The 268,880-nt window shown below is 41.3% G+C and overlaps 2 protein-coding genes across 5 annotated transcripts; both read left to right on the top strand.

The window, feature by feature from the left end:
- Positions 1–9,558: 9,558 nt before the first annotated feature.
- On the top strand, positions 9,559–201,293 carry tnrc6ba (trinucleotide repeat containing adaptor 6Ba). Of its 4 annotated transcripts, XM_063062833.1 has the most exons (26): positions 9,559–9,766; positions 41,130–41,199; positions 41,870–41,969; positions 52,482–52,550; positions 65,101–65,171; positions 146,711–146,798; positions 155,948–155,969; positions 163,441–163,767; positions 165,487–167,916; positions 173,672–173,856; positions 177,888–177,962; positions 179,763–179,811; positions 181,106–181,251; positions 184,346–184,516; positions 186,074–186,208; positions 186,819–186,947; positions 187,397–187,498; positions 189,946–190,144; positions 190,780–190,935; positions 192,097–192,261; positions 193,451–193,597; positions 193,878–193,973; positions 194,606–194,815; positions 196,521–196,600; positions 199,483–199,622; positions 200,670–201,293. In XM_063062833.1, exons 3-26 carry the CDS (start codon positions 41,916–41,918, stop codon positions 201,037–201,039), a joined length of 5,616 nt encoding a protein of 1,871 aa, XP_062918903.1. In that variant the 5' UTR covers positions 9,559–9,766; positions 41,130–41,199; positions 41,870–41,915; the 3' UTR covers positions 201,040–201,293. The 4 variants fall into 4 exon arrangements, with proteins under 4 accessions (XP_062918903.1, XP_062918906.1, XP_062918904.1 ...); XM_063062836.1 differs by lacking the exon at positions 184,346–184,516; XM_063062834.1 differs by lacking the exons at positions 9,559–9,766; positions 41,130–41,199; positions 41,870–41,969; positions 52,482–52,550; positions 65,101–65,171 and adding an exon at positions 93,298–93,643.
- A 15,226-nt stretch (positions 201,294–216,519) lies between these two features.
- On the top strand, positions 216,520–228,483 carry polr2f (RNA polymerase II, I and III subunit F). The gene is made up of 5 exons (XM_063063386.1): positions 216,520–216,631; positions 218,420–218,489; positions 221,412–221,542; positions 226,120–226,191; positions 228,287–228,483. The coding sequence occupies exons 1-5, from the start codon at positions 216,612–216,614 to the stop codon at positions 228,375–228,377; spliced, it is 384 nt and encodes a 127-aa protein (XP_062919456.1). The 5' UTR covers positions 216,520–216,611; the 3' UTR covers positions 228,378–228,483.
- Positions 228,484–268,880: the final 40,397 nt, after the last annotated feature.

Consider the following 268,880-nt stretch of genomic DNA (forward strand, 5'->3'; position numbering starts at 1 on the left):
CTCTCTTCCCCCTTTCTTTCCAGTCCCGATATAGGATTTTAGCCTGAAACATCATTTGTTTATTCCTCTCCATGGATGCTGCATGACCTGTTGAGTTCCTCCAGCATTTGTGCGTGTGTTGCTCTGGATTTCCAGCACCTGCGGAACCTCTTGTGTCAGTAACATTTCAACTTGATTCCAAAGTGATATGTGATGTCCTCCCGAGGCAACCCATCTATTTCAAAGAAAAGTAGTTAAATCCATATAGTCAAGTGTACCAGATCAGCTGGGACAAGCCCTGTGAAGGTAGTGAACCCAAAGATTCATGAGAATCTTTGTAACAATGTAGTTTTATTAAAATTGTAATGATTGTAAAAATGTAGTAAACTGGAAAGATGTCCAAAGATTCTTGGGAGTAATTTCTGTATGGCTTTGTAGGCTAATGAAGATTGATTCAATCCTATCCATGATTTCAGCCTCACAGGTAACCATGCACATCCCTGTAGTGCAGCAGAGACACTGGAAAGCAAATGCCATCAAATCCTAAATGAGCACGGGCAGCACAGTAGTGTAGCGGTAAGTGTAACACTAATACAGTGCCAGCGATCCCGCCACTGTCTGTAAGGAGCCTGTATGTTCTCCCCATGACCCTTTGGGCTTCATCCCCCACTCCAAAGACTTAAAGGTGAGTAAGTTAATTGGTAACATGGATGTAATTGGGCGGCGGGGGTACATTGGTAGAGAAAGGCCGGTTACTGTGCTGTATCCATAAAGAAAATAGTAAGGAGAAGCAGTGGCAGTATGCTCTCACCTGTATCAGTGGCTATCAAGGATAAATTCAAAGTAGAGGCAGAGTCACTGACTAAAACAGTGACAGTGCCCCTAATACATAGACTTGCTCCCCATCTTCTCATTTGGTGTGTGTTACAATATAAAGCAGCAAGCTGAGAATTCGGTTGGGTTCAAGAGATCTTAAAAGGGCTCAGAATAGTAGCCATGAAACTATAAAAGATTTTCTGATAGAGCTGAGAAGAGGGAAAAATTTTCAATGCATTGGATGTGGAGAATGCAAGAGAAGTACATACTTAGCCTGGTGCCACATATCATTTTAGATCATTGGAGATGACTGCTATTTGGAACCAACATGGCACGAGAGGAATTCTAGCAAAGCTGGTTGGTGTATGGGAAGGTCTCAATGGAGTAAAAATCATGGGAGATGATGAATTGGTCTTTGTAGAAGGACAAACAGGACAAAAGGCAGAATGAGTCCATGACTAGAAGCAGATGAAGGGAAAATCTCTGGAATACTGAACAACTAAATTTTGAAGTTCTGAGTGAAGAACACCACTTTCATGAGTCACTTCATTGGCAGAAATGATCTGAAGTGAGATCCAGCAAAAGTGAACACCATGAAGCAGATACCAGACCCAACAGATTTTGCTGTGGTGCAGTTCTTTCTAGGGTTCGTCCGTCTTCTAAGCAATTTCTTGCCCTGGCCAAGTGAAATACTTGAAAAACTGTGACAGTTGATTGAGTGGAAGTGATTTAAGTATTAGAACAAAAATAACTGGAAGGACTGGAAATATGAAAACCAGGGGATTCTGGAAGTGTTCAGCTGATCATTCAGGATCAGTTGGGGAGAGAAGCAGAGACAATATTTTGGATCAAGGACTTTTCGTTGGTGTAGTGTTGGCTGGATCAGATGAAGCAAGGAAACATTCACACAGAAAAGACCGTTGTTCAATGATTTGCTGATAAGAAGGTGCCGTCTGTATATGCAGGCTTGTCTAGAAGATATTGGAGCAATGAACTATCTTGCTGCCATCAGGAAGAAGGTACGGGAGACTCAGAACCTACACCACCAGATTCAGGAACAGGTATTATCCCCTGACCATCAGGCTCCTGAACTATAGGGGATAATTTCACTCAGCTTCATTTGTCCCATCATTGAACTGTTTCCCCAACCAAAGGACTCACTTTCATGAACTCTTCATCTCATGTTCTCAATATTTATTGTTTATTTATTACTATTATTTCTTTCTTTTTGTATTTACACAGTTTGTTGTCTTCTCCATGCTGGTTGACTCCCCAAATTAGTGGTCTTTCATTGATTCTCCCATGGTTATTACTCTACATATTTATTGAGTAGGCCAAAAAAGAAAATGAATCTCAGGGTCGTACATGGTGACATTAATGTACTTTGATAATAAAATTACTTTGAATTTTGAAGTAAAGGCTGCTAATGGTATACACAGCAGAGCTCTGTCAGATGTGGAGACGTATTACAAACCGTAAAAGAGCTACTTGTTGGCATCGTTGGACTGAAGAAATGTTACCAGTAGCAATTATGGTAATGGTATGTGGGCACAGAGATCAGACATCATTTAAGAGGAGCAGATTGGGAGGCAGATTTTGGAAAGGTGCAAAAATAACAGGGTTGTTATCATGGGTGACTTTAACTTCCCTAATATTGATTGGCACCTGATTAGTTCCAAGGGTTTAGATGGGGCAGAATTTGTTAAGTGTGTCCATGATGGATTCCTGTCACAGTATGTGGACAGGCCGACTAGGGGGAATGCCATACTAGATCTAGTACGAGGTAATGAACCGGGTCAGGTCACAGATCTCTCAGTGGGTGAGCATCTGGGGGACAGTGACCACCGCTCCCTGGCCTTTATAATTATCATGGAAAAGGATAGAATCAAAGAGGACCAGAACATTTTTAATTGGGGAAAGGCAAATTATGAGGCTATAAGGCTAGAACTTGCGGGTGTGAATTGGGATGATGTTTTTGCAGGGAAATGTACTATGGACATGTGGTCGATGTTTAGAGATCTCTTGCGGGATAGAAAACATAGAAAATAGGTGCAGGAGTAGGCCATTCGGCCCTTCGAGTAAGGGATAAATTTGTCCCGGTGAGGAAGATAAAGAATGGTAGGGTGAAGGAACCATGGGTGACAAGTGAGGTGGAAAATCTAGTCAGGAGGAAGAAGGCAGCATACATGAGGTTTAGGAAGCAACAATCAGATGGGTCTATTGAGGAATATAGGGAAGCAAGAAAGGAGCTTAAGAAGGGGCTGAGAAGAGCAAGAAGGGGGCATGAGAAGGCCTTGGCGAGTAGGGTAAAGGAAAACCCCAAGGCATTCTTCAATTATGTGAAGAAAAAAAGGATGACAGGAGTGAAAGTAGGACCGATTAGGGATAAAGGTGGGAAGATGTGCCTGGAGGCTGTGGAAGTAAGCGAGGTCCTCAATGAATACTTCTCTTCGGTATTCACCAATGAGAGGGAACTTGATGATGGTGAGGACAATATGAGTGAGGTTGATGTTCTGGAGCATGCTGACATTAAGGGAGAGGAGGTGTTGGAGTTGTTAAAATACATTAGGACAGATAAGTCCCCGGGGCCTGACGGAATTTTCCCCAGGCTGCTCCATGAGGCGAGAGAAGAGATTGCTGAGCCTCTGGCTAGGATCTTTATGTCCTCGTTGTCCACGGGAATGGTACCGGAGGACTGGAGGGAGGCGAATGTTGTTCCCTTGTTCAAAAAAGGTAGTAGGGATAGTCCGGGTAATTATAGACCAGTGAGCCTTACGTCTGTGGTGGGAAAGCTGTTGGAAAAGATTCTTTGAGATAGGATCTATAGACATTTAGAGAATCATGGTCTGATCAGGGACAGTCAGCATGGCTTTGTGAAGGGCAGATCGTGTCTAACAAGCCTGATAGAGTTCTTTGAGGAGGTGACCAGGCATATAGATGAGGGTAGTGCAGTGGATGTGATCTGTATGGATTTTAGTAAGGCATTTGACAAGTTTCCACACGGTAGGCTTATTCAGAAAATTAGAAGGCATGGGATCCAGGGAAGTTTGGCCAGGCGGATTCAGAATTGGCTTGCCTGCAGAAGGCAGAGGGTGGTGGTGGAGGGAGTACATTCAGATTGGAGGATTGTGACTAGTGGTGTCCCACAAGGATCTGTTCTGGGACCTCTACTTTTCGTGATTTTTATTAACGACCTGGATGTGGGGGTAGAAGGGTGGGTTGGCAAGTTTGCAGACGACACAAAGGTTGGTGGTGTTGTAGATAGTGTAGAGGATTGTCAAAGATTTCAGAGGGACAGATGACAACGTATGATAGCCTTTTTGACCTTACTGGCTAGGAGAGCCATTTTATTGAAGTGGAAGGATTCTAATCCACCTACGGTCTTTTATTGGCTCTCCTCCATTATGTCCTGTTTAAGTTTAGAGAAAATAAGAAGTCGGACATTTGATACATCCTTTAAATTTGAGCAAATCTGGCGACCTTTTATCCAATATTTGCATTTAATTTGATTTACTACTCTTTCAATCTTTTTTTTCCCTTGATCAGAAAGTCTTTCTTTCTTTTTTTTGGTCCTATCCTCAAAATGGACTGCCCAGTCCCTTTTTTTTGTTTTTTTTTTCCCTATAGTGTAGTGGGGGGGGGGGGTTTCCTTTTCATTTAAAACCCAATGTTTTTTCTTTTCTCATCATAAACTGATAAGAGGAGAATTGTTATTTTCATTTTTTATTATATATTTTATACTAGTTTAACAATACCTATGATTTTGAAAATGTCTATCTTAATTTCGGTTTATATTGTTACTGATATATATGTTTGAGATAATTCTCCTCTTGATTGTATTTATGCTCCTTTTAAATCAATAAAAAGATTAATAAAGAAAGAAAGGACTTAGACAGATTAGGAGGATGGACAAAGAAATGGCAGATGGAACACAGTGTCGGGAAGAGAATGGTCATGCACTTTGGTAGAAGAAATGAAAGGGTTGACTATTCTCTAAATGGAGAGAAAATGCAAAAAAAACTAAGGCACAAAGGGATTTGGGAGTCCTTGTGCAGTATTCCCTAAAGGTTAATTTGCAGATCGAGTCTGTGGTGAGGAAGGCAAATGCAATGCAGCCATTCACTTCAAATAGAAATATAAAAGCAAAGATGTAATGTTGAGACTTTATAAATCACTGGTGACCCTCACTTGGGAGTATTGTGAGCAGGTTTGGGGTCCTTGTCTTAGAAAGGATATGCTGAAAATGAAGAAACTGGAGAGGGTTCCAAGGAGGTTTACGAAAATTATTCCAGGATTGAATGGCTTGTCATATGAAGAGCGTTTGATGGCTCTGGGTCTGTATTATCTAGAATTCAGAAGAATGAGAGGTGACCTCATTGAAACCTATCGAATGGTGAAAGGCCTTGATAGAGTGAATGTGGAGAGGATGTTTCCTGTGGTGGGAGAGTCTAAGACCAGAGGACACAGCCTCAGAATAGAGAGGCATCCTTTTAGAACAGAGATGAGGAAGAATTTCTGCAGCCAGAGAGTGGTGAATTAGTGGAATTCTTGCCACAGGCAGTTTTGAAGGCAAAGGTCTTTATGTATATTTAAGGCAGAGGTTGATAGATTCTTGAGTGGTCAGAGCATGAAGGGATACAGGGAATTGGCAGGATATTGGGACTGAGAGGAAAATTGGATCAGCCATGATGAAATGTCGGAGTAGAAGCAATGGTCTAAATGGCCTAATTCAGCTCCTATATCTTATGGTCTAAGGTGGTAGATGATAGGTGAAACCAGGAGAGGGTGAGGGGATGAAGTAAAGAGCTGGTAAGTTGATTGGTGGAAGAGATAAAGGGCTGGAGAAGGGGGAATCTGATGGGAGAGCACAAAAGACCATTGACGAAAGGGAAGGGGAAGGAGCACCAGAGGGAGGTGATGGGCAGGCAAGGAGATGTGAGAGGTAAACAAGAATGGCGAATGGTGAGGGGGCGGGCAGTAATTACCCGAAGTTCAAGAAATTGAAGTTCATGCCATCACATCAGCTTGGAGGCTACTCAGATGGAATATGAGGTGTTGCTCCTCCAGCCAGAGTGTGACCTCATTGAGGCAGTAGAGGAGGACATGTTGGAATGGGAATGGGAAGAAGAATTGGGTTGTCACTGGGAAATCCAGGCTTTTATGGCAGATGGATTGAAGGTGCTCGACGAAGCAATGCCCTAATCTACGTTGGATCTCACCGATGTACAGGAGGCCACTCTAGGAGAATCGGATACAGTAGATGACCCCAACAGACTTGCCGGTGAAGTGTCGCCTCAGCTGGAAGGACTGTTTGGGGCCCTGAATGGTAGTGAGGGAGGAGGTATAGCACTTATTCTCCCTTGCAAGGAAGTGCCCATAGCGAGATCAGTGGGGAGGGGTGAGTGGACAAGGGAGTTGCGTAGCCTACAATCCATGCGGAAAGTGGTAAGTCGGGGGGGGGTGGGATGTGCTTGATGGTGGGATCCTGTTGGAGATGATGGAAGTTACAGAGAATTATATGCTGGATGCAGAAGCTTGTGAAGTAGTAGGTCAGGACAAGAGGAAATGTCAACAGTTTCACTTTCTGCAGATCTGAGAAAGTGTCTTTAACCTGGAAGTTTGACTTTGTTTCTCTGTTCACAAATGCTGCCTGACTTGTTGAGTGATTCTGTGTCGACTTCAGAATACCAGCATCTGCAATTTTTAGATTTTCGAGATAATAAAGTAGTGGCTGAAGCAAAGGGTAGGGCAAAGATTGACTGTGAGGTTTAATCTATTTCAGACCATAGTTTAAATTGGGAGATAAACTCACCAGGCCAAATGACCCAATCTTTGTAGGCAAGGAGTAATTCCTAACAAGTCATAGTTGGGAGTGAAAGGATGCTTCTCTGGAGAGCAGAGGAACAATTACTGGGCAGGTATCTCAAGAATAGAATCAATAAAAGCAAATGTTTCATTCTTAACAAGTTCTAGACAGACCACAGGCGAACTGTTTTGCGTGAAGGCACACACTCAATATTCAGGAAGAGCCTCTTCCCCTCCTCCATCCAATTTCTGAATGGACATGAACACCACTTCACTACTTCTTTATTTCTACTTTTTTGCACTACTTATTTAAGTTAACTATTTTATATATATAATTCACAACTTTTTTCTCTATTATTATGTATTGTATTGTACTGCTGCCGCAAAGTTAACAAATCTTACAACACATGCCGATGATATTAAAACTGATTCTGATTCTGAGCTAGAGGGGAAGTTATGTGTGAAAGTTGTTACTTTGTGAATTCCTGTCAGATAGTAATCAAGCATTTATGTTATATGCCTGCATTCACACAGACATTTTCTACATCGTTGTGCACGTTTTATTTAATGGGAACTGGTATGTTGCTTCAGTCAAAAGACATCAATGATCACTCACAAGGTTTTAGTTTATTAGAGAAGCATCACTGAGATGCTGTTCATGATTGACAGGAAAAAAAATGTTGGAAATCTGAAATTAAGAAACAGAAAATTCTGGAAACACTCAGTGGATCAGGCATTATCTGCACAAAGAGTTATTGCGAATGCTTCCTATTCTGGTATCTTTTGTCCCCATTTGTTTAATCAATACTACTCGGTCCTCGAACGTTCAATAATGGAAGAAGTATTCCTTTTACTTTATCCGAACCCATTATTTTTTTCACCTCCATTGAATCTCCGCTGAACCTCCTATGCACCAAAGAGAACAATCCCTGTTTCTCTAATCTAATTGTAGCTAAAATATCCCATTCTTAGACCTACTCTACAAATCTCTTGTGCACTCACTTTAGGACCTCCATGTCCTTCCAAAAATTTGAAGACCAGAATTGGCCACAATAGGTTATAGTTGTGATCTAACCAATATCATCTATGAATAATTATGCCTTTTTTGGAAGATATGGGAAATTAGCTTTCAGTTTTTAAAAAAACTGCGGCATACCAAAATACTATTATTCCAGTGCTAATCATAAATTAATTTTAGCTTTTTAAATGGCTTGACTTTAAAATTGGCTTTAAATATGACCATTTAAAAAAAGTTTACCAATCCTTCCTAATTAATCCTCTACAATTTTGGAATCTTTCTGACAAGGGCACCAGATCAGAAAGGTTTTTTTTTCACGGCCACTGCCGCAGACCTTCCTGACTTGGAAATGTATCATCATTACGCTGGGGCAAAATGCTGGAACTCATCCTAAAAGCATAGTGGGTATGCCCACTCCTCAAGGACTGAAGCTCACCTTCTCAAAGGCACCTTTGGATAGGCAATTATATGCTGGCTCAGCCCATGAAACCCACATTCCTTGAACGAATATTAGACCGATGATGCCTGACCTGATGAATGTTTCTCGCATTTTTGATTTTTATTTCAGATTTTCAGTATCTGCTTTTTAATCATTTCATGTTCTTATTTTATACCGTGTGGGGAACCACACTCTGTACTTCACTTTCAATATATTCTACCACTTTCAAATGGCATCTACCGATCCAAGTACGTACTTTAGCATTATGTCACAACTATGGTGCTCTTCTTACCTCTGAATCATAAGTGTTCCCTCCCTCTTTGGAAACTTCATTTAGGCTGGTGTTGTGAACTATCAAGGAGCACTGCATTCAACTGATGGTTTCTAGCAGGTGGAACTAAGAGAAAGATCAGAGGACTTGGTCTAGGGCTGAAACCCATCCATAAACGAACGTTGCTAAAAAAGGTTGCCTGCTGTTTCTGGAATCTTCGACTGTTGAAATTCAATGTGGTGTACCTTACAGCAGTTTTACACCTCAAATAGCACTTTATTACCAGTGAATTGCTTTGGAATGGCATGAAAGGTACTGTAGACGAACAAGAATCTCTTTATTATTATTCAATAATATTCAATATTCCTAGATTTAAAGAGAAATTAGTAAACTGTATTATTTTATTTACATTTTATTATTTCTAAATCCTACCTTCCGCATTGCTTTTGCTGGTTCACTAAGCTGAGACACAATATATTTAACTTAAAGCCTTGGGTTTAAAGGGCATTAAAGAGATAGTTAAATTGGCGCGAAGCTCTCGCAAATCGGAGTTTTGCAGGTAAATTTTTATTAGCCACTGCCCTCTTCTGGTCTGCTGGGCAGAAATTTGAATTTAGACGTCGAAAAACAATCATTTAAGACCTAGTCTGCTGCCATTATAAGGCCCAGAAAGAAGGTAAACAGCAGCAAACAGCATGGAGGGCGGTACTCCTCGGATGGACGTTTCCTTCAACCAATCCTGTTCCACTGGCTTGGCCACGAGACACGTTTGGGGCGGGTTATTTTTGTTTTTGATGGACGGCACTGTGCATACCTTTTGGCTCGAGAGCTTCGAGTGAGGTAATGTTAGAGTCGGCCAATGAAAAGAAGAACACACGCAAAACATGGTAAAGAATGTTTGATTGCCATTAAAATTATCCAATTAAAATACAACAAGGCAGGTCGACCTTGCGTAGTGGTGTTTTGATTGTCAACCCAGTTAGCCAATTCCATGTCGAATTTTGGATGAAGTAATAGTGACGAGAGAGTAGGCGGGCAGGTTCTTTGAGTGACTTCTCTAATGTCCATTCATCTAAAAGAATAGGCGGAACTATTGATCGATGTGATGTTGAACCATTTACAGAAGCCTAACAGACTGATGGACATTTGTTCTATCCAATTACATTTTGAATCTGTACCGAAGGCTTTGGATCGGAAACCAATAGGATACACTGTCAGGGCAGAGGGCGTTGCTCTGTGGCGGAGTTGTGTTGTGTTGTGATGGTCGGCGAGAAAGTTTTTTGGCGAATTCTCTGGCCCGTTTCGCGTCGCGGAGCAAGGAGAGAAGATCCTTAAGAGAAATAGCGGGATCGGAACCCTCGGAAGTCAATGGGATAGCCAGCAGCGCGAGTAAGAGCGGAGATACTTCCAGAAGATTCTGCGGGAGCCCAGGTTTACGGTGAGTTTGGGCCAAATGGCTGTGAGGAGTTTAGGGAGGGAGGAGGGGGCACGAAGGGAACCTGTGGGTTGCTGGGTGGGAGGAGGCGAGGGGGTGGAGCGCTGCTGTGACGAGGTGGAGGTGTGAGGGATTGGGGGACTGGTAGGCGGGGAGGGGAGGAATGAGGGGGAGGGGGAGGGGCAGGGAATGCCGTGGAGGGGGAGGTCTGGGTTTAGGAGGTAGAAGTGGGATCTCGGAGGGCTACTGGCGAGATGAAAAGGGGTAGGTGAGGGACTATGAAGGCGTAGACGTGGAAAGGGTGTATCAACATAGCAGAGGTGGGAGTAAGGATAGATGTAGGCTCAAGAGACTGCAGGTGATGGAATCTGGATTAAAAATAGACCGTTGGAGGAACTCAGAGGGCCGGGCAGCATCTGTGGGGTGGGGAAATGGAGTGCTTGGATGCGATGTGTGGAGTGGCAAGTTTACCATCACGGGTGAAGCTCTCCCAACCATTGAACACATCTACATGAAACACTGTCGTAGGAAAGCGGCGTCCATCATCAGGGATCCCCACCACCCAGATAATGCTATTTTCTCGCTGCTGCCAAGAGTTAGAATGTTCAAGCCTCTGAACTCCCACCACCAGGATCAAGAACAGCTACTAGTCTTCAACCATCAGGCTCTTGAACGAAGGAGGATAACTACACTCACTTGTCCACTTATTGAGATGTTCCCACAGCCAATGATCTCACTTTAAGGACTTTACCTCGTTATCTCGTGTTCTGATTATTTATTGCTATTTATTTAGATTTGCATTGGCACAATTTGTTGTCTTCTGAACTCTGGTTAATTGTTCATTGATCCTGTTATAGTTACTATTTTATAGATTTGCTGAGCATGCCCGGAGGAAAATGAATCTTAGGGTTGTATTTGGTGACATATATGTACTTCGATAATAAACTTTAATTTGAATTTCAAACTTTGGGTGGTATGTGTGTGTTTGGATGTGAAAGAAAGATTGGTGGTTGTTGGGGGGGGGGTGGTAGGCAATGAAGATGGCAGAGGTAGGAATATAGAGGGATGGAGCCTGAGTAGTGAGTAGGGGTGGAAGAGGAAGATGGACTGTTTTGATATGGTGGTTGGGAGAAAAAAGGATAGTGGGAAAGGAATTGGAGAGGGAAAGTGATCTTTACAACCCTAAGGATCAAGGCATCTCCTTGATCCTACTTGTAGGAGACCCCAGTTAATGATCCACTACTTAAATGCCTTCCATTAAAAGACCATAAGGCTATTAAGACATGGGAGCAAAATTAGGCTATTCCACACATTGAGTCTGCTCTGGCATTCCCTCATGGCTGATTTATTATCCCTCTCAGTCCCATTCTCCTGCCTTCTCCCCGTAACCTTTGGTGCTCTGACTAATCAAAGGACTCGCCATCTCATGTTCTGTGATATTTATTGTTTATTTAGTTATTTTTATTATTTCTCTCTTTTTGCATTTGCACAGTTTGTTGTCTTCTGCTCGTTGTTTGAACGCCCAGGTTGGTGCGGTCTTCCATTGATTTTTATCATGGTTATTATTCTATAATGGATTTATTGAGTATGCCCACAAGGAAATGGTTCTAGATCGTGACATAAATGTACTTCAATAATAAATTTTGTTTTGAACTTAACAGCCTGCACTTCAATTGTTTTGGCCTCCAAGGTTATCTGTGCCAGTGAATTCCACAGATTCACTACTCTAGCTAAATAAATTCCTCCTCATCCTCTGCTCTAAATGAATGTCCCTCTATTCTGAGGCTGTGTTCTCTTGTCTTGGACTCACACGCTTATCGGAAACATCTGCCCGACATCCTCTGTATCCATTCTTTTCATTCCCAGAGTCATTCTCGTAAACTTCCTCTGGACCCTCTCCAATACCAGCACATCTTTTCTTAGATAAGGGGCCCAAAACTGCTCTCAGCACTCCAAGTATGGTCTGACCAATGCCTTACAAAACCTCAGCATTACATCTTAGCTTTTGTGTTCTAATCTTCTCAAAATGAATGCTAACATTTGCCTTCCTTATCACTGGCTCAACCTGCAAGTTAGTTTTTTGGGAATCCTGCACAAGAACTCCCAAGTCCCTTTGCACTTCTGATTTTTGGATTTTCTTCCCGTTTAGATAAGTGTCTATGTCTATTTCTTCTACCAAAGTGCATGACCACACTCTTCCCTACACTATATCGATCTGCTTTTTCTATTGTACATACTATTTATTATGCAACACACATAAAAGTTGCTGGTGAACGCAGCAGGCCAGGCAGCATTTCTAGGAAGAGGTGCAGTCGACGTTTCAGGTCGAAAACATACTATAATTTACATATTATAACATATTATAATTTACTATAAGTTGCACATTGCACATTAGGCAGAGACATAACGTAAAGATTTTTACTCATGTATATCAAGGATGTAATTAATAAAGTCAATTCAACTCAACTCAATTCTTTGCCCATTCTCCCAATCTGTCCAGGTTCTTCTGCGGACTCCCTGCTTCCTCAGTACTACCTGCCCCTCTACCTACCTTCACATTGTCTGCATACCTGGCCACAAAACCGTCAATTTTGTCATCCGTATCATTGAAATTCAACATGAAGAGAAGCGGTCCCAACACCAACCTTGTGGAATGCCGCTAATCACCAGCAGCCAAACAGTAAAGCCCTCTTTATTCCCATTCTTTGCCTGCTGACAGTCAGCCAATCTTATATCCATGTAGTGCCATGAGCTCTTATCTTGTTAATCAGCCTCGTGTGCGGCACCTTGTCAAAGGCATTCTGACTTTGACACCATCAAAGTCAGAATGCACCATCCACTGACTCTCCTTTGTCTATCTTGCATTTTATTTCCTCAAAGAATTCCAACAGATTTGTCAGGCATGGTTTTTTAAGGGAAACCATGCTGATTTTGGCCTTATTTTCTCGTGGGTGATACCAGGATCACCTCTTAGACCTATGCTGCTCATCCTAGACCTGCTGATTAGTGATTATGCCCCGTGTCAGTTATATGTGTACTAATAATAGCCATAAATCCACAGCACCCACCCTCCATGTCTAATGGCATTTTACCAGTTCAATAATTGGCTAATTAAAAGGGATAATAATTACTAATATTTTAGCACCTTTCTGGTAGTTATGGGATGGGGAGAAAACGCTGATGTGTGATTATTAATTCCGTAAGATAGGGCAATTAACTTCTGCTCCTCAGTCAAGTATCATTATTAAAGTCTCGTTGTACACATTAGTCTCAGTTGTAATAAAAGATAGCTTTTTAGTTGGAAATCTGTTCAAGGCTGCGAGTAGAATTGCAGTGGATTCAGACCCAATCGCAGAATCACCAGGAGTATATTGTTCTGCATGATTCAACTCTGTAGTGGCTAGTCAAAATTTGATTCTTATCTAAAATTACCTAGTAATAAAATGATGTTAAGAAGACTGAGTTTACTTAATTATCTAACTTGGAGAAATTCAAACCCAAAACATCGATAGAGCTTTGTAGGCAAATGTTTTCTAATTTATTTCTGGTATGCAGTGTTTTAAGTACTTTTATCTAAACAAGTTGATTTGAGGAAATCGGAATGTATTCAGTGTGGAAATTGGAACAGATTCACAGCAGAAATATTTCCAGTTGTATCCATGGATGCAAAGCCCTTTTGGCTAAAAGTGACTTTAGCAAGGAAAATTTATGAGTTCCTTGTTGCAGTCTTCCTGAATCAGAAACCCTGGATCAATGGTTCCGTGCGAGCAGCACTTACAGCGTGACATGGGGCGTACAACACTGGCGATCATCTGGAGCTCGAGAAAAGCAACTATGATCTGCACAAAGCTATCAAGGCTGCGAAAACAATATAGGGAGAAGATTGAGTCATGATTCACAAAGAATAGCACACGTGACTTGTGGCGAGGGCTGCATACCATTGCAGACATCAAAGCTAAACGTTGTGGTGCCGCCAACATCGCAGCCTCTTTCCCAGATGAGCTCAATTGCTTTTATGCTCGGTTCGATGTCAGTAACTCTGAGCCTCCGAGCAAAGCCACTGCTATAATCTGCAACCTGGTCATCTCTGAGGCTGAGGTGCGCAGATGTTTCCAATGAGTGGGTAGTCATAAGTCTGCGGGACCAGACAGCATCCCAGAGCGAGTACTCACGATGTGCGCAGCACAACCGGCAGATGTGTTTACTGACATTTTTAATCTCTCCCTCTCCCAGTGTAGCGTGCCTTCCTGCTTCAAATTATTCACCATTGTCCCTGTACCAAAAAAGACCAAGGTAACGTGCCTGAATGACTGGTGTCCTGTCGCACTCACCTCAGTAATAAGCAAATGCTTTGAGAGGCTGGTCAAGGGTTACATCTGCAGCTTGCAACCACCCAAACTGGACCCCCTACAATTCGCCTACCAACACAACCGATCGACAGATGATGCAATTGCTACTGCTCTACATACTGTCCTTGCACATCTGGAGAAGAAGGATGCTCCGACCCTCTGACTCTCAATACAGGAGCCCCTCAGGGCTGCGAACTGAGTCCCTTCCGTTACTCTCTGTATACCCATGACCATATCACCACCCACAGCTCCAATCTGCTACTTAAATTTGCCAATGACACTACATTTATTGGTCTTATCTCAAGCAATAACTGGGTGGCCTACGGGGAAGAAGTCATCTCTCTGACTCTGACACAGTGGTGTCAAGAAAACGACCTCTTTCTCAAAGTTGCAAAAACAAAGGAGCTGGTTCTGGATTACAGGAGGAATGGAGCCGGGCTAACCCCTATTGACATCAATGGATCTGGGGTTGAGAGGTTAAACAGCTTCAAGTTCCTCGGCATCCATATCACCGAGGACCTCACGTGGTCTGTTCGCACCAGCTGTGTGGTGAAAAAGGCACAACTGCGCCTCTTTCACCTCAGAGACTTGAGGAAGTTTGGTATGGACCCCCAAATCCTTAGAACTTTCTAAAGGGGCACAACTGAGAGCATCCTGACTGGCTGAATCACTGCCTGGTTTGGGAACTGTATTTCCCTTAACCGCAGGACTCTGCAGAGAGTGATGCGGACAGTGCAGCGCATCTGTAGGTGTGAACTTCCCATGATTCAGGACATTTACAAGGTCAGGTGTATAAAAAGGGCCTGTTGGATTATTGGGGACCCAAGTCATCCCAACCACAATCTGTTCCAGCTGCTACCATCCCGGAAGCGGTACCAACCATAAAAGCCAGGACCAGCAGGCTCCGGGACAGCTTCTTCCACCAAGCCATCAGGCTGATGAACTCATGTTGATTTGAGTGTACCCTATATTACATTGACTGTTCTATTTATTGTAAATTACTATGATTGCACATTTAGATAGAGACGTAACATAGAGATTTTTACTCTTCATGTATGTGAAAGATGTAAGAAATAAAGTCAATTCAATTCAATGTGTTTTTTTGAGGTTTATGTTTCGTGCTGTGCACCTTTGTCCGGAGTAACAAAACGTTTCATTTGGCGGTGTACATGTATGTGGTTGAATGACAATAAACTTGAGTTGAGAAGCAATGTTGATCTTTTGCTTCAGTTAAATCGAACCAACCTGAATCAGTTGTTGACAAAATCATTTGACGTGTAGTGATAAATCTGACTTCTGTACTCAATTGGGTGTGAGACCTTTGTCTGTTGGGGTCGACCAATGATGTTGCATCCTAGCTGTCTAGATATGCAGACCTGGGCAGTACAATATGGAGAGCAAACTGCTGCCAACGTAGCAAGCTCCCTCTCTCCATGCATCTGATGAACCCAAAGGAATAGCAGAGCCCGATACAGTTTGGCCCCAGTAGTATTGCAAGAATGTTTGGTCAGTGTTGAACTCAACATAGGGACTGCCTTAGGGACTCTGGCTCCGGAGTTTTCCCTCTGGGTTTATTACTCCATGAGTGGGTATAGTCGCAAGGCAGTGCAGAGTTTTCCTACTTTTAGATGAGCTCCCAACCGTGACTCATGAGCCCCATCTGCCTGAAGCGACTAGTTTTGAGGCGTCAGTAACCAGCCTTTGCCCTTTCTCCTGTCAGTAGAAACAGTTCTGCCAGGCTTAGTAGCTAAACCACACGTGAAGTGCCGGAGCTGGATTTGGTTGTCAGAGGCTATTTGAGTTGCACGGATTGGGAGCATTTAATAGGGAGCAGGAGCCTTACTGTCCTTGGCTATAAACATCTTAAGAAACCTTGTTGGGTGTGGTGAAATTTGTTGCCTGAGGGGAATAATTTTCAATTTAAAACTTTCTGAAAGTGTGTGTGCAAGTTAGGAATAGAGTGAGTATAAAAATGGGAGGGAGGAAGAAAGAAAGAAAGAGTGTACTAAAGGAGGGGGATGAGTTATAATGATCGATGAGCAATTGGAGAAAAAGCAGGTGATGCTAATAGAGGGTGCCTATTTAGAAGCTCCTTTCTGATGAGTACAGAACCTTTTTTTAGTCAGAAGAAATGTCATCCCCAGCTGTATGTTTCATCTTAGAACTGACTGTGGACAAGGCAACGGTGAACTGAAGAATGAAGTCTTTATGACATTGTGCTTTACCAAATCAGTAGCGATTATATATCTGGTAACTTAATATGTTAGTCTAAGCGAATTAAAAAATAATTCCATGAAAATTTCTGGAAACTTTTAGCTAGATTTTGAGAACAAACTTTCAGTCAATGGATTTAACCTGTCTGAATCAAATTTAGTGCTCTTTACCCAATCCAGAAATTTGATATAAATTGGAATCCAGATTGCTAGCTGAATTGTGTGCTGGAGTTTCTGAATTGGGGAATGGTTTACTGGATACTGCATCCACCCAAAGGAAGATGTCTGGGTATTATTACAGTGCCCTTTGTGGAAGCTTGAAGTATACAATTGGCTGTTAGGTTTTCTGTTAGACAAAATTGAAAAAGTGTACTAATTCTGTACAGTGGGTTGAGGTTTGTAAACTCTGGTAGTTGGATTGATACTATAAAATACATACGTTAATGGTACTTGGAAGCATATATTACAGCAATCTTCCAATTTAATATTGGGATGGCAGTCCTTGTACATACTGGTAAATGTACTGAGTAATTCTCTGAGCACGTTTCCACGGTTCCCAAAATACAAGAGCATGTTGTTACATGAAATCCATTATGATAAGTGATTGGTATTTAGAGGTTGTATTGTACAAGTTATGCTTTCTGTAATAAAATATTGTTAATATTATTCATAAACAAAGTACAATTTCTGGAAAGAACTGGTTTTAAGAACCTAATCTTGAATTACTCCAGAGAGCCTGATTGTACACTTAAAATTGAAATTGTAAGTTTTTATTTTGTACATTTTATGCAGTGATTTCATGCACTTTTTTGTTTAGAAATGTTCTTATTGTTTGTTAATTTCAACTTTGAGTAATAATTCCCTTCCTTCATATTGTAAAAATTTTCCAGTTCAGCTCCACGTTGCCAACCTTTACTTCTGAAACTTCAAAGGTAATAAACAGTGCTAAATATTATTCTCAATTAAGAGAAAAAGAAATGCGCATATGGGAGATGATTATATTTTTGATTGAATATCTTTCACTAAGATTTATTGTTAATTTAGTATAGAAAAGATCCCATGTTACATAGAAGAAATAAAAGCAGGTAGACTTTAAAATAGTTATATGGGAAGTTGCAGATAGTTGTACTAAAATCATTATGGTACCAAGTTAGTTTTGAGGAAAAAGTGAGCTGTGCTGTAAAAATTAATTCCTGAAAAATAATCCCTATGTTTCTATCTCTCATCTACGTATATTACAAAAGTGCCATTTCTTTGTCATTGCTAGTTACCTTTCCAGATATCCAACAAATCGTCCTCCATTTTCCGTATATTTAACAGATCATGGGATTAGTTTAACTGTCTAGGTCTCGCTTATTGTTATATTAAGCAATTGTAATTGTGGGAGTGTGCCTGTTCTGCAAAAACTTACTACTGCTAATAACTTCCACACTTGGAACCTTGTTGAATTATTTTACTTACAGCTTTTATTCAGTTTCCAACAGAGCCATTTTGACAACTTAATGCAAAAGTTGACCAGATAAAAATATTAATAGAATTAATGAGGAATTGTTGACCAATGTTGTTTCTGTGTATGAGTTCTTGCACATGCTCTTTGGGTTGTCTTTAAGGTTTTAATTTTATCTTCTGAAAAGGGATTTAAGTATGCCTGAGTTTAAAAAAAATCCATAGTCAAAGCTTTTAATTTCAACTTTTCGAGAGTCTGAAAAATGTTCTGTGCACAGAATTAATTTCTGAGTTAGATTAGAATAATCGTAGCCTATGGTTTCAGTTTTCAAATTAATCACTGATGGCGTTTTGGAACAGAAAGTGAAAGGAACTGAGCAATAGGGTGTGGCAAAATAAAAATACAACATGAAACTAAAGCTTTAAAATTGTAGCGAAAATGCAAATTGGCCTTAATCAAGGTTTCATTTCTGTGTTCAGATTTTGGTCATAATTTACCCTTCCAAGTGATTGGGGCATTAGTAAGAGTATCTTTGCTGCCTTCTGACTCTTCAACCATATACCCACCCAGACCCCCTACCGCAGCCATGTGTCCTTCCTGGGAGTTTGTCTATTAGATTCCTTCTTCTCCAGCCCTTGACCTTTCCCACCCATCTGGCTTCACCTGTCACTTTCCAGCTAGCCTCTTTTCCTTCCTCCACCTTTTTATTCTGGCATCTTGCCCCTTCTGAGTCCTGAAGAAGGGTCTCAACCCATAACGTCAATCATCTATTCATGCTGCTTGACCTGTTGAATTCCTCCAGCATTTTGAGTGCGTGTTGCAATAGTAAGAGTACTTGTTTCTATATTGTTTGAACCTTTGTAATGTTGCTGAAAGCCAGCATGATCTTAGGATTGTTCCAGTATGGATTGAACTTGTAACCTTGCTTCAACTGCAGTGTAATAAATCTTTAATACAATTTGAATTCTCTCACCAGCTATATTTATATGTCCCAAAGGACACTTTGCTCCCCAGATGCTGCAGTGCATTGCTGCTCCCATCTTTAATCTCCTTTTCTACAATCTCTGGAATTTCTAAAACTTCATTTCTCTCTTCGCCAGCTTCTACCTCTGTCTGAGAATTAAAGAACTGTAAAAGTGGACCTGACTGGTAAACCTATTCTAGTGCAGTTATCTGCAGCTAACAGCAGAAAACAAAAGTTTGATATCTATATGATCTGATTGATTTTCGCCACAGTAGAACAGTCCTTTTACAGCTCATGGTGTTGGAGCTCGGAGTTCAATTCCAGTGTCCTTTGTAAGGAGTCTGTATGGCCTCCCTGTTAATGTGTGGGTTTTTCTGGGTGCTCTCTTTTTCTCCCACAGTCCAAAGATGTACCGGTTAGTACTGCAAACTCATTGTCTTGCGTAATGACAATAAAGTTCGATTCTAGTAGGTTAACTAAAATTTTCTATGATTGGGCTGGGGTTAAATCAGTAGGTTGCTGGCAACACGGCTTGAAGGGCTAGAAGGGCCCATTCCACGTTGTATCTCTAAATAAATAAGTAAGTCTCCCTGTAACTCTCTTAAATTTATAGACATATCAACCTCTTACCTCCTTTTTGGGCGAGTCCTTTGAGTGTCCTACTCAGTGTGGATATTTCTATTTGTTCTGTTCATTCACATGCTGTCTCCTAAACTTCAGTGTGCTTTGTTGAGGTCAGTCAGGTTATGCTATACTGATACCTTTGATGACCTTGAATTATTTCTATTGGATCCCCTGTCATTCTGTAGAATAAATAGATAAATTAATAGAATACAACAAAATTGCAGTGTGATCACCATTCCTTAAGATTGGACAAATATAATATTTGCATATAAAAGTACCTATGTAGATAATGTTGATCTTTTGAAGGTCTAATTTGTGCCATTGGATTGTCGGCACATGGTGCATCATTTCAGGCTAAGAGTTCTGTTGTACTTTTTGTTAAGTTAGAAATGTTTTTAACGAAACTATTTAACTTTAGTGCTTTGCATATGCATTTAAGAGCTCAAAATTAGTAGCAGATTCAATGGGTTGAATGGCCTAATTCTGCTCCTACCTTATGGTCTAAAAGTGGAATCTCAACCTGAGAATTACTCTTTTCTGCTGGAAGCTACAAATTAGTTCTATAGCAGCCTACTTCAGAATTACAGTTTCAAATGCCCTCTACATAAACCATCTGAGTTTATAAGGCCATTGCCTTTTTGCCTCATCTTGTTAAGCTCAATGTTTTGGTTTTCTACCCATGCTTTTTTTTAACATTGATCAATGTTTTGGTAGCTAATCAAGAAGAAAACTTACAAGCTGAGGAAGTCACTGATATACAATTTAAATTGTAACAGTAATTCTCCAATGCAGTGTGTCTAGGGGCAATATCTGATGCAGAAAGTTGATGGTAAGCAAAGTATACTGGTTTCAAATTGTTTATTAAATGTGAAACTGTTAAGCTAGTTTCAACTTGGTGTTAATATTCCAATAGAATTTATCAACTTTAACTGTTATAATTTAATAATGATCTGCTTAGTAGTGTAATCTGTTGCAACTTCTCTGAGCAGCTGAAATTATGTGGGTATCAAACTGAAACTAAAACTTAAAAAATGTTTCCTTTTTAAATATAATTTTCCACCCCTGATCCCTCATCCCACTTCACCTATTGTCAGTGATATTTTTTCCCCCTGTAATTCCATTGTAACATTGTAAAATTTCTGGTACATTGAGAACTTTTGCTTTCAGAATTTCAATAATGACCTCTATGTATGTGTGTTTAGAATCTGTCCTTTGGTGTTGGCCCTGTCATTGTTTGAAGCTCTGCGGCAGATAAGGTCGATTCAGCTTAATCGGGGCAGCCACTTATTTGGGACAACTTTTAACAAAAACTAATCAAGAAAATTACTTTGATTTCCTTTGTTTATTTAGGACACCATGCTGCTTAATTGGGGCAAGAGACTTGCTGAACAGATTCTAACTAGCATCAGTCGCATGAACTTGTGTGGCCGTTAGACGCTACGGTGTACTTACAGCAAGCATTTTTTAGTAGCGTTGTTGTGTATGTTTCTGTTCTAAAGGCATTTATTTTTGTCACTGATAGTTGGTGAGAAATAAGCAGTAAGACAATTCAGAACTGCGTTGCTCACTAGTTTCAAGCATTCAGGTTTGCAGATGCTAGAAACACCCACGAGTGAAAATGAAACTATTTCACTACTTCAGCAAGGTGGGAACTACAAAGAATTTGAAGGTATTGACAATCATCTTGAATGTTTTAATGAAAATGAAGGGTTAGATGATGCCTGCACTGATTTTGTTCATTGCGTACACTGGATGAATTCCTCCATCGATAACTATTATGGAACTAATACAGTTTTATAGTACTGTAGTACTATTGCTAGTGTTCTAATTTCTTCTGTATTTCATTTAAATACATAATTTGTTACTCAGTTTGTCTTTTTTTTGGTACCTTTTAAATTATTTCCATGGAACTTGGACTAATTGGGGCAGCCGCTTAATTGGGCCAATATGTTCTGGTCCTGTGGATTACGGGAGGAATGGAGACAGGCTTGCCCCGATCAACATCAGTGGGACTGCAGTTGTGAGGGTAGGTAGTTTCAAGTTTCTCAGTATGCACATCACCAAAGATCTCACCTGGACTGTACACACCAGCTGTGTGGCAAAGAAAGCACAGCAGTGTCTCTTCCACCTCAGGTGGCTGAAGACGTTCAGCGTGAGCCCAAAATCCTCAAGACCTTCTACACGGGCACCATTGAGAACATCCTGAATGACTGTTTCACCATCTGGTATGGGAACTGTGCCAACCTTGATTGCTCGCTGGGCACTGCAGAGAATGGTACAGCAGCCCAGTGCATCTGTGGATGTGAACCGCTCCATTGAGGACATTTGTAGCAGCAGGTGTGTAAAGAAGGCCTGGAAGATCATTGGGGACACCAGTCACCCCAACCATAAACTGTTTCAGGTGCTTCCATCTGGCAAATGGTACTGCAGCATTAAAGCCAGGAACAACAGGCTACGGGACAGCTTCTTTCTACAAGCCATTAGACTTATAAATTCACATGTCTGTACGAGGGATGATTGATAAGTTCATGGCCTACGGTAGAAGGAGTCAATTTTAGAAAACCTAGCACATTTATTTTTCAACATCGTCCCCTCCTACATTTACACATTTAGTCCAGTGGTCGTGGAGCATACGGACCTCCAGAAAGTGTCCACATCAGGGGTGATTGATAAGTTTGTGGCCTAAGGTGGAAGGAGATGAGTTATACAACTCTCGTTGCATGCACATGCAGTTCAACTCTGAGTGATTATGCAGAAAGTTTGAAGTTAATAATGCATCGGGGTGATAGATAATTTCGTGGCCTAAGGTAGAAGGAGATGAGTTCAAACTTCAGACTTTCTGCATAATCACTCAAAAAGTTGACCCGCATGTGCATGTAATGGGAGCTGTATAGTTCATCTCCTTCTGCCTTAGGCCACAAACTTATCAATCACCCCTGCTGTGGACACTTTCTGGAGGTCCAAGATCCGTATGCTCCACGACCGCTGGATTAAGTGTGTAAATGTAAGAGGGGACTATGTTGAAAAATAAATGTGCTAGGTTTTCTAAAATTAACTCCTTCTACCTTAGGCCACAAACTTATCAATCACCCCTCATATATCATAATGGAGTCTTAATGCAAAGATTTTTACTCCCTCACATTGTGGGATGGATATCAGCTTTAAATAAATTCATTTCAATGTGTCCCAATTAACTAGTCCATTGTATTTTGGTTTTTTTTGGCATTCATTGGAACAATTATTATTATTGAAGTGGTTGTATTTTGGATTCCAATAATTCCTGGAAAAGAGAGACCTTGCATTTATATAGAGTTTCCTCTACTTTGGTATTATAATACTAGAGTAGTATTGCAGCCAATCAGATACTTTTTGAAATTCTAGTCATAATTTCACGTAGGAACTGGGAGAGCCGTTTAACAGATGTTAAGGCCCTGTCTCAGTGTTTCAACCTGAAACATTAACAGTTCCTTTCCTCCCATAGAATCTTCTCAACCCACTGAGTTCTTCCAGCAGGTTGTTTGTTGCAGCCAGTTGAGTCTTTCAGAAGCAGTTCTACAAACAACAGCGTGATAATGACTGGAAAATTCTGTTTAATTATGTTGTTTGAATGATACTTGCTTCACTTACTGTAATTCAGAATAGTGCTATAGAATCTTCAATGCTGGTTGGAGAAAGCAGAAGATATCTTTGTACACCAGTTCATTTCAGTGCTACACTGGCATGTCAGATCTCTGGAGTGAGAGTTAAACCCACAAATTGTGAACAAAGTTTAAGAACTTGTTGGTTTTGGCCAACAGTACAGAATTCTGTTATGAATCCCAAGGTGTGCATATATCCACATTTTATTCATGATAAACATAACAATATGCTTCTCATGAATACTTCTATGGCAGATTAACCTAAAATCTGCCTCTGTTTTGAGATGAATATGGATGCACTTTGTGTTCATTTTCTGTGCCGATATTTCTAGGACCTGATTGTTGTCTGATGATGTTGTGCTTTGTTCAGAATTTAGTGTTATCCATTGTTTTGTTTATGTTGAAGATCCAGACTCAATTAATGTTCTACTCAAAGGTCACACATATGATGCGCCATGTTGTTTTGCAGTGAATGTGCAGCTTTGTTAGTGAGTTCTGGATTGTAGTCACACCACTGAAGGCATGTACCAAATTGAAGTTGGCATACTTGTAAAGGAAGGGCAAAACTATGTTTGACAGCCTATTCTGCTTAATTTAGTTTTAATATTTCACACTGCATTGTGAATTTTTAATTAATGTTTCCTTCATTTAGTCTTTCTTCATCATTGGGCTAAAATGACGCACAATGTATTTCCATATCAGGATAGTGTGCAGCATGAGGAGAACCTAAAGATGGTGGTGCTACTTTTGTTTTTCTTGGTGGTCGAGGTCATGGATTTGGGAAGCACTGTCTGAGTAGTCTGGGTGAGTAACTATAATGCATTTTGTAAATGTTCACCTCAGCTACTTACTGCCAGAGGTGAATGGTATGAATGTTTATGCTGGTTAATGAGATGCGAGTCAGGTGGACTCCTTGGTTCTGGATGGTGTTGAGCTTCTTAGGTGTTGTTGGAGCAGCATTCATCTGAACAATTATTTCATTGAACTCCTAATTTGTACCTCACGTGGAAGATCTTTGTTTGTCGGAAGGGAAACACTTTCCACAAGAGCCTCTGATCTGCTCTGTAACTGTATTTAAGTGGTGGTCCAGGTAAGTTTCTGGTCAACGGTGACCTTTGGGTTGTCAGTGATGGGGGAACTCAGCAATGGTAGTGCTATTGAAAATCGAGGGTAGATAGCAATACTCTCTTGTTGGAGATAGCCGCTACTTGATGTTTTTGTGACACGTGTATTTTCTGCCATTTATCACGCCTGGATGAAGTGCACCACAGAAAGAGCAGTTGTTTCAGCTGGAGTATCAATTTATAGCCATTTGGGCTTTTAAAAGAGATTGGAATATGTTAAGCCACCATGAAGTGCAGAGGTACCAGGTGTCAAGGAACTGGGGCCATGAATGATGTGTGATTTGTATTGAATCTCTCTTTATCTGGTTTGTGAGATAATGGCTTTTCTAGGTGTGTTTGCCCTTGTAAAGGTGATGGGAACTATTGCAGGCCATAAGGTGAAGATACTCCCACTATTTTCCTAGATGGGGCTTCCAGGATTTGAGGCCCGTTAAAAGAATATTAATACTTTGAAATAAGAATGGTGTGTGACTTGGAAAGGAACCTACAAGCAGCCGTGTTATTTTTAATATATGGTTATGGAAGGTGGTTTTAACAAGTAGAATAATTATCCTTTATTAATTTAAGTGGCTATACAGTTTGATTATCAAACAAAATTTGACACTGAGCTGAAAAGAAGGGAAACAAGTTCAATTAACCAAATACTTGTAATTGGGGTAATTTTTAAGTCGAATTGTAAACGAGGAAAGGTAGACTGGGAGAAAATTCCAGAGTTGAGGACCTAGCAATTGAAGTTATGATTACTATTGGTGGAATGATTGAATTTGTAAATGCTTAAGGGCTGTAGTCATGAAAGCTCTTGGATAGTGAAAATTGAAGAGATGACAAATAACATTCAGGTAGCTAAGAATTCAGAAAACAAGAATAATTTTTAAAAATTCTTAATTAGATTATTTAGCAAAGTTCAGTTATGGATGAATGGGAATAGTGAAAGTTAAGATGGAGGCAGTGGAAGTTTGGATGGCTTTGTGTTATGGAGGTAGAAACTGGGAGACAGGTCAGGTGTGTGTCGGATGAATTAAGAGGAAATGAAGGTATGCATTGTATATCTGAAACAACTGTGCTGCTCTATTAATTACCTGTTGCTGGTTTGACCCAGGGATTGCACTTAACGCACAATATGTTAGTGGAAGGTACTTCTATTTTTATTCCATATATATAATATCTAAATTAAATAAGTAGTGCAAAAATAGAAATAAAAAAAAGTAGCGAGGTAGTGTTCACGGGTTCAGTGTCCATTCAGAAATAGGATGGCAGAGGAGAAAAAGTTGTTCTTGAATCATTGAGTGTGTGTCTTCAGGCTCCTGTACCTCCTTCCTGATGGTAACAGTAAGAAGATGGAATGTCCTGGGTGATGGTGGTCCTTAATGATGCCACCTTTTTTTGAGGCATCGCTCCTTGAAGATGACCCGGATGCTACGGAGGCAAGTGCCCATGATGGAGCTGACTGAGCTCGCAATTTTCTGCAGCTTCTTTTGATCCTATGCAGTAGCCCCTCTCCCCTCTACCAGATGGTGTTGCAGCCAGTTAGAATGCTCTCTGTGGTACATCTGTAGAAATTTGTGAGTGTCTTTGGTGACACACCAATTCTCTTCAACCTCCTTATGAAATATAGCCGCTGTCATGCCTCCATCGTAACTGAGTTGATATGTTGGGTTCAGGATTGATCCTCAGAGATGTTAACACCCAGAAACTTGAAATTGTTCACCCTTTCTACTTCTGATGCCTCTATGAGGACTGGTGTGTGTTCCCCTGTCTCATCCTTTCTGAAGCCCACAATCAGTTCTTTGGTCTCACTGATATTGAGTGCAAGGTCATTGCTGCAACACCACTCAACTTGCTCCTGTATCCAGTTAAAACTTCCAGCACATTGGAAAGTGATGCGTATATTATGCTTAATCATTAAAAATAATCAAGTTGAGGATCTAGTCTGAATGTTTTAAGACCTGTGAAGGAAGATGAGGAAAAACAACACTGATGCAGAAAGTCTATATGAATTTTTAAATCAATTATAAGTACTAGGTATTTATATAATTTATTTCACTATTTTGTTATTATAGATAATGTTAGTGTTGTTATGTGTGATCCCACACACAGCGGTATGACCAGAATATTTGGAGTAATGTTAATTGAATTAAGTATCAGCAGCACACAGGATATATCCCCTAGTCTTCAAAATAATGCCGCGGAATCTTTTGCCTTTATTTGAGGAGGATTATTATAAAATTTGAAAGGTTGTACCTTGGACAGCCCAATGCTCTGGTAGTGGTGCTCAGAGTGTCGGCCTAGATTTTGTGCTCTAGCCTCTTAAAGTTTAGAGTTCAAATCCTATTTATGGCTTGTGGATGAAAATAAACTGAAGGGTGTTTTGAAGGTGTTCAGATGAGTTTGAGGTAAAGAATTGTACCTTTAAGGGAATAATAATCCAGTCATCTATTTTTGTTGCATTTTCTCCCATATTTCATTAGTTCCCTTTTATACAGAGCTGCTTAGAGTTTGTGTGGGCACTAACCCAATTACTTAATGTTGTGACTGTAATAGCAGGTTCATATGCAAAATCCTCTCCTGTAAACAACATTCCAGTGATATTGTTGGAGTAATGAACTTCACTACCAGATCTCCAAGAGTCTGCTTTATATAAACACAAGGGATTCTGCAGATGCTGGAAATCCAGAGCAACAGGCGTTTTGATTGTGTGTTTTTATATGTTGTTGAAGTCTGTTTGTCACCCTTTTGACTTCCCTTTGTGTTTAGGTAGATAAACAATTTCAGATAAGTGTAATTCTGATCCCAGGGTGCAATGTTTTGTCTGCAGCTGATGTGTTATTGACATCCCTTTTTAACTATAATTTATCAGATTTTCACACTTTCCCTTTTAATGTTCTTTCCTTTTTTTTGAGAAGGGGTTGACTTTTTGAGTGCCTACTTCACATGCAGGTTGTTTTTGATCCTCCACCCAAGTGGCAATTTCTGTGAGAAGCATTCATTTTTATAAATAATCTTTCATGACTGCAGGGCATTGCAAACTATTTCATAGACAATTAAGTACTTTTGAAGTGTGGTCTTTGATGATAATGAGCAGATGCTGATGACAGTGGTTGAGGAATAAATATTTGGCAAGTGCACTGGGGAACTTCACATGGCCGCTTTTGATTTGTATTAGATGATCTTCCATGTCCTTGTGAAAGGGAAGGCGGCATCTTAGTTTTTCCTCATGAAGGACAGCAACTCTGAAAACAGTGCTGTCCAGGTACTGCATGGAATGTGTGTTACCAGCAACAAGACTAATCATGGGAGATTCCGTCAATGCTTTGGCCATTCCACAACCACTGTTATTGTTGTGGCTGAAAAAACAGCTGTGCTTGAACCAGTGTACATTCTTAAGTGGAAATACCGGCCATATTTCTCTGTCTGTGTGTCTCTGTCTGATATCTAACATTTAATCGCAGTCTTCCACTCCCAAGATTTCTTCTTGAAAGAACATAACCGTAGGCAGGAGTGGATAGAAATGGAAAGGGAAACTTGTTCAATCACTGCATTTACTTACGGAACATGTTTCAGTTTTACAGTGTACATTTTAAACAAAGATACCTCAGGGAATTGGTGTAGTTCCAGAATTTATATTGAAACTGGGTTATGTGATACAAATAACATACATCAAAGTTGCTGGTGAACGCAGCAGGCCAGGCAGCATCTATAGGAAGAGGCGCAGTCGACGTTTCAGGCCGAGACCCTTCGTCAGGACTAACTGAAGGAAGAGTGAGTAAGGGATTTGAAAGCTGGAGGGGGAGGGGGAGATGCAAAATGATAGGAGAAGACAGGAGGGGGAGGGATGGAGCCGAGAGCTGGACAGGTGATAGGCAGAAGGGGATACGAGAGGATCATGGGACAGGAGGTCCGGGAAGAAAGACGGGGGGGGGGGAGTGACCCAGAGGATGGGCAAGAGGTATATTCAGAGGGACAGAGGGAGAAAAAGGAGAGTGAGAGAAAGAATGTGTGCATAAAAAAGAGTAACAGATGGGGTACGAGGGGGAGGTGGGGCCTAGCGGAAGTTAGAGAAGTCAATGTTCATGCCATCAGGTTGGAGGCTACCCATACGGAATATAAGGTGTTGTTCCTCCAACCTGAGTGTGGCTTCATCTTTACAGTAGAGGAGGCCGTGGATAGACATGTCAGAATGGGAATGGGATGTGGAATTAAAATGTGTGGCCACTGGGAGATCCTGTTTTCTCTGGCGGACAGAGCGTAGATGTTCAGCAAAGCGGTCTCCCAGTCTGCGTCGGGTCTCACCAATATATAAAAGGCCACATCGGGAGCACCGGACGCAGTATATCACCCCAGTTGACTCACAGGTGAAGTGATGCCTCACCTGGAAGGACTGTTTGGGGCCCTGAATGGTGGTAAGGGAGGAAGTGTAAGGGCATGTGTAGCACTTGTTCCGCTTACACGGATAAGTGCCAGGAGGGAGATCAGTGGGGAGGGATGGGGGGGACGAATGGACAAGGGAGTTGTGTAGGGAGCGATCCCTGCGGAATGCAGAGAGGGGGGGGAGGGAAAGATATGCTTAGTGGTGGGATCCCGTTGGAGGTGGCGGAAGTTACGGAGAATAATATGTTGGACCCGGAGGCTGGTGGGGTGGTAGGTGAGGACCAGGGGAACCCTATTCCTAATGGGGTGGTGGGAGGATGGAGTGAGAGCAGATGTACGTGAAATGGGGGAGATGCGTTTAAGAGCAGAGTTGATAGTGGAGGAAGGGAAGCCCCTTTCTTTAAAAAATGAAGACATCTCCCTCGTCCTAGAATGAAAAGCCTCATCCTGAGAGCAGATGCGGCGGAGACGGAGGAATTGCGAGAAGGGGATGGCGTTTTTGCAAGAGACAGGGTGAGAAGAGGAATAGTCCAGATAGCTGTGAGAGTCAGTAGGCTTATAGTAGACATCAGTGGATAAACTGTCTCCAGAGACAGAGACAGAAAGATCTAGAAAGGGGAGGGAGGTGTCGGAAATGGACCAGGTAAACTTGAGGGCAGGGTGAAAGTTGGAGGCAAAGTTAATAAAGTCAACGAGTTCTGCATGCGTGCAGGAAGCAGCGCCAATGCAGTTGTCGATGTAGCGAAGGAAAAGTGGGGGACAGATACCAGAATAGGCACGGAACATAGATTGTTCCACAAACCCAACAAAAAGGCAGGCATAGCTAGGACCCATACGGGTGCCCATAGCTACACCTTTAGTTTGGAGGAAATGGGAGGAGCAAAAGGAGAAATTATTAAGAGTAAGGACTAATTCTGCTAAACGGAGCAGAGTGGTGGTAGAGGGGAACTGATTAGGTCTGGAATCCAAAAAGAAGCGTAGAGCTTTGAGACCTTCCTGATGGGGGATGGAAGTATATAGGGACTGGACATCCATGGTGAAAATAAAGCGGTGGGGGCCAGGGAACTTAAAATCATCGAAAAGTTTAAGAGCGTGAGAAGTGTCACGAACATAGGTCGGAAGGGATTGAACAAGGGGTGATAAAACAGTGTCGAGGTATGCAGAAACGAGTTCGGTGGGGCAGGAGCAAGCTGAGACAATAGGTCGGCCAGGACAGGCAGGTTTGTGGATCTTGGGTAGGAGGTAGAAACGGGAAGTGCGGGGTGTGGGAACTATAAGGTTGGTAGCAGTGGAAGGGAGATCCCCTGAGCGGATAAAGTCGTTGATAGTGTGGGAGACAATGGCTTTTCATTCTAGGACGAGGGAGATGTCTTCATTTTTTAAAGAAAGGGGCTTCCCTTCCTCCACTATCAACTCTGCTCTTAAACGCATCTCCCCCATTTCACGTACATCTGCTCTCACTCCATCCTCCCACCACCCCATTAGGAATAGGGTTCCCCTGGTCCTCACCTACCACCCCACCAGCCTCCGGGTCCAACATATTATTCTCCGTAACTTCCGCCACCTCCAACGGGATCCCACCACTAAGCATATCTTTCCCTCCCCCCCCTCTCTGCATTCCGCAGGGATCGCTCCCTACACAACTCCCTTGTCCATTCGTCCCCCCCATCCCTCCCCACTGATCTCCCTCCTGGCACTTATCCGTGTAAGCGGAACAAGTGCTACACATGCCCTTACACTTCCTCCCTTACCACCATTCAGGGCCCCAAACAGTCCTTCCAGGTGAGGCATCACTTCACCTGTGAGTCGACTGGGGTGATATACTGCGTCCGGTGCTCCCGATTTGGCCTTTTATATATTGGTGAGACCCGACGCAGACTGGGAGACCGCTTTGCTGAACATCTACGCTCTGTCCGCCAGAGAAAGCAGGATCTCCCAGTGGCCACACATTTTAATTCCACATCCCATTCCCGTTCTGACATGTCTATCCACGGCCTCCTCTACTGTAAAGATGAAGCCACACTCAGGTTGGAGGAACAACACCTTATATTCCGTATGGGTAGCCTCCAACCTGATGGCATGAACATTGACTTCTCTAACTTCCGCTAGGCCCCACCTCCCCCTCGTACCCCATCTGTTACTCTTTTTTATGCACACATTCTTTCTCTCACTCTCCTTTTTCTCCCTCTGTCCCTCTGAATATACCTCTTGCCCATCCTCTGGGTCACTCCCCCCCCCCGTCTTTCTTCCCGGACCTCCTGTCCCATGATCCTCTCGTATCCCCTTCTGCCTATCACCTGTCCAGCTCTCGGCTCCATCCCTCCCCCTCCTGTCTTCTCCTATCATTTTGCATCTCCCCCTCCCCCTCCAGCTTTCAAATCCCTTACTCACTCTTCCTTCAGTTAGTCCTGACGAAGGGTCTCGGCCTGAAACGTCGACTGTACCTCTTCCTACAGATGCTGCCTGGCCTGCTGCGTTCACCAGCAACTTTGATGTATGTTGCTTGAATTTCCAGCATCTGCAGAATTCCTGTTGTTATGTGATACAAATGTTATGAGGAACTTAAGCAATTAATTTTTCAGCCGAAGTGTTTATGGAATGGATAACTAAGTGAAATAAGCAAGCAGGCAGTTTGGTGCAGTTTGTTGAGTTTGAATACAATGTTCTGCTCAGTGATGTTGTTTTGAGTAAGGACAGTGCACAGGACCAAAGTGTTTTTTTCCTGAATTGCATGATTCTTTAAATTACTTTAAATTACTTTGGGGTAAGCCTGAATGCTTTGATGTTTCTAATTGTCCAAGTTTGCTGTCTGAAGAGACACTTCATCTGTGCAAAAACATTTACCAAACTTATGAAAGATTATAAATGGGGAAAACATCTTGGGAAAGTTTTTTTTACATAAAATGCACTTTCTCATTATGATGGAAGAGTTTTAAACAATAATCTAACAGGGTAGGATATATGGAAACAGATTGTTGCTAGTGGTAGAGGGATTTAACCTGATGTGAGATAATGAACAGAGCCAAAAAATAGCATTTGAAATTGGAATTCTCTTTCAAGATTAGTAGGGAAGGAAAAATAATATGAGAGTTTTAATTTAGATTAAATAGATAGATGTTAGAAAAGGAAACCAGTTGGTAAATATGATATGGGCCATAAAGATACTAAGTGTAAACATAAGCTTGAATGGGCTGAATTACTGGTCTCTGATTTCACATTTCTGTTCAGCCTTTTAAATCTGAATTTTTGAATCCTGAATCAGAATTTCAATCCTAGCCAACTAGCTATAAAGTGCAAGCTTGATGATTTTGGTTATTACGGTTAGAAATAATGGGGAGCAGTTTGTTTTTTTATGTACTATTAACTAATTGTAAAGCATTAACTTAACAGTAATTTGACATTTAGATGTTGAAGCCAAATAAATAAAAATGGGATTTTCAGAGTGACAGCTTTGTGACATCTGTCTTCTATGTGAGTTGCACATTGGATTGTTATGTTTTCTGTAGTCTCTTTCTGACAGAGAGGTACATTGGAAAATTGCAGTTTTTGCATTAGTTGTGCGTATCCGGCATAATTTGTGTGGATAAAATGTAGAGATAGTTATAATCTGGAGAATCAGACTGGAGGATCCTCTGTATCTGATCTTTCATGACGTGCCTATTTGTGATCTGGTTCCTGAGGAGGAGATACCTTCAAGCAACCATTCATCAGGACCTTAGTACCCAGCAAACACTGCTTTCCTACTGAGACTGAGACCAGAGTTCTCTTGTTGTTTTTCAAGTTCTGTGTGTCAGTTTTTTTAATTAGCGGTGAGTTCTATTTAGCATTCCCAGCTCTTAATCAGAGTTGAAGTTACCTGCCACACTTAAATTGATGTTATTCCGTTAAGATTGCCAATCCTGGATTGTCGGGAGTCTCCTGGAATTAATGTCTTCCAGAGACTGCTAAGTACAACTTGGGAAATGGATTGACCTGTCTGTACGCAGAGATTGTGCACGTTCGGACAATGAAATTGATCAACCCAGACAGCATGCTGAGGTCTAATTTTCCAGGTTGAATGGGGAGGGAGCACCAGCCCTCCCATCCAAGGCATTCACAGGTTTAGAAGTACAGTTGTGTCTGATAGGATAACTCACTTCCCCCTAACCCCATGAACTAGTATGTGTGTTGAGGAGGAGCAGTTGCTTGAACAGGAGCTCACAGCAGTTCAAATAGCACACATACGCATGGGCAGTATACAGTCCTTATTGTCAGTGAGGTCTGAAAGCATTGGATCTAAACATTTCATGATGTGATTGAGTGACAGCATTATACAAGATAAGGCTTATTTCAGTGTAAAAGAGAATAATGTTTGTACTTTGTTATTGTGCCTTCTCGCTACAAAATTGTGTGACTTACTGCTATTTGAAAAGTACAGAATTTGTGGATGTGCTAGCTCGTTTTTAGATCAAATTAAATCTTGGTTTTGTGTTCCTGGCTACTCAATTGAGAAACATTTAGCACTAATCCATGGTAAATTTAGGTTTCATTTCTGCTACAATAGGTCACACAAAGGTTTTGTTGGCACTTCTATTATGAAGGTAAAAACTGGTGTTTTTTGAGGACTTGTCTTGAACCCTTGATTTTTGTGTACATGAAGTGATTGAAATCTTTAGCGATTTTTGTTCTTCACAGATAAAATCCAAACTCTGGTGCAACCGAGAATCATTTTATAATTGAGCAGCATGCACAAAATGCTGGAGGAGCTCAGCAAGTCAGGCAGCATCTGTGGAGGGGAATAAACAGTCAATGTTTCTGCCTGAGCCCCTTTATCAGGCTGGAAAGGAAGGGACCAGATTACTGTATAATTGTTTTAGTCATTTCTTTTCCTGCTATTGTATAACACTGTATAACCAAATCTAGTAGAAGGTGAAAAAGGATCATTCAAAATAGTGTTTCTCACAAGTTTAACAAGTGGAATGATTTTTTAAAAATTGGTGAAAAAGCAAGAATGTGGGAGCATTGAGGCACATTGGTGTTCTCTGGTATTGCTGATATAAAAATGAATGGAAATGCTGAGTTAGTTTTGCAAAAATGTAGCAATTTTAAAGATAGTAAATATATTAATCAAGCTGATTATCATTTTTGGTTTAAGTCAATGCTACAGTTAAAGATCAGGAGAGCACGTAAATTCTTCACCCTAGTAATGAGTAGTATTTTGGAGAATGCACACGCAGTGAGTTTTCAATGTCTGATGAGATTGTAAATCTGTTTAAACAGATTGTGATGCAGACACTTGGCTAAGTTATTTGAGTTTATCCTAATGCAGTTTTTAGGAAGTAATTTTTAAAAATTCCTGGAAAAAAGATCTAATTTAAAAATGCATCAATACCTACACTTCACTAGGAAACTACCTATCATTGTACATAAATATGCTTAATGTGTTGCTCATTCATTTAATGCATTTTCTAAGATTTTAAATTTTGATGCTCATACAATTTCACAACATTTGTGAGAATCTTTAATATTATGTTCATTGAGCTGTGAAATGCACGTGAGATTGTTGCCCATCCATATTCTGGAAATGATCTGTGCCGATTAACAAATTCATTAATTGATGTAAATATTCATTTGTAATTTTGTCTATTTTTAAGGTGAAAGTGGTACCTTCTCAAGTAAAGCAAGGACTGAAAATCCAAAGATTATTGTTCACCTTGCCAAAAAATCTGTAGTTGTTAACCAGTGAAGTTTCAAGTGATTTTGAGCAAATTAATCTAAATGGAGATAAAGCAATGTGCATTTGAAGAACTGTTCATGCTGGAGAAAGTTACAGCCAGATGCTTTTTTTAAAAATTGGACCTGTGAAAAGCTGAAGGGGGCAAGGCCTTTTAATATGTCTATGTCAGCCAACAGTTGGAAGTCCATTTGGCCTGCTACTGATAACCTGATTTATTGAATTCTATCGGAGGATTGAAAAGTCTCCTTATAGAGTGAAAAGAAACCTCCCCTTTTCCCAAGAGCTTTGGCTTACGTAGGTGGATTCATGGTCATTGTACAGTCCCAAGCAGCTTGATGTATGATTGGTCAATAGGATGGCTGCTAGTCACCCATTTGAGGGTAGAATAATTGGCATAAGGCATCAAAACTCAGCCTGATGTGTCATGCTCTATGTATAAATACTCTTCCTTAGTAGTCGCAAATTCAAAAATCAATTGATAATTTCTTCGTAGAGCTCTGGAAAATTGTGGATTGTTTGCACCAGAACAGTTTCTTGATTAAAGTTTTATTTCCAGGAAAGAAAATTGTTGATTTTAGGTACCACAATATATGAGGAAAGAGTACTCTTTTTCTTCCAGGGGAAACAAATACTGTTGCAATATAATTTGGAAGTTGTGTTATAATTAGGACCACGAATCTGCTTGTGGCAGACAAGGGTTAATAAAGTTCTTTCTCTATTGCAATACTCGTGAAATTCCAGCCTCCATTTTCTCTACAGTCGCCTCGGCATAATTTTTTCAGTGCGATGTTGTGAAAACTACATGGGTTTCTGATTTCTTTCCTTCTACACCTCCTCCCACCTTTTCATTGACAGTCATCCGTTTAGTTATGAGGTGGGCAAACTGCCAAATATGTGTGACAGCAATTAAATGTATGCAAAGCAGCGTTGAATTTTGGGGAGGCGGTGCCTGCAAGCAACCATTCATCAGGACCTCTACCCAGCAAAAACTGCTTTACTACAGAGAGCGAGAACAGAATTTTGTTGCCATTTTTCAAGTTCCCACTGTGTGTGTCTACATCCATGTGTTTTTTTTGTATTTTTAAAATTTCCTGTCCCAGTATTTGGCTGGCTTTCAACCGTCGCAGAGATCTTTTGTCTTATTTTGTCGTTCTCTCATCGGTTGAGACGTGCTTGAGATTGGTGAGCGTTAAATGGGAATGAAAAATATGCAATTTTTTTCCAAAACACAAAATGTACCCTGCCTCACTAGGGGGGAAAATAAAGGTCATAGTTAGAAAGAATTTCAAATAGTCAATTCTTGCTTATACAATCTTTGCAAAAAAAGATGTTACATCTTTTAATTCCCTGAGAAAATAACGACTTACTTGAGATGTTGTTTGAATTGATAATTTGGTTCAAATTTCTTTCTTTTTAAGTGTTGGTTTGGTGTGCAGTGTTAATATTTGAATTTTATGTATCTTAGAGTTTAAAAAATTGTCTGATAATTTATTGCTAAATTTCAAAATGTTGCCCTTACAGTAATTTTACTGTTGCATATTTGTCATACTACATATTTCATAACATTACTTGATTTTTTTTTTGGGTCTCAAGCACATCTCTTCCTATGTGAAACCTTGCAATTTTTGTTTTGTTTTGCTGTGGATTTTGCCTCCTTTCCCTATTTCTCAACTCCACCCACTGGGCAAAGGACTGGTGGTGAACACAGGTGCCAGTTCATTGTTGGGCTTTTGCCCAAATGATCAATCTCTGAATGTGAATTTTGACTGTGAAGATGTCAAATTCTTTGAAGGACGTATCACAGCTGATTGATGCTATCTCATCCAGTAACCAGGCATATGACTTTCTCAGCAATCTAGTTACCAGTCAGGAGGCATGGTTATTTTGCTTTCTCTTCCTTCTCCTAGGTGTGATGTGATAGTTGTAATATAACAATAATCTCCCAATGAAGTGAGAATAAGCTATGGCATAAAATAGAAAGATTATTAGCTCGGAATGTCGGATCACAGTGGCTGGAACTAAGGCATGAAGAGCCAAAACATTGAGAAAAGTTTATGATGCCGCCTCTTCTTTTCCTCATTTCTCTCTCCACACCTGCTGTGTAGTTGTAATGCTAAGAAGGCTAAGCTCTGAAAATCAAAGGATAATGTCATCAGGTGCTATAGTCGATGGGAGCTTTGATGTTCGTGTAGATTGGACAGACCAACAGAAGATGGGTTTATTATTTGATTTCATAGTTTCTTCTTCTGGCATATCCAGGGACCAACTAGGGAAAATGCATTTTGGACCAAGTTTTGTGCAAAGTTAGGCTAATCTCGTTGTAGAAGTATGTCAAGGGATGAGTTGACATAAAATAATTTTTATATTGAGTCTGAAAGTGAATTAGTTAAGTAACTAATTTGCTAGGTGTTGGCTATGTCGCATTGTGAAAGTAGATTTCAAAGTCAGTCGATTAGTTAAAGGTAAATACTCAATAAAAGGATTTGTATTGTAACTCCTAATTCAAAATTCCCTAATCAGGGGGAATAATTACCAACATCTACCCTTTCTTTAGGTCATTTAAGCTGGAGATTTGATGCATTTTAATTCTGTTAATTGTTCCGGTACTTGTTCTGTGCTAATACATTGAATGGATATTACTTTTATGGAATAAAATACTCAAATGCGATATAGTTGGTCCAAACATGAGCGCTGAGAAGTTGATCAAGAAGTTTATAAGCAACACACACAATACTGGAGGAAATTCTTGGTTTTCCACCATCTGCAGATTTTCTCTTGTTTGCAAGAAGTTTATAATATTGTTTTAAGACCATAAAATATAGGAGTAGAATTAGACCACTTGGCCTATTGTGTCTGCTTTGCCATTTCATCGTGGCTGAACCTTTATTGAGTAAAGAAACAAATGAAAGTTGGAAGTTTAATTGAGAAAATTTTTAGAATTTGACTAAGGATGCTGTGCGGAGAAAACGGTGTGTGATAAAATAGAAAATGTATAATTTTTATTTGTATGTAAACTGAGATGAGTAAAAGTAATTTGGATCCCAAACTAACACAGAAAGGAGAAATTATAAATTTAATTCTTAACAGGAAATGACAAAAAGATTACACATTTTCATAATGTAAGTTAAATGTGTTCCAGAAATAATTGGGAAACCAAATCTCTGGTGAGAATGAGGAACTTAAAAACTAGTATTAGTACAGAAAAGATTTGGGAGTAACTAATAGAAAAAAAGCTATCAAGCTCCCAGACATGAAAGCTGGAGATTATTCCTGCTGGTTAGAATTAGGAGTTGGTCTCAAAATTAGTTGGCCACTTAGACTGAGATTGTATGAAGAAAATTCTCCCAAAATGTTTTGTAATTCTCTATCTCTAGAGGACTGTGGATATTCAGATGTGTGTGTGTATATATATCAACATTTAATTGCTAGATTTTCAAATGCAAAAGAGATTAAGAGTTAATGACGATTGTTCTGACAATTAGAGTTGAGGGGGAATAACAGCCAATGATTAGAGTAGACATCGTTTGAATTGGCAGCTAGTCTACTTCTGCATAAATTGTTCCTTTCACATAATCATCTCAATGAGCCTTCCAGGGAATCAATGCTGTTGGTAAAATAGATGAATGTATTGCATTAGTGCTTCCTGATTACACCATTCAAGGTAATATTCTACACAAGCATGAGATTGCTTTAGAAACCAAGGAGAAAATTCACAAAATTAGGGGTTTTCACTTTGATAATTTGGTCCTTCAAATTTACTGAGTGATGTCTAAGGTGTCGTGTCTGAGAATAAACATGAGGAAAAGTAAGCTTAATGTATTTGCATTTAACCATGCTAGAACAACTGTGATGGAGTTAAATTGAGGACTTACCGTGCTGTGCAAAAGTATTAGGTACATATATACTACTAGGCTGCGTAAGACTTTTGCACAGAACTATAGTAATTTTATGCATTGTACTGTACTGTTGCCGCAAAAAAAAACAAATTTCATGAAATATGTGAGTGATGATAAACCTGATTCTGATATGGGTCTCTATTGTGGACTGAGAGTGGGAAGGGGGCAGGGAGAGGGAAATCATGATTGGGAAAAGGAGGAAGGGAGTGAGGTGGAAGCAGGAAGCATCATAGAGACATTCTGTAATGACCAATAAATCAATTTTTTGTCATCAAATTACCTTGATTGGTGTCTCAGGGCTGGATGGGTCTGCACCCGCACTACCTCCTCTGTCCCTGGCACTTCTCTGTCATTTGTCCCACACCCTTCCCAAGTTGCTCCACCCTCACCACTTCCAACATTCTTTACTCCTGCCAGATTTACAAATTTGCTGTCTGCTCTAAACTGACAAATACAGTACTGTGCAAAAGTTTCAGGCACTCCAGCTGTATAGAGAGGTGTTAGAAAGTTTGTGAACTCTGTAGAATTTTCTCTATTTTTGCATAAATGTGACCTAAAATGTGATCAGATCTTCACAAGTTTACAAATGGAGGAAACTCAGTACTTTTGCTACTCTCCCTAGGAGTGGGCTTCCTGCAAAGACTGCACCAAGAGCACAATGTGCAATGCTGAAGGAGATGAAAAAGAACCCAAGGGTAACAGCAAAAGACCTGCAGAAATCTTTAGAACTTGTTAAAGTCTCTGTTCATGTGTCCATTATAAGAAAAGCACCGAACAGGAATGGTGTTCATGGAAGGACACCACAGAGGAATCCACTGTTCTCCAATAAAAAAACATCGTTGCATGTCTCAAGTTTGCAAAAGACCACCTGGATATTCTACAGGGCTTCTGGAACAATGTTCTGTGGACAGATGAGATGAAAGTTGAACTTTTTGGCAGAAATGCACATTGCTATCTTTGGAGGAAAAAGGGCACTGCACACCAACACCAAAACCTCATCCCAGCTGTGAAGCATGGTGGAAGGAGCATCATGGTTTGGGGCTGCTTTGATGCCTCAGGGACTGGACAGCTTGCAATCGTTGAGAGAACAAAGAATTCAAAATTGTATCAAGACATTTTACTGGAGAATGTCAGGGTAGCTGTCTGTTACTTGAAGCTTAATAGAAGTTGGATAATGCAACAAGACAATGATCTGAAAGACAAGAGTAAATCAACAACAGAATGGTTTAAAAAGAAAATTCCTGTTTTGGAATGGCCAAGTCAAAGTCCTGACTTTATTCCTATAGCAATGTTGTGGAAGGACCTAAGGGAAGCAGTTCATGCAAGGAAGCTCATCAACATCCCAGAGTTGAAGCAGTTTTGTAAGGACGAATGGCCTAAAATTCTTCCAAGCTGATGTGCAGGACTGATCAACAGTTAACAGAAATGTTTGGTTGAAATTATTGCTATATAAGGGGATCACACCAGTTACTGAAAGCAAAGGTTCACATACTTTTTCCAACAAATACATATAGTATTAAATCACTTTTCTCAAAAAATAAACAAGTATAATATTTTTATGTTATTTATTGAATTGAGTTCTCTTAATCTAGTTTTAGGACTTGCATGAAGATCTGATTACATTTTAGGTCGTATTTATGCAGAAATAGAGAAAAATCTACAGAGTTAACTGACTTTCTAGCGCCACTGTATCGGTGCCTAAGACTTTTGCACAGTACTGTATGTTAAAGTTTCTTTTAATATATAAGGGGCAATCAACAACTGGAGCAAGCTGGCAAAGAATGTGTTAGGGTCAGAATGGAAGCTATAATGAGAAGAAGGTATGGATGGCTTTCTAGTAGGTTGAATAAAATATAATTAAAGGCCTTCTCCATCTAAATCGATTTGATTGCTGTTGTTTTTACTTTTAGTTTTCAGTCAATAAATCCAAACTTTACAATGAAGGGATGGAAATCAGCAGATAAAACAAATGGTGAAAAGATGGAACATGCAAATACAAATTCAGTAATGCAGTTACTTTTTGTGAAATAATTTGCAGCTAACTTAAATCGCTTTTATTCTTCCTCTTGTCTTATTAGACCATAAGACATTAAGAGCAGAATAGGGCCATTTGACCCATTGAGTCTGCTCTACCATTCCATCATTTATGTAATGTTTTGAGATAAAATTGGATTTGATGTTTATTTTTTGTGATTCTTGGGATGTGTATGACACTAGCAAGGTTGTTATTTATTGCCTGGCCTTGGCTGTATTTGTGGAAGTGGTGATGATGATGATACCTGTTAATTTTAAGGATTCAAATTCATTGTTATGGAAATAGGGTGATGGATGTTTAAATTGGTGGCGTGTGATTTGAAGGGCATCTTTACATTGATACCTTTTACCTAATGGCTTTGAGTTTCCAGGTGTTGTAGGTTGTGAGTTTGGAAGATGCTGTTATGGAAGATCTAGCAAATTATAGCAGTGTATTTTGTGAAAGTTACCGACTGCAACAGTGGTGTGCTGATAATAGAGGGAACGGGTTTTAAAGTCAGATGCAATTAATATTTACAATACTTTAGCAGCTTTTTCTGATGAATAGCTTCTATGCTGTGTCACCCAAAATTTGAAAAGAACAATTGGAATCTTACAGAACCACTGGTGTATCTATTGTGGATGGAATTTGTGTCGGGGAATTGTGAGTGACTTTTGTAATGCCCAAGATACAGTTTAATGTGTATTTGCTTATGCACTATTTTCTGGTACCATTCACATTCTTGAGATATTCCAAAATATTTTTCTCCCAGTATCTGTAATTGTTGTAATTTACTAGAAAGTTCTAAGATTGGTATCATCTCACAGAAATGTACTAAGAATGTTTATGGATGCAGAAGATCTTAGAATATGCAATAAACACATCTTTTGAAATAAATTGTATTTTTGTACAATTGAAAGATCAGCTTTTAATAATTAATATTGAATTCTTATGAAAAATTAAAGGTGGTAAAACATAATTAAAAACATAATTAATTGTTATTTATATTGCAGGATCTTTTCACCATATGTAGTTGGGAGAGAAGATCTGCTGGGCTATAAACGCCCTTGAAAACTGTCACAGGTAATATGTATTTTCTAATTAAGTGGCTGGTGAACTTTATTTTTATTATGAAGCCCATGTGTAAATTTCTATTAAAATCTGCTCCTGAGCATGGAGTAGCAAGCCATCTAGTTTGATGTCTAGAGTGATGTAGCAGTTTAAGTTGTAGGAATTGTAAAAGTACCTCTTAGAATGCATTAAAGGATCTGAGTAAATAAGAAATGTTTGAAAATGGGTTTTATGTTCTTGTAGATTACTTATAGTTCTTCCCATCTCCTCCCTTGTCTAAGAGCTAGATAGTGAAATAACCTTAAATAGTTTCAATATGTTTACCATTAGATACTCAATTCTATTCGCACCTGATTGCTTGATGAGTGGTGTTGGAAATGGAAGACTGTCACCCTGGGGTGCAGTTGGGACTAATGCAAATTGTTAGTGCAGAATAATATGAACTATTCGACATTATTTTTAATTTTGATAAGCAGAAAATACTCCATTTCCCAACTCTAGAGCCTGGTTTCAGGTTATAATAATGATTATATAGTGATACAGTAAAAGTCCTGCTGGTGGGGGAGGTGGGTCTCAGATTTAATTTAAGCACTTATAATGAAGCCTAATTATTATTTGAAATAAATATTGCATTTGCCATGCCTGAGTTTTAATCTGTAAAAACATTTCTCTTTTCAAACAGTGTTTGTACAAAAGTGTTTGCGGATATTTGCACAGAAACCCTTCTCATGCAGGTTAATGACGGGTCAAGGCACCAGGAAGCAAATCCCAAGACCTTTAAGGTAAGGATGTCAGGTTTGGAGTTTTTGGATTATGTTTGTAATATAATTTGATGGCCTTTGATTGCGATTGTTTTGACTGTTCTATGAAGGGGATTCATGGCCTGCTGGCAACACATAAGGTGCTGGGGGAACTCAGTAGGTCAAACAGCACCTGGAGGCAAATGGACAGTTGACGTTTTTAGTCGAGACTTTACCTGGACTATCCAGTGCCTAGGTGAAATGTTGATTGTTCAGGGTTTACTGGAGATTCAGTGTCACTCCACCCCGACACTTTGAATTTAATGGTGACTTGTTTTCTGCTATCCCGGATTGAGCTTAACCTTCTTGTTCCTTTTCGCGTTCTTGGTATCTTGGCTTTTTTAAAAAATCAGCACTTCAAGGACTGGGAAAATGAAAGGCGTGTCACTCTTTGGTTAGGTTGTGATTATGTGGGCAGTGGGAAAATCATCTCTCTTGTGCTTCTTGATCTCATCACTCAAGATTCGGTGTCATGCAACTCTGCCACTTTGATCTGCTAAGTTCCTCCAGGGTGTTGTTCCCGATTCCAGCACACAGTCTCTTGTGTTTCAGTCTGATTTAGATGCCTTAAGCCTGATTCAATCTGGAAGTGCTATTATGGACCTCTGCACTCTGAGACTATAAGAGAGGAAATTATCCAAATTCCAAAAGTGGTAATTGTCCTCCAACTGTTGATTGAAGCTATTGTGTCTGCAGATGTTATGATGTGCAAGAAACAGAATAGTCTGTCAGTGCAGTGTCCAGGCTTGTTTTTTTAAACCAAGAACTGCAATAGCTTATAAACAATTAACCAAGTGTAGAGTGAGCAACACACATCAAAGTTGCTGGTGAACGCAGCAGGCCAGGCAGCATCTGTAGGAAGAGGTGCAGTCGACGTTTCAGGCCGAGACCCTTCGATCCAGTTTTAGTTGCTCAGTTTGAATATAGGATTCCCAAATGAAAGTTGTACCAAGCATTTGTGTTTTTTAATCCATCAAACATTAATGGAAAATGTTGAAGTCCTCTTGGTTACACTGAATATCTGACATACCATATAAATTGGTGCATAAGACTTCAACCTCACTTTCTGTGGTTCTTCAGCTTGGGACTTCTGCTCAATCTTTTCACTGCACTTCGTTAAGAACCAATCTGGTATAGGTTGGAAGCCCTTTATGCAGCTTTAAAAGCTCATCTATTGCAGGTGTGGAAAAAATAGAGACTAAATAATGATCATGTTACCATTTAAAACATAGTTTTAGTAGATAGTCAGCATGCTTGAACTATTTTTATGTCCAGGAAGTGATGCACGGCATTAATGTCGAAACTACTTTTAGAAACCTGCTCTTCTATACAAAGAATAACCACTCTGGGTATTTTACTTTGAGTAACTTTTAAGTAAGTTGAAATCTCTTAAGTCAATTGTCTTCTATCTGTTACAATATCATAGTAGGGGTGAGTTAGATAATAAAGTTACAATTGGGTTTGCATACTGAGATTTTTTAGTGCATTTCCTTCTTCTTGGTTCAATTCTGTAAATTAATCTCATACAATCTACCACTCAGTCAGAATGTTTTCATTTAGCTATTACCACAGGACAAGAACATAAAATGTTCCAATGCAACATCTGAGGATTAATTATAATAGCCAAATGCTGATCTTTATCAGGATGTGTGATTGAGGCTCAGTATCTGTTCAAGTGGTCAGGTAAGTATTCAGAATGTTGCAAAGGAAGGAAAGTAAGGTGTTTTCCAGGCAACACACACAAAATGCTGGGTCAGGCAGCATCTGTGGAGGGAACACCAAAAGGCTGAATGGCATACCTCAGCTTCTATTTCTTTTTATATTCTCAACAAAACTAGTATCTGCCTTACTGCAAAGTAGAGCAGTGTATAAAATATAAACATGAGGAAGTCTGCAGATGCTAGAAATCCAAAGCAACACACACAAAATGCTAGAGGAAATCAGCAGATCAAGCAACATCTATGGAAATGAATAAACAGTTGCCGTTTCGGGCTGAGACCCTTCTTCAACACGAGAAGGAAGGGGGAAGATGCAGGAATAAAAAGGTGGGGGAAGGGGAAGGAGGCTAGCTAGAAGGTGATAGTGAAGTCAGATGGTTCGGAAAGGTTAAGGGCTGGAGAGGAAGGAATCTGATAGGAGAGGAGAGTGGACCATAGGAGTAAGGGAAGGAGGAGGTGGCCTGGGGGAAGTGATAGGCAGATGGAAAGAGATGAAAGGTCAGAGTGGGGAATGGGTAGGGGAGATTTTTTTTTTACCTGAAGGAGAAATCAATATACATGCCATCAGATTGGAAGCTACCAGATGGAATATAAGATATTGCTCCTCTACCCTGAGGATGGCTTCATCTTGGCACAAAAGGAAGGCATGGACCAATATATTGGAATGGGCATCGGAATTAAAATTTTTGCCAACAGGAAGTTCCGCTTGTAGCGATGGCGCAAAGGTGCATAAAATGTTAGCCAAGGTTGCCTAGGTAATAGCCATCTTGTACTTAAAATAAAATATGTAAGTAAGTTAGTGATGTACCTGAGTGATGTAATTCTTTGTTATCTGCTCACCACTTTATTAAGATAATGATTTTTGTGTTTGTGATTGAGGTTTGCTCTATTGAGTTGCTTGACTTGCTACTTTAAAAGTCTGTAAAATTATGTAAGCATAAATGGATTTGCACCAGTGGAGGTTGCACGAGACATTTCATGTCATAAATTTCCTAGTACAACCATAATAAAAACTATCTCAATTGTCTCAATAAGGTTCTATGTTCTTTATTTTCCCTATTTAAAATAGGATAGCCCGTCTGATTGCTCTAAAATTTGACAAAGTAGTGGAATATTTATGACTCCTCAATTGATTAGATTTGTCAAATATTCCAAGAAATCATTGTTGTCAACTTGATTGCTTCTTGGAGAAGCCATTTGAAACATTCATGGCTATCAATTTAAAAATAATTGTGTAATCAGTCTTACTTTGACCACACTTCTGAATTTATTATGGTGAACTGGGTCTATCAGAAAGCATTTCTTGAGGCAAACCTTGAAAGCTGAAAGGATTCTAGCCTGTGAGCCTTTTGTCTATTCTACATAAACTCAAGATTCTGCTGTTTCTCGCTGAAGCTGAAGTATCTGATTCTAAGCTGAACAGTTTGTCTTTTCTAGCTATTTTCTGGCACTATCAGTGCTCTAGCTATAAGTATTACTGCAAAGACTTATTTTTATTATTCCTTATTCTTAATTGCCCTGAGTTTGAATTGAGTTTGACAGGCCACTTCGGGGCACCTGAGAATAAATCATATTGGTGTGAACGTGTGCACTACACTGAATTCACTGTTTTGTTTACAAAGCACTGCATGACCCAAGAGACAATTTGAGTTATTTACTATTGAATGTACAGTTTCAATGGCAAGTACAGTGATATCTCAACTGTTTTCTATGTGGTAATATTTTTCTAGATTTTCCCCAGTTCCATCATCTCTTCAGTAAGTTATCTATATGTCCTTTGTTGCCCTCCATTTGGGTTGTGCTGTCTTTTTTTAAATCACTAGTAGTGGATTTATTTAAGTACCATTTTGGAGGCCTGTGCACATTAAAAATCTCAACAGTCCATTTTGTTTTGGATGAGACATTAACCTGACACCTTGCCTGCCTGCCTTTCCAATTTGATAGGCTTGAAGGATCTTGTGGATCTCCCTCAGTTATTCTGGTTGATATTGCTCAGTTAAAGCTACAAATAACAGTATCTAGTCATTTTCATTATACGTTTTATGCACAAATGAGTTCCTTTGTTTTCTGCAAGTCATTCCAGTCAATTGAAGTGAAAGATGGAATGTAAATGCAGACCTGTCTTTACCTGATTCTTAATGATGAATATCAGTAAACTGTTTGTTTATGAAGCCAGCTGGTGGTGTAGTGGCATCCTCACTAGATTTCAAGGTGAGCGGTTTCGGGTTCGAATCAGCTAGCTCCCTGCCTGCTTTCCATCCGTGCTATGTTGAGTGTCGAGCTAGTAACTCAGCCTTGTTAAAAAAACGAACAAAAATGCTAAAGAAATGGCAACACGGGGAAATCTGCAGATGCTGGAATTTCAAGCAACACACTTAAAAGTTGCTGGTGAATGCAGCAGACCAGGCAGCATCTCTAGGAAGAGGTACAGTCGACGTTTCGGGCCGAGACCCTTCGTCAGGACTAACTGAAAGAAGAGATAGTAAGAGATTTGAAAGTTGGAGGGGGAGGGGGAGATCCAAAATGATAGGAGAAGACAGGAGGCCGCCCACTTTAATTCCATGTCCCATTCCCATTCTGATATGTCTATCCACGGCCTCCTCTACTGCCAAGATGAAGCCACACTCAGGTTGGAGGAACAACACCTTATATTCCATCTGGGTAGCCTCCAACCTGATGGCATGAACATAACTTTCATTAATGCCCCACCTCCCCTTCGTACCCCATCCGTTATTTATTTATATTATTATATATATAATTATTATTTTTTTCTCTCTTTTTCTCCCTCTGTCCCTCTCACTATACTCCTTGCCCATCCTCCGGGATTCCCCCCTCCCCTTTCTTTCTCCCTAGGCCTCCCGTCCCATGATCCTTTCATATCCCTTTTACCAATCAACTTCCCAGCTCTTGGCTTCATCCCTCCCCCTCCTGTCTTCTCCTATCATTTTGGATCTCCCCTCCCCCTCCCACTTTCAAATCTCTTACTATCTCTTCTTTCAGTTAGTCCTGACGAATGGTCTTGGTCCAAAACGTCGACTGTACCTCTTCCTATAGATGTTGCCTGGCCTGCTGCGTTCACCAGCAACTTTAAAGAAATGGCAAGGTTGCTGCCCGATGCGCCACAAAGCACGGAAAGGAACAACAATTTGTCTGTAGGAGCAACTGAGCTTTAGCAAAACCTGTGCTGTCATTTGAATTTTCTCATTGATACCATGTAGTCAAGCACTTGGTATAATTTCTGCCACTGTTTTAACTAGAAGAAGCTAAATTAACTCTGGGATGTTTCTTGTCTGGAAACTGAGCTTTTTGCTGGATAAATATTAGACCATGGGGAAAACTTAAGGAACATTTCAACATTTTAGTACACAAACAAGAGAAAATATGCAGATGCTGGAAATCTGAGCAACACACAAAACGCTGGAGGAACTCAGTGGGCCTGGCCTCAGTGGCCTCCAGCATTTTGTGTGTGTTTCTCAACATTTTAGCAATTTATTTTGGAATTTTGTTATGGTAAAGTTCCTACCTTAGGCTTAGACCTGCTTTTATTTTTTGTCTCTCCTTTCAAGCATGTTTGTAATTAATCAGAGCACCATGTACATTGTGGGGACTTTTAATTGCTTCCTGCTGTAACAGTAAGGAGATATGAGACTGTGACACCAGTGTGTAGGACGTGAACTGGATGCAGCTGACTGAAAGAAGTCATTGAGCCTGCGTTGAATTAATATTAGTGGAAATGAATTATCGATGTAAAACATGCTTCACTGACCCTGTCCTTTCAGCTGTCTCTGTTATTCCAATGCTTTTGTATCATCTGAATTTTTTTGTGAATAAATTGTATGAGGCTAAAAGGGAAGTTAGGAGTATGTAAATACTGAATTTCTGTTTATCCAATATTCTCCAGAAATCAGTGGCTATCCTATATTTTGGTGAAGTGATTCTTGTTTATTAGTGAGCTTTGACAGTGACTGTTGCTGTGTGTCTGGCTTGGCTCAGTAAGTGCACTGTTGTGGATTCAAGTTACGAAATTTGAGCACTTAGTCTATGCTGATACTTCAGTTAATTCCTGAGGGAATCCTGTACTATGGTGATCCCCTTTATTTAAAGGGACATTAAAATTGGATTCTATCTACCCTCTCAAATGGATACAAATAATGCTCTGGTGCTATTGAGAGAACTGCAGAGAGTTATTTAAGTTACTTCTGTGCAGTTTACCCTTGAACAAACACTTCATGTATAATGCCTATTCATTTTCCAACTACAACGGTCTGCAGATCTTGCAAGCCTATTTCTCTTTCACCAGGACTTCTGAGTTTATGCTTTCTTTTTTTTAATTATCTTGTCACTTTTTTTGTTGGGTTAGGGTTCTTGTTCACAAAATGTCTAACTGTCTGTAGATTCCCTTCATTTTAACCATGATGTCACTTCAGAAGTGTTCCATGAGATGTAAATTGCTTTAGGTTACTCTGAGATTTTGAAAACTTACTATAGAGATTGTTCTGTATTCCCATTCATCCTTGCGAGAAATTGAGGCCAACTGGATTCTGGTGTTCATTTTCAGTAATGCATCACTGACTTGTGTTAAGGAATGTGGAGCCCTTAACATTTTATTTGTTCACTAGTCCAGGCATGTAGGTGGTTTTCATAGCACTCGGCTTTTACTTAAAACCTTTAGCTTCTTCATCTGTTGCTTTTATTTGTTTCCTTGATCTTTGCACTCTTTTCAGAATTGAAAATAACAATGTATTAGCTGCTATAATGTAATACCATGCACTGGATTGTGTATTTTCTTCATTAATCGTGCAGTTTTTAAGCAGATGTGCTGTAAATGAGAATGCTGACTTCTGGAGCTGATCACTATCCTTCAAGATCCAAAGAAAGCGTGAATAGATATTGGGTGGGGATGTGTTCAGATACTTCTGCTACCCTCTCTGTGATTCTGAATGTTGTTAGGAAGGAGCCAACGTCAAAGTTATTTAACTTCAGATAACTGGTGTGCATGGGACCAAATCAAATCACTACATAATGAGAAAAGTGGGAAAAATGTGCAGGTTCATTGATTTTAAGTTTTAATCTAGGACTAAGGTATGCTTAGAAATGTCATGGTTCCTATTATGAAGTGATGTCCCATGAAGTCAGAGGCTAAATGCTGTTATTTTCTTGCTTGCCTACCATCCAAAATAATTTATGCAAGTATGGAGCATATTTATTATTTGTTCTCTTGTTTATTATTTATCAGAGACAAACTAATCAGAATCATTAAAAATAATTGACGTTCATTCCATTTCTACACTGGTTGAAAAGAGTTATCCAATTTAATTTCACCTCTCAACCGTAGACATATAGCCCTATCAGTTAATTGTACACATACATGTATTTTTTAAAGGTGATTATCAGAGTCAGTTTTATTATCACTAGTGTGAAATGTGTTGTTTTATGGCAATACATAATAAGATATAAAAACAAATAGTGCAGCAAGAGAGCGAAAGAATACGGTAGTGTTCATGGGTTAACGGACCTTTCAGAAATCTGAGGGCAGAGGGGAAGAAGCTGCTCCTAAAGTGTTGTGTGTACCTCCTCCCTAATAGCAGTAATGATAAAAGGCCATGTCCTGGATATTGAGGATCCGTAATGATGGATGCCATTTTCTTGAGGCATCTTCTTTTGAAGGTATCCTCGACGGTGAGAAGGACTTTCTAGTGCCTGTGTTGGAGCTTGCCGAGTTTACAACATTCTGCAGTTTTTTTCACCTTCTGTGAATTGGTGCCTCCATACTAGGTGGTGATGCAAACAGTCAGAAGGCTCTCTGTGGTACATCTGTAAAAAAAAATATTGTTTGTCTTGGGTGGCATACCAGATCTCCTCAAAATTGTAATGAAATATAGCTGCTGGCATGCCTCATTCATAATTGCATAAGGATGAAGAGTATACATTTTTTCTAAAACACCGCATTAGAGGTTCTCCATAGCCCAGTGGGGCCTGATTTAATTTTTCCTATTGAAGACTGATGAGTTTTTTTTCATATCTATTTTTGAGGCGCACTTCTGAGATTTTCTTTTGAATTAGTTGTTTCAAATTTGAGCTTATTCATCTCAATTGAAAATTATACCTATCATTACCTTGCCACGAAAGAATGAGTGATTGCAGAGCGTCATTAGAAAGATGTGTGTGACCTGCATTTAGCTCAGTAGCAAAACAACATAGAAATCTGTGTTTTGGCAAGTTAGGTTGAGCATAGAATGTGCACTGCATCTTTAATTTTTCTAAAATCTCTATAGGGCCCCTCCAAAGCCTTAAGGGGGTCTAATTATAATTCTTCTCATTGAAATTTGATGAGATTCTTTCAGATCTATTTCTGAGGTACTTAGTATTTGGGTGGACCTGACTTCAGTACTTTTGACTGATACCAGTACCTGAACCACAAAGGGAAACTGAAAATTTGTGCATCAGGTGGGAAACCAGCTACAATTAAATCATAGACAAGTATATCTGAGAGAAAGAGCCACATTTAGTGAGATACGGAATGAATGCCTTTTATTTACAATGACCGAAAAATCTTTCTTTTTGGATCCCAGTGGTGGAATGGATAAAACTTGCCATATTAATCTATTTCTAACTAAAGTTTGAAAGCAGAGCTTGATTGCCCTGGCTGTGCCATCATTAATACTTTTGACTTGGGGGGCGGCGGGGGGGGGAAATTGCACACTTAACCCTTAAATGGCAAATGTGGGGATTCCCTAAGTGGTTAGGGAACTGCAAAAGAAAAATATGTAAAAGATTGTAAACTGATTGACTGAGATGAATATACAATGGTTTATAAAGCAGCTGTTGAAGCCTTAGTTCAAATGGTATATGATCATAGACAAGAAAAAATTGGAGATGTTACTTTAGGCGTAGCTAGATATTTTTATCATGTGTTACATTTATTTGACATTGTATGAAAGCAGATGAATTGAAAGCTTGTACTAAAACATCATTTATTTGGGAAAATGTTAAATAGTTTGACCTGATAAACAATATGGAAATATATTTGACATTGGTAAGAAAGCTTGCTTCAAATTTACTCAGATTAGAAAATGGTGAAGTTTAACAGCAAGGGGCAAGGATTTGTTTATAATGTATTGGCCTTAATCTTAAAACTCAGTGCTTTTTTCAAAGTCATTTATATATTATTTGTCCAGAGTTGGAAGTAAAACAAAATCTAAATATTCTTAAAAATACAAAGTCAATTTATCATCAAAGTACATATATGTACCTATACAACCTTGAGATTTGTTTTTCGCTGGCATTCACAGTAAGTACAAAGAAACACAATAGAATCAATGAAAGATGGACAAACACCCAATGTGCAAAAGACAACAAACTGCAAATACAAAAAGAAAAAAGATAATAAAGTGATATGTAGTGTATTCTGAATACTACAACATTGATATCAAGTAAATTTACACATTGTTCATGGATACAAAAATACTTGTAGAGAAACATGTTAAATGTAGTTTTTGATACATAATTTCAGTGTGTATGTTTTTATTATCTTTAACCCTCTATTTATAACAATGGTATTCAAATTGTGTTTAATTCACAAGGAGTGTTATAAAATCTGATTGCATTGAAATAAAAGCATATGTCATTATTGCCAACATGATAATCTAAGCATGGCAGGGTAAATCTACACAATACTCAACTTTTGGACTAAGTAGTGTTTTGTGAAGATCTGTCATAGCTCCCTACTCTGATATTCTACATCTTGCCTTTTTACCACCCTAATAAAAACTGCTTTAGGATCAGTGGACATACTTTTATAGTATTTGTATCTGGGGTGTATATTTGTAAATATGCTGCAGGCTGAGGCAATGAAGCTGTGTATAAGGAAAGAAGGAAAAACAATCATAAATCTTAATCTAACATCTTCTTACTCTGATACTGTGATCAGTTTTGCATTTCAAATTCAGGAAGTGTGCTGGGCAGGTCCATAAATGTCACATGGCCAACTTAAAGTTATTTACCTTTGTGCAAATACAGTTCACATACTAAGGGCTTTGAACTATAGACCTTATGATTTGGATGAGGTCGGTACCAGATTTAGTAAAGTGGAGGCATTAGAGACTGCAGATGCTGGAATCTGGAGTGGAAAAAACACAACCTGCTAGAGAGTCTTGGTAGGTCAGGTAGCATCTGTAGAGTGTAAGTGGACAATTGACAATAGAGGGGAATGGACGGTTGATGTTTCTGGTCAGTCCAGATGAAGGGTTTCGATCCAAATATTAACTATTATTTTTCTTTCTGCAGATGCGCCCTGACCTATTGTGTTCCCCAGCAGTTTTTTTTTCCTGGCTTTGTGCCAGATTATCTACCCAAAGCTATAAGATATGATTCTCATTTGCCTTTCTCCAGTGTATTACATAGGCTCTTGCCATTAAACAGTGAACCAGATTATTGTTCATTCTGGATCTCAAGGATAGCATCCTCTGGAATGTTTTATTGTCTGTTTGTGAGGCATTTGCAAGTACATGTTTTCTGTTTTCTACCCTCACTTTCTCTTGCTCTCACTTTCATTTTATTTTTCCTCACTTAATTGTGTTTTCTTGCATGTGTGTTTCTTTGGTCTCTCCCTCTATTCCCTTTCTCTATCTTTTAACAACTACTCTGTGATGAATTACCTGCTGTACTGTGTCATGGCTTTGAATTTTTCACCTCATTGACGATCTAATCTATGGTCCAGGACTTGATATTGTAGAATTTACAGATTGCTCAGAATCTGATGTTGTTCTGTTTCTAGGAGATGGAGAAGATGACAGAGGAACTGCACATACAGGCAAAGGAACATAATGCTAACACGGAGGTTCAGGTAAAAATGATTGTCATTTCAGATCACAATAAGTTACCTGGTTCTGTTGCATGTGCCACTGCTGCTGTTCATGGCCAATGGCACAGTCAGCAAAATTACACAAAGTAAAATTCCTCAGATTTGCAAGATGAGTTCACTATTTACTTTAAAAGTACAGATAGTTTATTTAGGCTAACTGCCAGAATGACCACCATTAGGGAAAAGCAGATGTTCTCTTTAGAAATACTATTATAATCTATATACTACTAAAACTCTCATGCTCTGTCTGTTTGTGACCTCCAATTAGTGCAAGCGGTGCATTACAGCAGCACTTTTTTTGGCTCAATTGAATTAAAATGCGCTAACTTACAGAATGCAGGCAAAGTTCAGGGTTATATATTCGTATAAAATCGCTCATTCGCCAAAAATCAACACGCTGGCTTTCACCCAAGACCCGATCGGCCATCATGGAAATCGGGACGCAACAACCCGACGCATGCACACGGCCAGCCTCAGCAGCGACACCTACCGGAGCAAAAGGGCAGGGCAGCTCTATTTCGAGGGGACATTCTGCTCATCACCATCAGCATGTGCAGGATTGGGACACATCTAACTGCCACCCATCAATAAGAGATAATTAAATCTTATTGTAATGACATACTCCGAGACACCCATAAAACCCTTTGCTGCAGTTGAAGGAGAGCGGTGACTATATCACATCCATTTAAGAGAGTGCCAACCACATCATCAAGAATAATCAGCATCCTTTGGTGTTAGTGCTTTGTATCTTCTATCCAGCAGTAGAGTAAAAAAAATGGTCAACCTAATTATGCCGCGTGGAAAGGGAAGGGGGACGTTATGGTCGAGATGACGCCATACGTCATCGGGAAGCGGCACGGAGAGGGAGAGAACAAGAATTGGATGAAGCCAGGGCCGTACAACTCCAGGATCAGAGTCAAGACAAAAAAAGATGAGAGAAGAAGAGATAGAGGAGGAGAGGCATGCACGTCTCCAGGATCAGGGACAAACAACAAACAGCAGAAGAGATGAAGAGATGGGGGATGAAAAGGCTGCACGTCTCCAGAATGACAACGAGAAGCACAAGTGTGGCAGATAAACCAGAAATGATGCCATCAAAAGTGTCTTTCGTTAAATGAGGAGCAGTTATATTTGCTTTGCTACGTGTCGTTCTTCTTTAATAAACTGAGGTTTTCTACTTCAGTTTCCAAAGCAAAGCGATACCAATAGCATTCAGGAAAATTTAATGTTCATTCTGGTCACATCAGACTGCACTACCCTTCTCTCCAAGGGTGCCCCAACAGGTTACCCTGTTGTCTAGTTGTTCTTTAAGCACTTGAAGTACAGTGTAATAGCACTTTACACACAATGCATGGATTGGATTATACCATGAGCTTTCTGATTTTTTAGCACACTTTATTTAAAGGAAGCTTTTTCTAACAACTTCTGTGTATGACCCAACTGTAATTTTGTGGCTCCTTTCACATACACTGCCCCACAAAGTTTATCTCCTAACAAGTCTGTAGATCTTCAATCAACTTTTTATTTAATCTTTTATGTTTCAATATGTCATGTCCCTTACAGTCATGGTAAATGAACAAAGAAGTTCTACTGAATACAATGCTATAACGATTAGTTAATGAGGTGACTTTGGTTGTTGCGAGCATTTATTTTCGCATTGGATGCTTAGGAGTGTGAAGTAACCAAGAATCACTGTGTGCTTTATGGTTAGCCATAATGGCCTGTGGAAATTGTATTTAACAAGTTCAGAATAATACGACTAAGAAGCAGAGTGATTACTAAAGCTAGAAAAAAAAGCTAGAAATGGTTATTTTACATTGAATTTCCCAAGTCAAAAGGGAAATAAAAAGAAAGTTGTAAATGGTAAAAATCTGAAATGACTGCAAGTGCTTGGGGGATGCAGCAGCTAAATCAACAAATACATGAAAATGGATATCGGTGTTTGAAGTGGAACTCTTTGATCTTAGCTCAGTAATGAGTGTCTCCACCTAAAAGAAAGAGCGACCTTCCCTTTCATCTTTTCAGATACTGATTAACCTCCTGCACAGTTCAGTAATGTTGTACTTAACTGAATTGTGATAAAATTTGTATGTAGACCCCCAAACAGTAGTGAAGGTGTGGTCTACAAATTACAACGGGAGATAGAAAAACATGCAAAAAGGCCAATGTTACAATAGTAATGGGAGACCTCAGGATGTAGGTAGATGGGGAAAATCAGGTTGGTGCTGGATCTTAAGAGGGGGAATTTCTAGAACGCCTACGAGAGCAGCTTGTGGTTGAGCCCATGAGGGTATTAGCTGTTCTGGATTGGGTGTTGTGTAAAGAACTGGAATTGATTAGCGAGCTTAAGGTAGAGGAACCCTTAGGGACCAGTGATCATAATATGATAGAATTCACTCCGCAAATTGAGAAGGAGGAGCTAAAGTAAGATGTATCAGTATTACAGTAGAGTAAATGGAATTACAGAGGCATCTGAGAGGAGGTGGCCAAAATTGATTGAAAAAGAACACTGGCAGGGATGATGGCAGAGCAGCAATGGCTGGAATTTTCTGAGAGCAATTTGGATGGCGCAGCTTATGCACATCCCAAAGAGGAAGAAGTATTCTAAAGGCAAGATGACGCAACCATGGCTAACAAGAGAAGTCAAAGCCAACGTAAAAGCCAAAGAGGGGGCATATAATAGAGCAAAAATTAGTGAGGATTGGGAAGCTTTTAAAAACCAACAAGGTAACTAAAAAAAGTTATAAAGAAAGAAAAGACAGAATACAAAGGTAAACTAGCCAATAATATTAAAGAGGATACCAAAAGTTTCTTCAGCAATACGGAGTGTGAAAGAGAGGCGAGAGTAGATATTGGACCACCGGAAAATGATGCTGGTGAGGTAGTAGTGGCGGACAAAGAAATGACAGACAAACTGAATAAGTATTTTGCATCAGTTTTCACTGTGGAAGACAATAGCTGTATGCTGGAAGTTCAAGAGTGTTGGGGCATGAGGTGTGTGAAGTTGCCATTATTACGGAGAAGGTGCTTGGAAAGCTGAAAAGTTCCCTGTACCAGATGGTATACACACCAGCGTTCTGAATGAGGTGGCTAAAGAGATTGTGGAGGCGCTAGTAATGATTTTTCAAGAATCAATTGATTCTGGCATGGTTCTAGAAGACTGGAAAATTGCAAATGTCACTCCACTCTTCAAGAAGGGTAGGAGGCAGAAGAAAGGAAATTATAGGCCAGTTAGTGTAACCTCAGCGGGTGGGAACTTGTTGGAGTCGATTGTTAAGGATGTGGTTTCAGGGTACTTAGATGTATTAGGGAAAGTATTGCCTGATAAATCTGTTGGAATTCTTTAAAGAAATAACAAGGTGGATAGACAAAAGAGAATTAGTGGATGCTGTGTACTTGAATTTTCAGATGGTCTTTGACATGGTGCCATACAGGGGGCTACTTAGGTTAAGATTCCATGGTATTACAGAAAAGATGCTAGCATGTTCCAGTTTTTTCAATCAACCATTGGCTGATTGGCAGGAGGCAAAGAGTGGGGATGCAGGGAGACTTTTCTGGTTGGCTGCTGTGTTCCACCGTGGTCTGTACTGGGACTGCTTTTTTACGTTATACATCAGTGATTTGGATGATGGAGTTGATGGCTTTGTGGCCAAATTTGTGGATAATACCAAGATAGGTGGAGAGGCAGGTTGTTTTGAGGAAGTAGAGAAGCTACAGAAGGACTTAGACAGATTAAGAGAATAGGCAAAAAGGTGGTAGGTGGAATACATTGTTGGGAAGTGTTTGGTCATGCACTTTGGCAGAAGAAATAAAAGTATTTTCTAAATGGAGGGAAAATTAAAAATTCAGTGAGTTCCTGTGCAGGATTCCATAAGACATGGGAGCAAAATTAGGCTATTCAGCCCATCGAGACTGCTCCGCCACTCCATCGTGGCTGATCCCAGATCCCATTCAACCCCGTACACCAGCCTTTTCGCCATATCCTTTGGTGCCCTGACTGCTCAAGGAATGATAGACTTATGCCTTAAATATACCCAGGGACTTGGCCTCCACAGCAGTCTGTGGCCGAGCATTCCACAGATTCACTACTCTCTTGCAAAAAAAAGTCCTCCTTACCTCTGTTCTAAAAGGTCACCCCTCAATTTTGAGGCTGTGCCATCTGGTTCTGGAAACCCCCACCATAGGAAACACCCTCTCCATATCCATCCTATCTAGTCCTTTCAACATTCAATACATTTCAATGATATCCCTCCCCACCCCCTGCAAAGCTGCCAAATGCTCCTCATATGATAACCCCTTCATTCCTGGAATCAACCTTGTGAACCTCCTCTGGACTCTCTCCAATGACAACACATCCTTTCTGAGAAATGGGTCCAAAACTGTTGACAATACTCCATCCTGACTAGCGCTCAGCATTATCTCCTAGCCTTTATATTCTATTCCCCTTGAAATAAATGCCAACATTGCATATGCTTTCTTTACCACAGACTCGACCTGGAAATTAACCTTTTGGGAGTCTTGCACGAGGACTCCTAAGTCCTCCTTCACTTTTGATGTTTGAACCTTCTCCCCATTTAGATAGTAGCCTGCACTGTTGTTCCTTTTACCAAAATGCATCATCATACATTTTCCGACACTGTATTCCATCTCTCACTTTTTTTGCCCGTTCTTCCAATTTGTCTAAGTCCTGCTACAATCGCATTGCTTCCTCAGCACCACCTACCCCTCCACCTAAATTGGTATTATCTGCAAATTTTGCCACAAAGCCATCTATTCCATTACCCAAATCATTGACAAACAATGTGAAAAATAGTGGTCCCAATACTGACCCTGAGGAACACCACTAGTCACTGACAGCCAACCAGAAAAGGCCCCTCTTATTCCCACTCGCTGCATCCTGCCTGTCAGCCATTCCTGTATCTATGCTAGTATCTTTGCTGTAATGCCATAGGATTTTATCTTATTAAGCATCATGTGTAGCACTTTATCAGATGCCTTCTGAAAATCCAAGTAAATGACAACCACTGCCTCTCCTTTGTCCGCCTTGCTTAAACTTCCCTTTACAGAACCATACTGACTTTGTTTTATTTTATCATTAGTCTCCAAGTACCCCGACACCTCATCCTTAATAATAGACTCCAACACTTTCCCAACCAATGAGGTTAGGCTAACTGGTCTATAATTTCCTTTCTTTTGCCTTCCTCGCTTCCTAAAGAGTGGGGTGACATTTGCACACTTCCAGTCCTCCGGGACCATGCCAGAATCAAGTGATTCTTGAAAGATTATGAAAAATGCATCCATTATCTCTTCAGCAATCTCTCTCAGGACTCTGGGATGTAGTCCATCTGGTCCAGGTAATTTATCCACTGTAAGACCTTTGTGTTTGCCTAGCACTTTTTCCTGTGTAATAGCAATGACAAACACTTATGCTCCCTGGCACTTATGGACCTCTGGCACACTGCTAGTGTCTTCCAAGATGCAAAGTCCCATTAAATTCATCTGCCATTTCTTTGTCCCCTATTACTACCTCACCAGCATCATTTTCCAGTGGTCCAATATCAACTCTCACTTCCCATTTACTCTTTGTATAACTGAAAAAAACTTGTTTTTTTGATTCCCTAAAGTTACTTTGCAGGTTGAGTTGGTGGTGAGGAAGGCAAATGCAACGTTATGCTTCATTTCAAGAGGACTAGAATATAAAGGCAAAGATGAAATGTTGAGGCTTTATAAAGCACTGGTGAGACCTCACTTGGGGTATTGTGAGCAGTTTTGGGCCCCTCATCTGAGAAAGGGTGGCTCTGGGGATGCCTAGAGGATGGTTCCTATGGTGGGGAGTCTAAGACCAGAGGACATGGTCTCAGAATAGAGGGACATCCTTTTAGAATGGATATGAGGAAGAATTTCTTCTGTCAGAGATCAGATTAGATTATTAGATTATGAGGACACTCAGTCCTTGTTTATTATCATTTAGAAATGCATGCATTTGCATTAAGAAATGATACAATGTTCCTCCAGTATGATATCACAGAAACACAGGACAGACCAAGACTAAAACTGACAAAAACCACATAATTATAACATATAGTTACAACAGTGCAAAGCAATACTGTAATTTGATAAAGAGCAGGCCATGGGCACGGTAAAAAAATGTTTCAAAGTCCCGATAGCCCATCATCTCACGCAGACGGTAGAAGGGGGAAACCCTCCCTGCCACGAACCTCCAGCGCCGCAAACTTGCCGATGCAGCACCCTGGAAGCACCCGACCACAGCCAACTCTGAGCCTGTCTGAGCCTCCGACCAGCCCTCCGACACCTCTGCCAAGTGCTTTGACCCCGCCCCGGCTGCCGAGCAACAAGCAAAGCCGAGGACTTGGTGCCTTCCCCTCCAGAGATTCTAGACCACTCAGCAGCAGCGGCAGTGAAACAGGCATTTCAGAAGTTTCACCAGATGTTCCTCCGTGCTCTCACATCTGCCTCCATCAAATCAGGATTGTGCTCGGCACCCTACTTGACAGATAACAGATATTCATCACCAGAGTGGCCGCTGCACACTGCGTCGTGCTGCCATCTTCTCCTCTCCTAGAGAGTGGTAAATCTGTGGAATTCGTTGCCACAGGCGGCTGTGGAGGGCAAGTCATTTGGTACATTTAAGGCAAAGGTTGATCAATTCTTGTTTATTCAGGGCATGAGGGGTTACGGGGAGAATGCAGGAAATTAGGGCTGAGAGGGAAAATGGATCAGCCATGATAAAATGGCAGAGCAGACTTGATAGCCCAAATGGCCTAATTCTGCTTCTATATTTTATGGTCTCAGAAGTTACTCAGGCCTTTATGCGTATGAGAGAATATTCAAAGGGACATACATCATGGAAGGTGGTTATTGGGTCCATTATAGCTTGTTGAGAAAGAACTACCCTGTCTAATCCCACCTTCTGGTTTAGGCCTGTGGGTCACAGCTATGAATACATCTGTAGTTCCAATTACTTTTTAAATGTGATGATGGTGTTGCATTCTACCACATTTTCAGATGGTGAGTTCATTACTCCTTACCCTCTGAATCAAAGGATCATCCCCTCTCTAATATTTCCAACAATTACTTAAAATCTATGCCCTGGCTTTAATCCATTCTGGTTTTGGAAGTAGGTCCTTTTTACATAATATATCTAGGTTTTTCATCTGAAAAGTCTTCCTTTAGCACTCAGCTTTCAAGAAAAACAACTCGTCCTATCCAATCTTTCCTAATAATAGCTAATATATTTCCACTCTTAGCAACATCCTGGTAAATATGCTGTACACCCTATTCAGTGCAATCATATCTAACCTGTAATGTGGTGACCAGAATTCTGTAGTACTCAAGCTGCACACAAGTTCTCATGTAACCTCCCAGCTTTTACTCTGTATATCAGCAAATATCCCAAGAGATTCCACTTGTTTTAACCATCTTATTCACCTGACTCACTACCATCAAGGATCTATGGCCATGCACTTGAAGCTCCGGTTGATCCTTCACACTTCTCACTTGTTTTATATAGATCCCTGGTATGTTACACATCCCTAATGCACAGCCTTGCGCTTCGCTGGATTAAATGTCATTTGTCACTTTTCTGTCTAATTAACCAGACCATCTGTTTTACACTTTAGCAGTTTTCTCTGCACTGACAACAACATGGCTATTTTTTTAAAAATCTGCAAACTTTCATGGTCCCTATATTTCACTAAACTATCATTATGTTCTCCAACAGAGCAAGAGACTAAGTAATGAAAGCAGCCTGTTAAAATGTCTGTGAGCAATTACTTATTTCTTCATGACACTGACCATTTCTGGATCCAATTTGCTGTCCTATCATGGATTTAATATATTTTCATTGACCCAATTACCCTGTCAACCACCTTTGTAATTCATGCTCTTACCCTCTTCAAAAGTAAAAAACTCTGATCAAGTTAGACAAGACCTTCCTTCATGGATCCATTCTCAATGTCCTTGATTAATTTGTGCCTTTTGAACGATGGTGTCTCTCAAAATTGATTCCAGTGATTTTCCCGCTGTTGAAGTTAAACTAGCTGGTCTGTAAGTGCTCAGGTTATTCCTTCCTTTCTTTATGAACATTGTCAGTTCTCCAGTCCTCTACATCACTTTTAAAGTCATGAAGGATTTAACTATTATTTCCTCCCTTGCTGTTTTTAACAACCTGAAATATATTTCTTCTGGTTTTAGCAATTTATCCACTTTTAATGATGTTAACACTAGATTTGGCACCTTTTTTCTTTGTGAATAATGAACCCTTTGCATCTCACTCTTGAATTTACATTCCATGACTATAAGACTGATTTACTTTCGTGCAGCTGGTTCTGATTCACTTTTCCTAAAACTTCATAATCCAATAAAATTTGTATTTTCCCAATTTGGATGCTTTTTCTTAATTTAGCTTTGTCTTTTCTTCCATAACTATGCTGTCTAATGGAGTAATGATTACCACTGTAAAAATGTTCTTCCAACTCTGCACTCTTATGTCCTAAAGCTAGATCCAGAATTGCCCCACTCTTGTTGAAACTATACTGGCTAAAAAAAATGTTCTTCCAACTCTGCACTCTTATGTCCTAAAGCTAGATCCAGAATTGCCCCACTCTTGTTGAAACCATACTGGCTAAAAAAAAAGAAGCAGGGATTCTGTGATTTTTATACCCCAGCATGGAATTCATCACTATAATTGTTTTAGTGTTTTTACAGTTGTAAGAACTTTACTTAATAGATTTGTTTCTTTGGGCCTTTGTGCTATGTGGTATAGCCCCAAAGGTGTGATTATGGTGTATGAGACTGTCCTGCTGGTTATATCCATATAGCCTAATTTGATGATCTTTCATACTGTACATATTATCCCTTCTCACCTCTTTGACTTGTCCTAACCAATTTTGGCATTCCCTATATTTCTTTTAATCCATCTCTATCTTGTACATTGAATCTTTGCTGCAAATCTTTAACCAACGTGATATCATTAATTAAAAGAACATTCTTTCATGCCTCTTTGGTTCTTCGGCATATGTATACACTTCTGTACACATTGGACTGTTGCACTGGAATTAATTTGGAGATAACTAACTTCAGTGGTCCTGCTTCTGAATATCTTTCCTAATTCTTTTAACACTCACCTGCATAACCTTGTTCCCCTTTCTGCCAGTATTATTGGATATATATTGACTCTGGTCTCTGGCTACTCACCTTTTCCCTCCAGAATGTTCTGCAAACACTCAGTGATATCTTTAGCATTATTAATGCAATATTTCATCCCCAAATCAATCAGCAAACTTAGAAATGCCTATCCATTATCTAGTTGTAGAATTCCTACCACTACTGTTTACTTTTCTTGACTTTTCTCCTCCCTCCTTGTATCATTGTATTATTCTTTTGTAAAGGCCTTGGTTTGCTCCTTTAAAAAAACTCCTATCGTATTTATATTCAGACTCTTATTGATTGGAGAGCAAGATCCTCCCCTTACAGAAGGGTATACTTTTAAATCAACACACTGCTTTTTTTCTTAGTTGTCTGTGTACAATGTCTTAGTTCACAAGAAGACTATGATGTGAAGCACACTATTGATGACACATACCTTGTAAGTGACCCCAGAGATGCCAGCAGCTCATCAGATTCCGAGACCGAGGGTTTAACCTTCTCCAACTGACTAGACTTCTTGGACCTGTGGTTATCTAGGAGTTGAGGATTGAGATGCTTTGCCAACAAAAGTAAAACGCACACATACACACTCACTCACAGCACAGTAACCAGTTCTTTCATTTGTTCTGACCTTAATCAGCAAGCCAGCACCATGCTGTTTCCCACTCCCTCTTGTGTCATTTCTGTTTTCAAAAGAATGTACTTGTGAAGTGCTTCACCTAATTTTCCCACTTCTCAGTATCCTGAGTTTTGTACCCTGTATGAGTGAAGGGCTCTGGGGAATTGGCACTAGAGAAAAGTTAGGCCAACGAGGAGCAGCCGAAGTAATAGTGAATGGCAGAACAGGCTTGAGGATTCAAGTGGCCTTCTCCTGTTTTCGTATGTTTTTGTGCACTCTATGAAATTCGACATGTAGAAATTTCAAGTTCAAAGTAAATTTATTATCACAGTACTTATATGTCACCATATACACAGGGTTGCTTCTCCCTGTAAAATTAGTATCATTGATTATGTAGCTGAATAGTTTCTCAGTTGGTCACTTGCTTTTTTCCCTTCTGTGTTAGTTATGCCCACTTCCTCACCTTTGAGTTGGATGTTACGGGCTTGAGACTCAAAGTTCAAAATAAATTTATTATCAAAGCACATACATATATGTCACTCTTTATAACCCTGAGATTCATTTTCTTGTGAGCATACTAGATAAATCCATAATAGAACCAACGAAAAACCCTGCCAACTTGGGCTTTCAACCAGTATGCAAAAGACAACAATCTGTGAAAGTACTAAAAGAAATAAATAATAATGAATAAATGAGCAATAAGTATTGAGAATGTGAGATGAAGAGTTCTTGAAAGTGAGTCCATAGGTTGTGGGACCATTTCAATGATGGGGCAAGTGAAGTTGAGTGAAGTTATCCCCTTTGATTCAAGAGTACGTTGACTGATAACTGTTCCTGAGCCTGATGATGTGAGTCCTGAGGCTCCTGTACCACCTTCCTGATGGCAGCAGCGAGGAGAGTGCATGTGTTGGGTGATGGGGATCCCTGATGATGGATGCTGCTTAGTGTAGAAATGCTCAATGGTTGGGAGGGCTTTACCCATGATGGACTGCACCATATACACTACTTTTTGTTGGATTTTCCATTCAAGGACATTGGTGCCTGCGTACAATGCTCCTTTGGTCAACATCTTCTGGATTGATCATGAAACCATCTTTTTCACTTCTTATGTCTTTTACATTTGTATCTCATCTTGAATGTGACTCTGGAACTGTCGGAGCCTGTTTTTGCTGTATGGAGATCTTTTGGGTGCGTCAGCATTCTGTAGTCTCTGGGAAGCAGAGGCTCTGTGAGTGAACCTCGTGGCGAGAAGGCTGCAGGATGGTGCGCAAGCTGATGTTTAACACCATTTTGCCGGTTATAGCTTCCATTGTTTGCAGATTAAAGTGCCAAGGGCAATTGAAACATCAAGGCAAGTGCCGAAGTTTGGAGCTAGTTTGCGTGTTCAAGCGCTCTGACAGGATTCGGGAGGCAGAGACAGCATGCACGAACGTCTGGGCAGGCGGCAGGACAGGACGCAAGACTATGTTTGGCTCCGCTTCGCCAATTAAAATGACAAGGGGGATTGAAGCATCGAAGTGAGTGCAGAGGGTGAGCACTGGCTGCTTGCCTTTTGATTGGTTGCTCTGTACCGGAGAGGGGAGGGCCTGTCGCTGCATGTTGGCCAGGTTTTTCCTGCATTTTTGATGTGGACTTGGACTATAGATTCTTACTTTCCAGTCTTATAGTTGTTATGTTGTGTTTTTTCACCAGACCTTCTCATTTTTTGTGTGCGAGGAGGTGAGATTTGGGAGTTGATGATTGTGGTGCTTTTCTTTTCTTTCTTGGTTTCATGGCAACCTGGAGAAATGAAGAATTTCAGAGTTGTATACTTTGATAATAAATGAACATCTGAACTGTTGGTGTTTCCATAACAGGCTATGAAGCAGCCAGTCAATGTAGTCCCTGCTGGCAGTCAGTTCTACTGTGCCACTACCACCAGACAGCGTCTTATTTAACACAGTGAAAGAAATTAGTCTGGTCAGAGTTAAGTTAAAATTTTGATTGTAGCACCTAACAAAATTTTTACACAGATTCTGAATTTTGTGTTTTGTTGAAGCTGTACTACTTGCTAGTTATATTGTGTAAGTTTGGCTTTGTAAGATTAGTCTTTAAATAAAGGAAGAAAAGATTTGTGATATATATATATATATATATATATATATATATATATATATATATATATATATAGATAATTCCAGAAATATTCATTGTCAGATTATTTAAAAAGGTTAGTCAGCATTGATTTACAGGCAAACTTATTAGTCACTTGGTGCACAAAATGGATCCTTTGTATGACCTTGAGGTAAATAAAGAGTTGACTTCTTTTGACAGGTCCTGACTATCATTTTTAATTTATTAAACGTGGAGTAGTTGCTCAACATATGAAAATTGTGACCAATGCAGTTTGCAGCACTGACTCTGCTGGGAATTGAAGACATACTGGAGAATTGTTTGAATGGGGTCGTCTGTTTTTTTAAATTTCCTCTGCTTTCCATTAACTAACAGCATTTAGCAAAGAAGTGCCCCATGGGGTATGATCTTGTAACAAATCAAACCATAAAAATTCATATCTCCTGGAAAAAATGCAAAACTAATCCCTTGAGAAATAAGAATGTCCTGTGAAGGAAAATTAATAGTGTTAAGATTTGGAACAAAGGTAGCTTAAGAGAGACTTCATAGAGAATAGAAGATATTAAATGGTGTAACATTTGGAGAAGTTTTTCTGCTTATGATCTTTGTCAGTCCTTGCCATTCTTGTTACAGACTGAACGAGAAGATTTTTCATCAGATGAGCACCGTGACACATCAGAATCTCCAAGTGAAGAGAGCAAGCAGTAAGTAATGAAGAATGTTCAAGGAGATTGTATTTGCAGTTGGTTTATGATGCTTTGTTTGCCAAAGGACTGCCTCTGAAGTGAGATGTTGTTTCCTTTTGATGTAGTTATGTTCCCTCCCCTTGAGGATTTGATATAAAGTATATATTTATATATTAAATAATTAAATAAGTGGTGCAAAAAAGCAGAAATTAATCAAAAAGTAGTGAGGTAGTGTTCATGGGTTCAACGTCCACTTAGAAATTGAATGACGGGAAGAAGCTGTTCCTAAATTGCTGAACGTGTGTCTTCAGGCATCTCTACCTCCTTCCTGATGGTAACAATGAAAAGGGGGTGTATCACTGAACAATTAGTAGTCTGTGCTCCCCTCTTGCCTCATCTGTTATTCAAGAGATAACTTGCCTACTTTAAGTAGATCCTCTTACTTTGGCCCATGTTATTGGATATATATTACTAGAAACTAAGCACATAATGCAATGATATGCTATTGGAGTAATACAGGAAGAGGAGTGAAGGGCCTTTGTTTCATTTGTGATATAGTCACAAAGGTTATGTGTGCAAATCCCACCCTGAGAGAGAAAAATATTGTCTGATACTCCTTACAGTTAATTAAATGCTGCACAGTTTCAGATGCATTTTTCCCAGATAAAACATTGAATTGAGAGCCAGGTGGACATGGCCTTTTGGATGAATTCAAGAAGGGGAATTCCCTCTGTGGTTCTATCTAGTAATTATCCTTCATCCAACATCGTTACAGCAGATTATTTATGCATATTGCCGTCTGTGGGAGCTTGCTCTGTGCAAATTGGCTGCATAATTCCTGTGTTGCAGCATTGACTGCAGTTCCGAAATATCTAATTGACTAGAAAGTGTTTCTAAAGTCTGCTAGGTCACAAACAAGGTGGTGTATGAATCTAAATCCTTGCACTCTTTGTGATAGTTGAGTATACTCGTGTATCTTGCAGTCTGTGAAGAGAAGTATGTTATTACTTCTGTTGTGCTTTGCCAGTGCACAATGTTTTAACACATTTGTCCCTCAGGTGGCTTTAGTTCATGGGTTTTTTTTTTGTAATTTATATTTTATTGAATTTCATCATCAAAGAAACATTTCCATAAGATGTTTTTCAGATACTGTACATAAATATCATATAATCATATTTGTCACAAATCTCCACGTAATATTTATCTGAGGTATATGCTTATAGAAAGGAGAGGAAAGAAAGAACAATCGAAAGAAGAAAACTATGTACAGAGTAGGAAGTGATCTTTTTTTGCAACATATTCATTGACTTGTGAGAATAAAATCAGGCCTATGAGGTGTTACGTAGTTAAACCATTTTTTCCAGTATAAATAAAATTGTTCCAACTTAATGATTAACAGATGCTGTTATCTTCTCCATTTTGTAAATGTCCATTGCAATTTCCATCCATACATTTAAAGTTGGGTTCTCCTGTGATAACCATTTCCTGGTAAGGGTCTTTTTACCAGCTACCAGCAGTATATTCATTAAATATTTATCTCTTTTCAACCATTCATGAGGTATATACCCAAATTAATGGTCTTACTCTCTAAGGGTATTTCACATTTAAAGATGTCTTGTAGGGCATTATGTATCCCACTCCAATAGTCTTTGATAACGGGGCATTCCCAGAAAATATGATAATGGTTTGCATTTTGTTTTCCACAATTTCTCCAGCAAACAGGGGGGTTACTATCGTAATGGGATTTCTCAGAGGGTGTAATAAAATATCTTATCAAGTTTTTCCACCTGAACTCCCTCCATTTCTGTGAACTGGTACACTTCCATTGATACCTCCATATTATTGTCCTGTCTTCCTCCGATATTATTATCCCTCCTTCCTTCTCCCATTTTGTTTTAATGTATGAAGTCGAATGTGTTTTAAGATTTGACAAACCCTTATACACGCTTGAAATGATTTTACTACCATTGTCTGAATTAAATGCTTTTCTAAATAGCTCTATCAGACATGTACTTGCCTTGGTTACATTTTTAACTGTCCTATTAACATACTGTCGCATCTGTAAATACCGGTAAAAGTCTTGTTTTTCTAATAAGTGTTTCTCTTTGAGCATTTCAAAACTGAACAGTGTTCCTTCTTTCATTATATTGCAAATAGCTGTTATTCCTTTAGCTATCCAGTCCTTAAATCTAGCATCCAGTTTATTCGGCGTAAAATCCGCGTCATATGCACACCATTTAAGAATTGCAATGTCTCTCTCTAGTTTATATTCTTTTATAATAGTTTTCCATATTTTAAGAGTCCATTTCACCCACGGGTTGTCACTTTTATTTGTGTAACTCTGTAGGTTGTTCTCAGCCATAATTGCCTGTATGGGGATGGAAAGTATCCTCTCCTCAATGTTTTTCCATTGAGCGTCATATGATGGGTTGCACCAGCATATCATAGCTCTCAACTGTGCTGCAAAATAATAATCTCTAAGAGAAGGTAGGCCCCATCCCCCCTTTTCCTTGGCTAATTGCAAAGTTTTGAGACAAACCCTAGGCCTTTTACCTTGCCATATATATACCTTGATAGTATCTTATTCCATTCATTGAATTGATTTTGGTTAATCTCTATTGAAAGAGATAAAAACTGCAATTAGGGTCTGGGCAGTATATTCATTTTAATAGATTCAATCCTTGAACTGAGACCAAGAAAAGGAATTAGGTTCCATCTTGTTATATCTTCCTTAATTTTTTTTACATATAGACTGATAATTGCATTCTGATAATTTTGCCAAATCTTTTGGCATAATGGTGCCCAAATATTTGATGGACTCTGTTTGCCATGCCCAGGAATATCTACTTTCAATTTCTCTTGGTGGGCTATAGTTATATGAAAGTAGTTGGGTTTTATCTATGTTGATCTTTGTATCCTGATAATTGGCCATATTGTTCAAAGGATTGCATCAATTTGGGTAAAGAGTCTGTTGGTTGCCCTAGATAGATCTAAATGTCATCCGTGTAACAGGCCAATTTATGCTCTGCCCCTTTAATAGTAATTCCCCTGATATCTTCATTTTGTCTGATGTACTGAGCTAATGGTTTCAGATATAATGCGAAGAGTAGTGGTGACCATGCACAACCCTGTCTCGTGCCCCATTCTAGGAAAAACTATTAGATAAATATCCATTGATTTTAATCCTGGCAGTAGTGTCGTATAGTGCCTGTATAGTTTTAATAATTGTGTCATGTAGACCAAATCTATGTAAAACTCTATAAAGAAAATTCTAATTAGCCGAATCAAATGCCTTTTCAGCATCCACTCTTATCACTATTGCTTCAATTTCATTTTTTTTATATGATCAATAATGTGAAGTGTCCTTCGTATATTGTCTTGAGTTTGGCGTTGTTGTATGAAACCTGTCTGATCATTATGTATCAGTGTGGGTAGAAACTCTTCTAATCGTTTGGCAATGATGGAGGTAAATATTCTATAATCCACATTAAGAACAGATATTGGTCTAAATCAGCGGTCCCCAACCACCGGACCGCGGACCGGTACCGGGCCGTAAAGCATGTGCTACCAGGCCACGAGGAAACGATATGAGTCAGCTGCACCTTTCCTCATTCCCTGTCATGCACTGTTGAACTTGAACACAGGGTTGCCAACTGTTCCGTATTTGCTGGGACATCCCTTATATTGGGCTAAATTGGATTTGTTCCATATGGGACCGCCCTTGTTCCGTTTTTCCCCTGCTAAGGTAGAGCGTTCCTATGAAACCTTTCGTGATGAAATGGTGTAAAGCGAAGAAGCAATTACCAGTAATTTATATGGGAAAAATTTTTGAGCGTTCCCAGACCCGAAAAATAACCTAACAAATCATACCAAATAACACATAAAACCGAAAATAAATAACACTAACATATAGTAAAAGCAGGAATGATATGATACACAGCCTATATAAAGTAGAAATAATGTATGTACAGTATAGTCGGGAAGATGAAGGCAAAACCGATTTGTGGGAAAAAAAAATCGACACGTACGCGCATGTGCACATCACATGCGCTTATGGTGCCCGCGCAAGGCTTCATGGTCATGGTAGTCTTCCTTGGTGTAAAGTGTCCCGGGATTTGACTTCTACTTTTGTCCCTTATTTGGGAGTGAGAAAGTTGGCAACCCTAACTGTAAAAGACATGTTAAGGTGAGTTTAACCCTACTTGAACACACCCCTCCCCCCCGTCAGCCGGTCCACAAGAATATTGTCAATATTAAACTGGTCCGCAGTGCAAAAAAGGTTGTGGACCCTTGGTCTAAGTGACCCAAATTCCATTTTATCCTTGCCTTCTTTCTCTGTAGCTGAGATTATCGCCTCCTTCTAGCTGGGTGGCATTTACGCCTTTCTCAGGGCCCAGTTCAGTGTGGGGAGTAAAATAGGAATTAACTCACTTCTAAACTCTTTATACCACTCTGCCGTATATCCATCTGATCCTGGTGACTTGCTTAATTTAAGCCTACTAATTGCAGTTTTTAGTTCAGCTTCAGTTATGTCAGCAGTCATCTTTCTATTTTGTTCTTTGCTTAAAGTGGGTAACTCTAAAGAATTCAGGAAGGTGTCAATTTGGGTTAAGCTTCCCCCTGGAACTTTGGAATTATAGAGTTTTGTAAAACAGTTCAAAAGCTTCATGAATTTCACTTAGCTTTTTTTAAATCACTTTTGTTCTTGGATCTCTAATTCTATGAATTGTATTTTCTGCTATCTTTTTTTCAGTTTCCATGCCAGTATTTTCATAGATTTAGATCCACTTTCATAGTGTCTCTGTTTCAGGAACATTAATTTTTTTCTAATTTCTTGTGTAGCCAAACTATTAATTTCATTCCTAATTTTTTTAGTTTCCTCTAGTATATCCTGTGCCAAACTCAAGTTATGTTTTTTTTCTAGTTCCTTCAGCTTATTTTGTAATTCCGCTAATGTTTTATTCCTTATTTTTTTCTTCTATGACGATATCACTATAATTTTCCCTCTTAAGACAGCCTTCAGAGTATCCCATAGAATGGGAGGTGAAACCTCTCCATTATCATTGAATTCTAAGTAAAGACCAATTTTTAAAATTTGTTCCTTAAAATAGGGATCATTGAGTAGACTTGCATTTAGTTTCCAAATAGTAGTCTTTGGTTGTAGGTCAAAATCAACAGATAAATATATAGGTGCATGGTCACTTACATCTATTGTCCCAATTCCACGGGTGATTATTTTGTGTCTATCTTTTCCAAATGTTATGAAATAGTCCATTCTTGTATATACGGAATTGGGGTCAGAATAATGAGTGTAATCCCTTCTGTCGGGGAAAAGGTCCCTCTATATATCAATTAGACCAACATTCTCAAAAAGAGTGTTAACTTTCTTATGTAAGGACTTTGTTTCATAAGTTTTTCTATTGGAAGAGTCTAACTTTGGTTGTAATTTTAAATTTAAGTCTTCCCCCACATATCAAAAGACCTTCTGTTTCCGTTACCATAATATTAGTAATTTTCTGGAAGAAACTAATATCACTTCCTGGGAGTGCGTATATATTCAATAAAGTAACTGGATTTCCATCTATATTCCCCCTTACCAGACTATATCTGCCCTCCTTATCTCCCATTTCGAATACTTTTTCAAAATTTAGCTTACTTGAGATGAGAATAGCAACTACTCTTCTATGTCCTGATTTATATGAGGAGAAAAACAAATTAGTGAAGCCCATTCTCTTTAATTCCATTCCATGCTCATTATCACTTAAGTGAGTTTCCTGTAAATATACTACATGGGCTTGTACTTTTTTCATTTTTGGTAGAATTTTACTGCGCTTGACTAGATTCAACAGCCCATTGACATTAAAAGAAATAAATTTTACTTTGTCCTTAGCCATGTGTATTTATCTGTTAGTATATCATTGAAATTTGCAGAATATAATTTAATCGATCTACTCCCTGAACAGATAAGAGCCAAGAAACATGAATAATTTTAAAAAAAGGTAACGAAGGTGTGATTCCAAGGCTGGGGTCTCTAGATGACCTGGGTTGAGCTAAAAGAGACGTCTAGCCGTGGGGGATAGCCCCTCCTACCTGTGAGTTGAGGGCCCCCGCTGCAGTACCTATGAAAGTAAGTAGAAAAAAATCTATGTCCATTACACAGAAATGATTTCCTTGTGTATTCCTCCCATGTATATATTCTCATTTAGGTGGGGAAAAAGGAATAAATGAATGAATTTTAAAAAAATTGAGTAATATAAAGTCCACATTATAATACGTATTTCTTGATATAGGTATATCATCATCTATTTTACAACCAGAGAGTGGTGGATATATGGAATGCTCTGCCCCAGAAGGCTGAGGAGGCCAAGTCTCTGGATGCTTTCAAGAAAGGGATGGATAGAGCTCTTAAAGATAGCGGAATCAAAGGTTATGGGGATAAGGCGGGAACTAGATACTGATTGTGGATGATCAGCCATGATCACAGTGAATGGCGGTGCTGGCTCGAAGGGCCGAATGTCCTACTCCTGCACCTATTGTCTATTTTTGCTTCCGTTTAGTTTCTCAGCACTTTTAAAGTTAGCCAAACCGTATGGCTCTTCTGGAGGAGGTGAGGGCTGCCCTCGGAGAACTCACAGTCTCTTCCTAATATCCTTCTCTCGTACTGTTCCGGTCCCTTGGTTTCTTGGTTCTCTTACTATTTCCTAAGCAGATCGGGATAACTGCTCAGCCAGACTTTCCCTTGGTTTGACCACGCTAATGGGCAGTCCTCTGTTATTCATGTCTGTAGTCGCCTCTTCCACCGTCTGATATAGCTGTATCCCTTGGTAAAATACCCTCAGTTTAGCAGGGTATGGGGTTTGGAATTTAATCTTTTCTTGCTTTAATATTCGTTTTGCTTCGGAATATTCCTTCCATTTCTGTAGGACTGCCGGGCGGTAATCATGATCGAAGTATATTAACTTCCGGTTCCAAGACACCCTCTTCATACCCCAGGCCCTTTGTAGAATCTCCGCCTTGCTCTTGAATTGAAGGAATTTAAGTACTACTGAGCGCGGTTTACTTTGTCTGTCTCTGGGAGGCCGTGGGACAACTGAACGATGCACCCTCTCAGTTTCAATCTCCATAGTCTGGGGAATCTCCAGCGCTTCTCGCAGCAGCTTGTCTACAAAGTCTATCATGGGCAATCCCTTCCCTTTGGGAACATTATAAGTCCTGATATTTTTCCGTCACGATCTTCCCTCCTGGTCAAGCAATTTACTTTCCTGTTGATTTAATGTTTTTATAGTCCTACTTAGTATCTGTTCCACTTTTTGCACGCGATCTTCCACCTTCTCAATTCGAGTCTCTGCCACCACTATTTTCTGATTGATGTTGGCGAGCTCTGACTTTATATCATTGAGTTGCTGTTTTATATCTTTTTGGACTTTCCTTATCTCTTCCAGAATTTTTATCATATTTGCCGCTTCGCCTGAACGAGGCCCCGCGTCAGCCTAGCCGCCATGCGCACGTGCGGGAGAGCCGCTCATTGTACCTCTCTCTTCCATAGGCTCTGGAGTGGTGCTTTTTTAATCTCCATTCTTTTTCCCCATTCTTGTCCCCCCTTATCAATTCAGATATTTTCGAAAGATCTTGTATATGATGGACTAACGGGGCAAAATGTGCGTTTTTCCGGAGGAGCTGTTGATTTAAGCTGCCATTCTGGATGATAACGTCACCGGAACTCCCAGTTCATGGGTGTTTCAAATGGAATTACAACTTGGAAACTTCAGATTAAGTTGTTGCCAACTTTATGCTTTTCAGCAATAACCTTTAATGTTTTGTATTATTTTATAACTTTCATATACTTAATTCTAAATTACTGATTTTGTAGAAATGATTTACAGTAATTGATAATCTCTTAACTGTAAATTCAGAAATCGCTTGGGTCCAAGAATTAGCTCACCATCTAATTTCTTCTGTGCTCCCATCTAATTTACTAGCGCCATTATTCCTGAGCCCCCTTTAAGCATACTGAGTTCACTGGGAAATTTATTATTTAAAAAATAGTGAGAAAGTGTTGTGGTAGATGGCCCAAAAATCCTGAGTGTACCAGATTGTTAGAGTTTTACTATACACAGAATTTCCATTCTAGGATTTTGTTTGTTCTCTTCTTGTCCTAAATTTCCTAAACTTGATGCTGTTCCTGGACAGGTTAATTTTTTTTTTGTATAATGATAAATACTTCAGTTTCATGGTAGATAGCTAGAAAATATAGCATAAGTCGCAAGTACACAAATAGCCAATTATGTATAAATATGTTGAAGATCGTGTACGGTTTGAGTAATTTAGTTTAATTTTGTACTGTGTGGATGTTCTCTCTGCAAAGCTTTTATAAGAGGGCACATTACGTTTTGTACTTTATATGGAATACAGTGCTCAGCCTAGGTATGGACAACTGTTTTTTAAAAAAAAAACTTGCAGTCGATTTTAGATGATTAAAACTGGTTCAAAGCAGAACTTGTTCTCTTCTTCCTTACTTGTGTTGGAATTGGAATATGATTTCTCATCTTTAATTTTATTTGAAGATTCAGCATTCCAGTTTAATGTCACCAAAACCATCACTATTCTTGTGATGGTGCCCATATGCAAAGACCATTACCTTAGGATAGCTCTATACAGAGCAGAATTTCTGCGTTTCTGCATAATGCTTTCTCATTTTCATGGGGCATCTCTGGGGAGTATTTACTTTTTCCTCTGATTTACCTCTGAGCAACTGCCTTCTGGATGAACTACAAATCTTCAAGTTGAAGACAGAAAGGTAATTGACAGTTCCCTTTTGCTCAATGTGCCTATAACCTTGCCATTATTCATTAAGCAGACCTTTATCTTGGAGCCTGTCAAGTAATTGCTCACCTGAGACCTGCAGCTATTGCTGAGTTTTTTTTTGCTGACACCAACCCTGTCAGTAAGTGTGGGCATCCCCTATACTTGGACAGGCAGGATGCTGTTCGTACAATCTTTTAGTGGATATTGAGGCAACAGGGACCTGACCTATCCACTCTTGATGATGGCTCACAATTGCCCATTATATTGAGTTCTTTTGAATAAAATACTTTCTGGACCTTGTTATTGGTTAATTTCTCAAGTCACATTAATTGTGTGCTTTCCTGTAAACTTTTATCTTCCCTCCAGCAGAATTTCTGACTAGATTTCTGAATGCCAAAGTAAGATTAAATCAAATTTATAAGGTGAATTTATGCAAAATTAAAGTAGCAATCTTGTAAATTTTAGCAGTGCTTTTTCCATTATAGTGCAGGGCGCATTAGAGTGTAGTTGGAATCAAACTGCCTGCCTGTGTACAATTTGATCCAGAGCAGCTGTTTGTCTAAACCAGTTATACCAAGTGTAAGTGTGCTGTGTAGCAACTCCGACCATATGAAAAAGAAATAGCTTGCATCAACAACGCAAGGGCCCAGTTTGGGGAAAGCTTGTACTTTTTCTCTGGAAAGAAATTCTGTGTGAACATAGTTAAAGTTCTTTAAGAGGTACATTTATATTGGGCACTTCCTTTCAGGCTGTTGCTTTGTTTTACAGTTGAATCATAATTCTGTTGAAATATGGCAGCCATTTCCCAGATAGCTGGTGTTCTCAAACAATAAATTAGTAATAGGAATAGCTTAACTGCTGTTCTATGAAGTAGTGATAAAGGATCTTTATATAAACTGGAGAGAATAGATGGGACCTCAGTTTAAATATTCATCTGAAAAATGCCTGCCATCTTTCTGCCATGTACAGCAGTCTTTCAATACTTTCCTTGGGCTGCTGCCTAGTTTTGTGTGTGGAGTTTCTGGAGCAAGATTTAAACCTGCTTGTCTGAAGGATGCCAGAATTTGCATTAGTAATTGGACTTGGAAAATGTCAAATAAATGTTATAGAATTAGATAGAACATAGAATAGTACAGCACATTACTGGCCCTTTGGCCCACAATGTTGTGCTGTACTATTGAAGGTGACAAATAAAATGAACCTGTTATTTCCAACAAAGTCTATGTATTCTCAACCTTAAATGAAATCAAAATGCTGGAGATACTCATCAGGTCTAACAAGAAACAGTATAAAACAGTTAAAGCTTTAGATTTATACCCTTTCATCAGAACTTCCATTGATCAGTTGTTGACCTCAAACATAAAACACTATTTCTGTCAGCATAGATGGCACCTGATTTCTAGACTATCTCCCGCATGTTCTGCTTTTATTTCTGATTTTCATTAAATGCAGCATTTTAGCTTTTGTTTATATCAGGGGTTCCCAACCTGGAGTCCATGGACCCCTTGCTTAATAATACAAATTACAACGGGAGATAGAAAAGGCATGTAAAAAGGCCAATGTTACAATATTCATGGGGGAATTTCAATACGCAGGTAGATTGGGGAGAATCAGGTTGGTGCTGGATCCCAGGAGGGAATTTGTAGAATGCCATCAAATTGGCTGCTGGTGACTAGTGGTCGTGTTGTGACCGCTTCATTTCACGTTATATATCAATGATTTGGATGATTGAGTTGGTGGCTTTGTGGCCAAGTTTGTGGATGATACAAAGATCGGTGGAGGGGCAGGTAGTGTTGAGGAAGCAGGAAGTCTGCAGAAGGATTTAAACAGATTAGAAGACTGGGCAAAGAAGTGGGGGATAGAATATAGTGTAGGAAATTTTATGGTCATACACTTTGATAGAAGGAAGGTGTAGACTATTTTCTAAATAGGGAGAAAATTCAGTAATTAGAGATACAAAGGGACTTGGGAGGCCCTGTGCAGGATTCCCTAAAGGTTAGCTGGCAGGTTGAGTTGGTAGTGAGGAAGGCAAATGCAATGTTAGGATTCATTTCAAGAGGAATTGGATATAAAAGCAAGGATGTGATGCTGAGGGTTTACAAGGTACTGGTCAGACCACAGTTTGAGTGTTGTGCGCAGTTTTGGGCCCCTTATCTAAGAAAAATATTATTGGCATTGGAGAGGGTCCAGAATGGCATTGGAGACGGCCCAGAGGAAGTTCAGAGAATGATCCCGGGAATAAAAGGATTAATGTATGAGGAGCGTTTGATGGCTCTGGGCCTGTATTTGATGTGGTTTGGAAGACTGATGAGGGATCTTATTGAAACCAATCGAATATTGAAAAGCTTAGACAGAGTGGATGTGGAGAGGATGTTTCTGATAGTGGGGGAGTTGAGGACCAGAGGGCACAGCCTCAGACTTGAGGGGCATCCATTTAGAACAGAGGTGAGGAGGAACTTCTTTAGCCAGTTTGTGGTGAATCTGTGGAATTCATTGCCACAGGCACTGTGGAGGCTGAGTCATCGAGTATATTTAAAGCAGAAGTTGATAGGTTCTTGATTGACCAGGTTTAAAAGTAATGTGGAGAAGGCAGTAAAGTGGGGTTGAGAGGATAATATGTCAGTCATGATGAAATGGTGGAGTAGATGTGATGGGTCAAATAGTCTAATTCTGCTCCTTATGGTTTCAGTCAATAATTTCACTATTTACTTAGAATGACAATTTATGTTTTTTCTTTCTTTTGTCTTAACAGTAGTTGTGTGCCTTTTTTTTGTAACATTCATTCTTGCTTTTATCTCGTGCCTTGACCCAGAGAGTCAATCTGCCTCTACAATTGCTGCTTTACCTACTGAGTTCATCTAGCAGTTTTGCTCCAGATTCCAGCATCTGAAGACTCTTGGGTCTTCATATCATGCTTTCTTCCAATTGCCCTTAACATTTTCCCTTTGTATTTATCAAATTCTTTTATGACAATTTGTATTGAATCTACTTCCACAGCACTTTTTTTTTTGGAAAACATTTTGTCAACTCTGCTCTGCATACATATTGTCGGTGCATAATTGCCAGCCTAATCTAGTTTGGCTAAATGTCATGTTTCAGCTTAAAGATATGCGTTTCAACACTCTATCCTGTGTTTACTGACCCATCTGCCACTGCTCTAAATGTGAAAGATTGTATTGCACCTCAGTATTTGCTGACACAACCTGGTGATCCAACGGATAAGACCACTTTAGGGTACTTCCCTATGATTGGTATAAATATTCAAAACCTTAACTTACTACAGTCTCCACCTTTTGAGCATCCATATTTACTTTAGATCTGTCAGCTTTATTTTTGTATATGTGCTGCCTTACATACAGTTCACACAATGTATTGTGTGTGTTCAGTATATTCTTTAAGAGTTTTTTGTCCTTTGTTGACAGGGAAAACTATTCAGTGGAATCCCCTCAAATATTTATCAAAACAGTTAATTGAAGGTGAAGAAATCTGATGGATTTGATAGTTAACAAGGATAAAACTGAGGAGATATGTAGGAGCGAGATAGATCAGCTGGTTGAGTGGTGTCAAAGCAACAACCTTGCACTTAACATCACTAAGATCAAGGAATTGATTGTGGACTTCAGGAAGGGGAAGTCAAGGGAACACACACCATTTCCTCTTTGAGGGATCAGAAATGGAAAGGGTGAGTAGCTTCAAGTTCCTGAGCGTCAGCATCTTTGAGGATCTATCCTGGGCCAATATATTGATGTAATTGCAAAGAAGGCATGACAGTGGCTACATTTCATTAGGTGTTTCAGGAGAATTGATACATCACCAAAGACACTCACAAATTTCTGCATATTTACCATGAAGAGCATTCTAGCTGGTTGCACCACCATCTGGTATGGAGGGTCTATTGCACACAATCAGAAAAAAACTGCTGAGAGTTGTAAACTTAGTCAGCTTCATCATGGGCACTAGCCTCCATACTGTCCAGTACACCTTCAAAAGGTGTTGCCTCAAAAAGGCGGTGTCCATCATTACGGATCCCCATCACCCAGGACATGCCCTCTTCTCATTGCTGCCATCAAGGAAGAGATGTATGAGTCTGAAAACACACACTCAACGTTTTAGGAACAGCTTCTTCCCCTCCACCATCAGATTTCTGAATGGACAATGAACCCATGAACACTATTTTTTCCCTTTATTTTGCATTACTTAATTTTCTTTATTGTAATTTATAATTTTTATTATTATTTATTACAATGTACTGCTGCTGCAAAACAACACACTTCATGACATTTGCCGGTGATGTTCTGAACTTCCTAATCAGTATCTGAGGGAGATTGTTCGTTTATACTTCCAGGTAGACGAAAAAGGAGCAGAAAATAACCAAAGTACTTGTATTAACAATGATATAATTGACAAGAAGGTGATTCAGCTGATTAAACTTGTTTTATTAAAGGCTTTAATTTGGGCTGTATTTAAGAAATCTCTTCCTCAGTTCTTCCCAAATACTCGCAATATGGATGAATTACTATAGAAATATTTATGGCATTGCACAGTGGGGTTCTCCTGTTACTCGTGAGGATCAAAATTTGGTGGTCTTGAGCATGGGCTCCCATCTCTTGATGTGGAACAACAGGTTCCAATTTATTTTTTGTTTTGTAAGGAGTATTCAACCTGTAAATCGAACTCTTTATTCTCAGGTATTGAAAGATCTGTTGAGTGGTTCTAGCAGTTTTAATTTTGACTTCAGATCTCCAGTACTTGCAGGATTTTTTGTTTTGAATTTAAGTCTACTTTTCAAGGGAAGAAGACTTCATTCATTTTAGGCATTATGACTCAAAGAATGTACGGAAACACTAATGTATAATTTTGCACTTTGTCGTACCTGAGAATAACAGGCTACTAATAAAATAACTCATTCAACACCCAGTCGGATCATCTAGCAATGCCCATGTCAGGTGCTGTTTATTGATTACATCTCAGTGCTTGACACCATCACAGCCTTAGTATTAATCAACAAGCTCCAAAACCTGGGCCTCTGTACCTCTATCTGTATCTGGATCCTTGACTTCCTCATTGGGAGATTATAGTCAGTAATAACATTACATCTTCGCTGAATGACAATCAACATTGTGCATCTCAAGGATGTGTACTTAGTCCACTGCTTTACTTTCTCTATACCAGAAATTTCTAACCTTTTTTTATGCTGTGGATCCCTACCGTTAACGGAGGGTCCGTGAACTCCAGGTTTGGAGTACCTGCACTACACCCACAAATGTATGGCTAGTCACAGCTCAAACACCTTCTGTATATTTGCCAAATGCACAACTCACAACTATTGTTGCCAGAATTTCAGATGATGTGGAGGAGGTGTACAAGATTGAGATAGATCAGCTGGTTGAGTGGTGTCGCAACAACAACCTTGTATTTAACATCAGTAAGACCAAGGAACTGATTGTGGGCTTCAGGAAGGAAATGTAGAGGGAACACATATCAGTCCTCATCAGGGGGATCAGCGATGGAAAGGGTAAGAAGTTTCAAGTTTCTGATTGTCAACATCTCTGAAGATCTATCCTGTGCCCAACATATTGATGCAACTATAAAGAAAGCATGACAATGGCTATATTTTGTTAGGAGTTGGAAGAGATGTGGTATGTCACTAAAGACTTATAAAATTTTATAGATGTACCATGGAGAGCATTCTAACTGGTTGCATCACCTTTGGTATGAAGGGACCACTGCACAGGATTGGAAAACGCAGCAGATTTGCAAACTCAGCCAGCTCCATTGTGGGCACAAGTCTCCCTAGCACTGAGGAGATTTTCAGAAGGCAGTGCTTCAAAAAAGTGGCACCCATCATTAAGAAACCCCATCATGACCCTCTTCTCATTGCTTCCATCAAGGAGGACAACTACCCTCTGTCTTCTATGGGCAAGCCAGTTCTGAACCCAAACGGCTAATTTCCCATGCATCTTAATTTTGTGGATGAGCCTCCCATGAGTGCCCTTGTCAAACAGCTTACAAAAATCCACATAGACGACATCCGCAGCTCTATCTTCAACAGTCACCCTCGTCACCTTGTTAAAAAACTCAATCAAGTTAATAAGACACAACTTGCCCTGCATAAAGCCATGCTGGCTCTTCCTAATTAGGATGTTTTCCAAATGTTCATAAATCCCATCCTTAAGAATCCTCTCCAGTAACTTTGCTACCACTGATGTGAGACTTAGCAGTCTAAAGTTTCCAGGATTATCCTTTGTTCCCTTATTGAATAATGGAACAACATTAGCTACTTGCTAGTCCTCTGGGACCTCACCTGTGGCTTGAGAGGTCACAAAGATATTAGTCAAAGCCCCCAGTAATCTCTTGCTTCTCTCAATAATCTGGGTTATATCTCATCAGACCCTGTGAACTTACCTAGCCTATTGCTCTTTTAGAGGCCCAACATTACCATCTCCTTTATGTTGAAATGCCCTAGCACATTAGTTTGCTTGACACTGATCTAACTATCCTCCACTTTCTTCTAGTTGGTAAATACTGATGTATTTATTAAGGTCCGCACCCATATCCTCTGCATCCAAGCAAATGTTCCCCCCCACCTTTTACCTTAGTGGTCGTACTCTCTTCCTAGTTTTCCCCTCGCTCCTGAGTATCTGTAGAATGTCTTGGGATTCTCTTTAATTTTACTTGCCAAGGACTTCTCCTGGCCCCTCCTGGCTTTCATAATTCCCTTCTTGAGTTCTTCTGTGGCTTCTTTATAATCCTCAAGGCCTCTGTTTGATTTTAGCTTTCTAAGCTGTAATACTTATGCTTGACTCTTCTTGACTAAATTAACCATCTCTTTTGACATCCAAGGTTCTCTTACCTTACCATCCTTGTCCTTCTGACTGAAACATACCTGTCCTGTACTCTGTCCAGTTGATCTTTAAGCACCCTTCACATGTCAGATATTGGCTTGCCCAAAAACAGCTGTTCCCAATTAACTCTCCTCAGTTTGTGCTCTCGTAATGCTCTCATTACTTGCTCTGCTCCAATTTAATACTCTCCCACGAGGTCCATACTTAACCTATGTTAAAACTTAAAAGAAATTGTGGTCACTGTTCCCTAACGGTTCATCTACTGAAAAGTCAGTCACCTGGTCTGGCTCGCTACTTACCACTAGGTACAGTACAGCCCCTCCTCTTACTGGGCTATCTACATTTTGATTAAAAAAAAAACCTTCCTGAATGCACTTAACAAATTTTCCCCATCTAAATGTTTTGCTTTAAGGTAGTTCTAGTTTATATTAGGTAAGTTGAAGTCTCCCATGATAACAACCCTATTTTTACACCTTTCTTAATCTACTGCATATCTGTTCCTTAATATCTGGGTGGCTACTGGGGTGGTGGGGGGGTGTTGTAGTACAATTCCATCACAGTGATTGTATCCTTCCCATTTCCCACTTCCTATAGTGGGAGAGTAATTAGCAGAGATTCAGGGAAATGGGATCTATCAACATTTGGAAAGGCAAGGACTAATTAAGGACATTTATGATCATTTTGTTTGCTGGAAGTTGTGTCTCATGAATGTGAGTTCCTTTAGAGACATGACTCCAAGAAGATTGAAGGCAGAGATGTAAATGCTGTTTATAGGGACTTTAGAAAGACGTTTTAAAAGACCTGGGAAGTCAGGTTACATGGAATCCAAGGTGAGCTAGCCAAGTGGTCACAAGATTGTGAGAAGGGAAAGATTTAAAGGTGGCCTGAGAGGCGAGCTTTACACAAGGGGTGTGAGCTGCTAGAGGAAGTGGTTGAGGTGAGTAAAATTACAACATTTAAGAACACTTGGATAGATACATGGATAAGGAAGGCCTGGGATAAATGCAGGTGAATAGGACGAGCTCAAGATAATGACTTGGTTGGCATGGACAAGTTGGGCTGAAGGGCCTATTTCCATACATCTGTATGATTCTTTGACTCTATTTTTAAGTGCCTTAGGGATGTGCATTGAAGATGATGGTGGATGAAATCAATCCTTTCATAAAGTATGGAGAGTATTATTGAAAGCATACTCCCTTTTGCCTACCATTCCTCTTTATGCTCTTGAACTTGGACTTTGCATTGATCACTGTAATCAGGTGATTGGTCCAGGCTTGCATATATACTGCACCCTTGGACTCTATGCAAGGCAGTGCTAAATGATTGAAAGTTTTGGGTTAGTGTTTATTGACAGCAACCAGATCATCCAATGAATTGGAGCTTGGGTGGTCCATAGAACTTGCACCAAGCAGTTTATTGTGCATCAAAGTTAAGTTACTCATTAAATTGAATATCTAATAAACAGAGGAAGCAGAAACCATAGTAACTTCCAATAATACCAGGGTCGTTTTTCTAGTAAAATGCAGCAAGTGAAGGATAATTACACAAATGATGTGCCTAAACTCACTCCCAGTCATCACCAAGCTTAATTGATCCACTCGTCTTCATTTGTTTGGTTACTCTGAAACTTTTCACTATAATCAATGTATCTATTTTTAATTAGTGTACAGATTGTATCCCAAAGACATTTAAATAACAAAATGGATAAATTGTGAATGAGTTAGGGATTTAATTTTAGTAACTATTGCAACATAATTAGCAATAATATTTTAAGAAAAGGAGCAGAGGTATAGGGTTAACAGCTCAAATTTAATTATTACAATGCCACCTCCACCCAAGCAGTCTACAACATGCAACTAGCCTGCTTAAAGCTTTCCTGAATTCTTTAGGGCCATTGTTCCCAGCCAAAGGGAGGAGTTATGCTACAAAGAATATACTGGTGCGGCAGTAATACAGTTTTCATGTTCACATTTACTTCCTTTCATAACTAGCCTACAACGATTCCAACTGCATGAGATCATCCACTAACTTCTGCTGAAAGGCTCAGACTTCAGAAATTGGGTGATGTGGAATTTAAATAAATTGTTCATTAAAATATGCCTGCTGCACATTTGTAGTTTTGTTTCCCACTCCTGATTCTAAAAGCTTGATGACTTCTTGTTGCATCAGCTGAGGTCTGACATGTAAACATAAGTTACTGTGGGCCCCCTAGTAAATTTAATCACCACCAGAAAGTTCAGGTTTCTGGGCTGAGTGCCATTTCTTTTTGCTTGGCTGTGTGAGCACTCCTGCCTGGTTATTGCTCAGAGGGCCACCACGCAGCAGACTGAAGGAAAGTCGCCACCTATTTGCCTTGTCTGTTAAGAATTAAAGCAGAAAGTTCTGGAAATACTCAACAATTCAGGCTACATCTGTGGAAGCAGAAGCTGTTATATTTCAGGTTGGTGGCCTTTCATTAGAACTTTGAAGAGATAGCAATAAAAGAGGTTTAAATTGCATTGAAGGATGGGTGGTGGGGGAAGGTTGGTCCACAGAAAAAAACACCCTGAAAAAATAAAGAGCAGAGATAGGCTGCTTACCCTGCCATTCACTATGATCTGCTCCTGTCTCAGCCCTCAACTTCCCCTTTCCAAAATTGACCTATTTTATAAATACTTCACTGAGCAAACCTTCACAGTTCCAGAGATTTACCATACACTGCAAGAAGAAATTCCTATGATCTTCAGTTTTAAGTAATTGCCCCTTGTCTTGTTTGAGCCTTGCCTACTAGTGCAAAACTTCAACATCTATATTGGCTTGCTCTTTGTCCTATATGTTTCAAATACAATCACCCCCTCATTCTTGTATACTCAAAAAGAAATGAAACCTGACTTATACAGCCATTCCTGTTAAGGCTAGTCTGTTACCCTAGGAATTGATAAAGAGAACCTCTTCTGGATAGCTTCTAGTGTTTGTATATGCTTCCTTAAATAGGGGGACCAAACTCAGATATAATATTCCAGATGCCTTGCTCTTCCAATGTATGGGTTTTGTATTTCTAAACTATTTGCCTTTCAAGCAGCTTGCTGTACCTGTTTGCTAACCCTATGTTTCACACACAAGAACACCTAGAATCCCCCCACCATGCTCCACTCATTTGTAATCTCTCACTATTTACATAACCTGCTTTTTGAACTACATCTCACATTTTCCTAAATTAAGCATAATTTATAAACATGAGATTTGGCTAATGGTGGAAATCCAGAGCAGCACCCACAAAATGCTGGTCAGATCAGGCAGCGTCTGTGGGAATAAATAAAGAACCGATGTTTTGGGCTGACACCCTTCTTCAGGACGGGAAAGGAAAGGGGAAAGGCATCAGAATAAAAAGGTGAGGGGAGATGAAAGAGCACCAGCTATAAGGTGATAGGTGCAGCCAGGTGGGTGGGAAAAGTAAAGGGATGGAGAAGAATGAACCTGATGGGAGAGGAGAGTGGACCATGGGAGAAAAGGAAAATGGATAGACACCAAGGGAATCCTTCTGACCCGGTGTTCTGTTTTAGAAACATAGAAACATAGAAAATAGGTGCAGGAGTAGGCCATTCGGCCCTTCGAGCCTGCACCGCCATTTATTATGATCATGGCTGATCATCCAACTCAGAACCCCGCCCCAGCCTTCCCTCCATACCCCCTGACCCCCGTAGCCACAAGGGCCATATCTAACTCCCTCTTAAACATAGCCAATGAACTGGCCTCAACAGTTTCCTGTGGCAGAGAATTCCACAGATTCACCACTCTCTGTGTGAAGAAGTTTTTCCTAATCTCGGTCCTAAAAGGCTTCCCCTCTATCCTCAAACTGTGACCCCTCGTTCTGGACTTCCCCAACATCGGGAACAATCTTCCTGCATCTAGCCTGTCCAATCCCTTTAGGATCTTATATGTTTCAATCAGATCCCCCCTCAATCTTCTAAATTCCAACGAGTACAAGCCCAGTTCATCCAGTCTTTCTTCATATGAAAGTCCTGCCATCCCAGGAATCAATCTGGTGAACCTTCTTTGTACTCCCTCTATGGCAAAGATGTCTTTCCTCAGATTAGGGGACCAAAACTGCACACAATACTCCAGGTGTGGTCTCACCAAGGCCTTGTACAACTGCAGTAGTTACTCCCTGCTCCTGTACTCGAATCCTCTCGCTATAAATGCCAGCATACCATTCGCCTTTTTCACCGCCTGCTGTACCTGCATGCCCACTTTCAATGACTGGTGTATAATGACACCCAGGTCTCGTTGCACCTCCCCTTTTCCTAATCGCCACCATTCATATAATAATCTGTTTTCCTATTTTTGCCACCAAAGTGGATATCTTCACATTTATCCACATTAAATTGCATCTGCCATGAGATTGCCCACTCACCCAACCTATCCAAGTCACCCTGCATCCTCTTAGCATCCTCCTCACTGCTAACACTGCCACCCAGCTTCATGTCATCTGCAAACTTGGAGATGCTGCATTTACTTCCCTCATCCAAGTCATTAATATATATTGTAAACAACTGGGGTCCCAGCACTGAGCCTTGCGGTACCCCACTAGTCACCGCCTGCCATTCTGAAAAGGTCCCGTTTATTCCCACTCTTTGCTTCCTGTCTGCTAACCAATTCTCCACCCACACCAATACCTTACCCCCAATACTGTGTGCTTTAAGTTTGCACACTAATCTCCTGTGTGGGACCTTGTCAAAATCCTTTTGAAAATCCAAATATACCACATCCACTGGTTCTCCCCTATCCACTCTACTAGTTACATCCTCAAAAAAATTCTATGAGATTCGTCAGACATGATTTTCCTTTCACAAATCCATGCTGACTTTGTCCGATGATTTCACCGCTTTCCAAATGTGCTGTTATCACATCCTTGATAACTGACTCCAGCAGTTTCCCCACCACCGACGTTAGGCTAACCGGTCTATAATTCCCCGGTTTCTCTCTCCCTCCTTTTTTAAAAAGTGGAGTTACATTAGCCACCCTCCAATCCTCAGGAACTAGTCCAGAATCTAACGAGTTTTGAAAAATTATCACTAATGCATCCACTATTTCTTGGGCTACTTCCTTAAGCACTCTAGGATGCAGACCATCTGGCCCTGGGGATTTATCTGCCTTCAATCCCTTCAATTTACCTAACACCACTTCCCTACTAACATGTATTTCACTCAGTTCCTCCATCTCACTGGACCCTCTGTCCCTTACTATTTCTGGAAGATTATTTATGTCCTCCTTAGTGAAGACAGAACCAAAGTAATTATTCAATTGGTCTGCCATGTCCTTGCTCCCCATAATCAATTCACCTGTTTCTGTCTGCAGGGGACCTACATTTGTCTTTACCAGTCTTTTCCTTTTTACATATCTATAAAAGCTTTTACAGTCCGTTTTTATGTTCCCTGCCAGTTTTCTCTCATAATCTTTTTTCCCCTTCCTAATTAAGCCCTTTGTCCTCCTCTGCTGAACTCTGAATTTCTCCCAGTCCTCAGGTGAGCCACTTTCTCTGGCTAATTTGTATGCTTCTTCTTTGGAATTGATACTATCCCTAATTTCTCTTGTCAGCTAGTCTTATAACCAGTCTTCAATCCATGATAATATGCATCCCCCAATACCATGTGCTCTTGTATAACAGCCTGTTATATGACAGTTTATCACACACCTTGTGGAAAGCTGCAAGTTCACCTGCATTGATTCTGTTTGTTACATCCTCAAAGAACTCCAGTCAATTTGTCAAAGGTGATTTCTGTTTATAAAACTATGTTAACTTGAATGTACCAAGTTTCTCTAAAGTGATCTTTACTTATACGCTCCATCATTTTGCCAGCTTGGTGGTGTTTAGTTTTCAGCTTTTTGACTTTCTTCCTTGAATAAAAGTATCATATTTGTGTTTACTCAATCATAGAATTAAGTTTTGAAAAACTTCAACCAATAGCTGCACTACCTTTGTAGCCACTTCCTGTAAAACACTTGGTTACAGGCTTTTGACTTATTGGTGATCTTTATGCCTTTAGCCTTATTAGTTTTTCCACTGCTTGTCCTTTGTGATTGGGATGGTTACAGATTCTTCCATGCTATTTGAAACTAGCCCATTTGTCATCTCTGGGATATAAGTAGTGTCCTTTACTGATGCAAAAAATTGGTTTAAATTATTTAGCAAAAAATTATTTACCATTATTAATTCCTTAGTGGCACTCTCCAGAGGTTCCATGTTTGCTTTCACTACCATTTCCCATCTGAAGGATGCAGACTAAAAGAGGGCAGCAGAGCCACACAGTCAGTGGAGCTGCAGAGACCCAGTTAAACCCTGACCTGTGTGGAGTTTGAATGTTCTCTCGAGGGTCTTGTAAGTTTTCACCAGGTAGTCTGGTTTCCTCCTACATCCTCAAGATTGATTACTGTAGATTTCACCTACTATGTATGTGAATGGAATAATCCGAGGGAAGTTGATGGTAATATGGACAGAATTAGGGATTACTATAGGATTAGTGTAAATGAAGTGTCTCAGCCCCCAACATCAACTGTTACATCATTTCTATAGACGCTGCTTGGCCTGCTGAGTTCTTCCATCACTTTTGTGTGTGTTGCCCTGAATCTAATCAGTTGAAGGGCTTGCTTCCGTGGTGTATCTCGATGACTGTTAGTTTGGAAAAGGCTAGTGATTGACATGCGATAGCTGGAAGAGTTGTAAATAGAGGGAGATAAAATCTGACATCACCAGCAGAAAGAAAACAAAATACAATGCTGGAAATGGTGAAATACAAGACTGAAATGGCTGAATTCAATATCTGTACTTTCACCTTGTCCCTTCCATCTTTCAGGGATCCAAGCAATCTTTCCATCAGAAGCAGCAATTTGGTTGACTTCTGATCTCATGTAGAACAACTGGTGTTCACAATATGGTCTCTTCTGCTTTTGGAGAAACCAAATGTAGATTGGATGTTTGCTTTGTGGAGCACTTCATTCTTCAAATATGATCCTGAGATTCTGGTTTGCTACCACTTTAATTCTCCATCAAATTCCCACTCTAATAAATCAGTCTGTGGCCTTCTGCACTTTTACGATGAGGGCAACAAGGAACAACATCTCTTTCACCTGGGATGTAGTAGCTTTCCATATTGTGTCTATTTATCTGGCCATGAATAACTTGCCCCTTTCTCTCTAGGTTAGAACTGACCACTTCTACTTGTCATCTGTGATTTTTGACTCTGACCTTCCCTACCTCCAGTAATATAGCCTAATGTGCTGAGTGTTTCCAACATGACAGACAATGGTATAAGAACATTTAGACAACCGTGCTGCATAGCTCTTCTGGAAGTAGTTATTCTTATAGACATCCATATAAGACAATATTCACATTTCTGCCTTCAACCTTCTTGGGTTCACCTCTTTTAAAGAAACTCACAATCATGAGACACAAAGAGTTTTTGCTATATATTGGAATGTACGTGCTAACAGCTTCCAATATACCAGAATTTCCATCAATGGGGAATCCAGAAGCTGCCGCATTCATACATTTGGTCATATCCTATCAGAATATTTCTTCTGTCCTATCTGGCCTTCCCTCATCCTCAAACTAAAACTAACTTTATTTTTTTTCCCTATTCTGACTTAGAGTCTTGGGTATTAAGTCTGTTTCTCTTTATGCCTGATATTGAGTGTAATCAGTATTCCCTGGTATTTGTAGCATGTGTTGCATTGCTTGTTATTCAGACCTCAAAATAATCTGTGTGATGTATTGTTTTAGTAATTGGCAAAGTTGATCATGCACATTGTTTCCTGATAGGAATGGGGGTCATATCCCAAGCAACAAAAACATAATTGCTGAGAAGATAGCATTGAGGGAGTAAGTTAGCTGAAACTGGTAGCCCATTAGGGGAAGTCAGTAAAATATACTTCAAGGGATAAGTGCTTCTTGGCAGAGAAAATTGAAGGATATGGTTAGAAGGTGGATAGCTGGAGTTTTTCCAGTAAAAGAAACTGTCTTGTTTAACCCAATTGATCAGTTCCTGTTCCTAAAAATCAAAATATTCTTAACTGTAAAGTTCAAAGACAACAAACAGAACATTCTGTGTACCAGTGTAATATCTTATAATTCTCTTTACCCTGAAATGTGTAACACTGGACATATTGTTTTCTTGCCAGTTTCTTCTGTTTAGCGGAAGAGGCAAAAAAAAACTGCAGGGCCTTTTCTGCTTTAGTTTCGCCAAGGAAAACAGCATTTAAAAATTAACCAATTGGGTATCAGAGAGCATTAGAGTTGCTTACATTTTGTTCAACTGTGTGTGATTACATCGGGTAAATTTCCGTCTTTGTATATTGTGGCACAGTAAGTGAAGGAGGCAGTTTCTTTCAATTCACTTTCTATATAGAGCTTTCTTTTGCTTTGTATTTTTCCTCAGTTTAGCTAACACAAACAAAACTCTCAAGATAAGGAAGTAAACTATGCCTATATAAACTGGTCCTGGTAAACATACAAGCTTAGACTATGTAGAGTAGTAATCAACTGTGTAAATACCAGACATTGATAATCTTCAGCAAGATTGATTCTAACAACTGCCTATGATGAGCAGTACCTTTGTTAGATTCCTCCATTGTCAACATTTTGAGAGTCACCGTTGACCAGAACTGAAAATCAGGGGAAGAAAAAACTATAGGTGCTCAAAATCTGAAATATACATGGAAAATGCAGGTATTTTAACATCATCTTTTCTATCATTGGCCAAAACTTTATCTAGACCAGACGTGCGCGTGCGTGTATGTGTGTATACATGCAGTGGGTGTAAGAGTATGTCAGAAGTGACAAGTGACCCTTCAAGTAACCACAGATAACCTTTCATCACTTAATAGATTTGAATCAGCAGTTTCTTGGAATATTTTGCACTTGCTGAGATGGATATAACTTAAATATTGAGAAAGTCGGAATCCATAAAAACAGATGAATTAGGTGTAGGATTACAGTTTCTCTCAACTCTGCACTGTTATTTAATGAGATCAAAGCTGATCTGATTGTTACCTCAACTGCATGTTCCAATCTACAGGTGATAACTTTTCTGTTGATAATTCTTGTTGCTTATTAAGAATTTTAAAATATTCAGAAACTCTTGGTTTCATCATTCATTGAGAATGTGTGTTGCAAAGATTCACAACTCTCAGAGAAAATGTTTTGTCTAATTTCTTTTTCAAATGGATAAGAGATAAGCACTTATTGCCTAGTAACACACATAAAAGTTGCTGGTGAACGCAGCAGGCCAGGCAGCATCTCTAGGAAGAGGTACAGTCGACGTTTCGGGCTGAGACCCTTTGTCAGGACTAACTGAAAGAAGAGCTAGTAAGAGATTTGAAAGTGGGAGGCGGAGGAGGACATCTGAAATGATAGGAGAAGACAGGAGGAGGAGGAATGGAGCCAAGAGCTGGACAGTGATTTGCAAAAGGGATATGAGAGGATCATGGGACAGGAGGCCCAGGGAGAAAGAAAAGGGGGAGGGGGGAGAAAACCAGAGGATGGGCAAGGGGTATAGTGAGGGGGCAGAGGGAGAAAAAGAAGAGAGAGAAAAAGAATGTGAATATATAAATAAATAATGGATGGGGACCGAGGGGGAGGTGGGGCATTAGCGGAAGTTTGAGAAGTCAATGTTCATGTCATCAGGTTGGAGGCTACCCAGACGGAATATAAGGTGTTGTTCCTCCAACCTGAGCGTGGCTTCATCTTGACAGTAGAGGAGGCCGTGGATAGACATATCAGAATGGGAATGGGACGTGGAATTAAAATGTGTGGCCACTGGAAGATCCTGCTTTCTCTGGTGTACAGAGTGTAGGTGTTCAGTGAAATGATCTCCCAATCTGTGTCGGGTCTCGCCAAGAAGACCACATCAGGAGCACCGGATGCAGTATATCACTCTCCAGCCGACTCACAGGTGAAGTGTCACCTCACCTGGAAGGACTGTCTGGGGCCCTGAATGGTTGTGAGGGAGGAAGTGTAAGGGCATGTGTAGCACTTGTTCTGCTTACAAGGATAAGTGCCAGGAGGGAGATCGGTGGGGAGGGATGGGGGGGGTCGAATGGACAAGGGAGTTTCGTAGGGAGGGATCCCTGCGGAAGGCAGAGGTGGGGGGGAGGGAATGATGTGCTTAGTGGTGGGATTCCGTTGGAGGTGGCGGAAATTACGGAGAATTATATGTTGGACCCAGAGGCTGGCGGGGTGGTAGGTGAGGACAAGGGGAACCCTATTCCTAGTGGGGTGGCAGGAGGATGGAGTGAGAGCAGATATGCGTGAAATGGGGGAGATGCGTTTGAGAGCAGAGTTGATGGTGGAGGAAGGGAAGCCCCTGTCTTTAAAAAAGGAGGACAACTCCTTTGTCCTGGAATGAGAAGCCTCATTCTGAGAGCAGATGCGGTGGAGACGGAGGAATTGCGAGAAGGGGATGGCATTTTTGCAAGAGACAGTGGATGGAGAACCAGTGGATGTGGTATATTTGGATTTTGGGAGAACCAGTGGATGTGGTATATTTGGATTTTGGGAGAACCAGTGGATGTGGTATATTTGGATTTTCAGAAGGCTTTTGACAAGGTCCCACACAGGAGATTAGTATGCAAACTTAAAGCACACGGTATTGATGTGGATAGGGAATTGATTGGCAGACAGGAAGCAAAGAGTGGGAATAAATGGGACCTTTTTAGAATGGCAGGCAGTGACTAGTGGGATACCGCAAGGCTCAGTGCTGGGACCCCAGTTGTTTACAATATATATTAATGATTTAGACGAGGGAATTAAATGCAGCATCTCCAGGTTTGCAGATGACACGAAGCTGGGAGATCCGAAATGATAGGAGAAGACAGGAGGGGGAGGGATGGAGCCAAGAGCTGGACAGTTGATTGGCGAAAGGAATATGAGAGGATCATGGGACAGGAGGCCCAGGGAGAAAGAAAAGGGGGAGGGGGGAGAAAAACCCAGAGGATGGAAAGGGGTATAGTGAGAGGGACAGAGGGAGAAAAAGGCTCCTGTCTTCTATCATTTCGGATCTCCCCCTCCCCCTCCCACTTTCAAATCTCTTACTAGCTCTTCTTTCAGTTAGTCCTGATGAAGGGTCTCGGCCTGAATCGTCGACTATACCTCTTGCTAGAGATGCTGCCTGGTCTGCTGCGTTCACCAGCAACTTTTATGTGTGTTGCTTGAAATTCCAGCATCTGCAGATTTCCTCGTGGTTGGGATCAAGTCCCTCTCTCTCTTCTGAACAACTCCAGGAAAAAGCAGCCTGCTTGATTGGCAGCCCATTCATCACATTATATATTCATTCTCTCCACTGCTTTTATGGTATAGGTATATATTGTACCATATATACAGTGGTAGCATTTTATCAGATTGTCAAACTACCCTTAATGACCCAGACATATGCTTTCTATCACCCAGAAAGGCAATGATCAGCAGATATATTAGATAACTTGAGTTAGAAATTATCACAGCTTGGAAATAAATGGGCATTACTTTGTTGTCATAGAGTCAGAATGTGAAACTCCATACCAAGCAATACTAGACTTCATGGAGAAGGATTATTATTAATGTATCAAGGGTAATTGGGGATTGATGTTAAATACTAGCCTTACTAAATATGCCATATAAATGAATATAAATGACTTGAGGATTGCAGCTAAATGTCACAGGATTATGAGTGAGTTTATTTTATAAAATGATATTTTCTCTCTTTATTTCTCTCTTACTTGTACCTTTTCCATCACACTGATCTAGGGTTTTCTAAATACTTGGTCTCTGGGAATACCAGTACATCCTATTCCCCCAGATCAGACATGATTGTACCTTGGAATCATATTGCCTTTCCTCCTTTACCACTGATTCAGAATCCCAGAACCCTGCATCCTAAACTGTAATTCTTTAGTTTGCATGTCCCTGAGTGTGCTGTTTATACTTCCTTTGTGTTTGTTTGCATGCTGCTGAAATAGCAAGGGTTACTGGGGTGCAACATGATGTCACTGACAATGAGTGACAATACAGCCTATTCCTTTGGCTGTACCCGCATGCGCTTTCCTATCAGGAACTACTCAGCAGTGGCAACTGGGCTTGAATTTATTTTTTTTGTTAGACGTGCTCAAATTGGAGACATGGAAGCTTCCATACATCCAAGGTGAGCACGTCTAACAAAAGTCAATTACTTATCTTTGCTATAGCAGAAATCGAAAATCTGGTCAGCATCATGGTAACAATTGCATGTGATAGGGGGCTATAACAGGAGTTAAAAATGGGTCATGTAATTCAATACTATTTATCTTTTAGCTTCAACCCAGAAAAGCATAAATATAATTTAAAAACTGCATCTATGTTGTATTTGATAATCGAATGAGTTTATTGCTCATTTAGAACCAGGTGCACAGAGCTAGGTAGTACACCATATAGGCCATTGTGAAAACAGCTTGACTGTTTCATTCCTTGATGCTTTTAAGTCTAAATGGTAGATTTATTTTGTTTGTCAAAGTCAGGCTGGTTGAAATTAGTGGCGCAGTTGAGGCATTTGTGGCTGGTTGAATTAACCATAAATGTTAATAATTAAACTTAACGTGTGCTCTAGACGTAAGGTTATTTGTGCAATGTGACAGTTGGCAAGGTGGGAGAAGGGTTTGGTGAATGTTCGGATTCTGCTCAAAAAGCAAATGCTGGGCCTTAACCTACGAAGAGAAATTTAGAAATAAAGTTAATGGGAAACATTTATTAGGGTGCTGGAGGAAAGGGCTGCAACACCGGAGCTCCCAGGAAACTCCTGGATGGGCAGTGGATTATTGGGAGTGTGAATGGTGCAATACAATTGCTGATTGTAGGTAAGTTGTATCATGCATTGACCACACAATGTGGAAAGTTCAACACTTATCTGGGTGTCTACTGGAACAAATAACTTGCAGGAAGGCAGTGGAAGAGTTAACGCTGTTGCTAAGTTGCAGATTGCTCTGGTGCTGTAAGCAGAGGGATTAACCTTACAGGGTTCTGCTGCATGTTCGAACATGTAAACTACCAATCAGAGTCCCTGTGCTTCCAGGGAAGGTGGGACTCAGCCTCTCTCGCTCTCTCTCCCTTACCCCACCTCTCCATTTGATTGATGGGACAATAGATCACATGACAGCCTCTCTCTGAAGGTCACAAATAAAAGCTTCCCACAGAAGCTAGCTCTTAAGTTCCTGCCAAAATGGCCGCCACAGTCTCTGCTGGCTTTTGAGCGTTGTTTTTTTTTAAAGAGAAGAGAGATCAGTTTTTTTTTGATTTATTATTCTTCTTTTGCTCTTGCCTTGAATGCCTCAACTTGCTGGATCCTTGCACTGCTGCACTTTATGAGGTTTGTGACTGATGCCTGTTCCTGTGGGTTGGGCTATTTTTAAAAAAAAAATTCAACAACACTGTTTAGTCTGTCTGGCAGCAAACAGCTACAGGGTTGGAACCTGGGCCTGGTTTAAAAAGGCCACAGCCATTTTATGAAAGCGGGTGGGTGGGAGGGGAAATGGTGGCTTTAAACTTTAAAGATGCTATTCCTTTCCAAAAGTCGGAAGGGTTGAAGATTCTGCAAAATAACGCCATGCTGTAAATGAGCAGCTGCTGATCAATTTTCATTGCAAATGTGTATTGTCTGGCAAAGCAGTGAACACTAAATTATTTTCTCCCAAATCTTTTTGCTTTCATGCTGTTTTACCAATTTTTAAAATAAATGGCAAGTTGGTACAAGGAGGATTGTTCTTGCACCAGTCATTTTGATGGCGGAAAAAGGTCTTGTTTCCTCTGGCAAAGGGTGCTTTCTAACCAATTAGGTTTGATTTGCAAAACTGCCAAGTAGCTGGTTGAACTTACTTATAACATTGCGGGATAGTCTAACTAATTATAATTTCGAAATCTTTCAGTAAATCAGAACTGCAAAACTGTTATTGGTTAAAATGCTCATAATTTTAAAATTTATTTCACATCTTTTTTTTAAAGATCAGACAGTCTGCTGCAGTTTTTAAATTGGTAATGTCGGATAGGTCCAGAAATTGCTTGCTTGTTTTGTCGTTACCCTGTCATTAACAACGCAAACCATGGTTGTGATCACAGCCAGTAAATTCCATATTCAAATTAAACTCCAATGTGAGCTTCTCTCTCCCCCCCCCCCATTAAGTTTGCATGATATGTGTGCTCAGTTGTTTTGTTTTTGGATCCTGAAGTACTATGTGATATCTTGTTTTGTCTGCTATATGTTCTTCTCTCTTAGAGGATGACAGGGAGAGGGGATGGATGGTGGTTATACTGCCAATGGTCTCATGCGTGAAAGCAGTTCCTTGTATTGGGAAGGTCATGAGTTCCGGCTTTTGGATTTGTGAGGCACCTCAATCTTCCTGCTCTTTTACCAGTAGTTTGGAAAGATTGTTGTAAAATTGACTTGAGAAAGAGTGACACACGATTAGCAGTTGGGAGCAGAGAAGGACTGTTGATGGTAATTGAATGAAGGAGCAAAGAATATCTTTGCTAGTACGACTGGAGTAGAACTTAGAATATTAAAGTTCAGTGTCATGTCTTCAAGCTTTCTGAAAAAATATGTATTTTAGATGTGTGTTCATTGGAGCATGTGAGAATAGTTTTGCTGTGCTTTGGTTTATTCAGGATATTGGACATGAACAAATGGGATTATTACCAAGCAAAGGTTGTGTGGATAAGTGTGGATTGACCAGTGGTCAAATTCCGATGACCAGAGAATCAGGTGTATTATCAATGACGTATGTTGTGAAAATTGTAATTTTTTGTGGCAATGGTACAGTGCATCTAAGTAGTGCAAAAAGAGCAAACAATAGTAAGGTAGTGTCATGACTTAATTGTCCATTCAGAAATCTGATGGCAGAGTAGAAGAAGCTGTTCTAAAATGTTGCGTGTGTGACCTCAAGCTCCTGCATCTCCTGTGATGGTGGTAATGAGCATGCCCTGGGTGTTGGGCGTCCTTAATGATGGATGCTGCCTTTTTGAGGCATTGTCTTTTGAAGGTAGCCTTGATGCTGGGGAGGATAGTGCCCATGATGGAGCTGGCTGAGTTTGCAACCCTTTGCAGTTTCTTCCAGTCCTGTGCAGTGGCCCCTCCGTACCAGATGGTGATGCAACCAGTTAGAATTCTCTGCATGATATATCTGGAGAAATTTGCTGGAGTCTTTGGTGAGATACCAGATTTCCTCAAACTCTTAATAAGATATAGCTACTGGCAAGCCCTCTTTGTAATTGCATCAATATGTTGGGACTAAGATGGGTCTTCAGAGATGTTGACACCCAGGAATTTTTAAAACTGCTGACCCCTCAGGAAGGTGTAGTTGAAGGAATACACACCAGTCTTTACTGAAGTCCACAGTTCCTTGGTCTGCTAACATTTAGTGCAAAGTTGATGTTGTGACACATTCAACCAGACAGTCTTATCTTACTCCTCTATGCCTCTGACGCATCCTGAGTTGTGTCATTGTTGAATTTATAGATGCCGTTTGCACTGTGCTTAGCCACACTTTCATAGGTGTAGAAAGAATAGAGCAGTGGGCTAAGCACACATTTTTGAGGTGCCCCAGTGTTGATTCTCAGCAAGGAGATGATGCTATTTCCAATCCGACCTTAATGACATTCAAGAGAAAGCTGAGAAGGAAAAGGCTAGCGTAATATATAAATGGACTTATAAAAGAAAGAAGCAAAATATAAAATGAAGTATCGTACACCTAATATTAACATATAGGGTAATGGCAGAAAATATTTGATTTTTTTTAAATAGGTTCCCAAATGGTTGAAGTAAAGTAAGTATAAGTCAGGAAATAGAAGTGCATGTAACAAGAATAATGAAGTAAGCATGGGGGATTTTAACCTGTAGCTTGACTGGGTAAGATGTTGACAGTTTTAGTGTGGAGGATGAACAAAATATGGTTTTCTAACTGAGTGTTGAAGAATCTAAAACTGGAGGGGTGAAGTATTTCTTTAAATGGTCAGAAAAGTGCTTGGTAAGCCTTGGGTATCCTTGTACATAAATGGCACTAGTAGAACTTCATCTGAAAAATGGTATACCAATCTCAATCTCTCTATCCAAAAACAGCAAGGGTCCACAATTTTCTGGGCTGGTAGCTTTGTTGTATGATGAAGCATTACATCATGCAACTCCAAGGGTGTGGGAGATGCAGGGATGATGATGGTGTTTGCATGCCAGGGCCACACAAGAAGTTGGCTATTCAGAGCAGAAGAAATTCCTTTCACCAGAAAATAGTGATCCTTTGGAATTCTTTGACCAGGAGGGCTGTGAAGGCTCAGTTGCTGAGATCTGACTTTTAGATATTAAGGGATTCAACATATAGGGCAGAAAAGGGCTGCTGAATAAATTGGCCATGATCTGAATGGCCTATTCCTATTTCTATTGTGTTCCCAAATGCATTGATAAGGTGCTGCAGAAGATTGAAGGCTAAGGAATAAAAGGGACTGGACAAGTATTGATAGAAAAATGGGTAAATAAAAGGAAGATGGTTAGCAGTAAAAGATTGTTTATTGGACTGGAGGAAAGTGTATGGTGGAGTTTCTTGGCAGTCTGTACTATGACCACTATTTTTCCTCAATATTTGATGCTGAGGAAAGTGAAGTTCTACATTTTAGTAGTCAATGAGAAAGGACAAGATTAAAGAGCAATATTCTAAGTGTTGCAAAAAGGAATATACTTTGGCTTGTATGTGCATAGTTCATTGGAAAGTGGAGAATTTTGTGAGAGTTGTTTCAAACAAAAGTGTATGGATATCTTGCCTTTAAGTAGAAGCGATAGAATTGGAAAGAGTAAAAAAAACATAGTGATCCTTTATCAAATGCTGGTTTGCCACAATTGAAGTATTCTGTGTTCCATGTTGTAGGAAATACATGAGAACTTGGGGAGGATGCCCGTATGATCCAGGATTTCAGGAATACACTGGTTGTTTTCCCAGGAACTAAGGAAATGGCAAGGAATCTGATAAATATTTAAAATCATGGAAGGTTTAGATACGAACTCCTCCTTTTTGGCTGATCAATAGCATGGGCAAAACAGTTGAAGTTGACATGAGGGGAAAAAAGTTACACAGCAAGTGGTAGGACCTGAAAGGGACTACTATTGTAGTAGTAGCTAATTTCATTGTAGTGTTAAACAAGGAGCTGACAAAGTATTTGAAAGGATGGCATTCGTTGGCTTATGAGGAGGTGGCAGGGGAATGGGACTGTAACCAACCAAGAATTTTTTGAAGAATCTTAGAGCAGATTGAAGTCCAGTGCATGACAGTATGAATGAGAGATAAGAGTCTGCTTTCAGCTTCGGTATTTATAAGTAATAGTTTAAAGGCTTAAGATTATCAGATCAAATTGTTGATGGCACATGTTGAATTCTGTGTGATGCATGATCCTAATAACAAAACCAGAGGGCTGTTGTGAACTTGAATCCCAGACTGGTTGTACTGCAACCCCAAACTTGTATTAAAATTTGGATTTGAAATCTAATCCCAAATCATAGCGTGAGCAGTAATTTCATTCTTTGTGACTGGTTGTTAGTTTTAGTGTGGTTTTTTGTGTAGCCTATGCCTAGTTACTGTCTATTACTCCCTCCTGTGTCATCTGAACCTCCTTGGTTTTGCTCTTTTAGTTGAAGTATTTATAAAGGCACAGGGAAAGCAAACAACACAGTTGTAGAGGCGGCCTGCTGGAATCATCTCTTACACCAAGACTGTTATATTGACTCTGGACTAAATTGCAGACCTTTGGTTTCATCTAGTGTTTTAAACAGGTCATGAGAGCATTCTTTGCAAAAATCTGATGTTGGCAAGCATTTCAGATGTATGAAAAAAAGACTAAGGAAGTAAGTGCTTAGTTTCTAATATGATCAGTACTGCATATCCTTAGGGCGTTTGGATTTTGAGGCATCTGGTGCTTTGCATCTGAACATTGGGAACCTGAATTGAAGGTCAAGATTGCCTTGAGCAAAAGAGTCCTTTGATATGAAGATGTGGATGTTTTAGTTGTAGAAATGAATAACAAGCTGCTATCTATTTTCTGTGCATTTATGGTGCAATTTGGTTTGACAAGTTAACATGGCATCCACGTTGTGAATCTACTTACAAGGACGTCCCTTCAGAACAGAGATGAGGAATTTCTTTAGCCAGCGGGTGGTGAATCTGGAATTCATTGCCACAGGCAGCCGTGAAGCCCAAGTCATTCGATATATTTAAAGTGGAAGTTGATAGATTTGTGATTAGTAAAGACATCCAAGGTTACGGAGAGAAGGCAGGAGAATGATGTTGAGAGGGACAATAAATTGGTTATGATGGAATGGCAGAGCAGACTTGATGAGCAGAATGGCCTAATTCTGCTACTATGTTTTATGGTTTTATCTGTGATTATGTTGTGCCCAGGCAGAAGTAATACCTGATCATTTTGGTATAAGAGATCAACGTGATACACAATAGGCCCAGAATGTTGCTGTAAACATGTCAGTAAATCCAATGAAATTTGCACTTACTGGGACGTTTTATGCAGCAAATTAAATTAGATCCAACAGTGGAGTTGTGGAGGGTATATTTGGAAAGTAGAATCAACACTACAAGAAAAAGCAATTTGTACTATGTGTAATGGGTTAATCTTTGATATGGTGGGTAAGTTACTGAATGAGCAATCCCAAAGTCCTGGACCATTGATTTGAAGGTGTGTTTGAATTTCACCATGGTGGTTGAGAGATTTAGATACATAGGATTTAAAAAAAGTAGGATCCATAACGGTGACCATGAAACTGCCAGGTTGTTGAAAGTTCATTCTGGTAATTAGTGAGCTTTAGGGAAAGGGATCTAATTCTCTTGCCCATCTAGCATGTATGTGACTCTGGATTTCACAAAAATATGCATTTGATGCTTTTCTCAGAAGTGCGCAAAGAAGCCATTCATCTCAGTGGCTATTTATAGGCATCCGTTAGTCTCGTGAGACCATGGATTTGCGCCTTGGAAGGTCTCCAGGGCGCAGGCCTGGGCAAGGTTGTATGGAAGACCGGCAGTTGCCAATGCTGCAAGTGCCCCCTCTCCATGCACCGATGTTGTCCAAGGGAAGGGCACTAGGGCCGATATACCTTGGCACCAGTGTCGTCGCTGAGCAATGTGTGGTTAAGTGCCTTGCTCAAGGACACAACACGCTGCCTCAGCTGAGGCTCGAACAAGCGACCTTCAGATCACTAGACTGGCGCCTTAACCACGCGCCAGCAATGGCCATTAGGGTTGGGAAATAGTAACACTTCCCTGAATGGGTCAGTTTTAGGGGAAAAGCTTCCCTAGGTGCAACTGTAGCAGGTGTCCATTCAGTCATGAGCATAAAATATTTTTTACCAAATTACATTAGTTCAAAAAGCAAACAGCTAGAGGAACTCAGCAAAATGAGGGATCATCATTGAACATAAAACAGTACAGCACAGGAATGGGCCCTTCGGTCCATAATGTTGTGCTGAACCAGCTAAAAAGCAAATCAAACACACCCAAACACTAAACCTTCTACCTACACAATGTCCATTTCCCTCCATCTTCCTTATATCCATGTGCCTGTGTAAACATCTCTTAAAAGCCTCTAATGTATTTACCTCTACCACCATATCAGGCAGCGCATTACAGGCATCCATCACTTTGAGTTTTTAAAAAATAAAACTTGCCCCTTGCGTCCCCTTTGAACCTACTCCCTCTCACCTTCAATGCATACCTTTGGGTATTAGACATTTCAACCCTGGGAAACAGATATTTCCTGTCTGTTCTATCTATGCCTCTCAATCTTGTAAACTTCTAATTGATCTCCCCTCAGCCTCCAGTGCTTCAGGAAAGACAACCCAAGTTTATCCAGCCCCTCGTGATAGCACATGCCTTCTAAACCAGGCAGGATCCTGATGGACCTCTTTTGCACTCTCTCTAAAGCTTCAGCATGACAAAGGAATAGCTGATGTTTTGGGTCAAGACCTGATTCTGCTGATGCTGACTGACTGGAGTTCCTCCAGCAGCTTTTTTTCTTGCTCCTGATTCTTGCATCTGCAGTCTTGTGTTTCCAATAAACATTGTGACCTGATAAAGAATTAGATTGTGAGATCGTTCCAGATGGCATTGCATTAATATTTTATTTACAAAGTTTATAATTCGATTATGTCCAAATAGAAATGCGAGCTTCATTCTAGATTAAATGTGGGTTGGAGCTTGCACATGTTCAGCTGAGTGATTATATCCAATCAGGCAATATTTGTTACTCAGCTTGGTTGACATTTACACTTGCCCTCCATTTCTAAAAAATCTTTAGTTAGTGGTGATTTAATTATTTATTTCCGGTGTGGTTTTTTTTGCATTCTTCACATAACATCAAAGGTAGAATTCTATTAGGTTATACATTGGTGGGCAATCCTTCAGTGTCCAGCAGTATGTGGTTAACTCGATAATCAGTAACTTGAATTTTATGCATTTCTTATTTCCCCTTTATGTGAAACTGGGGCAGGTTTATTACAGTAGGAAATGGAAAGAGTACTAACATTTAATCACTCAACCATGATTGATATCATTGCAGCTTCTTATAAGTATTTCTGCTTCTTAAAAATATGCGACCAAGAAGAAGGCTCTTCTACCTGTTGTTTTTGTAGTAGCTGTTTGAAAGTGCTATTCAATTAGGCCCTGTGGTACTCATTGCTCAGTAGCTAATATCTCTACTGCACCATATTTATCAAGTTGCCTTTTGGAAGTTATTACTGAATCAGTTTTGTTCTTTTAGTGTTACAGATCATTGTAATTCACTACAAATAGAAAAATAATGTTCCTCTTCTCCCCCCTCTCTCCCCCCCCCCATTTTTTAATTCTTTCTGGAATTTTCAGCCTTGTGCTTCCCCATACTAATAACAATACATTTACTTTAGTACAGCAATGGTCCTCCGGGTGAATCATAAGTTCTGTTGAGTATGCAGAAAGAAATATTTCTCTGGCATTGTGGTACCTTATCGATTTCCTCAATTTAAAAGAAAAACAAAAAATGCTGGAAAACTCAGCAGGACGGGCTCTGGAAAGAAACAGTCAACATTTTGCTTGTGCAACCCTGAGAAAAAAAGAGAGACACGTTTTCAGACAAAAAGGTAGGGGAAGGAAAAGTACACAAAGGGAATGTCTGTGATAGGAGGACTCAAATATTTCGCCTCAATTTAATTTCTCCTAGCAGCACTTAGTTATCAAAGATGATCTGTAATTTGGAAAATAAGAGCCTAACCTCACTGAATTTCTTTGAGTCGTTCACAAGGATGGATACAATTAGTATGAATTGGCTTCATTGTAACAACTTTTAGGGTAGATTGGATTACTGGCCAACAAACGCACTGCATCGTGTGATTATAATTCCTTTCGAAAGTGTTGCTCAATGAAGGTTTTAACAGTGGTATAGCTTTGACAAGTTCCATGCGTACTTTAGTCCAACAATTATATGTTTCTTTGCTGTAATAATTACAATTTCACTGCACATGCCAAAGTTCAAAGTAAATTTATTATCAAATTACATGTGTCACTATATAAAACCCTGGGATTCATTTTCTTGTGGGCATACTCAGTAAATCTATAGATTAATATCCATAATAGAATCAGTGAAAGACTGCCCATTTAGGGCATTCAACCAACATGCAGAAGACAAAAAACTTTGCAAATACAAAAACAGGAAATAATACTATCAAATAAATAAATAAATAATAAGCTTTGCCTCCAAGTTGATGTGAGGGAAGGGCTCACGCCACCAGGTTCAGGAAGTTATTACCCCTCAACCATAAGGCTCTTGAACCAAAGGGGATAACTTCACTCAACTTTACTTACATCTGCTAGACTTTGATCTATGTTTGAATATCTTGTGCACTGTTATTGGAGATCTTCTAAGCTTTTCAACCTCCTTGATTTGAAATCAAGGTGGATTTTATTGATTTTTACCTTTATTACTATGTGGTCATTACTATATATGACATTAACCACACCTTGTCCCATTTTCTCTTTACTATTTTTCTGTAATGATTCATAAGCAAAAACTGAACAATTAATTTTCACTTTTTCCTAGCTGCTTATTGGTTAAGTAGTTCAGAGTAACAAAAATTAAAGGAATTGGAGACAGGGAACTAGCTGTATCTACTGGATTGAATTGAGTAGTAATTGCTTTATGGACCAACATTGATATGCCTGTTGATTGGTCTCGGAGGCAGAAACAACACTGGTGGTTCTCCTGTGACAATGGAAAGCCATTAAGGGTACTCTGGGAAGATAGATGTATACAAATGAATCCCATTTTTATTTTATTCTGAGGGTGGAAATATCTTGGGTTACTGCTCCAGCTCTCAGATGCTCTTATTGTGCTCTGCAAGCATGCATACTTGGAGGATGTATTGAACTTTGCTGAAAATCTGATGTTGCTACTCCATCCAGTTTCTGAGGTAATGAATAGCATCTTAATCACGTTAATAGAGAGGAGTTGAGTGGTTGATGTCTGTGCAACTGTAGGACAAAATTGCATTTAGGGAAAAAAAATTTCTCAGATTGGCAATGTACCTGTCTTGGATCGATATGGGTATTGCTTACATTCTGGGATTCTGGAATTTATCTATTTGAAATCAGGGTTTACATGCCAGAAATTTGGTAAAAAACTGGTCACTAAGGCAAAGACAGGCCACTCACCACATTGCTTTAGCTTGCCTTTGTATTTTCTAACTAGGTTCTCCTCCTATTTGAGCTGATGCAGCCTTTTCAGTCTCCTTGCTCGGCTGTATCTGGCCGCTGCTGATACATTCTAAGCATTAGGTAGTCAGTTTGCACATTTGTGTGGGTGTGAGAGAGCTGAGGTTTGATTATGTGTTGCAAAGTTTAGCAGATCTGGGATTAATCGGCCCTAAACATCAACTGTACTTTTTTCCATAGACGCTGCCGGGCCTGCTGAGTTCCTCCAGCATTTTGTGTGTTGCCTGGTAAAATAAAGAGCTGGGTTAGTGCAAAGAGAATGATTTTGAAGAACCTAGGTTAAAGTTTGGAGTTGGCTCATTAATTTGATGTAGAGGCTGGTTTGGTTGTGAAGGCATCAATCTGATACTGACTGCAGACAGTTTCATTCCAAATAAACTAGAGTCTGCTTCGTTGCTACTGTTTTGTTCAGTTGTTAAAAGTTAAGATTATTTAAATAGGAATCACAAAAAATTAATATGAGGATGTCAGAAATAAGAAATAGGTTATTTTTGCACTACTGTACATTGGTATACATAACGGATCAAACAGTTGATTCTGAACAGAAGTGGAAAGTTAAATGGCTAAAGGTTATAAAATAAAATTAAAAGATGGCTTATGACTTTTTTCTTAAATGCATCAATTAAATATTTTTGTGCTAACCAGTGAGATGGTGAATGATCGGCAATAACCTTTTTACTACTGTTGTTTAATGAGTCAACGTTATAGGAAAAAATTCAGCAACAGTTACAGTTTGAAGAATTACTGCTGTGCTTCAGTTTTTGAAGGATTTTAAAGTGATTTAGTTATTGCAATTCAAGACTAAATTTATTGCTGGTATTCTAGAGCAAGCTGATGAAATGGAAGATGTGCCCACCAGGATTGTAAATGTCTTTAATTCCGTTTGCTCACTCTTTATGAACCCTTATCTGGATTTGTGTTCAGAGTTTCACTTCTCGTAGCAAACACACAAGACCTGTTGTGAGCTGCAGCAAGGTCACCAGATGGGACTAGGTTTCTGTTTTTAGTTGTTATGACATTAGTTTTCCTGAGAGGATTTGGTATAAACTGTAGAGCTGGGGAACCAAAGTCACTACTGGTACCAGTAAAAATACACAGATGCTTCTCTTTCCCTTAAGAAAGTAGCTGGGTTTTATAGCATTTCTGTAACTTTCAGTTTGTTTCGCTCTTGCGATCGTCAGCAGTGTACCAATTACTTAACAGTTTCAAAACTAGTTTTTGAAAATCAGGACTATGGGGTGATAGTTTAGTCCTTGTCTCCTTCTTCCACAGGTTACAGAATGTTTTGCTTATATTCAAATTGAGCAGCACTGTAGCGTGGTGGTTAGCACAACACTTTACCAGTAATCCAGGTTCAGTTCCTACTGCTTCTGTAAGGAGTTTGTGCATTCTCCCCATAACCACATGGGGTTCCTTTGGATACTCTGGTTTCCTCCCACTGTCCAAAGATGTAACCGGTTGGCAGGTTACTAGGTCATTGTAAATTGTCCCATGATTAGGCTAGGGTTAAATTGAGGGATTGCTGGATAGTACAGCTTGAAAGGCCAGAAGGACCTATTCCGTACTCTTTAATTTTTTAGAAAAAAAGTTATTTGATTGCATAGTCTATGTAGGACCTACGATTACCCCCAAAGGTGTGTGTTTATGTAAGTGAGGAAACTTTACGTGTTAACTTGGTTAAATTGGTGAGATGGAGCCACCAGTTGTGAAAGGTGGAAACTGACTGGACAGTTTGAGACGCCAGAGTAGGGGCGTGTATACTCGTTTGGGGAGATATCTCAGGGAGAGGTTTTATCCAGATAGATCGGCCAGGATGGCACCTATAGAGGTCAGGCAACGTCAGGTTGAGAACCCTGATGATCCGAGGCAGCCCTTGACCTTGATTACGACTATTCATAAGCCCTTCACCCCTGGGGAGAAACAGCATCTTGTCTGAGTTGCTCTCACTTAAAGTCACCTGTGGGAATTCAAAATTCTGGCACAAGCTCGAGGAAATTGTTGAAATTCACCAGATGTACCCTAAAGATATACATGCGTTAGTAAAAGCAAAATGCCCAAAATGCCCGAGGAATATGTGGGACAGGATGGCCCAGGCGGTGCAGGATGGTACATGGGCAACTACCTGGAGTGCCAGTAATGAAGAAAGATATCACTCTTTTAAAGGGGAAGTGAGGCAGTGGCTGGGGGGAGGCAACAGTAGCTGGGGAACGATAATGGCAGTGATTCAAAAAGCTGACGAGACAGCCATAGATTATGCGGAACGTAAATATCGAACATATGAGGAGTATTCAGGGTTGGATAATCCCGGAAGAGATGACCCAGTCTTCCTAAAAATGCTGAAGGAAGGCCTGAGCTCAGCCTACCAGGAAGTTGTAGATTTAGGCGTAACGGTGGGGTCCAACTACTCTGCGATAGTTTTGTGGGCCAGCGAGATAGACCAAAGAAAAGGCAAGAGAAATCGTGAAGTGGGTATAGTGGGTGCAGCTGTTACGATGACACAGGGTTTGTTTTAGGTGCCAACAACCAGGGTACCTAGCAAAGGACTGCTGGACCAAGTATAAGACAGTGAAGGAGTTGATATGCTACAACTGTGGCCTATCGGGATGTGGTTGGAGACAGTGTCCAAAAGGGAGGGGGGAAAACCCAGGCGAAGGTCACGGCGGACACCCAGTCACTCACCCCATCAGCAACCAGTCTAACTGTTGATCAGATCAAAGAGCTAGTAATGGCGCCTCTTAGGGCAGGAAAAGATGTGGCATCGGGCTCCACTGCCAGCGCTGGTGACCCACGGATGTACACAACGACATTGTTAGGGGGAAGGCAATGCAATACGTTAATAGCACGGGCATCGGTATTGATATCAGGTTTACCCTTACCAACAACCGGACAGGCCAGTTATATCAGGGTTGTAGGAGGGAAAACAGTAAAAGTAGAAAGAAGCGAGTGGCAAATACTAGAAATCGGGGGAGTGCAGCTTCCAGTGTATTTCTGGGTATGTCCAAATAATGAGGGCATGATCCTTGGAATAGAAATCCTAAGGGAAGCAGGAGCTGTTATAGATTCAGGAAAGGGAGAAATAATATGGATGAGTCAGGGGCAGCGAATGCATACAGCCAACAGAATACACAACCTGCCTAGCATAGTCACAGCCGCCCGGATTATCAGAGACTGCATCCTGGATGGGGTCTATGGGTTACCTTGTCAGCAGTTCTCATCTGTGTGGGCTAGACACAGGCAAGATTGTGGGCAGGTAAAGATAGACCCAGTTAAAATAGATGGGGACCTGCATAAGCCGCCTAAGCAGGACCCTATACAAACTGATACACTGACCGCTGATCAGGGTATAGTGAAGGAGCAAAAACACCAGGGGATACTCAGAGAGACTGCAGCCACTCCAGAACATAAAGTTTTCCCAGTTCCTCCGAGGGCAGACATTACTGCAAATAAGGCAGCAGGGGAACTAGAGGCAATTGAAATTGCAAGTGTGCAGGAGGAAACAGCAGAAGCCAGCTTAGTAAAATTATATGAAGAGGTAGAGGCAGAAGAGACGGAAAAATGGAGGAGAAAAGGAGCAAAGGAGGGACCAGATGGGTGCTGGACACATGGGGAGGAAAGAGTTGTGGTGGCTCCACCCTGTATTAGACAGATACTAAAGTTATTATCATGGAGTGATGCATCAGGGAAGGTAGAGCATGATCACAACCCTCCGGCAGGACTGGTGGTGGCCAGGGATGGGCGGGGATGTTTAGAAATTCTGCTACTGTTGTATCATTTGTGCTCAGCATATCCCTGGTAAGGGCAAAAAGCTACAGCTGGCAAATCAGCCTCGGCCGAGGGGACCCTGGGAAAACATCCAGATAGACTTCACAGGGCCCCTGCCAAAAAGCAGGGGGAAAAGCTACTGTTTAGTAATTATGGATCACTTCACCCGGTGGGTAGAGGCTTTCCCAACTGCACCGCCCGCACCGCTGCATGGATCCTAGTTCAGGAAATCCTCCCAAGCTGGGGAACCCCAGTTCAGGTGGATTCAGATCAGGGAGCACATTTCACAGGGAAAGTGATGAAGGAAATGTGCCGACTGCTAGGGATTCGACAACGGTTCCATGTACCCTACCACCCCCAGGGTTCAGGGATGGTAGAAGGGATGAACCGAACAATCAAGAATGCGTTAGCCAAAGCTATAGCTGAGACAGGAAAGACATGGGTTGATGTACACCAGGAATCCTGATGAGATTGCGTCCAACCCTGAACCGCACATTGGGTTTTAGCCCCTACGAATTATTGATGGGGTGAGCAATGCAACTCCCCTATGGGGTAATTACGGGTTGTGGAGAGCCTGGGGCTTACAGGGATAGAATGACCCAATATGTGAAAGACCTTTGTAACCAACTTAAAGTGTTGAAGGGCCGAGTGAAAAAACAGCAGCGAATGGTTGATCAGAGAGAGCCAGGGGGAAAGGGGACAGTCCTTCTACAGCCCAGTGACCAAGTTATGGTGAGGGTGCTGCCAGAAAGGCCAGGGTTTGCCTCCAGGTGGATAGGACCGCAGACGGTACTCTTAACCAATGATACGTGTGTCTGTGTGCAGACTCGGCGAGGTAGCCAGTGGAAACACTGGACCCAGGTTAAAGCATACAACTCGCCCTCTTGTTGCTCCCACAGACTGAGCGGGGGACCAAGTGTACCCAGTAACCATGTAATTACAGGGAACCTAAGAGAAGAACACCAGCCGGCCATGCCAGACCTGACCACTGCTGATGAAAACGTACTCGGAGGAAACGCAAAGGCAGAAAACGCCGAGAGCGTGGCAGAAGACACTGAGAGCGTGTTGGAAAATAATGAATAGCCTGCTAAAGTGTGATGATAATGGTACTCTGTAAAGAAGGCTGGTTGCTGAAGGTAGATGATTAATTTTATAGCATAGTATAGAAAATTATTCGAAAATAGATGTGGGGGGATTTTTAAGTTAAAGCAGAGATGGCAAGTTCCACCAATTCGATGGCATTTCGGACTGCACACGGCATCTGAAAGCAGTCACCCCCAGTCTGAGGAGCTGGGCCCTTTTCAACAGTTGGGCCAGTGATCGACCGGACAGTTCGGAAGGGGGTGCCACTGGGGAGAGGTCCTTGCAGACATTTACGTAGAGGCCACCCCAACCCCTTCCTGTACATCGAGAAGGCCTGTGGGTGCTCCTGGAAGAAGAGTTTCAGCGACCAGAGGATGAAGGGCTGAAGACAAAGGAATGTGATTAAGCTGCAGTCAACCTGCAGGCAGAGAGCTGACAGGCACACGATAGGAGCCGCATTTTCTAAAGACTTGGAACAGCCTCTCTGCTTAACATTTGGTAGGTAGCGATTAGAGAATGCTCGGATAGATATTGAGTCGCACAAAATTGGCGGGGGGGGGGTGGGAATTTCGAGACAGGGCGTTTTTGCTGCCCTATTTGAGCAGATCCTCCTAGATTGGCCTTTCCTGGTACAAATTTAATTTTTGTCCAGGAGGGCCAAGAGGAGGGACTGTTACAGTGAATTTTTGGATAGATGATTCACTTACACTTAAATGACTTTGGCTCTATTTGACAAAGTAATGTGGATTGAGTTCACAAAAATGCATTTCCTAAAAGCTGTGAATATCAGAATACTAGCCAGGTGCTGCGGATGGAAGTGTGAAGTTTACAGGTAGTTTCGAAGACAGCCTTATCTATACTTTATAAATATGAATTGTCCTCTGTGTTAGCACGTAAAATACCAAATAAATGTATTGTGGATTTAACTTGCATTCCTAAAGGCTGTGAGCACCATCCAGACATGGTGGGCGTCAGGAGGAAAGGATGAAGTCAGAAGGTGTGATGTTTTGTATGTAGCTTCAAAAGAAAGCATTGTCTATGCATTGTCTATAACCTTGTAAATAGGAATTGTCCTTTGTGTTTAGCAAATAAATATCGAGCCCACATTGGGCTAGCAGACCTTTCTACCGAAAGCGTCTCCGTCCATATGATGCCTGCTGTACCTTGTTGTGTGGAATAAAGAAGCTGCTTTGTATCTACCAGTAACTCTGTCTCTGGTGATTTCATCCACGTTACTACATTCTTGGGCTGCTTCTGCTTTTGCATAGCATCCACGTGCTCCTTGCAAAGATGCTTGCTACCTTTCTGGACATTTCCCCTCAGTTGAAGTGGCTGTGGATAAGTGAGGGTGTTGCATTTTTCAGAGAGGCTTTGAAAATATACTGGAGATAGCTCTGCCATAACAGATTTCCAGCAATGCACTAACAGTAAGTTATCTGATGTGGGAGTCTGAATATTAGTTTAGTTTGTAAACCATGTGGCCCAATGGAGATCATTGAGTGTAAGTATAGCCTTGATACTAATGGCATTGGCCTGGGGGAGAAAATGCTGATCGATTTGAAGGACTTCAGAGTTTTGGTGTAATTTCTTGTGTTCTGGGGTGGCTGAAGGAGATGAACTATGTCTCTAAAGCACTTGGGAAGATGGAATCAATGCTTCATTTGTAGACCATAATTCTTCTGTCGGATTGGAGGTCTTGGATTGGTTCATTATTTTATTAATTGATTGCCAGAAGTCTATCATTGGCTGTTTCAGTACTGCTTTGGCTTCACCTCTTCACTGTTGTAATGTTTAAAAGCAGGAAATTCTTGGTGGTATCTGTTCAGGATGTGGCTCCTGCATGTAAGCAACAACCAAAAGAAGTGTGTTTTTATCCAAGAATTGTGTGCTGTTCAATTACATTTTGAGGTGAGCTAACTACATAGTTGAACCCTGATCACCACAGCCGCTGGTTCAATTTTTTTTAAAAGGTAAGCTAGAGCTTAATGGGTAGCATTGCCTACCTAGAAGTTCTTGGAAAGGATGTTGGATTTTTTTTTTACTTGAATAGTTTTGATGTATCATTCTCCTGAATGCTACCTGTACATGATTGTCCTATTATGCACAGATTTGAAATTCAGCTATATGATCTTAGCTTCCTGTACTTAATTAAATCAACTACTATAATTTCCAAGTAGTAGACCTGGGTTTTGCTGCCTCGTTGCTGTTGTCTAGTAGTGTGATAACATAATGAACCTTGTTGCTTTTAATGGAAAGGCTTATGTTTTTAACTTGGACATTCATCACAGAACTATGGTTTACCTTTTGATTTGCAAACACAAATGGGAATGCACTTCAATTCAATGTCCTCTGATAGGAATTAAGAAATATGTTCTTTTACAGCCAACCACTGACATGACAAATGTGAATATGGCAATAATTGGTAGAGTCTTCAAAGTAATGACTATGCATTTCATTGGACTGGGAAGGTAGCAGCAAATGCAACTTCCTTCCTATTACAAAAGATTCTCTCACATCAAGAAAGTAGTCACAGACTGAAATACTCCTGCCTGAGCAATGGTCTATGAAAGTTGGTGTGCTTCTGGATATTAAGTGTTATTATGTCTGGAGCTTTAATAAAATACCCTTGTATCTTGCTTTATGGGTGCTTTAGCTGATCTAATACACAACTTAGTCGCTTTGGTTCTAGTTGTGCTTCTGATGTAAGATGTCTGGTAAAAGAAGAAAAAGTTTCACTTGGTTGCTTTTTCTTACCAGAAAAATGTGGATAGTCTTTGGCATACAGACAAATGGCAAGAATAGATCTATCTCTCGTTTTAATTGAGACCACTCTAAACATTCAGTCCTTCCTCACTGGTGCAACTTCTCAAGGGCATTGGGAATGGATGGTATAAAAATGAGCTTGCTGGCAACTACTACATTGAGAAATGAATGAGAAAAGTTAGTTGCATAAGACCAATCAATTCTGCAGTCTTCTATGAAAGTTCTCCCAGTCCATTCCAGGTACAGTCCTTCCCACCATTGAGCACATCTATACTAAACACTGTCACAGGGAAGCAGCATCCACCATCAGGACCCCCACCACCTGCGACATGCTCTCTTCAGCTTGCCGCCATCAGGAAGATGGTACAGGAGCTTCAAGACTCGTACCACCAGGAATAGTTACCCCTCAACCATCATGCTCTTGCACCAAAGGGGATAACTTCATTCAACTTCACTTGCCCCATCATTAAAATGTTCCCAGAACCAAAGGACTGCTCATCTCATGTTCTTCATATTTATTGTTAATTTATTTATTATTATTATTTCTCTATTTTTGTATTTATACAGTTTCTCTTTTTCACACTAGTTGAATGCCCAGGTGCTGTGATCTTTCATTGATTCTCTTGTGGTTATTGTTCTATGAATTTAAAGAGTGTGCCTGCAAGAAAATGAATCTCTGGGTTGTATATGGTGAGATATCTGTACTTTGATATATTTACTTTGAATTTTGGAATTTCAACATGATGGGAAATCAGTTAATATGATTTGCTGTGAGAATTTTGCTGTTTTTAATAATTAAATTTTGTAAAGTCCTGTAATTCAGACTTTCCAATCTTTGTTCAAGTAATTTGGAAGCAAATACTGGACATGACTGTATCAGTGGAATGTTGTGATGTGAAAAGGTAGCTAAACATCTGTATTAATGTAATTGGTGAGACCCATATACCAGGCATTATCTAATGGGAAATTGAAGTTTTGTTCTATGGCTGATTCATGAATAAAATTATATGCAGTCACCTGGAAGAGATTTTTTTTTTCCCCCTGCTGAACCAAAGTTAGGATAAGTAGTAACTTGGCGAGCTGTAATTAACGGGGTGGTGTAGAGATCAATAGTGGAACCTCAGCTATTTACATTTTATATTAATGGCATGAATGGACTGTGTGTTATGTGACCAGTTTTGCCCAAATTGCAAAAATAAGTCGGAACACAAGTTTGAAAAGGCCATGAAAAGTTTGCATTGGAAGATCAATAGGTTAAGCAAATTTTGCCGAATGAGTATAACATGGGGAAATGTTACCAAATTTGGTAGAAAGAGTAGAAAAGCATAAAAACTGTATATCAGATATTTACAGGGTTCTGATAGCATTGCTAACTCAGATTGACAAATTCAGCGTGAACTGTATGTTGATTCTTTGACAAGTAAAATGTGCAGAATATGGAGGACTTTACCCCTCCGGTTGCATAAAATTTTAAAGATTTTGTTTGGGGCTTGATTTATTTTAAAATGGCATACTTGTCAGATTTCTTTGAGGGACAGTAAACTGATATTGTCAATTTCAAGAATTTTGGGGTGGGGGGGGCGAATACTTCTCTCTAAAACCTGTGCCAATCAACAAAGGGCAAACTGGCTTAATGAGCCAAGTAGTCTCCTATTAAATATTAGATACGTTGTAACATTAACTGAATTGTTGTGTATACAATTCAGTGCGAATTGCTGTATACATATGGATGTTTGTGTGATAAAAGATATTTGCAGGTTAAGAAAAGATTTGCCCCTTAAGGCTTTTCCACAGTGGCTGATCTGATAGTGACCTACATTTTGCATTACTAATCCACATTTGCTAAGGTTGTTGTAGCCGGTGGGGGGCGGTGGTAGAGGGAATAAGCTCCTGCTACCTATTAAATGCTGTCAATGGCATGCGTCTCAAATGGCCTCTGACAATCAAGGCCAGCTCCAGGACTTCACATTTCTACTGACAGAAGGGGCAAAGGCAAGATACTGGCACCTTAAAACCAGCTGCTTTGGACAGATGGGGCTCGTCAGCCATGGTTGTCAGTTCATCTAGAAGGAGAAAACTGATATCAAACGTGCTCTGCCTTGCAGCTATATCCACTCTTCAGGAAGGCTTTGGGTACCCACTCATGGGGAAAGCTTCGTGATTAAAACCCCAAGGAATCTGGAACTGGAGTCTTGAAGGCAGTCCTACATTAAGTTCAAAGCTGACTTGCAACTCCTGCGATATCACTGGTGCTAAACTGTATTGGTAGTCCATTCCTTTAGATTCATCAGGTGCGTGGTGCGGGCGAGCTTGCTACATGGGCAGCAGCTTGCTCTTCATGTTGTACTACCTTGGCTTGCAGATAGCAGGGTCACAAAACCCTTGGTTGACCCCAACCAACATAGGCCTCAAGCCACGTTAAGGTTTCACATGTTGTTTAGCAAGACCCCTTAACTTTCAATAACTACTTTGTTTTTAAGGAAATGTTCCAAACATACAACTTTTGACATGGAAAATTTTACCCTTATCTGTCATAAAGTGATGGTCATTTATTTTTAAACAGTGACTCCTAGCTCTAGATTTTTCTGTAAGTGGAAATATCTCTACATTTTCATGCTATAAAGCCCCTTCACATAAACAGTAGTCATAGACAATCACTGCAGCTGAAGAAAGGCTGATGTCTAATCAAGTAAATTGTTGATGAAAACTAACCAGATACTGATTATAAAATTTAAAAAAAAGCCCGATGCTGGAAATCTGGAAAAGACAACATCCTTGAAATTCAGATCAGACAGCATCTGTGGAAGGTGAATCTATGTTGATGCTCAAGTCTGAGACCCTTTGTCAGAACAGGCATTTTTCAAATTGAAGAGTTTTTTTATTTGTCTGCAGCATACAGTTTGGGAAACTGAGAGGAGAAAGAAATTTCAAACCACAACTCAGCACATCTGCCATTGGCAAATCTCAGCCTTAATATCAACTAATATATGAAGAACTGATATCAATATCTATATCAATGATCTGGATGATAATGTAAATTGGATCAGCAAGTTTGCTGATGATACCAAGATTGGAGGTGTAGTAGACAGTGAGGAAGGTTTTCAGAGCCTACAGAGGGACTTGGACCAGCTGGAAAAATGGGCTGAAAAATGGCAGATGGAGTTTAATACTGACAAGTGTGAGGTATTGCACGTTGGAAGGACAAACCAACGTAGAACATACAGGGTTAATGGTAAGGCACTGAGGAGTGCAGTGGAACAGAGGGATCTGGGAATACAGATACAAAATTCCCTAAAAGTGTCGTCACAGGTAGATAGGGTCGTAAAGAGAGCTTTTGGTACATTGGCCTTTATTAATCAAAGTATTGAGTATAAGAGCTGGAATGTTATGATGAGGTTGTATAAGGCATTGGTGAGGCCGAGTCTGGAGTATTGTGTTCAGTTTTGGTCACCAAATTACAGGAAGGATATAAATAAGGTTGAAAGAGTGCAGAGAAGGTTTACAAGGATGTTGCCGGGACTTGAGAAACTCAGTTACAGAGAAAGGTTGAATAGGTTAGGACTTTATTCTCTGGAGCGTAGAAGAATGAGGGGAGATTTGATAGAGGTATATAAAATTATGATGGGTATAGATAGAGTGAATGCAAGCAGGCTTTTTCCACTGAGGCAAGGGGAGAAAAAAACTAGAGGACATGGGTTAAGGGTGAGGGGGGAAAAGTTTAAAGGGAACATTGGGGGGGGGCTTCTTCACACAGAGAGTGGTGGGAGTATGGAATGAACTGCCAGACGAGGTGGTAAATGCGGGTTCTTTTTTAACATTTAAGAATAAATTGGACAGATACATGGATGGGAGGTGTATGGAGGGATATGGTCCGTGCAGGTCAGTGGGACTAGGCAGAAAATGGTTCGGCACAGCCAAGAAGGGCCAAAGGGCCTGTTTCTGTGCTGTAGTTTCTATGGTTCTATGATGCTGTAAAATATTTTGTATATCTCTATTGCTATGAGTTGGGTTTCGTGCTGCAACCCTAGTGAAATCAAATTAAGTAACAGCTTTGGCAGTGCCTGCCACGTCCCTCTGGTATGCTTCCTCCTGTATCTTCCATGGTCCCCTCTCCTCTCCTGTCAGATTCCTCCTTTAGCCCTTTTTTTTTTCTCTTATCACCTCCCAACTTACTTTATCTCACCTCCCCACCCACCCATTTTCCCCTTCACCTATCACCTGCCAGCTTGTACTACTGCTGTTTTCCCCCCACTCCCACCTCCTTATTTTGGCTTCTTCACCCCTTCCTTTTCAGTCCTGAGGAAGGGCCTTGGACTGAAACGTTGACTGTTTATTCTTTATAGATGCTGGCCGACCTGCTGAGTTCCCCCAGTATTTTGTGGGCATTGCTCTGGATTTCCAGTATCTGCAGAATCTTTTGTGTTTGTGGAGATGTTTGTGCTGAAATTGCTATTTTTGTATTAACTGTTGTGGAGTTTGTAGTCTTTGTTTACTTAATAAACACAAATTATTTCTAACGTGGACACTCTTAATGATGGAGTGATCCCCATATATTGACAGCTGCTTTGTTGCACTTCTGTATGTATAGTCATTTAGTGAAAGATAATCATGAGAATATTTTTCAAAACTGATTTTGATATACTGTTGCATACAACAGTGTTATGATTCTATAAATTGCAGAAACTGATTTCATTGTTGGCATGTTGCTGGGTAAATTGTATAGTCTGTAATATGCAGTATCTTTGCCTCTTAATTCACCTTTGATGCTCTTAACTCCCACCACCATCAGTAATAGACCAACTATTATTACTCCTGTCTGTTTTAAGAGTTTATAATGTTTGTTCAAATATATCTCAAGGACATTATTGCACTAGATGTTGTTGCATCTCTAGTAGATACTTTTCAAAAAAAAACACACTTACATTTGCAGTAATATTGAACCATTAGTGATGGTGAATTTTTTTTGATGGGCAGAGTTAATCGCGGTTATGCTTAAATGTTTTAGATTTGTTTAATCATTTTGGTCCACTTTCTTCACTGTCTAGTCCACTTGTTCAGGGTCCAAATCTTTGGAGACTAGTCTGTGTTTTATATCTTCTATTGTCTTAACAAAAATACTTTCATCAGTAAGTTTCTCCATTTTATTGAACCTTTTAAGCAAATAGTTGGAATTTTGGCAGATAACAATTGGTTATTTTAATTTGGCTATTTGCAATTTATATACATAGACTTTTTATAGAGTCTAAGAAATTAAGGTGCAGTGTCATCTTGTCTCAACCTTCGCATTTGTATTGGTGCAGCAATTTATTTATTATTTCCCCCCCCCCCGCCCCCCACAGAACTGGATCAGCTGAATTCGGCTTGCTATATATAGCTTGCTTTCCTTCAAAGTGCATTCACTTTATGTTCTAATAGTCCGACAGAGTAATAGTGGTGGAGCAAAATGTGTTCCAGAAATTTGCCCACTAAATTAAACCATCTAGTCCCAATTCATTTTGGGGGTTTAGGAAGAACCTTTATTTTGGAGAGGCTTACTTCTATGAAGGCAAATTGACTTTCACAATAGAATGAGGGAAATCTGCATTCTCTAGAGTAAATTTTCCGCTTTTACAAAGTAGAAGCTCAAAACATCAACTGTTTATTTTCCTCCATAAACGCTGCCTGACCCGCTAAGTTCCTCCAGCACTTCATGTATATTGCTCAGGATTTTCAGCATCTGCAGTCTCTCTTATGGCTACACCAAAGAGGTCATGAGTTTAATTCATGGTTTGAACCTCAGCAGTTGATCTTAGCTGAGGTTATCCAGAGGTAGCTCCAGACAATCTTGGTGGTTACCATGAGGATAACCCACAAGGTAGTCAATATGGAGTGGAATACATTGGAAGTTGCACTAATTTCCCCTCTCTTCTCCCTCACCCCCTTGCAATCTTTGTACGTTTGCATGTGATGTGCGGTGTTATTCATTCCCTATGGCAGGATGGTGTGACTTTCTGTAATTCTGGATTCTTTCATAATGAGTATTACAGCTTGTTTTTGTTTTATGAAAACACAAGTGAAAAGCATAAAAATGAGTTTCAACAGCATGAAATGCAGTTGATGTTCACTCTGAGCTCAGACATTTTTTGTCTGTGCAGACCAACTCAATGAATTGCAGTGCTCCATTTTGAATTTCTTTATTTTTAGGGAAACATTATCATTTTGATTTTCTTGAAGGATTTGTAACTGTCATCACTTTCCTGATGCTTCAGACATTTATTAAAAGGAATTAATTATCCTGCATTGAGTTATGGGCACCCCAGTTAAACACATTTTCTGGGTACCATTGCATAATACCATAAGATATAGGAGCACAATTAGGCCATTCTACCCATCAAATCTGTTCTGCCATTTCATCATGGTGAATTTATTTTTCCTCTCAATCCCATTCTCTTGCCTTCTGCCTGTAACCTTTGACATCCTTATTTACCAAGACACTATCAACCTTTGCTTTAAATATAACCAGTGACTTGGCTACACGGCAGTCTGTGGTAGTGCCATCCACAGATTCTTCACCCTCTCACTAAAATTCTTCCTCATCTCTGTTCTAAAGGGATTTCCATCTCTTCTGAGGCTATGTCCCTGGTCATAGACTCCCCTACGACAGGAAACATCCACTCTATCTAGGCCTTTCAATATTCGATAGGTTTCAGTGAGACCCCCACTCTCATTCCAGCGAGTACAGGCCCAGAGTCGTCAAATGTTTATTAACCCTTTTGTACCTGGGATCATTCTCATGAACCTCCGCTGGGCTGTCTCCAATGACAGCACATCCCTTCTTCGATAAGGGGCAGTCTGACTAATACCTTATAAAGCCACAGCATGGTGTCCTTTTATATATTAGTCTTCTCGAAGATCCTGAAGAAAAATCAAAAATAAATACACAAATACTGTTGTAATGTGAGCATTATAAAAGTAAGTAATACTGATTAGGATAATGGTAATATAGCAATATTTTCGCTAAAAAGCTGTTTGTAAAGGGTGATTGTTTCCGGGTTGCAGGGGTTTAGTTCCATTCTTTCTGCCCAGTGCGCACGTGTGTAGTTCCCCCACCATGCACCGCATTTTCAGCGTAGCCTGTGTTGCATCAAAGTGACCAATCAGATTAGATAAGAGTTCAGACTGTCGCAAACATCAATATACGGCAGTGGTCCCCAACCTCTGGGCCGCGAAGTGTGCAGTGGTGCAGCCGTAGTCGGGATGCACACAGCACATCTTTAAGAAAAGAAGCCGAAATAAACAGGCCCGGCACGTAAATGTCAGCTCAGATCAGAGGCGACGCAATCACTCGTGATATCCTGATAGCATAGCAGAGGCTCCATGAAAGAAGGCGAAAACATACAAATTCCATCCAGAATGGGAAGAGGAATTTCTATTTACCTTGGTGAAAGACAAGTGTGTATGTATGTTGTACCGCCAAACAGAAGCACTGACTAAAAGAGGCAACACCAACCACCAGGAATTTGAAGACACCTACCCCCCAAAGAGCGCAATTCGTGCCTGGAAAGTTGAGCTGAAATCGGGGTTGAAGGCCCAGCAATCGTTCCACAAAACATGCTGCTCAAAATAAGGCTGCTATTGAAGCATCATTTCGTGTAAGTCACCTTTTGGCTGAACACAAGAAGCCTTTTACAGATGGTGATTTATTCAAGGAAGCAATGGTCGTTACCGCAGAGATTGTTTTTAATGACTTTATAAACAAAAGTGGCATCACAACCGCAATATATAATATACTGCTTGGCCAGAGTCACCGTCAGAGGACGTGAATATTTTTCACTACAGTTCGATGAATCCCTGGATGTAATGCAAACAGCTCAGCTTGTTGTGTTTGTTAGAATGGCTTTCCAGGATTTTACAACAAAGGAGGACTTCCTCACTCTTTTGCAATAAAGGAAAGAATGAGAGGTGAGGATATTTACAATGAATTTAAAAAAAATGTCTGTGAAAATGACAACCCCATTCATAAACTGGTGGCAATTACTACTGATGGGGCCGAGCAATGCATGGTGTGCGCGTTGGTTTTGTACTGCTAAAAGTCAGTGCCTACTTCGGGTCAACTTATCTATGTGAAATTGCATTTTCACAGATGAAAATTATTAAATCTAAGTACAGGAGCTGACTTACTGACGGACACCTCACTAGAGTTGCCAACTTTCTCACTCCCAAATAAGGGACAAAAGTAGCAGTCACATCCCAGGACGTTTGTGTTTACCCTGAGAAAGACTACCATGACCATGAAGTCTTGCACGGGCACCTGTGTGCGCATGCGCGTACGTGCTGATTTTTTTTTACCCCACAAATTGGTTTTGGCTTAATTTTCATTATTTCTACTTTATATAGGCTGAGTATTTATCATATCATTCCTGCTTTTACTATATGTTAGTGTTATTTTAGGTTTTATGTGTTATTTGATATGATTTGGTAGGTTTTTTTGGGTCTGGGAACGCTCAAAACTTTTTCCATATAAATTAATGATAATTGCTTCGGCGTAAAGCATTTTGGCACGAAAGGTTTCATAGGAATGTTCTACCTTAGTGGGGGGAATACGGGAGGCGTTGGCAACACTTCACCTCACAGACGGTCTCAGACTGGCTGTCTGTAGTTATGAGCCAAATTTCAGGGAACTAGCAGAATCTATATTCAGCCCCAGTCACCACACTGAGTGCAACAGTCAATTTTTATTCATTTATTTTTCGTGTTGAAATAAAATTAAATAATGAAACTTAGAATTCAAGGTGTGAAGTATTGTAATATTCTTAAAGAAAGACAGCTATGGCCTGTTTGATATGCTAGTTACAGTGTTTTCTTGTTTGAATTAATTTGAAAGTTTGACAAAAGTATTTTGTGTAATTCAAATACAATTCGCCCAAATAAAAGGCCTCAAATTGGAAGTACAATCTGAGCTGTGTTTTCTCTAAACGATTTAGTAGGTAGATCTTGTCTTTCACTGAGGTCGAGGTAGGGGGTCTTGGGCTTCCATCTGTTTCTATTACTTGCTGCTATATGGTTTCCAAATGTGTAAATGTGTTAATTGAAGTATAGCTTTGGTGTACCCATATCCAGGAGAGTTGCTATCTTTTGATAACACAGCATGATATTCTTCAATCAGATGGATTTGGCTGGTTGGCACACAGCATTTAATTTCTTCTAATGCGTTACTTACGACATTTGTCAAATCTCTGCTTGTTTAACATGGGAGCTCATTAAATATATAAGAAGTTGGAGTTCTAAGCCGGAACCATTCAGTTCATAATACCGCCTTTGGTAAATGCACAGCTCTTATTATATTGGACCACAGATCCCGTGTTAAGTACAGACATAACGGGTTTCTGTAGAATTTTTGAATCTTAGAGTTCTACAGCGTGGAAACTGATCTTTTGGCCCACTGTATCTGTGCCAGCCATCAAGCACCTATCAATTGTGATCCCATTTCCTGCACTTCAACCGTTCACATTGTGTGCCATAGTTTTAAATACTCATCTACATACAGTTGCAAGAAAAAATTTGTGCACCCTTCACTATTACCTGGTTTTCTGCATTAATTACTCATAAAATGTCGATCTTCATCTAAGTCACAATAATAGACAAATACAATCTGCCTAAACTAATAACCCACAATGAATTGTACTACTTCTTGTCAATACTGAGTACAGCATTTAAACAATCACAGTCTAGGTTCAAAAAAAGTATGTGAACCTTTGGGGTAATGCTTTCTACAAAAGCTATTTGGAGTCAGGTGTTCCAGTCGATGATATTGGAGGTGTGGATTGTAGAAGTGTTTTGTCTTATTAAAAAAAGACACACAAAATTAGGTTACTGACAAGGCCTGCTCTTCTCAAGAAAGATCTGTTTATGTGCATCATGCCTCGATCAAAACAATTTTCAGAAGACCTTGGAAGAAAAATTGTAGAGATGCATGAAGCTGGAAAAGGCTACAAAAGCATCTCTAAAAGACCTGAGTGTTCATCAGTTCATAGTCAGAAAAATTGTATACAAATGGAGGAAACTCAGTACTGTTGCTATTGGCCCTAGAAGTGGGCATCCTGCAAAGATCACACCAAGAGCACAATGTGCAATGCTGAGGGAGGTGTAAAAGAACCCATGGGTAACAGTGAAAGACCTGTAGAAATTTCCAGAACTTTCTAAAGTCTCTATTCATGTGTCCACTAAGAAAAACACTGAATAAGATTGGTGTTCATGGAAGGACATGACAGAGGAAACCACTGCTCTCCAATAAAAAAAATTCTGCAAGTCTCAAGTTTGCAGAAGATGTCCCACAATGCTTCCAGGACAATGTTCTGTGAACAGATGAGACAAAAGTTGAACAACTTCTAGAAATGCACACTGCTACGCTGTAGGTAAGAGTGTACTGTACACCAACACCAAAACTTCATCCTGTGAAGCATGATGGAAGGAGCATCATGGTTTTATGCTGCTTTGCTCCCTCAGGACCTGAACAGCCGGCAATCATTGAGGGAACCAACAAATTCAAAATTGTATCAAGCCATTTTACGGGAGAATGGTAGGATCGCGGTCTGTCGCCTGAAGCTTAATAGGTTGGATGATGTAATAAGACAATTATCCGAAATGTGAGTAAATCAACAGAATGGTTTAAAAAGAAGAAAATTTGTTTTGGAATGGCCAAGTCAGAGTGCAGATCTTGATCCAATTGAGATGCTGTGGCGTGACCTGAAGAGGGCTGTTCATGCAAGGTATCCCAGAAATATTGATGAACTGAAACAGTTTTGTGTGGAGTAATGGTCTAAACTTCCTCCTTGCTGTTGTGCAGGTCTGATCGACAGCTACAGGAACAGTTTGATGGACGTTATTGCTGTTAAAGGAGTTTCTACTAGTTATTAAATACAAGGATTCACATACCTTTTTCCAGCTTGGACTGTGAATGATTGAACAATGTGTTCAATAAAGACATGAAAAGTTCAATTGATTGTGTATTATTAGTTAGACATTGTGTTTGTCAATTATTGTGATTTAGATGAAGATCAGACTACATTTTATGAGTAATTAATGCAGAAAAATGGGTAATTGCAAAGGGTTCACTAACTTTTTCTTGCAATTGTAAATCTTCAATGTTTCATGAGAGTCCATTACACCTTTTGGGCACTGTATTCCAGGAATCAGCTGCACTGTGGCGGGGGGGGGGGGTGCGCGCGGGGAGAGAAGAATTCTCAAGTCCATACTAAATTCCCTATCCATCACCACCATCATCATCATCATCCTCTGGCTGTGGTCACCTATAATAAGGGAAAGTTTTCTCACTCTCAGTCTATGTCCTTCATAATTTTGTATGTGTCAATCAGGTCCTGTCTTACCATTTTCCATTCCAAGGAAGTTAAACCTAGCCTATCCCAGTCTTTCCTCATAGTTGAAATGCTCCATCACATGCTACATCCTGGTGAATCTCCTCTGCACTCTCTTATGCAGTTACATTTCCTATATGTGGCAATCAAAATTGTACATGGTTCTCTAACGCTGGCCTACTTAATGTTTTATTTGTTGTCCCGTAAGCTCATTGCTCTTATTCTGTGCACTAGACAGTGAAGGTATATGTCTCATATGCTGCCTTAATCACCTTCTACCTGTGTAATATCTTCAGGAACTTCTGGAGATGTAAACCAAGTTCCCTCAATTTGTCAGTACTTCCAAGGGTCTTGTCATTCATGAGAATATCCTATTTGTAATGTTCCTCTCAAAACACATCACTTTACATTTTTTAGATCAACTTCTGTCTGCCACTTCTCTTTCCATCTTACTGATTGATCAATATCATTGTTTCTGCAGATTATTCTTCTCTCTACCATTAACAGCTCCAGTAGTTGTGTTTTGTGTATCTAGAAACTTAATCGTATTCATAATCTAGACTGTTTAAAATGTGTACGACACTGCAAGTATCCTGCATTGATCCCTGTAGTTGTTACTGGTTACGGACTTCCAATTGCAACCCTCTGCCTCCTATCAGCAAGCCAGTTTTGGGTCCATTTTGCCAAATCGACCCTTAATTTTTCAGAACTTTCTCCCACATGGGACCCTGTCAAAATCTAAAATCCATGTGGACTATATCAATTTCACCACACTTATTGACTCTTATTCATCTACTCAATATTCAGTCAGTTTAATTAAACAGGTTATCCCCTTAATCAAATCGTTGATTAATTCCTGTCCCTCCAAGGACAGATTGGAGGATCAGCATCTCGTATTCCATCTAGGAAACTTCCAACCTGATGGCATGATTATCAATTTCTCCTGGTAATTTTTTTTACCCCTCCCTTTCCCTTTACATTTCCCTACTTTGGCCTCTCACCTCTTCTCCTAATTTGCCTAACACCTCTTCCTGATGCCCCTCCTCCTTCTCTTTTTCCCATGGTCCACTCTCGTCTCCTATTAAATTCCTTCTCGAGCCTTTACCTTTTTGCACCTATCTGGCTTCACCTATCACTTCATTCCCTTCCCCCCAACCTTTTTATTCTAGCATCTTCCCCTTTATTTTCTAGTCCTGATACAAGGTCTCAGCCTGAAACGTTGACGCTATTCATTTTCATAGATGCTGCCTGACCTGCTGTGTTCCTCCAACATTTTGTTATTCCTCTGAATCTTTTCCTGCACTTTATTTGGCTTTGTTATTATTTTCCCGTATGCTATAATGCACTGATGTGATGAAATGGCTTGTATAGATACCATGCAAAATGAAGTTTTTCACTGTAGCTCACTCAGTATATGTGACAATAATAAATCAATAAATAAATCGGTACTGAGACTCATTGCCTAGTAATTACCTGGCTTGTGGAGAAAACTACTAACTTTGCTGTTCTCAATCATTTTGTATCTCTGTGGGCAGAGAAGATTTGGAAATTTCTGTCCGAGTCTCAACAGTCTCCTCCCTAGAATGCATCTCATCTGTGCCTGGGATGAATCACCTTTAAGCCAACTAGGACAATTAATAATTCATCCTTCTCTATTGTAGTTTGTTCTAGAAAGCCCTCCCCACTTTTGAGCACATTTACTACATGTAGTTCTGCCATAAGAAAGCTGCTGTCACCATCAAGAGCCCTCCTACCATCCAGACCATGCTCTCTTTTCACTTCTACCATCGCGCAGGAAGTATAGAAGCCTAGGATCTAATGCCACTAGGTTCAAGAACAATTATTACCCTTCAACCATCAGGCTTTGAACCAGTGTGGTTAACTTTACTCACCTCAATGCTGAACTGATTCTGCAACCTGCTGACTTGCTTTATAGATCTCTACAACTCATGTCCTCAGTACTTTTGTTTATTTGCACAATTTGTCTTCTGCACTTTAGGTGTTTGTTAGTCTTGATGTATAGAAGAAGAAGAAATCCTTTAACTCTGAGTGGAGTCATCGGGACGCCGTCATGACGGCGTTTTTTGAGCAGGCTTTCTTATTTTTACGAGACCGAGTTGCTAGCTCGACGCTCAACCCAGCACGGATGGAAAGCGTGCAAGGGAGCCGACTGGTTTCAAACTTGGGAGCTTTCGCTCCGAAGTCCAGCGCTGATGCCCCTACGCCACCAGCCAGCAGTCCTGATGTATAGTTTTTTTGTAAATGCCTACAAGACAATGAATCTCAAGGTAGTATATGGTAACATATACTGTAGGTGCTTTGATAATAAATTTTCCTTTGACTAGTCTCTGAAGTCTCCAACTATAATGTCCTTCTCATTAAATACAGATATGGAATATTTATTTATGATCTTACCCATCACCTCTGGCCTCCTGCACAGATTGCCACTGCATTATATTTTTTATAATTACATAGATCAAAAGGTCCATGCAGGCTTTTGGGGGAAAGCATTGTCATGTGTCCTGCCTTCCCCTCTCCCTCAATTCTCTCCACCCTTGCAACTCATTCTTTTCTGTATATTACTTCAACTCTCCTGTGATTTCTTTACTTATTAAGGCACACTAAGGAATAATTTACTGTAGCCAATTAACCTTTTAGCATGTCTTTGGGATGTGAAAAATAAACTCAAAAGCATCCAGAAGAAACCTGATCATGGAGAGAACTCAGCACAGTTAGCACTCCTAGGCCCCTGGAGTTGAGTTAAACTGCGGCACACTGTGTGCCTCTTTGCTGTAAGAATTGATTATATAGTGTTGCATTTTCGATAGAGCTGCGATAGCAGGTGAGATCAGGGATCAGTTTAACCTCAATGTTCTCTATTCATGGGCAATCACCAGATATTAGTGGGTATGTTGGTACTGCCTTGGATGAATGAAGCTGTTTGAAAATGTAAAATATTGCTCACTGAAGTACAGAAGGGAACCTTTGCTTCCCTTCATATATTCAGTGACTGAAGTGCTTTTTAAGTTAAAAACAGAAGTGTGTTACTTACTGTTTTTCTTTGCCATTCAGGGATCTGCTAACTTGAGACAGAACCCAAAGAATAAAATATTGAATCTGATTTGCAATCTTGATAAACGAATAAGGCTAGGAACTTGACAAGTTTTCAAAGACTGTTAGGAACAAGATTTTTTTTCATTAAGTATTTTCTGCTAAGATTTAAGTTGATAACAATTTTCATGCTATGATCATGTCAACTGTAAAAATCACCCAAAGGTTAATTTTAGATTCAGCTCCTTGCAACTCAAGATGTGTTTTGAGACTAAGTTTTTTTTTGTTGTGCAAAATATACTGCTGAGTATCATAGAAAAATGTCTTAAATTTTGTGAGCATAATTTTTTTAGCAACACCTCATTGAAATACTTTGTCATTCTAATGAAGTGGGGGAATAAGGTCATTTGAATAATTTTCTTAAAAGAGCAAGTTTAAAAATTTAAGGGTGTATTTGTTCGTACTGTATGTTTGCATGGAGAAGTCGATCAGCCAAATTTCAAGAATCAGTGTGAGTTTCAAATTTGAGGTATATTAAGCTTTGGTCAGGCTTGGGGTACTCAGCTTTATTTCCAAAGAATTCTGCCAATTAGAACAGGCCATCCCCTCTGACCTAGATTTGGATTGCTGTCTTTGTAACAGACATTGAACTAATGTGCTGGCTCATTCACTTATTCAGCATATTAAATCTAGTAGCCACCTCAACATTACAGTTTGACTTTCCAGTGCCATTGCATGCTTTAAGTTCATTGTTTTGAGAATTATTCTATGAAGCTGAAAATACTGGAAACTCGGGCACATCAAGAAGAATCTAAAGAAAAGAGAAACGGAATAAAAGTTTTAGTTTCTGAAAACGTTGAGTTCGATAAAGTCCAGAGGCTACAAATTCAACAAGTTCTATGGTTATTGTTTAAATATTTTATCCGTTCTTCTCATCACATCTGTCTATTCTGGAGATTTTGTACGGCTCTGACTTGTATCTCCCAGTTTTATACATGTTTAGTTTGCTTTCTCTTTCTCTCGCTATTGTTAGAAGCCCATTAACCAGATGGTTATGTCAACAGTTCGTGATTGACAGCCTCACCCTGTAGGACGGGCTCCCAACTTGGGGTCCACAGACCCCTCAGTTAATGGTAAGGGTCCACAACATAAAAGGTTGGGAACCCCGCTCTAGGAGATACAACATTTGCCTCATGCATTTATGCCATAACCTTGCTGCAACTTTTTTTCTCTTAGGAAGTTGCAAAACATTTTACCCGAAACATTTCTTCTTTCCATTGCTGCTCTCAGTATTTTCTGTATTTATTTTGGATTTTCAGGATCTGCCTATTTATTTTATAATATGTGATATTTGTATGGATAATCGGTCCATTGATCAGACAATGTATAAATAGATATGAACTCTCAACAATTGTCCCAAAAAATCTGCAGTCATACTGCCAAAAGAAACTTGTAAATAATAAATTCTCTAGCAGTGTACTCGATGTGCAAAGAAGAACATTATTAAAATCCCATTGTACCTTTTGCTTCCCACCAAAGTGGTGTGTGCTTGATTATGTACTTGTACATGGAACACAGCAATCTTTCCTACAGTGGAGTGGAATGCAGCCTGTGTTTGTCCATAAAATAATTCCTAAGAAAATATAATTTTCAGAGGTCAGGGGAGAGCAGATAATGTCCATGACTGCAGATTTGGACAGTTCACCAACAATGTGAAGGTTTATCTCAAAGCTCGAACACCCAAATGTAGGTTTAACATTCTGATGAATAAAGAATTCCTTTCACAACAACCTTTTAATGTCTAAAAACACCCAACTTCTGAAATGCCTATTTAGGTATAACTCTTGAGGCTGGTTTTGCAATGTTCATGCATTTTATTGTTGAGTTTAACAATCAATGGCTTATTTCCTGCTGACCTGCCACAAGTGCTTAATACAAGCAAATATACTGATAAATATTATGGCGTTGTTATGAACATAATACAAAAATACTGTTTCCTTTGTTCAGCAATTTTCTTTCACATCTCTCCTGAAGGAATCAAGTTCTTGGTTCCATTCTGATATGCAGATGATAATCATTTGTTCAGAAGATAATTTGCCTAAAATGACACAGTCAAACTTGATCCAGCTTTTTGCATGTGTGCACAATTTCAACAGGGATGATGAGGCAGGAGAGGCAACATGCACTGTTTTTTTCTCATTTCCTGACAGGACAGTGCCACTGCCAAATGTGTCTCCATAAATGCTGTAATTCAGCAGAGATGCATCAATCCTACAAAGTGGATGGACAGGGTAGTCAAACTTTTATTCAGTCAAGTGAATGCAGTAACAGATTTTTTCTATTAATTATATTTTACTGAAATCAGTGACAACATTGGTAATTTTTTGTCTGAGTCAAGATGCCCCATTATCGTTAGACCTGCCTTAGCTGTGTGTGGAATGTTTGCTCACTTCATGTGGTAAAAGAAGAATGAAAGCCAGGCTGAAAGTATTAATTCTACATTTGATGGATTGTCAAGTGTTGTTTTGCTATCATCTGTTCAACTACTCTGTGCTTACATGTTTAAACTGTTCAGCGGAGATGCAGTGTTTTGTATCATTTGTTTTTGTTCCGTAGGCTATCTGTTTCTATGATTCATTCCTGCTGTTTGGTTTTGGTCAGTCTGGATGAGCTGTTGTTACCTGCTCTGCCAAATCATGTTAACCTGTTGCTTCTGATTTTGACAATTCTTATGTGCGTTTACGTTCTTCAGTTCTCAGCATAAAAACAAACATGAGTTGAAATATCTAGAAAACTTTCCAGGTAGTTTAGGGAAAATTTTGTTGAACCAAAGGAAAAGATTGGAATGGTTACCAGAAACTTGAGAGAAGAGTGAGGAACAGAAGATTTTAGCAGCAAATTCTAATGAATTTAGTACCCGTGTTTGAAGGCAACAACATTAGTGTTGAATTACACAGAAGTGCTTGTAAACTAGGAAAGTTTATAATGGTGGTTAGGACTAAAAAGGGTTGTAAAGGTGGTGAGGAGATGTAAAACAAGTTCAAAATTTATTATTGAAATACAGATATGTCACCATATACAACCCTGAGATTTGTTTTCTTGTAGGCATACTCAATAAATCCATAAGAGAATAATTAACAGAATCGGAAGACCACAATCTGTGCGGATTGGTGATAACGTCCTCCTCACTGATGATCAACACTGGCGCACCTCGAGGATGTGTGCTTAGCCCACTGCTCTACTCTTTATATACACAATACTATGTTGCTAGGCATAGCTCAAATGCCATCTATACATTTGCTGACGATACAACCATTGATGGTAGAATCTCAAGTGGTGACAAGGGGGCGTACAGGAGTGAGATATGCCAACTAGTGGAGTGGTGCTGCAGCAACAACCTGGCACTCAACATCAGAAAGATGAAAGAGCTGATTGTAGACTTCAGGAAGGGTAAGACGACGGAACACCTATCAATCTTCATAAGTGGAGAGAGTGAGCAGTTTCAAGTTCCTGGGTGTCAAGATCTTGGAGGATCTAACCTGGTCCCAACATAGTGATTTAGTTATAAAGAAGGCAAGACAGTGGCTATACTTATTACGAGTTTGGCATGTCAACAAATACACTAAAAATCTTCTATAGTTGTACCGTGGAGAGCATTCTGTCAGGCTGCATCACTGGTATGGAGGGGCTACGGCACAGGACTGAAAGAAGCTGCAGAAGGTTGTAAATCTAGTCAGTTCCATCTTCATAGTCATAGTCATACTTTATTGATCCCGAGGGAAATTGGTTTTTGTTACAGTTGCACCATAAATAATAAATAGTCATAACACCATAAATAGTTAAATAGTAATATGTAAATTATGCCAGGAAATGTCCAGGACCAGCCTATGAGCTCAGGGCATCTGACCCTCCAAGGGAGAAGTTGTAAAGTTTGATGGCCACAGGCAGGAATGACTTCCTATGACGCTCTGTGCTGCATCTCAGTGGAATGAGTCTCTGGCTGAATGTACTCCTGTGCCCATCCAGTACAGTATGTAGTGGATGGCAGACATTGTCCAAGATGGCATGCAACTTGGACAGCATCCTCTTCAGACACCACCGTGAGAGAGTCCAGTTCCATCTCCACAACATCACTGGCCTTACAAATGAGTTTGTTGATTCTGTTGGTGTCTGCTACCCTCACCCTGCTGCCCCAGCACACAACAGCAAACATGATCGTACTGGCCACCACAGACTCAGAACATCCTCAGCATCGTCCGGCAGATGTTAAAGGACCTCAGTCTCCTCAGGAAATAGAGACGGCTCTGACCCTTCTTGTAGACAGCCTCAGTGTTCTTTGACCAGTCCAGTTTATTGTCAATTCATATCCCCAGGTATTTGTAATCCTCCACCGTGTCCACCCTGACCCCCTGGATGGAAACAGGGGTCACCAGTACCTTGGCTCTCCTCAGGTCTACCACCAGCTCCTTAGTCTTTTTCACATTAAGCTGCAGATAATTCTGCTCACACCATGTGACAAAGTTTCCTACCGTAGCCCTGTATTCAGCCTCATCTCCCTTGCTGATGCATCCAACTATGTAACTTAGGTACTAGCCTACCAAGTACCTAGGACATCTTCAGGGAGCAATGTCTCAGAAAGGCAGCGTCCATTTTTAAGGACCTCCAGCACCCAGGGCATGCCCTTTTCTCACTGTTAACATCAGGTAGGAGGTACAGAATCCTGAAGGCACGCACTCAGCGATTCAGGAACAGCTTCTTCCCCTCTGCCACCTGATTCCTAAATGGACACCACCTCACTTTTAAAAAATACACAGTATTTCTGTTTTTGCACATTTTTTATCTATTCAATATAATTTATTATTATTTTTATTTTATTATTTCTGCTTGATTATGTATTGCATTGAACTGCTGCTGCTAAGTTAACAAATTTCACATCACATGCCGGTGATGATAAATCTGATTCTGATCAGTGATAAAGACCTTGGGCATTCAACCAGTGTGCAAAAGACACAAACTGTACAAATACAAAAAGAAAGATAATAAATTAAGCAAAAAATATCAAGAACATTAGATGGAGGTCTTGAAAGTGAATTCATTGGTTGCAGGAACATTTCAAATGATGGCACGAGTTAAGTTAATCTCTTTGGTTCAAGAGCCTAATGGGTGGAAGGGTAATAACTATTCTTGAACCAGGTGGTGTGAGTCCTGAGAGTCCTGTACCTTCCTGATAGCAGCATAGAAAAGAGAGGTGGAGGTTCCTGATGATGGATGCTGCTTTCCTGCAACAATGTTTCATTTAAATGTGCTTAGTGGCCGGGAGGACTTTACCCATGATGGACTGGGCTGTATGCACCACTTTTTGTAGGATTTTCCATTCAAAGGCATTGGTATTACAGCCAGTCAATATACTCTCCACTACACATATATAGAAGTTTGTCAAGGTTTTAGTTGTCATAACAAATCTTTCAACATGTTTGTTGAATTTGCTTTTTTATTCTCCTCATGTTGTCCAGTTTCTGGACAAGTAGCATCCTGTACTGAGACCTCAAATAATGTTAGTCCTTATAAGTCCACCTTTGGATCTCTGCCTTTCAATATCATTTTGCTTTATTTGGAGAATAATAATCCTGATAGCATTTTAAAAATGATTGTAAGTATGTGCAACTGCTTGTTTTCTCAGACAATGGCCTACTATGTTGGAGGCCAAGCAAAGAAGTGCTTTTCAGCACAGTCTAAACCGGGGAACCATGAGATAGAGTAGTACTGGTTTCATAGCATCAACATAAGTGCAGTCACAGTGGATTTCAGTTAATTGGGAAACATCGGGACCAGTACATTTTAACCCAACTAAGAGGCTGAAGTTTTATGGAAATAGTTAAAAAGGTATTTTACAAAGACAAACTGCTGTTTAAATGAGTAACAATGAAATACAGAACAAACGAGAACACTATTAATACACTGCTATAGTTATCACCAGAGAAGTTCATCTTCTCTATACTGGCAGATTCTTTTGACTGACGGTAAATGAACAGAATTAGCACAGACACCTAATGTAGATAATTGCCTGCCTTCATACAATGTTATCAACGATTGCATCCTCCAAATTTTCATTTTCATTGTTACATTCAGGATGATTGATATCTTCAAGTACTTAGTTCCTAACTTAGACCTAAAGTAGTAAATCGTTTCATTTTCAATTGCAGTTGTTTCAAGCCTAAAAGCTTGAAACTCCGAGCAACACAATTCTGAACTGTCTAACTATTTATTCTCGCCAACTATCAGTGACAAAATCACTGCTTTATGAACATGTGCACAAACCTGATGCTAGTTAAACACTGTTTGTTCTAAGCATGGTGTAGCCATAGAAGTGCACACATCTGATGCTAGTTAGAAACTGACAACAGTCTCCTTCCAAATAAGTGGCATAGCATCCCAAATAAACAAAGAGACTGCACCATTGATTCAAGGCAACATCCCCTTCTGCTAGACCAATAACTTCGATTATAACCCATGTTGCAAAGCATATTTTTTTCCCCAAAATTAAGAATACTATAATGTTAGAGGCATTTCATTTGGGCTGAAATAAGAGGAAGTACTTGAATACCTCCACTTCTGTTTCTCTTGCTTCATCAGGCCATATATTAGGTTTACCCTTTCTCACATTTTTTGTAAGTTATGTCAGAAATTTCTATGACTGCAGTAACCTAATCTATATATAGTCCAATGTCAAAATAATGGAATTAGCAAGCCAAAACAGTAATTTCACAATGTAAAATCTTCATTGGTATGAACATTTCTATATAACCATCCAACTACAAATTGCTTAATTAAAATAGGTCTTCCTAGTCTGAGTAGAATTCTTGACAAAGCCTTGAGGCAAAATTGTAAAAACTCTTAGACACTCTTGTTAGCTGATCTGCAGTAGAAAAATATCTGGCATATTGAAGTTTGATGTCTCGCTTTTTTTAAAAACCAAAACCATTTGAATGCCAGCGCAACAATCTTCTTGGACAGTTACCACATATCAGGTTGATGTGCTTCCAGCCTTGTGCTGTTGGTTCTGAAATGGCTGATGAAGCCAGTGTGAAACTTAGAAACATAGAAAATAGGTGCAGGAGTAGGCCATTCGGCCCTTCGAGCCTGCACCGCCATTTATTATGATCATGGCTGATCATCCAACTCAGAACCCCGCCCCAGCCTTCCCTCCATACCCCCTGACCCCTGTAGCCACAAGGGCCATATCTAACTCCCTCTTAAACATAGCCAATGAACTGGCCTCAACAGTTTGCTGTGGCAGAGAATTCCACAGATTCACCACTCACTGTGTGAAGAAGTTTTTCCTAATCTCGGTCCTAAAAGGCTTCCCCTCTATCTTCAAACTGTGACCCCTCGTTCTGGACCTCCCCAACATCGGGAACAATCTTCCCGCATCTAGCCTGTCCAATCCCTTTAGGATCTTATACGTTTCAATCAGATCCCCCCTCAATCTTCTAAATTCCAACGAGTACAAGCCCAGTTCATCCAGTCTTTCTTCATATGAAAGACCTGCCATCCCAGGAATCAATCTGGTGAACCTTCTTTGTACTCCCTCTATGGCAAAGATGTCTTTCCTCAGATTAGGAGACCAAAACTGCACACAATACTCCAGGTGTGGTCTCACCAAGGCCTTGTACAACTTCAGTAGTACCTCCCTGCTCCTGTACTCGAATCCTCTCGCTATAAATGCCAGCATACCGTTCGCCTTTTTCACCGCCTGCTGTACCTGCATGCCCACTTTCAATGACTGGTGTATAATGACACCCAGGTCTCGTTGCACCTCCCCTTTTCCTAATCGGCCACCATTCAGATAATAATCTGTTTTCCTATTTTTGCCACCAAAGTGGATAACTTCACATTTATCCACATTAAATTGCATCTGCCATGAGTTTGCCCACTCACCCAACCTATCCAAGTCACCCTGCATCCTCTTAGCATCCTCCTCACTGCTAACACTGCCACCCAGCTTCGTGTCATCCGCAAACTTGGAGATGCTGCATTTAATTCCCTCATCCAAGTCATTAATATATATTGTAAACAACTGGGGTCCCAGCACTGAGCCTTGCGGTACCCCACTAGTCACCGCCTGCCATTCTGAAAAGGTCCCGTTTATTCCCACTCTTTGCTTCCTGTCTGCTAACCAATTCTCCACCCACACCAATACCTTACCCCCAATACCGTGTGCTTTAAATTTGCACACTAATCTCCTGTGTGGGACCTTGTCAAAAGCCTTTTGAAAATCCAAATATACCACATCCACTGGTTCTCCCCTATCCACTCTACTAGTTACATCCTCAAAAAATTCTATGAGATTCGTCAGACATGATTTTTCCTTTCACAAATCCATGCTGACTTTGTCCGATCATTTCACCGCTTTCCAAATGTGCTGTTATCACATCCTTGATAACTGACTCCAGCAGTTTCCCCACCACCGACGTTAGGCTAACAGGCCTATAATTCCCCGGTTTCTCTCTCCCTCCTTTTTTAAAAAGTGGGGTTACATTAGCCACCCTCCAATCCTCAGGAACTAGTCCAGAATCTAACGAGTTTTGAAAAATTATCACTAATGCATCCACTATTTCTTGGGCTACTTCCTTAAGCACTTCCTTAAACTTGGAGACTTTGCCTCCACAGAATGGGGCAAGAGCTACTTGAAGGGTGATGTATTCTTTCTGCTGTTTCACTGGGCTTTTGCACACTCTGGCAAATGAGATTGATCTCCCTCTATCTCAGTCTGCATGCTCCTTACCTGTTTTGAATGTTTATAGCTCAGGATTCCCACGAGCTTGGTGCAGCTTTACTCTTTCTTCAAAGTGGCTTTGAGAACATCATGGAAAGTTTTCCTCTGTTCACTTCATGTTTTTTCACCGTGATGGAAATCAGAATGTGATACATTTCTTGAGTGTGCTGTAGTTAGTGCAAACAAACATGTGCTGTCTATTGCAAACGACAGTGGGTTTTCAAGATGTTGGCCTGGGAGAAAATGCTATCTATTAGTATGCTTATTCTGTCAGTTGATCTGGAGTACTTTCTGGAGATGGATTGTTAGTGTCAGTGCTTTGAGAACTTCCAGGTATCAAAAGCGTGGACAAAAAACAGATTTCACAGTTGATGATGGCTCATGGATTTTTTTTGGCTGTGTGAAGCTTTGATCTTTTAAAAAAAATATATATATTAGTTTTCCTGACCACAAGAGGCTGTGCTGTGTGTGTGTTTTTTTAATATAGTTAATTGCGGATTTGTGTTTTGCAATCTTTGGAATGTGAGCTGGATATCCAAAGGAGGTGCAAGGTGCTCCTCCCCTCCACTGGGCTGTAGATCACCCTGAGTAATGTTTGGCACCTTCAGGGTCATGTGAAGCCATGGGAACAGGTAGTGGATTGTTGTATGAGCAGCTGGTGCATATCACAAGTCCAGGGTATACAGCTGCTAATGCCAGGCAGACAGTCTAAAGAGTCTTGGTAATGGCTAGGGTAACCTGTCTTGTAAAGACACTACACAGAAGAAGGCAATGGCAAACCACTTCTGTAGAAAAATTAATCAAGAACAATCATGGTCATGGAAAGACCATGAACACCCACGTCATATGACAGCACATAACGAATGAACAATTCTCCTAATTGTGTGGATAAGTGATGTTCAGTAGAGGATGTTGCTCCTGTATTTCTTTGGAGAGTTAAAGCACATGAATATTATGACTGTAGACTGAATTCCCACTGCAATTTATAGTTATTAGGCATGGTCTGTCCAGTAGTGATAGTTACCTGTCATATCATGGGTGATGCAGATGACCTTGTAATTTCTCATTTGATTGATGTTATAATTCTAACAGGTACTTATGAGGTGTGCTTCAATGGTAAAATTGAGTGGTGATCTGACTAAACTTGTAAGCATTGTGTCAGGAAGTGGATTGTTGGACTTGGCTTTCTCTGCTTTTGACGTGCCTTTTCATTTCTCAACCCTTGAGAAATGGGCAGAGATTTAATTTAAGATCAGCCTAAACTTCCTGTGATTGGGTTTAATGTGCTGGTTCAGTGTTAGGTTGAGTGATAGAGCAGTTGAACGTAGAAACAGACCCTTCTACCTATCTAGTCAATGCCAGCCTGGTCTTCTGCCTAACCCCATCTAACTGCACCTGGTCCAAAGCCGTTTGTACTCTTCTCAGCCATGTATCCATCCAAAGTTCTTTTAAATGTCACATTTGAATCCACATCTACCATTTCTGCTGGCAGCTCATTTCACACTCATACCACCTTCTGACTGAAGAAGTTTCCCCTTAGCTTCCCCTCGAATATTTTACCATTCACCCTTAACCTGTAACCGTTAGTTCTGGTCTCCCCCAAATTAAGGAAAAGGCGCCTACATGCATTCACCCTATCGATACCTCTTGAACTGGAAAATGGTGTGATGTTCAAACCCTACAGGGAGATGACAGACTACCTCATTTTTGATGGCAAAGCTAGTCTTTTGAGAACAGTATTTCCCTTCCATTTTGCCCTCTCAAAAAGTACACTAACCACTTCAGTTTGTGCGCTGGTCATCTGCCCATTGTGCCTTACTCAAGCTGGCAGTGTCAGTGTTAAAGCACCCATATGCCTGTTCTACATTTGAAGTCTGTTCAGCGCTGAGTTGAGTGAAGCTGGTCCAGGAGCCAGATGGCTGTGTGTGACTTGATTGTGAGTTCAGGACAATGTCCGTAACTCTCACTCACTCAAAGTAGTGAAAAGACCAAATCAAGTTTGAAGAAATAAGTTTTTGATCATTTTTGCATCCTGGGTCATAACTGCTGAGGAAAAGGAATGTTACTTGGGGTACTTTGATAATGTTTAATGTATCATAAGTATCTTGCTTCTGCTGCACAACTTCAGCAACCATCCAGGTTTACTAGTATGACATTTCATCTTCAGCACCATGCATTCATGGAACTTCTGAGTTTGAAGGTCAACTCGTACTGAATTAAGGTCTGTTTTCTGCTTGGAGTAACACTCCCTTGCATCAGTTTAAAACTTCCTAAATTAATTTTGCTCATATCCACTAGAAACAGAAAGCAGGCTGTCTTTTTGTAAATCTTAGCTGGATTGAGATAGGGCATATGGAGGTGGAAGAACAATAACTCATTGTATATTATTCTGAAACTTTCCGTGCATAGTCAACAAAATGTCCATTTTGTATGTTTTTTCCCAGAAGTGTTTAGATGTTACATTAGAGATGAAGGCTTTTTAAAAGATTTGCTAATGTATCCCCTGTAGTGTTGCTTCTGTGAGCTGGAAGCTGCTTAACAGCTTAGGCTAGCAACAATCTTGCCCAACCAAACAACCGAGGTTCTCGAATACAGTATTGAAGAAAGTTCAACAAATCACTTGTAGTCACGGACAGAATCCTAAACTTGACAGTTGAAAGTCAGATAGTTTTAGAAATGCTAAGCAGTCACAGCAAATTGGATTGTAGTAGTTATGCCTTTGATATAATTGAAGGACAGGATTTCAATGAGTATGTTCATTTTTTTTAACCTTGTAGCTCAATGCCTAGAAGCTGAATGGGGATTTCACAGCATAATACCAGCTCACATTTGCTAAGTAGTCACAATAACAGCAATGTCTTGATGACCTGTATCACTAGACATAATATACTTATCAGAAAGCATGTTTTGATGGTAAAGGGGATTAGAACAGAGCTATGTATATCTTCCTTCAAATTGTAAGTTTCTCCCTCTCTAGTGTGACCCCTGAATAGCGACCAATTTAGGTCATTTACTTAGAACACCTTTAGGAATTGTGAGATGATGGAAGTTGCTGCTTTGGGAACCAAAATAATAAAGCTTGGAGTAAGTTAAATAATAGGATGCATTTTGGCCATGATTGATCTTTGAGTGGACAGGTTTAATGTAGAACTTCTGGGGGGGAAAATGAGTTAATAAATGTGTTTGTATTTTTGTTTTAATTCTTAGAACAATTTAAATTGCATAATATAATTACTTAAAAAAATTTGATTAGGGAATTCAAAGTATTTCAACGAATGAGGCAATCAAAATAATCTATAGATTGGAATTGGCCAGTGGACCATAGGTTGTCTGTCAGTGAATTAGAACCTCCTGAACAATTTGTGAAATAAATGATTCTGCTCTAATTCAGCAATGGTTCTAACAATAGAGTACTTATTATTTTACTGCCTGCAACACCGCTGGTGTTTTAAGGCATCAGTGAAGGTCCTCCAACCTTGGCCATGAAACCAATTTTGGTCTTGGTCTTGGCAGTATTCAGGGCTTCCTTCATCATACCAGTAGCTTTCTCTTGTTTTTTACTACTGTCAGCCATACAAGTCCTGGGTGGAGATTCAGGAATACTATCACACACAGACGTAGAAGGACTCTACAAAAGGTTTTGTTTGACCAGTCAGGGTGTTCACCCCAAGCTGAACTCCCAAACCTGGAGAACCGGTGAACCACTCTTAGCCTGGCCTCAACCCTTTGACCTGTGTGGTTAGCCTACCAAGAGCCAAAGCATAAAGCCGTGATTCCAGCCAGCATAGTTCTCTGGGTCATTGAGACATGCAAGCCTCCAAACCACAAAAGGTTGTGGTTGTCTTGAAGGATAGAAAAGTACATCATAGGGAAATGCTCTTTGGTGTTTGTCTGTTCCAAGCATGAAACTAACTTAAACTAACTCTTTTGCCTGCACATGATCCATATCTCTCCATTTCCAGTTCTCCCAGTGATCTCCCAGTGGCCACACATTTTAATTCCACATCCCATTCCCATTCTGACATGTCTATCCACGGCCTCCTCTACTGTAAAGATGAAGCAACACTCAGGTTGGAGGAACAACACCTTATATTCCGTCTGGGTAGCCTCCAACCTGATGGCATGAACATCGACTTCTCTAACTTCCGCTAATGCTCCACCTCCCCCTCGTACCCCATCTGTTAGTTATTTTTATACACACATTCTTTCTCTCACTCTCCTTTTTCTCCCTCTGTTCTTCTGAATATACCCCTTGCCCATCCTCTGGGTTCCCCCCCCCCCGTCGTTCTTCCCAGACCTCCTGTCCCATGATCCTCTCGTATCCCTTTTGCCAATCACCTGTCCAGCTCTTGGTTCCATCTCTCCCCCCGCCCCCCCCCCGTCTTCTCCTATCATTTTTTGGCTCTCCCCCTCCCCCTCCAACTTTCAAATCCCTTACTCACTCTTCCTTCAGTTAGTCCTGACGAAGGGTCTCGGCCTGAAACGTCGACTGAAACTCTTCCAATAGATGCTGCCTGGCCTGCTGCGTTCACCAGCAACTTTGATGTGTGTTGCTTGAATTTCCAGCATCTGCAGAATTCCTGTTGTTTCCCTCCATTTCCTGTGTTTTCCATGTGCCTATCTAAAAACCTGAATGCCACTATAATATCTGCTTCCACTACTACCCCTGGTAGAGTGTTCTAGGGACCTACCACACCCAATTTCTCAAAACAATTAACAAAATAAAACAGCACACATCAAAGTTGCTGGTGAACGCAGCAGGCCAGGCAGCATCTCTAGGAAGAGGTACAGTCGACGTTTCAGGCCGAGACCCTTCATCAGGACTAACTGAAGAAAGAGTTAGTAAGAGATTTGAGAGGGGGAGGGGGAGATCCAAAACGATAGGAGAAGACAGGAGGGGGAGGGATGGAGCCAAGAGCTGGACAGGTGATTGGCAAAAGGGGATATGAGAGGATCATGGGACAGGAGGTCTGGGGAGAAAGACAAAGGGGGGGGGGGAAGAACCAGAGGATGGGCAAGAGGTATAGTCAGAGGGACAGAGGGAGAAAAAGGAGAGTGAGAGAAAGAATGTGTGTATAAAAATAAATAACGGATGGGGTACGAGGGGGAGGTGGGGCATTAGCGGAAGTTAGAGAAGTCGATGTTCACGCCATCAGTTTGGAGACTACCCAGATGAAATATAAGGAGTTGTTCCTCCAACCTGAGTGTGGCTTCATCTTTACAGTAGAGGAGGCCGTGGATAGACATGTCAGAATGGGAATGGGATGTGGAATTAAAATGTGTGGCCACTGGGAGATCCTGCTTTCTCTGGCGGACAGAGCGTAGGTGTTAAGCGGTCTCCCAGTCTGCGTCGGGTCTCGCCAATATATAGAAGGCCACATCGGGAGCACCGGACGCAGTATATCACCCCAGCCGACTCACAGGTGAAGTGTCGCCTCACCTGGAAGGACTGTTTGGGGCCCTGAATGATGGTAAGGGAGGAAGTGTAAGGGCATGTGTAGCACTTGTTCCGCTCACAAGGATAAGTGCCAGGAGGGAGATCAGTGGGGGGATGGGGGGGACGAATGGACAAGGGAGTCGCGTAGGGAGCGATCCCTGCGGAAAGCAGAGGTTGGGGGGGGGGAGGAAAGATGTGCTTAGTGGTGGGATCCCGTTGGAGGTGGCGGAAGTTACGGAGTGGCCAGTTCTCCCAGTGGCCACATATTTTAATTCCACATCCCATTTCTCCCAGTGGCTACACATTTTAATTCCACATCCCATTTCTCCCAGTGGCCACACATTTTAATTCCACATCCCATATCTCCTAGTGGCCACACATTTTAATTCCACATCCCATTCCCATTCTGACATGTCTATCCACGACCTCCTCTACTGTAAAGATGAAGCCACACTCAGGTTGGAGGAACAACACCTTATATTCCATCTGGGTAGTCTCCAAACTGATGGCGTGAACATCGACTTCTCTAACTTCCGCTAATGCCCCACCTCCCCCTCATACCCCATCCGTTATTTAATTTTATACATACATTCTTTTTCTCACTCTCCTTTTTCTCCCTCTGTCCCTCTGACTATACCTCTTGCCCATCCTCTGGGTCCCCCCCCCCCATCTTTCTCCCCAGACCTCCTGTCCCATGATCCTCTCATATCCCCTTTGCCAATCACCTGTCCAGCTCTTGACTCCATCCCTCCCCCTCCTGTCTTCTCCTATCATTTTGGATCTCCCCCTCCCCCTCCCACTTTCAAATCTCTTACTAACTCTTCCTTCAGTTAGTCCTGACGAAGGGTCTCGGCCTGAAACGTCGACTGCACCTCTTCCTGTAGATGCTGCCTGGCCTGCTGCGTTCACCAGCAACTTTGATGTATGTTGCTTGAATTTCCAGCATCTGCAGAATTCCTGTTGTTTGCGTCAACAAAATAAAACTCTTGCTTTGCACCTGCCCTTTAAACTCTTTCCTCATACCTTAAAACTATGTCCTTTTGTATTTGACATTTTGACCCTGGGAGAAAGATACCACTGTCTACTTGTGCTCCTCATAATTTTATAAACCTCTATAAAGTTTCACTTCAGCCTCTGATATTCCAGAGTAAATAATCAAAGTTTGTATCCTCTCCATCAACCACTCCAAAACATCCACATCCTTCCTGTTATGGAGCAACCAGAGCTGTATGCAGTGCTACAAATGTGGCCTAACCAAAGCTTTATATAACTGTAACATGACTTCCTGACTCTTGCACTCTGTCACAAGTGATGAAGACAGTTTGCCATCCGCCCCCTTTACCACTCTATCTACTTACCACTTTCAGAGAAGCATGGAGTTGGAACCAGAGATGCAGCTGTGAATCAGTGCTGTTGATTGTCTTGCATTAAGGAGATGGGATGTTATGGTGAAGTTGTATAAGATTTTAGTGGGGCCTAATTTGGAATGTTGTGTGCAGTTTTTGTCATCTACCTACAGGAAAGATGTAAACAAGGTTGTTAGAGTACAGAGAAAATTTACAAGGATATTGCCATGTTAGAGTTCGTGAGTTATAGGAAAGATGGAATAGTTCAGGACTGTATTCTTTAGAATGTAGAAGATTGAGAGGAGATTTGAGAGGTATACAAAATTATAAGGGGGTGAATGAAAGCAGGCTTTTTCCACTGAGGCTGGGTAGGACAACAACCAAAGGTCATGGATTAAGTGTGAAAGGTGAGAAGTTTAAGGGGGAACATGAGGGAATAATTTCTCGCCCAGAGGGTCATGAGAGTGTGGAATGAGCTGCCAGCACAAGTGGTGCATGTGAACTTGATTTCAACCTTTAAGAGAAGTTTGGATAAGCCCATGGATAGTCATGGTGTGGAGGGCTATGGTCCTGGTGCAGGTCAATGGAAGTAGGCATTTTAAATGGTTTCGGCGCAGACTAGATGTGCTGATGGGCCTGCTTCTGTGCTGTACTTCTCTGACTCTATGCCTTCCCCTTACTTTTAACCTCCTGAAGTGTAATACTTCATACTTGCCTGAATTAAACTCAAATCCTATCATTTCTCCATCCAGTACTGCAACTGATCATTATCCTTTGATAACCACCTGCACTGTCCTCAGCTCCACTAATTTTTCTGTCAACTACAAGCCCACCTACATCTTTGTCCCAGTATTCATTCCTTTGGAACAACACTAGTCGCAGACCTCCAGTCAAAATAATATCCCTCCATCTCTACCTACTGTCTTCTTTGGGCAAGTCAATTGTGAATCCAGGCTACCAATTCACCATGGAACCCCCAAGCATCTTAAACAACCTGTCATGAAGGACCTTATCAATTACCTTACTAAAACTATGTATACAGCATCAATTGCCCTGCCCCTTCAATCACCTTATCAAAACAAGACCTCAATTAAGTTTATAAGACATGACCTGCCTTGCACAGTGTCATACTGACTGTCCCAAATTAGTCCATGTTCTTCCAAATGCAACAGAGTCCTCTGCAATAATTTCCCTAATACTGTTGTGTGGTTCACTTGCCTATAATTTCCCAGATTATTCCGATTTATTCCCCCCCCCCTTAAAGGAACTGCATTGGCTAATCTCCAGTCCTCCACAACATTACCTGTGGTTAGAGAGAATACAATACTGATTTCAGATTCATTTTTCATGTGAATATTGGAACATATAGTGAAATGCAACATTTGTATTAACAACCCTCACAACCTAAGGAAGGACTGGGGGCAAATCTCAAGTGTTTCCATGCATTCTGATGCCAACATAGCAGGCATACAACGTTCAGCAGTAGAACACAAGCAACAACGCAACACCGCCAAGAAATATAACAATGGCAAAGCAAGTTCCACCCTCCCACTTACATACCCAGACAATCCTGCAACCCCAAGATCCACCAGCTGTAGGTCTGCAGCTTCCAGTGGATTCATAGACATTGGGCCTTCAGCCCGAGCAGTCTCCTCTGTTGCCTCTCTCACAACCTGAGGTAAGTCCTCTCAGGCCCCTGGGATTTATCCACCTTGATTCTTTTTAAGAGACCCAACAACATCTCCTTTATCTCAAAATATCCTGGCATATTAGAGTACCTGATACTAATCTCAGTATCCTCGTCCTCAGTGAATACCGATGCAAAGTGTTCTTTAGGTACTTTATCCAAGCATACTTTCCTTCCTTTATACCTACCCCCTCTGTAATCGCCATCTTGTTTTTATTGTACATAAAAATACCTGGGGATTCTTTAACATGACTTACCAGGGATATTTGTGTCGATTTTTGTTTTTAGGCCCTTTTAGTTCCTTGAATTTTTTCCAACTTTCTTTATATTCCTCAAAGGCCCTATCTGATTCAGCTTCCTAAACCATTACATGTGCTTCCTTTTTCTTTTTAACTAGATTTACAACCTTCTCATCCAGCATGTTCTTTTTTACCTTACCACCTGTTCCTTGCTCCTTACTGGAACATGCCTGTCCCAAACTCCCACAAGTCAAATATGGACTTGCCCAATACCAGGTATTCCCAATTTTGATTCCTAAGCTCCTGCTTAATAATGCTTTGCCCTGCCCCAACTTCATACTACTTTGCATAAAATTTTTGGATATACAAGCCAAAATTGTACTCATTGGCTACTTTATTAGATACCCTTGTTAATGCAAATATCTAACCAGCCAGTCAAGTCAGCTCAATGCATAAAAGCATGCAGACATAGTCAAGAGGTTCAGTTGCTGTTCAGACCAAACATCAGAATGGAGAAGAAACATGATCTAAGCAACTTTGAGTATGGAATGCTTGGTGCTAGATGGGGTGGTTTAAGTATCCTAGAAACTGCTGACTACCTAGGATTTTCATGCACAGCAGTCTCTAGATTTTACTGAGAATACTGTGGGGAAAAATAAACCTGCAGCAAGCTTCAGTTCTCTGGGTGCAAGCGCCTTTTTAATTGGAGAAGTTGGGTGAATGGCCAGACTGGTTCAATGTGACAGGAAAGTGACAGTAACTCAAACAACCACGAGTTACAACAGTGGTATGCAGAAAACCACACAGTGTTCTACTCCTATACCTAATAAAGGTGGCCACTGACTATCTACCAGGAATACAAATATACATAGTTGATCAAAGTTCAAAGTAAATTTATTATCAAAGTATGTACATTTGCAAGAAAAAGTTTGTGAACCCTTTGCAATTACCTGGTTTTCCGTATTACAAACGTAATTACTCATAAAATGTGGTCTGTCCTTCATCCAAGTCACAATAATAGATAAACGCAATCTGCCTAAACTAATAGCACACAAACATTGTACTTATCAATACTTGAGTACACCATTTAAACAATCACAGTCTAGGTTCAAAAAAGTATGTGAACCTCTGGGATAATGCCTTCTACAGAAGGTATTTGGGGTCAGGTGTTCCAATCAATAAGGTGAGATTGGGGGTGTGAGTTGTAGAGGTGCACTGCCCTATATTTTTTTTAAAAAAGAGACAAAGTCAGGTTACTGACAGAGCCTGCTCTTATCAAGAAAGTTCTGTTTAAGTGTACCATGCCTTAATCAAACCAACTTTCAGAGGACCTTAGAAGAAGAATTTTAGAGATGCATGAAGCTGGAAAAGGCTACAAAAGCATCTCTAAAAATCTGAGTGTTCATCAGTCCACAGTAACAGAAATTGTATACAAATAGAGGAAACTCGGTACTATTGCTACTCTCCATTTACAAAGACAGGTGTATAAAAAGGGCCTGAAGGATCATTGGAGACCCGAGTCATCCCAACCACAAACTGTTCAGCTGCTGCCATCCGGGAAACGGTACCGCAGCATAAAAGCCAGGGCCAACAGGTTCTGGGACAACTGCTTCCACCAGGCCATCAGACTGCTTAATTCATGTTGACGCTACTGTATTTCTGTGTTATATTGACTATCCTGCTGTACATAATATTTATTATAAATTGCTATGATTGCACATTTGAACGGAGACATAATGTAAAGATTTTTACGCCTCATGTATTTGAAGGATGTAAGTAATAAAGTCAATTCAATTCTCCCTGTTGCTACTCATACTGCAAAGATCATGCCTGGAGCAGAAATCTTCAGAACTTGCTAAAGTCTCTGTTCTTGTCCCCACTGCAACAAAAATACTGAACTAGAATGGTGTTCATGGAAGGGCACTGTAGAGGAAATTACTGCTCTCAAAGAAAACATTGCTGTATGTCTGAAGTTTGCAGAAGACTACCTGGATGTTCCACGACACCTCTGGGATAATGTTCTGTGAACAGATGAGACAGAACTTGAACTTTTTCCAAAAATGCACACTGCTACACTGGAGGAAAAGGAGCACTGCACACCAACACCAAAACCTCATCCAATAGTGAAGCATGGTGGAAGGAGCATCTTGGTTTGGGGATGCTTTGCTGCCTCAGGAACTGGACAGCTTGAGGGAACAGTGAATTCGAAATTGTATCAAGACATTTTACAGGAGAATGTCAGAGTAGTGGTTCATCACCTGAAGCTTAATAGAAGTTGGATGATGCAACAAGACAATGAACTGCAATACAAGTAAATCAACAGAATGGTTTAAAAAGAATGGTTTCGTATTGGCCAAATCACAGTCTAGACCTTAATCCAAATGAGATGGTGTGGCATGACCTGAAAAAGGGTGCTGTGCAAGGTATTCCGGAATTATTGATGAACTGAAACAATTTCGTATGGAGGAATGGTCTAAAATTCCTCCTCATCATTGTGCAAGTCTGATCAGCAGTAGCAGGAAACGTTTGATTGTGGTTATTGCTGCTGAAGGATGTTCTACCAGATATTAAATACAAGGGTTCACATATATTTTCCAGCCTGGACTGTGAATGATGAAACAATGTGTTCAATAAAGATATGGGGAAAAAAGTACAATTGTTTGTGTGTTATTAGTTAGGCAGATTGTGTTTTGTCTATTATTAGATGATTAGATGAAGATCGACCACATTTTGAGTAATTAATGTAGAAAACCAAGTAATTGCAAAGGGTTCACAAACTTTTTCTTGCCATTGTATATGTCACCAAATACTACACTGAAATTCACTTTCTTGTGGGCATTCACAGTAAATACAAAGAAACGCAATAGAATCAATGAAAAACTGCACACAATAAAGACAGACCAACCACTAATGTGCAAAAGAGGCCAAACCATTCAAATACAAAAAAGGGAAAGTAATAAATAATAGGCACCAAATATCAGGAACACATGTTGTAAAGTCCTTAAAAGTGAGTCCATATAGATAGTGGTATCAGTTTAGTGCTGAGGTGAGTGAAGTTTCCCCTTTGGTTCAAGAGCCTTTATGGTTGAGGGGTAATAACTGTTCCTGTTGTACCCGCTGGTGTGCGTGTCTTGACTGAAGCCAGATGCATATGGAACAGCAGATCTACCATGCTGGAAGCCAAAGGAAATTAGTGCAGATGATCTTAAGCTATATTATGGGTGACATTGTACTAGAAATTGTAATTCCAATCGAACTACAAGCATGGACTTTTTTGCAAGCTTGAGGTCCTCCTTTGCTCCTTTGCATTTGCACAATTGCCTTGGCATTGGTATGAGCTTTGCCTGATTTTTCTTTTTGACCTAGTAGAGTTTTCACTCCTTGTTCTTTTTGTTTAATATTGCAAAGAATTGTGAAGAAATCACTGACTTAATTAAGATGGCTATTAAAGTTGTGTTGGTGTTTCCACACTAGCAACTATTAACTACTACTCACTGCAGAAAGGAAATCTCTAAGTAACTCAAAGTTAGTTGGTTCCTCAGTCTACAGAGGTTTTGATAATTTTGTTTTATTTCCAACTTTTTATTTCTTGCACTTCTAATTTTAATATTCTATTTACTAAGTAAATAATGGTCTTCTATTGCATTACAGAGAGAAGGAAGAAGAAAAGGAAGAACAGTTAATGGAAGAAAAGAAAAGGAAAAAAGAGGACAAGAAGAAGAAAGACGCCACTCAGAAGGTGAGAAAAAAGGTCTGATCCTTTTGAGTATTCAAGTAAAGTTTTTTTTTGTTTTACTTAAATTAGTATTAGTTTGCGTTACTACTTTTATTACTTATTTTGAGAGCGTAGTGTAGATCACACTCAAATTTCTATATACCTTATCCAGTTGAATGAAAATAAGTTGTATATAATTAGGGCAACTTTCTCATCTACAATTCTATTTATAGCAAGACCTCAACTGTCTACCACATTACTCTCAGACTAGAGCCAGTTAACACTGTCTGATGTTTGTATATTATTGGGGTGGTTTATTTTTTCATATGAATAATGTATTATAAAATTGTTATAGCTTAAATAATCTCAATAACTTTGCACTTTACTGAAACGTCAGTTTTATATTAGCTCATTTCCAGTGCCCTTACTGAATCTTGTGTTGAGATCTGTTCCATTTAGTTTGGTTTTCCTTGATAAAATTGCCATAGTTGTGTTTGTGTTCAATCCAATGTGTTTTGTTGTGACAATCTGAGTCCCTCAAAATTTGCTGTGCAATTTTCCTGTAACTTGAACTGTTAACCATTACCCAAGTTCATTGTTAAAGTACAGATTAATTTTGTTTCTGGGTCCATGCCCAGATCGTGAGCTGTTTTCCAATTAGTTGATCTAATGCCCATGAGCTGAATACTATTCCATTTGTTGCCTTTAGAATTTACTTCTAGTCAGTGGTCTGTTTATGCCTGATATATACATGAAGTTGATTTCTTCTAACCTCATGAATTAATTGCTTCTGCTTCTGAATATAAGCAATAGGAGATTAGTATTAGGACATATAGTCTGTTGCACCAGTTCTGCTATTCTTTGGGATCATAGCCAGTGTACTTCAACCACCATTTTCTGAATTACCTTTCAACCCTTGGTTTCCAGGTTCCTACGATGTATTGGGCTGGGTTGATCAGACCTAAAAGACTCAAACAGTTCGAGTGTACAGGAAATGTAATAAACCTACAAGCGCAGCAAAGTAACTTAAAACTTAATTATTATCATAAAATAGAAAGCACAAGTAAGCCACACTAGATACCACATAGTAAGTTACAAAAATTCCAGGGTACGTGATTCTTAGTCTCCACTTGATTGTTGCAATTGTCGGGTGACTTGGTTGTTGTGTCAGGGGAACTCCAAATTCCTGCTTGTGAAATCACACTGTCATTGCCCTAGGCACTGATGATCACAGTCCCTCAGTCTAGGTGACATCCCAAGAACCAAGCGAAAGGTGCCTCAACAAATACCTCGATATGAGATAGGCCTGCACTTCAATGGTATTTTTGAACAGGGCCTCCTCTGCTTTTTGCTTATGGTCATTGTCTATTGTGTCCTCATTGCCGAGTAGTGTTCCTAATTGAGTTCCTTGACAAATTATTTCTAATTTAATATTATAACCAGTACTGTTGAATCCACTTCACGATGTCTCACTCTATGAGCAGTAGCTTGAAACTGAAGTTACCTATAACAATTACATAACCTTAATTCTTGGTAAACGCCTTCCAGTTGATCCGGTGCTTAACAGCACACATTTTAGTGAGTTTCCTTCCCCACCTTACCACATCTGCCAGCCCAATGCACAGATTCCTACCTTAACCATATTCAGATACAGGCAATCCCTGCTTTTTCACCATTTGGGTAATGGAAATTTGCCCTTGCAGAATACACAAATCACTACTCAAAAGTTTGAGATGGGGAATAAAATTTGCTCTCACAGAATAAAAGCGGAGGGGGGCAAGTAACTAAATACAATTTTTCATATGTTGATGCATGAGCAGATCACGCAACTTCATATTATGAAAATTTCTGATATGGACTGTTTCCTAGAAATGCGATACACTATTACTGCAGCCACATACAATTTGTTTTCTTAATTTTTAACTTCACCTTTTTTTTCCTACAGGAGTTAAATAACATACCAACATTTTTTTCCTGAACATCTCATTGCTTATGCCAAATTTAACTGTCCCTCAGCTACAGGGTAAAATTGGCTGGTTAGCACTTAATATTCAGGCAGCCACAACAATTCTATTGTGGATTTGACAGGGAAGGGGCATGTGATTATTGCAGCTTCACCATTATGGTTCAGCTTGATCCAGTGGATAAAGCAATGGCTGATTGGCAGGAAGCAAAGAGTGGGAATAAAGGAAGCCTTTTCTAGTTAGCTGCAGGTAACTAGTGGTGTAACACAGGGTCTGTGTTGGGACTGATTCTTTTTGTTATATGCCAGTGATTTGGATGATGAAATTGATGGCTTTGTTGTAAAGTTTGCAGACAATACAAAGATAGACGGTGGGGCAGGTAGCTTTGAGGAAATAGGAAAAAAGAAGGATTTAGACAGATTTGGAGAATGGACAATGTAGTGGCAGATGGAATACAGTGTCAGGAAGTGTATGGTCATGCACTTTGGTAGAAGAAATGAAAGGGTTGACTATTTTCTAAATGGAGATAAAATACAAAAATCTGGGGCACAAAGATATTTGGACGTCCAGGTTGAATCTGTGGTGAGGAAGGCAAATGTGATGTTAGCATTCCTTTTAAGCGGACTAGATTATAAAAGCAAGGATGTAATGTTGAGGCTTTATAAAGCATTAGTGAGGCCTCACTTGGAGTATTGTGAGCAGTTTTGGGCCCCTTATCCGAGAAAGGATATGCTGAAACTGGAGAAGGTTCATGAAAATGATTCCAGGATTAAACAGCTTGTCACGTGAAGAGTGTTTGATGGCTCTGGGCCTGTATTCACTGGAATTTAGAAGAATGAAGGGTGACCTCATTGAAATCTATCGAATGATAAAAAGGTCTTGATAGAATGGATATGGAGAGGATGTTTCCTATAGTGAGAGTGTCTAAAATCAGAAGGCACAGCCTCAAAATAGAAGGGCATCCTTTTAGAACGGAGATAAGGGATATCTTAAGCCAGAGTGGTGAATCTGTGGTATATGTTGCCCCAGGCAGCTGTGGAGGCCAAGTCTTTTTGTATATTTAAGGCAGAGGTTGATAGATGCTTGATTGGTCAGGGCATAAAAGGATATATGGAGAAGGCAAGAAATTTGGGCTGAGAGGAAAAATGGATCAGCCATGATGAAATGGCAGAGCAGACACAATGGCCCATATGGCCTAATTCTGCTCATACATCTTATGATCTTGTAATCTTGTCCATTTGCCCCTAGAAGAACTGCTGATTTTTGTTCAGTTAGAGCCTAGATTAAACCCCAGGTCACTGCTGAGTTTGCTCATGAAAACATGGCAGAAAGAAGCATAGTATTTGGAATACCATCTCCAAAGGCTCTTTACTCAACACTTGTGCATGCTTTCCAGCACAGATGAGTAGAATTAGGATCAGCTGTTTGCTGTGTTCTTCATAGGGTGAAAGTTGCCAGTGCTCAACTCTTCCAGCTTGTATGTGAAACGTGGCTTTCAGAGTAATATGGCCCACAGAGGTGTAATCATGCTTCCACAAGCAGCATCAATAGAAGTGTGTGTCATTCAGACTGTCAACACACTTGAGTAATATTTATGCTGTTAAATAAACTGTGCATGGTTTTGGGCAGACCAGCAGAACGAAGAAAAACAAGACTGATAGTTTTTAAAATCTCACTTTCCAAATAATATCATTCTTGTTATATCCTTCAGACACAAATGCAAAATTGGATTGCCAGCTGTCCAGTATTATTTGTACAGGACAATCTGTATGTGAAACAAATGTTAACCGTACCATTGGATTTCAATGTGGGACACCAGTTTCCTGTTTTATTTTGTTTTTAAAAAGCCCATAGAGGCAGAGCTGGGAATCTCCAGTTCAATCACATCTTTAGAAAGAAACAGGTGTTAAGACCATAAGATATAGGAGCAGAATTGAGCTACTTGGACCATTGAGTATGCTGTGCCATTTCATCATGGTTGATCCGTTTGCCCCCTTAGCTCAATCTCCTGCCTTCTCCCAGTATCCCTTCATGCCCTGACTGATCAAGAATCTATCTTCAGTACCCAGTTCACTTTGAAGCCCATTGCATTGATGTAACCATAGAAAATACTGGGGAGGCAATGATGGCAATTTGAAGTAGGCATTGGATGTTCTAGTTGATGCCAAACAAGGTAAACTTACCCAACATCAGAAAGCGGGGATCAGTCCTCACCTGGGCTGATCACTCACTGCCACTAACTGCAATGTTTTTGGAAAAATATACATAGCTTTTAGTTTTTTTCTGAATCTCCTTTTGGCTTTGGTTGGATGTGTAACTCGTAGATTTGTGCTTAAATTTTCCCCTCCCCTTATTTCAGTTCATGCAGACCAGAATTTGACCATGAAGGAGGTTAGGTTGTACCTAGAATCTTCTGTGATTCAAAGTAGTATGTGACTTGCTGGAATACACCGTTAGCACTTTTGATCATAAATGGGGAGGTGGGGTGCACTCTTATTGATAGTGAAGCAGGTTACAATGAATTACAGAGATATCTTGATGAGTTAGGGAGCTGGGCTGAGGAGTGGCATATAGACTTCAACTTGGACAAGAGTGAGGTGACACATTTTTGACAGTAAAGCCATGATAAGACTGGAATGAATGTCAATGCACTGGTCAAGTGTTAGGAACAAAAGACCAATTGCACAGTTTGTTGAAGAGTGGCCGGGCAAGTACACAGCGATGGAACAAGGTGTCTAGCACACTAGCCTTCATCAATCGGTATCAAGTCGAGGAATAGGTACACTGTGTTGCAGTTATGTAAGTCAATAGTGTGACCACACTTGAAGTATTGTGTTCGGTTATATAAAAGATTGTCAAGCTGGAGAGTGTGCAGAAGAGATTAATGAGATTGCTGCCTCGCTAGAGGGGCTGAGTTATAGTTAAGGGTTGGCTATTCAGAATCTTTATTCCCTGGAGCACAGGAGAATGAGGTGTGGCATCATAGAATTTTCTAAGATCCTAATGGGTATGGATAAGGTCGACAGTAATTGCTTTTGAAGAATTGGGATAGTTACCATGGAGGGGAGGGCTTGGAGGGTAATAGGCTTAGCACTGGCAGCTGGGACTCTCAGGGAGTTTGTTATGGTAAGCATGGACCTTTTGGGCCGAAAGGCCTGTTCCCATTTTGGGTTACTCTGACTCTGATGGAAACACTTTCTTTTTGCCCAATTCATTATGAGCTTGCACTTTTGAATCTCTTCTGATATTTGTTCCAAGTGGAAGAACCCCAGCTTCTTTGTCTCCACATACCTTTCTAGGATTTTTTTCACCAAAGCAATGATTTGTGCTGGGATCAGGATCTTCCATTTCTGCAGTAGAAGAGAAACTTGTAACAAAGGCAAGATTTTATACTGCCCTTGGAGTACACACAATTTTCATTTCTTTGTAAGCAGCCTTCTCAGCAGATGTCAATGTGTTATATACTTGCAGTATGTTCCTTGGCAAACAAATTTACAGCTACGAACAGTCAGAAGTAACCTCATTTTGAAAGCTTAGTGGAATATAACCTCCAGTTTTTCTTCTTTCCTCTCCCTACTGTCACATAACAAAACAGTCTATTAATGATAACAGTAGTTAGATTGAGCATGGAAGGTTCCTACTGTAACAAGACTAGCTTGTGTTGGCAATTATACATTATCATGAACTCTACAAAAGTTTTTGGGTGTGGAGGAACAGGGGACATGGTGTTAGGTCTTAACTATTTAAATTTATCTGCAACAATTCAAGGTTAGCTGTTAACTCCTGCAACCAGCATTTATTGGCTGAATCCAGTGAGCTTCTGCTTACATTTTCCATGTGTTTTTGTTTGATTTATTATGTTAATTTAAGCAAAGTCCATTTAAAGCAGGATTATGTTGAATTTGTTGATGAGATTTTGTACATCTTGTGTCAGATTTTGTTACATATTATAGCATTGTTAAATTAATGGCCTCTTGCATGATTTCACTCAATTGCACATTTTGAAAGCTTAAAATATTGTGAAGAGAGATCCAAAAGGGATAATTGAGGTGAAAGCGAAGCAATTAGAAGCTGCCAATTTGGTCAATTATAATTTATTGAGATGCTTTAAAAAAAATCTTAATCTGAATTCCAGACTATTGCATATTTGAGTGCAGTTTATGTACAGCTCTGGCCCCGAAAGTTAAGTTGTAGTTGCTGTCTTAGATCATTCTTCAGGAAGTTGACCGCACAATAAAATGAACAGTTAAATTCATGTAACACAGATGCACAGGTGGTGGCTAAACAAAATATGTATTATTTTTGACCCCTGGAGCTTTATATTCGTTTTGACAGGCTTGGGATTTCATTCTTTTGCCGAAATGACAATGATCTTGTGTTCCTGAGCAGGTTAGATTAGATTAGATTCAACTTTATTGTCATTGTGCCAGGTACAGATACAAAGCCAATGAAATGCAGTTAGCATCTAACCAGAAATGCAAAGAATAGTGTCACTTATAAAATAACTGTGAATAAAAAGTAAGTGCTACAGCACACAAATATAAAAGTACTGAGAGAGTACAGTATGGGTGCAATACTGATTAGCGCTGTGATGTGAGGTTCAGCAGGGTCACAGCCTCAGGGAAGAAGCTCTTCCTGAGCCTGCTGGTGTGGGAGTGGAGGCTGCTGTAGCGCCTACCGGTTGGGAGGAGAGTAAAAAGTCCATGGTTAGAGTGAGATGCATCTTTGATAATACTTTTCGCCCTGCTTAGACAGCGTTTATGGTAGATGTTCTCAGTGGTAGGCAATTGGGTGCCGATAATCTGCTGGGCAGTTTTCACCGCACACTGGAGTGCTTTACAGTCCGATACGGGACAATTGCCATACCACACTGAGATGCAGTTGGCGAGTATGCTATTGCACCTTTTTGATCAGGATGGAGGAGTTCAGGGACCAAGTGAGATCCTCGGAAATGTGGACACCAAGGAATTTGAAGCTTGATACCCGCTCCACTACAGCTCCGTTGATGTAGATAGGGACGTGAGTGTGGCTCTTAGCATGCCTGAAGTCCATAATGATCTCCTTAAGATCATGCTGCGCCGACTTCCATTCTACTTCCATCGAAATTAGCATACAGTAGATCATTTTCCACTCATAATTTATTGGTTATTATTCTTTACCACATATAGCCTGTTGGAACCTCTGTGTTAATTCTCTTCCCCATCGCCAAGAGTATACTCAAACATCACTTTTTAATGGTGATGTTTAGTGCAAGCTATCTTACAGACCAAATCTGGATAGAAAATTAGGTTGTTCATCCACCATTCAACTTGAATGTGCCTGCTGCTGAACACTTATTAAAGAATATTTCACTTTGACCTGCTACCATAACTCTCAAATAACTAATTCCACTTCTTGCTATGCAAAATTGTTAATTTTTATTGATTACCTTTAGTTATCGTATTTACACCAATCAATTCAAAAGACCGTTATCCGCAACATTTGATTTTAGGCTCAATCCAGATCCCTCTTTACTGATTATCCACCAAGTTGTCTACATAATTGGAACCTCTTGTGTGTTAACATCATTGTGAATTTATGCTACACCTTTTCTGTTGTTTGGAAAATGCCCTTTTTTGTTTCAAGTATGTGTAAAGTAGTAGGGTTAAGTGATACCAGAAAATAAACCCTTCCAAACAATAATTCTTGATGCTCCTTGCTGTATAAATACATGCAGTACTAAGTGATTCAGATGTCTGTGTTAATCTTCAGTAGTTTTGGTTTTCATTTTCCTTAAGAGTTCATTTTAGACAAATAGATTTGATGTCGTTACTTGCTCCGCTTCAGTGATTGACTTTGACAACAGGTGTTTAGTTGTAGCAACTGAGTGTGGTTAAGTTGTGAACCAAGATCTGTTTGTGTAAAAGTAAATTAAAAGATAAAATTTTGCTGGAAGGGCCTCGGATACATCACAGCAAGGTTTAAAAAATCTTGGGTTTTATTGAATCTGGGCATTTAGGTAAGTAAATCTGGGCTTTCATAATTTGTTAATATGATCAGATTCAAGTGATTGTGTGTTTTAAATAGAATATTTTAGCTGAATTAATAACTGAGAGCCAGGTTGTGGGAAACCCCTGAGGATGGAATAAAACATTAAGGATAAATTAAATACATTTACCAGATTTCTGCAGACCAAGTCTAAATGGAGTTTATTTACGCAGAACTAAAAATCAGCAACAACTTAAACCAAAATTCTCGGTGCTAGAAATTTTTTGAAAAAATGCTATAATTCCTTGGCGAATCGGTCAGCATTGGTTGAAAGAACCATTTGGAGCTGATGACCTTTCATTAGACTATATTTACCATTCCATTGGATACACCTGGATTTCTATGTGCTTTCTGCAATAGTCACTTCCACCTCTCTTCTGCTTTGGTGAGAGTACTCTTGCCAAACATCAGGGTTGTGCAACTGGCCCTCAAGTTTAGCAATGCACTAAATCAAACCTAGTGACATCATTGGTGTTGACTCTGCCAGTAGCTGGTATTATACATTAACACGAGGAATTCTGTAGATGCTGGAAATTCAAGCAACACATCAAAGTTGCTGGTGAATGCAGCAGGCCAGGCAGCATCTCTAGGAAGAGGTACAGTTGACATTTCGGGCCGAGACCCTTCATCAGGACTCAAAGGTCTTCGTCCTGACGAAGGGTCTCGGCCGAAACATCGACTGTACCTCTTCCTAGAAATGCTACCTGGCCTGCTGCGTTCACCAGCAACTTTGATGTGTGTTGCTGGTATTATACATTGTCTGAATGTTTGAATGTCAACTCCTCAGAAGCACTCTCTATTGAATAAAGTTCTGTTCCACTACAGTTAACTTAGTTATTGTTTTACCCTGTTGAGCAGAAAACCATGTATTCTGATTCTATCACGAATATAAATTGTCATTACTCAGGAGATAGTAACTTTTTTTATTTCTAGTAACACTTTTTAGGAGTATTATATTATGATGGCCACCGTATGGTATTTTATGACTTGCGTTGCTGCTCAGCACTATCCCTTAGAGACTGATTGAAGATGGATGTAGGATGTCTCTCGTCCATTACTTAGTAGCCTCAATAGTAATAGGAATATTGGGAGCCTGTTAGTTACTGGTAATTTTGAAGCAGGATCTTGCTTATGGTGTGAATTCATGACTTTGAACTGACCAACACTTTTTCTGTGTTTCAGGTTACAGAACAAAAAACCAAAGGTAAGAGATTTCTTGTTTTGAAAGCACAGTTCAAAGGATTTATTCTTATTGTGTTCACTTCAAGTAGATCTGCATCTATTCAGATGATCATAAACAAAAATAATTTATCCAGCAATATCTTCACACTAGGATGAATAAAAGATTCAGAATTAATGCGCGATTTAAGCTCACCTGTGACTTGCTTTTCTACTTCCTTTCTATTTTCCAACTTGGTTCATATAGATTAAAAGTTTGTGATAGTATGTTTCTAAGACTATAAGTCTCACTGAAGGTTGGAAAATTGATTGCACTAAAACTCAAAAGTTTACTTTGTGATTTATTTGTTGCCTGAATCAACCAACTTGGATGACTGGGTTTTAACCATTCAGAAATGCATTTAAAAAAAACTAAGTTTGCACTAGGAGCTGAAACTTCAAATAATATTGCTTCTGTATAAGTGGAAACTATGGCTGCACTCTTCTCAACTGAAGCTGTTTGGAAAAGTTACTTGTCCATTTACTGTCTAAGTTTACTTTTGTTCTGGGTTGTATCTATGAGATACCTTCAAGAAAACTCACTCCAACATTACTATTACTGCAAGATCCTGCTTAGAGTCTTTTGGCTTTGGTGCAGTAAAAGCTTCAGAGCCCACAAGTGGTGAGTAATACTTGGTAAGATCATACCGCTGGTGAAAACCATTGCAAAGTTCTTCTCAAAGAAAGATATTTTTTCAATGCTCTCAAAAACGCCTGTAACTGGGAGACATTCAACTTCCAGTAGCTCAGTGACGTTGCTATTTTCCATGAGTGTCATACAAGCGTGGTTTCAGTTTTTTCTACTTTGGAAGGCATCCTCTTGCTTTTTTTTTGAATATGTATTTCTCAGAATCCAGCTTCAGATAGTAGATTCTCCATCTCTGTAGATCACTACTGCCTAGATATATAGAGGGACCCTGACTCTAAGAACCTTAAACCATATGCTACCTTAGGTTACTTGTGTCGATCAAGAGAGTTGAAACCTTTGTGTTCTGTTCTGTACTGTGTAATGTTTCACTATCCATTGCTTCTGCTTATTGGAGTTTCCAGCAATTTATTTAATTGTGCACGACATTTATTTGGGTGTTAACATTGTGGAAGACAACAATTACCATATTAAGGAAGCTGGGAAAATGTTGCAAATAGCCCTTTATTTCAAAAAAAAATTTGGAAAGAATTGCATTTATAATTTGCATATTTCTGACAATTTTACAAGATGTTGAATGTGATGAAGGAATTTAACAGGATAGAAAGTCTAATGCCCTCGCAATGCATTATGCACAAAGCTATGCAGGGAGTTAAACACATTCTCAAAAATCACCTGAGCCGGAAGCTTTCTTCAGGGTTCTCAATGAGAAAACTTAAGTGAAACTGCAGAAAATTAAGTAAAACACATATTAGATTCAATACAGAATCATCTCATGGCTGAATACACTAATATTATCAATTATTTTCATGATCACCATAAAACAAAGTAATATACACACCCAATGTCCTATGGCTATGCCATAGACTGGAATGAACTTGTGGCATGATGATAGCTTAATAGCAATGAACAGTAAACATAATTCTTCCTTCAAAGTACATCTGCTAAGTGTTTACCAATATTAAGAAAGCTTAAGACTCACAGATATTGCTGTTTCAAGAGCAAATAAAGAGTGGCTGGAGATGGATGTCTTTCCACCATGTTTGTTCCGAGTGGAAATCCAAATTAACCATGCAAAAAATTGTTTATAGTTTTAAAAAAAGCTTACGAACAAGAAGTGATTGTTCATGCAAAACGAACTGCAGACAAAACAAACAGCGCTTCCAGAGGCAGAACGCTTCCTACCTGACATCCGTGGTGTCAAACTTAACTACTGAAATTAAAAGTCAAATGATCACTTAATGGAGTATTTGGCAAATGAATGGACAGTTTCAAAGACCAGTCTTGAAACAGTCTTACTGCACAGTCTTTAAGTGTTCTTGCTTCGAAAATGTCCTTGATGATATACTTGCTTGTGGCCATGTCTGATGAGCAGATTGGTGACATGGTGCTCACCCAGAATAATGATTGTGTCAGGTATCTCTGAAGTGAGTTGTGCTCTCGTAATATGTCCTCCAACTTGCTGTAGTCCCTCAGAGTCAAGAAAGTGACAGAGTTCACTAAGGTAACTTTGGATTGGGAAAGCTTCCTGCTTTGTGATGCACTGCACATCCTTTACATTCACCTGCCTTTGAACAACAAGGAGGATTCTAACTTTTGCCCAATTGGGTTGCTCTGAGAGGTTGCTTATAAGTGTGCCACACTGCAAAGGCTGTCATTGGCTATTCCTACAATCTTCTCTTTCAAATAGATACAACTCTCACAGGGTTTGAAATGACTTTGATGCCCATTCTCCAGGATATTAGTCTTAAATGGGCTGATGAGCACCATCGAGGCAGATTTTACTCGCTGTGATTGAACCCATGTCCAGTCGTTGGACACAGGTGCACTGTGCTGACCATTGTGCTGTTCACATACCTTATGTATATGGTTGGTGTCTCTGCCAGGCAACTAGAGAATTTCAGCAGAAGAGTCACATGGGGGGATATTGTCAGCTATGTCCTTAAGATGTGAACAATCAGATGCCCTTTCAGGAATTAGGATTTCATCTCTGTTTTTGCGAATATGGTCATAGTCAATGAGAGTTGGCAGGGGTAAGCAGGCCTCTGCTCCTATTGACTCGGGGACAAACTGGCTCTGCTTCTGGTAACTTCTGATATCTCAGAACGTGTCTTTAGAGTGTCCAAGGAAGTAGCTACATCTGGATGCTCAGCTGGCTTTCTGCCATGCTCCACTGCAGGTATGTTAGAACCAGCAGTAGCCCAAGGTGTTGGCCCTGAATTTACCGCTGTCCAATTCTTCTGAGTAGTCGATAGGTTCTTGGCCCAGTTTCCTGGAGACCATTGATGCTTTGCTGCACTGTGTCCATCTGTATTTTGCAATATATTGTTACTGCTTCTCCAATGCTACCCTCCCCAGTTTCTCCCACTTATCCAGATGGCTGTCTGGTCCAGATCTGGACTACTGCCTCAGGGCTTCTCTAGTCAGACTCAGCATCTCACTTAAACTATTGTCCAATGGTGGTTTATCATTACAGCCTGGTGTAGCAAGTGAGGGCTGTGCAGTAGGCTTTGTGGTAGCTTCTGTTGAAAGGTGAGCCACACATACACTTGGTTCACCATTTAATCCTTGTCTGCTCTTATTAAGTGGTGAACACCCATGTGTTTCCAAGTTGGGTGACTTTGTACCTTGAATGAGAATTCCTCCTCTTTGGGTTTGAATCTGAAGCAAAGGATCCAAGTTCAGGAGGAGGACTGGGTAAAACTTTGTGAAGCTTGATGGGATGCTGGTTCCTACCTTTTGTTGCTTTGATTTCATCTTCTGTTGAGCAACCATATTGTATTAGATGACTTGCACCAGTGGTTGGTTCTTCAGTCACCTTCCTAGAGAGAGACGACCACCACTGTCTAAGACGACTGCCACTTCATACACATTTGTCTCTGCTAAGAAAGCCTCAGCTTTACACTCATCTTTGAGGGCAGTCATTGTAGCTTCTACACGAGCTTTTTGAATTAGCATTTCAGCTTCGCATTTAGCATATGCTGTTCTCATTCCTGCTGCTTCAGTTCTGTTCTGGGCCTGTGCTGTAGTTATGGTAAGCGTGGTTTTGCTTGATCATTGTGAAGATGCAATTGATGCACCACATTCTGACCTGATTTCCAGGGCTCGGTTGATTGAAGTTGCTGGGGTCAGAAGCGACATTGTAACATAAGCTGTTCAGACCTGTCTCCAATCAGCAGCGATGCCTTTGAAGATGAGTTACCTTTTGGCTCTGTTGCTCTCGCAGTGTTGCACACAAAGCTAGGACTGGAGTTAAGCACCTTCTCAAAATTCACTCGAGCTAGAAGCTTTCTTCAGAGTTTTTAATGAGAAAACACTTTGAAAAGATATTGTTTTTTCAAGGGCAAATAAAGAGTGGATGGACATGGATGTCTTTCAAGTGTTTGCTTCAAGTTGAAATCTGAATTAACCCACGCAGGAAATATGTGAAAAAACAGCTTATGAACAGGAAGTGATGTTTGTTCAAAACAAACAGTGCCTCCAGAGGTAGAGCAGGAAGGAAACACTCTTTCCTCAGAAAGGGAAGTCTAATGTAAGTGAATGTACCTTAGCATTTGAAACAACCTGGTTCAAAGCTATTCCAGACAAAGCAGCATTGTGCAAAGTGAGGTGCTTGTGTAGAGTTTATTGTCTCAAAGGGCCATAAAGACTGACTCATTTAAAAGATGTTACTTGCTTCAAGCAAAAGGATTAAGTCAAACAAAGAAAGATAAAGTGGGTTAAAAGATCTGCCATTACCAAGAATGGCAAGTTAGACCTGATGGACTAAATGGTGTTGTGCAAAGATGGGCAAGTCTGCATTATGGTCTGTATTCTATGTAATGGATTTGAATGTTTTTTGCATCTGAGTTTCATGGCAGTGTGGGCAAAGTCTTTGCAAAAAAAAAATAATTAAATTCAAATCTTGATACTGCTTCATCATAAAATGCCTTGATGCAGTTCTGGCAGAGTACACACATCTTCAGTTCAGTGAAAAACAGAGCAATCCATAGCGCCTGCTCCCATCCCCTTGTTCTCTGTCATCAATGCACATCAATTTTCTTTTTGCCCCTTAATACTGTATAATTTGCAGTCACCAGTTAATCTACCAGCAAATCTTTGGGATGTGGACGGAAACTGGAGCACCCATCAGAAACCCACACTGCTCCAAAGAGGCTGTATTAACTGTGTCAATCAGTGCATGGGGTTATTATCAAACCAAAGCCCCTGCACCTGTGAGGCTAGCTATTGTGCTCTGTGTGGTCTTGAAGAGTATTTTATTTTGCCCTTGTGTATATGATGCGTAGTGCTGTGCTGTTACCTGAAAATGAATTAGTGGGCTTTTCTCATTCTCTTTGTTACCCTATTTTAAAATGGAACTCTGCCCTATTTTACCAGGTGTGAAATGATTATCTTGAATCCTATAAAAATTTTATTCAATTGTCACATGCTCAATAAATATGTGATGAACTAGGTATGTGCCACAGTGTTTGAAATAAAAAAATGTTTGTTTGAAGCACTAGCCATGATACTAAATGCCTGGTCTCAATGGGACAACACCCTGCATCAATGAACTAAACACAGCAGCATGGTTACATTAGCATTTTGAGGCAGTTCCAAGTAGTGCAAGCTGCTCTCGATCCCAGCTGGAAATCCATCATGGTCAGCAGAGAGGAGCTTGCATCTCTGGATGATAAACTACCTGGCTCAAGATAAGAGGGCTTGTCTATAGTTTGGTTTGCAGTGTGATTTACAAGCAGTCCAAAATACTGCAGTAACCCATCCTCTGTAAGTAAAGGTCATACATTATCCATTTGAAAATGAAAATATGTGACTGCTGGAAATCTGAAAGATAACCAGAACTGTACTGAAGATCCTTCATCTGAAGGGCTCTATTACAAGCCTCTTAGAATTTTTTTTGCTCCATTTTTCCTTTAGAACTTCTATATTTTCTTTCATCAGTGTTGGGAACCTTTTATTTGTAATTCCTACCCTGATACAAAGTTCAAAGTAAATATGTTATCAAAGTATGTTCATGTCACCATATATAACCCTGAGATTCATTTTCTTGCAGGCATACTCAATAAATCCAAGAACCATAATATAACGACCATATAACAATTACAGCACAGAAACAGGCCATCTCGGCCCTTCTAGTCCATGCCGATCTCCTACTCTCACCTAGTCCCACCGACCTGCACTCAGCCCATAACCCTCCATTCCTTTCCTGTCCATATAGCTGTCCAATTTAACTTTAAACGACAACATCGAACCTGCCTCAACCACTTCTGCTGGAAGCTCGTTCCACACAGCTACCACTCTCTGAGTAAAGAAGTTCCCCCTCCTGTTACCCCTAAACTTTTGCCCTATAATCAGTGAAATACTTTACCCATCAAGGTAGACAAACACCAGTGTGCAAAACTGCAAACACAAAAGACAAAAAAAAAAAGAGCAATATCAAGAACATGAAATGAAGAGTCGTTGAAAAACGAGCCCATAGGTTGTGGGAACAGTTCAATGATGGGGCGAATTAAGTTATCCATACTGTTTCAAGAGCCTGATGGTTGAGGAAAAATAACTGTTCCTGAACCTGGTAGTGTTGTGTTCTGAGGCTCCTGTCCCACCTTTCTAATGGCAGCAGCGAGAAGAGAACACCTCTGTTTCATGGTGGTTTCTCCTTAAAGCTGTATTCTGTAATCCTTTTCTTCCTTGTGAATTCTATAGAACCTAAAATCCAGTGGTTCTATTTAGATATCCTATGTAAACGTTGCTATATGAGGGAATTCAAGTTTTCTTTCCCCTTTCCTGTCCTTAATGCAGTTGTCTGGTTCAAAGTGAAATATCTTACCCTCAAAGTTCTCTTCTAGTTAGGGGATCCCGACCTGAGGTTCACAGAACCTTTGTGTAATGGTATTAGTCCATGGTGGGGAACCCCAGTAGATTTTTTTCCCTTTGGTGTTTTTCCTCCATTCAGGTACTTCATCCCATTTAATGGTCCCTGTTTCCATCTGAGCATCCTCTGGAATACAGGGCTTGATGGCAGAAAAGGAGAAACAAAGACATTGGATAAAGAATGATCTTTGTGCTGATGTTGTTGAGCTCCTCGAGGATGATTAAGGGTAGTAATAATTAAAGACTGAGGAGCTGATCTCCAGCTACTTTTGGTAATGAGGGAGAAAATGCAACAGGCTTAGTAGGATGTTTAATCCTTTAGGGCTGCTTCGTTGTTTGGTAAGGTTGTGGCTAATTCTCTGCTGAAACTCTACAAATAAAAGCTTGGAGATTAGAGGGAATTGGTGGAAATCTTTGGAAATGTCTGGCTGCAACAGAAATAGAAGTAGGAGATATTTGACTTCCTGGAGGCAGTCATAGATCTGTTTGTTTCTCTGCCTTACTGCTTGGATGATATCACCACTCCAGATTTAAACACACATTCTGCAGTCCTGTGGGGTATGGAGAGGTGTGAGGAAATCATTCATAGATTTTTCTCCAAGTAAGGCCTGTTGATAACTGGACTTGTGCTGTTAGTCCCAGATGGATCCCATTTTCATCTTTCTGGCTCTATTCCATAAATTATTTGTGCATATGACTCGTGTTAATATCTACTCAGTTAGCAATTTCTGAAATTATTTTCCTCTTTGAACTTCAAAAAAAGTTAGCATTTTGTATCCTTAAACAAATTTGCCTTGCATTAATGTGTTCCCTGTAAACTTGAGTGCATATTGAGTAATTGCTGAAAGATATTGTAAACATTAGTGGAACCTTGCATTCTTTATTTTCGTATACCTGAGTTTCTGCTGGCTAATTGTTCTCTAAACACTTTTTCCCTTAGTGCCCGAAGCGACGAAGCCAAGCCTAAGCCAGCCTCCAACTGCCACCTCAGTTGGCAGTGTTCCAACACCAGCCGGCAACGGTGGTAACAATGCCAAAAGGGCGGTGGCCACCAACGGCCAGCCACAGAACGCCGCCCGCTATCTGCCCCGTGAGGTGCCTCCTCGATTTCGCCAGCAAGAGCACAAAGTGTTACTAAAACGTGGTCAGCCCCCTCCGCCTTCCTGTGGACTTCTTGGAGGTGGGGCGGGGCCTCCTGGGTTGCCAGGATCAAACCCTGGCACTGCACAACCCAACGGTCCACTGCAGCACGGCAGTACACCAGTGGGTAAGTGGATGCAGTTTTCAGCTTCTGATGTCTTATGGGAAAATGCAAAAGCGATGATGGCACTGAGAAAATGGTGAACATTAGATTTCTCTTCCAGGTTGTTGCTTCACTGATTTTGTGTGAGTTGTACTGTAAAACTTTGTTTAATACCAGCTAATGCCCATGAGGGGACTTAATACTCTTCTGAGACAAGGTCATGCCACAAAGCAGAGTATAGTCCCTGTGTGAATGCCATTGGCACAATACACAAGAGTCCCTTCCTCACTCTGAACAATTTCTGATTTTAGTATCAATTTATGGAAACACTGGATAGAAATACAGGACAGACCATGAATATAGAGCAGCCTTGATGCTTACTGCCTGCCGATGGAAAGTATTAAAAATCAAAGTCATAGCAGCTCATCTGTAACAGTGGTAGCAGCATGCTTCACACTGTTAAGTATTCTCCTCTCCTGGGGTGTTTCTCTGTGTTCATTTCCAAGGGCCAGGGAATCATAGATATTTTCTCAGCTGCCCATTTTTTAAACAGTTAATTACAATGGACAGTTGATGGGCTACTTAATTTGGTTGCCAGCATGAAACTTCATCAAAGCCACTGAATAGTTAGTAATATGAGGAAGCAAATTAAATTGTAATCAAGAATGAGAAACCCATTGGACCCAATCAAAGAGGTGGGTTGGATCTTCCGACAAGACACCGAGGAAGAGAGGAACCGTCCAACACTGCTGCTCCTGAATGGAACAAGCAGCAAGTTGTCTGGCTGCTGAGACACTACATAGATGGTTCTTCCTTCATCCCAGAAACAGGGAGACTTGTGTGACATCTTTTGTCTTGGCTCACCTACAGACTTGGCTGGGATCAGCTAATTTTCCATAAGCTAAATATCTTACCTGGATTATGTAGCCTGTTTAGTTCAGTGTGCTCCATGACACTACTCTTCTCCAGCTTCTCTATTCTAAGAGTTGCAATTTAAAAGAGACAAGTTGGGCAGGTATTATATTTCCCCATTTATCATTTCTGTTTGTTAAATAGGGTTTTGTAGATCTTTATTCACTTTGACAGAAACATAGCAAACACCATTTTACACCGATTAACCTCATTTAAATGATGTGACCAGATCTGATCTGGAGTCTTAAGGAACCCAATTGGACAAACTGATTATAACTCTAAATTCAAATGTTCATGCCCTCGCCTTTACTGAGAGAACAGTAATCAAATGTCATGATTGCTGTGGTCACTTTTTCTCCTTTGATATAGCCAGATAGCAAAGATTTGTTAATGGAATCAATGTTCTGGACACTTGCAGTTGGATCAGAGTTCAGTTGGCTGTGCCCCTTGATAATGCTTAAAATTTAATGGGTATTTGTCTCATGATGGTTCTTGGCAACCAAGATTTATTCTGGATTATTCACTTTTTTTTAAGCTTTCTTCAAGATGGTTTCAGGTTTCTTAAATCTATTGTATTCAACTCGGATATGAAAACTTTCATTGTTAATTTTTCCTTCTGTTTTCTTTTCAAAGACTGAAACATTAATTTTTGGTTGGTATTGGTCGATGGCCTGTTTTATCTTTGTTCCCTGTTTTTAATAATCCTGGAAGTATATTTTGTCAGTGTCAACTATGTTGAAAATAATTTTGAAACACTTATTCGAATAGATATTTACATTTTTCTCATTTAATATTTCAGGTGTTAGTTACATGTTTTGTTTTCTTTTGTAGACACAAACCCTGGGGGTGCTGGTTCAAATTATGCAAATTCTCCTTGGGGTTCTGGATCATCCAGCACTGACCTCAACCACGGCTGGGATAAGTTAATCGTAGACGGGTCTGATATGGAGGCTTGGCCTTGCATCACAGGCAGAGACTCTGAGTCGGCTTCGGAACACATAGATAACGAAGGTGCCTCAAACCTTGGCTCTGAGAAGAGCCAGCCACCTGGAAGTGGCGCTGCCAGGAGTTGCAAAGGAGCTGCAAACCAGTTCGCTGCTGGGGGCGGAAAGAATGAATGTAAAATGGGGGCCTGGAACATGGGCCTTGTGCCTAAACCCAGTCACGCATCTTCCATCTCTTCGGAGAGCAAAGACGGACTTAATAATTGGAAAAACTTGAGCAGCCCCGATGGAGCTGGCCTTGGGTTGACCTTGAACCCAAACATCAACCCATCGGCCTGGCCAGTATTGGGCCAGGAGGGCACTTCTGGAAAAGGGACTTCGGAGACGGACATTTCGAGCTCCAGTGCACAACTTAGTGCAGTAGGTCAAAGCCCTAGGGATCAGGATGGTACTTCTACAAGCGCCTGGGCAAAACAGTCTAAAACGGAAAATGCGGGTGTTACATGGAATGCTTCTGTTGGAGAACAGCCTCAATTTCAAGCTCTTAACACTGATGGACCAAATAATGGCGACACTAACTCTTTGAATGCAAGCTCACAGAGCACTGGGAACCCTTTACAAAATAAGGGAGTGTCTGAAACAACAGGGAATGGGACCTGGAATATGCCCTTAGGAATGGGTTTGGGAAACCCCTTGGTTTTGAATCAATCTGTGAGCACTGAAGCCTCATCCGAAGGCAGTATTAGAGGAACTATGGAGGGACGGGCAACTGGGGGTACTTGGAATACTGTTTGGGGGTCTTCTGGAACTGATTCCATTTCTGGACAAAATGGTACAGGAGCTGATGGCAATAATGGACGCAGTGGCGATGATGCAGCAAAGAATGGCTCTGGTGTGAAACAATTACTTGTGAATAGATCAAGGACTGAATCATGGGACAATAATGGTGGATCCTGGGACTCTGAGACACAAGACCCCAATAAAGCAAAAAACTGGGGTAAAGGGAACAGAACAGCATCTGGTAGTGCTCAGGGTTTGTGGGGTCAACAGCCAGGGACTGATAATCAGTCAGAAGGAGATTGGGTTGGCTCTGCTAAGGAACAGAATTGTGGCACAGGCGGATGGGACAATCACAGGGTAAATCCCCTCCCAGAAAACCAAGGAGAGAATGCCCAAATTTCCAACTGGGCAAAAGCCTCTAGTTCCACTGGGAGTGACTCTGGTAGTCGAAGCAACAACAAAAAGGGGGGCTCTGACAACCACCCAGGAGGACGGCGCTCAAACAAGGCTGATCATCCTGACCAAGAAGAAGTATTACAAAGTGTAATGAACAGGGCTGATCTAGACCCAAGAGTGCTGTCAAATACTGGGTGGGGCCAAACTCAGATAAAGCAGAACACAATTTGGGATGTCCAGGAGTCGCCTAGGAATGAGAGGCGCACAGACAAAGGAACAGAAGGGTGGGAGAGCACTGCCACTCAGAGCTCTAACTCAGGGGGCTGGGGCGAAGGGCCCAGTCAAACCAGTCACTGCACCTCTGGGTGGGGAGATGCTCCGCAGTCTTCAAACATCGAGTGGAAGGATTCAAAGACTCCAAGTGGATGGGTGGACCCAAAGAACAGTCAAGGTTGGGGAGGTGGAACACCAGAAGAGAAAACACCATCTTGGAATGATGGGCCTAGAATGAAGGAGCCAGGTTGGGGAGCAAGACAGCAACAAACTCAAGGATGGCCGGCCAATAATGGCTGGGGTGATGGAAGTGGGCAACCAGCTGAACAACCAAAATCAGGTGGCTGGGACAGTTCAAACCCGAGATGGGGTGAAAGTGGTCGTGGTGATGTAGGATCTTGGGGAGGTGGTAGTAGTTCCAATCCTAATCAAAGAGGTGGGTGGGAGGACCCCCCAAGACACCAGGGATGGGGTGAGCCATCCAAAGCAACCACTTCTAATTGGAGCAAACAGCAGGATGTGTCTGGTTCCTGGGGCACTGCCTCCAGTAGTAACCGACAGTCAGCACCAGGTTGGGGCTCGGCACCTGTGCCCATGCCTTCTTCTGCTGTTCCACCTGCAACCATCCCAACTTTGCCAAAGGAGGAAGAACCTACTGGATGGGAAGAGCCTTCACCTCAGTCCATCTCCCGAAAGATGGAGATTGATGACGGCACCTCAGCCTGGGGTGATCCCAACAGCTACAACTATAAGAATGTGAATCTGTGGGACAAAAACTCTCAAAGTGAGAGCTCTGGAAGTGGGCCGTTGCCTCGTGAGCAGAACGCATCAAATGCAGTTACAGGACGTGGCTCCACGTCAAGTTCTGGTAGGCTATTGCTTATATATTCTTCCACTTTTTGCATTCAAATGTACAAGCAAGTTGTTGATTTGTATCAGACGTTCTGTGGCACATCACTTTATGCAATTTGGGGGGCATTTAATGTACTCTCTACATTCATGGCCATGCTAATAAAGGTTAATCTTTGAGTCAATGCAGCATTGTTTCACCTGATTCCTCTGGAGGAGTTGTTAATTGAGGAATGATTGATCTGGAGATACTGGAGTAGTTTTCTAGAGTACGAGGTGATTCCATTGAGACATTCAATATGATGAGGGATATTGACAGGGTGATGCTGAGAAATTGTTTTCCCATGGCTGGAGAGTCTAGCAATAGAGTATATTATCCCAGGATAATTAATTTAGAGATAGGTCGTTTCTTTGAGAGTTATGAGTCTTATGAATAAGTGGATGAGTGGTGAGGCCTGAGGGGTATGTTGTCTATACCTGTTCTTTGCATTTTTATTATATTTTGCTTTTGCAACAAAAAGAGGAGCTAAATCACTTGTTCTGGTGGATAAGTTGAGTCTTAAATTGCAGCATTTAAGTTTTACAGGCGAAGAAACTTCCATGTTTGTCTCCCAGAATTAATTATGTTATTTTGGCTGGGAAATGATTTGGTTAATGTTTCTAAGTTGATCCTTATCTAGTGAAGCCTTCTGGGGGAGCTGCCTTTCTGCAGAGATAAGTTTTGTCTGCCTTTCCTGTGAATGGTCTGCTAGTACCTGATGTCTAGGCTTGAACACGTAGTAGCAAGGTGGACAGTGAGGCATAGAGCTTCCAGTAAACTATATATCAAATTCAGACAACACACATCAAAGTTGCTGGTGAACGCAGCAGGCCAAGCAGCATCTATAGGAAGAGGCGCAGTCGACGTTTCAGGCCGGGGTCTCGGTCTGAAACGTCGACTGCGCCTCTTCCTATAGATGCTGCTTGGCCTGCTGCGTTCACCAGCAACTTTGATGTGTGTTGCTTGAATTTCCAGCATCTGCAGAATTCCTGTTGTTTGTGTATCAAGTTCAGAGTAGGGATCAAACAGAATGTTCATCCATTGAGTGTTAGGATTTAATATTCCTTATCTTTGTAGAGTTAAGTTCCAAACATCATTACCTGATAATATAAATCTTGAGAAATGATAATGTACCGAGATGGTAAATGTCAGTTCTAATTATGGGTTCAGAGCTCACTATTACAACAAATTCTCAGATTCTGGGCTGATCCATCATTTGTTAATGTGCAACTGAACCTTGTTGACTGGGGAAATTCCAGACTGGGAATTCCACATTGGGATAACCCTTGGGCCAGCAGGAGGAAAATCTGCCATCATAATCTGGTCTCCATGACGCTCTATTTTAAATAGAAGTTTAGAGAAGGACAGTGCACTCTAAAACAAAAATGATTTACTCTTTTGGAATGGTTGTGTTTTGTTAGCTAAGACTGGAGTGCATTATGTCTTTTATTTAAAAAGTATTTGCATGCCAGCTTTATTGCTGCAGTGAAATATTGGTCAATTATGGGGTCTGTCTTTCTGTAAATTATTTTGGCTACAGTTGAGCAGACAGAGTCAACTTTGGGTCCCATGAAAGTGGCGCCAATTCATCTAGACTGGAGTGCAAAGGGCCAACACTCCTTTACAGCGCTGAGGTAGTTCTACCTTTCTTAGAATGCAGTTACCTAAGGCCTCACCTGCTTACTTGTGTAAAAGATCTCAAGGCAAAATTTTCAAGAAGAGATTGTGTCCTTGCAATACTCAACCTTCGTGCAACATTAGCATTACAACTTATCCAATTATCTCATTTGATGTTTGTGGGGGCTTTCAGAATCAGGTTTAATATCACCAGACAACAGGAATTCTGCAGATGCTGGAAATTCAAGCAACATACATCAAAGTTGCTGGTGAACGCAGCAGGCCAAGCAGCATCTATAGGAAGAGGCGCAGTCGACGTTTCAGGCCGAGACCCTTCGTCAGGACTAACTCAGTCCTGACGAAGGGTCTCGGCCTGAAACGTCGACTGCGCCTCTTCCTATAGATGCTGCTTGGCCTGCTGCGTTCACCAGCAACTTTGATGTATGTTGCTTTAATATCACCAGCGTATGTTGCAAAACTTTACAGCAGCAGTACAGTAAAATGCATAATAAATAAATACAGAGAAAACAAAACTCTGTGTATATTACAGTAAGTGCGAAAAAAAGAGATAAAAGATGCATTACTTGGTGTATTGGCTGTCATTTGTATTACAGTAGTGGTAATGATTCAAAAATAGTTAATTGCTCCGATGTGCTTTACTCTATTCTGTAAGGTATATGGAAGGTGACTTCTAGGATTTAGATCCTCACTTTTAGTTCACAAATTACTTAATGCGTCAAAACCATCTTAATTTGCATCAGTTACTTGGTAAACTGGATATTTTTTCCCAATTCTTAATACAAATTAGAAAATTTGATAACTACACATCACAGGGAGATCTCCCCCAGTGTCTTAGCATGAGTTGTGTAAGTTTTGTGCTTGTGATCTGTGCTGCTTTCAGAAATTTTACATATAATTGTCGCCCTTGTCTGTGTAACTACTTTATTCTGACTCTCCTGTAACCCTTTAAATTACAACTGCAGGAAGGGTTGGCAGCAGGTGCAGATTGATGCCGGGAAGTCCGAGTTGCAGTGTATGCACACACAGGCTTTTTTGTGTCCTACGAGCTGTACCTCTTTGCTGGTGGAAGAATTAATCTCTGAATTCCATATGCATGTTGTAGTTTTCTATCTCATCACACCAGACAACAGCAGAGATCCTGTTATTTTGAATCTGAGTTGTGATTTTAATGAAATGAGCTAACCATAATTGGAAAATTTGTGTTTAAATCTGAGTCAGCTGCTTACTTTGTGGGTTTCAACAAAACACAGTAGAACGTATTACTGATGCCTTCTTACTGGTCAGTGGAAGGTTTTTCAGAATAATAAAAATGTTATTAACATGGTTAGCTTTTAGTTGTGGTAAGCTGACATTCCCTGCAGCAATGCTCACATCTTTAAGCTTAAAATACATACAGAACCTTTGAATTTGACTGCCTTGGCTAAATGGAAAGAGCCTATCTTTCATGTAGCACGTGCTTGCCTGCGGTATTTGCTTTAACAATGGTGACCATTGCAAGCTGAATTTATTTTTCTGGTGTATTGTTCGCAGTTCCATGGGGATACTCAACTTTGTTTTCCTAAAAAGATCAGCTCTCTGCAATGCAGTTGTGAGGCAGCAAGCAGGGTAACCCTTTATAAAGTGGAATGGAAAATGAAACTGTTTGATTTCACCCATTGCCATACCATTTTTTAAAATCCTGTTTTGGGTTTGAAGGCATTGTAAGAAGAGTGTGGGTGTTGAATTAAGTCAACATCTGTACTCCTTATTAATGTCGGACACATTGTGGTACTGAGTTTTCAGATTTTTATAATGCCTCAATGACTCTGAAAGGCTCACTTAAACAGATCCTTCTCTTTGCTCCACTACATCAGAGTGAATGCCACAGAACAGAGCAATGCTGCCTGAAGGGAGCTAGAGTGGGAGGATTAACAGATGGTTGTTGGTATTCAGGGCAGGACATATTGGAGAGAAGGAAAAATGTGAGTACAAATTCCTAGCTGAGGGCTCTGGATGAGGGTAATGCTGGCTAAGAGAAAGCTGGATCTTGAAGGGGAATGCCATATCAGAATGGCAGCACGTAGTAAGACAGATGTAGTAAATTCAACAGAAGTTATTAAGGATTGGAGGTTGGTATAAATATTAAAATTCCAGCAACTTAATTTGTCAGCATTCAAACGCTTTGGTTTCATTGGACTAAATGATATACAAATCTTAAATTGTGTTTAATTATTGAATACGAGAAGCAGATTTAGTTTCTGACTGCCATGCCCCACAGCTTTAGCTTCAATCTGCTCAGCTGAAATGTTGTTATTCCTCGCCACGCCTGTGGTGCATCGGGTGGTAACCTTGTCGCTTCTTTAGCATTTTTGTTTTGTGTGAAACCGAGTTGCTAGCTCGAGGCTCAACCCTGCACAGGTAGAAAACATGCAAGAAGCTGGCCAGCACTCGCCTCAAAGTCCAGTGTTGGTACCACTACGTTGCTGGCTGGACTCTGCTCACCTGAAAGAGCATTGGTTAAAGGCATGTCTGTAAGGCTAAAAACAGTGCTTCATCTCCAAAGAGTCACATTAAAAAAAGTCACTTCAGCAAACTTCTCACCAGAAGGTTGCTAGGGTTCTCAGAATCATGTTGTGCTCCTTTGATAAGGAAAGATTTCCCACAAGTGCTGCATTCAGTCCACTGACTCATTATGAAGTTGTATGACTAATGCAACAGTATCAAGAGATTATCCCACTGCTGACATACACCTGTTAGAGTATAAAATTGAATGTGTAAGAAATGAATTGAATGCCTACTATATCACAGTGGTTATTACAGAATGGAGTAAATAGACTTTAGAGCCGTGCCACACAAGTAGGGCAATGACTTGTTGAAAAATTCTAAAACTTTAAAATCCAGTAAAAGTTGGAATTTTACTCTAAAATTGCAATGAAAGGCGTTTGCCTGGAATAGATTAGACACTTGCAAACACAGCTTGACAACAGGCTACATACTTTTATTTTGGAAGATTCTGGAATCACTAGAGTTTAGCTTCATACCATGACGCAGTTTTCCTGTCTATTGCTTAATCTTTCCAAACAAGGTGTCCAATTCAATACTGTACTAGTGCTTAGCTTCTGTAAGCTCGAGTAACTTAGTTAAATTACCGAGTCTTGGAATTTCTGATCACCTGCTGTTTATATTTATTTCATCAATTGAAACAATGAGCATGACAAATTGTCGTAAATTCGACTTTTAGGAATAATCCCAATGTTTTGTGTGACTAGGTTTTAAAAAATTTTTAGCTGTGCATAATTTTATCTTTTAATTCTAATTTTGTTAGCATTCTTTCAAGCAGTTGATCTAGGCCTATACTCACTAGAGTTTAGAAGAATGTGGGGGTGAGGGGTCTCAATGGAATATTGAACGGTGCCATAGTAGTGTAATGGTTAGCGAGACCCTTTTACAGCTCGGGGCATCAGAGTTGGAAGTTCAATTCTGCCATCTGTAAGGAATTTTTATGTCCTCCCAGTGGGATGCGTGGGTTTCCTCTCATGTTCAGTGGTGTGGTTCATTGTGCTCGAAGGGTCTATTCCATGCTGTATCTAAATTAAATAAAATAATTAACTAAACCTTGGTAGAGTGGACATAAAGAGGATGTTACCAGTAGTGGGGAATCTAGGACCACAGGGCACAACCTCAGAATGCAAGGCATCCCTTTAGAATAGAGATGAGGAGGAATTTTTTTTATCCAGACTGCCGCAAACAACTGTGGAGGCCAAGTCATTGGATATATTTAAAGCTGAGGTTGATAGGTTCTTGATTAATAAGGGTGTCAAAGGTTACTGGGAGAAGGCAGGAGAATGGGCTTGAGACGGATAATAAATCAGCCAGTGTTGAATAGCAGAACAGATTTGATGGACTGAATGGCCAGATTCTGCTCCTGTGTCTTATTTCTTGCACTGGACTTGTATACCTGATGGCTGCTGATCGGGGACCTTACTGTTCCAGTTATTTATCACCTTTGATGGTTGAGTGACCAGGAACCTATGTCCAGTGATTTTTTTTTGTTTGTAAATTAATTTACAAATTGCTTTAAATTTTGAGTTTTAACATGCCAAATGTATCTTTTCAGGTTCAAAATCGATACAGGATGGGTGGGGAGGTGGTGATCGGCCTACTGTGGCAAATACTCGGCCCCCAAGCTGGGAGGAAGATGATGATGGGCCAATAGGCTTGTGGAACAGTACTGGAACTCAGGAGAGTAGCTCACCCTACAACTCCTCTAACTGGCCCGCAAGCGGGAAGAAAATGCACAAGGTATGAAAAGGAAAAATCGTGATGGTAATCCAGTTGTGGAACACTGCAATGAGGCCACTCTCAGGTTGGAGGAGCAAATCCTCAAATTCCCTCTGGGTAGCCTCCAACCTGACAGTATGACATTGGTTTTTCTAACTTCTGGTAATTCAAAGTTCAAAGTAAATTTATCATCAAAGTACATATGTGTCACCATGTACAACCCGGAGATTCATTTTATTATGGGCATTCTCAATAGATCCAATAACCATAATAATCAAAGAAAGACACACGAACAGGGCAGACAACTAGTGTGTAAATAGACAACAAACTGAAAATACAGAAAGAAAGAGAAGTAATAATAAATAAACATGCAATAAATATTAAGAACATGAGATCAAGAGTCTTTGAAAGTGAGTCCATAGGTTCTGGGAATAGTTCAGTGATAGAGTAAGTGAAGTTATCCCTTCTGGTTCAGGAGCCTGATGGTTGAAGGGTAATAACCATTCCTGAATCTGGTGGTGTGAGTCCTGAGGCTCCTGTACCACCTTCCTGAAGGCAGCAGTGAGAAAAGAATGTAAGAGCATCTCCTGAGTGGTGATGGTTCCTGTGCTGGTTGGGGGGGGGGGAGAGGGGAGGTTTTACCCATGATGAACTGGGCTGTATCGGCTACATTGGTGTTTTCATAACAAGCTGTGATGCAGTCAGTCAATAGACTGTCACCCCTTCTCCCTTGTTTTTTTTTAATTCCTCTTTCTGGCTCATCCTTCTCTTCTCACTTGCCAATTACCACCTTCTGATGACTCTCCTTCACTTTCTCCCACGTCCCACTCCTAACAGATCACTCCTTCAGCCCTTTACCTTTTTCCACCTATCACTTCCCAGTTTCTCACTTCCTTCCCCCTTATCTGGTTACACCTATCACCTTCTACCCTGTGCTCCTTCCCCTACCCTCACCTTATTCTGGTTTCTTCCACCTTTTTTCCCAGTCCTGATGAAGGGTTTTGGCTAGAAACATCGACTCTTTCTCCCTCTCCATAGATGTTGCTGACTTGCTGATTTCCAGTATCTGCAGAATCTTTTGGTTATCTAAAATATTTCCACGATTTTTGGAGCCTAATTTCAATCAACTTCTAGACAGAAGCTGAGGCAACCTCTTGTTTTGCATGCTGTTTCTTATTGTGCTATTTTGATCTTCTTATTAGTTTGAGACACATAAACAAATAGATAATGTCTATGAGATTTAGCATCAATAATTGATGGTATTAATCTGTTATCAAATGAAAAGGAAATCTAGCAATTGTGTGAGTTGGGAAGTTTTGGGAATACATCAGGTTTGCTGTTATCTGCAAAAAGTTCAAGAAAGATATTAGATAATGTAACTTGAGTAATGTAACAGAGAACCTCCCTGTTGTATTTCAGGTTTTCAGAGTAACGAGTTTATTTTCCCCCATTTGTAGTTGCAACAGCTAGAAAACACTCTTACAATTATGGTGGGAAAGGTGGTTTGCAGGAGGGAATGATTTAGCAAACCAAAATATGTTTAGATGCACTCTGAGATTATGCAATTTCCTAGATAGTGCATAGTTAAAATTTTGTATGAAGATAGAAATGTAAGTAATGGAAAACAACAGTGAGTAATAGCATTTCCTTTCTTTGAGAATAAAAATTAGTCATATTTTCTGATGCATTTCTAGCTAGGATCATTTATTTCTGTTGTACAAGGTTAGGCTGTTGAAAGCATATGCTTGAATTTAATTCATTGTTTCTTAAATTATATAAATGCACTTGTGAGATTGTCATGCATGTTTTCTTGACGAGTTAGAAACCTGGTGGGGTGAATATTTGCAATAGCACAAAACATATTTGGCTTCTTGAAGGGTTTGGATCTTTTGTGGTAATAGATTTTATGGTAATGAAGCTTTTCCAGTTTTCAAAATCATTGCAGAAACTAAACTCATTTAAGTTGTCAGATCATTTCTGTTTTGTGCAGAAATTGTGTATCATCTTTATACTAATTCACTGTTTCTGATTCATGTCTGTGCTGCTAAAACGTATGTGATTTGGATCACGGTACATCTTGTGCAGAGTTTTGTTTAAATTGATAAGTATATAGGAAGGTTGCAGTGACTCCTGCACACATACAACTCAAAATGGTGAGCTGAGCAGTTGCTGATCTGCTGACAATGAGAGTACCCGCTCCTTGCAGTTTTCCTTGTAACATTTCTGGTCTGCATCACCCAACAGTTCGCATGTATTTCACACAAACTGGTACTAAATTGATTATTATTTGTTTCCAATTGGAAAAGGTTGATTACAGATTATCTCTACATTCTTAGAAAACTGTCCGTTTCTAACACAAGGCCTTGTCATTTGTGCCTGTGTCAAGAAACGAGTTGAAAAATCCAGAGTTTGCTTATTTTCTGTTTCACATCAATTCAGTGAGTGAATTTCATTCCATTTCTCATTATTTTGGGTAATGTTTGTGACTTCTGTTGGGATGAATTTCTGTAATCCAAATGGCTGTATTGCCTGTATTGCGAGGAAATAGCAGTTCTAAAGTGATGTGGTCAACAGGAAATATGAACAAAGGATGAGAGTCTGTATCCCACTAGACCTACTCTATTCAACGCTCTCTAAAATTGTATGTTCCACAAAGATTGCCTTTCTTTTCTGTGAACTCCAGTATTGATTGCTTTGCTGCAGCTATGACTGCTTACATCCAGAAGATTTTTGTCAAAGTGCCACATAAAAGGCTGTTGCACAAGATGAGAACGTTGTCTGTTAGCTTGTCGTGAAAACTGATCATTACACAGGAGGATGAGTCATTTTCGGGCTAAGAGGATATAATTAGTGGAGTGCACTAATTGGCTGTTCATCCTTGATTATTTACTATCTATATTAATGATTTAGAGGAAAGAAAAGTACAAGACATCAGAGTTTTCAGATGATATGGAAACAGTTGGGAAGGCATGGTTGTTGGAATGAAGATGCAACAATAACAGTTTGTCATTATATAGCACAAAATGTCCAAAGTTTTTCACAAGAGCCCTTTAAGAAACTGATGTCAAACCACACAAGAAGATTGTCACCAAAATGTTAAGTTAACTGTGAAGTTAGAATGGGACTGGATGGCTTTGGGTTGAATGACAGAGCCCAGAGCCTGGATGTTGAAGCATGACAGTCATTTATGGAGCAATTCAGTTCAAGATAGTTGGGTCAAGTTACAAAGTCTTGGGCTGGGGAAGGTTGTGGATGTAGGTGAGGCTAAGAGCATGGAGGGAATTGAATATAAAGCTGAGCTTTTTAAAACTTGAGGAATTGAATCATGGGAAACCAGTGCAAATTAACAAATTTGAGTGTGTAGTGGTACAAAGATTACTGTCTGCTTCTATGTTCTGCTTGTGCAGCCAAATTCCAGGGTTGATGGTGTTCAGTTATGTTTATAAAGCTGTACGGTTTAACACTGCATCTAACAGGTATTCTGATTGAAGTATTTTTTTGGCTCGCCCTCTCCCTGCCTTGTCATATTAGCTTCTAGTGATATGACGTGATAGTCTGTAGTAGCTTTTTGATTCATTAGGGTAAAAATGTAAATCCTGTGTGCTGTGTGACAATTTCCTTAAAATGCAGTGATAAGCTGCATTGGTTTAAATGTACCAGTATCAACCATGATAACATTTCTGCCCCGAGGTTTCAGGGAAATGCATTTCTTTTTGCAAGTTTTAGGTGGCTTTTTCTGCAAAAAAGAAATGAGGTTAGAGGGGGGGAAAAGAAACAAATTGTGAAGTAATCCTTTTTGTGACCTAGTCCCTGAAATTAGGCAAGACTTAAATTTTCAGGGTACCTATGCAATCCTGGGGATAGAAGGAGAAGTAGCATTGTAGTTCAAAAAGGTTTAAATCAGTTGAATGGGATAATAAAAGACCATTTCAACAACAAAAATCTGAAAAAAAACTTAATAAATACAGAAAATTCGCAGAATCAAAGTCAAAGTAAAAAAGCTTAATGATTTTGACTCAGCTGATTTTACTATTTTTCTTCTTTTCCTCTAGGGCTCCATGAAAGGTGGGAACAATGACACATGGATAAACCCTCTCTCTACTCAGTTTTCCAAAATGGGATTACTGGTAAGAGCAGCTTTACTGAATATGCTGAAGCCCTGATGTACCTGCTTTGCCAGTTAAATTTACCACATTAAGCCTATTGCTGACTAGACTTAGCACTGTAAGCTTCATGTCAAAAAAGTAGTTGTGTGACAAAAAAATAAGACTAACGATTGTTGTACGTTGTTGTGCCATTCAGAACCAAATGAAAATATCAATACTCTCATCGTTTATTTATTCTCCTTGCAAATGTTTTTATCAGTGCAAAATATACAGCAGAAAAGAACCACAAGCTTTAATGTGCAATTCATTTCCTGTGTTTTGCCCTTAATTTTTTTTACCTCAAATTTCACCAGCAGTTCCTGCCACCACCAGACTTTAGACTCTGCAACTTTAACTTGAAGTCATATAACACAAAATGTAACATATTAGGTCTTGCTGACACATAACTCTATATAGGAAGGTTCAATAATTATGCAGCTGGGTGCTTTTAACAGTTCAAATGGACTAAATACAAGAATAAAGTGTTCCAGTAAGATTTATGCAGCGCATTTTGTTGTGTTTTATACTACAGCCGACATAGCCTCTATGTCACAAGAGGCTTAGAGTAATGAGGCTTGGTCAGGCTTAATATTGCAAATTACGCAACCAATCCCAATGATGACTGACCATTACATGATCTGCAGTTTCGCAGTGAAAATGGCAACAAGTTCAGAGAGTGAAATCTTGCATTGGTTCATAATTGATTAAGTCCCTCACAAGAGATATCATTTCTGAACTCTGTCTTAAAACCACACAAGCCGGCGATATTCAGGAGCTATATAGCATAAAATGACAATATTGGGTTACAGCCAGCATTTATTTATTGCCTAAAAGTCTTTAAAAAGATTGGGGTTATTTGTATGTTTTGTGGTTATCGCTATTTGATACTAGAGATTACAGTTGCACATATCAACCCTAATGCTTGATTGGAGGCACTTGGGGTTATTTATTTGTTTACTTAGCGATACAGAGTAGCCCCTTCTGACCCATCGAGCCGTGCCGCCTCAGCAACCCCACAACCCCGATTAACCCTAACCTAATTACAGGGCAGTTTACAATGTCTAATTAATCTACCTGGTATGGCTTTGAGACTGGAGCACCCAGGGAAAACCCACACATTCCACTACAGAACGGCGCCAGAATTAAACTCTGAACACTGGAATGCCCAGAGCTGTAACAGCATTTTGCTAATCTCTACACTACCATAATTGTTTCTAGTAATAAGAGCAAACTATATATATAGAGGACCTTAACTTTCTGTGGAGGTACTAAGTAGGAATGTTATAGCAGAGGGTTCTATTTATTGTATACTTGGAATACAGTGTTTTAGTCTGCTTATTATTTGGTTCAGAGCTGTGTTCAGATTGCTATTTTATTGTAGGTGCATATTATTAGTATATGGAAGAAATAATAAAGTTTATGATTAGTCTACCTGTGCGCGTGCTATAAATAAGGATTTAAATTGGAAATGGTTGGAGCATTTTAACAGGAAAACCCTGTTATTTAAAAGCTCTTGGAAGAATTTTAAAACAATTGTTAATGATAATCTTTTCATCCAGAGATCAAATTTAACCCTTACCAATTTCGTAAAATGCTTTCCTCTTTTGCTGAATTCTGATCAAATAGGAATGTGCTGAACATAGATTGTCAGACATTAATCCTTCCTATGGTTTTTGAGGGGTGGCTTGGTCAAAAGAAATCTAGCAATAAGGGGCAAGAGGAAACTGGCTTTAACATTTGAATGTTTTATTTGTATTCATGGTATCCTTGCTTTACTTGCAGAGGGAGTCTTCCGAAGACAGTGTTGGTAACAAAATGGACTTAACTGTTGGTGAGTGTTAAAACATGATATAGGCTATTTCAGACAGAGAAAAGATTGCAGATCTGGTACTTGTACTAAATTGTACTCTTATCAAACAATATTCAAGTGATAGTGCTGGGGTTGAAAATTGATGATTGCAATCTTACTACCTTCTATCGTGAATGCTAAATATTATTTGGGTGCATTTCAGACCAGTTGCAATTCAGTTTAAAACAGAAGATGCTGGAAAGACTCGGGAAGTCAAACAGCATCTCTGTGAAAGAGTCTCAAGTCTGGGACCCTTCCTCGTATAATTCTCTTTCCACAGAATCTGCCTGACCTGCTGAGTTTTTCAAGCATCTTTGGTTTATATTTCAGATTTACTGCATCTGAAGTTTTTGTTTTGATTTTTTGGTCTCAATAACTTGGCTTTTCCTTCATGTAGAAAACATCAAGTGAAAAGAGTCCACAACTTCATCAATATTTATGAATAAGTTAGTCTTCCGCAGTCTGGCTGGCTTTCAAGAGGGGTTTCACTGGACCAATTATCCATTGAGAGAAAGCCAAATCATAAATGCCAAAGCCTAGGACACTGCATTCCAGTTCTTGTCAGGCTTTATTAATAAGGTAGATCAAGATATGACCTGTGAGGAGGTCACAAAAAGTTTACAGAAGGATGTAGATGGGTTGAGCACAAAGGCAAGAAAATGATGGGGAATTCAAGGTGAGATTGCTTACTTTCATTAGGAAAAAGTACTTTATGGGCGGCTATTATATGTGTAATGATAATGTACAAATGTGACCATCTAGGAATGCAAAGATTTATTGGTATTTACCTGTGCTAGATTCTAGATTCTAATGGTGTAGGTGCTGGGAAGCCATTTCCTTGGTAAAAATCTACAACTAGGGAAATGGGCTCAAAATAAGTACTAATTTATTTTGAGGTTAAAAATTTTTCAGGGATCTTATAAACCTTTGAAACCTTTTACTTCCAAGAGTTATGAATATTGAAATGTTAAGTATATTCAGGTTGGGATTAATAGATTTCTGGACTTTGAGGGAGATGATAAATGAACATGGTTGCTGAATATTGGAGCAGATTTGGGAAATCTGTATGGCCAACTCCTATTTACTCTGGCTAAATATCTTTGTTAAATAAGCTTAGAATGTGAATGGAGGCTTTGATTTTCTGGTCTTGATTATGGTGTCCTCTAATAACTATATACTGTTGAATAATTAATTATGTCCCTTTTGGGTCGGGTGGGGTGCAGATTAATTGGGGTTCTCTCCATAGTTAAGCTTCTGCATTTTTAAAAATTTCTAGGTGGTCTACCAGACAAAAAGCTGGAATCTGATAAAAGAGGAATGAACATGGATTACAATGGAATGATGAGGAAGGATAGATCGGGATTCCGGCCATCAAATTCCAAAGATTCGCCCACCACAGACAGTGGACCCTACTTTGAGAAGGTGAGAACTGTGGTGGTAGTCCGTCGTACTTGATGATAGGAAACCTGTGTAGGATAGTCTCCGTGGAAAAGTTGTTGCACTGGGGCAGTTTCACTCTTGACCTCGGAAGTCTGGGTTGAGTGGCACTAATAGTCATTAAATGGGGTCGTCTTTGGTTGCAGTGGATGACCATAACTTCATCCGTGCCTCATCATGTTCTTTGCTCTCCACAGAGCATTGCAGAACGCCTTCCTGGCCATCGGATCTCATTGAATATCTAATCTGCCCTGTCTGCAGGAGCTGATTTTGCAAGCTAAGACAGGCATATCCCTAGAGCAAAAGGGTATGAGGCACAATGGTTACTCTCACCTGCTTTAACCCACATGTCAAAGCAGTGTATTGTGGTGTAGCCACTGTTGTATGCAAACAGCTAGTTGGAGTCACAGGTGGGGAACAAAGGTGAATGAGCTGCCCCAGATTGGACACAAGCAGCCCCTTGACTAGAGGTGCTACCCTTTCCTAGACACGCCATGCATCCCTGTTGAAACCTCCACTAGTAGAGAATATATACATTTATGTAAACTTCTCAACTCTTCCATAAATATCTTAAACACATTTATCTGCTAATCCAAATCTAATGAGATCTGAAACTCGAGAAAATCTGGAGATGCTGGAAATCCAAAGCACGCACACAAAATGCTGGAGCAACTTAGTAGACCGGGTAGCATCTATGGAAAAGAGTAAATGTCAACTGTTTACTCTTTTCCATAAGTGCTCCCTCACCTACTGACTTCCTCCAGCATTTTGTGTGTGTTTTTCTAATGAGATTAGATTGTGTTTTGGGTTGGACCTGATTGTGTTCTTCAAAACATTAGGGATTTGAATGGCCAGGCCATTCAGCTTGTACTTTATCCAAGTAAATTTTACTATGTGTCTGGGTGTGGCAACTGTGTAAGGTATTACTCAGCCAGGGAACAAATGAAGGTCCTAAAGATTATTTTCAGTAAGTGACTTCAAGTTTGACTCTGTGTCGGTGGCACAGTGTGATACACAATGAGTTTGGGCTGGGATATTGCCCAGGATCAGCAGTGGCTTTTCTAGTGTTGGCCTCAAGTTTGCCTTGGTATCACAGTCAGGCAATGTCATTCAGTGATGGGATAATCAGGGAGGTTGGGCGGTGGGGGGGGGGGGAGTGAGAGTGGAGATTGACAGGAGGTGCATGAGGGACTTTGATTGTCTTTAATGTGTGTAGGTATCATCTGACTGCATCATTTGTGGTAATGCGATTTTCTGCCTGCATCTCTAGGTTGGGCGTGGAATAAAATGTTCAGGCCAGATTTGGACTGGGTGCAGTTATGTCAGGTTTTAATTTTCACTTTAATTTTAATTCTGAACACAATATCAGAGAGAGGAACAATTTTGTTAAATAATATAGTACATCAAAAGACATTGGAAGATCACCTATCACTTTGCCATGTATAGATAGTAGATGTTGGAAATAGATCACTGGAGAGAGATAATTAATATTTTGCATTGAAGACTTTCCATCATAACTGGCAAGTGTGACAGAAGTGTATTTTAATCATGGAAGAGAAGGATGGGGGGGGGAAGTAAATGATCAGTTAGTGAAGTGCAGAAGAAATTAGATGGTATGTGAAAGGGAGAAGCAAATTAAATATAAACAAAGCTCTGGAAATATCTGGGTCATCAGATTTTTAGCTTGTAACTTTATTTCTTTGAAATTAAAGGGCTATTAACCAAGAGATAAGGGTGTTCAGATAGTTTTGTGTGAGCTCCTTAGATCCACTACATCTGAATGGAAGCACCCCAGCTGGATATTATTGTTAGTACGGGCTATCACTTAAATCCCACTGCCCCTTTAAGTCAGAGTCAAGAGGTTAACTATTGAGTGGAGCCACAAGGGAACATTATTTTTCGCCTCTGTATCATTTGCATTTAAGGTAGTTGCTTATCAAAAAATGGAAGCTCATCATTAGTTTGGTTGTACTAAACTTGCTTTTAATTTAAATCTAGAATTTAAATTTTTTGCACAAATACTGAGATTTTCATAGAATATTTCTTGAATTGATCAACTTCCCCTCTACCTTTCTAGTTCCTTGTTAGAATTAAATTTATGATCTGGTTTGCTCTAAGCAAGCTATTTTCTATTTCTCTGTATAATGCAAGTGGAATGTGCTAATTGTTCAGCATATTGATTTTAATTATTTATTATTGAGATAGAGCACAGAATAGCCCCTTCTGGCCCTTCAAACCACACCACCCAGCAAACCCTCAATTTAATCTGAGCCTAGTCATGGGACAATTTGCAATTTCAAATTAACCTACCAACTGGTACATCTTTGGACTGTGGGAGGAAACTGAAGCACCTGGAGGAAACCCACATGGTACAAATTCCTTACAGGCAGCGGCAGGAATTGAACCCAAATCATCTGTACTGTAAAGCATTGTGCTAACCAAATTTGTGCTGCAAATTTGGGAGCTGCTGTCGCTTTTGTGAGCCCCTTCTCCTATCTTATTCTGCCAAAGTATGAGTCTAGGGAGCAGAATTCTGTGGTATAAGTACTACAGATTAGTAGAAGCTTCTGTGCCCATGATGTTTTTTCAACTATTTACTTCCCGTCTAATTATAGTGTGTTAAATCAGAGTAGAGAGAGTGTAAACCAGCATTGATCACATAAATGCAATTCTAAATGGACAAATGAGTTTGTTGCATTAAGTATTAACAGACTTGCATTACTTGCATTATACAGAGAAATAGAAAATAGAAATTAACAGTGGGTTCTTGGATTGTTAGATTAGACAAGAGAAAAAATATCCTGCAGTAGAAGAATTGCTGTGTTGCTGTAGAAAGCTAAGTTGTTCCCTGTGTGTGATGAGGGGTTTTTATGTGAAAGTTTGATTATGGCACTAATATTGTCTTACTGTGTGCGTGAGGCCTAACTGCTGTCTTATTTTTGTTTCTTCTTCCCGCTCTACCCGCAAATCATTTTTGTGCTGTTTCCTTGTCTGTTTCTTACCCCTACCTTCTACCCCTTTCTTTCCCCCTCCTCATCCCTAACACCAACTGCATGCTGATTGGCTAACCGTCCTTCAGCTGACTTTGCCTTTCTCCAATCAAGATGGGTGCCTGTCTGACGAGGCACCTAACTCGCCCTTCTCCCCTCCTCCGAGCTGCAAGCTGTCTCCCTCGGGCACTGCTCTACCCACCGCCAACCTCGGCTGCATCGGCTCTGGTTTTAACATGCAAAACCTAAACGCTAGACACGTAAGGGTTCTTTCTGAATGTGTCTTGTGAAGGGATGTCATGATACTATGCAATCTAAGTGAGCAAATCTTAGTTCTTTTTCTGTCTACACTTTCCTGTCACAAGCTGAGTCCACCAACTAGTAAGGTTATCAATAAGTGTTCTATAAGGAGCAAGTTTAAGCCTTGCCCCATTTTCTCTCTCTCTCTCCCCCCCCCCAATGCTTTTAGGCAGGCCTCTTCATACTTATTTCTTTCTGTTTTTCATTTCCCTTGTCCTCCATTCAATCAGTTGTATTTTTTGTACCACAGCAACATTGAAAGTGCACAGAAAAAGAGTACCCAACGATTTAAGAATTGTCATAATTGGGATGAGTATAGTGGGGAAAAGTGCATTTATTTTATTAAAACATTGCTTGATATGTTGTAAAATGTCATTTGTTATGATTGTGTTGTGCAATGAAGTGCTTTCTGATCATTTATTGGTACTTCCCCATGCACTCCCAAGAAAGATTCATATTGATTAATTTCTTGCATGGCTGATTTTATTTCTGGGGTCTTTTTCTATCATATTTTTGTGATGGTTTGTGCTAAATTGGGAAATGTTGTCATTCATCAACAAATGTGCCCATCATACTCCACTTTCTATCCACAAGGGAGCTGGACTCTCACGTGCCTGAGCTTAGGCAGAGAGAGTTAGGACCTCCTGAGTGGTTGTGATCTGTTCTTGTCAGAGTTCAGTTCTGAAACCTAAATTCCCTTCCTTGATCCCTCCCCTAAATCACTTGTGTACAATGTTCTCTTACTGTTAAGCCAGGCAAGACCCTAAGGTTACAGCAAACTACTCTGCTGCAGCTCTGTAGTTAAGAACTTAGTGTTTAATCCAAATCCTGACCGCCCGAACCCTCTCGCATTTTAAATCTGAAATGCTGTTTGTAACAGTGCATTCAAAGGGCAAGCTGGAGGATCAGAGGATAGAATAGGTTGGGTGGAAGGATTTGAATGATGATGGTGATGTTAATTGTTGTGGAGGATATTTGCTATGGTGAGTATTATGCAATGTTATGAATCAGTCAATTTTAAATGATAGCTGAGGTTCCATTGTGGCTTCTTTAACAACACTTTTCTGAAGAGAAAAGAATAACACCACCAGACTCCAGGTGGGTTCTGAAGCTGAATCTCTTGTGACATGTAGGAGGTAGCTTTGCAAGCACACATGGGGAAAGTAACAAAGTGCTGAGGGAAGGTGGCTAATCCATTTGGACTTCTGTAACAGTTTCTTTTGCTGCAATTTCCTACATGCTAAATGGAATGTTGCACAACTTCACGCAAGCAAGGGATTTCTTTCTGTCCTGGTGTTTGTGACAATAAATTAATCTGAACTATGGGGATTGCATAGAATTGCTATCCTTTACACTGGGCATGTGTGAATGTTTTTGTGTTTCCTGTGGTGATTCTCCTCTTGGCTGGATTAGGCTTCAAGTTAGACTGTATAAAAATATTCAATGCAAGGAAATTTAATTGATTTAACACTTGTATTAACTCTCTTCCTGTCTGTTTTTGTCTCTTACACACACAGAATGGCAATCATGGTTTATTTGGCAGTAGCACAGCACAATCCAGAGGTGTGCACGCGCCCCAGGTGCCGTCCATGAATTCATCCCAGCCTAACCTTCGGGCTCAAGTGCCTCCGCAGTTCCTGCCCCCTCCTCAGGTATGTAACATGGAGTCCACTTCGACTCACTCCCCTTTATCCTCACGGTACCTTCATTTGGAGAGAGTGGGCTGCATTCTGATTGGAGAGTCTGGATTTTGAGAGTGATCAGTTCTTGGTTTTGGAATCATACACAAAGTCTAGGCTAAACATTGGATGTTTGACTGAAATTTTTTTTTAAAGTGCTGGAAGTTATCATGATATCCGTGGAGAGAGAACCGCCTAACATTTTAGGTCAATGGAAAATCATTGTTTTGAAACATTAGCTTCGATATTTTTTTTCCCAGAGATGCCATCTGATGTACTGAGCATTCTGTTTTTATTTCAAGTTCTAGCTTTTGCACTTTTTGGCATTTGGATGTTTAACAGTGGGTGCCCATTGTGAAAACTGAATCATTTTCCAACACTGGTATGCTCTTAGTATAAACTTCCTTATGCAGAGGTACCGGACATCTGATGCAATGCTGTCATCTTTGCTGCTTGACCTGATGTCCTTAATTGTAGAGGATATTAGCAGAGTTAAATTGATAAATGTATTTTTTAGTTTTGTTAGGTGATATTTATAGTTTCATCTATTAAATGCTAAATAGATTTTTTGGCTTGTTTGCAGGTTCCTGCCCCTATGTTGAAGCATGCCACTCCAAATGGTGCCCTGAACCCAGCCCTGTTTGGCCTCGGTCCTCAGCTAACCCCTCAACAAATAGCTATGCTCAGCCAACTTCCTCAGCTTCCACAGTTGGTGAGTACCAGTTCTTTCAAAAAGAAGCCCACGTGTCCTAGTACTATGGCATGATGTGCTCTTTAATGGATGTATCTTCTCTGGTTGGACTCTATTATTATAGATCATTTACATAGAAAACTTGGTGCTGAAGAGCATTGCTGCCACAACTTTTAAGTGTGGCTTTGCACTTCATTTTGTGGCTCACTATCATTTTGATGTTTGTTCTTTGGCAATTATAGCTTTATTTCATTAAAACTCCAAAGCCTTGCATGTGATAATGGGTGGTATCTGAAAGGATGCACAGTACTCAATGCTTGGAGAGAAATGACAGATCTAAAGAGCTATTAAATCTATCCCCCATTGCCCTGCTCTGTGATTTGAAGACAAAGTAAAGAGGAGCAAGAATCTGGTCTTCCCTTTCATTGTGATTTCCTGTCTGTGGTTCACTGTGACTTCTCCCCACACAGGCTTACCAGCTGTTGCTTCAACAACAGCAGCAGCAGCAGCAGCAAGTTCTGCAAAACCAACGGAAGCTGTCTGCCGCCGTCCGACAACAACAAGAACAGCAAGTATGTGATGCCTTAGATGGGGAATCTGTTGCAAATTCTCTTTAAAATTTTTTCCCACAGTGCTGGGGAATATTTTTTATTCTTTTCGGGAGCTTTACAGGATAGATCTGGAGATGATATTTTCCATTAAGGAGTGTCTTGAACTAGAGTAAATGGTGTATTGTAACATCTATTGAGATACAGGAAAGAACTTTGCATGCTATCCAGGGGGATAATTTTATATGTAAGTACATTGAGGTAATACAAAGAGGAAAAAAAAACAAGTGTAGAATCAGTGATAAAGATTTCAAAGGAAGTGTTCAATCATCCAGGCCAAAAATTTCACCACCCTGAGGGTAGGCAGTCTGCACCCAGCAAGTTTGTGGAAACCTGGTTGCTGAATATTCAATACAGATACAGAAATTTCAGAGTTAAAGAGATAAAAGTGATGTGGTTAGTGCAGGAATGCGGCGCCAAGGAATATGCGGAATATGTTACTGAATGGCAGAGCAGGTTTGAGAGGCAAATGTTTCTTACCCGAGATTCCTTGCCCTATTTATTACCCTCTTTGCTAGCAATTAAGCCAGGAGTGGTAAACCATCCAAACACAAAGGACACTCATGACTGGTGCATTTCTGCGAAATAATTTGTAATTCTCCTGTCACAGTTTATAGTTTTGGTGGTGAAACAGAACAGATTTTATACGCTTTCTTGCGGCCAATCTGTGCTGTAGCAAAATGCCTTTTACCTGTTTGATATGGGTGATTGTACTATTAGTTCAATAGTATATCATGTACCAAACCAAATAAGATTGAAATATTAACAGAAATGGATAAATTACAAAATTATCCTTCTGCCAGATTTCTGTCAAATAACATCCCCACTCAAGATGGTTGTATGGCCATTTACCTTGCAATATGAATTGGTGCAGGGATGGATGATGGCTGAGTCAGTGCATCCAGAGAAAGCTAGATGTTGCATCTGCTGCATAGATTCATGTGAGTCAGGGCAGCAGTGTTGTGACTTGTAGCCTTTGTGAAACTGAAAACTGCAGACATTGAAATTTTAAATTAAAAACAGGAATTGCTGAAAATACAGACTAACGTCCTCCAAGAGGATCACAAACCTTGTGTTTTGGAGGCTTATGTGCCTCAATGATCTGGAGAACTATATCGGTTGGAGTCAGAGCTTTATGATTTAAGCCTTGGTAAAGTCATGCCAAATAGGTCAAAGGGTAGAAGCCAGACTAGGAGTGGTCCACCAGTCCTCTAGGTTTGGGAGTTCAATTCTGAACTATAAAACTTGACTGGTAAAATAAAATTATGACAGAAATGGCAATGATGAATCCTTCTACCCCTGAGTGTAGCAGTATTTCTGAGTCTCCACCTGGGACTTGCATGACTAACGGTAGTGAAAACTGAGGTACTGACACAATGAAGGAACCCCTAAACACCACCAGAGATGGGGGACCTTCATTGGTGCTCTAAATGCCAGCGGTGGAACAGGGACAGTAGAGAGAGATACAAACAGCTTAAGCCAGCATTTAACACTACATAGTCATATGGTGAAGATTCACCAAACATTTTGAGTTCTGTTGCTAGTCATGTACTCTGAAACAACGAGAGTAGATGCTTAGCACTAGAAGGCCAGGCAAGTGTATTGATTTCAGTTGCATTTGGACATGATATTCTGTGGGGATAGTATGAGGAAGATCCAGTGTGGAATTGGAGGGTGCTATTGAATGGATCCTTAGCCTCAGGGAGAAGATTACATTTCATCATCTGCTCTTTAACTGCAATGTGATGGAATCACCCCAGTTTCCCTCAGTTGAAGCCACTTTGTGTTCAGATGCCAAGATAGCTTTTAGCACAACACTATCTCAGCTCGGGGTGTTGGAGTTCAGAATTTAATTCACGTGCCACCTGTAAGGAGTTTGTATGTGATTTGTTATTGAAGAAACCATGAGTCCTGTCCTTGTAAGGCAGATCCTACAAGAGGCTTGTATGCTTTACTACCCAGAAGAAGTAAATGCAATTATAGAATTTCATCCCCTTTGACATTTTCATGGACTGTATCTGGTAATGCAGCATTTGCTTTCTTAAGCATTGTTTGATGTGTCAAAACACGGTACTTTGAGGAGAATCCAAGATTTACAAGAAACTGTAAATGCTGGAATCTGGAGGAACAAGCAACCTGCTGGAGGAACCTAGCAGGCTGAACGGCATCTGTTGTTTGGTCCATTGTCCAGATGACCTGAGTCCTGATGCAGGGTTTCAAACAATTCCCTTCCTCCAGCATATGCTGATTGATGTGCTGAATTCCTCCAGCAGATTATTTTGAAGCTTGTAAACTGGCATACTGGCTGAGATGGAGGAGCTGACTGGATAGAGGGAAGGGAAAACCTGAGATGAGACCAGTGAATAAAGGAAGACCTGAGATATTGAACTTGTACTTTTCCTTTTCCATAGCTTGTTCGTATTGTTAGTGCCCTGCAGCAGCAACAGCAACAACAGCAGCAGCATCGACACAACAGCACCCCAGGGATGAAGCATTCTCCATCACACCCTGGCATGCCCAAGCAACATCTGGATAATGTGCCTAGTTCTCTTCCCTCTGGCCTTCCAGACTTCCAGACCAAAGGACAGATTCAGCCAGGCTACCCAATGGGTGAGTTCCTTCATCGGGTTGTTTTGTAATTTTGCTGCTGTTTAAAGCATTTTCTTAAACTTTTACAAAGCTTAAAAGACCATAAGACATGGGAGCAGAATTAGGCCATTCGACCCATTGAATTTTTCTGCCACTTGATTATGGCTGGTTTATTTTTCTTCTGAAACTCATCATCCTGCCTTCTCCCCATAGAGACCCTCGCTAATCAAGAACCTATCAAAAACTACTTGAAATATACCCAATGACTTGATCTCTACAGCTATCTGTGGCAGTGAATTCCACAGATTCAGCACCCACTGGCTAAATAAGTTCTTCCTTATCTATGGTCTAAAGGGATATCCTTCTATTCTGAAGTTCTTCCCTCTGACCCTAGAATCTCCCTTTATTGGAAACGTCCTCTTCACGATAACACCATTTAGTAGATTTTGGTGAGATCTTTCCTTACTCTTTTAAACTGCAGCAAGTACAGGCTCAGAGCCATCAAGTACTCCACTCATTTCATTTCCGGAGCTATTCGCATAAACCTCCTCTTAACCCTCTTCATTGCTGGCACATTTTTTTTTAAGATATGAAGCCCTAAGTGTTAGTGTTATGGTTTTGAAGTCCTCAGCAATAAAATACTTTTCACATTTCAGGCATGAGCTCAAACATGAACGTAAACCAGTTAGATGTCAACAGTATTGTAGGAATGAAAGAACCTCAGTCGCAACAATCACGGCTCAAGCAGTGGACGACTATGGATGGTCTCTCTCCTGCCACTCCACCACCAGATCACAATCCCTTGAAAAATGGTAACTGTGCAGACATTATGTTGGGTGTATTGAACTCATTACTGGTTATTCTGTTTGCTTTTTCTCCTGCAGTTTACAACCTTTTAAAGCCAATATCTGTGTCACTTAATCACGGTTATTTTTGATGCCTTCTCTTTTCAACCATGGATGTTGTGTACTTTGCCTTTTGATCAATTTCACCTGCTGGTTACAAACAATTTAAGCACAGTTTAGACATAAGTGCAATGAAACGCCCACATGTAATAAACTAGAGAGTTGGAGCCCAAGTTAAATTGCTGCTCAATTTGAAAATGCTAGATTGGACTGTGTTCCCCAGTTGACATTAGGTTGACTTAATGTAAAGTGAGCCTGCACTGTTGAACAATAACAATAGTTCAGAGAGTATGATTTCAAATTGATGTTGGATTGGGGAATCTGTAATGGCTTGCTAGTTAATAAAATTTCACAAGTTAGTTTTGACATCTGTGTTAAAATCTTGGTATGTTTCATATGAAAAGTCTTGAGATACAAAGAAAGAAATAAAGATGCCTATTAACTTGTATCGCTACTCCTAAGGAAATGAGACAATTCTAAGATGAAAAGTCTGGGTGGGGTAAAATTTGGCAGCCGTAAGAGTTAAATTTTTATTTACCTCCATTCTTATCAGGATCTCTTACTTAAAATGACGTTGTGAATGATGCGGTGAGTTACATCGATAGACTGCTTTGGCAGCTGAGAATTTGTGCTATATCCAGAGCACTCCTCATGGAAACAATTACCTTTAGGATTCAAGTTGCATGTAGCTCTAAGTTCGTTTTTTTTTATTGGGAAGTGTGTTAGAGAGTTGGTTGTGAAAGTGGTTCATCTTAATATTTTTTGCTTGTTAAGTTTTGAAATTCAGCTGAGTGAGACTATACCTTTGACCTGAAACTAGGAGCAAGCTTGGAGGACCCTGTCCCCTGGTATCACTCAGCCACCAGTCAGCACTGTAAAGCACATCTCATTATCCAGTGCTGGTTAACAGGCGGGGGGGTGGGGGCATGTTCAGTTGTTTTTTCATGTATGTGTACATTCCCTTGAGTGGTTTGAATACAAGACATACAGAATTGTTTTTGAGATTTTTTGCTGGTTAATCAGCTGAATTGTGCATTACTAGTTTTGTAATTTTATGTTGTTTTGCAGGTGCTATTTCGAGCAGCATGGCGCCACCGGTGAAGCCTCGAGATAGCTTGCCCTATTATGAAATGATAGCAGGTGATTCCTTGGCCAGTCATTCTGGCCCTGCGAGTGATAACTGGTCCACCCCTAAGCTCTCAAATGGTTCCAGCGGATCCAGTTGGCCTCCAGGTCTGAAATAATATGTAAACATTTTTTTTTAAGTAATACAAGACCCATTGAATGTGGTCTCTTTGTGGTAAAACAGCTTCAGTTTGAATCAGTGGGATCGGCTAATCTATAAAACAGGAATTTAAGCTCTTAGTACTAATTTATGACTTTTAGCAAAGAATTGTATCATCATTTGAAGAGTAATCAGTGGTGGACCATAACCTGGGTTCAGTGCCTGTCGTGTCCCTCAGTTCTTCTTAAGTGAAAAGAAATCTGCAAAAGGTTATATTCTGTCAAACTTCCACTGAACTAGTTATTAGTACTTATCAACAATGAGTGGTCATTAGGAAACATCAAGGATGCCCACGGAAACTTCTCCTCGGAAAAGTGAAGTATACTTCACGTAAGTGTCTCGGGGCATCCTATTCCAATAGTAAAAGTTATCAGTAGTTCTGCTGTAGTATCAATTCTGATTCTTGAAGCAAACTTCTGATTTCTGGAACTAAGTACAAAAGTATTTAATTTGTCGGAAATGTTCTTTTACATGCTTGTTACTTAGAAGTGGAGTAACAGTTTATCCTGATATTTATTCTTGGAATGTCACCAGTGACAAGGCCAGCATTACTCATTTATCTTAAAGTAACTTGCAAGGTAGTTTCAAAGGGCTTATCCATTGCTTTGATTGTGGAGTTGCATACAGACCAGATGGGGCTTGCATACTTCCTTCCCTAAAAGCCATTCGAGAACCATGTGGATTAATTTTGTGGCCTCCATTACTGATGTATGCTTTTTAAATCCAGATTGATTTAAGTAACTGAATTTGAATTCCACAAAACCATCCAGTGGTGAGATTTAAACTTGTGTCTTTGGATTTCTATTTGAGACTTCTGAATTACTAGTCCACTGTGCTAACATATCCCATAATAGCAGCATTCATTATCCTTTTGGAAATTCCACAGATAAATATGAAATGAATGAGTGGCTACATCAGTCCATGTGTGACTGTGAAGCGAAATGTATTCCTTTGACTATCTTTTAAAGTTTGCCAGAAAATTTGACACCTTGGTCAATACATTACTCCCTCAGACCTACTTTGAAACATCGTGTTAAATGACAGTCATTATGTGCCGTGTTTTAATGTCATTTTGTGTCTCGTGTATGCAGTAATAAAATTAATTAATGCATTCTCTTCCTCTACTTTAATTTTCAGAGTTCCGCCCTGGGGAACCATGGAAGGGTTTCCAAAACATTGACCCCGAATCAGACCCGTATGCGACCCCAGCGAGCATGATAAACAGCTCTGCAGCACCCCCATCCCCGGACTCGGAACACCAACTTCTCAGGGACAGGAGCACAGGTATAAGGGGCCTTACTGTTTATCATAGTTTTTTTTAGTGTTCCTTCGTATTAATTCTGAGAGACCTGAATGCCTATTCTACTAGGATAGAATATGCAGAACACCATCCTCAAGAAATAAGATGGACACTCTTGGGCATTGCAGGGTCTGTAGGTTTGCCCACAGTGGTGATCGTAATAATGTTATTGTGAAAGGGCATTAATATGGTAACATTAAGCTCAAGTTGTTCATCTTTGAAGTGAATTCTCCATAATCTTTAACTATGCTCTTTTATCCACAGGGTCCAGTTCCTCCCTGAACACCTCGCTGCCTTCACCTGGTGCCTGGTCCTATAGTGCCTCAAACAGCTCCTACAGCACTGTACAGAGCACTTCAGGTTAGCAGTATTCCATTGAGCCATTCACTTAAATTCCTGTACCCCTCTGTGGATATATATTAACTGTTGTAATGATGGATTTGTATTGTTTGTGAGCCATATGTAAATAATGTGACGTTTACTGTGCATTGTAATTAAGCAGACTTATCTGTACGGTAAAGTCCATTGTTTTCTGCTGTATATTTGAAGAGGCAGTACAACATTAAATTGTTAGATTAGGCAAGAGCTTTAATATCAATTCTCATGTTTGCCCGTAACACTGTAGTTCTTTTCTTTATTCTTTATTATATTCCAGTCCCAGAATCTACTTCCTCAGTTTCCTTGTACAAACCAACATTCCCCTTCAACTGCAAGATTTAATTCTGATCTCATTTTATTGTTTTCCTAATACAGGATTGCAAGGTGAATAAGTTATGAGACTGATTTGGCTATTGTTTTTATATTCTTTGCTAAAATGTAAGTAGGGAGTATACATGTGCTAAAAATAAGATTTTCTTTTAGCTTTAGACTTTTACATGAATCTTTTTTGACTTTAAGTATATTGTTCCATTTTCTGGTGTGGGGGTTCTGATCCAGTTTCACTGCTCCTTTAGTTGTGTGTTAACAGCATCCTCATCACATTATTGTTCCAGCCAAGTTCAGTGACTTCAAGTCTACGTGGTCTCCAGATCCAATTGGACATCCTAGGATGTGGAAAAATCAGATGTCATCTAAAAACACTAACCCGCCAACACGGCCGCCACCAGGACTGACCAATCAGAAACCTCCTTCATCTCCATGGGGTAGCGGAGCACCCCGATTCAGCAGAGGATGGGGCATGCAGGAGTCACGATATGCCCTTAGTGCGTACCTTGTCTGTTTTTCCCTCATCTTTGGTTCTGTCACTCCAGTTCAAAGTTATTTTATGTTATAAAATTCATTCTTCTGGGTTTAAACTACTATTTTCAGTGTGCTTGCATAATCAGTGTAAGGAAATCCCAGGCCACGAGTTAGTGAACTCTGTTCACAGCTATACCCAGCTCAACTCTGGCTGCAAAATTACCCTGGAGGAATGATGACCTGCCTGCATAATCTAGACTGATCTATTACACAGTGATGGAGGACGTATTGATTAGGTTGTAAATTGGGTGGAGTGATAGCATTTGCAATTTAATCACAACAAGTTCAAGGTGATACACTTTGGAAGATAACACTAGGAACAAGCTCTAGTGTATGACCATAGATCTCTAAAGATAGATCAGGTAGTGAAGAAAGCATATGAGATACTGGTCTTCATTAGAATATAAGAGCAAGAAGGTTCTGATACAGTTTAATAAAACATTTGCAAAGCCACAGCTGGAGAATTGTGTGCAGTTCTAGTTGCCATTGTTACAGATAGGTCATGATTATAAAGGAGAGGGTGCAGAGGAAATGTACCAGAATGTTGCCTTGGTTGTGAGCAGGGTTTGGAGAGATGAGTTTGTTTTCCCTGGAGCAGAGGAGGCTGAGGGAGAACCTGATAGAGTTGTACAAAATTGTGGGAGACAGATGTCTGAAAGCAAAGGAAGCAGTTTAAAGATTCATCAAAAGGGTGTTTGCAATCTGCAGGGGCAGGTGCTCCCACCAGACTTGGGATGGCATAGTTACTGTAATGCTTTGCAGTGCCAGTGAATGGATCAGGGTTCAATTTCTGCCACTGTCTGTAAGGAGTTTGTGCATCTCTCCATGACTGCGTGGGTTTCCTCCAGGTGCTCCTACAGTCCAAAAAGATGTATAGGTTGGGGTTAGTATGTTTTGGGCATGCTATGATGTTGGTACCAGAACTGCGTTTGTCGTTGCTGAAAACAATGCAAACAGCTGTATGTTTCAATGTACAGGTGACAAGTAAAGCTTACCTTTATATCTGATGAGCATTTGAATTGCCAAGATGTAAGGGGCCATGGACTAATTGCTAATAAATGGTATTAGTACAGATGGATACTTGATGGACGCATGCTCATGCTGGGTCAAAGGACTTGTTGCTGTAAAGTGTGACTAAAGATTGTATTATCAGATGTGTCCTTTAGAGCAGATGTTGAATCAAGGTTATTGATCCTCAAGTGGATGTGAATGAACAGACTGATTTCCTAGTCAGATAGATGATGCTGCTGTTTATGGGATTTAGCCATGCTTGTACTTCTCAGATTACTCACAGTAATTGCATATCAGACTTGCTTAAATCTAATTGAATGATGGAACAGTCTTGAAGGAGTGTGTAGCATCCTCATTTCAAATGTTCTATGATCTTAGACATGTAAATGTTATGAGTCTGCATTTAAGAAGTATTCATTGGCTGCAAAGTATTGTAAACTTGTGTAGGGATGCCCAAGTTTGTCCCTCCAAACTTGTCAGTAACTAATAACTGTGTCCTGACTTCAATTTCATTCTGCGTTAGCTCCCAGAGTTAATGAAATTTGGCAGTTCCCTTCTGTTACTTCGTAAATATTAATTGGGCTGCCTGTCTATTGCAAATTAAAAGCATTCTTTATTTTCAAGAAAAATGCACCTCATCTGCTTCTCTCTCTTTAGGTTCTAACTGGAGTGATGGCAATTCGGGTGGATCTGGTCGGGTCAGCTCCTGGCTTGTTCTTCATAATCTCACTCCACAGGTAATGAAATTAGATTTATCAATGTCACAGAGCTGGCTGTGCTTCCTGGTGTGTCTAAAATGTTTTCTCTAGCATGTTAGTTAAGCCATAGTAGCTACTTATTGTCACCTGGCATTGCATACGAGTTTCTTGGTGTCCATCACTTTTTGAAAGTCAGCAAGTAAATGTTCCTGAACTTCTGCCAATTCATGAGTTTTAGAAACTGCTGTATTATTCTATGATTCCATAAAAGGGATATCCCTGTTGTAAACTTTTTATTTTTCACTTTTCATTGAATGTCCATTATAGCATGTAGAATTGTATTTGATATCCTATACGTTGCATAGAGATAAATTGAAATTGGAAACTAAATGAGACAGAGTGGAAGATCAGGCTGACACAAAGCCAGAGACAGAAGCAAAAGTCCAAAATAAATTTTATTGTTAGTGTTGATATATGTTACTATATACAACCCTGAGATAGATTTTCTTGTGGGCATACTCAGCAAATCTATAAGATAGTAACAGGATCAGTGAAAGATCAACCAGAGTGCAGAAGACAATAAACTACAAATGCAAATATAAATAAATAGTAATGAATAAAGCGAATATGAGATAAAGGGTCCTTAAAGAGAGATTGTTCGTTGAAGGTTCATTTCAATGATAGGGCAAGTGAGTGTAGTTTTTCCTTTTATTCAAGAGCCTGATGGTTGAGAGAATCTGCTGGAGAAAAGGAAAAGTCCAGGATTTCCTGAAGCTCTAAATTGAGGGCACTAAATCGCACAGCCTAGTGGTAGAAGTCTGACCATTAGAGATTGTTTGTCGTTGTCTACTGGGCAGCCTGATATTTTCCAGCAAGAGTAGTGGAACTCAGTCCAGTAATTAACACAGGTTTGGATATCAATGTCTAAAGCAAACATACCAAATATTTACAAATCCAATAAAAAAATATATGCTGCTAGACCTGCTGAGTATGAAAAAAAAGAGTAGATTTGTGAAACCTGTTCTGATGAACGGTTTTTGCCCTGAAAAGTTAACTATTTTTCCATGGATGTTTCTTGATCATTTGAGTATGTTCAGCAATTTCTTTTTCTTATGAATTGTGGAATACACAAATACTGAGATATCTGAAAATTAATTGAATTTGAATTCAAGACATTAATTGCCTTAGTAATCCTCCTACCAGTGATTTTTATGGAGAACTAGTGGGATATATCTGTTCTACTGATTAATTGACTTGAGGAATAAAAGATGAAACCAAATTTTAATGCAGGGAGGCAGTCACACTGCACTGAAAAGGGCCCTTCAGTCCAAATAGTCCTTGCTAAGGTGCCTACACGAACCATGTGCCTATCCAAATAGCTTTCAAGAGTTGTTATTGTACCTGTCTCTACCACATACTCTATATTTAAAAACTTGACCCTCAAGTCTCCTTTAAATCAGAATCAGTTTTAATATGTTGTGAAATTTGTTACTTTTGCAGCAGCAGTACGATGCAATAGGTAATAGAGGAAAATGTGAATTACAGTAGATATATATAGTTAAATAAGTAGTGCAAAAATGAAATAGTAGTGAGGTAGTGTTCATGAGTTCAGTGTCCATTCAGAAATCGGATGGCAGAGGGGAAGAAGCTGTTCCTGAATTGTTGAATGTGTGCCTTTAGGCTCCTGTGCATCCTTCCTGATGGTAGCAAAGAGAACAAGGCATGTCCTGGGTGATGGGAGTCCTTAATGATGTTCGCTGCCTTTGAGGCATCGTTCCTTGAAGATACTGCAGAGGCCAGTGTGCACATGAAGCTAAATTTACAACTTTTTGCAGCTTAATTCAATTCTATGCAATAACCCCCACCCTCTCCTATACCAGACAGTGATGCAGCCAGTTAGAATGCTCTCAATGGTACACCTGTAGAAATCATTCTCCACTTTACCTTAAGCCTATCCCCTTTAGGTTTAGACTCCCCTACCCTGGGAAGAAAGGATGTGACCACCCACCTTATCTATACCCCTTGTGACTTTATAAACCTCAAAGGCTACTCCTTATCCTCCTCTGCTCTAGGGAAACCAGATATGCTTCTCCACTCTCTTTTTAATTTGGGGCCCACCCAGCAGCATTCTTGTGAATCTTAAGTGACCCATTCCATCCTTAGTTAACATTTTGCTTTTATATACCAACAGAATCTTTTAGGATTCTTCTTTATCTGCCAAAAATATCTTGTCCCTTTTTTTTGCCCTGCTGATTTTCTTGTTAAGCAGAATTCATATATCTGTCATACACCTCATGGGATTTCCTTGATCCCACCTCCAATTATCTCCTCCTTTTTCCTGACCAGAGCTTCACCATCTTCCCTAATCTTACTATTTTGCCTCCAACCTCTCTCTATCTCACTTCTTAAAGCCTCACACTTGCCATATGTCCGGTTATTTGCTAACGGCTTCTCCCAGTCAATCCTTGCCAGTTCCTGTCCAATGCCATCGAAATTTAGTGCTTTTTGTCAATTCCAAAAAGTGGTAGGCATTGCGCCAGAGCATTGGAAGCTTCGCTCTTTGGTTGATGCGATTAATCTGGGCTGTGTTTTCTTTCTCTAAGTGGATAGCTTTTGGGCCATATGGAATAAAGGCTTTGGCAGGGCAGGGTACGAGATCACAGCTTATGTTGGCATAGTAGATGATTCCAGAAATTGTTGGGTCGGAAAAGAATGAACAGTATTGGGATTGAGTTCCATCTTTGAGCTCCATCTTTAAGCTCCTTCATTGGAAAAACATTAGCTGTAGGCTTAAGTATAAACAACATCACTTAGATGGGTGACAAAGATTTAACATTGGATGAAGGCCCTGTTCTCCTGTCAGAAAAGTAGAAGTAGAAAAGGCAGTTTTCACTTAAATAGATTAACGTTGCTTTCCTCAGATTGATGGCTCCACTCTCCGAACAATCTGCATGCAGCATGGCCCGCTGATAACATTCCATCTGAACCTGACACACGGCACCGCATTGGTCCGGTACAGTACCAAGCAAGAGGCTGCCAAGGCCCAGACTGCGCTGCACATGTAAGTATCTGGCTCTGAAGTAATAAGATTATTCCTTTGCCTGTTTTCCCCCCGCCAACTAAATTGTTCTCTAGTTGGGAAAGTGAGAACAATCTATTCAGAAGCTGTTGACACCAGCCTCTCCGTTCAGCATTGCATTCTGTTTAGAATTTTGATGACAGAGGCAAATGTATACAGAAATGCACAATTCAAATTGGCAAAGCTGCAAGTGAACCTTCGCCTGCAATGAGAAAAGAGCTCTTTCTGCTGAAGCTTAGTAGCTGCCAGTAGTGGGAAACCAAAATGAAAGGAGAATATACTGGAAATTCAAACAGAAGACTTAGTATCTGAAAGAGAAAGAGCAGACTAAAGCCATGATCAAGTGCATTCCATCAAAGTTCATAGCTTATTGCACACGCTGAAAAGTCCACTGAGCATTTCTGGTACTATTTTTCCTCTTGCTTTTTAAGGCTTACATTGTTGCTGTTCTGTTTTGGGTAAGGTTGTCGTTGCTTTCTCTGCCTTGTAGTGCATCGGGTGGCAACCTTGCTGTTTCTTTAGCAATTTTTTGGTCTTTTTTACGAGGCTGAGTTGCTAGCTTGATGCTCAACCCAGCACAGAAAGTGTGCAAGGAGCCAGCCAGATTCGAACCCAGGCCAGTCGCCTTGAAGTCCGTTGCCGATGCCACTACACCACTGGTGATCAATTTGAATTGTATGCAGTACGGAAAATATAGCAGTGGTTGACTTGGGAATATTAAGAGTCTAGTCATCAGTGTGTTCATTAAGCTTAACCTTGCTGCAACCCAGGATGAGTTTGGCAAATTCTATTTCTTTCTAAAGGATCACTTAGCTCTTTGGTTTGTATATACACTGATTACTAAGGTGCTGCTGGTTGAATTAATCCCACTTTCATGGAAGTAAGTTAGAAAGTTAATGGGGAGAAATCAAAAGAATAAATGAAAATGCCCTTTGTTCACCATTAAAACCATTTACATTTCTGAGCACCTTTTTTGTGTCCCTGGTATCTTCCCTTTCTAATCAATTGCCTTTTCCTTTAATTCTGCAGGTGTGTGTTGGGGAACACTACCATCCTTGCTGAGTTTGTCAGTGAAGAGGAAGTCAACCGCTATTTTGCACAAGGTCAGTTGTCAACACCTTCCCCGGGCTGGCAGACGTTGGAGACAGGACAGAGTCCGATGGATCCAGTTGGAAGCAGCCTGCATACGTTCGGTGGTCGGGCCAGCCTGGGACAGTGGAACAGTGCCGGAGGAGTGGGCAGGGGTAGTGGGAACTTGGCGGGAGCCTCGCTTTGGGCAACCCCAAGCTACACGGCGAGCCTGTGGGGGGCCCCGAATTCCGACGATTCGCACCGAATGGGCAGTCCAGCACCCCTGCTACCTGGCGACCTCCTGGGTGGAGGGGCTGATTCAATTTGAACTTTTAAGCTTTCAACCTTTGACCTGTGACCTCGTGAACTTTTTTGAACAGCAGCACTAATGTGTTTTATTTTCAAACTGCAATAAGTTTCAAGACAAGTTTAAAGAAAAAAAAGGAGAAAAAAAAGAAAAAAGTGAAACAAATTAAGGGGGTCATCCACAGTCTCTTTTGTGCACATAGACACCTCCCTCCTAATTTTCGGCTACTTTTTTTTAATCAAAAAAAAATAAAAAACTAAAAACAACAAAAAAAACATATCACACTTCAAAATACTTGAATCATGAACGCCAACATTAAAAATGTGAAGTACACTTTACCATCACACAATAAATAAGTTTTTTTTTAAAAAGGTAGTATAGTTTTTCCTTACATGATCTTTTCTCCCCCCCTCCGTATTGAGAAGTTGTTGCAACAGGATATTTACTGAAAACTCAAAACAGGCTTTTAAAAACTTTTTTTTTTGCACTGGGCACGTTTCCGTCCTCTGACATGCAATAGCGGAGACGCAGCAGAACCTCACGTATTAATGCTAGTGATTGACCAGGGCGGGCATTGAGCCTAGCAGTCACTTACTAGATGTACAAGTTACTGGCTATTACTATGCACCCGTACCAGTGCTGTATGTGCCAGCCCTTTACGGCTGGGACATGGCAGTTACAATTGTTAAACTTGCATTGTGGGAAGGTGTGGGGTTGGAATTCAGCACAGACTCTTAAACTGCTCCCCTGACTACTAAATACACCACCAGGACCACTACTAAATCACACAGACCAGAGAGGTTCCATTTGATTTCTGGTCAGTGCTGAATTAGCCTGCTCTCGGCCACAGAGCTTACTATGCTAGGGCTTTAAATTGATCTCCATGACCCCACAGCCACCATTGTATGTGAGGGTCAGAAGCGAAGTCACAGTTTTCGTTTGTGATGACTGTCAACCAACCTTTTGTAGGTGTGGCTTTGAGGTGGGGTCGGAGTTGAACTTAGTAGTAATGCCCTCTGTGGTTGAATAACCAGCTCACACTCATTGTCTAGGGTCAAGGATGGATAATGGCTGCTTGGGCAAGGTTGCAAAGGGCTGTTAAGTCATTGGCATAGCATAATCTTAAGGAGGAGGGGGGGTGGGAAGATGGCATCTCAACAGCATTAACCTCCATCTCCTGAAAGTGATATTAGGATCAGAGATGCCTCTGTTTGATTAAGGTTCTGAGCGTAATTTTGATGATCAATTTCCACAAAGTTAGTTGATCCAAGGAGTTGATGTTTCACTCCAATTTTGCCTGTTGCCTCCCTTGTCCAACCAAAGGTTGTCTTAATTTTGATTTATAATTGAGATGTTCCCAGCCCTACGCTACCATGCTGCTTATTTTGCGCTCTATTTAAGATTTGGTTACTGTGTTTTTCTGTAGAAAATTGTAATTCATTTAGTGATAGCACAGCAATATCTTGACCACCACTAAAACGTGCTGATCAAGATATCATCCTGTTTGTGGTGTCATGTCATCATCGTATTGCTGACGTTGTGTGCTGTCAGTAGTTTATCCTGTACCACTGTTAAGCACCGCAGTAATCTTTTTATTTCCTTTCCTTGTTTCTCTCTCTCTCTCTCTCTCTCTCTCTCTCTCTCTCTCCGGGCTGAGCTGCCCTCTGAATGCTACATTCAAATGACATAAGCACTTAAAACCAATGTAGGTTAGAAAACTTAGTGTAGAGGTTTTCAAGTTAAATTTACATGTTGCACTCAGTTTCAAAGTGTTGGGGGGGGACTTGCATTGTGTACTGTACCAAGCTTTATCATATTTTTAAACCAGGGGGTTCCTGGCGGGTCATTCATTTCCCTGCCCTCTCCCTCTTGAGGTATTCAAAACACTTAGCTAATCCAATGAAGGTGTTGCCGTAATTTAATTAAAAAAACTCCTTTAATATAGTCCTCCCTCCTTTGTATATGTTTTATGTTTTTTTTAATCTTTGAGCAGAAATGTAGCTTTCCAATTGGCTTGGCTGGCTTGAGCCTTCCTACGTTCACCTGTACTGCCTGCAAATTGACACTTCCACAAAATGGCTTGTCGCCACTCACAAAGCCTCATCGGCACAAGTCTGCAAAACTGGTTTACAGCCAGCTGTTTACATCCCACAGTCCCCGGCAACTCCACTCTTAACAAGAGCTTCTCTGTAACTGCACAGGGATTTTGGAATAGGACCGAGCTCTGGGGACAACCCTGCTTGTGGCTATAATAATCCTTGCTGTGTGCAGCTCGCTTTCCTTTCCCTACAGCGTACAGGTTATTTCTTTGAAATTACGGTCCATTTGTAACAGCAAGACATTCTGTGGCCATTCTGTGTACTTGCTGACCCTGAAGTATGCAGACAAACGTTGCTGTAAATCTAGGTTTAAAGTTACATCAGACTGTGTAGGAATAGCTTTAGCATTTTTTTTCTTGTTTACACCAAACATTGAGCATGTCTGCATGCGTATGCAGCACAATGATGCACGTACATTAAGGGATCACAGCTAGGGTCCTAAACAGACCTGGTGTGTGACCACATCATCGAACAAAAAGTCCAATTTAAACTTTAATTTAAGGATACTGAAAGTGTATTTCTTTAAAATGTTACATCAGGCATGTATTATGAATGGGTTTGTGTTCATCTCCTGTCCAATTTTCCATTAGTGACAGTTATTACAGATTTCGCTCACTCTGAATTCAAATAATTTAATCAAATGTGTTGAGTACAGTTGTGCTGGAGACTGGCACGCATCCTAAAAAAAACAAACACACACACACGCACACATAATACACACACACACACACACACACACCCCTTCAACAGGCAGCAGACTATTTCAGTCTTGCTGCTGTACAGGCTGGTACTGGGTCCCAATTAATGGTAGATAAATGCCGAACGCAGAGAGGAGGAACAGTACCTTTGTTCACTGGTCGATCACTATATAAAAGTTATAAACGTTTACGTATGAATGTTCTTTAATAGTTTAAAAGCAGTGTGTGCTTTCCTTTATTTCCTTCCCTTCATGTTTAAGCCCCCTTGGGTAAATCGAATGAGAAAAGCATTTACTTGTTAAGGAAACTATATAAAAATGTTGTTAATGTTGTTATAAGTATTGCACCTTTTTTCTGTTTTTTAATTGCCCTCGTGTTTGGCTGTAGTGTTATTTTTTTCTTTATAGACAAAGTAGAGCATTGTAGAATGGGTGTGAGGGAGAAGGGTCTGCATGGTAATGGGCAGTGACAAACGATGGAGGGGAAAGAGAAGGAACCATTCATTCTTTGAAAGTCCTCATGGGTTTGGAGGCACACCCATGTCACGTCAGCTCAGTGATTAAAAGTGGCTGTAATTAAAAGTTAATTTAATCCAGTTTCTGATTCAATCAGTCCAATCTGTAGAAACCCCTTACCTTTCCCCATTCATTCAGACATGTTGTCACTTCGCATTTACCATGCTTCTCCCACCCCTCCTCCCCAGTTCTAGCTCAGATGCACACCCACCCACATGCGCCTCACTCCTGTGTGCTTGCTCATCTTCCAGCAACTTGTGGAGTGATAAAAAAAAATTCTGAATGTTAGGGAGGTGTCCAAGTGTTTGGCCTTGTCCTGTTTACATGATCTTTAGGGCTGTGTCGAATTGTTGAATTATTTTGAAGAATCTTACATTTTTTAAAACAAAAAAAAAATGTGTAGTTTAATTGAATAGTCTGCTGACCTTTGGGTCTGGAAGAACGGGGATACTGTACAAAATTACTGGGCACTGTTATCTAATCTAGCCACCTATGCTCTGTTCATTAGTGGAGAGTCTGGATATTGTAATAGTCACCAAAGGCTGCAGAATATTTTTTACTCCACTGACTGCGGTAACATTCACAACAGCTAGTCCAAACTAAGGTGGATAGAGGATGATGTTACCGGTACTCCATCGCACTTCATCCACATTTCCCTTTTGAGAATGTGGACTCTGAGACTGATTTATATGAACTGTTCTAATAACAGATTTTTAAAAATATTTTCAAATATTGTTGGCACAGTCCTACAAATTTTTCCAAGGCATTGTAAAGTCTGAAATCTGAGAAAAAAAAACATTGAACCGTTCTTCCACCAAAACAGGATAACAAAAGACCAAAAATATGTGTTTCGTATTTTTAGATGAAAAACTCTGGGAGCATTTGACAGTGTTGTTTTTATTTTAGTTTGCATTTTCTTTTTGTTTTGCTTCAATTATTTTACTTCCTCCTAAAATTTAAAGAAAGTTCTCAGGAATTTTTAGGGGAAAAGCCAGTTCCCGAAATGTTGTTTATTTTTAAGAGGGAATAAAAAAAAGCTGATGTTTGACTTTGATGAGATTTAGATTTTTAAATCTATTTGTTGCACCAGTTCCAAACCTATCTAATTACGAGAATTCAACTTAAATAGTGATACCTCATAGTGGTCATAGAGCAGTCTTTCTGGAGTATTTCAGTTAGAAATAATATGCATACACAATTTTAATCACACTCAGTTTGACTGCAAGAGCAACTCTTCTCATCCAGGAGAAGATCTAGATAGAGAAAGGCTAGGGTGGAGGGTAGAGGTTTACCCGAAGTCCCTTCTCAATGTACAAAGACTCATTGCAAAATGGTCACCCTATAGATGAAATCTTCTACTCAAGTACCTGCGGCAACTGAGTTGCCTAGTATCTACTGCTGTCTTGTCCAAATCCTTAAGGAAGCCATTAGTGGATCTATAGTGAGTTTGGGAACAGTTAGACTGGGTTAGTGTTTAACAAGCTGTATGTTCACTGTGCTTCCCTGTTCTGATTGATCTTGCTATGTGTAGGGGGAGTGGCTAGAAAGGGCCAAAATTATTTTTAAACAGAAAAAGTTATTGTTAGATGAAATTGCGGGGAATTATTGATAAAAGATAAGCACAATTTGTTTCCTACTCTCCCTATTCTGTACACCATCCTGGGCTTGTTCCATTTTGCATGATATTCAGGGGCCCTGGTTAAGAGCTAGCAATTGTTTAAACTGTTTTGGATCTATTCTTTGTACTGTAATGCTTCAGAAAGGTGGGAACTTTGGGAGCTCAATGAAAGGGGTTAGATTTGCTATATTATTGCTGTTACTACTGTAGTAAGTGGTGTGTTTTAATGTTGAACAGCAGCTTTGAGTATTGCTCAGTTTGGCAACTGAGCATTGGTACTTCACACTAAAATAGTTATCATCCTGATCTCCAAAATCTGGATGACGAGCAAATGCTGCAACAGAAATCAATCTAGCTTCAGTTTCCAAGATTGCATAACCCCTACCCCCACCCCACCACCTCATAGTTGCCCATTACTGAAATGTTGAGGTGTTATAAACATAGGTATATCCTGCAGCAAATCTATTGCTTAGTCACACACTCCACAGTAATAATCCTGAAATATCGTCTTTCGCAGAATATTTTCCAGGAAGTTCCCCCTAAGTGATTGAAGCATGTTGCAATGATTTTCCTTGTCATTTCTTTCCATCTGGAACAAATTCTGGTTTTGATGTCACTAGTGATGGTATGATTATTTCTGAATGAATGTTGAAGTCCCTGATAATTGCTCAGCTGATTATTCAGTAAGTACACACCTACCTTTCTCATTTTGGGTGTTGGGGCAGAAGCACTTGAACACCGTTTTACACCCCCCCTCGCCCCACCCTACACAACTTGCCACTTTGTAGATGCATTTGCACTGAAGCGAATCACAGATGTATGTTCAGCAATAGACCCATGAGAAGCAAGATTTGCCGATGAACTGAGTATTTTAAAACACTGCTTCAAAACAAAAATAAAAACACTGCTTAAAAGCACACACATGCCAGAGTCCTACTTGTACATTGCCCATGGGAGCCATACAAATGTCAATTTATTATAGTGGCAATGACTGAAGCCTGTAAGGCCAAATAGAAATTGTAGCAAGTACAGAGCCCACAGCACCTTAAATTATAGTTTTCAGTTGGTGCCTAAAATGTATTATCCTGAATCTCTCTTTCAGGTAAAGACTAAAGAGTTAAGTCTGCTGCTAGGGTGCAGCATTGTCTGTTTATCATAGGTTCTTATCATTCCTTGGCTATTCTGCTGGTTACTCTTATAGTCCAGCCCCCGTTGAACTGCTTAACTGTCTTGTTTTGTGATTTGTGTGGGGGTGCAGAAATTTCACCCCTCTGGTAAGATATTAATTTGTTAGTTGTACCTTAACCCTGGAAATGCCAGTTACTAGTTGTCTGTAAAATAAGGGGGCGTGTGTTTGCAAATCGTGGTTCCTGTTCATCGGCCTGTGGAGAATAATCATATTCTTCGATATCCGGAATGTTTTACGTAATGAGTATCAAGTTGAGTTTATAGTCAGTTGCTTTTCTCAGATCTTCAGTTAATGTACAGGAACTTTTTACATATAGCTCTTGGGAGCAGGTGGGGAAAAGATGCAAAATTTACCTTGTGTTAGGGCGCCACATTTGAGAGTAAGAGATAATCAACTTTGGCAGAAAGCAAAGGCACTTTAAACACTCAGCTGTCTCCATTACAACTTGTAAAATTAGTTTCTCCTCAGAAGATCCTGTATGTTTTCTTTTTAATCTGGTTTTGAGCCTATGATTGATGTCACCTACATCCTATTAGCATTCCTTGGTCTGTTTTGGTGGGTTGGAGTGGGGTGGGGGTGTAGAGTGAAAGCTGGTGCCCTTTTAGATCTATCAGTCTCCCTTTCTAGATAATTTGATCAAAAGCACCCCAGGACCCTAATTACTACTTCTGCAAGGAATGACTGAAATCTGAAGATCACTGAGCAGTCTGTTGCTAATCCACTGCAGTCCCCGAGTAATGTTTGAAAAGATGCTCAAGTCCAAGTTTAAGCTTGCCATTTAATCATCTAGCTCTCCATTGATCCCAGCCTATGTCATTGACTGACTTAGAGGAACATTGATTCCTATTTCACCAGCCATCTCTGAACTCTGCACACATTGAACTGGATCAGCTTAGTCATGACTTAGTCCTTTCATAGGGCATTCAGTGTCACTGTCTTCATTCCTTGTCTTTGTCCTCTCATAAGCCAGGAAGGTTATAATCTCCATACATAGTTTTTGTTAAAATGTAATTAGTGTTTTTACTATCGATCAAATTTATTGGCTATAAATAGTTGGGTCACAGCATCAGCATCAGGTGGAACCTATTTCTCACATTTGTTAGTGGAAGATGAGGGCTTAAAAGAAATGGGAAACTTAGTACAATCTCTTCAGAATATTGCTCTCAAACTTCCCTTCAAAGTTGTTGATAATTCACTCATTGTCTTTGGTTACTTTGCTCGGGTTGAGCTGACTGGAATGTGGAAGCAACTGGCGGGCTTCCCATTTAGATATGGATTGCATTACTGACATTCTGCTTTTCCCTCTTCCTAAGACCTGCATGAGTAGGGGACGCATTGTGCTGCTATTAGTTTGATTGCACAGTTCATCTGTATGCACAGCTGTAATGGGGTGATGGTGTTAATCATAACTATAAATTTTAAGTTTTATCTGGGGACTAGGGTGGTAGGGCTGGGGAGGGAGATTTAGACTTTGCCACATTAGGCTGAACGGGGTTTTGTGGGGAATTGGGTGCCACATCTTTCTAATGGAACAGTGCCGCTTTGCTGTGTTTCTCAAGTTGGACGTTTAGATTTGTGAAGGATATCGCACTTTGACTTAAAAGAAAAAAATTCAGTGATCAGAATTTGACTTTTTTGAAAGAATGTCTTATTTTTAAAGGAAGTCAATAGATGTGACAGAGGTGTTGGTATATTGAATGAATATTACTATACAGTTAATATATGATCCAGGGCATGATCTATTTCAGTGATATTGTAGGGTGTGTTTATTGTTTGCTCTCTCCTTTTTGTGGGGAGGGGGAAAGTGTTGTGGGTGGGGTGATGGATTATGGACTGAATAATTTCGTGCATGGAAAATTGCTAAGTAACAAAATTCTGACAGTTGCCTTTGTGGTCCTCCATCTCCTCTTCCCAACATGCATGGTTGCAGTAATCAGTGTCTTGGGGTCTAACTGAATAAAACTCCCAGTTTTATAGGGGAAAACTATCAGCAGTGCTTTGGAAATTTCCTTTAAGAAAACAGTATCAAAAAGCTTTGGATTTCATCAATCCAACAGTGTATGTTGCACAATGAATTTAGTCTATATTAAGGAATTTGTTTGTATTTATGGCATTGATAGGGGAGAGGAGTGGCTCCTACTCATAAAGAATTCTTTCTGGAATTGCATGTGGCATGCAGCTTGTTTCCCACCCTTTTCTACACCCTCCTGTGGCTGTTTAAACTGTGCTTTTTCTTTGCTGATAGTTGTCTTTCTCTCTGGGGTAAGTTGGGTCGCAGTCTGGGGAAGAGGTACAGCTATTGGTAATTACCTTTTGTAAATAACTTGTCCTGTGAGTTTAACTTCATTATCACAACACCAGACAAAGATAATGAGATCGTTTTGGGTCATGGTTTGATATTGGGATTACAGGGGGAGGGGGTTGGATCCTTAATTAATTCAGTTTGAGGGATTAAGCTTGTTGGAATAGTGCATGTAATTTGATCTAAGATTTATGCATGGCAAGGGCCTTTATCTTCTCCATTTGTTGCACTCTTTCCAGGATGTGGTGATACACTCCCAGTACATTCTTTGTATTCCTTCCTTACATCAAATACCTTATTGTTCCCACAGTAGATTACATTAGTTTTTAGACCAGTTGCTGCCCTGTGCCCACTCCCTTCATCTCCATTAAATTTTGCATTGTACACAAAATGGGGTACATCTTGGATGACCCATTGCATTGCTCTACGTTGTACAAAGAGGCATTAACAATCCTTCATGAAGTGGGGTGGGGAAGAGATTGAATTACACTGTTTACACTTGCCTGATTCAATTGCTGTGACTCAGATAGTGATGTCTATTATTTTGCTGCACCATGACAAAATTTAATGAAAATAAACACTTTGTCTTAGTTGGAGTCTACAGGGTATCAGTGGACAATGCAGTGCCATGTAAACTGGGGTAACTAATCATCTGACAGTGTGATGGAGAGTGTTAGGCACCCTCCCTTTTCAGTGAAAGTGTAGAGTGGTCATGTCCAGGATTCCTATCCAAGTTGTTTATTGGTGCAGCAGTCAGTGACACAGAAGTGCAGTAAGGAGGCAGCATATCAGAACTGCTCAGGAGAAGTTGAAACTATTTTTCAGTTGCAGATAAATGATCTGTACATAAACCTTTACAATTATCACTCGACTAGTGTAGATTTCGGCAACCAAGAAGGAAGAGATTTAAAAAAAACTTATTCTGATAGTACTGTGAATTATATATATATATAAATATATATAAATAAATATATAAAAATCTTAAATTCCGTGGTTCCAAGGATTTCTCAATTTTTTTTATAAATGAATCCTAATGTTATATAATGAACAATTTAGAACATTTGCAGAAGATTTTGCTGATATGTCATACATTAAGCATGTGCGTATTTTGATAGGTTTTGAAGAAAAAGTATATATGGAACTAGGTGGTGGGGATAACTAGGTGGTTTGGTATTCGGATATCTGATTTCCTACTGTGCCTGCCCCGGTACCAGTTCAGTATTGGTGCTATCGGACTGTCGCTTCTTACATTGTTAAATATTGGCATGGCAACCCCGTAGCACATGCAGTGGGATACCTGGCTCCCCAGACAGGGTGGCAGTGGGTTTAACACTTGCAGACTTGGCTCACCTGCTAGGGTTTGGAAAGAAACTTTGAATTCTTTTTGAGGGTTGCCATAGGTAACTGGATAATCCATTTTTTTTTGAGATTGGGGAGGGAGTGGAAAGAGAAATTTGATGCCATTTTCTCCTCTATAAACACACCATCCCCATCTGACAGAGTGAGTGGTTGGTTGGCCTCGTCCAAAAGCAAAATCATCATCCAAACCTTCTTTACTCTGAGTTGAAGGTGGGTTCAGTAGCGGAGTGATTTCTGTAGGGATATGGTGTGTGTGTGTGTGTGTGTGTTTGTGTGTGTGCACGCTCGCGCACGCGTGTTTGTGTCGAGAATGCAGTGTTGTCACTAGAATTACTTAGCGTAATGGTGCCAATACACTATAGGGAAAAAAAACTAGTACTTTAGCCAATACATTCTGTGATGCTGTTTTATTTCATCACTTAAAATTGTTCCCCTCTCTTATCAGCACTGATTAGTAACTGGCAGTAACGCACTTCACCCCAGTATTATACAGCTTGGGTTGTAACCAGGGAGAGTGTTATATTTGGGAAAGGAGAACTTTAGAATTTCACAATAGTTTGAGTGGCCAAGAGTACATTACGGTTTACTGCAATACTGGTGACAACACTGTAATGTATAAATAAATTTTAACAGAAGTGAGAGAGAGGCAGGACTGACACACATCAAAAAATGAATGTATTTCATCATTTAAATAAAAATGGCCTGCAAAAATTTGTTTAAAGGGATTCTGACTTTTTACCATGTTGGGAAAGGGATGGGTGGTTAGGGTGGGAGGGGGGGTGTGGAGTAATCATCCCATTAGTGGGTGCCATTGCCTTTTAATTAGAAAATGAAAATCTGAACTATGCATTCTGTAACCAGGATAGGTACTTATTAAGAGAGGAAAAATAAAATCACTGGTTCATTAACAAATTGTGTTGCTCTATGTAGTTTGTACAAATAAGCTGAAGAGTTTCCATTTCTTGATCTGGCCATAGCTGGTACTGTAACCCCATCGCTGGAATAATAAGGGTGAATTTTTTTATATTTCAGAGCAAAATATTAAAAAAAGTCATTTCATTGAAACTGAAACAAAGTTGTTCTAATAGGTATATATATAAAGAATTTTGAAATTTGCTTTTATCCGTGGTTTGTTTTGAGGATGTGATTGTAATTGTGCAACACAGTTGCTTCAGTGGACTACATAATTTTTCTTGAGAAAAAAAAGAGAATAAACATGTTGTGTTTGGCTGCTAAGCATTAAATTTGGTGTCCGGCTGTGTTTTCTTTCACCTACATTGCATGCAACAATGAACTTTGCCAATTAGTGTGTCTGGGAACTGTGGGTTCTTCTTCAGGATCCTGTTGCCAGAACCATTGGGGAAAGCTTTTACTTCAAGTCCTCTATACATTAGTTATTGAAACTGGGAAAAGAATCACTGTTTGATTTGCAGCAAAGAATCCTTGTGTTGGAGAACTGCTAAAATATCTGATTAGATTGAATGCCCTCAAAGCTAATCTTCGGTAACTAGTGGTACGATGTGTGGGTGGTGCTATAGGAATTGGAGAAGCCTCTTATTTAAAATCTCCATGAGCTAAATTTGGCATACCTAATATTTATTGGATAGGTGAATCTTTCTTTAGTTATTGTGCCCGCACTTCTTCCATTGTTGGCAGCATTGGGAATACTCTATGAAAGTGAGACAGGCATGATCAAATGTGCATGATTATTTCCAGAGCAATTGACTTCAGAATCGTTGGGAAGGAGAGAGGGCTGAATCTATCTGTGGTGACCCCTTCTGGATAAAAAATGAGGTAGGGAGAGGAATGCTGCTAGATGAAGAACATGATTGGTGTCGGGTGCAATGTTTGCAGCCATTAACCTCGTTAGCCATGAGCATCACAGCATGCAGAAAGATGACCACTGGCTAGTGCCGTTCGAGTGTTGGTACTGTGCTCCGATGCAGATCCCATGTGTATCTGGAACTGATCAGTGCCATTTGTCTGAGATCTCCCAAATAGGTCATGCAACTAATGACCAACAGGCCTCAACATTTCAGATCCAGCAGCCACATTAGTTGAGCTTTAATAGGTCAAAAATTATGGAACATGAATATCTTTAAATACAACTTTTTTTTTAAATAGTTTTCCAGTCTTTCACTTGTACTGTCCTGCTCTCAGCAGTTGGGCAGTCTGGTAGTGGTCAAAAACAACCTCTGTACTGCAGAGAAGTACACATAGCCAGCTTTCTACAATTGAATCGGGCATGCATGACGTGGTATTTGAAAGGAACTTGTGTAATGGCAAGTGGTATTCCATGTGTCTGCATCCAATGGTTTACAGGAGTAAGGTGAGGTTGGGAACAAATCTGAATCATCATTAAAACAAGTTGAAGCCATAATTAGTGTGAAGCTTTATTGGTAAATAGGTCTATTTAGGTTCTAAAGAGTCCAGCTGTGGTAAGATAATAGCGTATTAGATCCTTCTCAGTTCTGTACTCTGTGCAACTGTTTGTCCAGGATTTTAACAGAACACCCTACAAGCCTATGCTTGTAAAGATGCAAATTGTTATAGGAAACCAGACAAGATGAGTATTCAATTAAAGATAATTAACCTGCTGAGTATATGAAATTTAACTGAATATGCAGATAATGTTTAATTAAACACCTTGGACATTAGAACTAATAAACCTATTACATTGTTGAATTGGCAATGATAATGACTACCATATGTAACTTCAATTGGTGCTGTATGGAGAATTTAACACCTGAATTACATTCAGACTGAACACATAGGAGCAGAATTAAGCCTTTTGGCCCATCGAATCTGCTTCACCATTTCATCATGGCTAATCTATTTCCCCCTCAGCCCAAATCTCCTTCCTTCTCCCCATATCCCTTCATGCCCTGACTAATTAAGAAGCTATGAACCTCTGTCCTAAATGTACCCAGTGACTTGGCCTCCACGGCTGCCTGTGGCAATGAATTCTGCAGATTCACCACTCTGGCTATTCTGACGCAGTGTCCCCGGTCTCGGACTCCTTCACTATAGGAAACATCCTCTCCACACACATTCTATCATATTTTATTTCAACAATTGAAAGATGGAAATCCAGTATGTTTTAAGTTGTAGAGAATGGGGAGGGGTGGAGAGACTAAAGGGAATGTGTGTGATGGCGGTAGTCGTAGTAGGCAAGAGGGGGGTGAAGGCTTGTTAATTGTAAAGGATCAGTTTAGATGATGCAACCAGTCAGAATGTTCAGAAGTCAGACATGCAGCTACGAATGGAGTTCCCACAAAACAACATGCCCATAGCTCCTTGGCATCTGGCAAAGCCATCTTGCCAGTTGCTAAACATCTGTTCATATGTATGTGAATTGGGTCCTCATAATGGCACATGAGACAATATCTGCAAATTAAATATTACAGGTGATTAGTCTTTCTTTCAAAGTGGCTGGTTCTGACCCAATAGGGAAAAGCAAGTTAACTTACAAATTCAGTAAGTTGTAAGTGTTAGAACATGCCTGGTTGTAAGATGAGATTGTTTCCCTGAGTTCTATCTGGCTTCACCGGAATAGAGAAAGAGGCCAAAGCTGGATGTAAGAATGGGATGTAGAATTAAAATGACAGGTGGGTGGAAATTTGGGGTCATTCATATGGACTGAAGGGAGGTGTCCCCCAAAAACCAGTCACCCAATCTGAATGTGATTTCTTCATTGTCAAGAACTAGTGATGCCCCAGCTTCATAGCAGTAGAATCCTGGCTTCAGATTTTGTCTGTTTGGAATTTGCATGGATTTCCTCCAGGTGCTCCAGTGTCCTCCCATGTCTCGCGGTTAATTGGCCTCTGTAAATTCCTCCCTGTATGTTGGCCCTACAATATCTTGGTGCAGATTTCATGGGCCAAAGGGTCCTTTTCTGTGTTATATATCACTGATTCTATGACCATCACATTGTAGGTGTCAAATGTAGTACACTTACTTGGAAAAAGTTCTAGTGGAGGAATACTGTGGTCTCAAATTGGGAAGAAGTGAAAGAGTAGGGACCATTGTTGCATTTCTCGCAATTGTATGGGAAGGTGTGATGCAAAGGAATTGAGTTCAAGAGTTGGGAATTTATGTTGCAGCTTTATAAAACTCTGATTAAGCTAGACTAGACAATTCCATTCAATTGAGTTCCTTCCCATTCCACAAGTTTACCAGGATGCTGTCTGGGTTAGAGGACATGTACATAAGGCATAAGGAGAGTCGGATGTACTCGGGTTGCTTTCTTTCGAGTGGAGTCTGAGGTTTAAAAGATTAAGGGTGGCACAGATGCAGCAGACATCTGGTGTCTTTTTCACCAGGGTTGAGAAGTATCATACAGGAATGGCAGACCTTCTTGAGTGTGTGTGCCCAGTTTGGTGTTAATTAAAAAAAATCTTTTACATCATGTTAATTTTTCCCTTATGACCATTTTACAGAAAAAGAAGAGAGGAGCACACTCTAGCCATGAATGGTCCATGAGCGCTATCTCAACCATTTTGCTTTCTTTGTAATGTATGGTCTCAACGAAATTGACTGAAATTACAGAGGACGGGTCTGTAAGATGAAAGATGAAGATATGGGGTACCCTATCCTTTAGGTGGCAGAGAAGGGTGAGAGTGGTTGAAGAACATAGAACAGCTGTGGTTGACATCTCTATCAACTATGGTGAACAAGCATAGATGGGCATCTATTTGTGAAAGAAGGGCCATTAGGCATCCAAGTATGGAGTGGAGATGTAGGTGGACATCCAGTGTGAAGATGAGCCAGTGTGAACCTAAATTACTAAAAATCAAATTGGTGGACAGCATCAGATGCAGGTGGAAGGACAATGTACTAGAAGAGGAATAGTCGGGGTAGGAATGGGACAAGAGAAGGCTTAAATAACAGATCCCAGGAGAAGGATTATAACTCAGTCATAATGGAATAGTGGAGCAGAGTAGAGTCGAATGAGCTAATTCTGCTCTTATGTTTTATGGGCCAAAATGATGTGGACTCTTGGCAGAACCCAGTGGCAATAGTGGGTCACATAGCACCTTAATTAACTGAGACTGTTTCAGCATCCAACTACTAGGTTAAATTTAGCAAACCAGCCCTCATGTGAATGTGGGTAGAAAGTAGAAGTGGGTTATGAGCGGTTGGAGGCTCGAGCCAAAAACGTGTTGTGTGTTTGGAGCGGGGTGGGTGGAAAGATGATCAACATTTTGGTCTGAGCCCTGCTTCAGGATCATGAAGCGATGACCATTCCTCTCTCATTCCACTAATGCCACACAAGCTCCAGCAGCAGGGCGAGCTGTTTCTCCAGCCTCCGGTGTCGGAGGCTGTGGCGGGGGAGCAGCTCCAGAACGTCGGGGAAGAGAAACGGGGGCAGATGGCTGTGGCGGGGACCTCCCTGCAGGGTCGGGCAGCATCTGTGGTGGGTGAGGAATTGGTGCAGGGTCTCCATCCGAAACGTAGACACTTCCTCTCGCACCCCCCACAGCTGCTGCCCGACCCTCTGAATCCCTGTGGCATCTCAATCATCCGCAGGCGCCATGGCCCAAGGAGGGGTTGAGTTGTTTTGGTAATTTTGGTTTATTGAAAAGCAAGGACATTTTTATGGGGTATGTATAATAAATATTGAATAAAACAGTTGAAGTAATGACATTGTTCGTGTGGGTAGAACATCAGGGTAAAGGCGGTCGAGAACGTGGCGCAGCGCAGCTCGTTGCCTAGCGAGATGACGTCACAGGCGGGGTCTGGAACCTCTGACCCGGAAGCAGTGCCGTAGTCCCCAGTGGCGGTGGCTTGAAGGAGCGGACGTCGGTGCAACCATGTCGGATAACGAGGATAAGTGAGTGAGCGAGAGGGAAGGGGTGGAGGGAGAGAGTTCCGTGGCTCCGGGACGCCGCTGGTCACGAAGGCGGGACCGTTGGTGTCGGTTGAGGGTTGGGGGGGAGCGGCAGCCAGGCTCCCACAGTTGGTGGAGAACGAGCCGCAGGCCCCGGGTTCAGTCATCGGCATTGGCCCCCTCAGGGACCGGGCGGGAGGCCTTGCGTTACGACCTAAAGAGCCTCTCCAGCACAGGCAGAGTAATTGCACCCTTTCTGCTCCTCTCTCCCCAAAGCCCTTCTCATTGGGTCCGGGGCAGTGGGGCAAGTCTGGCCGGAAGACCGGACACAGCTGGTGGGTTCCGACTGGTGTAAGATGTGGAGTTGGGGGAGGTTCGGGAGCCAGAGTTGCTAAATTTTATTCAGCATAGAAGTACAAGACATCAGTGAGGTCTAATTTGGAGTATCGTCTGTAGTTTTGGTCACCTACCTACAGAAAAGATGTAAATAAGATTGAAAGAGATCAGAGAAAATTTACAGGATGCCGCTGGGTCTTGAGGACCCAAGTTATAAGGATAAGACTTTATTCCTTGGAACATGGAAGATTAAGGGAAGATTTGATAGAGGTATACAAAATTATGAAGGGTATAGAGAGGGTGAATGCAAGCAGGCTTTTTCCACTGAGGTTGAGGGGGTCACGGGTGAAAGGTGAAAAGTTTAAGGGAAACATGAGGGGAAACCTCTTCGCTCAGAGGGTCGTGAGGGTGTTGAATGAGCTGTCAGTGCAAGTGGTGCGTGCAAGCGCGATTTCAAAGTTTAAGAGAAGTTTGGATAGGTAGCTGGAGGGCTGTGGTGCAGGTCGATGGGAGTAGGCAGCTTAAATGGTTTGGCATGGACTTGATTGACTGAAGAGTCTGTTTCTGTGCTGTACTTTTCTATGAGTGTACATTAGGAGAGGGATGGTAACTGTCTTTTCCCCAGGATAGAGGAGTTCAAAACTAAGGGTATAGATTTAGGGCAAGAAGGAAAAGATTTAAAAAGGACTTGAACAGCTTATTTTTTTTAACCCGGAGTATCTGGAATGAGTTGCTCGAGGAATGGTTGAGACAGGTATAGTAGTATCATTTTATCATTTAAGAAGCACTTCGGTAGGGACAGGGAAGGTTGAAACTAAAACGGATATGGGTGGAATGCAGGAAATTGGGACTAAACAGGTGGACACTGGACTAGTTGGGTCGAAGGGGCTGTATCCTTGCTGTATGACCTTATGACTGTCGTGAGGCCCAGACCAAAGTCCTAGTCTGGCTAAATCGCATGCTAGGAAGCAGTTGGAAACAAAAGTGGGCAGCACAATGCTTTACAGTGGGTTCAATTCCCGCCACTGACTGTAAGGAGTTTGTATGTTCTCCCTGTGACTGCGTGAGCTTCCTCCGGGTGCTCCGGTTTCCTCCCACGGTCCAAAGTCCTACCGGCCTGTAGGTTAATGTCCCGTAAATCAGGGAGCTGCTGGACGGCGTAGCTGGGAGAGCCAGAAGGGCCTATTCCGTGGTGTATCTCAATAAAAAAAAACTGCAGGCGTTAGCAATCTGAAATAAATACAGAATATGAATCAGTTTATGCAGGGTGTAAACAAGCCCAGTAAGTCCATACTGACCTGACCTGATATCATTTACCTGCGTTTGGCCCCTTATCCCTAAAATGCTGGACAGTCAGCAGGTCTGACAGCACCTGTGGAGAGGGAAACGGAATGAATGCTTCAGGTCGATGACCTTTTCTCGGAGCTGATGTTGATCCACTTTCTCCAATTCCAGTTTTGATGGAGATGATTTCGATGATGCAGATGAAGATGAAGCGATGGACGATTTGGACAATGTGGAGGAGGTGAGTGACTAGATGGTTCTCTCCGTCTGAAGAGTGACAAACTCTCTCCTTCAGTCTGAAGGTGATGGGCTCATCCCACTTAAGAATTTGCAGTGAAATTGATGGATGTGTATTGGAATTGGTTTATCATTGTTATATGTGCCAAGATAAAGTGAAAAGCTTGTCTTGTACACTGCTCATACAGTCATTACACAGTGCATTTAGCTAGAACAGGGTAGAACAATTGAGGTGTAGTGCAAAAAAATTGAAGTATAACAAAAGGAGGGGTATAGACTGGGTAAACGCAAGCAGGCTTTTTCCACTGGGGTTGTGTGAGACTACAACCAGAGATCATGGGTTAGGGGTAAAAGGTGAAAAGTTTAACAGGAATATGAGGGGAAACCTCGTCACTCAACGCATGGTGAGAGTGTGGAGCGAGCTGCTAGCGCAAGTGGTGCATGCGAGCTCGATTTCAACATCTAAGGGAAGTTTGGATAGATACCTGGATGGTTAGGGTATGGAGGGCTGTGGTCCCATGTAGGTTGATGGGAGCAGGCAGGTTAAATATTTTGGCTTGGACTAGATGGTCCAAAGGGTATGTTTCTGTGCTGTTTTTTTCTGTGACTCTATGAGCTACAGAGAACGTGTAGTGCAGGTAAATGACAAAGTGGAAGATCATACTGAGACAGATTGTGAAGCCAAGAGGTCCACACCAGGGTCTGGTATCGATGGGATAGGACTGTCCTTGAGTCTTGTGGTGCGTGCTTTCAGACTTTTTTTAATCTCCTGCCCAATAGGAGGAGGGGAGAACAAAGAATGTCTGGGGTAGGTAGAATCTTTGATTATGCTGGCTGCTTTGCTGAGGCAGCGAGTCATATAGACAGTCCATAGAAGGGAGGCTCTTGTGGCTCTTGTACTGAACTGTGTCCACAACCCTGCAGTTTCTTGTAGGCACATGCAGAACAGTCACCCTACAGAGCCGTTACGCATATACCAAATAGTTTTTACAGTGCATCAATAAAAATTGGTAGGAGTCTTCGGGCACATGCTGAATTTGTTTAGCCTCCTGAGGAAGGAAAGGCGTTGGTCAGCTTCCTTGTCTGTGACAGCAGTGTGGTTGGAGCAAGACTGGCTATTGGTCATGTCGTATGTGAGAGAGCGTTGGATACAGGAAAGTATGAGAGATGTGGGGTTGCTCAGAGAGCTAGCATAGACTTCTGGGGCAGAATAGCCTTCAGCTATGTGATATGGACCTCCTTCTGGTGAATGTCAGCAATTGTCAGGTCTGTCTTGAAGGGGAGTGGCAGAGATCTTCCCACTGTTCTGACCAACATAAAGTAAGGTTGAAAGTTCTTGGCGGGCCATGTGGTATGTGGAGAGGGAAAAGCACAGTTAATGTTTCAGTTTGATTACCTTTCTAAAAAAAAAGTAAAACAGTTTTGCACAAGAACAAGCCCTTTGGCCCATGATCAGAATCAGGTTTGATAACACCAGCATATGTTGTGAAGGTTGTTAACTTGCAGCAGCGATACAATGTAATACATAATAGTAGAGAAAGAAGACTATAAGTAAGTATAAATATATAGCCGGCCAGTGGTGTAGTACCATCAGCACTGGACTTTGAGGCCAATGGTCCCAGGTTCAAATCCGGTCGGCTCCTTCCACACTGCCCTATCTTGCAGTTTTGAGCATCGAGCTAGCAACTCAGCCTTGTAAAAAAAAAAAACAGACAGTAGCTAAAGGAAATGGCAAAAACACCACCTGTTGTGCCGCAAGGTGTGGAAAAGAACAAGTGTGTGTGTCTGTGTGTGTGTATTTTATTTTTATATAAATAAGTAGTGCAAAAGCAGAAATTAAAAAAAAGGAGTGAGGTAGTGTTCATGGGTTCAATGTCCATTCAGAAATCGGATGACAGAGGGGAAAAAGCTGTTCCTGAATCCTCGAGTGTGTGCCTTCTGTACCTCCTTCCTGATGGTAGCAATGAGAACAAGGCATGACCTGGGTGGTGGGGGTCCTTAATGATGGACACCGCCTTGTTGAGGCATCGCTCCTTGACATGTCCTGGATGCTACAGAGGCCAGTGCCCATGATGGAGCTGGCCAAGTTTACAACTCTCTGCAGCTTACTTCGGTCCTATGTAGTAGCCCCCCCTCCCCACCCCCATACCAGACGATGATGCAGCCAGTTAGAATGCTCTCCACTATATCTGTAGAAATTTTTGTATGTTTTGGGATCTCAAACTCCTAATGGAATATTGCCTAATAATGTTGTGCTGAGCCGGTTAAGTTATTGATGCCTAATTAAACTAATCCTTTCTATTTGCTCAGGTCTCTGTCTCTACCATTGGCAGCACATTGTAGGCACTCACTATATTATATAAAAAAAACAAAACTTTGCCTCACACAATCTCCTTTGAAACTTTTCCCTTTCACTTTAAGCGCATGACATCTGGTTTTAGATATTTCAACCTTGAGCAAAGGATACCAGCTGTCTATCTCCTTCTATGCCTCATAACTTCTAATGGATCTCCCCTTTTATCGGGATTTAGAAAGCAAACTAGAGGTTAGGAGTGAAAGGTGCAGCATTTAAGTGGAACCCGAGGGTGGAATTTCTTCACTTAAGAGAGTGGAACTAGCTTTGAGCGGAAGTGGTGGATGTTGGTTCAATTGCAACGTTGAAGACAAGTTTAGATAGGTTCATGTGTGAGAGGGGTGTGGAGGACTGTGGTCCGGATGCAAGTCAATGGGACTATGCAGAAAGCCAGGGTGATAGTACAAGATGGGCCAAAGGGCCTGTTTCTCTACTCTGAGTCTAAGCTTGTAAAGAAGTGGGGGGGAGTGAAGGGAACAAAGGGAACGTCTTGTGGGGTTGACACCAAGAGGAAATGAATGATGTAATCTTCCATCTGATCTGATCTTCCACCTTCCAAAAACTGTTTTACAGGAAGACCGTGAGAATGTGGAGATCCTTCCCGCGGCAGATGGACAGCAGGCCAACCAGAAAAGGATCACCACCTCCTACATGACCAAGTACGAGAGAGCCCGAGTACTGGGAACGCGGGCTCTCCAGATAGCGTGAGTGTCAACACTGAGCAGTGTGCCAGGATGCTGTAGGGGTATTGTAACGTCCAGCTCAGAAGCAGACCCTTCAACCCAGTTTCTCCACACCCACTGGCACTAATGCTAAACTACCTGTTACATCGCCAGTGGGCGTTTAGGGCACCAATGAAGGTCTCCACCTGTTTGTGTAGAAGGATTCTTCAATACTGTGCCAATTACAATTTTTTAATGACCAGTAAGGGTTGTTAGTCCTGAGCTGAACTACCGAACCTGGTGGACCGGTGGACCACTCTTCGTCTGGCTTCTACCCTTTGACCTGTTTGGCATGGGAGACCCATCCGGGAGTAAAGGACAAAGCCCTGACTCCAGCCAACATAGTTCTCCAGGTCATTGAGGCTCACAAGCCTCCAAACCCTATGGTGAGATTGTGGTCCTCTTTGAGGAATGCTAAACTAGAACCATTTTATTCTCCTTAGCTTCTGCCTATACTCTGTCATTCACATGCAGGGCCAGTTCTCAACAGGTAATTAACCTACTAACATGGAGCCACAAGAGACTGCAAGTGCTCAGTCTCATATGAGCCGCATCCAGGTGAAGGGTCTCAACCCGAAAAATCGACTGTCCCATTTGCTGTGCAGGTGCTACCCGTCCTGCTGAGTTCCTCCAAAACCTATTAACCTGCAAGCCTTTGGGGAGTGGGAGGAAACCCACGTGATCACAGACCCTGCAGACTCCATGCAGGCAGCACCTGGGGTCAGGATTGAACCCGGAAGGCAGGAATTGTGAGACTGCAGCTCTGTTAACTGGGCCACTGTGGGAGGGTGGGGGGTGGCGGGGGGAGTAAACACTTCCTGCGACATCTTTAACAATGTCAGCTGCACCAACCCAACTACCTCACAGCTAACAGTGGAGGAGACGCAGCGGCCAATTTGTACGGCAGTCCAGAATCAGAATTTGGTTTAATATCACCGGCATGTGTCGTGAAATTTGTCAGCTTAGCAGCAGCCATACTGTGCAATACATAATGGAAAAAACTGAATTACAGTAAATATATATAAAATAGTTAAATGAATAGTGCAAAAATAAAAAAAATTAGTGAGGTAGTGTTTGTGGGTTCAATGTCCATTCAGAAATCTGATGGCAGAGGGGAAGAAGCTGTTCCTGAATCGTTGAGTGTGTGTCTTCAGGCTCCTGTACCTCCTCCCTGATGGTAGCAATGAGAACAAGACATGTCCTGGGTGTGAAGGTCCTTGATGGTGGACACTGCCTTTCTGAGGCATGGCTCATTGAAGATGTCCTGGATGCTGTGGAGGCTCGTGCCCATGATGGAGATGACTGAGTTCACAACTTTCTGTAGCTTCTGTAGCCCCCACTCCAAACGGTGATGCAGCCACGGCACATCTGTAGAAATTTGCAAGCGTCTTTGGTAACATACCGAAGTATATCAAACCCCTAATGAAATAAAGCTGCTGTCGTGCCTTATTTGTAACTGTATCAATAGGTTGGGCCTAGGATAGATCCTCAAGATATTATAACCATATAACAATTACAGCACGGAAACAGGCCATCTCGGCCCTTCTAGTCCGAGCCGAACTCTTACCCTATCCTATTCCCACCGACCTGCACTCAACCAATAACCCTCCATTCCTTTCCTGTCCATATATCTATCCAATTTAACTTTAAACGACAACATCGAACCTGCCTCAGCCACTTCTGCTGGAAGCTCGTTCCACACAGCTACCACTCTCTGAGTAAAGAAGTTTCCCCCTCATGTTACCCCTAAACTTTTGTCCTCTAATTCTCAACCCATGCCCTCTTGTTTGAATCTTCCCCACTCAATGGAAAAAGTCTAACCATGTCAACTCTATCAATCCCCCTCATAATTTTAAACACCTCTATGAAGTCTCCCCTCAACCTTCTACGCTCCAAAAAATAAAGACCTAACTTGTTCAACCTTTCTCTGTAACTTAGGAGATGAAACCCAGGCAACATTTTAGTAAACCTCCTCTGTACTCTCTCAATTTTATTGACATCCTTCCTATAATTCGGTGACCAGAACTGTACACAATACTCCAGATTTGGCCTCACCAATGCCTTATACAAATTCAACATTACATCCCAACTCCTATACTCAATGCTCTGATTAATAAAGGCCAGCAAACCAAAAGCTTTCTTCACCACCCTATCCACATGAGATTTCATCTTCAGGGAACTATGCATCATTATTCCTAGATCCCTCTGTTCTAAAGCATTCTTTAATTCCCTACCATTTACCATGTATGCCCTATTTTGATTAGTTCTACCAAAATGTAGCACCTCACATTTTTCAGCATTAAACTCCATCTGCCATCTTTCAGCCCACTCTTCTAACTGTCCTAAATCTCTCTGCAAGTTTTGAAAACCTACCTCATCATCCACAACACCACCTATCTTATTATCATCTGCATACTTACTAATCCAATTTACCACCCCATCATCCAGATCATTAATATATATGACAAACAACACTGGACCCAGTACAGATCCCTGAGGCACACCGCTACAAACCGTCCTCCAATCTGACACACAGTTATCCTCCGCTACTCTCAGGCGTCTCCCATCTAGCCACTGCTGAATCCATTTTACTACTTCCATATTAATGCCTAACGATTGAACCTTCCTAACTAACCTTCCATGTGGAACCTTGTCAAAGGCCTTGCTGAAGTCCATATAGACAACATCTTAAATGATGTTACTAACTGTACAGACTTTAAACGTGTTGTGGTTCTCATCTGCAGCAGACTGAGACAGGAGTATTTGATGGTTCCTATCGGAGCTGCTCGCACGAGTTGCCTTCTTGACGGCACTGGAATTTACCGTGTCACGGGTTTTAAATTCAACAGCAAAAGGTTCTGAGAGTGTAGTGGTCAGGTTACTGCACCAGTGTGGGCAACTAAGCTCAAATCATTAAGTCAATCTGGAATGGGTTAAAGCGGTTGGTTTCCTTAACAGTTTCACAACAGTGGGCGGCATAGTACCATAGCGGTTAGCATAACACTTTACTGCACCAGCGATCGGGGCTCCTGGTTACGAGTTTGTTCTCCCTGTGACCGCTGGGGTTTTCTCCGGATACTCCCATTTCCTCCCACATCCCAAAGATGCATAGATTAGTAAGGGTTAATCAGTGGTGTGCTCTGTGGGCAACACTTGCAGTCTGCCCCTAGGTCATATTCGTACCTGTGGTTGTTGACACAAAGAACGCATTTCACTGTATGTTTCAATGTACATGCGACAGATAAAGCTAATCTTTAAAATGTTTCTATGAAGCTGTAGGATTACGTCTAAACCATCTGAAGACCGTATTTTTTTAGATTATGAAGACACGTAGTCCCCTTTTATTGTCATTTAGTAATGCATGCATTAAGAAATGATACGTTATTTCCTCCAGTGTGATATCACTAAACACAGGACAAACCAAGACTGAAAAAACTGACAAAACCACATAATTATACATATAGTTACAACAGTGCAACAATACCATAACTTGATGAGGGAAGTCTGTGAGCACAGTAAAGTTCAAAGTCTCTCAAATGTCCCACATCTCACGCAGACGGGAGAAGGAAGAAAAACTCTCCCTGCCATGCCGACCACAGTCTGACTCTGAGTCATCCGAAAACTTCGAGCTCTGATCAGCTCTCCGACACCAAGTACTGAGCGCCATCTCTGTCCGAGCGATTCAACCTCTTTCTCGGTCGCCAAAAGCAGGCAAGACCGGGGATTTTGAGGCCTACCCTCCGAAAGACTCCCGACCATGCAGTAACGACAGCAGCGAACGGGCGTTTCAGAAATTTCTCCAGATGTTCCTCTGTGCTTTCACGTCTGCCTCCATCAAATCAGAACTGTGCACGGCCCCTATTTAACGGATACAACATCATTTTCACTGGAGAGCTGCGCACGCGCGGTGCGCTGTCATCTTTTCCTCCCTCCAATTGATTTCAGACCAACATTGTGACTGTCACTGTGTGGTTCTATGTGGCATTGGAGGATGGAGATAAATGCACATTACTGAAGGAATCCATTTTAAAAAATCTTGCTGGTAATGTTAAGTTCACAAGATGCCAAATCTGCTCAGTGGATCGGGCAGCACTTGTACAGAGAGAAACCATTAATGGTCCTGGACGCTAGCCTTCTGTAAGGCTTTCTAGAAATGGCGGTGGGCCACCCGACTGTCTCAGCATTCCCTCCTTGTTGGTAAGTAATTGATAACAAGGAGACTGGTGGACGGTCAGGGTGCAAGGAGCCGGGAAGCATCTTCCTTCGTGCTCATGTAGGGGTCTTTCTCCCAAAAAGCTAGGTGCTGGTGGCCTGTGGCACATTTTCGGCCTGAAGTCGGTGGTTTGTTGGGTACAGATAATTAGCGGCAGGAAATGGATATAAGCCAGGACTGGTAGAACAGACTCGAGTGGCTGAATGGCCTTGTTCCTATAATGGAGCAAGCTGGTAACTCAGTGTGAAGTGTGGCTGCACTCCCTGTTGCTTGCCTGCCAGGATAACACAGTGTACAGTGTGATTCATCGCTTCTCTCTCTCTCCCCCTCTCCCTTTCTCTCACAGGATGTGTGCCCCGGTCATGGTTGAGCTCGAAGGAGAGACAGACCCACTGCAGATCGCAATGAAAGAGCTGAAGTAAGTTCCAGCTTCCGTACCTGGCTGCTGTTCCTCATCTAACGTGCTTTGGTTTGCTTTACAAGGGCTCGCTGCGTTGTGCTCGACCCACTGATACTCAGCTGAGATTACGTAAGGCAGAATGAATCCTTTTCTCTTATCTCCTTACCTACCCATCACCTCCCTCTGGTGCTCCACCCCCTTCCCTTTCTTCCACGACCTTCTGTCCTCTCCTGTCAGATTCCCCTTATCTGTTTCACCAATCAACTTTCCAGCTCTTCACTTCACCCCCTCTCCCTCTCCCAGATTCACCTATCACCTACCACCTTGTAATTCTTCCTCACCACCCCCCCATCTTCTGAATCTGACTCCTTCCCCCTTCCTTTCCAGTCCTGAAGAAGGGTCTCAGTCCGAAAACTCGACCAGTTACTCTTTTCCGTAGAAGCTGCCTGGCCTGCTGAGTTCCTCTAGCACGTTGTGTGCGTTGCTCAGAATGAATCCTTGCTATGCTATAGGCATCTATACTATCTATCAAATAAACAAGCTGAAAACTGCAAGTTTGGTTTCAGGAACATAGAGTCATACAAGGCAGCAGCAGGCCATTCAGCCCCTCTGTGTCCATGCGGAACATTTTTTTACCAATCCATACTCATCACATTTACTGCCATCTGCAACCTTGGTCATTCAAGTGCTTGTCCAGATACACCCTAGGACCCTTCCACTCATGATGTATATCTTACACATGTTAATCCGGAGCAGAATTAGGCTATTTGGCCCATCGATCTGCTGTACCATTCCATCATGGCTGATTTATTATCCCTCTCAACTCCATTCACCTGTCTTCTCCCCATAACGTTTGACACCCTGACTAATGAAGAATCTATGAACCTTTGCTTTAAATATACTATACTCGATGACTTTTTGTGTTCTATCGCAGAGCAGCAGTGAACCATCTGATTGGCCTATCAGAGTTCTCTTTGGGAACTAGTTGACTTGATCAGCATTTCTGATCTGGCCATTGTTCACGATTGCACTTAATAATAATTTTTTTAAAAAAGCCACTTGGTAATGAATTCCATGGATTCACCACCCTCTGGCTAAAGAAATTCTTCCTCATCTCTGTTCTAAAGGGATATTCTTATATTTTGATGCTGTGCCCTATGGTCCCAGACTGTCTCATTGTTGGAAACATCTGTTCAATGTTCTCTCTATCTAGGACTTTCAATATTCAGTAGGTTTTAATGATGCGCTCCCCTCATTCTTCTAATCGCCAGTGAGTACAAGCCCAGAGCCATCAAATGCTCCTCTTACATTAACCCTTTCATTCCCAGGATTGATCTTCTCGTAACAGATCACTGGGCACTTTTAAAAATAGAACACTAAACATTACATCAAAGGAGTAGGCCTTTTGGCCCACGATGTCTGTACTGAACATGATGCGTAACCAAACCAATCCCTCCTGCCTGTTTGTGATCCATATCCCCCGTTCCCAGCATGTCAATCTAAAACACTTCTTAAAAGAGGCCTCCATTGGTCGGATCGACCATAGATATTGCGTCCTTGCTGTTTACATGAGACGCAAGCCAGGGCAGTATAATCTGGAGATCAAGCTTTTACCCATGCAGCAAGCTCCCCCTGTCCACGCAGCTGATGAACCCAAAGGGACGGCAGAGACTGTTAACAGTTTGGCACCAGCAGCATTGCAGGAGTGGCCAGTCAGCATGGACCTCAACGTAGGACTGCCTTCTGTAGAGTTTACCAGCTGTTCAGCATCACTCTGCAGTCTGAGGCCACTCTCCTCACCACCAACAAATTCCACGCTACACGCAGACTTGTCGATCGTACCTCGTACATTCACATTGTCATTAATGTACATAAGCAACAAGGGTCCCAGCGGCAATCCCCACTGTACACGGGTGGTCATGGTTGCTACCAACCCAGCTACTTGCTAGCTTCAGTTGGATCCTGTGGGCGCTGAACGTTTTGAATTGGTCTTCCATTGAGACTGCGTCAAATGCTGTATAGATGTCCACGTAGATGACAGGCACTGCTCTCATCACTTCCTCGACTGTTGCTGTTTCCTAATCTAATGGGAGCGTTTACTCTTGCCTTCCAGGGCTCGGAAAATCCCGATCATTATCCGACGTTATCTGCCGGATGGAAGCTATGAGGATTGGGGAGTGGATGAGCTGATAATTGCAGACTGACTTTTGCTGCTCTGTCATATTACTTTGTACATGTTTCCTCTATTTAAATGTAGCTATTTTTTTATTGCATACTTGTTTTTGTAAAATAAACAGTGTTTTCTGTTGAGCAATTGATTCTTCTGGAAAACAAATGCGAGAATGCGTGACTGAGACAGAAGTGGTGGAAGAACTCAGCCAGCCACACATACGCTGCGGAAAGAGAAGCCGGGCAAAGTATTGGGTCAAAGTTGTTGCTTCTGAATCGATACAGTAGAGAATCTGTGCCTGAAAGATCCAGCCACAAAGGATCTGCTGCGGACATGTCTGAGAATTGGCAGTAGTCTGGTGCTGGTGGGGAGGGGGAGCCGTTTCACTTCACACACAGTTGGTACAGAGCAGTGGTTCCCAGCATTTTTTGTCATTGACTAACACTATTAAGCAAGGAGTCTGTGGTACTCAGGTTGGGAACCCCGGTATAGAGGGAGCTTTGTAATGTATGTAAAAAGTTTTTTGAAAAAGTTTTATTAATTTATTTAGAGTATCTATACCTGTCTTAATTCTGTACTTACAAAGTGTACACCAAATTAAAATATTGCTGTGCTTGTCCAGGGCGCTGTCCAGCCCTGTGATGCTCACTAGTCCAGTACAGCCTGGACACTAGATGCTTCCTCTCCAGGTGCCCCTGAGCATGAAGGTGTCCTTGGAAGGGGGCAGTCAAGTGGAACCCTCGATGGCCCCACAGCTTGGACCTCTGAATGGCCACCCTGGAGCAACTAGATGAGTAAGTCCTTGATGAGCTAGCTCCACGCCCGAATAGATGCCCAAAGATCAGGAGGCTGACGCTGAAGGAGTGGATGACATGCTAGTGTAACGCTTTTCAATGCTTTACAACACAGCAAATCAGGGTTCAATTTCTGCCACTGTCTTTATGGAGTTTGTACGTGTTATGTTTTGTAACTCCAAAGCATAAAAACTAATTGGAAGGGAAAAACAAGGGAGCTGGGAATGTGAGTCTAACTTTTTTTACTTTAAGCAAAGTGCGAAAGATGTGGCGTGATGTCGTATGCCATTTACGAACTTTTACATATAACCTGCAATGCATTATGTAAACAACAAAGAATGCTTAAAATTATGTTCACAATATTGTTCAAATATTAAATATGCAACACATCTCCCTGCTTAGCTATAAACTCAACTCAATATAGTGTGTGTCTCCAGACTTTCAATTCAATATCTTTGAAAGGCCATTCAGACTCATTTTGTGGAGTGACTGGAACAGCCAAGTCAGTGTCCAATTCCATTAGTAAATTGTGAGCGGGTTATGTGGTCTCCAGAAGACGCTTGCTGCCGTCAGGACATCCTCGGACTGTGTTGACTGTTTGTGCAAACCACACATTTCACTGTTCTGATGTACATGTGACAAATGAAGCTAACAGTAGTCATGGTGAAGGGAGATGAGGAATTCGCCCCTCTCCCTCTCCCGGATTCTCCTATCACCTACCACCTTGTACTTCTCCACTCCCTTACTCTGACTTCTCTTTCTTTCCAGTCCTGATGAAAGGTCTTGGCCCGAAACGTCGACTGTTTATTCTTTTCCATAGAAGCTGCCTGATCTGAGTTCCTCTGGCATTCTGCGTGTTGATTTGGATTTCCAGCATCTGCAGATTGTCTCGTGTTTGCAGCCTCCCCCTCTGTTGTTTCCCTCACCATTCTAACCCAAAGCTCCCCGAAGCTGGAGCAGTACTGGTATGGGGGAGCTACTGCACAGGATCAAAGTAAGCCATACAGTTTAGCAATGCTATGACTATTTTGATCACTTTGCACAAAAATTGATTTTTTGTTCTAATTGTGTTCTTTCTTGTAAGAATTCTGTGTAATTTATGAACGCAAGATTCTACAAATGCTGAAAATCAGCATCTTGAGTCCTGAAGAAGGATCTCAGCCCAAAACGTCGAACCTATTCCTCTCCATTGATGCTGCGTGACCTGCTGAGCTCCTCCAGCATTTTGTGCTCCTGTAGTACCACCTCATGAGTGGTACCTTGTCAAAGACCTTCTGAAATCTAAATGTACAACATCCACGATATTCCCTTTATCTATCCAACCTGTGTGGGAGGGAACTGGAGCCCCCGGGAAAAACCCCTGCATCCCACAGAGAGAACGTACAAAGGCTCCTTATGGAGGAAGCTGAGATTGAACTCCGACACCCCAAACGTCGCGCTAACCGCTATGCTATGTTTATGCTTTTCTTCTGAATGCTGCGTGTATGGTGCTGTGTGCCCGTGATGCTTCTACAAGTCGGCTTTTCATTGCACCAGCGCACGCAATAAGCGCGTCTTTGGCCGTGGGTCGAGTTTTCAGATGGCAAAGTTGCAGAATTGCTGTTCTTGGCGCCATCAAGTGGCCACGTGTGGTACTGTTGCCGACTCCGGCCAGCAACTCGTTCCCAGTAACAGCAGCAGACTCGATAGAGGTCCAGGTGTGAAATGGGACCATCTGCCTCCGATACCGCCGTTGGCCCTGCCTCACTGAGCAGCACATTCCCTTCTAAGTCATCTTTCAAATATCATTGGATATTTGAATATGAAATTCAAGGCTAATATCTCCCTTTTGCTAAATCCCAATCACCTGGTTGCTTGCCTGACAGTGTGAAGTATCTATGGCAAAAAACAAGCATCCAGTCAACTTTAAGGGGCATGGTACTTGTTACTGGGTTATTGATATTAAATCCCACCATAGAAGATAAATTTAAGTTCAAATTGGTAAAATCAGCGTTAAAAGTCCAGAAATCCATGTTACTGTTATAAAAGACCAGCTGGTTCAGTTATGCAGTCAGGCGTGGATGGGACCTGTGGGAATGTTGACTCTTACCTGCTCTCTTCTCTGGGCAAGGCCTATTAGAGATTGATGAAATCAATCACATCTGGAGTTTCTCCAGTTAGTGGACGATTTCCCTCCACGCCTCTCTGACATAGTGGGGAAACATGTATGAGGCAAGTTACAGCAGTGGTTTGCCATTGCCTTCTGCCGGGTGAGTTTCCAAAGAGATCACCAGCTTGTAACCCAACACGGAATGGAAAGTGTGCAGGGGAGCCGCTGGATTCGAACTTGGGACCTTTCGTCCCAAAGTCCAGCACCGATGCCACTAGCCACCAGCTGGGTCAGAGATTGGTAAAGAATGCATTAAAATCTGCTGCTTAGTATAACTACCAAATAAAAGCAGATAAATGTCTACAGCTTTTTATATCTTCGAAGATCTCAGAACATATCATCGAGCACTACAGCGCAGACAGGCCTGTCAGCCCATCTAGTCTGTGCTTTCTCCCTAGTCCTATCGTCCTGCATGTGGATCATAGCCCTCCATACTTCTCCCATCCATGTACTTATCCAAACTTCTCTTAAATATTGAAATAGAACCCACATCCACCACTTCTGCTGGCAGCTTATTCCACACTCTTGTCACCCTCTGAGTGAAGAAGTCTCTCCTCATGTTCCCTGCTACATTTTGTAACTCCGAAACATAAAACTAGTTGGAAGAAAAAACGTCTAGAATGCGACACTAACTTTGTTTTTGATTTAAGCGAGGCGCGTGCATATGATGTGGTGGCATGATAACGTATGCACCTCTTTCACCTCAGACGGTTGAGAAAGTTTGGTATGGGCCCCTAAATCCTAAGAACTTTCTACAGGGGCACAATTAAGAGCATCCTGACTCCCTTATTCTCAGGACTCTGCAGAGAGTGGTGCGGACAGCCCAGCGCATCTGTAGTTGTCAACTTCCCATGATTAAGTACATTTATAAGGACAGGTGTGTAAAAGGGCCCGTAGGATCATTAGGGACCCAAATCATCCCAACCACAATCTATTCCAGCTGCTACCATTTGGGAAGCAGTACCACAGCGTAAAAGCCTGGACCAACATGGAGGGATATGATCCAGGTGCAGTTCAGTGGGACCGGGCAGAAAAATGGTTCGGCACAGCCAAGAAGGGCCAAAAGGCCTGTTTCTGTGCTGTAATGTTCTATGGTTCTAACAGGCTCCGGGACAGCTTCTTCCATCAGGCCATCAGACTGATTAACTCAAGCTGACTTGAATGTACTCTATATTACATTGACTGTTCTATTTATTATAAATTACTATGATTGCACATTGCACATTTCGATGGAGACTTTTGCTCCTCATGTATGTGAACGATGTAAGAAATAAGGTCAATTCAATTCAGTTATCAGTGATACAATGGAAGTACCCACCTACAGGGAATGGAGCTTTCCCCCTCAGAAATGAGGGCTGTATGGTATCAATTAGTTATCTATATCTATTGGAAATTATAGTAGTTTTTTATGTACTGCTGCCACAAAACAACACATTTCATGACCTACGTCCGTGATTATAAACCTGTTTCTGATTATGAGACGACAGCGCAGGTCTGTTCATCCTTTAAATGGTGTGATTCTTCATCCTCGCTGTGAGGTGGTGACCAGAACTGTCTGCACCATTCCAAGTAAGTTGTGATGTAGGATTAGCAAAACTTCCCTAATTGTCAGTGGTGTCCATTTTAATATCAGCTTTCCTGCGTGGCTTGTTTTCTGCTCCAGGCCTTGCGAACTCATATTTTCCTGCACGCTGACTCTCAGAATAACCCCATTCCTCCATTTAGTTCCCTGTGACTCACACACACACGCCCATCAACTCCACTCCGACTCCCACACCCCACTTACCCGCCAGTTACAGAGGAGAACTAAATCACCGTCCTGTGTGTCTTTGGGACGTGGGAGGAGACCGGAACGGTTGGAGGAAACTTGCAGAAAGAGCAAGCGGATTCACCACTCGGAGCGCACAGGGTCAGGACAGTGCCAGGAGCCACTGGAGCTGTGAATCAGCACCGAACACAACTATGCTCCGTAAGACATAGAAGCAGAATTAGACCCTTTGGCCCATCGAGTCTATTCCAGCATTCCACCAGGGCTGATTTACTATCACTCTCAACCCATCACCCTGCTTCCTTACATACATATTGAGAGGTGCCAGTAACATCATGGAGGATTCCACCCACCCTGTCCATGGACTGTTTGTCCCACTCCCTTCAGGGAGGAAACTACATAGCATCCATGCCAGAGCCTCCAGACTCAATGTGGGACTTTTGAGAAACTTTGAACTTTACTGTGCTCACGGACTTCTTCATCAAGTTATGGTATTGTTACACTGTTTGTAACTATATGTTATAATTATGTGGTTTTGTCAGTTTTTTCAGTCTTGGTCTGTCCTGTGTTTTGTGATATCACACCGGAGGAAATAATGTATAATCTCTTAATGCATGCATTACTAAATGACAATAAAAGAGGACTACGTGTCTTCATAATCATAATCACCGTTACTTTCCCCAAGCAGTAAGGCTGATCAACACCTCCACCCACTAACCCACCCCTCCACCACCACTACTTAATCATTTCCTGTCAGAGGCACCTTATGTACAGACACTCCTGTGCCTAGCATCACTTTATGGACTTAGAATCGATCTACGTATATAATTTATTTGATATTTATCGTCTTCTTAAATTATTATTGTGTGCCTTATCTTATTGGGCTTTTTTTGTATTACATCAGATCTGGAGTTAGAATTATCTCATTCTCCTTAGCAATCTCAAACCTTGAATCTTCTCCCTGTGAGCTCTGTCACCCTTACTAATGGAAAACCTTTCAACCTCTGCTTTAAATATACCCAATGACTTGGCCTCCACAGCCATCTGTGGTAATGAATTCCACATCTGTTCTAAAGGAATGTCCTTCTGGTGCTTGCAGATGCGGTTAAGGATCTCGCGACCAGCCTGGGTTGTAGGGGTGCTGTACAGATGAGCGCTGCACCAGTTGCCCCCATCTCTCATAGTTGTGGACAAGCGCCTGGGCTGCAGCAAAGCTCTCTCCAGTTCACTCTGCAATGCTGTCTTCCCCCTTTCCTTTCCCCCTGCACCATTCCCTAAAGAAAGGTCTTCAAGAGTCAACTTGATCTTGTTACGTTGCCATACCATTTCAGTTTCCTCCTCTTTACTGTGGCCAGTAGATCTTCACAGTGTCTCATGTGCGGGTGATGGTTCTTGGTACTTTGTTATTTGAGGCATGGTCTGTATAGGAGATGCCGAGGAGCCTTCTGAAGCATCTCTTTTCTACTGCCTGGACATCACACACAAAAAGCTGGAGGAACTCAGCAGGCCAGGCAGCATCCATGGAAAAAAGTACAGTCAATGTTTTGGGCCGAAACCCTTCAGCAGGACCTGCCGCCTGGATCTTCTTTTGCAGTTCTACTGTCAATGTCCATGATTCGCATGTATACAAGAAGATGGCGAGCACAGGTGCATGCAGAAGTTTCAACTTGGATCTGAGAGCGATGTTATTGTCTCTCCAGATTGGTTTTAGTTTAGCCAGCGTTGCTGCTGTTTGGGCGGCCCTTGCAAGGACTTCAGGCTTTGACCCTTCTTGGGGTTGATGGTGGCGCCAAGATATTTGAACCCTTTGACAGTCTTGAGTTCTTGTCCACTGACTGGTTTTTGTTGTGATTGGCTCCCCACTGTTTCTCATCAGCTTGGTTTTCTCTCCACTGACCTCCATGCCAAACCTGGTAGGTATATCATCCGGACGGTTCACAAAGCAGGCTAGTCCATCCTCACTTCCTGCCAGTCCATCAGCGAACCTGAGGTTGGTTATGATCTGTCCTCTGATGCTGACTGTGCCGATATGGTCTTCCAGGGCATCTGTCATTATTAGTTCCAGGGAAATGTTGAACAGCGTGAGTGAAAGAAGGCAGCATTGTCGGACTCCAAATGTGCCTGGAACAAGTACCGTTCTGCGAGCTTTGGTGTAGAGCTGCTTGACGGTTTGAATTAGCTTCTGGCCCAAGTTGTATCTCTTCATTGTGGCCCAGAGTGCGTTATGCCACACCCTATCAAATGCCTTCTTGAAGTCTATGAACACATGGGAAATGTCCTGTTGATGTTGGTTGTATTTCTCACACTCGGAGGTTGAATATCTATTCTGTTGTACTTCCTCCACTTCTGAATTCAGCCTGCACTTCGGCGATTATTTTTCCTGCCAGTGGTCTCAGTCTGTTCAAGATGACTTTCAACATCACTTTGCTTGCATGGCTGATAAGATTTATGGTTCTACAATTCTAGCACTGCTGTAAGTTGCCTTTCTTGGGGAGGGTGATGACGAGTGATTTTGTCCAGGACGTTGGCCATTCCCCAGTCTGCCGGATTTTGTTGCAGTTATTGGTGAGGATGTCTATCACTGTCACTCCATGTTTTATCAGCTCTGCGGAGATGTTGTCTATTCCTGTTGCTTTCCTATTCTTCAATGATCTTATGGCTGCTTCTACGTCTTCCCGCAGAAATCGGAAAGTCGTCATAGCTTGATGAATCCTGGCTTGCGAGGTCGCTGGGGTCTCCTTTGGTCTGATGGTTGTAAAGGTCTGAACAATACTCAGTCTGTCTATTGAGAATGTCTTCATCTTCTGTGAGACAGTTTCCTTCTTTGTCTTGGATGGTGCTGACTCGTGACTGTCTCTGTTTAGTAAGGCTATTCTATCTTCTGTGTCTGTACACTGTCTCTCAATCCATTCTTCCTTGGCCTTGATCATGTTTTTCCTGATCTTCTTGCAGATCTCTCTGCACGCTATGGCTCCCGTTTATGTGTACTTGATTTGCTTCAGGTTTCCTCTAGTGTCACACTGTTCCAGGACCTCCTCTGTTACTCAAGGTTGGATTTTCCAGCAGTGTTTTCCAAGTATCTCCTTGGCTGTTTCTGGCATCACTTCATTGAACTTAGCTGCCAATGTTTCAGCATCTTTGTCAAGTGTCAGCAGTGTTGCAAATTTTCCACCAACTGAAGGGTTTGGCAATGAAGGAGTCCTTCAGTCTGTCCAAGTTGAAATTCATTCTGATGTCCTTGGGCTTCCTGACTTTCTTCATCCTGATTCCAAAGTTCATTGTCGCCAGGTCGTGGTCACTTCCAATATCATCACCTGGGAACGTCCTTGATGTGACTCTCTTGATCCCAGACTGAAACCAGTTCTGCACCAATATGTAATCAATCTGGCTATGACATTTTCTATTGGCCACATGCCAGATCCAGCATCATGATGCCTTGTGTTCTCTAAGAGTGTTCACAAGCACCGCGTTGTTGAGGTTGGTGAACTCAAGTAGGCGTAATCCTCGCTCATTGGTTACAGCATTACAGGAGGGGCCGCAGAATTCCTTCTAGTCTTTCAGTGCGTCTGCACCCACCTTGGCATTCCCGTCCCCCTGGACGATTAGAATGTCCTTTTTGTCCACCTTGTCAATAATGGCCTGGAGCTGGTTGTAGAATTCCTCCATGTGGTCATTGTCATGGTCAGTAGTTGGTGTAGGCCTGTATTTCTGTGCTGTTGAAAGGCGCTGCTCTAAGGCGGGTGGAAATCAGCCCGCTGGATACTGGGCGGCACCCGAGTACAGAGTTCTTGATGCTCTTGTTGACCAGAAATCCTGCACCATTGGCACATTTGTCAAATTCTCCACTGTAGTACAGAACATACAGCAGAATTTCAATAACATAACACAATAAAACATGAAAACTTCCTGGGTGGGGGGGGGGTGAATACTTTTTATAGGCACTGTATATAGAGATAAAGGCTCTTCCAACCCAATTACACCCATGTGACTAATTAACCAGGTAACCGGTACGTCTTTGGAATGTGGGAGGAAACCAGAGCACTTAGAGGAAACCCATACCGTCATGGGGAGAACGTACAGATTGAGGCAGAATTGCTGCCTCTGTAAAGGTTTATGCTAACCACTACACAACTTTGCCACCCTTATGAAGCTGGAAATCTAGAGAAAGCATGGCTCTGGGCTTCACCCTGCCTACTTGCACCTCCGCAGGCCCAGCAACCCTTAGACCTCCATATTCCTTCACCTCTGGTTTCCTGCTCACCTCCAGGTTACACTGTTGACCAAGCCTCCTTCACCAGGTACACAGACTCTGCTCTTCACCTTTCCACCCCCTCTCCTTTCAACGGCACGACTCAGAAGTGATCTCTTTGATCAAAGTGTCACCAGCCCTATCGCCCTTTTTATCTGGCCCTCTCCGACTTTAAGAAAGGCTCCACAAAAATTAGTTGAACTGAAGGAAAAAACCTGCAGATGCCGAAAACTTGAGACAAAATGGGACTGCCGGAAACACTGAGTGGAACGGTGGTGTAGCGGTTCGCACGTTGCTTTACAGCACATCGATCACCGACTGGGGTTCAATTCCCACCGCTGCCTGTAAGGAGTTTGTATGTTCTCCCTGTGGCCGTGTGGGTGCTTCAGTATCCCCCCACATTCTAAAGATGTATGGTTAGAGAGTTGTGGGCATGGTAGGTTGGCACTAGAAGTGTGGAGACACTTGCGGGCTGCCCAATATCATCCTCGCTGATTTGATTTGATTTGATGCAGTTCACTGCATGTTTTGATGTACAAATAAAGCTAATCTATCTAATCTAAGCAACATCTGTGGAGGGGGGAGGAGGAAGAATTGTCAATGTTAAAACTCTTTTGGAAGCTTTGGGAATATTATTGCTCCCAGCTTCCTTAGTAAGTTGCAGTTAGTCCTGACTGGAAGTGCATTTGCTGCCTTATTGTCGCTAGGCCAAAACGGTCAGAAAGTGGATCAGAATGAGAATCAGGTTTAATATCACCACCATAATGTCATGAAGTTTGTTGTCTTTGTGGCAGCTGTACAATGCAATACATAATAATAGAGAAAAGCTGTGAATTACAGTAAATATAGATATTTTAAATAGTAAAATGAAACAAGAAGTGCAAAAATAGAAATAAAAAAGTAGTGAGGTAGTGTTCATGGGTTCAATGCCCATTCAGAAATCAGATGGCAGAGGGGAAGAAGCTGTTCCTGAATCATTGAGTGTGTGCCTTCAGGCTCCTGTACCTCCTCCCTGATGGTAGCAATGAGAAGAGGGCATAATAGACAGGTATATGGAGGAATTTAAGGTGGGGGGGTTATATGGGAGGCAGGGTTTGAGGGTCGGCACGACTTTGTGGGCCGAAGGGCCCGTACTGTGGTGTACTGTTCTATGTTCTATATCCTGGGTGATGGGGGTCCTTAATGATGGATGCTGCCTTTTTGAGGCATCACTCCTTGAAAATACACTGGATACTACGGAGGCTAGAGACCATGATGGAGTTGATTAAGTTTAAAAGTCACTGCAGCTATTTTGGTTCTGTGTAGTAGCCACCCACCATAGCAGATGGTGATGCAGCCAGTTAGAATGCTCTCCACAGTAACTCTAAAAATTTGCGAGTGTCTTTGGTGACATAACAAAGCTTCTCAAACTCGTAATTAAATACTGTAGAGCTGCTGTCCTGCCTTCTTTGTGACAGCATCAATACGCTGGGCCCAGGTTAGATCCCCAGAGATGCTGACACCCAGGAACTTTGAAATTGCTCACTCTTTCCACTTCTGATCCCTCGATGAGGACTGGTGTGTGTTCCCTCATCTTACCCTTTCTGAAGTCCACAATCAGCTCTTTGGTCTTACTGAGGCTGAGTGCAACGTTGTTACTGCGACAACACTCGACTATCTGATACCTCTCGCTCCTGTCACCCTCTCATGACCAGCAGAAATTCTGCCAACTACAGCAAATTTGTGGATGGCATTTCAGCTGTGCCTAGCCACACAGTCATGGGTGTAGAGAAGGCAGCTCACCATCACCTTTTTACCAGCAATTCAGGAATACGTGAAAGAGTAGTAAAGAAAAAGTGAAAAGGTGTTTAAAGTCCAGCCATGTCCATGAATGTTGGGGGAAGTTTGTGTCCGAGAGCAGCAATGGGGGAGAAGCTGGTGTCGGGTCTAGTGTGTATCAGCTCCCTCCGGTGGAACAGATATCACATTACAGCAGTGGCCTTGCTTAGAGACAATGAAGCCATTTTAAGTTGTTGTCAAGTCTCTAAAAATGCAAAGATTCTGCAAACGTTTGGAGTCCGAACCAAAAATAGACGCAGGCCTCAAATCCGCTAGAATCCGGAAAAGGGAACTGTTGTTGGGAAAGGCTGGGTTTGAGAAGATTGTGCTGTGGTCCAAAATGGATGTCAGGTTGACAAAATTAACCTAACAGGAGAGGTGCCTTTCTCTAGAGTGTGGTCACTGCTTTAGGTCAAACGGTGATGGATTTCAACAGATCTCCTTTCTCCCCAGTACAGCAGTGACTAGGTTTCAGAAGCACCTCGTTAGCCATAGAGGAATTTGCACAGGATAGTTTGAAGTTATGAAAGGTGGCATATAATTATTGATCGAGGAGTTATGAGAGGGGCTGAATGGCCTCTAATGTCAATCTAATTAGTATCTCCATTATGAGATATCTCAGCAAATGAGAAGGCATTTCTTTATGGTCTTCATTCAAAAGAGACAGAGACTCGATGCTTAGTTTTCATTGAGGAATGATCAGTGAAGTCACTCAGCGTTAGGTGCGCCATGGTTGGAAGCGCCATTAGCTGAGATTTTTGATCAAGTCGACTTGCTCTGGGCTGCACTGTGGGTTCTGTGGTGAAGTCTGTAGAACAGGAAGTTCTCCCAGAGTCCAGGCCAACGTTCCTTCCTCAGTTAACACCACCAGAAATAGATGCACTGGTATTTATCTCGTCCGCTGTACTCTGCCCAGTTGTGCACTTTTAGATCAGTGCTAAAATATTTGCAATCTGTTGCTTAGCGTACAATTCAAACATAAAAATAAAAAACTCAAGTGAAATAAATCCGATTGATATTAAATTATATATTCAAGATTCAAGTACAATTATTATCAAAAATGTATAAAGTATACAACCTTAAGATTTGCTTGCTTACAGGTGGTCACAAAGCAAGAAACCTGAAAGAACCCAATTTAAAGGGAAAAAAAAGAATAAAAATAAAAAATAAAAGACCAAGACTCGATGTGCAAAAGGCAGAAAAAAAAACACAAAGCATGCAAGCAGCATTCTGAACCAAAACGGGGTCCTCAGATCTGAAACCTGGAACAGCCAGGAGTAGGCCCAAAGCCTCGATTATCAGTTTATCAAATTAGGAGCCGTAGAGTACAGCAGCCGGGGCAGTCTTCTTGGCCTCAGAACCATGGAGAGGGCCATAGCAGAGAACGAGCGAAATCGGCTCTCTTCCTGACCAACACTCTGTCTTTTCAGTCCATCTGGGCCGGCGTTTATATTGACCAAAAGAAGATTGAAGATCACGGAGAGCCAGCAAAATTGGCTCTCCCCTCCAAGCTGGGCCGGCACTTAAATTCTCTAAACAGTATAAGGTGCCTTGCACTAGGACCCAGGACCTGCTGCTGTGAAGGGCCCCTGGCCTAGACCATGCTGCCGAGCGACTCGCTCCGGGCCAAGATTTTGCTGCCCAGCGACTTGCTTCAGGCCCAGATTTCACTGCCCAACGACTTTCTCTGGGCCCAGATTTTGTCGCCCAGCCTGAAACTGCTTTCAAGCTGGGGTGCCGTATTTGTCAAGTAGGGTGCCGTGCACAATCCTGATTTGATGGAGACGGACGTGAGGGCATGGAGGAACATCTGGTGAAACTTCTGAAATGCCTGCTTCGCTGCTGCTGCTACTGTGCGATCCAGAATCTCTGGAGGAGAAGGCCCCGAGTCCTCGGCTTTGCTTGCTGCTCGGCAGCTGGGATGAGATTGAAGCGCTTGGCAGAGGATGGTTCTCGGAGAGGCTGTATCGGAGGGCTGGTCGAAGGCTCGAAGTTTTCGGACGGACTAAGAATCGGACTGAGGTTGGGTGCTTCCAGGGTGCTGCATCGGCAAGTTTGCGGCGTTTGGAGTTCATGGCAGGGAGAGTTTCTCCCTCCTACTGTCTGCGTGAGATGATGAGGCTATCGGGACTTTGAGACTTTTTTTTACTGTGCCCATAGTCTGCTCTTTATCAAATCATGGTATTGCTTTGCACTGTTGTAACTATATGTTATAATTATGTGGTTTTGTCAGCTTTAGTCTTGGTTTGTCCTGTGTTTCTTGTGATATCATTCTGGAGGAACATTGTATCATTTTTTACTGCATGCATTTCTAAATGACAATAAACGAGGACTGAGTGTCCTCATAATCTAATCTAAGCTCTTCAAATCAGCTAGGCGCCCAGAACAATCCATCCTTGCGCCCAGGCAAGTTGTACAGGCATCGAAATCGAATCTCCTCTGCCCGGGCCCCGACTTCTCCGATGGCGCCCAAACCGATCCAGCCTCACTCTTGGGCCGACTTTACAGGCATCGGAACTCCATCTGCTACGATTCATCCCCCAAAGTCGCCCCGCCATTGTTCGCCGCTTCACTGTTTTCGGCGATAATTTGACTCACTTTACTTCAGAAAAGGTATTTTTAGTGGTGTTTTTAGTCGGATTTATTAGGTATATAATCTACCATGATTTTTCCTGATGTTGGTGCCAAATTTTATCTACTTTATAGGACTTGAGGCCTGTGACTAGCAGTGAGCCTCAGGGGTCAGTGCTAGGCCTATTGTTGTCTGCCATCTATGCCAACATCCAAGAGGAACACAACCTTTTCATGGTTTAGAGGCCTGTGAGCCTCAATGACCTGGAGAGCTATGTTGGCTGGAGTCAGGGCTTTGTGCTTTGGCTCTTGGTAGGGTCACCCATGGCGAACAGGTCAAAGGGTAGAGGCCAGACTAAGAGTGGTCCACCGGTCCTCCAGGTTCAGGGGTTCGGCTCAGGGCTAACAACCCTGATTGGTAAAACAAAATTGTTATGGAAACGGCAACGAAGAAGCTTTCTACATCTGTGTGTGATGGTATTCCTGAGTCTCCCAGCTGGGATTTGCGTGGCTGACAGCAGTGAAAACAGAGAGGTAGCTACTGACATGATGAAGGAAGCCCTGAACACCGCCAGAGATGGAGGACCTTCAATGCTGCCCTAAATGCCAGTGGCGTAACAGGAAGTAAGTAAGTAATCTATACCAACACGATGGATACACATACTTGGGCATAGTTAGTAAGCTTGCATTTTGTCATTAAAATACTTGATATAGTGGACTTTGAAAAAGGTTATCAAAAATTACAGGGGGATTTACAGTCATGGTCCGGATTTGGGTCCCTATAAATTTACTTTGTTTATGTTATGATCCGGACCGTTGACTCCCTGGTTCCTTTTTGTTCCCTGTTTTCCCGTGTCCCTCGGCTTTGGTGATTGGAGGCAATTTACTCTCGACTGAACCGGTAGTTTATAATCTCCTGCTTTCATCTGTTCGGCGCGAGAGCGTCTGCAAAGTCACCAAGGTACGGCGTGCCAATGTCATCTGGCCAGAGCAAGCCTAGTCTCCGCCCGAAGCGAGTGCCGGTAATTCGCCTTTCCTCACCGGAGCAACCTTGTCGAGTTACCTCGCCAAAGCGAGCCTGCAAAGTTTCCTCACCGAGGTGGATCCGTCAGTTAACCCACTGGAGGGAATCAAGAACCGCTGTCTACTGTTCCCGGGCCGAGTCGAGAGCTCGCCACTACTTGGTGGCATCCAAGTTCCGAGTCAAGTCCTAGCCCTGGCGGTCTGTGATTCCTGTCCTATCCCCCAGTCTGAATCCCTTCTCTGTCCCTCTCGCCTCTAGCCCTCGTCTGCACCTCGGTCTAGTTCTATCGCCGGAGCTAGATAGGTACTGTCTGGTGTTCTTTCGTGTTGGTCTTGTATTGTTCTCGCCTCTGTGGGGTAACTCAGGCCATCTTGCCGTTGCCCCACGGGGGGTCATGTCTTGTCGTGTCTTGTCCTCGTATCCGTGGGGTAAGTCTGGCTGTCTTGCCGTTGCCCCACGGGGGGTCATGTCTTATCTCATCTTGTCCTCGCCTCCGTGGGGTAAGTCTGGCCGTCTTGCCGTTGCCCCACGGGGGGGGGGTCATGTCTTGTCGTGTCTTGTCCTCGCCTCCGTGGGGTAAGTCTGGCCGTCTTGCCGTTGCCCCACGGGGGGTCATGTCTTATCTCATCTTGTCCTCGCATCCGTGGGGTAAGTCAGGCCGTCTTGCCGTTGCCCCGCGGGGGGACGTGAGCTCCGGCCCTATGTCCTGTACCCAAGGAGGGGTCCCGGCTCTCTGTTCTGTGTGTGAGTCCCGGCCCTATGTCCTGTACCCAAGGAGGGGTCCCGACTCTGTGTTCTGCGTATGTGTTCATGGTTCCATGTACCTGCTCTTACGAGACCGAGGCTCTGTTTTTCCATGTTCCTCCTCTCCCTAGCGCATGTCATATCCATGCCTGGTTCTGGGGTCCAAGCCTGGGGCAAGACACAGGTACTGGGTCCTTGCCCAGTCCCTGGCTTGGAGTCCAAACCATAGCCTCTTCATATTGCCGCTAGTTCTGGGATCCGATTCCGAGTCCAAGCCCAGACCCCTAGTCCCAGCCTAGTCGTAGTCCTGAATCCTTGTCCAGTCAGCTATTCCTGCTCCTGCCTTGCTCTCCTGGTCTCAAACAATAAACTCAATTTACTTACCCTCACAAGATGTGTCTTGCATTTGGGTCCACCCTTGCTCCCTATGCCCCTCCCCCCACCGTGACAGGATCTTAATCAGATGAGAAAGTGGGCCAAGAAGTGGCAAATGGAGTTTAATTCAGATAAGTGTGAGGTGTTGTATTTTGGAAAGTCAAATGTAGGTAGGACTTTCAGTGTGTATGCCAGGACCCTTGGCAGTGTTGAGGAATGGAGGGACCTTGGAATTCAAGTACATGATTCCTTGAAAGTGGAGTCACAAATAGACAGAGTGGAGAAGAAGCGTTTTGGCACACTGGCATTAAAAGGTCAGGGTACTGAGTATAAAAGTTGGGAGCTTATCGTGTGGTTGCACAGGACACTGCTGAGGCCACACTTGGAGTATTGTATTCAGTTTTGGTCACCCCGTTGTAGAAGTGTGTTACTGAACTGGAAGGAGTGTAGACAAACTTTCCAAGGATTTTGCCAGGTCTCAAGGACCTGAGGTATAGGAAGAGGTTGAACATGTTAGAACTTCAGAATGACTGGTGATCTTATGGAGGCGTATACAATCATAAGGGACGTAGATAGGGTGACTGCATTCAGTCTTTTTCCCTGGGATGGGGAATCAAGATCTAGAGGGCATAGATTTAAGATGAGACAGGAAAGATTTAATAGAAATTTAAAAATTCAAAGTAAATAGTATTATCAAAGTACATACATGTCACTATATACAACCCTGAGATTTATTTTCTTGTGGGCATACTCAACAAATCTATAGAGTAATAATTATATCAGAATCAATGAATGACTGCCCAACCAGATGCAGAAGACAACAAATTGTGAAAATGCAAAAAGAGGAAGCAAAAATATAAACAAATAAGCAATAAATATCGAGAACATGAGATGAAAAGTCCTTGAAGGTGGGTCCATTGATTGTGGGAACTGTTCAGTGATGGGGCAAGTGAAATTATCCTTTTTGGTTCAAAAGCTTGATGGTTGAGGGGTAATAACTGTTCCTGAACCTGGTGGTATGAGTCCGCGGCTCTTGTACCTTCTTCCTGAAGGGAGCAGTGAGAAGACAATATATCCTGGGTGGTGGGTGTATCTGACAATGGATGCTGCTTTCCTGCTACAGTGTTTCATTTGGATGTGCTCAATGGTGGGGAGGGCTTTGTCCATGATGACTGGGCTGTATCCACTACTTTTTGTAAGATTCTCCTTTCAAAGGCTTTGGTGTTTCCATACCAGACTGTGAGGCAGCAAGTCAATATACTCTCCACTACACATCTATAGAAGTTAGCCCAAGTTTTAGATGTCATGCTGAACCTTTGCAAACTTCTAAGGAAGTAGAGATGCTCCCATGCTTTCTTCATAATTGCACTTACCAACTGGGCCCAGGACAGATCCTCTGAAATAATTTAAAGTTGCTCACTTGAGGGGCAACTTTTTTTTACATAAAGCTGGTATGCATGTGAAACAAAAGGTATGGGTGAGGCAGGTGCAATAATTTTTAAAAGACTGTTGGACAAGTGCATGGATAGGAAATTAGAAGGTTATGGGGCAAATGCTGAAAAATGGGGCTGTCTTGGGTGGGCTGAGCCGTGAATAAATAGGTTGGCTTTACTTGATTCAGCCTGGAAGAAAGATTAAGAAGAAAGAAGAGTTTATAAAGAAAAACTAGTTTATGCGGGTTCATGTGGATTTCCAAAAGCTAAGCCTTCCCTCCCCCCACCCCCGCCACACCCAGCACCTCATCCATTTATCTTGTTGACCATTTTCAGTTTGTGACTCATGGTTACTGAAGTTGCTACTGCTGGAAAATCCTCACTTAAACCTCCAAACTCACTATGATTTTGAATGCCTTGTAACTTTCTCTGCTCTGAGGAGAATAGCCCAAGTTCTCCAAGCTCACACAGCCCCAAAACCAACTGAGTGAAGCTCCTCTGTACAACAGCAATGAGAGAATGGTGTGAGGATTAATATTTTTATCAAATATTTTATTTAAAGAATAGGGAAAAAAACTTCCAGACAGATGATTGGATGTCACTAGGAACACAGGATAGACATCTCGGCCAAAAGGGCAGGTGATAAATTCAGCTCTTCTACCCACTCCTGCACAGTCATCTCTGCTGGCAAAACCTTTGACCATGTCTTTGTAAAATATTTCAGTAAACACAAGAGATTCAGCAAGTGCTGGAAATCCAGAGTAACACACACAAAATGCTGGAGGAACTGTGCAAGTCAGGCAGCACCTATGGAGAGGAATAAAGAGCTGGCGGTTTGGGCTGAGACCCTTTATCAGGACCGCTGCCCTGCCAAGCTCCTCTGGCATTTTGTATGCGTTAAACTATTTAAATTCCAGTCTTGGCCTGTTCCCCAAGTATCTACTGCTTGGTATGGGAACACCGATGACAAAGAACGCAAAAGCCTACAAAAAATGATGGGTACGGCCCAGTCCATCACAGGAAAAGCCCTCCCTGCCATCGAGGACAACTGCAAGGAGCATTGTCACAATCTTCATCAAAAGCCCTCACCATCTACACCGTGGTCTCTTCTCGCTGCTGCCAATGGGCAGGAGACACCAGAGCCTCACGTCACACACCACAGTTCTTACCCCTCAACCATCAGGTCTCTGAACCAACTTTGATAACTTCATTCACCTCAGCTCTGAACTGATGCTGCTCCCTTTCAAGGGCTCCACAACTCGTGTTCTAATGTTTGTATTTGCACAGATTGTCTTCTTTTGCACAGTGGTTGCTTGTCAGTCCTTGTGTGTAGTTCTTCATTGCTCCTACTGCATTTCTCTGTTCTACTGTGTATTCAAACAAGAAAATTATTCTCGGGATAGCATATGGTGACATATACGTACTTTGATATGTCCGCCAGAGAAAGCAGCATCTCCCAGTGGCCACACATTTTAATTCCACGTCCCATTCCCATTCTGACATGTCTATCCACGGCCTCCTCTACTGTAAAGATGAAGCCACACTCAGGTTGGAGAAACAACACTTCATATTCCATCTGGGTAGCCTCCAACCTGATAGCATGAACATTGACTTCTCAAACTTCCGCTAATGCCCCACCTCCCCCTCGTAACCCATCCGTTATTTATTTATATACACACATTCTTTTTCTCTCTCTCTCCTTTTTCTCCCTCTGTCCCTCTGACTATACCCCTTGCCCATCCTCTGGGCTTCCCCCCTCCCCCTTTTCCTTCTCCCTGGGTCTCCTGTCCCATGATCCTCTCATATCCCTTTTGCCAATCACCTGTCCAGCTCTTGGCTCCATCCCTCCCCCTCCTGTCTTCTCCTATCATTTTGGATCTCCCCCTCCCCCTCCCACTTTCAAATCTCTTACTAGCTCTTCCTTCAGTTAGTCCTGACGAAGGGTCTCGGCCTAAAATGTCGACTGTACCTCTTCCTAGAGATGCTGCCTGGCCTGCTGCATTCACCAGCAACTTTTATGTGTGTTGCTTTGATATCAAAGTTACTGTGAACTTTAAACTTTTGAAGTATTTTTCCCACACCAATCTTGTGGCCCTTTGCTGGCTCCTACTGAAGCAATATTTACTTAGTTAAGCCCATCAGCCGTACTGGGACATAGGCTGCCAATAGCAGCTTGCCCATCTTGTCTACCCCAGGTGTAGCCCATCCTCTCCTTCCTTTCCCAGGGATGAGGTCCCTGGGGCTTTTGTTGGCATCTCCGTAGCACTGTGCTTTTACGGGATGGAGTTGCTAGCCCCATGCAGGATCCTCCTTTCACAGCCGGGCTTGGGGCTATCCATGGTGGAGTTCATTTAAGCAATCCTTCAATTCTAAGGTTTACATCCTTGCTTTCGAATTGTTCCTACCTCCATGACCTCTCCCGGCACCGAAGCACTCAATGAACCTTCAATTTTCATGACCTACACATCTCCAGATTTAGTCCGCCCTCCCCTCTGGTGGGCGTGCCTTTGGCTGTCACAACTCAAGCTCTGGAACTCCCTCCCTAAAACTCTCCAACTCTAGCTCTCCATCCTCCATCGATACAGTCCTTTACACTTTCCTCTCTTACCAATCATCTGCTCCTCAGCCGCAGTCTTCTGTTGCATCTTGGCAAATTTTCTTTGATAGAGTTCTTGGGAAATACTTTGGACAATTAGAGACAGGATTTACGATGGGATATTCACAAATGATTTGGATGAAGAAGTGGGAGGATGGGCTCGTAGGTTTGCAGATTACTTGAAGGTTGGTGGTGCTGTGGAAAGTGTAGAAGGTTGTCGTAGCTTATAGTGGGATATTGACAGGATGCAGAGCTGGGCTGAGAAATTCAATCCAGAAAATTGTGAAGCTGTACACTTTGAAAGGTCATACTTGAAGGCAGAGTACAGGGTTAAAGGAAGGATTATTAACAATGTGGAGGAACTGATGGATCCATTGTGTCCCTGAAGGTTACTGCACAAGTTGATAGGGTTGTTAAGATGGCGTTATGGTGTGTTAGCCTTCGGTAGTTGGGTATTGATTTCAAAACCACGAAGTAATGTCACATTTCCGTAAAACTCTGGTTAGACCACACTTGGAATATTGTGTTCAGTCAGCTGTGGAAGTTTTAGAAGGGGTGTAGAAGAGATTTACCAGAACACTGCCAGGATAAGAAAGCATTTCTTATGAGGATAGGTTGAGCAAACTTGGGCTTTTCTCTTAGGAGCAAAGGTGGGTGAGAAGTGACTTGTTGAGGGTGTACAAGATGATAAGAAGCATAGATGGCATGGATAGCCAGAGACTTTTACCCAGGGCAGAAATGGCTAATACGTGGGTCTTATTTTAAGGTAACACACAGAAGATGCTGAAGGAATTCAGCAGGTCAGGCAGTTTCCGTGGAAACGAACAAATGAGCCGAGACCCTTCTTCAGGACTTTTCGCTCATCTATGCACCTAATTTTAAGGTGATTGGAGGAAAGTCTAGGGGGAATGTCAGAGCTAGGTTTTATTAGGTAGCGACTGGTAAGTGCGTGGAACGAGCTGCTGGGGTAGTGGTAAAGGCAGATACGTCAGGGGCATTTAAAAAACTCTTAGATAGGTGCACAGATGAGAGAACAATGGAGGGTTATGTGGGTGGGAAGGGTTAGATTGTTCCTGGAGTAGGTTAAAGGGTTAGCACAGCGTTGTGAGGTGAAGGTTCCAATCTTTGCTGCATTATAACTGTGAGTGAGGCCTCTGTCAGTTAAGGTCAACCATGGATGTTGTGTCCTAGCTGTCTAGATATGCAAGCCTGAGCAGTACAATATGGAGACCATGCAGCAAGTCCTCTCTCTCCAGGCATCTGATAAACCTAAAGGAATGCAGAGACCGATACAGTTTGGTACCAGCAGCGTCGCAGGAGTTGCTAGTCAGTGTTGAACTCAAAGTAGAACCTGCTTCAGGGACCCCAGCTCCAGATTTTTCCCTTGGGGTTTACTCCAGAAGACTTCCCCATGAGTGGGTATAACCGCAAGGCAACGGAGGTGTCCTTCTCCTCGGTGAGCTGCCGACCTCGGCTGACGAGCCCCATCTGCCCAAAGCGACTGGCTTTATGGCACCAGTAACCCACCCTTGCCCTTTCTCCTGTCAGTAGAAACGGTTCGGCCGGGATTAGTAGCTAAGCCACACGTGAAGGCCAGGAGTTGGACTTGGTTGTCAGAGGCTATTTGAGACGCACGTGACTGGGAGCATTTAATAGGTAGAGGGAGCTTATCCCCACCACCACCCCCGGCGATAGCAACCTTAAGGAAGCATAACGATGATATAAATGCAAATAACAGGAATTCTGCAGATGCTGGAAATTCAAGCAACACACATCAAAGTTGCTGGTGAACACAGCAGGCCAGGCAGCATCTCTAGGAAGAGGAACAGTCGACGTTTCAGGCCGAGACCCTTCGTCAGGACTAACTGAAGGAAGAGTGAGCCTGAAACGTCGACTGTACCTCTTTCTAGAGATGCTGCCTGGCCTGCTGCGTTCACCAGCAACTTTGATGTGTGTTGCCTAAATGCAAATAGTTGTTGTTGACGAACGGTTCTTGCAGAAATGGGGTCATCGGATCATTAATGTATTTTCCTGGACTTACTAATTTATTTTAGGAGCCCTCCTTAATTTTCCTTCTGTCGAGATAATGGATAGAATGCTGCCCAAGGGATCAGAGTAGTCGCTGACACACCAGAAGTTAATAGGTGCAAACTTTCATATTCTGCCACCAGCAGATAAACATAACGTACTTTTAATATAAATTTCAACAGAAAGTAAACGTTCAGTGATTGTAGGCATTTTTAGAGACAAAACCACGGGCGTATATGTAACACTGTGGTTCCGTTGGCTGTGTAAGTCAAGAGAAGGCACCCTCCAGCTCCACCAAATGGGGGAGATTGAAGTGCACGCCCCCCAAATCCCCCTGTTTGTGTGGCTGCTGCGTGATTTGTTACCCTGTCACAAATATGTACCGCAGAATAACAGACAGTACACTGCATACAATTAAAAGATTTAGCTTTATAATTCTTAATTTGACTAAAGGGTTAGTAAAGAAAAAGCCAAAACAGGAAAGGGCCCATTTTAAATGAAACAGTTTAATGTGCACAAGTTGGAGCTCACAGTTTCCCCTTCGCTGATCCTCCCTCGATCTCCCCGGGCTTCATCGAATCCTGGCTCCATTCCGGGTCGTCTCCTCCGACCTCTTCTCCCCTCTCAAAAGCCCCAAGCCCAACCTTAGTGTCCCTTAACAGAGGAACCTCCCTGAATCCGTTCATCCCAATCGGATGGCACACATTTCTCCCCTGTCTTATCTTCAACAGTAACCCAAACAAGCAGCTTACACAGAGATCAGAAAAGCATAACAGAGAAAAAAATATGAACCATGTGAACCAGGGCATCAGAGATGTTTCATTGTGTGGACAAGTGAAGGTGTCGCAGGAACAGAAAGCACAAGGAGATTATCCTGTTGCATTACTGAGCACCACTGCACTGTTTCTATGATTACTGTGCACCAGTGCTACTTTACTGGCTGCAAATTTCATCAGAACTGTGTGCCAGAACGTACGACGCACCATTAGTGCATCCTTACACCCACTGTGCTCCGTTCCCTGCAGGCACATCATTAGTGTGAACCCTACAGTTATTTGTGCAAATACATTCTCAATAAAAGTAATTTTAATAAAAGGACCATTCATTTCAAAGTAATTTTAACAAATTGCAGGCCGGTCTAAAACTCAGGCCATTGAGTCTGTGCCAATATAATTTTCCACACTAGAGTCTGGGTCTAATTGCATTCTCCTCCTATTAACTGCTTCCTTTAAATATCCTATAATCTAATCCTGCTCTCTGTTTAATCACTGCACCCCTTTAAATATCGTACAATCTAATCCCACTCTCTGTTTAACCGCTGCATCCTTTAAATATCCTGCAATCTAATCCCACTCTCTGTTTGATCAATGCATACTTTAAATACCCCACCAATCTAATCCCACTCTCTGTTTAATCTCTACACCCTTTAAATATCCTACAACCTAATCCTGCTCTCCAGTTAATCAACGCATACTTTAAATACCCCACCAATCTGATCCCACTTTCTGTTTAATCTCTACACCCTTTAAATATTCTACAATCTAATCCCGGTCTCTCTCTAATCACTGCACCCCTTTAAATATCCCACCAGTCTAATCCCGCTCTCTGTTTAATTGCTGCACCCTTTAAATATCCCACCCGACAAATCCCGTACTCTCCTGATTTCCACAGCCTCTATCAGCGCAGCCAAATTATTCCCTCTCTGTCTTGGCTTCCCAGTTCCTTTTGCATCCCAGCCTATGTAAACCCATTCCCCTCAGACCTCTTAATAGTCGATATTCATAAGCAACAATCAGAGGATCTAAAAGCGGTGGAGGAATCTTTTTGGCCCCTGTACTCTGCCAGCTCTTCAGTAGAACTATTCAGTCAACCCCATTCTCTCTATTCTGTTTACATTGTAATACAAATGTTTTGAAGTTTTGATGTCTTTTAAAATTTAGAATTGCTCATTCTGGGTTTCCTCCTCCTTTCTCTCGTGCAGTTATTCCCAGTCACTTTACCTCCTACCTAAAATGCGTTTATTCAACCTCTCAGAATTATTGTGGAGCCCAAGAGTATTCTCCTATTACTACTTCACTGCTTGAGGGTTACAATCGCCTGCTACTTACCTTCTCTCAATCTTGAGGTTTCACCGCCCTTCCTCCATCACACCTTCCTCTATCCTTCTACAATAAAATGAGTTCCTCGTTAACTGATATCCCTTGCCTGTCTAAACTTATTTTTCAACTGTACGGTATCTATTCTATGATATAGTCAGTGCCCACTTTATTCAGTACCCCCCGTACCTAATAAAGTGGCCACTGAGTGGACGTTCATGATCTTCTGCTGCTGTAGCCCATCCATTTCAAAGTTTGACATGATGCTTTTCTGCACACCACTGTTGTAACATGTGGTTATTTGGGTTACAGCTTGAACCAGTCTGGCCATGCTCCTCTGACCTCTCTCGTTTTCAAGGCATTTTTGCTCACTGGATGTTTTTTGATTTGTGCACCATTCTCTGTAAACTCTAGAGCAGGGGTTCCCAACCTTTTTAATGCCATGGACCAATACCATTAACCAAGGGTTCCATGGACCCCAGATTGGTAACCCCTGCTCTAGAGACTGTTGTGTGTAAAAATCCCGGGAGATCAGCAGTTTTTGAGATACTCAGACCACCCCATCTGGCACCAATATTCCACAGTCAAAGTCACTTAGATTGCATTTCTTCCCCGTCTGATGTTTGGTCTGAACTGAATCTCATGACCATGTCTGCATGCTTTTATGTATTGAGTTGCTGCCACGTGATTGTCTGATTAGAAATTTGATTAGATAGGTGCACAGGTGTACCTACTTAAGTGGCCACCGAGTGTAAATAAGTGATTTTGATTTATACAATCCCAAAGATGTACCAGTTAGTAAGTTAATCAGTCATTGTGAATTGTCCTGTTCCACACCATCAGAGGGTCAGTACTGAGGGAGTGTCACACTGTCAGAGGGACAGTACTGAGGGAGTGTCTCACTATCAGAGGGACAGTACTGAGGGAGTGTCTCACTGTCAGAGGGACTGTATTGAGGGAGTGTCACACTGTCAGAGGGACAGTACTGAGGGAGTGTCTCACTGTCAGAGGGACAGTACTGAGGTAGTGCCTCACTTTCAGAGGGACAGTACTGAGGGAGTGTCACATTGTCTGAGGGACAGTACTGAGGGAGTGTCTCACTGTCAGAGGGATAGTACTGAGGGAATGCCTCACTGTTGGAGAGACGGTACTGAGGTAGAACTGCACCATCAAACTCACACACATGGCAGAGAGAGTTTTCTTCCTTCTCCCATCTGCGTGAGATCATGGAACTTTCGAGAGACTTTGAAATATTTTTTACCGTGCCCATGGCCTGTTCTTCATCAAGTTACGGTATTGCTTGCACTGTTGTAACTATATGTTATAATTATATGGTTTTTGTCAGTTTTTCAGTCTTGGTCTGTCTTGTGTTTCTGTGATATCACACCGGAGGAACATTGTATCATTTCTTAATGCATGCATTACTAAACGACAATAAAAGTGGACTGTGTGTCCTCATAATCTAATCTAATCTAATACCCTTCTAAGCCTTTCCTATCCATGTACACGTCCAAATGAATTTTGAAAGTTCTTATTGTACCTGCCTCAACCACTTCCTCTGGTAGCTCAAAGTTCAAAGTATATTTATTAAAAACTATGTATACATTATACAATCTTGATATTCGTTTCCCTGCAGGCAGCCACAAAACCAAGAAACCCCAAAAGAACCTATTTGAAAAAAAAAGACCGTCAAACACCCAATGCGCAGACAGAAAAAAAAATCATGCAAGCGATAAAAGTAAGCAAATAGCACTCAGAACTGAAGTTTTATGAAAGACGGAAAGGCAGGAATCACTACGACTGAAGCAGGCCACAGCCTCAGTTCAGTGCAGAGCTGAGTAAGTGTCGTGGGGCTGCGAGCAGAACCGGCCCATCTCTCATCTTCGGTCCTGCCACCCTGACCTTTTCAATCCGGCCTGGCGCTTTAGTCACCCAAACATCTGGCCATTCCTCACTCTTGGACTGCTCTGGCGCTTGGATCCTATTGCCACAATTCAGCCCATATCCGACCATTCCAATTCAGCTGGACCTTCCTCGATCCAACCTCTGCCATGCCTTATCTTCACCTCCACTCGCCTAGCCTTGCCTCTGATGGTGATCGTTATTAATAAAGCACTATTAATTCACTCATTCCGCACATTTTATTTAATAAAGTTGTCCCTCAGGTTCCTATTTTTATCTCTTCCCCTCGCACCTTACACCAAAATCTTCTTGTTCTTGATTTCCCAACCCAGGGATAAGGACTGACTGAGTTCACCCTGGCAGGATTTTAGCAGTGTGGAGGAACAGAGGGATCTTGCGGCCCCACGTTCACAGATCCCTCAACGTTGCTGTGCATGCTGTTAGGGGTGTTGAGAAGGCATGAGATATGTTGCCTTTCATTTGCTGGGGATTTGAGTCCAAGAGCCACGGGACAGTGTTGCAGCTCTGTAAATTTTAGACCAACACACCACAGTGAATTTCTATTGCATGTAAACACATAGGGCAAATAAAGCTGATCCTTGAATATTGTGTCCAGTTCCGGTCACCTCATCATAGGAAGGATGTGGGAGGTATAGGGAAGGTGGAGGGAAGATCTACCAGAATCTGTACTGTGCTGTAATATGCTACGTTAGCTACCTTTCGTAATTTTACAAGCCTCTCTAACAGGGTTTTCCAACCTGGGGAGCCTTGGTAGGGGGCCATGCCATAAAAAAGGTCGGGAACACCTTGCTCTGTAAGATTGTTTCTCGGTCTCCTACACGCCAGGGATTGAAGTCCTAGGCTGTTCAACCACTTCCTTTAACTCAGGTGAAGGGTTTTTGGATATTGTTATAAAAAGATCACCAGACAGGTTATTGAGTGACAGATCAGGCAAGAGGGGGAGATTAGCTATTGCCTTCTTATTTTTCTTCTTAAACCCCTCTCTCCTGACCACCTCTGCCAGTGCCTCTGGGGGCAGCTTCTCCATTTTCAGGATGAAGTTATTACCCGTCACCCTGAAAATGGAGTCGTTATGGCGATGGCCCTGAGCCTTGTTCTTCATACCAATGGAAACGTCTCCACACCAATTGTACGGTCACTTACCGTATGGTATTGAAGTGTTCCTGCAACTAATGATCTCACTTTATCTCATGTTCTCACTATTTATTGCTATTTATTTACATTAGCACAGTTTGTTGTCTTCTGCACTCTGGCTGATCTTTCACTGATCCTGTTATACTGACTATTCTTTAGATTTGATGAGTATGCCCACAAGAAAATGAATCTCAGGATCGTATATGGTGACATATATGTACTTTAATAATAAAGTTTACTTTGACTTTGGTATTGCATTGTCATCTTCACCCACCTGAACACTGAACGGATCACTCAGCACAACCTGTGGATTCACTTCCAAGGATTATATAACTCATGTTCTCTGTATGTACGTATATGTTTATTTATTTATCTATTTATTCATTTTTTAATTTTGTATTTTCTCAGTTTGTCTTCTTTTGCACATTAGTTGCTTGTCAGTCTTTGCGTTTTTCAATGATTCACTCATATTGCTTTGTTCTACTGTGAATGCCTGCAAGAAAAAGAACCTCAGGGTCATATCTGGTGACGGCAGATTTAATACTTTGAACTTTGAACTCATTATAACACACCTTTTTTTTTATCCTTCTAAAGACCTCTACTGGGTCAACTCATGGGTTTCTTTTACCAAAGGAACCCCAAACTCTTCCACCATTTCCAACTGGCAGTGACGATAACAGTTCAGGTGTCGTCCCAGAAACAGCTCGTCAGAACTACAAGTCTCTTGTTCTTCACCCTTTTATTCCTCAAACAGTTAAATCAAAACATACGCACAAATCAGCACATATGAGCCCTGAAGAAGAGGCAGCCCTTGGTCCGTGTGACAGCAGCCCTCTCACTGAACTCTCCCTCGCGGACGTGGGCTGTAAGTGATATTTTCATTTGATAAAGGCTGCCTCTGGTATCAGTGTAAGGTGGAACAATGGCTGGTTTTATGGTGACTGTGCGCTGATATCCCTGAGAAGGCCCTGGAGCCAACTTCTCGCTCCCTCTCTCCCTCTCTCTCTCCGAGAGGAAATTGGGCGTTGCCATGGTAACCGGTTTAAGGCCTCCTGAGCACAATGCGCTGCCTGTGACAGGCGGGGGGGGGGAAGAAGTGATAAACAAAAGAGGAGAGGAAGCCGGCCAGGAATGGATTGCTGAGGCGATGTCGTGTTTGGAGCTTAAAAAGTTTCTCATCAATCGCCACAGAGCACGGAAGGAGGCCATTCGGCCCGATATGTATGTGCTAGCCTTTGAGAGTAGCTTTACAATTATGACACCACTTACTTCTTTTCCCCAGATCTATGGAAGCATGTTCCCTTTCCAAATAGACGTTAAATTCTCTTTTTAAGTTCCCTTTTGAATCGGCTCTCATCACCCTTTAGGTGGCCACACGCTACAACACAACAGCCCCTGTGAAAGGTATGATTTTGGTTGAAGAACTACGTTCATGTAGATGGTAAGATATTAAATGGAGGGGATGAGAAATGAAGATAATCTATGTACATTACATGGAGGATAGAATTTTCAATTGAATGTCTGGTCCATTCCAGAGACAGAACCTGAATAGCAGGAAACAACAGGAATTCTGCAGATGCTGGAAATTCAAGCAACACACATAAAAGTTGCTGGTGAATGCAGCAGGCCAGGCAGCATCTGTAGGAAGAGGTGCAGTCGATGTTTCAGGCCGAGACCCTTTGTCAGGACTCTATAGCAGGAGTTAGTCAAGGATTTTGCCAGGTATTCTTGACGCACTCCATGGCCACATTACTTCTAGAGGTTTGCAAATCAAGAACGAGGCGTTAAAACTTGCTTCTTTATAAGCAATCCTACACGCTCATTCAATGAGAAGTAATGCTGTCTTGTCTTGAGACTGGAGATCACCATTTTCTTGTGGTCTTGACAGTACCTTCAGCTTCATACTAACATCAAATCAAATCACCTTACAAAACACAGTCAGGGAAACGGCCAAAACAGTATTGGACTGATTTGCATCCAGGAACTGTGCTCAGATATAACCTGTGTGTTTCTTGGCAGGTCCATTCCCAATAAAGGATGAGTATCCAGCACGTAAAGGCACAATCCCCATGACAAGCAGACATCTACAACTCTCTGGGATGAAAGCGAGAGAGAAAGGGAGAAAGGAGGAAAGAGAGAGAAAGAGTGAGAGAAAAAGAGGAAAACAGAAAGCAAGAGAAAGGGAGAGGGGAAGGAGAAAGAGTGAAGAAAAGGTGAGTGTGTATGAGGGAGAGAGGAGGAGAGAGGTTGGGGAGGCAGGGGAGATTGGAAGATAGAAAGAGAGAGGAGGGGGAGATAGATGGGGGGAGAGAGAGTGAGAGAGAGAAAGAGGGGACAGTGATGGGGAAGTAGGAGAGATTGATAGAAGAGGGAGGGGAAAAAGCGAGAGAGAGATCCCAAACAGAGGAGAAACATAGAAACATAGAAAATAGGTGCAGGAGTAGGCCATTCAGCCCTTCGAGCCTGCACCACCATTCAGTGCGATCATGGTTGATCATCCAACTCAGAACCCTGTACCTGCCTTCTCTCCATACCCCCTGATCCCTTTAGCCACAAGGGCCATATCTAACTCCCTCTTAAATATAGCCAATGAACTGGCCTCAACTGTTTCCTGTGGCAGAGAATTCCACAGATTCACCACTCTCTGTGTGAAGAAGTTTTTCCTCATCTCGGTCCTAAAAGGCTTCCCCTTTATCCTTAAACTGTGACCCCTCGTTCGAAAGACTGCCAATACAATATGTTAGGGTGTACTACTGCCCAACACCTTCACCAAGTGGGTTATTTTGCCCGCTAATGACACTGGAACAAAATGGGAAAGGCACCAGCATTCTGACAAAAACTTTTCCTGTTTGTAGTTTTGTTGTTATAAAAGATATTGAATAAACGATATTGACAGCAGGCTGTCAGCTGCTGGTTCTTTCGCAGGCCCTGTGATACCTCACTTCTGCAGTTTGATAATGAAATGCTCTCAGCCCTGCCACCCACTGTATGAAAATGTCAGCAGCCAAATGCTGGAGAAAGCACTCCCAGTTAGTTTTAGGACACTCTGTGGACTTTGGAAGGTGTTAATAGACAATAGACAACAGGTGTAGGAGTAGGCCATTCGGCCCTTTGAGCCAGCACCGCCATTCACTGTGATCATGGCTGATCATCCACAATCAGTATCCAGTTCCTGCCTTATCCCCATAACCTTTGATTCCGCTATCTTTAAGAGCTCTATCCATCTCTTTCTTGAAAGCTTCCAGAGACTTGGCCTCCACAGCCTTCTGGGGCAGAACATTCCACATATCCACCACTCTCTAGGTGAAAAAGTTTTTCCTCAACTCCGTTCTAAATGGCCTACCCCTTATTCTTAAACTGTGGCCTCTGGTTCTGGACTCACCCATCAGCAGGAACATGCTTCCTGCCTCCAGCGTGCCCAATCCCTTAATAATCTTATATATTTCAATCAGATCCCCTCTCAGCTTTCTAAATTCCAGTGTTGAACAGCACACGGCGAGTTGGGAAGCTTCTCACTTGGGTCTCCCAATATCAGCAGTGTTTCCATTTACACGATGATAATAGCAAGAGAGTGATATGCTCCAGGTTATACTCAGACTGTATATGATGCAACTATGAAAATGGACAAGGGAGAGCCAGTGGATGTAGTGTACCTGGACTTTCAGAAAGCCTTTGATGAAGTCCCACATAGGAGATTGGTGGGCAAAATTAGGGCACACGGTATTGGGGGCAGAGTACTGATATGGATTGAAAATTGGCTGGCTGACAGAAAACAAAGAGTAGTGATTAACGGGTCCCTTTCGGAATGGCAGGCGGTGACCAGTGGCGTACCACAGGGTTCAGTGCTGGGACCGCAGCTGTTTACAATATATGTTAATGATTTAGATGAGGGAATTAAAAGTAACATCAGCAAATTTGCCAATGACACAAAGCTGGGAGGCAGTGTGAAATGTGAGGAGGATGTTATGAGAATGCAGGGTGACTTGGACAGGCTGGGAGAGTGGGCAGATGCATGGCAGATGCAGTTTAATGTGGATAAATGTGAGGTTATCCACTTTGGTGGTAAGAACGGGAAAGCAGATTATTATCTAAATGGAGTCAAGTTAGGAAAAGGGGAAGCACAACGAGAGCTAGGTGTTCTTGTACATCAGTCACTGGAAGCAAGCATGCAAGTACAGCAGGCAGTGAAGAAAGCTAATGGCATGCTGGCCTTCATAACAAGGGGAATTGAGTATAAGAGCAAAGAGGTCCTTCTGCAGCTGTACAGGGCCCTGGTGAGACCACACCTGGAGTACTGTGTGCAGTTTTGGTCTCCAAATTTGAGGAAGGACATTCTTGCTATCGAGGGAGTGCAGCGTAGGTTCACAAGGTTAATTCCTGGGATGGCGGGACTGTCATATGTCGAAAGATTGGAGCAACTGGGCTTGTATACTCTGGAATTTAGAAGGCTGAGAGGGGATCTGATTGAAACATATAAGATTATTAAGGGATTGGACACGCTGCAGGCAGGAAGCTTGTTCCCGCTGATTGGTGAGTCCAGAACCAGAGGCCACAGTTTAAGAATTAGGAGTAGGCCATTTACAACGGAGTTGAGGAAAAACTTTTTCACCCAGGGAGTGGTGGATGTATGGAATGCTCTGCCCCAGAAGGCTGTGGAGGCCAAGTCTCTGGATGCTTTCAAGAAAGAGATGGATAGAGCTCTTAAAGATAGCGGAATTAAAGGTTATGGGGATAAGGCGGGAACTGGATACTGATAGTGGATGATCAGCCATGATCACAGTGAATGGCGGTGCTGGCTCGAAGGGCCGAATGGCCTACTCCTGCACCTATTGTCTATTGTCTATTGACTGCACTATGATAATTGTAGGTTGTACCTATGAGTTCCAAAAAGTGAGAAAGTTATACTCAGTGGTCACTTTATTAGGTACACCTACTCGTTAATGCAAATATCCAATCAGCTGATCATGTGGCAGCAACAAAATGTACAAGACATGTAGACATACTCATGAGGTTCAGTTGTTGCTCAGATCAAACATCAGAATGGGGATGAAATGTGATCCAAGTGACTTTGACCGCGGAATGATTTTTGGCGTCTCTCGGGGTGGTTCGAGTATCTCAGAAACTATTGATCTCCTGGGATTTTTACGCACACTAGTCTCTAGGGTTTACAGAAGATGAAATTAAAAAAAAACAGAAACATCCAGTGAGCCGCAGTTCTGGGGGTGAAAACGCCTTGTTAATGAGAGAGGTCAGAGGAGAATGGCCAGACTGGTTCAAATTGACAGGAAGGCGACAGCAACTTAAATAACCACGTGTTACAACAGTGGCGTGCGGAAGAGATGTCTGAATGCACAACATATCGAACCTTGAAGTGGTTGGGCTACAGCAGCAGAAGACCATGAACACACACTCAGTGGCCACTTTATTAAGTACAGGAGATCCATACAGTAATAAAGTGGCCAGTGAGTGTAGGCGTCATACATGGTGAAACCTCGATGCTGATACTTGGCAGTGGATAAATGTCACTGTTGATAGTGAACCGAGTGCCTGGTTCATTTTCAAGATGGGCACAGAGGTTGTCAGGGCCGGAGGTGAGGGTCAGGCCAGTTCAGCTTGCTGCTCCACAAAGTTTACTCATCTCTGCATTGAACTGAGGCTGTGGCCTGCAAGTAACGGGCTTCGGAATCGGCTGCAGTGATGCCTGGCTTCGCGTCTGTGGCTCACTTTCATAAACTTCACTTCTAAATGCTACTTGCTCACTTTTATTCTCTGCGCAATGATTTGTTTCTATTGGGTTTCTTTGTTTTGTGGCCTGCAAGGAGTCAAATCTCAAGGCTGTGTAAAGATAATAAATGTACTTTGAACTTGGATATCATCAGCAAATGATCATTGACCATCTATTCTGGAATAAATATCTTACGTAGGATTGCAGACGGAAATGGGCAGTAATTTTTCCAATTTCCACTCTCCTATGCATGGACCCTTTTGGTATTGACTGTAGTAGTAGTGCGATCACTCTAGTTGATGTTCTTCTAAGCGCCTGTCTATTGGTGGGTCTTCAAACGGCTGCAGAAGCTGATCCGGGATCCACGTAACCAGGATGTTAGGTGGATTCTGTTAATGGAGAACATCTGAGCATGACTTTCTTTAATACAGGGAGTCTGTTGCATGGGCAGCCACCACAAGGTCCTTGACAGAGTGGTCCTTGACAAGGTCAGGACACAGTGAAACACAACTGGGGTCCCAGCACTTCTGCAGCCTTCCTCCATCTTCACTGCATTGTGATTATGTTTCGCCAACTCCACCGTTGAGGTCCTGGTTGGATCGCTCTTTGTCTGGAACTTCCCCCTTGACCTTACCGTCGTGGGTGCCCCTGCAAGGAGCAAAGCGCCAGATGGCTAAAGTCCAGATGCATTCGCTCTCGGAAACCTCTCCACCACGACAAGGTGACGATCCTTGGAGAAGTTATTGACTGTATGACATGCCATCTCTTTAACCTTTGATGTTTTAGTTAATGTTACCATGACACCAATTTCCCAATATGCTTTGTAAGATGAACTGCTTCCTGATTTCACTCTCAGATGGCTGGATCTGATTTTAGGATTGATTTTCCCACTGATAAATTATGGATTGTGGACATTGCTGGCAAGAACAGTATTGTTGCCCCTGATTACCCACCCTACAGCAGGTGATAGAGGCTCACCTCCTTGACTCAGGTGAAGGTGCTCTCATGGTGCTGTTAAGTTGGGTGTTTTGGGATTTAGACAGTGATAATGATGGAACTGCTACTCGGACATGGTGATGTTCCCATGGGCTAGCCTCCTTTGTCTTTCTTGGTGCAGGGAATCGCAGATTTGGGAGGTACTGTTGAAGGTATCTTGGTGAGTAACTGCAGTACATCTTGTAGATAGTACACACAGCAGCCACAGTGCAACTGTTGTGGAGGAAATGAAGGTTTGTGGAGGGTGGGGTGGGTGAGGTACCAATCAAGCAGGTTGTATCTTACCTCCACTTTTATGCACCTCTAAGAGGGGACCACAATCTTGTCGTAGGGTTTGGAAGCTTGCGTGTCTCAATGACCTGGAGAGCCACGTTGGCTGGAGCCAGGGCATTGCTCCTTGGCTCTTGGGAGGGTCACCCCTGCCAAACAGGTCAAAGTAGAGGCCAGACGAAGAGTGGTCTACCAGTCCTCCAGGTTCAGGGATTCAGCTCAGGGCCAACGACCCTGACCGGTCAAAAAACAATTGTTGCGGAAACAGCAATGAAGTATCCTCCTATACAGGCAGAGATGGAGGCCATTCGATGCTGCCCTAAGCACCATGGTGCATGCAAAAATATTAATAACTACAGCAGATTTTCAGACCTGTCAACCTGTGTCAGTTGATTGTTCCATGCCTCTCTGATCTCCCCATTCAATACATCTTTTTATCCAACTCTCCCTTGTGTATGTTATCCCTTAAACTCATCTCTCTGCTATTTACCTCAGATTGCTTCCCACCCCACTCCTCACTCTCCATAGACGAGTTACTCCTTAATTCATAATCATAGAGTCATAGAGCGCTACAGACAGAAACAGAGCCTTTGACTTATCTGCCAAGTCTCATTTGGACCTTTGTCCTCCCTACCCCACCCATTTTAAGTATTTATCTGGACTTCTCTTAAATGTTGAAATCGAACACAGATCCACCACTTGTGCTGGCAGCTCGTTCCACATTTTCACCACCCTCTGAGTGAAGACGTTCCCTCTCATGTTCCCCTTAAATATTTCACCTTTCACCCTTAACCCATGACCTCTAGTTTCAGTCTCACACAATTTGATTCACCAGGATGCTGCCTGGTTTAGAGGGCATGAGCTATCACGAGAGGCTGGATAAACTTGGGTTGTTTTCACTGGAGCAGCGGAGGCTGAGGAGAGGTCTGATAGAGGTTTATAAGAATATGAGAGACACAGATAGAGTAGACAGGGAATAAGAGAGTAAGAGTTCGGCATGGACTAGAAGGGCCGAGATGGCCTGTTTCCGTGCTGTAATTGTTATATGGTTATATGGTTATATGGAATAGCTTTTTCACAGGGTAGAAACGTCTAATACCAGAGGGCATGCATTGAAGATGAGAGGGGGTAGGTTCGAAGGGGATGATTTTTACTCAGAGTGGTGGATGCCTTGAATGTGCTGCCTGGTATGGTGGTAGGGACAAATACATGAGAGGCTTTTAAGAGATTTTAGATGGATGTAAGGAGGATGGAGGGATATGGACATGGGATATATAGGAGGGATCGACGTTTAAGTGTTTTTGACTTGCTCTTTAGCTGGTTTGGCACAACATCTTGGGCTCAAGGGCCTGTTCCTGTGCTGTGCTGTTCTATGATGGTCTTATATTTATTCAATTCCCCACATCTGAGTGAGAGTGATGACTCCATGTTCCCCACTCAGAGCAGCCCTACTGCTTTATATGTGGGCACAGTCCTGTCATACAGAATTAATCTTCATTCTGGCTGCAGGCCTATTCTAACTGATCTCAACATGCCAGGGGTGGGGTGGGGGGGCTTCAATCTGATCATTATCTGATGACCTTGTCAAGTGAACCTCCATAAGGTCTTCCACAATTGGATACTCTGCTGGTGTTTTCTGGTGACCCAGGGAATCACTCCAGTGGGAGTCAGCTCCGCTGGAAATGGAGAGGAGATACTTACAGGGAACTGTAAACCCACTAAGGACCATGCAGAGCCCTAGGGTCAAAAGAGCATAAGAAACAGGAACAGGGTCAGGGAGCGATTCTAGTTTTTTTTTGGGGGGGGCGCTTTTGAACGAAAGGGTTAATCTGTGTGCCCAAGCGACACTGTATCTAACCTGGTTATTTTGAAATCCTGTAATCGTATTAGTGGTGTGGGATTTGCTGCCTGCTATAAGGGAACCCATTGTATAGGAGCAGGGCTTAAGCTTGCAGTCAGTCCTAACCACACTGCTGCTCTCTAAATGGCCTCTTTGTTCCCCATGGTCTCAAGAGCAAGTCTGCAAATTGCAGACTCACGTTTAGCTGAGAGTCGAGCAGTTCAACCTCTCACTCCAACCTACACACCGGCCTCCCCCCGGCACCCACCCCCTCTACCACTGAAAGGCTTCACTCCTGAGAGGAAATGTACGGTGGGGACAGCAGCAGTTCAAAACAGCAATCTGTCAAGATCTTCACTGAGGTGGTCTTTGGGATTTTAATTTTGTAGCTCGAAATAGAAATGGTCAGCTTAATGAACTTGTTGTGTTTCACTCTACAACCCACCCAATCTTTGTTTTCCAAGATACCATGATCTGGGAGTGTTGTGGTCATGTTCTCAGACTGGTAATCCAAGGAATGAGGTTTCAGATCTGATGGAGGACAGGTAGAGAGTTTTAATTTAAGGTAAAGAATATGGAAATAAAGAGATGTGAAAGGATTTTCCTAGAAGCTCATTTAGTTCACTAATATTGTTTGCAAGAAAGATTTCTGTTGTACCTGCTTGGCTTCTAAGTGTGACTCTATATCCAACACCATCTCAGTACTGTCCTCTGAACTGAAATATATGGGATCCTGGGATTCATAGCACGGGGGCTACAGTGATGGCAAGGGCACAACTGGTATACTGTACCCATCCTGAACTCCACACTTTAGAAAGGTTGTGAAGCGACTAGCAAAGAAGTCTACAAGCATAGTTCTCAGAATCGAGGACTCGGGCTACAAGGTTACACTGGAGAAGCAGTCACCCTCTTTTGAACAAAGAAGTTGGTAATTTGATTGGACCGTACAATATTATGGGTGATTTACACAGAGTGAACGGAGGGAAACTTGCCTTATTAGTGAATAGAAACATAGAAACATAGAAACATAGAAAATAGGTGCAGGAGTAGGCCATTCGGCCCTTCGAGCCTGCACCGCCATTTATTATGATCATGGCTGATCATCCAACTCAGAACCCCGCCCCAGCCTTCTCTCCATACCCCCTGATCCCCGTAGCCACAAGGGCCATATCTAACTCCCTCTTAAATATAGCCAATGAACTGGCCTCAACTGTTTCCTGTGGCAGAGAATTCCACAGATTCACCACTCTCTGTGTGAAGAAGTTTTTCCTAATGACTCAAGAATAAGCAGATCCCGTTTGTAGGTTCTGCCCGTGACCACATGGGTTTCCTCCGGGTGCTCCGGTTTCCCCCCACAGTCCAAAGATGTACCTGTTGGTAGGTTAAATGGTCATTGTGAATTGTCCGGTGATCAGGCTTGGATTAAATCTGGGGGTTGCCGGGTGGCACAATTCCCAGGGCCAGGAGGGCCACGCTGTATCTCAATAAATAAAAATAAATATATATTTTTAATGAAGAGGGAAAAAACAAGAATACAGTGGGAGACACACAAAATGGTGGAGGAACTCAGCAGGCCAGGCAGCATCTATGGAAAAAAGTAGTCAACATTTTGAGCTGAGAACCTTTGGCATGACTGGAGAAAAAAATACCTGCTGAAGGGTCTCGGCCCGAAAAATCGACTGTACTTTTTTCCACAGATGCTTCCTGGCCTGCTGAGTTCCTCCAGCACTTCGTGTGTGTTGCTTGGATTTCCAGCTTCTGCCGATTTTCTCGTGTAGATGGGGGGGGGGGGGGATGTCTTTTTACATATGATCATCTTCTAGAAATCACAGAAGCATAATTAGTGCTTTTGAGAAAGGATTGGACAGGCAGTGAAGTGAATACTTAGCAGGGCAATGAGGAAAGAGCGGGGACATTAGATTGATGTGATTGTTCTTCTAGAGGCTGGCATGGATTTAGTTAGTTGAATGGCCTTCCTTTGTGCTGAGTCAATTCTACGGTCCAATGAAGTGGGGCATATATGATGCTCTGTTAGCTTCTCAAGGATAACTTACAGAAATCTCTTAAACTCGTGACTTCTGAAGAACAGGGGCAGAAGATGCATGGGAGCAATATTCGCTCTCAGCTGTGTATGTGTGCGTGTACACACATCTTTTGCTACTAACTCACAAAGGAATTTAAACTGTGCACAAAAAGTTGTCACCTTCTACCTCGTGGCATGTTAAGTATATTTCACGATCGTACACAATCACATTTTCTTTTCAGTTTCTGATGCAGACAGTGTTGACAATGTGGAGTTTGTCGTGATTTGTCTGCAGGTTTTAGAACTGGCTTACTTATTCTGTTTTTATTGAAGAAATTATTGATTCACTATGTCAAATTCCAAAGAGGCAAAGGGTGTGAAGTGTAAAAGAACTGCGAGTTCATTTAAAAGCGGAATGGCTTAATGAAACCGAAGAAACTGGTACACCGAAAGCTCATGAGGTCAGGAATGTGCAACTACAAGAAATATTTATGTACAATACAGAAAATGGTGTTACCTGCATGTATTGTGGCGATGCAAAAGTTGCCGGAGAATTTGCAAGTGGAAGAAGCGGAGTGATATTTGGAAACTTGACTTTTTAAAGTCTGATTTAGCAAACAAATCACAAATGGATGGTGTGCAGAAGTTCCGGTGAGAAAATACTTCATTACCTGCTACAGGCTTACTACTTATGTTTTTATGAGTGCAGATGAACGAGAGCAAAAACGATCAAACCCTGACAAGATCCAGGTTCTTATTGACAGTGTTTTGCTAGCTGTTAGAATGAATACCTCTACATATAAAATTCAGTGCGAACATGTTGTCACTGGGTAAAAGCTTGCACAGCACAAGATTTTTTGTGCACTCTGGCCATTCCAAATTAGAGGGAACATTGCATGGGAGCTACTTTCTTCCCAGGTAACACCATGTCAATGCAAACATATTCAGGGGAAATGAGAACAAGTCCTTGATCTTCATTTAACGTTGACATTTAGGCATCCTAGAGAATTGGCAGCCTCCAGTTTCTGTCTTCTTTTTTTAAATGGGGGTTGAAGAACCTCAGGACAGAAAAGTGGAAGGGTTAAGTCAAATTCAGGCTTTGGTCATTCTCCAGTGATCTATTTTAGCTTTGTGGGAATTTATCAAAAGCAAATTGAAAAACACCCGAACACTAATCCCTCCTACTGACACAATGTCCATATCCCTCCATCCTCTTCACATCCATGTGCCTATAAACATCTCTTAACAGCCTCTGTTGTATTTGCCTCTACCAGCACACCAGGCAGCACATTCCAGACGACATGACTCTCTGAGTAAAAAGCTTATCCCTCACATCCCCGTGGAACCTACCCCCTCCCTGCCCTGTGGCATTAGACATTTCAACCCTGGGAAACAGATATTCTCTGTCCACTCTATGTATGCCTCTCATAATCTTGTAAACCTCTATCAGCCTCTGGTGCTCTAGAGAAAACAACCTAGCCACTCGAGATAGCACATGCCCTCTCTAAACCAGGCAGCATCCTGGTAAATCTCTGCAAAGCCTTCCTATAGTGGGGCGACCAGAAGAAGGATCTGGAAAATGGTCAGGAATGAGTGGTATCCCTACCCCTGAAGCTACAGGCTCTGAGTTCAGCTCTACTGTGGAGTCTTGTACTCTTGGTTGGCAGTGTTAATAAAAATCCTGCCCCATCTGAGATACCCTATTGGATGAGATGTTAAACTGAGACTTCACCTGCTCTTTCAGTCATATGTTAAAAAGTATCCAAGGAACTATAATTTCAGAGAATAATTCTCCCTGAGGACCTGGGGCCGATATTTATCCTTTAGACGACATCGCTAAGTCAGATCATTTTGTAATACAGCGATTATATTTCAAAAGCTCTTCTGAAGTGTTTTGGGAGAACCTGAGGTTATAAAGAAATACAAGTCTATTTTGCTCTCTTCTCAGAGACCGAGAGAGTGTGAATACAACCACATCCCAGGAATCAGGATAAACGAGAGGGTGCAGTTCATATAGTTCATAAACTAAAATAAATATATTATAGGAATCGAAGAATATGGCTTTGGTATTTACATAAATGAAGATGTGTGTGTGTGTGTGCGTTTGTAATCTTGAAGAGGTTTGTTCGAAGTAAATTTATTATCATAGTATGTATATAGTAGTAGTTCTGGTCGCCTCACTATAGAAAGGATGTGGAAGCACTGGAAAGGGTACAGAGGAGACTTACCAGGATGCTGCCTGGTTTAGAGAGTATGCTTTATGATCAGAGACTAAGGGAGCTAGGGCTTTACTCTTTGGAGAGAAGGAGGATGAGAGCAGACATGATAGAGGTGTACAAGATAATAAGGGGAATAGATAGAGTGGATAGCCAGCACCCCTTCCCCAGGGCACTACTGCTCAATACAAGAGGACATGACTTTAAGTTAAGGGGTGGGAAGTTCAAGGGGGATATTAGAGGAAGGTTTTTTACTCAGAGAGTGGTTGGTGCGTGGAATGCACTGCCTGAGTCAGTGGTGGAGGCAGATACACCAGTGAAATTTAAGAGACTACTGGACAGGTATATGGAGGAATTTAAGTTGGGGGCTTATATGGGAGGCAGGGTTTGAAGGTCGGCACAACATTGTGGGCCGAAGGGCCTGTACTGTGCTGTACTATTCTATGTTCTATGTATATGTCACCATATACTACCTTGACATTCATTTTCTTCCAGGAAAATAAAGAAACATAATAGAGTTTATGAAAAAATATTACATATAACAAAGACTGAAAAACATGCAATGTGCTAATGAGGATGAATTATGCCAATAATAAATGAAAAATGTAAGAAATAATACCGAGAATATGAGTTGCCTTCCTCTTGCTGTGGCAGGAGCGATTCCTCTCTCTCCCTTGTTAAGTGAGAGTGAGAATGAGAGTGAGTGAGAGTGAGAGAGAGTGAGAGTGCGAGAGAGGGAAAGAGAGAGAGAGAGCGAGACAGACA

This window comes from Mobula hypostoma, chromosome 11, assembly GCF_963921235.1.
Source record: "Mobula hypostoma chromosome 11, sMobHyp1.1, whole genome shotgun sequence".
Classification (NCBI taxonomy): domain Eukaryota; kingdom Metazoa; phylum Chordata; class Chondrichthyes; order Myliobatiformes; family Myliobatidae; genus Mobula; species Mobula hypostoma.

Coding starts and splice junctions, on each gene's coding strand:
- tnrc6ba (XM_063062833.1), top strand. CDS start 41,916: ATGCAGGTTAATGACGGGTCAAGGCACCAGGAAGCAAATCCCAAGACC. Junction 163,768..165,486: donor GCACGGCAGTACACCAGTGG/GTAAGTGGATGC, acceptor TTTCTTTTGTAG/ACACAAACCCTGGGGGTGCT. Junction 187,499..189,945: donor GACAACAACAAGAACAGCAA/GTATGTGATGCC, acceptor CCTTTTCCATAG/CTTGTTCGTATTGTTAGTGC.
- polr2f (XM_063063386.1), top strand. CDS start 216,612: ATGTCGGATAACGAGGATAA. Junction 218,490..221,411: donor ATTTGGACAATGTGGAGGAG/GTGAGTGACTAG, acceptor ACTGTTTTACAG/GAAGACCGTGAGAATGTGGA. Junction 221,543..226,119: donor ACGCGGGCTCTCCAGATAGC/GTGAGTGTCAAC, acceptor TTTCTCTCACAG/GATGTGTGCCCCGGTCATGG.